This window comes from Hemitrygon akajei, chromosome 11 (assembly GCF_048418815.1).
Source record: "Hemitrygon akajei chromosome 11, sHemAka1.3, whole genome shotgun sequence".
NCBI lineage: Eukaryota > Metazoa > Chordata > Chondrichthyes > Myliobatiformes > Dasyatidae > Hemitrygon > Hemitrygon akajei.
The window spans coordinates 29,576,262-29,864,619 of record NC_133134.1 but is presented as its reverse complement, the minus strand read 5'-3'; the positions used below and the strand labels follow the sequence as shown (position 1 = coordinate 29,864,619).

The following is a 288,358-nucleotide window of genomic DNA, read 5'->3' as shown; positions in this document are numbered from 1 at the left end:
TGAATCTAATCTAATCTAATGATATATATAAAATTACAATGAATAGAGTTTTTATGCTTTTGTGATATCTTGTTTTATCAAACCAAAGTTATTTTTGCCTATACTTTGGTTAACTTATAAAGATGAGAAAATCTGCAGATGCTGGTAATCCAAGAAACACACACAAAATGCTACAGGAACTCAGCAGGCCAGGCAGCATCTATGGACAAGAGTAAGCAGTCAATGTTTTAGGTCCAGACCCTTCATCAGAACTGGAAAAAAGAGATGAGAAGTTAGAGCAAGAAGGTGGGGGGAGGGGAGGAAGAAGTACAAGGTGGTACATGATAGGTGAAACCGGGAGAGGGGGAGGGGTGAAGTAAAGAGCTGGGAAGCTGATATGTGAAGGAAATAAAGAACTGGAGAAGAGGAAATCTTATAGGAGAGGGTAGAAGACTATGGAAGAGAGGGAATGGGGAGGAGCACCAGAGGGATGCGATGGGCAGGGAAGGAGATAAGGTGAGAGGGGAAACAGGAATGGGAATGGTAAAGTGGGTGGGGGCAATTAATGGAAGTTTGAAAAAATTGATGTTCATGCCAACAGGTTGGAGGCTACCAGACAGAATATAAGGTGTTCCTCCTCCAAACTGAGTGTGGCCTCATCACGGCATGGACTGACATGTTGGAGTGGAAATAGGAAGTAGAATTGAAATGGATGGCCACTGGGAGATCCCGCTTTTTCTGGCGGACGGAGCGTGGGCGCTTGGCGAAGCGGTCTCCCAATCTGCGTCAGGTCTCATCGATGTACAGGAGGCCACACCGGGGAGCACCAGATACAGCAGATTGCCCCAACAGAGTCACAGGTGAAGGACTGTTTGGGGCCTTGAATGATAGTGAGGGAAGAGGTGTAGGGGCAGATACTGCACTTGTTCCGCTTGCAAGGACATGTGCCAGGAGAGGGACGAATGGGCAACAGAGTCACACAGGGAGCAATCTCTGCAGTAAACAGAAAGTGGGGGGGGGAGGGAAAGATGTGCTTGGTGGTGGGATCCCATTGGAGATGGCAGAAGTTACGGAGAATTACATGCTGGGGTGGAAGGTGAGAACAGGAGGAATCCATCCTTGCTATTGTGTTGGGAGGATGGGGTGATGATAGACATGTGCAACATGGAAGAGATGGTTGAATGAGAATTTAGAAAATTGCTGTATTTTTTTCTTCATGTAAAATCCAGTCATGTCAAGATTCATTACTAACTGATCTAGCAGCACGTGGCATTATGTGAGAATTATTTCCTTTAAATAGACCTTCAAAAGCCAGAATTTAGTTTATAGTGCTTTCACAGTTTGCTTTGGGCAATACTCACATGTTCAGAGGTGAATTATTAAGCCATGTTCTCCTTCCTTTGGGGAACAGTTTTTCACTGCACAGCATATCAATCATCCACAGCATCATCCAAGAAAAAACATTTAATAAAAATTGATACATGTTATTTACCATTCACATTTACATTCAAATTTGAATTTAAATAATTGAAAGTATGAATTTAAAACAGTTTTAGTAGCATGGGAGAAGAGTATAAATGTCTCATTGTACTTTGATAAGAAATAGCTGGCTATAGATTTTTGTCTGTTTCATATAGCAAGCTCTAGGGGTTTGCATTAAAGGTAAATGCTATATGCTGTGCAGCTACTTACCAAAGGAAGCAGAAAACATCCAGATATGATTCACCTGTGAACAAGTTCGTATGCCCCAAGCAAGTGGAGCAAGAACCACATCGATGATGGGCTAGGGGAAGGGCATCCACTTGCCTTGTCACTGAAGGACCAGTGTAAGACCCAGGAAGGACTGAAGAAATGAAAGAAAGTACATTAAAGATTAATGTGTAGTATTTCAAGGATTTAGAGAATATTTTCTGGAGCGGAAAAATACTACGTAGTTAAATGTAGCTGGATTATAAATCAGCCTATGGATCATAAAGAACAAAAAGTTTAAGCAGATTTTCTATACATCTATCACCAATAGTAAGTATGAGAAAATCTGCAGATGCTGGAAATTCAAGCAACACACACAAAATGCTGGTGGAACACAGCAGGCCAGGCAGCATCTATAGGAAGAAATACAGTCGACGTTTCGCACTGAGACCCTTCGTCAGGACTAACTGAAAGAAAAGATAGTAAGAGATTTGAAAGTAGGAGGGGGAGGGGGAAATGCGAAATGATAGGAGAAGACCGGAGGGGGTCGGGTGAAGCTAAGAGCTGGAAAGGTGATTGGCGAAAGTGATACAGAGCTGGAGAAGGGAAAGGATCATGGGACGGGAGGCCTAGGGAGAAAGAAAGGTGGAAGGGAGCACCAGAGGGAGATGGAGAACAGGTAAAGAGTGATGGGCAGAGAGAGGGGGGAAAAAAGAGGGGGAAAATAAATAAATTAGGGATGGGGTAAGAAGGGGAATAGTAAGTAGTGGTTTTGTACTGACAAGTATTACAGGAGACCACCCTATCACATTTTTCAGTGTCAGCCCCAATCCTTTCATGCTTTATACACTTCTCAGCTATTATTTTTGGCCTGGGGTACTGTGTAATGTGGGTGATATATTCTGCTCACTTCTAAGGAGGTTTAGAGGAGAGGTGTATGTTGGAGGCATAAGGCAGAACAGAACTAGCAATGGCATGGCTTCAGGTGAGAACTGTACCATTCACTGATGCAGTTCTTAAACTTCTTCCCAATGCAGAATGGGAGCATGTTTTGTCCAGTACCAAGAAGAGAAGTGTTCCGACTCACTAGGGCCAGGTGACAGAAAGTAATTTTTACCATTCAGAGGGAATGATTTTTTAAATTAATTTATTTATTCATACAATGTGCAGAATGCTGGCAAAGTCAGCATCTACTGCCCCCCACCGCCCACAATGCGGAATTTCCCTTCAACTGAGGGACCCACAGCCATTTCAGGCAGGAACTAAGTGCCAATCACACTGATGAACTAGAGTAACATAAAAGCCAGGCACAATAACAGCAACAGTTCCTTCCTAAGAGGGCATTTACGAATCAGATGGATTCTAGGTTACAATCAGATCATCATTACTGAGTGAGCATTTTTAAACCAAATATATTTTAATGACAGAACTTATGTTCTCCACCTGTCACTGTGGGATTTCAGTTTCATTTTCAGGTCACTGATCCAGCCTTCCCAGATACCCAGGATAAAAAAATTATGTGCTGCTGCAGTAACTCATCAGATCAAGCAGCGTCCGTGGAGGAAAAGGAATGGTCGCCATTGCTAGGCAAGTCTCTGCATCAGGATGGAGAGCATAGAGGGAGGATAGCCAGTAAAAAGAGGAGGGGGGAAGGACAGAAGCAATAGCTGGGCCTAAGTGGAGTGAGGTACAGAGCCAGGTGGATGGTGGGGGGTGGGGGGGAGAGGGTGTTTGGATCTGTCTAAGGATGATAGATGGAAACAGACAAGGAAGGAAGAAAAAGGACAGATGGAGCTAGATGGGGAAAGGAAGAGTGAAGATAGAAACAGAAGCTGCAAACAAACAAGAGGAGGCACAAATAGTACAAATTGTAAGGAAAGTGTGAAGAGGAACCAGATAAGAGAACCAATAAGCGTCTGGAACAAGATTGTGGAGGACCCTGTGAGAAATATGTCTGGGTGATTGGGACATGGAATCAGGGGAGAAATCCTGGATGTAGGAGCAAGAGGAAAGGTATGGAACAAAGAGAGTGGGAAGACCTAAGTGATCTAGAAAGAGAAAAAGGGGGAACATATGGGGAGAGATTACATGAGGATGGAAAATTTAATGTTCAGTGTCTCCGCTAATCACCCCAAGAGGTATGAGCATTGAACTTTCCATCTTCTGCAGTTGACTCAAACCTGCCCTGCATAAAATCTGATCATGGCTATTCTACGTTGGCCTCAACTCCACTTCAGTGCCAGTTCCTCATAATCCTCAATTCCTTGATCTTCTGGATATCTGTCTACTTCTGCCTTAAATATATTTAATGATCTGGCTTCTGTCATCCTTAGGGGCAGAGAATTCCAGTGATTCCAAAACAAAATCTAGGAAGAAATTTCTATGTGCCTCATTTTTATTTTGTAAGTATGTCTCCTTGTTTGTGACTCTCCCATTACTGGAAACAACACGTCATCTACCCTGTCAAATTTCTTTAGGATCTTATGTTTGAATACAGTTACTCCTCATCCTTCTAAACTCCAAGGCATGCAGACCCAACTCCCTAGCCTCTCTTAAAAGAGCAACTCTCCCATCCAAGAGTTGAGCCTGGTGAATCTCCTTCGGTATGCATGAAAAATCATCCAATGACATTGCTGTCAGTAAGGAACATTTCTTTAATGTGTAGGAAACCCTATGTAATCATAATGAACATAATTTCTCAACTTGTGTTGACTTGATATCAAGACAAGTCAAGTCAAGTCACTTTTTATTGTCATTTTGACCATAACTGCTGGTACAATACATAGTAAAAACAAGATAATGTTTTTCAGGACCATGGTGTTACATGACGCAGTACAAAAACTAGGCTGAACTACGTAAAAAACAACACAGAAAGAAAACTACACTAGTCTACGGACCTACCCAGGACTGCATAAAGTGCACAAAACAGTGATAGCATTACAATAAATAATAAACAAGACAATAGGGCAGTAAGGTGTCAGTCCAGGCTCTGGGTATCGAGGAGTCTGATAGCTTGGGGGAAGAAACTGTTACATAGCCTGGTCATGAGAGCCCAAATGCTTCAGTGCCTTTTCCCAGACAACAGGAGGGAGAAGAGTTTGTATGAGGGGTGCGTGGGGTCCTTCATAATGCTGTTTCCTTTGCGGATGCAGTGTGTAGTGTAAATATCCGTAATGGCGGGAAGAGAGACCCCGATGATCTTCTCAGGTGACCTCACTATCTGCTGCAGGGTCTTGCGATCCGAGATAGTGCAATTTCTGAACCAGGCAGTGATGCAGCTGCTTAGGATGCTCTCAATACAACCCCTGTAGAATGTGGTGAGGATGTGGGGTGGGAGATGGACTTTCCTCAGCCTTCGCAGAAAGTAGAGACACTTCTGGGCTCTCTTTCCTATGGAGCTGGTGTTGAGGGACCAGGTGAGATTCTCCGCCAGGTGAACACCAAGAAATTTGGTGCTCTTAACAATCTCTACCGAGGATCCGTCGATGTTCAGTGGAGAGTGGTCGCTCCATGCCCTCCTGAAGTCAACAACCATCTCTTTTGTTTTGTTCACATTCAGAGACAGGTGGTTAGCTCTGCACCAGTCCGTTAACTGCTGCACCTCCTCTCTGTAAGCTGACTGGTCATTCTTGCTGATGAGACCCACCATGGTCGTATCATCTGCGAACTTGATGATGTGGTTCGAGCTGTGTGTTGCAGCACAGTCATGGGTCAGCAGAGTGAACAGCAAGTGGACTGAGCACACAGCCCTGGGGGGGCCCCCATGCACAGAGTGATGGTATCTACTGAATGTGGATTACAATATTATGGAAATTATTTACTATATCCAGCTGATGCTTTCCCTAGTTGCTGAAGTAATGACCTGTCCTTCTGTTACTTGCTTGCCAGATTCATACTGCAGATGTCCTGATATCACGCTGCAGATAGATAGGCTCTTGATTAGCCAGGACATCAAAGGGTATGGGGTGAAGGCAGGGGAGTTGGGATGAATTGGATCAGCCCATGATTGATTGGTGGAGCAGACTTGATGGGCCAAATAGCCTACTTCTGCTCCTATATCTTATGGTCTTATGTGCCCGCTCCAGTGGATCGAAGAACACAATGGTATGAAAGCTTCATGGCGTGGCAGCCTCTGTGCGGAAAAGAATCTTGGTTCCGGTAAATGTCAGTGGATTACCCTGCAACAGATGGTGCAGTTGTTTCCCAGGCACTGGTGTGAAACAGAAATGCCAAGGACAGAATTTTATCTAACAGCCTCAGGAGTTACCACTGTGAGCATTATATTCAGTGTTTGGGTTACTGCCAGTCTTTCAGCACTTAACTTGCTGAAGTCTTTGGGTATTACAAAAAACTTCGACAAGTTTCTTTTTCATCTTTTGTCTGTTTTAAAGCCCCTACACACTCTCTACAATCACTGGAACTTGGGTTATTGAACTAGTTACCCCTGACACCAATCCATAAAAATCTCAGCATCTACTGTATTCCCACATTTCTAGTCACCAGAAATGTTTCCAACTAAATACACACATAAAAAATGGTGGAGGAACTCAGCAGGCCAGACAGCATCTATGGAAAAGAGTAAATGTTTTGGGCTGAGACCCTTCATCAAGAGTCCACGGAAAGCAGTTGGCCCAAATATGGTAGCTGGCTGAGTACTAAATACTTGTGCTGATCAACTGGCTGCTGTGTTCACCAAGATCTTTAGCCTCTCACTTCAGCAGTCTGAGGTACCCATCAGCTTCAGTTCTACCAGTGCCTAAAAAGAATGTGGTAACCTGCCTCAATGACTACTGTCCAGTGGCACTTGCATCCACAGTGATGAAGTGTTTTGAGAGGTTGATGATTAAGCATATCAATTCCTGCTGGAGAAGCAACATGGATCTTCTCCAGCATAACAGGTCCACTGCAGATGCCATTTCATTGGCTCTTCACTCAATGCGGGAACATCTGGACAGCAAAGAACATCAGGATGCTCTTTATTGACTACCGCTCAATGGTCAAAACCATCATCCTCTCAAAACTAGGCAATAAGCTTCAAGACCTTGGCCTCAATAGTTCCTTGTGCAACTGGATCCTCAATTTCCTCACATGCAGACCCCACTTGGTTCCAATTGGCAACAACATCTCCTCCATAGTCTCCATCAGCACAGGTTCACCATAAGGCTGTGTAATTAGCCCCCTGATCTACTCACTTTAACACTTATGACTGTGTGGCTAAGCACAGCTCCAATGCCACATTTAAATTTACTGAAGACACCACTGTTGAATCAAAGGTAGTGACAAATCAGCATAAAGGAGGGAGATTGAAAATCTGGCTGAGTCGTGCTACAATCACAGCCTCTTATGCAATGTCAGCAAGACCAAGGAGATGAATATTGACTTGAGAAGGAAACTGCTGATTCATGGGCCAGTCAACGACTTGAAATTACTCTGTATTATCATTTCAGAGGACCTGTCCTGGGCCCAGACCATAAGTACAATTATGAAGAAAGCACAACAGCAACTCTGCTTCCTTAGCAGCTTGAGAAGATTCAGCATGACATATATAACTGTGGCTGACTTCTATATGTGTAGAGTATATGTCTGGCTGCGTCAGAGCCAGGTGTGGGAACACCAATGCCCTTGAATGGAAAATCCGACAAAAAGTAATGGGATGCAGCCTAGCCCACCATTGAGCACACCCAGGTGGAGCGTTGTTGCAGGAAAACAGCATAAATCAGCAGGGACTCCCACCAGCCAGGCCGTACTTCTTCACTGCTGTCATCACGAAGAAGCTACAGGAGCCTCAAACGCTCACCACTGGTTATTGCCCCTCAACCATCAGGCTTCTGAACCAGAAGGGATAACTTCACTTGCCCCATCATTGAACTGATCCTGCAACTCATGGACTCTCTTTCAAATACTTATCATTTCATGTTCTTGATATTTACTGCTTATTTATTATTATTATTATTTTTCTGTCTTTCTTTCTTTTTCTAACTTGCACAGTTTGTGTCTTTTGCACACTGTTTGTCCATCCTGTTGGTGAGCTCTTTGATTGATTCTATTATGGTTATCAGCTTTATCGAATATGCCTACAAGAAAATGAATCTCAGGGTTATATATGGTGACATATATGCATTTTGATTATAAGTTTACTTTTAACTTTGAGCATTTTCCCTTCCACCATCAGATTTCTGAACAGTCCACAAACCCATAAGCACTATCACATTATTGCTTTATTTAAAGTTCGACACTGACTAGATGGGCCAAAGGGCCTGTTTCTGTGCTGTACAATTTCTATGACTATGATTCTAAGAATATTTTAAATTATGTAATTTGAGGATTTTTATATATTTTCATGGTACTACTTACTGCTTCAAAACAACAAATTTTACATAGCATGTCAGTGATGATAAATCTGATTCTGATTTGGAAAAGTAATGATAAAATGAGGGATATGTCATTTCTTAAGGTTACAGATTGTGGTGCCCACTTCTGCTGCTGATCGTCCATAGTATCTCATGGATGTCCAGCTTTGCACTGCAAGTGCTATACACTGATTTAGTATGAATGTGTTTTAATTTCAGGTCCTCATCTGGGATTTCTATGTCAGAGCTCATCCTGCAGCAACCTGTACTGTCTTTGGCACCATTCTGTGGACTGGAGTCAATGCAGATCCCACTCTGTTCCACCACACAGATTAAGTACACTGTCAGCATTTTAGATGGTGCCACTAATTGGAAATGGACTGAGGCTGTGTCCTCATCATCATCGCCATCTTGCTTCTCCTAGATTGTGGGGTCAGGTTGCAGTGGAGATGATCACTACTAAATAGTTACCACTGAGTCTGTCACCAATGTGGAGACTAACTAATCTAAAATACAGTATTTTTATTCCTAATCTTTCTCACTTCCCACCAGCTGCGAGCATGTATAACAAATTAATTTCTTGTCTTTTTCTTATCATGTTCAGGAAGAGCAAGAAGACAGTGTTAATGAAACCCTGCCTTCATTTAATTTTCACACAGGCTGATGTTGCAGTCATTTTAATTAGTGGGTAGCTCATTGCTGGCAAGCTGCCTCAACTATACTGAATGGATCGATTTGATTGTTGATCATAATGCACACCCTGTCATTTGCACCTTTTAAATTTAGCCCAACATCGACCCAATAATCTTAATTTTGTTTTTCTGTGTTTGAAAAAATGCTTAAAATATATAGCTCCATATAAAAGTTATAGAAGAAAATCAATCAGACAATATTGATAACCCCGAGTTAACCAGGATTTTGGAATTATAAGGATATCTCAAGTGACCAATAAAATAAATCCCTGCAGAATGGAAACTCAAACAAGATTCAAAATCAGACATTATTCAATCTAATTCTGTCTCTATGGTAACACATATCACTGTTGATGAGTGTTCTTTTAGAAAGGTCAGAGCTTTGTCCAAAGATTTCTCTGTCGTTTCAATAAATGATTGATGATTGCATAAAGAATCTACTATTGCCTGTGGAGTTTTGGTTTGTAAAACACCATAAGATTTGCAATGAGTCTAAAACAAGGATGATAACATGAGCCTTAGAAGTTTCACTGGAATATACTCTAATTCTATAAAATGGAAAATCAAGATAATTAATTGTTGAATAATGAGGATTTTTAAAAAAGAAACATAATCTCATTCTTATCCTGTATTCGCCAGTATTAGCTAAAACTCTCATCTATACTTGTTCTACTTTCTATTGCAATCCTTTCTTGGGTGACTTCCAACTTTCCTCTTTATCAACAGGGCATGAATTTTAACATGTCAAAAGTTCTGCTGTCCACATTGTAACTCACATTCACCATCAATCTTGTGCTCATTGATCCATGTTGACCCTGGTTATGGAACACTGCAGATTCTAAATTTTTGTCCTTGTTTCCGTCTCTCCATCAACTTGTCCCTTCATATTTATGTAACAAAACTCTGAAATCTTTGCACTCTGCTTATTGTAGTGCTTTCTAAAGTTGCATCACAGTATAATCAGTAGCTGTGACTTAGATCATCCAAACTTCATTGGCTGCATCCCTCTAAACGTTTCCTTCTTTCGATTTTTGTCTCCTTCTTTAAGACATTGCTTAAAATCTACCTACTTGTCTATCTTTGTGCTTTCTGTATTAAAGTCTTCTTAAAACAATTACTTCCATTTTTTATATTTGCAGTAACAAATAACAATTCCATCAACAGCTACCAACCTTCAAAATAGTTAAAATTGCAAAAACGATTCATAGGATCATTATCAAATAAGAAAATATCACAGAGCCACAATGAAAGATGTTACAGCAGATAAAAAACTAAAGCTTGAATAAGGAGGCAGATCTTCAAAGTAAAGTTTAGAAAGGGATTTCCAAGGCTTTAAGGCTTCAGTTGATGGCATAACCAACAATAATGGATCAATTAATTTCATAGATAAGTAAGAGCCCAGCAGTGACATGGATCATTCCAGGGTTCCATAATCTTTTGCAGACAGATTTAAGAAAAGAGAACGATATAAACAAATTTGTATGTCACAATGATCAGTTTAAAATCAAGGCATTCAATAATTTGGGGGAGATAGGCCACATAGGGAATTGGTACAACTTAGTACATAAGCAACAGCATTTTGAATGGCCACAAATGTATGGAGAATGGAATGAAGAAGGGTGGTCAAATTCTCAAGTAATAACCAAATCTTAAATTAGCAAAGGATTAAATGAGATTTTGCAAAATAAAATAATGTGGGATGGAGTTGAAAAAGGAGGGTAACAACGTTAGGTGATTCCGAGTGCACGTTTACAAATGGTCTGTTTCATATCCAGTGTGTGGCTGGAAAGAGTGGATGGTCAGAAATCATCATCATTATTATGTTCATGACATATGACGTAGGCAATCATGATCCATGACCATGATTCTTCTTGGCAAATTTTTCTACAGAAGTGGTTTGCAATGCCTTCTTCTGGGCAGTGTCTTTACAATATGGGTGACTCCAGCCATTAACAATACTCATCAGAGATTGTCTACCTGGCGTCAGTGGTTGCATAACCAGGGCTTGTGATATGCACCAGCTGTTCAAATGACCATCCACCTCCTGCTCCCATGGCTTCAGGTGACCCTGACTGGGGGACTAAGCTGGTGCCACATCTTGCCTAAGGGTAACCTGAAGGCCAGTGAAGGGAAGTAGCATCTTACACCTCCTTTAGTAGAAACTTGTGGTGGGGTGCTAATACGTCTCTACCAAAGGAGGATAGGAATAGTTTGTAAGTGAATCAGATAACATAGAATCTTGAAACAGTTGATCCTTGGATTCCATGGATCTTTAATAATCAGTTGGAGAAAAATTTTGCTCATCCAACAACCAGATGTCAGAAAGTAATCTGATTAACTCAAGTGTGACTAGCATAGATATAGAAACTGGGCTGTGTTTATGATAATAATGCTGACAAGCAGGATGTAGATGAAATATAGGAGAGAGTCAAAACCTACTTAGTAAAATCAGTGACCTTCGTATTGTACGAGAGAGTGAGGAGATAATCAATCAGAGTTACAGGGAAGTAGTCAGCCCAAAGCTGGGTGATTGTCAGGAAAAATGGAAATGTGAATAGGCAGTTAGCACAGAGCACCCCTGTGACCATTCAACTGAAAATTAAATATACAGCTTTGGATACTGTTGTGGAGGATGAGCTCCCAGGGGAATGCCATGGAGACCGGGTTACTGGCACTGAGCATAAGTCCGTGGTGCAGAAGGGAAAGAGGGAGAAGAGGGGATCAGCAGTGATAGGGGATTCAATAGTCAGGGGAACAGACAGGAGATTCCGTGGACCAATTAGCCTGACCTCAGTGGTTGGAAAGATGTTGGAGTCAATTGCTAAGGATGAGGTTATGGAGTACTTGGAGACACAGGACAAGATAGGACAAAGTCAGCATGGTTTCCTTAATGGAAAATCTTGCCTGATGAGCCTGTTGGAATTCTTTAAGGAGATTACAAGTAGGATAGATAAAGGGGATGTAGTAGATATTGTATATTTGGATTTTCAGAAGGCCTTTGTCAAGGTGCCACACATGAGGCTGCTGACCAAGTTAACAGCCCATGGTATTACAGGAAAGTTACTAACATGGTTGGAGCATTGACTGATTGGTAGGAGGCAGCGAGTGGTAATAAAAGGATCCTTTTCTGGTTGGCTGCTAGTGAGTAGGGGTGTTCTGCAGGGGTGTGTGTTGGGCCCACTTCTTTTTATACTGTATATCAATATTTTAGATGATGGAATAGATGGCTTTGTTGACAAGTTTGCAGACGATACTGTTATGATACCAGCCCCCTCCTTCTTGAGAATCGCAAGATCACTATTAATTCGGGTCTTGGACCCAGGAAATGAGAGAGAATCCTCAGCAAGACAAAGCAACGGATTTGGCCATTGTTTCTTGGAGACACCTTTGTGGATCGCGATCCTATACTACGTGCCAGCTCTCAGGGCTACGTGTACACCCTCGGGCAATGTGGGCTGGGGATTGCATCACCCCACCCTGATTGACATCTACAACCCTGCAAGTCAAGATAAAAGAGGGGCTGCAGGGGTAGTCTCCTAGCGACGCACCAGAAGGAGACACCATCGCTCATCGCTCCCATGATAATGGGAAGCTATTCGGAAGCCACGTGTGGTCCGTTTCCCCTGGCCTGGGGAACGGGTGGCTGATAACACCAAAAAGGACTTCAAACTAACAACGGGGAACCCACGTTCCCGATTCAACGGTTTGCGTCCTAAAGATCAGGCAAGTTTCTTTTCTCACCAAAAATCTCTCTCTCTCTCCAACAAGTGAAACCCAGCGGTCCCCAAAAGGCTAAAGCCTGCATGAACTTGCGAGACTTTTATATTTCCATCGGACAATATTTTTACCCCTAGACAAAACGATAGAGCCACTGCTTATTGATGATTATTACTATACCCGCGCTTTAGATTGAGTATTGATGACGTATATTATCTGAATGTTTGTATTAACCTTACTTTTGTGCCCCTTTATAAATAAAAACGTTTAAAAATAGTACCATCAGACTTCAGCGGACCTCTCTATCTTTGCTGGTAAGTGACCCAGTTACGGGGTTCGTAACAATACAAAGATTGGTAGAGGGCAGGCAGTGTTGAGTAAACAGGTAGGATGCAGAAAGACTTAGACAGATTAGGAGAATGGGCTTGACAGTGGCAAATGAAATACGATGTTTGAAAATGCATGGTCAAGCACTTTGGTAGTAGAAAAAAATGTGCAGACTATTTTCTAAACAGGGAGAAAATCCAATAATCTGAGATGAAAAGGGACTTGGGAGCCCTTGTGCAGGACAACCTAAAGGTTACCTTGCAGGTAGAGCTGGTAGTGAGGAAGGCAAATGCAATATTAGCATTCATTTCAAGAGGTCTAGAACACAAGAGCAGGGATGTGATGCTGAAGCTGCATAAGGAGCTGGTGAGGCCTCACCTTGAGTATTGTGAACAGTTTAAGATGAAGGCTCCTCAGCTAGGAAAAGATGTGCTGGCTGGAAGATGATTCAGGGTAGATTCACAAGGATGATTCTGGGAATGTAAGTGTTATCATATGAGGAACATTTGATTGCTCTGAGTCTCTACTCACTGGAATTTAGAAAGATGAGGGGGGATCTCATTGAAACTTTTTGAACATTGAAAAGCCAAGACAGAGTAGATGTGGAAAAGAGGTTTCCCATGGTGGAGGAATCTAAGACAAGAGGGCACAGCCTCAAGAGAGAGGGGCATCCAATTAAACCAGAGATGCGGGGAAATTTCTTTAGCTAGAGGATGGTGAATTTGTGGAATTTATTACCACAGGTAGCTGTGGAGGCCAGGTCATTGGGTGTATTTAAGGCAGAGCTTGATGGGTTCTTGATTGTACATGGCATCAAAGGTTACGGGGAGAAGGCCGCAGAGTGGGTCTGAGGAGGGGAGAAAAGGATCAGGCATAATTGAATGGCAGAGCAGACTCGACAGCCAAATGACCTAATTTTGCTCCCATGTCTTATGGTCTAAAATCAACATAACTCCATTCTTGTCTCAAGATCACTTATTTTATTTTCGGGTTAGGGTAGCAATCACTATTGATCAAAATTTACTATTTTTGTTCCTTTTTCTTTTCATGTGGGGTGAGGAGGCTTGATGTCTTTCTTTCATCTATTATGGTTTCTGTATTCTGTGGCTATCTGGAGAAGACAAATGTCAGAGATGAATTCTGCACATGTACTTTGATAATAAATGATACTTTGACCTTTGACCTTAAAGGTAAAGAGACTTGTAATTTTCAGTTGCTGTAGATGTTTAACTAGCAAAAGTGAGGAATAATTTTCCAAATATCTAATTAATATCTAGTGTGCAATAAATGTAATTAACATCAGGTTTCTGTAAACACATTTCTTTTATTCAACACATTTCCTTAATTTAGCAGCATGATGAGAACTAACATTTATGAAATCACTTATAAAAATCATTATCCTGATAAATGAAATTGAAAAGTAGCATACTTCAGAGGAAGTTTAATCAACCTTTAATGATTTATTGAATTATTCTTTGTTGCTGCAAATATTTTAATCTGCAGATAAGTTATTTTCAATGTTTATGCACAACTTAATGTCCTATTTTTTCCTTTTTAATCATTCCTATTTTACATTTTTAATATTTATAATTAATTGTAAATAGGGAGTTGTACTGTAACACTAATCATTTGTAATAAGGGTGCAGCATTATATTGGCTGTATAGTGTACTCCATCTCTGAAATGCAATTTTATTGATTTCAGATAAGGTCTACCCATGAAGCAACTGAAAATACTTTGAAAAGTCCCCAGCAAATCCTTAAGTCTTAGCAAGTTTTCAAATGCTTTAAAAATTAGGAATGCTTCTGACTTTATTCTGAACTCATGAAATGCTCTGGACACTTTTATCCTTCACGGTATTTGAGGAAATTGGGAGTACCAGCAGCAACAATAGGTGCGCTCAGCCCAAAGCTCTCAACAATTATACATGGATTTATGTATATAAGAAGCAATTCTAAATCAGAATGGTGAGGTGAATCTGCTTCCTTTGTTTCTGCTTCTTTGTCTACATCTTTATTTTTCTTTTTTGTTTTGTTTTCTATTTCTTTTCAAGCACTCCCTCTGATTTTAAGTATCTTTAGGTTACAATACAGCCAAAAAGTAAGTGACAGTAGGGGCAGGAGGTTGCTTAAGGGGCACCTGGGTGGATAACTCATGCAAGGCCTCCATGTATTCCTGATGCATGGCCTTGAGGTTCAGAAATGCTTTTGAAAACATCCTTGAATCTTTTCCACTTGAATCGTCTTCCCAAGACCGACTCAAAATAGAGTGCTTGTTTCAAGAGTCTACTTTTGAAAATGCAAATGTTGTGGTCTGTCCTACATAGCCCAGACCTCAATGTTGGGTATGTTGGTCTGAAAGGGCATACTGATGTCGGTTTCCTAGTTCTTTCAAAGATATTGATGATTTGTACAGATATTTGTGGCATTTTTCCAATCCCCTTAGATGCCCGTCACAGGTAGTCAATGCTTCATAAACAGGTAAGAGGGCTGCCCAGTAGAACTTAAGGCTGTAGAGCTGTGACTAAAGCTCTTCACTGCGAAGTCTTAGGACTTCAGCAGTGATACCATTTGCTTCTGATGCCTATTATGGTGTTAATTATGTTCAAGCAGGGGTGAGAAATCAGGAAGCAAACAATTGGCAGGGCTCCCACGCCTGGGTTTATACACATGTGCATGTACAACTGAGTATGCATGCGCTGGGCAGCAGCTAAATGTGTGCCCACGAACATTGTGGGGAGGTAATAAGTGGAAAATCAAGTGCACAAATATAGTGCTGGAAGGAGATAATGTGTAAATATTCTGATATATAAAGAAAATAACATTACTTCCTGAAAAAGGAAACAGAAAGTAGTAAACAATCCCAGCATGTCAGGCAGAGTCCATGGAAAATTAGTCAAACTTGATGTTTCTTGAGAAGGCATTGAGAAATTTGATTCGCTCTGCTGGAAACACACCCCAGCAGAAGGAGTACATAACCTCACAAATGATTTGCCTGCTTACCCCATCAATCCACTCCTTCCCCACCTGTGATAATGGCTGCAGGTCACTCATTTAACACATCCAACACCTCAAAAGCCACGTAACTGGTCTGAAAACAATACACCTTGAGTCCTGAAGGACTGCTGAGGAGAAAAGCCAAGGAGGGGATGGAGAGCAGGTGTTTTTAAGGGAGCTGAAGATGAAGCCCTCCATTCACTACCATTCTATTCCATTTGGACACATCCAAACTGCCTCAAGATGAAGACTCAAGAAATAAACTGGACAAATTTTCCCCAAAATGAGCATATTTTAATATGCAACAGATTTCTCCAATATTAATCCATCAAGGCATCTAAAATGAGATTGCTTTTTAAATTACCTTTGCTGATACTAATAAGTAAAATATGTTGATATCTTATTTTATTCTTTTAAAATCCATGTTAAAATCTTGATTATATGAATAGAAATACGAATATGACTCATAACAATTTTCAACTAATCTCCTAGTGGCCTTTAAACCTTTAATATTAGGCAACCTCTACAGCTAAAAAGAGCTGGCCACCTCCAGTCCATAATTATTGATGCTGAAAAAGGTTGCTGCTAGGCAACTGAACCAAGTGGAACTCTGTCTACGCTGGGTTTAATAGCAGGCAAACGTCAAACAAGACGAAATGTCCCCTCTCATCTTTAAAGCATAACTGCCTACTGTTTGCTATGACTGCTTGTTGTGGAAAATATAAGGATTACCTCCTGAAAGATAACAATGTAGAGAATCGTATTTTTATGATCAACAAATATCATGAGCCATGACAACAGCAAAAAGACATCAACAGAGAAAGGCTATTCAGAACTATTGAGAAGATTTGAAATTACTGCCAGGTTTACCAGAGTAATGACTTGAATATTATCCAGTAGCATAGCAGTTAGCATAATGCTTTCCAGTACCAGTGGATTCCATTCCTGCTGCTGCCTGTAAGGAGTTTGAATGTACTCCCTGTGACTAAGTGGGTTTCCTCCGGGTGCTCCGGTTTCCTCCCACAATCCAAAAACCAATTGGTAAGTTAATTGGTCATTGTAAGTTGTCCCTTGATTAGGCTAGGGTTAAATCAGGGTTGCTCAAAGGGCCAGAAGGGCTGCTGTATATCATTAAATAAATAAAATGGCCTAGAAATGCCAACTTGGTCATAACATTGGTTTGGATCATATTGGAACAGGGTACTTCTCTTCATGCTGCTAAATAAACTTCCTTTCAAGCAAACATGAGGAAATCTGCAGATGCTGGAAATTCAAGCAACACACACAAAATGCTGGTAGAATGCAGCAGGCCAGGCAGCATCTACAGGAAGAAGTACAGTCGACGTTTCGGGCCAAGACCCTTTGTCGGGACTAACTGAAATAAAAGATAGTAAGAGATTTAAAAGTGGGAAGGGGATGGGGAAATCTGAAATGATAGAATACAGGAGGGGGAGGGATGAAGCTAAGAGTTGTAAAGTTGATTGGCAAAAGGGATACAGAGCTGGAGAAGGAAAAGGATCATGGGATGAGAGGCCTAGAGAGAAGGAAAGGGGGAGGGGAGCACCATAGGGAGATGGAGAATAGGCAAGGAGTGATTGTGAGAGGGACAGAGAGAAAAAAGGGGGGATAAATAAATAAATAAGGGATGGGGTAAGAAGGGGAGGAGGGGCAAAAACGAAAGTTAGAGAAATCAATATTCATGCCATAAGGTTGGAGGCTACCCAGATGGAATATCAGATATTGTTCCTCCAACCTAAGTGTGGCTTCATCTTGACAGTAGAGAAGGCCATGGATAGAAATATCAGAATGGGAATGGGACATGGAATTAAAATGTGTGGCCACTGGGAGATCCTGCTTTCTCTGGTGGACATAGCATTGGTGTTCAGTGAAATGGTCTCCCAGTCTACGTCAGGTCTCACCAATATATAGAAGGCTGAACTGGGAGCACCAGACACAGTACTGTATATCACACCAGCCGAATCACAGGTGAAGTGTCGCCTCTCCTGGAAGGACTGTCTGGGGCCCTGAATGTTGGTGAAGGAGGAAGTGTAAGGGCAGGTGTAGCACTTGTTCCGCTTACGAGGGTAAGTGCCAGGAGGGGGATGTGGGGGAATGAATGGACAAGGGAGTGGCGTAGGGAGCCATCCCTGTGGAAAGCAGAAGGGGGGGAGGGAAAGGTGTGCTTGGTAGTGGGATCCCGTTGGAGGTGGCAGAAGTTACGGAGGACTATATGTTGGACCCGGAGGCTGGTGGGGTGGTAGGCGAGGACACGGGGAACCCTATCCCAAGTGGGGTGGCGGGAAGATGGGGTGACAGCAGATGTGCGTGAAATGGGAGATGTGTTTGACAGCAGAGTTGATGGTGGAGGAAGGGAAGCCCCTTACTTTAAAAAAGGAAGACATCTCCTTCTTTTCATGTTATAAATTCATGATACTAGGTCTTGCTGGATGTGGAAGCTGAGAGTGGCTCTCTGAGGTGATACCTGGATCTTAGTGAATAGTGAGAGGAATGATGCAGGTCCTTAACCAATGATATTTAATAATTGAGAGAGAAATAATGGAATAGTTCTTTTCTCCAATTGAATACTCACCTATTTACAGACTTAATTATCCAAGGTACTGGTCCCAGCCCAGAATCAAAAACAAAAAACTGCTGGAGAAACTCATTGGGATGGATAGCAAAGGATGGTCAATGTTTAGGGTTGAGTCCTGTTGATTTCCTCCAGTAGTTGTACATTACAGCAACTGCACTTTCTCATGTCTAAAAGTGAAGATAAAGGGAGAAGTGAGAGAAAGAAAGTTTTAATATGCTAAGAAAGGAATAAGAGAGTTGATCAGCATCATCTGAATTTTACAAACAAGAGAAAATCTGCAGCTGCTGGAAACCCAAATAACACACATTAAATGCTCGAGGAACTCAGCAGGCTTGGCAGCATCTATGGAAAGGAGTATAGTCGACATATCGGGCAGAGACCCTTCAGCAAGACTGGCGAAGGGTCTCGGCCTGAAACATTGACTATACTCTTAACATAAATGCTGCCTGGCCTGCTGAGTTCCTCCAGCATTTTGAGTGTGTCATCTGAAGATTAGCAGCTTGCACTGCGTGCATTAAGCCACTAATCCTGCTGACTAATTTGATTATTCACATATATTCACATCATTAATTTGCCATAATCTTGTCTACAAATTAAGATAACTAACACTGCTGTTAAATTTTAAAATAAAGAAAGTCAGGTAAGCACTGGGATGAGGGGAAAGTTATAAATTTAAAGATTAAAAGTAAGATTTAGAGCAGTGAATCAATTTGGATAATGACAGGAGGAATGTGAGGGAGTTTACTTGCCTAAGTGGATCCATGAAAAAGATCAAATCAAGCAAAAGTTGTAATAAGTTAAAATTAAAGCACTCTGCTTGCAAGCATGAATTGATCATAACATGATGTCTTAATGGCTTAGAGATAAGTTGTCATTACTTTAATGTAATGATAAGTGATTTGGACAATAATTAATGACAATTAATGGCAATGATTGGTGGAATGATTACCGGTACTAAGTTTGCAGATGGCAAAAAATGGTGGGTAATGGTTAATGACGAAGGTGTTGTCAAAGGATATAGGCCAATTGGAAATATGTGCAGGGAACCGTCAGATGGAGTTTAATCCAGACAAGTGTGAGGTGCTGCATTTTGGGAGGTCAAATGTAAAAGAAATGTATAAATAAAATAAATGTCAGGATCTTTTGAAATGTTGATCTATAAAGAAATCTAGGGGTACAAGTCCATAGCTTCTTGAAAGCTAAGAGAAGGTACTCGGTGTTCTTGCATACATTGGGCAAGCAGTTGAATATAAACGAAGGGAAGTCATGTTGCAGATGTATGAAAGAGAGACACAAGGGACTGCGGATGTTGGAATCTGGAGCAAAAAAACTGTTGGAGGAACCCAGTGAGTCATATGGAAGGAAATGGGCAGATAATGTTTTGGATCTATATATTTGCAGGTAGCAATTTAAAACATATACAGTGGATTCCGGTTAATTTGGGCACATCGGGACCAGAACATTTTGGCCCAATTAAGTGACTGCCCAATTAGCCGAAGTTTCATGGGAATAGTTAAAAAGGTGTAAAAAGGACAAAATGTGTAACCAATTATGTATTTGAATGAAATACAGAACAAGATTAGAACATTACCAATACTACTGCAGTACTATAATACTGTGTATTAGTTCCTAATACGTATCAATGGAGGAATTAATTCGTGTCATGCTCTTTTGATTGTAAATGAACAAAAATCAGCAGAAGCCTCGTTGCCTGCATACAATGCTGTCGATGGTTGCTTCCACCAAATCTTCATTTTCATTGTAGCATTCAAGATGATTGCCCATACCTTCAGATTTTTCATTTTCTAACTTGTTGAAGTAGTGAAATAATTTCATTTTCACTCCCAGCTGTTTCTGGCATCTCCAAGCCTGAATGTTTGCAACCCCAGTAAGCAAAACAGTTCTAAATTGTCTTAATACTTATTTCTCACCGACTATCAGTGACAAAAAAATCACTGCTTTTTCAACACAAGCACATGCAACTGGCATTATTTTTTAAATGTTTAGTTGAAGCACTGTGTTGAGTCTAATGGCCACCCGAGTGCATGCGACGAACACTAATTAGAAACTGATCGGCAAGAATCTCCTGTCCCAATTAAGCAGCATGGTATCCTAAATAAACTAAGGGAATCTCAGCTATTTTCTCGATTAGTTCGTGTTCTCTAACAGTTGTCCCAAATAAGCAGCTGCCCTGGTTAACTGAAATCCACCGTATTTGCTTTGAATTTTGATTCAAAAATGTATGTTTTCTCCCCAAGGTTTGTAAGTCCATTGTAAGGAGCTGCAGACATACCTAACAGAGAAAATGAAGAATTTTAAACCACAATCCCAATCCATCATTTGAACATATCAATGTTCTCAGACCAAAGTCTGCAAACAGCACAAATTAGTGGAAAGCTCTGTATTTTTTATGCCATTTAAGCCCAGGAGCAAAGCAGAAAAATCAGGTACAGGCTGAATCAAGGTGCTGGCCTCCTGGACCCAGAGCATATAGAGTCAATTGAACCCAATGTTTGGATGTTGATTTAGGCACTGGACCAGATTGAAAAGGACAGGGTGTCAGGACCCAAGGCAAGGGATGGACCAGTTCTGATTGCTGCTCCACAACTTGGCTCTGCATTAAACTATGCTGAACTATGGGACTCTCTTTCCAACTTCAGTTCAGAATATTATTTGCTTACAATTATTGTTTAAATGATTTGTTTTACTTTTCTCTGCACATGTGGTGTTTGGCGGTCTTCTTTTATGGGTTCTTTTGGGTTTCTTTGTTTCATAGCTGCCTGTTAGAAACCCAATCTCAAGGTTGTATAATGTATACAATATGTGTAGGGACATACTGTAACTGTAGGATATTTTGAATAAGTGGAGGATAATCATTAGCATATGATGTAATAGCAGAACGGTGAATATTGTTCCTAGGTCCAAAGAGCTTTGCTTAAAACTACCTGTGCTCCACCCATGGGCGCTTCCTGCTGACAAAACTGAGGGAATAAAAAAGGGCTTTACTTTGTTGCTGTTTGGCGTGCATAAAATCATTGCAAAATTTAGTTCTAATAATGATGAACAGAAAAACGTTAAGATTATGTAAAGAAGCTGTTGGAATTAGGTTTTCCAAGGCTAAACTCATATTAAATCAGTCACATGCCTTGTGACTTAACCTTTTAATTGAACTCTTCGGTGCAGGAATCATCATTTCAGCAGCTTCAAGATAAGGTCATGAGTGAGTTCAGTTACTAATAAGAGATTTTTCTCAACAGGCTGTTGACATCCATTTTATAAGACTTAGTTGTGGAATGTTTTGATCATCACGAAGTGCTATGTTAATGCCATTCATTGGACCAGTAATTTAATAGACTTTGGGCTGAGGTTAATAGATTCTGGATGCATGATAGTTACTTTCTCATTTATATTGTACTCTCAACAGTACCTTGGAAAGTCTCTGTTGGCCACATAATTGAGTTTTGGAAATTTACATACAAAGTGAAATCTTTTCCAACTGGCTATGCTCCTGGTTTCTTTCTGTCCATTCATTGGACACTAAATTCCAACACACCATCATGAAATATATAGTAATGTGTACTAGATGTCTCCACCCCAGATCAAACTCCAGAGGATACTTGATCAAAGTGTTTTCTTACTGAGTTGAACTTGTAGACTGTGCCGGCTAGCTATTGAATTCATGTACTGGAAAGATCATTAGCATTTTTTTTTGCATCTTACCTTAACCTTGTTGGAAACGTGTTCAAAGTTGCATTTACACACAACTGAAGGTAATCTCTTTGATCTCCTGAACTGTTGTTCAGTCTATGGCCCAATGATCAATATATATATGTAAAGCTGTCGGTTTTTCTAACACCAACTCCTGTAACAGCCAGCTGCACTGTGAGGTTGAACTATATGTGGTGTGCAATGGAATCTATGATGCATTTGATCATAAGGTTCTGAGTTTCTGTGAGGCTTTGCTTTCATGGTTTATTTCTAATCTCCCTTATCCATGTTTTTTGAAGTGAAGAGAAATATGGAGCAAACTATAGCAGAATGCAAGGGTACTCTTGGGCATATTGAGAATGGTGGTATAGACAAAACAATTCATGAGATTTTATTGTATAAAACAATAGGCTACAATATCCAGATAAATGATTCTTTCAATATTTCAGTTTCTCATAGCATAAACTAAGTATGCAGATTATAAAAGGGAACTGAGATCATGTACAGAAATGTTACTTGTTGCTTAGTACATTTGCAATGTATGGAAATTTCCTTTTTTCCCTTTTATTCATGAAGTTTGAGACACAGCTTCTGTTCTAAGTTAATGGTGTCTCAGAAATGCTGTTCAAGCTGATGGAGGTACAGTTTCCTTTGACTTGGCACTGTTAAACACACTCATGCCAAATTCCTTTATATGCTGTTTAGCATACATAAACAATGCTGTAGTACATGTTCATTGTTTACTCGTTTATGTGAATGTGTCAATCAATCTGCTATCACTTTGCTTATATATGCTGTGTCAACACCAGTAAAACCAAAGAAAACCGTACCGCTACTAATTTGAACCTCATTTCTCAGACCCCATTATTTAGGACAGAAGTTGCCAAATTATAAAAGGTTACTTCTCTAAAATAGCACAAGCTGCTAAAATTGTCCATATTGCAGCTTGAAATACTTTTCAATGGTTGCAACTTAATTCTTCATGTTTTCACATTAAATTATTAAGTTGTAATATTCTTTCTTCCTCTAGATTTTGCAAATGCAGTGATAAATGCAACAACTTTCCAGGTGTTGGAATGTCAAAACCTGGTAGAATGGATTATTCTGCATGACCCAGGACTGCCAACATTAATTGTTGCAGGTTTAAGCAGGTGACATTTTGGCCTCATGACATCAACACTGCACTTATCTCAGGGTGGCTGATCCTCTTGCAATTAACAATCTTTGCTTCTGACATTCTGGGTCAGGCAGCGATTTTGTGGGAGCAGACAACAAAGAACTTAAAGTCTGGAGAAATTAGGCAAATAATATATCATAGAATCCTATGAATTTACAACTTAGAACGAGGCAATCTAGTGCTGCAGGTCCATACTGGCCAAGAGTAAATCCATGTAGAATAATGTCACATTCCAGTGTAAAAATACTGATGATCAGTCACATACTTTTGAAATGTAATTAGTTTTCCTCCACCACATTTTCAGGCTGAATTGAAACCCTGTCTTTGTGGGGTGGGGGGGGGGGGGGGGGCAAAACATTATTACTTAACTCCCTTCCAAGTTACCTGTCATATCTATCCTTCCTATTTATTGACCGTTTCCTGAGCAAAATAGGACTTTTTATCCACCTGGATAAATGTACCCCTAATTTCATATGTTCCTCTCTGAAGATCCCAGCCCTGCTAATCTTTCCACATAAGGAAAAAAAATTCTCCAAATCAAAAACATCTATTTTTATATTTCCTCTGCAGCTTCACTCAGGGTCTTCACAGTCTTCCTAGAGAGTGGTGATGGGAAGTCAACACCGTAGTCTAGCAGTAGTGTCTGCAGCATGGCCACCAAGACCGTGCAACAGCTATGGATGTGTATGGGATGTGGGTGGGAGTGGAAAAAGATGAATAAATAATAATTCCACTGGTAGGTATTGCAATTTTGATAATTGATAGTACATCTGAAAGACTGGAATTCCCCTCATAATCAACAGTAATCCCAAACCTCCTTGAGACTGTATATATTGTATAACCAAAGGCAAGGATGCAATGTCACAATACTCTACTTCTAACTTATATGAATAACTGTATCATGATACTAGAGAACCCATTCCCAGCCACTCCTGAAAATGCAAGAAAATTCTATCTTCTTCACAGGATCAATATATTTTGTGTAACCCCTGGGTCGCCTCAGACTCGCTCAGCTCATTCTCGTCTAGGGGGAGCAGCCTTCAGCCCCGCCAAACTGGGTAATCAGCTGGTGTGGATGCTGTGTGATGTCCCCGCCTCTCCAAAGAACAAACAGGACACCATATGTGATTAAATGATTACAGTTTATAAAGAATACTATAACTCAGTAATTAATAACGATACAGTATACATGAAGGAAAAGAAAATAAAGGCGCCAAACTTATCAAAGTCCAAACCACTTCGTGCACAACCGTTGGAGCTCAATTACCGAAGCCTTCTGGCCACCATTTGATCCCTTCCGTACTCCTCGACTCGCAGCTCAGGACCACCCAAAGTGGTCAACCAAGCACATCTATCTTAGTCTACTCTCCTCGGAGTACCTCCTGGCCTTGGACCCCCGCTTGGGGTCCGTTCCTCACCCAGTTTACAGCATCGCATCCTCTCTCTCTCGCCCCCTCGCACCAATCTCCCCAAAAGCCCGCCAACAATAGCTTACAGACTCAGAAGAACAACATTAATCCCAATTGATTAACAAAGGAATACAATTCTCGTTATCAGTAAATTTTAACCCAAACAAGCTTCCAGCATTCTCTCGCAACAAAGAATCATTCCTACTTTTAACAAAACAAAGAAGCCATTTTGATTAACATACACAATAACAAAGAAAAAGAAGAAACCCCCCCTTTACATTTGTTTAACAGGTCTGGTGTTACTCCCTCTGCCTTTGGTGTGGTTTGCATTCCTGTTCCCTGTGAAGGCAAAGGCAATAACTCTTATTTAAGAACCTCACTTAGAGTTGATCAATGTTGAACTTAGCACTTCAAAACCATAAACCAAATGGCACAGAGTGAACTGTACCTAATTGTACAAAGCACATTGGGCCCAGTGTTCCAAACAACTTACACAGAAGCCATCAAATTTGCACAAACCACTCCCACAGGATAGGCACATCAATGAAAACTTTCATCAGCTTGCAAAAATTACTATACAAGAGGAAGCCGTTCAATACTGAAAACCGTACTGCCATCTGGTCTGATGCAATTCTCCCAACTCCTCAAAGATCATTTTATGTTTTGGCTTTTCAAATATTTAGCTGATTGCTTTTGAAACGAAGAGTTTAGTCTGTACCTCAAAGCAGCTTTTGTTTGCAAAAGGACTCTCACAACCTAGGAGCCATCAGTGAGGAGGTACAGGAGCCCGAAGACTCACACTGCCATTAATTTCCGAATGGTCCATGAATACTACCTTACTATTTCACTTTTGCATTATTTATTTATTTATTTGTTCATTCATTTATTTCTATTGTAACATGGTAATTAATTACCATTGCTGCCACAAAACAAGATTCACGACATATATCACTGATAATAAACTTGATTCTGATTCTGACCTCCTTTGAGAGTATCCCTTGTTTGGCAATAATAGAGTGTCATCTACTGGAGTACTTTGAAAATGCAATCTTTGTTTTTAATTGGTGCTCATTTTATTTGCTAGAGCCAGACTTTCAACAATATTATATCAAGAATCACACATTTCAGTGAAGTACGAGATAATATAAACTAAGTTGATAAATAAGAAATTAATTTGATAGACAGAATTAATCAATCAAATGCCTGTTAAACAAATATTTAGAAATTGCAGGTATCTATTGAAACACAATGAACTGGCAGTTTGCAGTGCAAACACTTGCTTCAGGGGAAGGACTTCAGTAGGGCACAAGATCCAAGAACATGTGGAGAAGACTTTACTTGAAGAAGACATACTTGAGGTGGGTTCACAGAGCCTCATAAAGATCCATTCTCTACAATATTCAAACAGGCCTCACAAGCTATCTGAATAATTTACACACCTGAATAAAATTCATGTAAGTGCCATCCAGGCGTGAATTTAGTGCCCAAGTTGATGCCAGATGAACTACTTTATTCTAACTTTCTCTTTTTTTCAAAATATTGCAATGGTACAACTGAATGGTTTGCTAGGTCATTTCAGAGGGCAAATTACATTAGTAGGTATGGAGCCATATGTGACTATATCAGGTAAGGACAGTAGATTCCTTGCACAGATCTTTTTTCATGCTAGGTAATAATGAGATCAATACACATATTGATAATACTTAAAAACCAAGGTTACAGAACTCACTGTCTACTACCCAATGCCATGAACATTAATTAACAAGATCCTCCTCAGTTACTGTTTCTTTCCTTCTGATCTCCTCTCACACATACCCTTCTTTCCACAACACCCCAAACCCCAACAGGCTTTCATCACGCAGTTTCTTTCCATTGTCCTTCTTAATCTGCCCATCCTCACACACCGAGTCCCCTTCCTCAACTACTCCCATTTGTCCACCATACCTCACTTACTTGTTCCTCTTTACTCTCCTTTCTTATCAGATTCCATTACCTGGAGCCCATTATGCCTTCTCCTGCCACAGCCGAGCTTCTGTTACTATTTCTATTCTTCCCCCCCCATTCAATTCAATCTGCAAATCAACCCTCCTCAACTGGATTCACCTATTGCTTGCCAGCTCTTGACATAGCCCGCCCCTCACCTCTTCATACTGGCTATTTCCCTCTGCTTTAATAGTCCAGATGAAGGGTCTTAACTCAAAACATCTACTGTCCATTTTCCTCCATAGATATTGACTGACCCACTCAGTTTCTCCAGCAGCCTCAAATTTTTTTTGCTTCAAATTCCAGCATCTGCAATTTCCATTTTGATATTTGAATTATGACTACATTCATTAAAATAATTTTACCAAAATCGGATTCCCCCTTTCATTTCTATCAATAAATCCTGAAAGTTGTGCATATTACTTCACGTCATGCTTCACATTACCAAACTCATGATACACAATTGCAACTAAACAGACTCTCAATTTGTCATTCAAAAACATAAAGTCCCCAAATCGGGGCCCACAAAAAGATATTTTAACTCATTTTAATTCATTCACAGGATGTGTACGTCTCTGGTATTTATCGTCATCATCAGTTAGCCTTAAGATGTTGGGGCAGAGCCATCCTCTCAAGTTGCTGCTAGCTTTATTATGAAGATTATTATCCCGCAGTGATGTAAAGTAAGTGGTCCCAGTGGCAATGAAAGTATATTTCCTATCAGTGCTTGAATCAGGTTATGCTCCTTGGAGCTGAGAATTAACGAGAACTGCATGATTTCAGCCTTGTGCTGACAGCTAGAATTCTTTTCCTTCCCTAGTTACAGCAGTGGAGCTGCAGCAGCATAATGCTAAACTGCCTCCTTCCATCTACTGCCTCAGCAACTCACCTTCCACGTACTCCCAATGTGACTTCAAGTGTATTATCAGTCGTGTCACATCCCTAAGTGGCCGTGAAGACCTGGTGCCCAGCCAGAAGCAGGGCATTGTACCACTTACGAGACAACTTTGCAGCCCAGATTTCCAGATCAACTCTAAAAGAAGAATGATACTAGAACATGAAGAGTGAATTATATCTCTGAGGTCAGCCTTAGACAATGTATGTTATGTGGTGAGTAAAACGGAAATTGCGTAACTTGCATTAATCATGATGTACTGCATATTGGAGCATTTGTTCAAGGCAAAATTCAGGGTCATAGAGCATACAGAACAGAAACAGACCCCTCAGCCCTTCTAGTCCATGCCAAATTGTTATTCTGTCTAATTCCATCAACCCGCACCTGGTCTTCCATACCTCTCCCATCCATGTTCTGTAGTTATCCAAACATCTCTTAAATGTAACAATCGAACCCAGATCCACAACTTCCACTGGAAACGTATTCCACACTCACTCCACCCGAGTGAAATAGTACCCCCCCCTCCAGCGATTGCCTTTAAATATTTCAACTTTCACCTTTAATCTATGACCTCTCATTCTTGTTTCACCCAACCTCAGTGGAAAAGCCTGCTTGCATTTACTTTATCTAGCTCATCAAATCTCCTCGTCATTCTCCTATGCCCCAGGGAATAAAGTCCTAACCTACCTAAGTAGCTCTTGGCAAGAATGGTCAGAAAGTCATGTTTTCATGACTAGGGTAACAGAAATGAAAAGAATTACTTGTTAATCACTGCTTGTTGACTTCAGAACCAGCTTTAGGTCTTTGATGGTCCAAGTAATAAAAGACAATTGATTTTATCTGCCATTTGCAAGCTGGAGCATCAATGACAGGGCAAAAGCAAGATAATCCTGTAATTCTGCCCCTCAGGATGGGAGAGCACATCCCTCCAGCCAGCTATTTTAGATGTAAGTTTGTATCCAACGTACTACATGAGTTCCTTCACCAGTACGAGTACAGCACTTCTCTTTCTTTTTTTTTCAAACTTCAAAGTAAATTTATTATCAAAGCACATATTTGTCAGCATATACAACGTTGAGATTAATTTTCTTGTGGGCATTCACAGTAATACAAGAAACCATAATAGAATCATTGAAAGACCTCCCAGGATGGACAATCAATGTGCAAAAGACAAGCAGTGCAAATAAAAAAAGAAAACTAAAGAAATAATATTAATAACAATAAAAATAATAATTATAATGAAAATATATTATCAAATCAGAGACAACCAAACGAATTATACTTTGACACACCTTCTATACATGAACAATTTGAAATTATATGTTCCTTCATCAGTAAAGCAAAGCAATTAATTCAAATAGTAGAACTATTTTCTAAAGATATAAACATGAACTTTGGACTAGATAAGTGCAGAATATTAAACATAAAGAAAGATGCAACAGAGTGAGTAGAATATAAAATCAAGCAGCAGAATACAACATAACAAATGAATGAATATGAAACATATAGGTATCTGGGATATCAACAAACAATGAAAATTGATCATAGCATGATAAAGGGGAAGCTTTTCACAGACTTAAGAAAATCTGCCAAACAAGGACCAATAGTAAAATTATAACAAAGGCAATAAACACTTTCACTATACCCATATTAGCATTTTTTGAAATAATATCCTGTTCTGAAACTGATCTGGAAAATTTACAAAGAGAAAAAGAACTGAAATGGCAAATTTTAGAAAACTCTATATACACTCGAATACACTACCTAGGACAAAAGGCGGAAGAGGAATAATAGACATAAAAAAATTACACAACAGTTAGATAAAACTTCTGAGGATATATTTTCATCAATGAAAACAAGATGCAGCTCTCCACGCCAGCATATGTAATTCTGATAAGAAGTACACACCATTAAACTTAAATGAAAGCACAACCCAGAAAAATGAAGTAACTATCATTTAGACGAAGAAGTTAACCAATGGAAGAGCATGACCCTCTGCGGAAGACATCTCAAAAAGCTGAGCAAGCTAGATGTTGACAAGGAAACGTCAAATGCCTGGCTCAGATTTGGAGACCCCTTCCCAGAAACAGAGGGGTTCTCTATGGCAATACAGGACCAGGTGGTTAACAGAAAAAAATGACCAAAAATACATAATAAAAGACCAATAATTTCAAGATGATAAATGCAGAAAATGCCACCAGAAATCAGAAACAATTCAATACATTATGGGATACTGCAGCAGTTTACCTCAAACTGATTTCACTGGACAACATAGACTTTGCTTCCTGAATACTTCTGAGTGTATTTTATGGATTTTGGACTGCTGATCATGAAAATCACCATAAAACATTCCCTATCACGCACCATATTTTTAAACTTTTCTCTGCACTCTTTCAATCTTATTGCCTTTTTTTCTATAAGTTGATGATCAAAACTGCAGAGTACAGCACTTCTCAATGACACCTGACAATAGGAATTAAATATTAGCCTTCCCTGTCCTGTAATAGACAACTGGGAGATTAGTTGCTGGAGTCAGAGATTCTGCCCTTTTGACAAGACAATCAAATCAGTGCCCAATCTTCTCTCAGAGAAGCATTAAAAAGATCACATGGTTGCTATCTGAAGGAAAAGTTATTCTCAATACCTGTGCCAATATTAATCCCTGAAAATACATCACTAAAACTGATTATTTATTTATTTACTGAGATACAGCGCAGAGTAGGCCCTCTCAGCGCCCCAATTTAATCCTAGCCTAATCACAGAATAATTTACAATAACTAATTAACCTACCAACTGGTAGGGCCTTGGGAGGAAACTGGAGCACCTGGACGAAACCCACGCGTTCACAGGGAGAACGTATAAACCTCTTACAGGCAGCGGTGAGAAATGAACCCGAGTCGCTAGTACTGTAAAGCGTTGTGCTAACCACTCCTCCACCATGCTGCTTATTATCTAGTTGTTATCACCTTACAACACTTCAAATGTATGTTATTGGTTACATGTATTTATGGATGACCTGATTTTGCTTAAGGAACTATGCAAATTCAAAACTTTCTCTTGTTTTACTGTAAATGATAGAACACAGAAAAGTACAGCACAGCCCCTTTGGTCAATGATGTCTGTATCAACAATGATGTCAATTCAAACTAATCCCATCTGCCTTGCACCTGGTCTGCATTCCTCCATTCCCTGTCTGTTAATGTACCTGTCTAAATGCCTCTTATGTCCCATGTCCTTGCGCTGCTTTTCTTGTCAGCCTGTTCCAAGCACCTACCACTGTGTAAAGAAACTTGCCTGGTAAATCTCCTTCACTTTTTCCCTTCTTACTTAAATGCTATGGCCTTCAGTATTTGACATTTCCATCCTGGGAAAATTAAGGTATCTAATATATTGGCTATTCTCGTAATTGTACTGTATATACTTCTATCAGGTCGCCCACCCGCCCCCCCCCTCCCCCAGCCTTCGACACTCCAGACGAAACAAGTTTGTCCAACCTCCCCTTATAAATAATACTTACTTATCCAGGTGAACCTCTTCTGCACACTCACCAAAGCTTCCACATCTTTCTGTAATGTAATGACTAGAAATGCACACGGTGTTCCAAATGAGGCCCAACCAACATTTTATACGGCTGCAGCGTGACTTCCCAACTTTTATTCTGAGTACACAGACTACTGAAGGCAATATACCATACACCTTCTTTATCGCTCTAACCTCTTGTGTGGCCTCTTTCAAGCAGCTATGGATTTGCACTCTAACATCCCTTTGTAGCTTAATGCTTCTATGGGTCCTGCCATTTACAGGTAACATCCCAAAGTGCAACACCTCCAACTTTTCTGGTTTAAGATCTACCTGCCATTCTTATTCCCACATTTCCAGCTGGTCTACATCCTACTGAACATTGACAACCTTCCTCTCTCTTCATAAACCTGATAATTATTATGTTGCTTGCAAACATACTAATCAGCCCACCTATATTTAAATCCAAATTATTCTTAAATATCACAAGTAACAGAGGTCCTAGTACTGTTCCTTCTGGAACACCTCTGTCTCAGATCTCTAGTCACAATAACACTCTTCCACCCCTGCCTTCTGTCTTCTATATCCAAGCTACTTTTAAATTCAATCTACCAAGTCACCATGGGTCCCATGGACCTTAATCTTCTAGTCAGCCTCCTTTGAGGGACTTTTTTGAAAGCTTTACTTAAGTCCACGCACACAATACCTATTGCCTTACTACCATCAATCATTTTTGTCACATTCTCAGAAGACTCAATCAGGTTTGTAAGACATGACCTCCCTGGTGTAAAGCCATGCTGACTATCCTTAATGTTTATGGGGTTTTTTTTTTCAGATTTTATCCCCAGGAATCTTTAGGCTCGCTGGACTACAATGTCCTGGTAGGTCTCTATTTCCCTTCTTAAACAGAAGAACAACACTGGCTATTCTCCAGACCTCTGGGATCTCAGCTGTGACTAGAAGAATATGAATTGCTTGAATTAACAGTGGAAGATGGCACATGAGGCCATTTGACAAGAAAACAAGAACTTGGTTTGATATTCTCACAAAAATTACTTTTATAACAGGATAAGGGATGTTGTTAAGAGAAACTATTCAAACTTTAGACACAATATACACTCAATAGCCACTTTATTAGGTACACCTGTACATCTGCTCATTATTGCAAATATCAAATCACATGGCAGCAAAACAATGCATAAAAGCAGGAAGACATGATGTTGTTCAGACCAAACATCTGAATGGGGATGAAATATGCCTCTCTGCTTCCTTAGACGTTTGTGAAGATTTGGCATAACACTAAAACGTTGACAAGCTTCTATAGTTGTGTGGTGGAGAGTATATTGACTGGCTGCATCACAGCCTTGTATGGAAACACCAATGCTATTGAATGGAAAATCCTACAAAAAGTAGTGGTTATGGCCAGTCCATCATGGGCAAAACCCTCCCCATCTATGAGCACATCTACATGTAGCGCTGTTGAGGGAAAGCAACATCCGTCACCTTCAAGGGAAAGGACTCCTGCCACCCAGGCCATGCTCTCTACTCGTGGCTGCCATCAGGAAGAAGGTACAGGAGCCTCAGGACTCTTATCACTAGGTTCAGGAACAGTTATTACCCTCAACCATAAGGCTCTTGAACTAGTGAGAATAGCTTCACTCAACTTCACTTGCCCCATCACCGAACAAGAAAACAAACCTCAGGGTTGTATATGGTGACATGTATGTACTTTGATAATAAACTTACTTTGAACTTTGATCATGAAATGATTGCTGGTACCAGATGGGGTGGTTTTAGTATCTCAGAAACTGCTGATCTCCTGGGATTTTCATGCACGGGTCTCTAGAGTTTACAGAGAATGGTGTGAACAACAACATCCCGTGAGCTCAGGTCTGTGGGCAAAAACGCTTTGTTAATGAGAAAGGTCAGAAGAGAATGGACAGAGAGGTGCAAGCTGACAGGAAGGTAACAGTTACTCAGATAACAACATGTTACAACAGTGGTGCACAAAAGAGAATATGAAACCCACAACACGTCAAACTTTGAAATGGATGGGCTGCAGCAGTGGAAGACCATGAACATACACTCAGTGGCCATTTAATTAGGTACCTCCTGAAGAAATTTGTATGGAGAAAATGTTCAGTCTGGTGCTCTGCATGTGTTGAATTTCACTTTTGAAGTCAATGGAATGGAACCTCAGGAGAGTGTTTTGATGCAGATGTTGTACTAGGTGTTTCATAGTACGACACAGGATGCAATTCTGGCTCTCTTTGGTATGTCTTTTGAAATTGCAGCTGGAAACTTTTTTTTCTCAGCATCCTGATGCAAATAATTAACTGACATTCAGCTGCTCCCTCTTATTTTCGCAAGCCTTCTAGCTACTCTCTTTGCAACACAAAATGGTGAGCCCTGGCACCTGCCTGGTGCATGGTCTGTGCACAGTATATGCATGGCTTAGAAATTTGAGTAGTTTGCTCAGTGTGTATTCTGGATTTTAAAAGGATCTTCTTATACTTGGCTTAGATTGGAGAAAAATGATTAACTATTAGTATTATCAGTATCTGAAGTCCCACTCAAATATTTCATTTTCAAAAACGTTGGAAGCTGTGTTCACTTATAGTATTTGATGCAGCTGACGAATCAAATTGCACAATGATAAAGCGACAATTTTTAACTATGAATGCACATTGCAAGATTGTTAATGCAGCATGTGTGTAGGAAATTATTCACTCCTCATACGTTAGGGGCTCCTAAAATTTCAAGTCTTGAAGTGATATTACACTTTTGCTGAGTCGATTGAGAATCTGATTTATTCTCTAGAGGCAGCAAACAAACCTCTGTCACTATTTGAAATATCTGGGCATCACTCATCAGGTATTACAAATATCTTCAGATGAGCTGAAGTTTCCTCCGGGTTCTCAACAAACTCACTTTCTGAACTGCTCCTCACTCTGGGCTTCCTTCTCCAGGCTGCTTCAATAGAAGTAACCAAAGCAAAGGAGCCTTGTTAATTTTCAATTTTAAATTGAAAAAAGGACACATAAAAGTTCAATATGGAGATACAATAGGTCAGTAATAATGACATAAAACAAAGGAAAATGATTTAGTGCTAATTTTTAAAGATGTTTCCAGTAGTTACAATAGTATTGATTTACTATTGACACGTGTGCTGAGATACATTGAAAAGTTTGTTTTCCATGTACCCAGACAGATTATGCCATACATTGAGATAATAAAAAGAGAACAGAATATAATGTTGCAGTTATAGAGAAAGTACAGTGCAGGCGGACAAGTAAAATACAGGGGCCTCAACGAGGTAGTTTGTGAAATTAAGAGTTCATCATTATTGGAGAGATCCATAGAAAAGTACAGCACAGAAACAGGCCCTTCAGCCCATCTACTCTATGGTGAACCATTTAAACTGCACCCAAGCCCTAGCCCTCCATACCCCTCCCATCCATGTACCAAATGTCTCTTAAACATTGAAATTGAGCTCACCTGCACCACTTGTGCAGGCAGCTCATTCCACACTCTCACAACCCTCTGACTGAAGAGGCTTCCCCCTCATGTTCCCCTTAAAATTTTCACTTTTCACCTTTAACAAATGGCCTCGAGTTGTAGTCTCACCCAACCTCATTGGAAAAAGCCTGCCTGCATTTACCCTATCTAGACCCCTCATAACTTTGTATACCTCAATGCAATCTTCCTCAATCTTCTACATTCCAAGGAATAAAGTCCTAACCTATTCAATCTTTCTTTATAACTTAGGTCCTTCAGTCCTGACAACATCGTTGTAAATTTTCTCTGTACTCTTTATACCTTATTTACATCTTTCCTGTAGGTAGGTGACCAAAACTGCATAAATCTCCAAATTAGGTCTTAAATGTAGGACAGAAGCTGTCCTTGAGTCTGAGGGTAAGTGCTCTCAAGCTTTTGTACCTTCAGCCCAATGGGAGAGGGGAGAAGACAGAATGACCAGGGAGGGTGGGATTATTTTAGCTACTTTCCCAAACCAATGGGAAGTGCAGACAGAGTCAATGGCTGCTTTGCATAATGAACTGGGCAGCATTCATTCATAACTCTCTGCAATTTCTAGTGGTCTTGGGCAGAGAAGTTGCCATATCAAGCTGTGATGCATCTGGATAGGATGCTTTCTATAGTACATCTATAAAGAAGTCATAGGGGACATGCCAAATTTCGTTAGCCTTTTGAGGAAGTAGAGGTGTTGGAGCACCTTTTTGGCCATAACGATCACATGGCTTCACCAGGAAAAAATGCTGGTGATACTTACACCTAGGAACTTAAAGTTTTCAGTCACCTCCACCTCAACATTAGATAGGGTATGTGCTTCACCCTGCTTCCTGAAGACCAAGACTAACTCCTCCATTATGCTGGAAAAGTGTTCTTTCAACACTATGCTCCCTAACTCCTTCCTGTACTCCATCTCATTGTTGTTGACATCCAACCTATTAAAGTGGTGTCATCTGGATTTAGAGTAGAATTTGGCTACACAGTCTCGGCTGCAGAGGGAGTACAGTAAAGGACTGAGGATGCAGCTTTGTTAGTGCTAGTGTTGAGGGTAATTGTCTGGGCATTTAGCAATGTTCCAATTAATTACGCAGGAGCAAGTTCAGTATTAGGCAGGAACAATATACAGTAAGTGACTTGTAACAATGGATGCCTAGTGTCACAATCTAATTTGTTTTTAATTTAAATTTGTCTCTACACATTTGTGCAGGTGCTTCCTGTGACAAATATATCTTCCAGCAAACCTAGCAACCAGGATTTTTGGCGGAGTCTTTTGAATTAATACACTCCTGCTCATCTGAAACAACTGACAAATATTTCAAAAAAATTTTGAAAATTACGCTGCATGTTTAAAATAATGCTAATTTCTCAAAGAAACTCGATGAAACAGGAAATGGATATAACAAATAAAAATATTAATCTGCTTATCAGCAAGTTTTTCCCACATCTATGAATTTTGAAGACAAAGGGATATGCTCAGTACAAATTTCAATAGATTTGTCCAGTTTTCATCAAATATTCTTTTATAAAATTAGAGGAGGCAGTAAATGATAAGACAAAATTTGAATCAAGACACAAAATTAAATTAGTACATATACCTGATGAACAAATTCTTACAGGAGACTAGGTGAACATAAGTATGCTGGACATGCCTAAGAGAAATATAATTTTCCAATTAAGCTACATATAACTACACAGCTGTGCATGTTGATTATAAAATATGAATATGCAACCATGCAGATGGATAGCATTGTCTTTCATTCCTGGACAAGCCGCTTATTCAGATTTATATTTAAATAACCAAGTCCTAAGGTACAACCAATTAGGCATCACACACTTCTGACCAATTACGTGACTGAAATTGAACTCAGAGAGACTTGGGGAGAGGCTATTAGAGTCACAGGATCAAAGAAGTTGCAGAGGGAAGGTGATTTCAGCAGCTGGGTGTTGAAGGAATCAGCTTTGTGCTGTAGTTTAGGACTAGGAGGAAGGGAAGATGGATCAGGATCTGCAAATGGAAAGAATTGAGGAATGGATCAGGGAGGGGATGCAACAGCAGATTGGTGAGATGAGGGCCTAGGATGAAGGCTTTTCGTAGCCAGAGTTTGAAAGGGTGGTGGGAGATTATGGATGGAGGGGTGGTGGTGAACTAAGGATGAAGATCAATGATTTGCATATGTGGGAGGCATCCTGGTGTGCAGGTAAAATGTTATCTGTAACGCCCCATTACAGGACCACAATGATTTTTCACACAGAAATGCCCAATTAAGATTTTTAGAGTGACACAAAATTGCCCATAAATGGTAGTTATCATACTTCACTGAAGTCACTCATGACATTAGGCACAACTCAAATACCATCAATAAATTTGCTGATGACACCACTGTGAATCTCAGATAGCAACCAGCAAGATACAGGAGTGAGATAGATTGGCTGGTTGAGTGGTGCCTCAACAACAACCTTGCATTCAATGTCAGCAAGATTGTGAACTTCAGGAACAGGGAAGTTGGGAGAACGCTCACCAGTTCTCATTGAAGGGTAAGCAGTGGAAAGGGTGAGCAGCTTCAAGTTCATTGGCATCAATCTCTCAGAGGATCCATCCTGGGCCCAACACATTGATGGAAACACGAAGAAAGCATCCCAGTGGCTATACTTCGTTAGGAGGTGGAGGAGATTTGGTATGTTACCAAAGGCTCAAGCAAATATCTACAGATATCGCAACCTGGTGTGGAGAATTCAAGGTGCAGAATCGAAAGAGGCCACTGAGCATTGTAGACTCAATTATGTCCATCACGAGCACAAGCCTCCTCACTATCAAGGACATCTTCAAAAAGATGTGTCTCAATTAGGCAGCAATCACCACTAAGGACTCTCACCATCTAGGACATGCCTTCCTCACATTACTATCATCTGGGAGGAGATACAAGGGATTGAAGACCTTAATGATTTTATATCTTGCTCTGTACTGCTGTCACAAAAGCAACTGCCACAAACACAATAAACTTCACAACATCTGTCAGTGATAATAAACCAGATTCTGATTCTGAAATAGCACTGTTATTTTTCAATGCTGGAAGTATGTTAAACAACAGACATTTTCTTGTTCTGTACATGTTTAGAAAACAAATCAATGTCTGTATATACTGTAATACATCCATAATCATACTTGAAATATCTCACAAAACCACTTGGAATATACATGCAATTACATAATATTCACACACATAGAAAAGTATGCACAACTGCACAAAAAGTTCACATATAATTGAAGTCCAGCATGAGTAAAGCACATATTTCAATATATAAGCTTACATAAAGCATCCAATGGTCAAACATAACATTTCCCACTATAAGTCTATGTAATAATTGTGTATCCATAATCTTTGCTATAACATAAAAATTCAAATTACTTTCATAATTTCAAAACATTCTCAGCAACAATTTTATTTTGCTCAGAATTACACAGACCTATAAACAATGTTTATATGTGTGAAAATATGCAATAAGTGTACATAATAGGCAGATTGTGAAGTCATTCAATATGCATTGCTGATATGGCATACAAGCCGCCATAATGAAGTTCAATATGAATGAAGAGCCCAATGGAAGCTTAGCAGCAGGAAGGATGATTTCATTATTTCAACACATCATCAATTATTGGCAGGTTAGCAACTGACTGATATATGGAATGTTGATGCTAGGTGTGATTCACTCAGTAGTACACTTGCATCTGTGCAAAGAATATGAGGGTTCAAATCCCACTACAAAAAAAATCAGCATAAACATCTAAACTACTTTATCAGAACAGTACTGAGGTAGACATACTTTATTAGAGATGCTACACACACAAAGTGTTGAAGAGTCTTCACTGTTCGAGAACATCGACTGTTCCTTTCCCTCCATATATGCAGCCTGATCTGCTGACTTCCCTCAACTTCTTGTATTTATTGCTTGAGATTTCCAAAATCTGCAGAATGTCTTGTGTTTCCATGATTGGAGGTGCTGTCTTTCAGATAACACAATAACCAATGTCTTGTCTGCCTGGTCAAGTGTAAGATCTCATGGCACCATTTCCAAGAAAACAGTAGAGTTACTTCTGGTGATCTGTAAATATTTTAACTTTGCTGGTATCTTGAAAGTAATGCAGGAACATTTAGAAGCAACACCATTGTTAACTGCTGACTGTTTTAGGTTTCATAAGTGGATTCAAAAGGAAGGAGAGTCCATTTCAGCATATGTGACTGAATTGAAGAAATTGTCTGAACATTGTCAGTTCACTGCTGGGCTTAATAATGTACTGAGAAATCATGAAGTTTAAGGACTCTTACAGGAAAGTATTTAAAAACGGCTCCAAACTGAAGCACAGCTTACATTTGAAGGAGCAGTTGAAATTGCTGTATCAATGGAAACAGCAGCCAGACACACAATTGAGTTGTAGCCAGGAATGAGAGTATGAACAAAATTGTTAGTGAGTCTAACAGAAACCTGCCTGGCCAAACAAGTTGTGTTACTTTTGTGACAGGGTTCATATGCACCAGACCAATGCAGATTTAAAGATCATAAAATATAGGAGCAGAGACTGCTCTGCCATTTTTATCATGGTTAATCCATGGCAGGACCTGCTGAAGGGTCTTGGCCTGAAACGTCGACCACTTTTTTCTATAGATGCTGCCTGGCCTGCTGAGTTCCTCCAGCATTTTGTGTGTATTGCTTGATTTCCAGCATCTGCAAATTTTCTCGTTTGTCCTTAAATACACCCAATGATTTGGTCTCCTCAGCCACCTGTAGCAATGAATTCCACAGATTTGCCACTCTCTGGCAATAAAAAATCCTCATCTCCATTCTAACTGGACGCCCCTCTATTCTGAGGTTGTGTCCTTTGGTCCTTTGGTCCGCTACCAAAGGAAACATCCTCTTCAAATCTACTCTGTCAAGGCCTTACCACATTCAATAGATTTCAATGAAATCTCCCCTCATTCTTCTGAATTCCAGCGAGTACAGTCCTGGAGCCATCAAACACAACTCATATAAGTCTTTCATTCATGGAGTCATTTTTTGTGAACTACCTTTGAACCTTCTCTAATGTCAGTATATCCTTAGATAAGGTGCCCAAAACTCCTCACAATACACCAAACAAGGTCTCACCTGTGCCCTATAAAGTCTTAACATTACATCCCTTGCTTTTATATTCTAATCCTCTCAAAATGAATGCTAACATTGCATTTGTCTTCCTCATCACCCACTCAACCTGCAAATTAACCTTGAGGGAATCCTGCACAAGGACTCCCAAGTCACTCTGCGCCTCAGATTTTTGGATTTTCTCTTTAGAAAATAGCCTATGCTTTTATTTCTTTTACCAAAGTGCATGACCATACCCTTCTTGACAGTAGATTCCATCTGCTACTTCTTTGCCCCTTTTCCTAATCTGTTTAAGTCCTTCTGTAGTCTTTCTGGTTCCTCAACACTACCTGCCCCTCCAGCTATTTTCATATCATCCACAAACTTGGCCACAAAGCCATCAATTCCTTCATCCAAACTGTTAAGGCAAAACTTGCAGAAAATGCAACAGTAGGAGACATACAAGGAGCATGCCAGGCAGACAAAAATAAATGGACTGCACACAGAAGTGAGAAAGATATATAGAAAAGTTGCAGTTTCAAATAGATCACAAATCAGCATGCTGTTGATGAAAAATCTGACAATGATGAGAATGACAAGGGATTGGGACCCTTGAGACTTGCAACAGCTTGGACCTGAAGTGAAAGACAAATTAATTTAAATGGAATTGGGCACTGGCTCGGCTGTTTCAATCATTACAAAAAAGTGAGTTTGAGCAGCATTTCAAAGATACTGAACTGAAGCCTGCAAATATCCAACTAAAAACTTATGCTGGAGAAAAGTTAATTTTTGTGGGAATGACATTTGCAAGTGAAATACAACAACCAACAAGCCAACAAACAAGGCTTGTATATGGCAAAAACAGTACTACCAGCATTATGGGGCGAGATAGCTACAAATTGATTGGAGATACATCCACTATTTGCATGCCACATCCTCTGCAAAAGAGTCAACTGAATGTGAATTAAGAAAAGTGCCGTATGATGCCATATCAGTGCTCAAGGATGGCACTGAAAACTCAAACATATCATGGGTAAAATATTGTTAAGTGAAAATGCCCCACCCAGGTTTTACAAAGCCCATCCAGTTTGTTATACCATCCGTGATAACGTTGCCAGTGAAGTAGATTGCATGGAGGCAAACGGAATTATTTCAATGTTGAATGGAGCCCATGGGCAATGCCAGTTGTCCCAGCAGCCAAGAAGGAGTCTGTCAGAATCTGTGGTGATTTTGAGGTTACCATCAACCCAGTACTAAAAGTAGATCAATACTCTCTGCCCATGATAGAAGATACCTTTGCAAACCTTTCGGGAGGAAAACACTTTTGTAAAGTGGACTTAGCTGAGGCCTAGCTACAGATGGATATGGAAGAATAGTCTAAAGTGTTTCTCACCATAAATATGCACAAAGGGCTTTATCACTATAATAGATTTATATTTGGAGTTGCATCTGCACCTCCGCTCTGGGAGAAAACTATAGAACTGGTGCTGCAAAGCTGCCTAGGCACTGAATGTTACCGAGATGACATCACTGTTACATGTAAAGATTACAAGGAGCATCTCCAAAATCTCAAGACAGTCTTAAAAAGATTAGAAGGTTATGGACTCAGAGCACAATGCAACAAGTGTAAACTATGTAAACAAAGCATCACTTATTGTGGTTACGCTATTGACACGCAAGAATTACACAAGTGTGCTGAGAAAATTCAAGCAGTGGTGGATGTGAAAAGGCCAAAGGACATGTCACAGTTGCGGTCCTTTTTAGGATTTGTCAATTGCTATAGCAGGTTCCGGCCAAACCTGACTATTGCGTTCCATCCCTTCAACTGATTACTACAGATCAGGAAGAAATGGCAATGGTCAAAGCAGTGTGAGATGGCTTTATAAAAGATAAAGGAAATTGATAGATAGATAGATAGATACTTTATTCATCCCCATGGGGAAATTCAACTTTTTTCCAATGTCCCATACACTTGTTGTAGCAAAACTAATTACATACAATACTTAACTCAGTAAAAAAAATAAAAATATGATATGCATCTAAATCACCATCTCAAAAAGCATTAATAATAGCTTTAAAAAGTTCTTAAGTCCTGGCGGTAGAATTGTAAAGCCTAATGGCATTGGGGAGTATTGACCTCTTCATCCTGTCTGAGGAGCATTGCATCGATAGTAACCTGTCACTGAAACTGCTTCTCTGTCTCTGGCATTATGATGTCAGGCATTATGTTTACAGATTATGATCTAAATTGTCCAGTGAAGTTTGGGATGCCAATACATCGAGAAGAAATGAGCTGTCAGAACCACTGCCTGCTGTCCCAGAGTCAACTCCTACATTGACCATGGAGAAGGCCCCCGAACCTGAGATTGTTTCACAGCCACAAGCCTCACCTGCCAAGCAGAGTGAAACCCCGCATCCCAAACGCCATCAGGAAAGACATTATTTCGCAACAGCACAAATTCCTCCAAAGCAATTAAGCCTGAATTGGACAATTTAAAATTTACTTTGCTGTGATGTCTGTATATAGTAGTTTCATTATATAGTAGACTGTGTATATACTGTAGTTGAGATGCATTTTATATTGAGTTGGAGTTTATAGCTAAGCAGGGAGGAGTGTAGTGTATTTAATATTTCAGTAATATTTGAGTAATTCTGTAAATATATTTTCATTAAGCTTTTTTTTGTTACTAGACATTTCTACTTTTTAAAATATTTATGATCATTATCAGCTGGTACTCATGTTTTTGAACCCATAAAGTTGTCCATTTTCTGCCATTTTTATAACTTAATTGTTTCTGTTTCCAGTTTTGAAGAGACACATGCTGCCCTGCTGATTTTTTAAACTCAAACTTCTTGCTGTGCACTTTTTTAAAATTGAAGGTCTTGCTGCACTTCAACATGCAGTAACTTGTCTTGGGTTTGTTTCAAAAATATATCATCACCACTGTTATGCTTTACAACTCCAAAACATCAAGTTAACTGAAAGCAAAAACATGAGCTGGGAATTACGTACCTTAGTTTCATTTTTACTTTAAGCAAGGCAGCACATATGATCTGGTGGCATGATGACGTATGCCATTTACATATAATCAACAATGTATTATGTAAACAACAAAGAATAATTAATCAAACAATTTTACTCAAATATAACTGAAATACTAAATTCACAACAGCTTATATACAGATTGATTGTATGTCCATAAAATGATGCTAGGCTGTACATAAGATGACTGACAAGAAATAAAGTAATGGTGGAGTTGGTGTGTAGAGGTATTGGTCAGCCTTGACGCTTGGGAAAGTTAACTGTTTTTCAGTCCAGTGGTCCCGGTTTGGATGGTATATGGCCTCCTCTCTGATGGAGTAGAATAAACAGTTCATGAGCAGTGTGGATGGGATCCTTAATGATCTTACTGGCCCTTTTCTGACACCATTCTGTATACATGTCTTTGATGGCAGAGAAGCTGATGCCACTGATGCACCTGGCAGTTTTGACTACCCGTCATGGAGCATTCCTGTCTGTTGCAATGCAGTTTGCATACCAAGCAGTAATGCAGCTTGTCAGGGTGCTCTCTACAGCGCACTTGTAGAATAGATAATAGATGTGCAAAATCCACATCTCTTCAGCTTCCTCAGAAAGTAGAGGTATTGGTGAGATTTCTTGGCTGTATAGGATGCGTTCTGGGACCATGAGAGATTGGGTGTGATGTGCACTCCCAGGAATTTGAAACTGGTTGCAGTGCTGTGCTACCAATATTAAGGTGGGTATGAATGGTGCAAGTTCACCTGAAGTTGATAACCATATCCTTTGTCTGTCGATGTTAAGGAAGAAATTATTTGCTTGGTACCAGGCCTTGAGCTCTTCCACATCCTCTGTTTATGCCATCTCATTATTGTTGGTAATGAGCCCCACCACTGGCGTGTCTTCGGTGAACTCGATAATGTGATTGCTCAGGTGTTCCACTGTGCAGTCATATGTGAGCAGTGTACAGGAGAGGGCTCAGCACTCAGCCCTGTGTTGAGGATTTTGAGGAGGTAGGAATAGATGTTTATCCTGACTGTCTTAGGTCTGTTCCTTAGGAAGTCCAATACCCAATTGCACAGTGGTGTACTTAGACCAAGGAGTAGGAGTTTGTTCACCAAGGTCTGTGGGACAATAGTGTCAAAATGAAATCCAGAAAAAGCATTCTGATATTAGTGACATAAGTCATTCATGTGACTCTGTGAAGATCAGACTTTCAGATGTTGCAGAATGCCATTGACTTAACTCATATCTTGTTGAGCATTTGATTAATTAATTAATTGATTGATTGGTCACAGCTTTCACAGTGCAGATACAATCTGATTTACTGAGTATCTCTGATTTTTAGACTGACAACATTTGCAGTTTCTTTTTGACATGGTTCTGTATCCAGTTTATTAGGACTGCAACCCTTAGCACTCACCTTCACAGGTGAGTGTGGATGACTGAAGGGCTTCCTGCAGGTCGAGGACCTTTCTCCTTCGCATCTCCTGATCAAATGTTCTCCAGAACCAAAAAAATTATGGTTCCACTTTTGCCTAGACTTTGTCACCATCACATCATGCAGCAATGAGCCTCCTCTTGAGGAAGTGAAAACTCACTTCAAAAAGCTCAAGGTTGCCTTAACTGCTGTTATCCGCACAGTGATATGCCGAGACATTCAATGGCGGAATAAGAACTGACTGAACAGATATCATGTTCAGCCAGCACTGGGTTGCATGGATGTGGTTGACTGGTCGTCAAAATATATAAAGAAAAACTTTACAGCAGCTTTTAATTAAGACCTCCAGGCACTGTTCCATGAAATTACCTCTGTAAATTGCTGACTTCTCTGTATAAATGGGATATACCTCATCCTACCTGAAACTTTCAATCAGTTACAAAAGGCACAATTTCCTTGAACATTCAACCCCACTATCCACCTGCCCTCCCAAAAGACATGGCTTTAATGTTCAGCTATAGTATGTTTAGCCATCCATTACAAATTTTGCATTAACAGTGCTTGAGGTGATTTTTCTTTGTTGTTGTCTATGTCTGATGTCTATGCTGGGTAGGAGTCACTTGGTAAATCAGTCATCTGACCAGCTCAGCCTATGATGATCAACCAGATAAATTTGTTTCGGTGCTCATTACTGAAGACTTGACAGCAAAAAAAAAGCCCCAATAGCAGTTTTGTAGCTAATAACGAACTTCAACACAACCTACAAATTTATAGGGGGGAAGTAGGTGAGAAGAAATACCATTTATGTTGATGTAACAAACTCAGAAAATGAAGGTTTTTAAGGAAGAAGGTGGCAGTTTGTTGTCCTTTATTGCTGATGATACTATTAAGCATAACATGCATTAAATTAGGGATTCATTTTAAACTGAGAGACTAATATGATTACAGTGTGATGGAATGGATTAAGAAAGCAACACATTAATCAGAAGACAATTATCAAAAAAAATTCTGTTTTATGATTTTTTAAGAACTTGATTTTGGACCACAAAATGCTTGAAATAGAAGACAAAGAATCAATTGGTTAAAAACTGCTTGAATTTGCATTTAAAATATAAAGACATGATTTCACTCCAACCAAAAAAAATCTGCAAACAAGATCAAAGCTTGTTAAGATGTATATTTTTCCCCTTCCAAAGACTAATTAAAAAGCAAGGTAGAGAGAAAAGGTAAATACTGTACATTCATAATAAGCCAGACAGACTTAATAAGCATGAGTAGGTTGAGCCAAAATGGAATCTATTTACTGAAATTAAGGAATAATAAGGTAGAAGTATCAGAATGCAAAATGATAAAGGAGCAGCATACACAAAATGATGGGGGAACTCAGCAAATCAGGCAGCATCTATGGAGGGGGATAAACAGTCGACATTTCGTGTCAAGACGCTTCATCAGGAAGGCGGAAGAAGCCGAAAGAAGAAGAAGAAGGTGAGGAGAAGGTGGGTGGGGGAGGGGATTGTGAAGAAAGACGATGGGAGAAGATAGGTGGAAGAGGTGAAGGGCTGAGGAAGGAGGAATCTGACAGGAGAGGACAGTGGACCATGGGAGAGAGGGAAGGGGGGGGGACCCAGAGGGAGGTGAAGGGCAGATGAGCAGAAGTGGTGAGAGGGGGACAACATAGAAAAGGAATCAGAGGCAGGAGAGGAAAAAAATTACCAAAATTTAGAGAAATCTATGTTCATACCATCCGATTAGAGGCTGATCAGACAGAACATGAGGTGTTGCTCCTTAAACTGAAGCATGGCCTAATATTAACAGTAGAGGAGGTCATGGTCAGGCAGGTCAGAATGGGAGTGGATAATTGAATTGAAATTGGTGGCCACCTGCAAATCAAGCCTTTGGTGGCGTATACAGTAAAGGTACACATATGGTGATTCCCCCAATCTATGTTGTGTCTCACTGATATACAGGAGGCCACATAAGGAGGACACTATACAGTAGATGACCCTGACAGACTCACAGGTGAAGTGTCACTTTATGTAGAAGGATGGTGAGGGGGAAGAGGTCGCTGTAAAACTTGTCCCATTTGAAGGATTCAATGCCAGAAGGGAAGGAAGCTTGGATGAGGCGGAAGAATAGCTGATTTTCCAGCAAACATTTAATTTATGAAATCTGTCAGCCACTCTGAACTACAGAGTAGGCAAGGGATTTAAGAATTGTTACACCAAAATAAACAGGATTGCTTCCTGAGAACTATGCAGAATTATGATTGAAAGTAACATTAACATTAAGCATCACAGAAAAAGACCAGTAAAATTACTGAATGGTGGAGGACTTTCTCTGGTATAGACTTTTATACGCAAACCTGAACAACCAGGAAGGAGGAACTGCTGAAGGCACATCGATCCACAGCTGACACTTGCTCTGCCTCATCTAATCTGATAATGTTTTGTAACCTGGATTTTGCATCTGATGAATTTAATGCATCTTTTATGCAAATACCATGTTAATAAATAAATTGATTCCAGATTTTTCTTGTCAATTTAGCTTATAAATTATATCATTTGAAAATCTAATAGCATGAAAAAGATTAAAGAATTAAAATATTTGACACTCAATGAAATACTACAGAATATGATGTAATGTTAACAATCAGGCTGCACAGTGAACCATCAAAAATTATGCAATCTTAAGCAAATTTTGTGCTGTGTGCATCTTTCAGTATTGATCAAGTTGCAGTCCTCGGAGTAGGGCATGTTCTGAAAAGAGATGAGGGAAACCTAATGGATGAGGGGCAAAATAAACTAGGAAGGTAAAAAGAGTAATACCTGGACAATGTGGTTGGGGAATTTGAAGATTTTTTTGCAGTTTTGTTATGATCTTCATGCACAGTCTGATAGGACAATTAAATCAGATTCCACAAAAGCTTCTAAATGGAAAATGTAAGCATATGTGAAACAGGGACATTTTCAAGGCTATGAGGAAAGAGCAAAGAGACTCTCTGCTGCATTAGTGTTTCAGAGAGCTTGTGTAGGCATAATGGGTTGACTAGTCTCCTCTCTGTATTAGAATCAATGGCCATCAATTCAAAATTAACTGTAAGAGATTTAGAACAGAAAATCAGTGAATTGTCTGACAATTAATCATAACGCTGCAGAAATAACTTCAATAATAATTGCAGAAACAGAAGAAATGTCAACAAAGTTAGATTACATGGGAATATGAGGGAGCAAAACAAAACTGAGCAGGCTAGGTGACCGTGCTTTGCTTATATACAAACTAAAGGCTGACACGGGACTGATCAGACTGAATACTTTGTTCATATAATGTACCTTCTATCTGGAACACTGATTCCTAAAATAAAATTCAGCATAAGTGTAAATACAGAAACCTATACTTAAGTTTCCGGCTTCCCCCACAGTCCAAAGACATAATAGTTAGTGGGTTAATTAATCATTGTAAACTGTCCCATGATTCGGCTAAGGTTAAATTGGGAGTTGCTGGCAGCATGGCTCGGATGGTCAATTCTGCACTGTATCTCCAAACAAATAAAATAGATAAATTTTACTATCTATACAAAATAGAGTTCAAAAATCTGATGCAAAGGATACACAATTCACAAACTTATGAAAAAAGTCTCTGCTCTCAGTTACAACATTGCTGCCTTGGCCTGTTCAGATAGTTTGGTTGAATGGTGCTCCATGTTCACCATACTCCAGCTTCAGCTAGTGCTCTATGATTCATCACCTGGTCTGTATCACCTCATCATTATTCAATACCTTTTTCTGTAAATAGTTTATATTCCTGTGCACAGTCCTGATGAAGGGTCTTGGCCCAAAACGTTGACTGTTTATTCTGCTTTGCTGATGCCGCTCAACCTGCTGAGTTCCTCAACATTCTGTGTGTGTTCCCTCTCATTTATTTTCCTGAAGATTCATCAATATTGTCTCTATTTCATTTCCTTATGTGCCCTTCCATCCTCTCCTGACATGTATCGATACAATTAACAAGTTCCACATTCTCACTGCTCCTTTTTTCCTGAATTTCCCATTGGATTTCTTGGTGGCTAACTTATACAGATGGCCTTCATGAGTGGAAGTGTTTTCTCTGCATCCACTCTGCAAAAGCAAGTCATTATTTCAAAGAAACACACACAAAATGCAGGAGGAAATCAACAGACCATCCTGAAGAAGGGTCTTGGCCTGAAACATGAACTGTTTACCCTTTTCCCTGGATGCTGCCTGACCTGCCGAGTTCCTCCAGCATTCTGTGTGTGTTACTTCGAATTTCTAGCATTTATAGATTTTCTCTTGTTTGTGACACAGCTCCTTTAGTTCACCTTTCAGCCTTCTTTTCTCAAGACAAAAAGGCCTATTTGTTCATTCTTTCCACACATACATATTTGCCCATTCTCCTGTGTTTCTAAATACTATTGATAATATTGAAGACCAGAATAATGTGCTCAACCCAATGTGGTGCATCCAAGGTTTGCTGCAGTTTCAACAGTACTGTACTTCTCTACATTCAGCAATATCCCTCTTGAACTAAACCTTAATATTTTTAATGGCCTTGCCCACTCTGGTGCAAATATTAGTAAATGATGTATTCAAACTCCAATATCCCTTTGTGTCTTAACCCCACTTGAACATGTACCTTCCAAGCCTTTCTCTCCTTCCTACCTGCATTTAATTTGTTGTTACTCGCAATATTTTGTACATTAATTAACCCAATTCCGTAATTTGTTTGGGCACTCTTCAGAAAACATTACCCCCAACATATTCACTGAATCTTCTTTCTCCAATCTTAGTCATTAGTCTGCTATTTTACTGAATATCATTTGAAAGTTTAGATAAGGTATATCTATCGCATTGCTACTGTAGAATTCCTCTGTAGTCTCCACAACAAAAAGTTAATAAGGTCAATTTGGTAGATTTTTCTCTTTTGAAATCTGTGCACACTGTTGATTTTTTATGTTTTCTATATTCTCTCCATTACTTAGGATTCCATTACCTGTTCTACTATCAGTATTAACCTGGTTGGTCTGTCATTCCCCATACATGTTCTATTTTCCTTCTTAAATATCCATGTTATGTAAGCTATCCATCAGTCTTCTGATACTACATCTTTCTAAAATAAATTATGAATATTATATCTGGCAATGCTTCCTATGACTGCTTTAGATTTTTTTTAATGCGTGGATGACATATGGACCAGGGCTTTTATTCTTGTTGCATTTGATTAGCCTATTTAATAGATCTCCTTTCTTATTTTTATTGTGTTCATTTCATTATTTATCTCATCATCCAATGTCACATCCATCTGTTTTATCTCCCTGGTAAATACTGACAACATAGCAATGACTTCTTATTTCTACCATCTCACAATTTTCCACTCCTGTCTTAAACATCAATTTTTAAATGATGTTGATTGATTGAATTTCGGTTTATTGTCATTTAGAAACCACAACTGCAACACAGTTAAAAAATGAAACAACGTTCCTCCAGAGTGATATCACAAAAGCACATGACAAAACAGACTACACCAGAAAATCCGCATAACGTTTGGTAATCACCAAATCCAGAGTCCGGAGAGGGTGCTGCGTATTAATATCGCGCTACCATCTTAGCACATATCCTGGAAAGGAGCTCCAAACCCACCAGACAAAACAAGACTACCCAGACACACCAAGTCAGGAGACCAACTCTACCACCCAACAAACCAAAAACTAAAGCTACAAGACCTACACAAAACCACATAGTTATAACAGTGCAAACAATACCATAATTGATAAAAAAAACAGACCATGGGCACAGTAAAAATAGTCCAAAGATATTAAGACTATAAGTTTGAAAGAAACCACCACACAGTTTCCACAAGTCCTCAGGGTCCCGATAGACTCGTCATCCCATGCAGGCGGCAGAAGGGAATACCCCTGCTATGGACTTCCACGGCACCACCGGACTCAGCCTCGCAGATGCAGCACACAATGAAAGCACCGCTGGACCCAGCCTCGCAGAATGTGTTATATTGTTTCAAGTTTCCTATTAGTATCATAATTATTTTTCTCGTTAATTGATTTCTGGTTTTATCCTAATCCCACATATTCTCTTTTATCACATACTTCTTTGCTAATGATGTTCTGATGTTCTTAGTGAATGCCCTTTTCCTTACCCTCAGTGGTTTCTGTGCCTATCTTTGTCTCAGAAATTTGAATATGTTCTTCTAAACTCAGGTGCTATTCCAAACATTGATCATTCTTGTTCTAGATTGATGTTTCCACTATTTTACTTCATTTTATCTCCCCAAGTTCTAATCTCAACACTTTAAAATAATTTCCAAGATATTTTCTGAATAAATCTTCCAGTTGGCATAATACTGTTACATAATTTTAATCTTGGGAATACACCATATTTGAAAGGTGCATTGGCTCAGAACTTGTGACCTGCCACTTTCTGGGCTTTGCATAGGAATTTGTAGTGATTAGAAAGTCACTGTGCCACAGTTTCTTTTGGCCAATGTGTTACAGAATCCAGACTGAGTCTAAACCAGGAGTGTCAGCTAGAAAATTTAATTAATTGTCAGATAATGTATAAGACCATAAGACATAGGGGCAGAAATTAGCCATTTGGCCAATCGAGTCTGCTCCAAGTCTGATCCATTTTCCTCTCAGCCCCAATCTCCTGCCTTTTCCCCATAACCCTTCATGCCGACTAACCAAGAACCTATTAATCTCTGCCTTAACTATACCCAATGACTCGACCTCCACGCTTCTGTGGGAACATCACCAGACTCTGGCAGAAGTTGTTCCTCTTATCTCCGTTCTAAATGGACGTCCCTCTATTCTAAGGCTAAGGCTTTATTATAGGCAAGAAAGAAAATAGATCATTGGTACTGCGGGGGAGATAAAACAAACAAAGAATTAAAGAATACAGAATGATTTTGTTTTCAAAATTCTCCTATTTTAATTAACTACTGACAAGACTTCCCCTTACTTTGTGGTTTATTAATTGTTTGACACTGTAACTGTGTTTCTCCTGAATTAAAAAAAATTAGTAATTTACTCATAAGTACAATTAGTGAGTTCTTCATGTTTTTGCGTAAATCAACTCAATTAGCAATTTCTTTCTCAAAAGATTATGTCTCACCCTTGAAAAGTCTGGAAATATAGATGACTTTGGGCCCACCGAGACTGACTCTTAACCGCCCTCTGAGATGATGTAGGCGACATTAAAAAACAATGAATACTGGCCTTGACAGTGACATACACATTTTGTAAATAGGTTCATCTGAGCTTGTTGTCCAATTTACCCTATTTTTTCCACTGCAAATTCCAGGCCTAATTTTGATCTCATTAGTCTACTTCAGAGTACCTCTTGTTGACATGACAAAGCAAAAGCGTGGCGAATGGCTTTCAATGTCCCTTCAGTTGAATCAGTGTCAGTGATATTATAATAGTCGCAGTAAACGTTGCCAGTTCTGCCTTGAAGAGGTTACCCTACATGGTGACTCTCCAGTCGGACACACGTGTTGACACCTATTGGCGGGGAGGTGCAGCATCGGCTTCCCGTCACGTGGTTGCTCCCAGCATCCCCCGCTCCATTCCAGAGAAGGAGCCGCTGCCGCCGTCGCCGCCCGATTTCAGCCGCCCGCTTGCCGAGCGGAACCGAAAGTCGCGCCTGCAGCTCAGTCGCTGTCCGGGGGAAGGGGTTTCAGGCTCCAGTCCCACGGCGTTCTGTCCGACGCTCCGTCAGCCAGGGTCCGCCCGCCTGCCTCCCCTCGGCTCGCCTCGTCTCGTCTCCCAACTGCAAACGGATCCGACTGGGGGTGGCAGGCGCACCTTTCGAAGGCGGATGACATGTTGTTGGGAAGGTAATGAGCCAAAGACCCCTGAGCACTCGGTTGAACAAGCGGCAGCGCTGGAATGACTGGGACACAAGGTGAGTGAGCGGAACGCGGCCTAAAGAAAGCGGTGGGGCTCCCCATTTCCCACCCACCCGCCGTCGGCAGATGCCCACCCTCTGCCGGAGGACACCCCGTGCCCGAAATTCGACACTCCCGGAAGAATGTACAAGTCCTGAGCAACCTCCCGATGGCTCCATCAGCGTTAGCCACACCACGGGTTCCGTCTCTTCTGGAGTTCGAGGCTGTGCTCAGGGCCTAGTGCTGTCAAACACAATGCGCTGGCTGTGATATGTTGGTTTGTCTCAGCGTGTGGTTATCGCGTTGTAAATATCACACGAAAGCTTTTTAATGTTTAATGTAAGTGGCAACTAGGTGGTAATGGAATGTGGTTTCGATTCAGTAAATTTGGTACAGCGCATGCTGTTATTGCGAGGGTACACAATATTTTAATCAATGTTCTTGCTTGAGCTTACATTTCACCAAAATATGGCTATATTATTTTGGAATTATTGTTAATTCAGGTGTGATTAGTGAAGTTCATAATGTATTACTCTAACGCTTATTGGCATTTTGACTTTTGTTGTAATACTTCTCTATTTGACAACTGACGGGAGCATTTCATGCACAGTGGAAAGTCCTGGACACATTCGAGTTTAATCTTTATTTACAGATGCATAAATGTTGCATTCTAACTTGACCAGATAATTGCATAAACGTGGAACTTTCCAAATGCAAAACACTGCAAACGATGGGAATGGAAAGTGAAGGTAAAAACTGCTTGAAGTATTGAGGAAGTCAGATAGCATGTGTTACAAGAGAAATGTTTCAAGTTGATCAGTTCATCCAACACTGCCTGACCTGAGTACTTCCAGCACTTTGTGTTTAGTCCTCTCCAAAAATCAGTCTGCTTTGTATGTGATTTAAAAATTCATCTTTTTTGTAATATGAGTATTCTGCTTGGGTTTAAATTTTAACTTGCAAAGTTGTGGACAATGTATGTGGTTCTACTTCTGCCCCTGAGTCAGATGTTATTTACTATGTGAAATTAAAAACAATACCAAAGCAAGACAAGTCAGATCTGGATTTTTCTAAAAAATTCCTGGAGAAGTTTCTACTGAATTGAGTTGGTTTTGTGTTTCGAAATGGAGGCTGAGGGACTGCAGTATACAAAGGTAGTTTTAGCAAACTCCCCTTGAATACCAGTTTGATCATCACAATTTGAGCTGCTACCATAACATATAATTCAAAATTGACAGTATTGAAAATGTGTGTCTCATAGTGTATTTATCTATCTATATTTTTTTTAAAAATCACATGTTGGAAGCAATCAGTGTGAAAAGAAAAAAAAAGTTAATTTATGCTGGTTATGGTCATCAGAGCTTGCTTGTTCAGGATCATCTAGATACGAGGGTGGAATTTGAAATTGTGAAGTGGAGTTTGAGTTGAAAGCCACGTGGGATGAATTAGAGCCTGGCATTTTGTAAGCAAAGAGATGTGCTAGTGAAAGTGAGTTTTGGTCAAAAGCTTATTGAACACTGGTAGGGGAAATCTATCACCTGAGGTGAACAAATCAAAAGAGAGCTACGGAGCAGAGGCAAAATTCAAGGTCACTATTTCTGCTACGGAAGTGACTATGTATTTATTCATTAGTAAATGAAGGACAGAAAAACTGTAAATGCTGCAAACAAATACTCAAATAGGATAGCACTGAGTTCCAAGGAAAGAGACCTTCCTTGGAACTCCAGTGTTATATAAAAATGTACTTAGTCTGAACTTCCAGTTGTCTTGATTTGGTCAAATCACAGCTTTTCATAGAGCAAACACGAAGAAATCTGCAGATGCTGGAAATTCCAACAACGCACACAAAATTGTCAGTCCTGACGAAGGGTCTCGGCCCAAAACATCAACAGTGCTTCTTCCTATAGATGCTGCCTGGCCTGCTGTGTTCCACCAGCATTTTGTGTGTGTTGTTTTCACAGCTTTTCATAGTTTTTAAAAAATGTTTCAAATTAATAGTTGTTGATGGCATGGGGTCTTATTTATTTATTAAAAAATTTTATTTAAAATTTTGATGCCACTAAGTAGATGGCAATGCCTTAACCATTTGTGTGTTGTAAGGCCACTAGGGCCCCTTCCATCCTTATCAAGGGGAGTGCTAACCTTCTCTCATACAACACGGCATGGGGTCTTTAGAGGGGACTTCGGAAATTTATTTCTAGAAATGTATATGTTGACAGTGAAGCCAAAGAAATCATTCTAATGTGAGGTTGTATTGGAAACCTCGTGAACTTTATGCATTATCTCACTATAGAGTCTGACATCAGCATCTTATCACAATTCGTATTACAAAAAGGATTTAAGGATGATTTAACTTGGCAGTGATGAATCCAGCTCCTATTCTTTGTAACTATATCCACTGCCATTCTTTCTAACACACTCGTTTCTTAGGATTTACTGCAATTCTTAATTTTTATGCTATGTTTAGCATATTTCTTGGCTTTAAAACACTTGGATTCATTATCAGCGTGAGTGCATATCACCCTCTCTTGGATGGGGACATATTTCATATGGGTAAACTTGGTCTCTGCCCAATCATAAATATTTGCTTTGTTTTCTCCATCTTCTGCCCAAATCTACAATTAAAAATGCAATTTCTGTATGATCTGCTGTTTACCACTGGTCTTTCGTTTTGCATTTCTGGACATTTGTTCACCTGCTTGAAATTTTACATTATATGCTGCACTAGCTTTGTTACATCTTGGTCTAGATTGTTCAACTGCATTGTTTTTTAAAATCTTATTCCCTTGAATTCTGACAGAGCAGCATCAGTATCTTTGTCGATGTTTGAAATGATTCTTCTAGCATGCCTGCCCTTATGGATTTGAGGTGTGCTTCAATTATTCTTCTAGTCCAGGGGTTCCCAACCTGGGGTCAACGAACCTATCAGTTAATAGTTGGGGTCCATGGTGTTTTTTTTTAAAAAGGCTCAGGAGTCCTGCTCTAGTATGTTGGATCTGTTATAGCCTGCAGATGGATAGCTGAAATCCAGTTCAGCTTCAATCTTCAAATGAGACCATCATAAATAGAGATTAGGAATACCAAAATGAATTGTCAGTTTGCTGGGGGGGGTGGGGGTGGTATTAAAGCCTTTCCAGTGATCAGCAAGATATAGAAATACAGAAATGTAGGCATATCAGAGAGATGCAATAAAAGTAGTGTATTCACACTGGGGAATTCTGGTATTGAGGGAAGATACTGAATCACAAATTCGTAGCACAATACAGCGTGGATACAGGCCACTTGATCTAATCAGTCCATGGTGCCCAAGCAGATGGTCTCAATTTCCTGAGTTTGGCCAATGCCCGCCTAAACCTTGCCCCTTCATGTGCTGCTTCATTGATACTAATGAAACTGCTTCAACCACTTCTGGCAGTTCATCCCATGTACTCACCACTCTGTGTGTAAAATGTTGCCCCTTCGATCATATTTAAATCTTTCCCTTTTGCCTTAACCCCATGCACCCAATTTTGAACTCCCCTACTATGGGGGCAGGGGATAAGACTGTTACCATTGGCATTATCTATGGCCCTCATAATTTTAAACACATATCAGGCTGCCCTTCATTCCGCTATCTTCCAAGAAATAAAGACCAAGTCTGACCAATCTCGCCTCTAACTCTGCCCCTTGAGTCCTGGCAACATCCTTGTAAATCTTTTCTGAATGTTTTCTGCATTATTCTAGATGGATCTTCAAGTGAGGCCATTATAGTTAGAGATTAGGAATACCAAAATGAATTGTCGGGGGGGGGGGGGGGGATATTACAGCCTTTCCAGTGATCAACAAGATATAGAAATACAGAAATGTAGGCATTTCAGAGAGATGCAATAAAAGTAGTTATTTAAACACTGGGGAATTTGCATTTCTCAAATAAGAACTAAATTGTCTTCATAGTTATAAGCACAGGGGCAACATTTTTTTGAGACATCTAGAACTTTTTGACACAGTATGTTGATAGGAGGGAAGGAATATTATTGGATCTTGGAAAATGTAGCTTTTCAAGTGGAGGGAGTGTAGTGTCAGTGGGTAATCATTTTAGAAATGTTCATTTATTTTAGTAGTTATAGATAAGGAACAAGATAGACCGGCAGTGAATGTCTAAAATTGGAGGAATGCCATTTTCTTTATTATAAGGGAGGATCTGGCAAAGATTGATTGAGATAATCTGGTAGGCATGTTTCCATTTGCACTGGCAGGAATTCAAAGGAGAAAGAGCAATAGTTCAAGAGCATCCTGTTCTGTCAGAGTAAAATACAGGGGTACAAGTATAGGAAACTGGATGTTGAGGGTTGGAATTGGATGGGGGGGGGTGATAAAAAGCCCATAACAGGCAATCTCAACTAATAACATAAGACAAAAGCAACACACACGAGATAAGATGAAACTTTATTTATCCCAAAAGAAATTATTGTTGCAAGGTTCCTCAGTTAGAAATATACACTTTAAAATACAAAATGAAAGCATTGAGATATGAAAGAATATAGAAAATGTGCATTAAAAAGTAATAGTGCAAAATACAGATGTGCAATGTAACCATATACTTGTATACTTAAGGAGGGAGTTGTAGAGTCTTGCAGCCACAGGGAGAAAAGATCTTCTGTGGTGTTTAGTGATGCACCTCGGTGGGATCAGTTTGTTACTAAAGGTGCCCCTCTGTTTGTTCAGTATATCATGGAGGGGTGAGAGGGATTGTCCGTAATGCTCTGTAGCTTCTGCAACATCCTCCTCTCAGAAACAACTACTAGGGAATCCAGTTCTACCCCCAGAACAGAACCAGCCTTCCTGACGAGCTTATCGATCTTCTTGGTGTCAGCTGCTTTCACCCTGCTGCCCCAGCAGACTACAGCATGGAATAAATGCTGGCCATCACTGAGTCTTAGGACATCAGCATAGTACTGCAGATGTTGAATGACAAAAGCCTCCTTAGGAAGTACAGTTGGCTCTGTCCCTTCTTGTACAGAGCTCCACCACTTTTAGTTCAGTCCAAATTATTGTCCAGGTGGTCCCAAGTTTTTGTAGTCTCAAATGACTTCCACATCCATTCCCTTAATGGAGATGGGAATACAAACCCTTGTCTTAGTGATGTTGAGCTGCAGGTGATTTAGCCCACACTGCTCAACAAAGTTGTCCACCGCTGTTCCGTACTCAGCCTTTTGACCTCGGCTGATACAGCCCACAACTGCCAAATCGTCTGAAAACTTCCGCAGGTGGCAGGATCCAAGTTGTATCTGAAGTCCGGGGTGTAGACAATGAACAGGAAGGGGGACTGAATAGTTCCCTGGGGAGCCTCTGTATTGCTAACTGTAGTGTCCGATACACAGCTCTGCAATCTCACATACTGTGGCCGTCTTCGACTCCAATATGTAGTTGGTCCAGTGATGGATTTACGATGGTCCAGAGATGTCAGGACCAGTCTTTCGAATGATTTCATAACGTGTGAGGTTAGTGTCACTTTCCTGTAGCCACTGGGATGTGTCGTCGTGGGTACTGGAACTAGGCAGGATGTTTTCTACATCCTGTGGTGGACCCTCACCACACTCAGGCTCAGATTAAAGATGTATTGAAAGACTGCACAGCTTGAGTACCTTTGGGCTGATGCTGTCCAGGCCCACAGCCTTTGCTGGGTAAAGTCTGCTGAGCTCTTTCTCCTTTCGTGCTCAGCAGTGACTGTCTGTGTGGTCATTAACTCTCTGGTGTCCTCGGGCAGAGACGGATGAGAGACTCTTCAGAAGTATGTTAAAGTATCGAGAGATGCTTGGAAAGAAAATATGAACGGGTGAGGGGGGTCACTCAAAATCACAAAAAACAGGATTAAGGTAAATATAGAAATGTTCTATAAGTTTTAAGGGTAAGAAAAAATAACCAAGGAAAACTAAAGTTTATTAGGTACAATGGGCAGTCTATGCACAGCTAGAAGGATCACATGAAGCCCCAAGTGAACACTTTTCATTGGCTTTCACAAAGGAAACGTTATGTGGTTGAAGTGGTAGGTGAAAGTCTTCTCTAAATATCCATTCATCTGCAGAGAGTCAACTACCATAAGGCAGCCAGGCCAGATAGTATCCTGGGCCGAGTACTCGGAGTGTGTACACCAGCTCACTGACGTCTTCATGGGATTCTTCAACACTTCTTCATTCTGGCTGCTGTTTCCGCATGGTTCAAATCCCTTCTTCATCTCTTCAGCAAAGAACTCTACACTTTCAGAACTATATGACTACTGCCTTTGCGGCACTGATGCCTGTCATTTAGTGCTTTGAATGGCTGGTAATGGCGCACACATCAAAAACTCCATTCCTGTCATGGTGGGCACTCACCAGTTTGCTTTGTGACAGAACTGCTGTACAGCAGATGCCATAGCATCTGTCATGCACCTGGCCCTGACATCTAGAAAACAAGGACACTTGTGTCAGAATGCTGATTCTGAATTTCATTTTGGCATTCATCACTATTGTCCCATAGACCTTGTTGAACAAACTCCTACTTCTTGGTCTAAATACACCACTGTACAACTGTGTGTTGGACTTCTTAAGGAACACTTCAGTCTGGATACACAACTGCTCTTCCCTCCCCATCATCCTCAGCATGGATGACCCCAGGGCAGTGTGCTGAGCCCACTGCTGTATACACTTCTCACACGTGACTGCACAACCAAACACCCGAGTAATCACATTGTCCAGTTCACTGATGACACAACAGTAGTGGGGCTCATCACCAACAACGATGAGATACAGAGAGGAGGTAGAAGAACTTGAGGTCTGGTGCCAGACAAATAACCTCTTCCTTAATGTTAACGAGAAAGGAAATGGTTATCAGCTTCAGGAAAACTCGCACGTCTCTTTACATCAGCGACTCAGCAATGGAAGCTGCAAGCAGTTTCAAACTCTTGGCTGGACTATACTTGCGTCATCCTATAGAGAGCACCCTCAAAAGCTGCATCACTGCATGAAATGGAAACTACACTGCAGCGGACAGGAAGGTTCTACAATGGGTAGTCAAAACCGCCCAAAACATCACCAGCCCACCCACCATCAAGTACACATGAAGAAAGGTGCCGGAAAAGGGCCAATAACATGGACTGTTTGTCCCACTCTAATGAGGGAGGAGCCTATATAGCATCCACGCCATGACCGCAGGATTCAAAAACAGTTACTTTCCCCAAGTATGGGGCTGGACAACACCTCCACCTATTAACCTACCTCTCCATACTCCCAACAACCATTCCTGTCAGTCATCTCATTTCCAGACACTTATACATCTTCTGTCACTTTAGGACATACAATTTATTTATATAAGCTATCTTGTGTTTTTATTTTTTATTATTATTATGTTCTTTATCTTTTTTTGTACAGCATGGGATCCAGAGTAACAATTATTTCATTCTCCTTTACACTTCTATACTGGAACTGACATTAAGCAATCTTGATAAAGAAAGACATGCTCAATGCCTTGGCAGACTTGAAATTAGATAAATCCCTAGGACTGGCTAGGATTCATCCCACCCTGCTATGGAAGGCAAAGGAAGAGATTGCTGGGGCTCTGGATTAGATTTTCAAATCTTCACTGGCCACAAGTGAGGTATCTGATAAAGATGAGCTTTATTTGTCATAATAAGCTGAAACATATAATGAAATATGTTTGCATCCTCTCGGCACTGACATAGTATGCCCACAACTTACTAACCTTAATGCAAGACAGCAAACCTTTTCAAGAAAGGCTACAGGACAAAGCCTGATCACTTTAGACCTGTGAACCTAATATCAGTGGTAGGGAAGTTACTGGCAAAAAATTTTATGGAAGTTGATTAATGATCATTTGGAAATATCTAGAGGTAGCCAATAAGGGTTTGTCAAGTACTGATGTTGTCTGACTAATTAGACTGAATTTGTTAGCAATAACAAGGTGTGTAGATGAGGACAGGGTGGTAAATATAATTTACATGGATTTGTGTAACTTTTTAGACAAGGTTCAGAGCAAGTTGGGAAACTGATTCCAAAATTTAAAAAACATAGAAGACAGGGCACCGGTAAGGGTTGATTTTTGCAATTATTTGATTCTTGCTGTTTGTAATGTATGTGAATGGCTTGGATGTGAAGGTGCAAGGCATTTGTAGATGACACAAACGTTGGCGATTTGTTTATCGTGTTCAAAGGAGCCTTGAGTTGCAAAGGGAGGTTGATGTGCCAGTGTTATAGGCTGACAAATGGAATGTGGAGTTTAATTCAGATAAAATGAGGGGATATACAGTCTTTTGAGATGTACATGCATTTTGATTAGTAGCGATTGGGGGGTGGAATTGAGCAGCAGAGGCCTTTGATCTTTGAAAGTGCAACACAGATAAATAGTGTGGTTACAAAGGCAAATAGGATACAAGTTTTCATTAGTCGGGGTATAGGATTCACAAGGAGGTTATGCTGCAACTTCGTGAAACCTTAGTTATAGAGTCTTTCAACACTGAAAATAGTCCTTTATTGTATGTGTTCGTGCTGACCAAGATGTATATTCAAGCTATTTCCCAGCCATTAGCCATGTCCCTATAAGCCCTTTGTCATTCATATACCTGTCCACACACAGTTTAAATGTATCTAATGTACTTGCATCAGTCCCTTTAGTAGCTGGTTCCATATCTACCAATCACTTTGTAGATATATGGAATATTTCACAATGGCTTCTGGTTAATCGAGGCAGCTGCTTATTTGGGACAGTTCCATACCCTGACTAATGAAAGCTTGTATCCTATTTGCCTTTGTAACCACATTATTTATCTGTGTTGCACCTTCAAGAGTCAGTAGACTTGCATTCCAAGAACAAAATCAAGCTGACAGAATATCCAGGATTCCCTTTGTTTATTTGGGATCCATGCTGCTTAATTGGGACAGGAGACTGTTGCTGAACTGTCTCTAACTAGTGTCGGTCATGTTTAGGTCTTATGGCTACACCATGCTCAGAGTGAGTAGTTTTTAAAATAGCATCACGTGTATTTGTGTTCAAAAAGCAGTGTTTTTTGTTACTGATAGTTGGCAAGTAGTAAGCAGTACAACAATTCAGAACTGCTTTGTTCACTGTAGTTCAAAGCATTGAGGTTTGGAGATACCAGAAAAAGGCCGGGAGTCAAAATCAAACTATTTCTCTACTCTATGTTAAGAACTATGAAGAATTTAAAGGCATCAACAATCATAATGAATGTTACAATTAAAATGACAATTTGGAAGATGCAATTGTCAGAAGCACTAGGTGTCTGCTGATTTTGTTCATTTATAGTCGATCAAAAGAACATGTCAGCATATGCTGAATGAATTCCTCTGCCAATAACTTCAGAACTAATATAGTTCTAGAGCTACAACACTGCACTAGTTTTGGTAGTGTTCTAATTTATTCTGTATTTCATTTAAATACTTAATTTGCTGCTCAGTTAAGCTGTAGTTTTTTTTAATATACCTTTTTTTAACTATTTACATGAAACAGATGCTAAGTTGAGCTAAAATATGCTGATCCTATGCGCAACAATAACTGACATCCACTGTATTTCTGAGATCACTCCTTAGTCTTCTACTCTCTAAAGAGTTAAGTTTCAACTGTTGTTTAATCACCAGGGTGACTGAAGCTTGACACATTACTCCAAAAGTGACTTCACCAATCACAGCAGAAACTCCAAAATTCAGTATTTGATGCCCTGACTGACAAAGGCCTTCACGGCAAAAGCCATCGTCACTGCCCTGTCGCCTGACGTGACGTACCACGGTAGCACGGCAGTTAGCGTAACACTTGCAGCTCAGAGCGTCAGAGTCTTGAGTTCAGTTTAAGGATTTTATATGCAATCTCCCCCCCCCCCCCCCCCCCCCCCCGGTGGATTGTGTGGGTTTCCTCCAGCTGCTCTGGTTTCCTCCCACAGTGCAATGACATACTGGTTGGTAGGTTAAGTGGTCATTGTACATTATCCCATGAGTAAGTTGGGGTTCAATCAGGGATTGCTGGCGGCACGGCTTGAAGGTCCATGAGGGATATTTTGTGTAGTATCTTTAAAGAAATAAACTCCACTTTAAGTGAACTATACACTTGTATTGTCAAATCCTCTCAGTTCTACAATGCTACCCATTCCTGTGTTAAGTTACTCTGTTGATTTGTCTTTCAAAATGTAACACTTCACACTTGCTTGAATGAAATTCCATGAGCTATTCTGCAGTCTACCTACCCAGCTTATCAAGATCCACCTGGAACTCTTCATACTTATCACTTTCTACAACACTATTTTACTGCAAACTTACTAACTATTCCTCATCCTTATCCCTCTTTTTGTCAGATGTGTTCTGGAAAATGTCCTTGATATATAGAGGTCCCAACTCTACAGGGTGTGATACTGGATCTCCTATTAGGCATTGAGGTAGAGCAGGTGACAGAAGTGTGAATAGCAAACATTGAGTCCAGTGATCATAATTCCATTAGTTTCAAGATAATTCTGGAGAAAGATACTGAGATTCTAAATTTTTAAAAAAGGCACATTTATAAGGAGTTCTACCATAAGAAAGCATCATCTGTCATCAAGGATTCCCCCCCACCAAGTGGACCAATCACAGTTGTTGCGGTCTGCGTTGCCATGACGCGTGAGTTACTTTTTTGAGGAGGTGCACGTCACCCTCCGGCGTAGGGTACGCGGTACCTACGGCGTCGATGCGACGCACAAGTATAAATCAGCCTTTAGTAAATGGGAGAGTGCAAATGTACAGTGTGTGTGGGTTTCTGTTAGAATAAAATGCGAAGTGTACAGGTTTAGGGAACCTTGGTATGTGAGGAACGTTGAAACCTTGTTTAAGAAGGAAGTGCATTGCCGATATAGTCAGCAAAGAACAATTGAAGTACTTTAGCATAAGAAATGCAAGAGAACACTTGAGAGAGAAAGCATGAGGGCTAAAAGAAGACATGAGGTTGCTCTAGCAGACAAGATGGAGAATTCCAAGGACTTCCATAGATATGTTAAGAGTAAAAGGACAGCAATAGACAAAATTGGTCCACTTGATGATCAGCATGGTCATCTATGCATGGAGTTGAAAGAGATTGGGGAGAGCTTAATTGCATTTTTTAAACATCTGTATTTACTCAGGAGATGGACACAGTCCATAGGACTGAAGCAAAATAATAAGGACAGTATCTAGATTCCGGAATAGGAGGTGCTTGCTGTCTAGAGGTAAATTAGGGTGGCTAAGTCCCCAGGGATTTCCACAATGGACTGTCTCAGCCCGGGCTGGAGGATCTTCACTTAGAAGGCGTATGAAGTCGTGTGATGAAATCAGAAGCCACAGGGCTGATCAGCCTTCTATCGGCCCCGGACAGAGAACTCTGAAATGCTGTTGGCAGCCTATGCCCCAGTAGGAGTGGTGGGCTGAAGTTGTCCCCCGGGCCTGAACTGGCACACAGAAAGCTATGCTAGCTACCCCTCATCAACCTCTACCTTTCCAAATGTAAGTATGTTTTATAATTGCCAAGCCTTATAATTAGCCCTTAAAGGCACAAAATTTACAATCCTTCAGTCTTCTAGCACCTCATCAGAGGGTAGTGATGTAAGTATCTCAGTGAGGGATAATGTAGTTTATTCTTAGCTTCCCATAATGTCTTGTCAGGACTTGAAGATTTGTCTCCCTAATATGTATTAACACATGCCACACCTTTCCTACTGTAACATTGTCTGCTCCCAGACATTGGCAGGTTCCCAAAACTTCACATCTTTGTGGTAAAATCAGATCTCAGCTGGAGTACTGGACAATTCTGGTCACCAGACCACAGTGAGTATGTAATAGTGCAGGGGAGATTAATCAACACATTGCCTAGCATATTTCAATTATGAGTGACTGGAGAAGCAAGATGTGTTCTCCCTAGAGTGTGAAGGGACAGTGATTATAGATAGCATTGACTGCAAAAAAACTTTTCTTCGTATTAGAAGTAGATAAATCTACAGGGCATAAACTTGGGGAAAAAGGGACAAGTGAAGAGTATATGAGAGGAAAAGGAAGAGATTGTTGGGGCTATAACTTAGATTTTGAAATCTTTGCTGGCTGCAAGTGAGGTACCAGATGACTGTGGGTTAGCAAACATTTTTAAGAAAGGCAGTAGGTGCAGTTTCACAGAGTGCAAAGTACTTGGAATGTACCACCTGAGAGTGGTGGAAATTGGTTCACTGACAGTGTCGAGATGAACAGTTGAATTGCTCAGCCATACACCATGTGCATGGAACAGGGCACACTGCTTGCTGTGTATGAATTGGTCAAAATGGCTTATTTCCATGCATTATGACTGACTCTTGTTATTTAACCCCTTTGAGATAGGTTCGTTCTATTGTCTCCTCTGTCTTCGATGTATGATCTGTATCGCACCATTAATTTTCTCTTTTGGTCCTTTTTTAATTTCCTACTCATCTCCCTTTTATGCCAATAAATTGTTCTAGCTTTTCAGTCGTCTCCAAATTACTAATTCACACTCTACCTAATTTTGCACTTTTGCAGGCTTGCATTTGCCCACGTCAGATCACTGGAACCCTCTGAAAGTGTCCCATACCCTTGGACAGACCATTGTTCTTTCATAATTTCTTCCTGTTGACTTTGGAGTTGAGTTTTGCAATTATTTTTTCTGTTTTCTATGTAGAAAATATGTCAAAATTACCCCATTTGGCCTAGCACAGTCTATGCTGAAATTTCTTTGAGTTCTTTCTTTTTGTTTAACATTTAAAATTTTGCTTAAGCACACTTGCGGAATGATTCATCCACTCCCTGTAATTAATTGTTTCTTCTGAATTCCCTATGTTTTATTCTTGCATTGATGTACTCCAGTTTTGCTGTTGCCTATAAGTTAAAACATATTCTTCTATTTTTTTGTATTATAAAGATCATTTGAGTCTCTTCAGTCTTTTTGAAGAGATCCAACCTCTTCTTAATCAATGCCATTCTTGTTAATCTTAACTGCTCTCTCAATTAGGGTGACCAGATTGTTAGCATACTGCATATCTGGTTATATACAAATTTTGCATGAGGGCTATTTTTAAATTCTGTTCATTCCACAAACAAACCCCATTTTAAAGTTTCAATAACTTATTAACCTATGCTGCTACATGTTCTTGTGTAATAGTACAGCCAAGATCCCTTTAGGCCACAACCTTGTGTATTTTTGTCTTCTAATCAATATGTCTGCCTCAATCTGTCAGGTAGCCAGTAATCATTGTTGCACTTCCCCTGTATCTTCCATTTTATGCTGAATATTGCTCTTGCTATCCATGATCTTATTGAGGATAATTATATTACGCTGTTTGTATCTAGGTGTGTTGCAACTTCTATTTCTGGGTTATGGACTACACCACCTATCTCTGAGTGGAAGTGGTAGTACATCACGTTGAGAGGAAGCAAGATAAATCAATGTGTACATTTTACTCTTTCGTGCTAACTTCAACCAGTTGGTGATTGCAGAAGAGGAAGGAATGACAAATAACAAATGCTGAAAATATTAAGCAGCGGGGCAATGTTTGAAGAGAGGAGCAAAGTTGATTTTCTAGATTGTCAGTTCCATCATCATACTGGCAATCTTACTACTTCCTCCCATGTCCTGATACAGTCACGACCCGAATGTCAACTTGTGGAAACTGCTTCCAGACTTGTTTCAGCATTCTTATTTTTGTGCTAGACTTCAGCATCTGCAGTATCTTTTGTATTCAGAAACTGCAGTTTATTTTGCTCTTTATGATAAACAGTATCTTGGAGAGAGATTTAGGACAGAACTTGAAGTTGCAACAGAGTCTGAAGGCATTAGAATGTTCTTACAATCCCATGCATGCTTTATCCTAGAGAGCTCTTATTTTCATTATTGAATGCAAAATATCTCAAAATGAAGCAGGAGAACAATGACTTGTTCTTCTGCAGTTGCAATAAGACCTCCAGAATTCTTCATCCCTCCCACCCCCAGCCCTTTCATTCCACTATGTCTCCGCCTCCACCACCCCCACTGCCCCAAACACATATCATACCCACCTGGTGTGCTTTGTGTCGTCATTCAGAGACAAGAAGGAAAAGCACAACCTTTGTCCACTGCCACACAACCCCCATCACTTTTGTTACGTTTTAAAACTCCATCCTTTTCCTACACCAAGCACTCAGTTGCCCACTAGTCATGTGAATTCAGGTTAGCATTACTGCTGGATCTCTTAAACGTAAGTCAAAACTCAGCCCTTGCATTTGTATATCTTTAATAGCCTTGTATCTAGATCTTCCTCTGGTCCTCCAAAACAATTCAGTTTGTTGTCCCTCCTATCCTACCACTGGCATTATCAGCTCCTTTCGTCATTTAGACCACGTGCACTGGAATTGGATCCTAAATCTTTAAGTTTCATATCATTGTTTTTATTAAATCTGCCTGTAATCATTTTTGATCACCTTTCCCAATTTTTTTGTCTGTTAGCTTTGCTGGTGGTTCTTTGAAAATCCATGCCTTCCCCACAGCGAAACCAGTCCAACCTGTTTCTTGACTCTCATGACACATTTTGTAATTTCATTGCTGTGGACATCATTATAGGTGCTGAAGGAAAGTTTTTTTTTAAATTCATTTTGTATCTTTCATGGCCATTGCCTCAAAAGTATTTTTTTTAGTTGCTAATGTTATACAGGAAATGGGGAACCCAGTTTCTAAGACCAGTTTACATAAACGGCTTTGTAAGATTTCACCTGTAAATTTGATGGGGTTGTCTGCTGTATTTGGTGCTCCCGATGCAGCCTCCTCTATATTGTGAGACCCAATAAAGAATGAGCACCTCTGCTCCATCTGCAAAAAATGGGAACTTCCCAGTTGCAAACCATTTTAATCCCTATCCCTATCCCTATTCCCATTCTGACATGCTAGTCCATGGCCACCTCTTCTGCCATGATGAAGCTGCTCTCGGGTTGGGGGAGCAACACATCAAATTCTGTCCAGGTAACCTCCAATATGATGCCATGAACATCGATTTCTCTAACATTCTGTAATTTTTACCCTCCCTCTTCCTTCAATTCTCCACTCTGTCATTTTGCCTCATCTCCTCACCTGCCTGTCACCTCCCCATGGTACCCCTCCCCCTTCTCTTTCTCCCATGGTCCACTCTCCTCTCCTATCAGATACTTCCTTCTCCAGCCCTTACCACTTTCACCTATCATTTTCCAGCTTCTTACTTCATTTCCCCACTCCACAACCCACCTGGCTGCACCTGTCACTTTCTAGCTTGTCCTCCTTCCTCTCACTCGAATTTATTCTGGCATCTTCCTCCTTTCCAGTCCTGATAAAGGGTCTCACATGAAACATTGACTGCTTATTTATTTCCATGGATGCTGCCTAACCTGTTGAGTTCCTTCAGTATTTTGTGTGTTGCTCTGGATTTCCAGCATCTGTAGAATCTCTGTGTTTGTAATAATGACCAAATATTCTTCCTTGAAAAAGCTATGGATAAATAATGGCCTGGAATTCCCTCTCCTCTTCAAGAGTTCCATTCATTTTCTTGCAAATAAATTGATAGGCTCGATTGGTCTTGTTTAATATTTCATAGGAATGGTGGTATTTCTGTGTGCAAAACTCTTAACTGGGATGTATCTTGAAATTGAGTTGAAGTACCATACTGGGAAAAAAATATCTTTAATATGTTTAAGAATACTGAGCCATAGGTGACACACAAAGTAGCAGCTTCAAACTGTGAGCTTCTTGGTTATCCTACCATGTTGATAACCATTGGATCAGAGATGTAATGTTCTGCTTTTTAAAAAATACCCACATCTTCGAGTATTACCATAAGGGCAGTGAGTGCAAAATCATTGGCTATATTTAAAGTGGAGGTTGATAATTATTGATTAGGAAAAGTATCAAAGGTTGCGGGAAGAAGGCAGCAGAATGGGGTGAGGGGAAAAATAAATGAGCCATGACTCTCAATGGGCTGAATAGCCTAATTCTATTCCAATGTCTTTTGGTACATCTGATAAATGCTTAGTGTAGCAATTTAGTAAATTGGGCTGGAAACTATTGATCTTTTCAACCAATTCTAAGGGAAAGTGCTTGCATTTAGTTGTTTAAACAACAAGTCTCATGAAATGTTAGCTTCCAATATCAGTCTTTGACGACTCTGTTTTATAAGAGCTTTTGGACTGTTTTATTGATCTTAGTGTTTCATCCAGTTAGTGCTGGGTTTGCCAGGCTGCTAATCATAATCTCAAATGGATCATACAATTAGCTGATGGGATTGTAATCAAGGGGCCCCATTGATTCTTATTTTGAATTGTCTCTCTTGCTGATCTACTTTAGAAAATTTATCAAACAATCCTTGATGTTGGGCAGCCTTCTCTAGCCTGAATCACCTTGTTATAATTTTGAGGCTTTGTAATGAAGTCTTCCCATCCACTCTGGCCAGCACTACAAGTAACAGTGCCTGCCTCTAACTTGCTTGCAATTTACTAAGAAGCCCTTTTGAAGAGAAAGAGGGTGGGAGAGGTAGAGCAAAATTCTATACACCTACTCTTGCAGCAATAGACTGAAAGTGATGATGAAACCGATATCTGGTTCTTTGAGGGTTGTCTGTTTGCCGGGTTAGTTGCCGGTTATTGGCAATTGTGATGTGAAAATTTGCAATTTTTCCCCATGTAGCTTAATGATACCGACTAAATCCGAATGTTACCTCGTGTCCTCATTTATCTTACTATTTAGCCAGAAAGTGTGTTCAGTCAAATCCTGCTCTGTAAATTTTGTCAAGGATATAATGGCAGTGCACTACTGATCTTTATATCAATACTTGTTTTTTTGTATAAAAAGACTATTGAAGAATACCCAGGATTTGTTTGTTTTTGTGTACTTTTGATTAGCTGACATTGGCTAAATTCAGCAGGTTATCATTTTGCTAGTTGAGGAATTTTGTTCTATGTTTACTTGATTGTTTTGGTTTCATTAGTTTCAGGGATCAAGTGTGATTTCAAGCCAATTGGAGCATGTTGAATCTCTGACCGGATATACAATCCTGACTAAAAATCTATTACATGACCATCCAGCTATACAAAAAAGTCTTGATTATTTGCTTCAGATTATTCAGTGCAAATTTCAACTTTTTATATTAAAAAAGCACTTCCCTTGCTGTCTTTGTTAATGCTGCAAATTCTTTCAGCTATCTACCAGTTTTTAAGAACTAATTTGGAGAAAGGCAATGGGAACAAGATGAAGTGACAATTCATTGTGTATTTAGTGCTGATTTTCATTTTGCAATTTTTGATTAACAAGGATGACAAGTTACTGGTGTTTGCCATCATTATACAGAGGTGAAATCAGATTATGACGTATACCTGGTCATTTGTAGAAATTTGGGTGATTTACTGCTGCTTTTGGTATGGTATCTTACAACTTTCTCTAGTGTAATCTTCAGAGAAGAATTTTTTTGTGACAGCATGTATTTAGTACCTGTAAGATACCCTGTATATTCTATGCTCTACTTCATTAAGTAGGGTAGAAAGTAATGAACTATATTGTCATGCACTTTGATAGGAGGAATGAAAGCATAGGTTATTTTCTAAATGGTGAGAGAGTTCAGAAATGGTAGGTGCAAAGGGACTTGAGAGTCCTCGTGCAAAATTCCCTGAAGAGTTGAAGGAAAGCAAATGCAATACTGTATTAGCAATTCACTTCAAGAGTACAAGTATATAATGCTGGGACTTTTTAAGGCGTCAGCCACATTTGAAGAGTTATGGGCAGTTTTGGGCCCCATAATCTAAGGAAGAATGTGTTGGCATTGGAGAAGGTCTAGATGAGGTTTAGACAAATGATCCTGGAGATGAGAGTTAATGTATGAGGAACATTCGATAGCTCTAGACCTGTATTCACTGGAGTTTAAAGGATGGGGGTGGGGGGTGGGGGGGAAGCAGTTACATTAAAATCTGCTGTAAATTGAAAGGCCTGGATAGAGTGTGTGTGGAAAAAATATCAAGGGAGAGTTCAACACCAGAGGAGTCAGTCTCAGTAAAAGGCCATCCCTTTGGAACTGAACAGAGGAATTTCTTTAGATGGGGACATTTGTGGAGTTCATTGCCACAGATGGCTGTTGAAGTCAAATCATCAGGTATATATAAAAAGGAGTTTGATAGTTTTTTGATTAGTGAGGGTGTCAGAAATTACCAGGAGAGTGGGGTTGAGAAGTTGTAATGAATCATCTATGATCAAATGTCTTGGTGAGCTGAATCACCTAATTCTCCTTTCACTTACTGCAGACAACCCCAGTAGGCGGACCGCAGGCCAGGTCCGGACCGCGAGAACCAAATGTCTGGACTGCGCCAACCCATTGGCACTTACGTGAATGCACCCGTCATAACATGTAAATAAAGCGCGCTGCTCTAATTTATTTTAACCTCATCCCGCACCGTACTCTTGACCTATGCCTCGTAGAGTGCGCGACCTACTGCTTTCCAGTCAAAGCTGAGCCTTTTGGAGAGAGACATTCACGAGAGAAAATTGCATTTTCCATGTCTATGGGAGCATTGCGAGAAGAATGAAATGCGGGAGGATCCAGTGATGAAGCATTTCGTGACAAGCCTGGCAGAAATAACGATTTGAAAGCTCCCCTAAACTCTCAGGTGACATTCTCCTCTTCTTGACACAGCCGTTCTCTGTTTCGGCTGACAGCGAGTGGACTGCAGAGGCCAAAAGGCTCCTGCCTTCCATAGATGAGGCAACTCTTCAGATGGAGGTCTTGGAAATGGGAACATCTGATTTGCTCAAAGCACAACACAAGGACGTTGGGGTGAGTGCCTTTTGGATCAACACGATTCCCCAGGCTCAATTCAAAAACATGAGAGCTATTGCAATGCTCCTACTCACACCGTTCCCCTCCACATACATATGTGAATCATCGATTTCTTCAATGAATTCTATCAAGAACCAGGACAGAAGCAGACTCTCCAATGCACATCTTGGCCAGTGCCTCAGGATTGCCACAACAGAATACATGCCCAACATCAGAAGGATTGCCTCATCCCATTGCTGTCACTTCTCTCACTGATTGGACAAAAATAAATTGATTCACTCACGATTTGTCAATCTTATTGTGGTATAATAATATTAATACAACAACAATAATACTGATCATTTCATTTATAGCTACACTTCATACTTCAAATGCTACATAGCTTAATTAAAAAGAACAAATAGATTAAATGACAGAACAAAAACAGTGGAAAAGGCAGTACTACTAAAACTCTTTGTGTGGAAGAGAAGTGCTAAAGACTACCATGTTTACTGTGTGTGTGTATTTTAAGTCCCAGATGAGTTCTCAATGTGACAGCTGACCGTTATTATTACTACTACTAGCACCCACCACCCTTATTGGCGCAATGAAAAGAACCGTTTTGGCCCTTGGCTTGGCATGCTTGACATAATTTGGCCCTTGTGGAAAACTAATTGGGGAACCCTGACTTATGGTTTTAAAGAGTTTAAAAAATATATACTTAATCATTGCTGTTTTGCATCTTTTCTGACCCTAAGAAAATTAGTTTTGTGTGCAGATTTTAATTTTCCTCTAATTTTTTAAATAGTTTTACAGTTCTTGTTCATTTACCTTAATGTGGTATGTGTTTTGGTGTTTATTTCACTTGGCAAAAATAGTACTTTTTCATCCTTGGTTTGTTCAAAGTTTGTTGATTGGCATGTGGAGATCATATGACATTGACATCCTTGTGGAAGTGTGGATTCTGAAGAATGGACTGACTGCATATCTAGGTACTGCTTTTGCCAAAGTCATCAGTGGGTGGTATATTTTAAGTCATAATCACAAAATGATTAGCCATAATCCAAGATTTTATTCTCTTCTAGTCTCTTTGAATTAAAGTTGATGATTAGTAATGTAATCCAAATATTTGTTCAAATTTGCATGCATTCTTAAGATCTTGTATTCAGAATGGTGTTCATAATTGGGCTCTTATTTTGAATAGTCTGTTAGATCTCAGTGAAAGTTGCTGCTTGCAAAGGCTGGGTAATGACAAATTGCTTTGGTGCAAGGAGATGCAAAGCTGCCTCCAGTGGATCCTGGGCTGTTATTAAGCATTAGAATGTTCTGACTGGATATATTCTAAGCTTATCCACTCCCATGGAAGCTAATGGACCTGTACCCTTTTTTGAAAACGAGAGTCTGAAAAGTGCAAAGGGAAACATTAATGAGGTATTAATGGCCAAATAAAACTTTATCATCTTTTGTGTTTACTTTGGAGAACTGTAAAAACATTCATTAACTAGTTATGTGTTGCTAAATCTTCAAGTTGTTAACCAAAACTTTGATTGCCAAAGATAAAATTTCAGTCTGAGAATTAGTTTAAAAGTAGCATGGCATATTGCTCAAAACAAGGCTTTAATCTGCTTTTTTAATAAGCTTTAAATACTTCTTAAATTTCTAGTTTAAAATCTTGGGTAGTTTTGATTACTGGAACTTCAAAGATTGGCCATTTTTTAAAGAAAATGTACTGTCAAAGTACTTGTTTTTATTGTGGCTCCTTATTAGTCTTCCACCAGCTGTATATTAATTAGGCAGATTATGCATAATGGTGTGATTCCAATTTTGTTTTAAACAATACTGCCGTGTATGACTGAGTCGGGCTTTAACTTCAGTATTCAGGAGGCATTACGGTAGTTGGTTTGCTTTGTGCACTGCTGACTTTGCTCTGTCATAACCAGGAACTAATACTTGCATTTACTGGAGTCTTTAAATGTAGCAAATAGTTCTTTAAAATCAAATTGAACAAGCTTGGTTTTGGTGGTAAAGGATGTTTAAAAAGCAGTGCTATTTACTTGCATTGTTCATCTTCAATCCTGAATTTTGGAAAGTAAGTTGGAAATTTTCAGGATATCTTCCTCAAATTTGAGAGGAAGTCAGTTTTTCAGTGAGTCATTTTTAAAACAGGAACTTACTAGTCTCAAAACTGACTCGCAAGGTCCATATTAGCCTTGAAGCCATTTGTGATGAAATATAATTTTTTGAAGTGGGGTGCTGCAAACTGAGTTCAGATTTTTAGATGGTTATTCAGTTTTAGAGAGATTTCTTTAAGGTACAAGTGAGAAGTATTTCAGAAGCAAGGGCTTGGATATGTTAGTGGAAGTAATCTAGATAAGACAAGCTCAATTCTTAGCAAAATACTTTAAATTAAATATGAAGAGCAAAAGTGGAACCTATAAATCGTAATGTAAAGCTGTCTGATTGTCAAATGAAAAAAGAATCTTAATAGGTTCTTTAACTTGATGGAAAAGAAGCCATCCGTTGTTACTAAATAAGTTTAATTGCTCAATCGCTGTATAAAGGTTCATTATGGTAAGTTAAGATTTCATTCTATAGTAAAAATCACTATGTACATTTCTTCAGAATTTACCTCATTTTCAGATTGAATTGTGACCAGATTTGATGACATTGCCACCTTTTATTACCAAATAATCAGTTAATAAAATTAACCTGGTGTTTGTAGTTTCTTCAGTTACTTCCCATATTCTAGAAACGTACGGTTAGGGTGAGTGAGTTGTTGGCATGCTATGTTGTTGACATAGCATGCCAAAAACATAGGCATGCACTTGTGGGCACAACGAGGCAACACTTGTGGACTTTGACCCAAATGATGCATTTCTATGTATGTTTCAATGTACATGTGACAAATAAAGAATCTTTATCTCTTTAAATGGCCTGTTGCATGTGCCAATGTTATCAAATCATTTATAGTAAGGAATTTTCAGTGGCCTTGTATGTAGCAAGTTGAAAAGGTCCACAGTTCTCTAAAACCTGGTATCTTTTATGTAGTGAATTTCTCAATATCTTTAAACCTCTTGAAACTTTATGGGTGCATAGGATTATTTAACGTATGCGTGCAGAGTTACTGATGGAATAGTGCTTCAACATGATAGTATTGAACTCAGTGGAATGAAGGATAAAATGCTCAGAAGTTACTTGGTGTAGTAATGAAGGCAATGCCCTATGTAGTTAATGTGCATGGTTGGGAATAAAGATTATACTTTGCAGAGAAGAGGGAGAGGTGAGCCACACTTTGACAAAATGATTTCCAGAAGTGGATAGTTGATTGTTTGCAAGAGGGATGTAGTTGCATGTGTAGGTTTGGTATAACTAAATGGGACATTGTAGTGGCTCTGGGTGATTATAGGTAAGCTAATTTGATTAGTGCAACAGAATAGCTAAAACATGGGGGTGATCAATGTGTTAATTGATATTTGCATCAGTTGGTGAAAGGTACATACTTCACTAAAACCTGGTAGCTTTTATGTAGGTAATGAATTTCTAATTAGGATGAAGATCCTTTAATGGAGTAGATGTATTTTCTTTGTAACTCTTCTTGTGTAAATTATTTACCTGATTTTTGTGGAATTTCACTCTTATGGTATTTATCACTGCCACAAAAAATGGTTCCTTGCATTTGGTTGATCAGCTGCAAGCAGGAAGAGAAGACAACAGTCGCATAAAGGTAGTTGAAGTGTTCCATCACAGGGTGCAATAATTCATTTAATAAGCAATTCTTTTTGACTGACAATTGACAGTACTTCAGAATCTGTTTGCATAAAATATAGCAAAGACTCAGGATAATGCATGTTATAGGGAAGTTTTAAATGCATTCATATTTGAAATTGTCCTATTCATCAGTGCGATCACAGTGCCAAAGGTTTTCAAAAGGCTTTTCACAAACTTTAGTGTTTCCCATGGGTGACTGGCGGGTCTACTGTTTACTTTGATTATTTTCTCTTCATTGGGCCATCTCCCAGAAAATTGGCTGGAAATTATGTGCCCTCCTATCAGAAATAGCTGGAGTACACAATTCAGCTGCTTTTGCTTTTGCCGTGCTATGGCTAACTTTTTAAAAAAAAATAGAAGTAATAACTTAATTCCATCAAAAAATGAAACCTTTCTGGATAGCAACTAAATAATGCTGCTTTTTTTAAAAAAAAACACACCAGGAAATTATGATAGAATTTTACCCCAGAGCATTAAAAGGTGAACCTCAATAGAACAATTGCAATTACAGTACAGATGAAAGTCAATCGGTAAGCACTTCTAGCGCTATTTCGGTGGCACTATGATCAAATCTCTAATTTTTTTTATTATTGTGATACAGTGTAGATTCTAAAGGCCACAAATGAACAGGATGATTTCAAATGTGAATAATGTAGAATGTTGTTATTAGGCCCATTTATTATGTGCCACAGTCAGCAATCCTGTCAATCCATTTCATTTTGTCCCTGTAATTTGTTCTCTTGCACTTGTCTATTAAACATTTTCATGCACATACACACACCTCAGACCACTTGAGTAGTCAATTAATTTCCAAGGGAGTAAACTGAAGGAAAATGGTATGTTGAAGTTGTGTGTTAGCTGCACTACCTGTTGTAATGTTATGCCCAAAATGCCTACTATATTGGGCAGCTTAATGGTTCTGCAGATGGATCTTTAAACTTGTGGACCAAGTAGAGGTTAATGAAAGCTTTGCATTCATTAACTGGGAGATGGATTGAATATTTTGTATCAATCTTTAGCTTGTTAATGCAAGGTATATCCATAAAATAGCTGTAATTTTGAATTTGGAACTGAGGAGCTCTTGGGGAAAATTGTAATGGCTACAGCAGAAGTATTATGCCAATTGTTGGATCAATATTGCAAGTTTGGTAATTTGGGTCTCTTTTTTTTAAAAAAAGTAACTGAGATACTGTGGTTGATGCATTGTGGTATAATTTTCCAAATTTGAGGAAGGTTCTATTAGGTTGGGAATAGTAAATGTAACTCCTTTATTCAAAAAGGAAAATCGAAACAGCAACTATCATTGGGTAATTGATAGAAATTATTATTTAAAATGTTAATAGATGTGTACTTTAAGACAAATTTGTAATTTGTGAAAGGGAAATTGTTTGACTAATTTATTAGTTTTTTGAAGAAGTAATTTGCTGTGAATAACGGAGAATAGGTGGGTACACTGTACTTAGATTTCCAGAAAGTATTTGAAAGTGTTTATTGAAGAAAGTAATAGTTCATAGTGTAAGAAATGACAGAAAATGGGCAGGCTAACAGAAACTGAGTAGGCGTAAATAGGTCTCTTTCTGGTTGGCACAGTGTATTAAGGGATCATTGCTGAGGCTCTGGTTTTTCGCGTGCATATAAGTGACTCGCATAAAAAGATTGATGGGCTGCTAAGCTTGCTGATGACACATGGGGAAGTTGGTTATCAAGGAAAGAAAAGGAATTTGGATCATCAAATTTAGCTGATCTGTAAAGATTGGAAATGGTCTTTGAATATTGAGTTGAGGTTGCAGTCAGATCATTTGTGATTATAAGACATACAAGCAAGATTAGGCCATTCGATCCATCAAGTCTGGTTCACCATTTGATCCTAACTGGTTTATTTTCCATATCAATCCTATTCTCCTGCCTTCTCTTTGTTACCTTTGATACCCTTACTAATCAAGAACCTATTATTTGGTCTCTAGAGCCATCTGTGGCAATGAATTCACCACCCTTTGGCTGAACAAATACCTTCTCATCACTATTCTGAATGGATGTCCTTGTATGCTGAAGCTGTACCCTCTGCCATCAATCTAGGCATGCTATGCAGGAAACTGGGCTATATATTATTATTTTCACTCTCTTTTACTGAAATCATAACGACATTCTATTTGTGCGATGTGCAGTGTACTGTTGGTAGTGTGCTTTGCGCCATGGCCCCAGAGAAACATTGTCTCACTGGCTATATTCATGTATAGTTGAATGATAATTAAACTTGGTCCTAGACTCCCCCACTAGAGGAAATATCTTCTCCATGTCCACTCGATCTAGGGTTTTCAATATTTAATTGGTTTCAATTAGCTCCTACCTCATTATTTAAAAAAAAAATGGCATATTCTGGCCCAGAGCCATCAAACACTTCTCATACATTAACCCATTCATTCCTTTGATCACTCTAGTGAACCTTCTCTGGAAACTCTCCGATGTCAGCACATTCTTCCTTGGATAAGGGGTCCAAAACTGCTCACGATTCTCCATATGTAGACTGACTATTGCTTTATTTGTATTACTTGCATATTGGCTCAGCATTACTTCCTTGCTTTATATTCCAGTCCTCCTGAATATATGAAATGATTTGATTTGGCAACCAACTGAGAGGTTGCATGGCTTCTTGTGCTCCTTGGATGTTCTTCTCCATTGGATATTTACAGTGGTTTTATTTTAAAATGACCAAGTTCAAAATTAGTTATTAAAAAAAAACTTACTTTCTTAATTGCAAGGCAGTATTATAACCACTACTGTACCTGTTCACACATTTTTATTGTTTTTGACACTTTAGGATTGACATTGCTACAGCCGATCAAGACAATTTAAAGTATCCTTTGGCCAGGGATCGGGGCAATTCTGCCTCATACGGATTGCATTCTACCAGTTCTGCCAGTGTGTCTCGACATAGACATGATGACATTCGAATCCTTGCTGGATTTCAAAATGAAGAAGGGGGTAAGGCCAACGTAAAGCTTTAGCTGTTTTCCACTCTATGCCTATATTGCACCATTGAAATTTGTTTTACAATATTTTTTGTATAAGATTTTATTCTCCTAAGTACATCGTAATGTTTCTATTAAATTAGTAAGTCATTTAGTGAATGCATAAATTAATTTCATAGAACTTGATATTTAAAGAAAAATAATATGCTGCACTTTCAAATTGATGTACTAATGAGTACTGTGAAATGAGAATAGTGTATTGAAAATCAGAACAAAAAAAAAGTAATTCAAATTTTCCGTTACAAAAGTAATGCTGCCTAATTTGAAGCAGCAATCTGCTGCAGGAGTTAGTTGGGAAAGAAAACTTTCCTACCTTTTGCAGTAGGGATCATTTTGGATTATAGATTGTCTCCTTGTATGCAATTGTAGGTTTTAAATGAGCAAGTTTGGCCTTTGGAATTTTCATATTTGCATTATGCAATGTCAATTGGCATCAAGGAATGTGTGTTTTCATAGGAATTGATACTCGGCATTTTTTTACTGAGCAGCATGATACCCATGAGGTTTTGACACATTAAGCAATAGAAGTATCTTATCATAATTCATGGTCTCCAGAGATGAGAGGGGGATTTCCTAAAATTAATATTAACCAGGACATGCTCCTTTTAATCCTTACAAATCTATGCTCCCATTTGACTTGCCACCTTTTTTAAAATTCAATCATCCTCCTTAATTTCTTTTAGATACTGATTTTTGATTTTATAATTTGAGAGATATTTTGGACTTCGTTTTACATTAAAGATATCATGTAGATATGAATTAACAATGTTTTCTCCATATAACTTATCCTCTGAAACTTGGTGTTCCCTTGATGTCAAGTGGCTGAAGTGAAGTTAATGTGGAGAATCATCTGCATTGAAATGTTTGCCTTTGTGCTAGCCTCTAAACTTTCTTTTCACTAAAAGCGCTCTCCGGGTAGGCGGTGATTTATTTAGAAGCAAACCTATGGTTAATAATGGGTAAGACATTGTAGGTTTTCATTTAGACCACAAAAGATAATGAGAGTTTATAGACAGAAATAGCAGTCTTAACATTAATTGGACTGAATCAAACAGAGCTGGAGTTCACATCACCTGTGCTATACTGTAATCTGGAGTTATTCATTGTATTTACAATAGATGTAGTATATTCCTCCACTTGTTTACTGTAATATTTATCCAGAAATCATGGATATAACCAGATAACAATCCTTAAAATTTATGGCATCAGCATTGCCATAATGAATTCTGTATGTCTTTGAGAGAATGTCTTCTACACTGTCATCACTGTCTCTTGCACACACTCTCTCCCTCTCCCACTATTCATTGGTCAAGCAGCGAAACAGTTTGCGGAATACAGAGGTAACACAAACCCCAACCCTCTTTCTCCCACCCCAAGTTACAATACTAGGTAGTTTCTTGTGCACATTATTTAGGTGTCAAGACTTTGAGACTACCTCTCCCAAATGTCATATGTCAGCTATTGCAGTTACAAATTTTAATTTATTGGAAAATTGTTTATATTTCTATGAACGATGTTGACCTCATTAAAGAAATAAAACTTAACCACCTACGTTGCCACTGTTGTCACTTTTGTAGATTTATGGACTTCTACACCAAGGTCCCTCTGTTCATTAATACTTGGGTGCTACCAGTCATTGTATCCTACTGTTATTTGCCTTCCCAAAATGTATCACTTTGCACCTGGGACAAAACTCTACCCAACTTTCCATCTGATCTTTTCCTGCTGTAGTCTGGGACAACTTCAGTCACTATCCCCAATACCAATTTTGTCATCTGCTAACTCACTTATACCCCTACATTCTTGCCTAAATTGTAATGTATGCCATAAACATAAAGACCCAGAACCAATCTTTTTAGTACACCAGTAACTTGAGACTTCCAATCAGATAAGAAACCCTCCATCACCACCCTGTGCCTCCTATCACCAAGCCACTTTGGAATCCAATTTGCTAGCTTGCCCTATATCCCATGGTCTCCAACCTCTGAACCAGCCTACCATGTGGGACTTTGTCAAAGACCCACATGTATACATGGATGTATTATTACATCCATGTAGACTATGTCTACTATCCACAGTCTCCATGCTTGGTTACCTCCTCAGAATTCAATAAATTTTGTTGCAGAATGTTTCCAGGATTATAGACTTAAGCAAATTGATTCTGATATTAAATCACTTGTGTTTTGTGCATCTTTACTCAGAACATTGTAAATGTAATGCCGGATTATTGTATTATTTTCTCTCTGGGGTGGAAGCTAGGTTTTTCCCACTTCAGTAATGAAGGGCCACTGATGAAATAGCTACTCTGATTTTATAGTTAAGTTACTTTGGCAATGTCTCCATGAGCAACAGAGTTGTACAATGATCTCTGCTGCCAATGTGAAAGAAATGTGTCCTTTCATTCAGAGGCAGAGTTTAAATTTGATTATTACCTTGCCTGTGTGCCCACATTCTTTAATATGGGTTACAATATGCAGTGTACTGGGTATTGCATTATTATGCTTAATTGTTTTGTTATGTTGTAATGGAGGATATGGTGAAGCAGCAGTTCTTTTAAGGTGAGAACTATTAATCCCATTAGACACCCAGACTATTTCAAATGAAGCCTGAAACCATTGCTGGAATGTTGTTTCTGCTGAATGTTTATGGTAACCAACTGTTGAGATGAATAACCAGAATGCCACCTTCAGTTTAAGCCAGGCTGGTATAGAGAAGCAATCATGTGACATAGCCACACAGGCAGACACAAATTGCAAATCTCAGTTTAGAAGTTCTATGTGTCATGTAAAAGCTTGCCATTTGAAGAATTCCCTATAACTTTCCTGCCTATTGGAACTACGTTGCTCAAAAAAATGTGTAGAACAGTATTTATAAAGAGAATTTTGGATTAAGTGATTCCAATAAGAAAGGAATAAAATAATGCTGGAAAAGATGCCTTGGCTGCATTATGTTTGTGACATGACTAGACTACTATTAAGTAAAATTCTAATCCAGGGGTCTGCATCGGATCTTGGGCAAAGATCTGATAGTAAAAAGAATCATAACATTGTTATTCAGTAACACACTGGTTTGGATATTGCTGACTGCAAGTTGTGCCAATTTCCACCCTGAAGCATGATGCTCTTACCTGAATTACAGCAACATGCTTAGCAAACTGATCAGTACATGTGGGTCGTAAATGGTTCGATCCTGAGTGCAGAGCCCTGCAAACATAACTGCTTTACATAAGCTAACCAGATCACAACACTGGTAGGGGGGCATGATGTAGAGTCATATTCTTAGCTTTGGTATAAATAAGAAAGTGTCAATGCTGCACAGACTCTGATTAGGTAGGCAACATCAGTGGAAGGAGAAAGTTTGTGTTTCAAGTTTAAGATCCTCCATCAAGTTCTAACCTTTTCTGTTTATTGAATTTCCCCAGCTTCACTGTTAGTTACACTTTTAAACTCTTAAATAATTGAAATATTTAAAGTTGAATTAATTGTTTGATTTGGCTGAGAGGATGCAATTTGAAATTAATTTTTGTTATTTATCACATGCAGTTCCCTGCAGGTAATTTTTGTTTTAGATCTTTTTTTTATTTGTTGGAGAATCCCACACTTTGCATGCTGCATATTCAATATGAAACAACCTAACTTGGATTAAACCTGCCACCTTGCGTCAACCAAACCCTCCATCTCTAAAGAGCACAACATTGAAGCTATTTGTTAGGATTAGGATTGAATGTTTGCAGTTGATGCATGCATACTAGAAATATGGATCAGACTGAATTAATTTAAAACTCAAAGTGAGTTTTTATGCTGAGTAAATAATATACAAACGCACTGTCATCTGAAAAAGTTTTCTTGCTGACCCAATTTACTATTTTTTTTCTAGTAATGTCAACTGTCTTGCTTTTGATCACCAGAACCTGGATTCAGGCTAGTTTATACTCTTTTTTTTAATAGTTTGTCACCAGCAGAAAAGGCTGAGTTTTAAATATGACTCATCCTGAAGTATAACAGCTTGCTTCTTACCTTGGCTTTTTTAGGTTCCACTCATGAAACTAAATCTCATTTGCTGCTTTTTTTTTGCACTATGGCATTTTATGGAAGTAGACCGAATTGATAATACAGGCTTCTATTAAGGTTGTCTTTGGAACAATGCAGGGTACAGATCATGGAGATGTTTAAAATAAGTTTGTAGGAGGATGGCAGTCAGTGGTGGCTCAGATGATGGAGCAAAGTACAGAGTAAATTTATTATCAAAGTGTATGTATATGTTACCCATATACAATCTGAGGTTCATTTTCTTGCGGGCATTCACAGAAAATACAAGAAACGCGATAGAAACAGCCCAAGAAGGACAAATAACCAATGTGCAAAAGACAACAAACTGTGCAAATGTGAAAAGAAAAAGAATAATAAATAAGCAATAAATATTGAGAACATGAGATAGAGTTCTTGAAAGTGTGTCCATAATTTGTGTGAACAGTTCAGTGATGGTGTGAGTGAAATTGAGTGAAGTTATCCCCACTGGTTTAAGAACTTGCTGGTTGAGGGGTTTATCCATGATGGCTTGGGCTGTATCCACTACTTCTGGTAGGCTTTTTCTGTACATTGGTGTTTCCATTCTAGGTCTTGATGCAACCAGTCAATATACTCTTCACCTCACATCTATAGGAGTTTTTCAAAGTTTTAGATACCAAATCTTTGCAAACTTCTAAGGAAGTGGAGGTGTTTCTTTGTACTTTGTAATGGCACTGCATGCTATGCTGGACCCAGAACAGATCCTCTGAAATGATAACACTAAGGAATTTGAAGTTGCTGACCCTCTTCACCTCTGATCCTCCAATGAGGACAGGCTCTTGGACATCGGTTTCCTCAGCTCCCTGATCTTGCTGACGTTGAATGAGAGTTGTTGTTGTGGGCACCAGTCAGCTATGTCTAATCTCCCTCCTATATGCTGCTTTGCCCAAGGACAGTGGTGTCATCAGCAAACTTAAATCTGGCATTGAAGCTTTGCTTGGCCTCCCAGTATAAAGTGAGTACGGCAGGGAACTAATCATACAACCTTGAAGTGCACCAGTGTTGATGGTGATTGTGGAGGAGATGTTACCAATCTGAACTGACTAGGGTCTGCAATTGAGGATTCGATTCAAGTCAAGTCAACTTTTGTTGTCATTTCAACCATAACTGCTGGTACAGTGCATAGTAAAAATGAGACAACTTTTTTCAGGACCATGGTTTACGTGACACAGTACAAAAAACTAGACTGAACTACGTAAATAAAAAAAACACAGAGAAAGCTATACTAGACTACAGACCTACACTGGACTGCATAAAGTGCACAAAAACAGTACTGGCATTACAGTAAATAATAAACAGTTGCACAAGTAGGTGTTGAGGCCTAGGTCTTGAAGCAAATTGATTTGTTTTGAGGGGTTAATAGTATTGAATGCAAAACTGTAGTAAGTGAAGAGCTAATGAAATGGCTTCTGCTATGGACCTGTGGTGGTGAAAGGTAAATTAGAATGGATCTAAGTCACTGCTCAGGTAGCGATTGGTATGTTTGGTCACCAACCTCTCAGAACACTTTTTCTGAGTGTTTTCTGGGGTCAAAAAGGACAGGGAGGGAGGGAATTGAAGTTGGGGAGAACACTTCTAATGAGGGAAAATATCATAGCTACATAAAGGGAGAGCGACACGAGGCATCATCTACAGAGTCTGTGTGGGTAACAGAACCAGGAATGGAGCAATCATGCTTTTGCAAGTATTCCATAGGTCCCCCAGTAGACACTAAGGAGCAGGTTGGTAGGCAAATTTTAGAAAGATATAAAATTAACAGGGAAAAGTCGTGGGAGAAATCAGATTCCCTCATTTTGATTGGCACTTCTGTTGTAAGAGATGTAGAAGGGGCAGAATTTGTTGGGTATGCCCAGGAAAGTGTTGTGATATGTGGACAGGCCAACTAGAGGAGAGGCCATACTGGATCTAGACTAGGCAGTGAACCTGGTCAGGTGACAACTCTCTTGATGGGTGAGGATTTCAGGAGTGATCACAGCTCTATGACCTTTAGCTGGCCTTGGACAAGAATAGGAGCAGACAGTATGGGGAAGTATTTCATGGGGGAGGGTTGATTACAATGGTATTAAGCAGGTACTTGAGAGCATAAATTGAGAACAGATGTTCTCAAGCAAATGTATATTGAAAATCTGAATATTTTTAGGGAGCACTTGCGTAGGGTTCTAGATAGGTTTGTCCTTATGAGGCAGGTAAAGGATGATAAGATGAAAGAATCATGGTTGACAAGAGAAATGGAGCATTTAGTCAAGGAAGAAGGAAGAGTACTTGAGGTTTAGAAAACAAGAATCAGCTAAGGTAGCTAAGAAGGAGCTTAAGAAGGGATTTAACAGTGCTAGGAGGGGACTTGAAGGCTTAGGATTAAGGAAAGACCAGCTCGAAAGAGGCGTTGGCTCTGGGTAAGCTTCTGTTAAGGTTCCCTTTTTTCCCCTCACTGTACATAGTGTAGTAAATGGCTGTTGTGTGTTCCTGTTAGGTGTTGGAGTCCTGGGAGACTCGATCTCCCAAGGAGCTACTTCTGCATGAAGTGCATCCAGCTGCAGCTCCTTGAAGACCATGCTAGGGATCTGGAACAGCAGCTGGATGACTTGCTTGTATGGGAGAGTGAGAAGATAATTGATCAGATTTGCAGGGAAGTAGTCATTCCGAAGTTGCAGAAGGCAAGTAGTTGGGTGACTATCAGGAGAAATGGAAAAGTGAATAGGCAGTTAGCGCCGAGCACCACTGTGGCCATTCCTCTCAATGAGTAACACACTTTGGATACTGTTGTGGGGTATGACCTCCAAGGGGAATGCCACAGAAACCAGACTGCTAGCACTGAGCATAGATCTGTGGTGCAGAAGGGAAAGAGGGAGAAGAGAGGAGTGGTGGTGACATGGGAGAGTGTCAGTAGTCAGGAGAATATGCAAGAGATTCTCTGAGCATGAACGGGACACCGTAATGGTACATTGCCTCCCAGGTGCCAGAGTCAGGGATGACTCACATTGCGTCATTTGGAAAGGGAGGGAGAGCAGCCAGATGTCTCGGTATTTATAGGTACCAATGACATAGGAAGGAAAAGCAAAGAGGTCCTGAAACGAGAATTTAGAGAGCTAGGTGAAAAGCCGAGAGGCAGGACTTCCAGGGTAGTAATTTCTGACTTGCTGCCTGTGCCACGTGCCAGCGAGCATAGAAACTGGATGATTTGCCAGATAAATTCATGGCTGAGAAGCTGGTTCAGGGGGCAGGGTTAAGATTCTTGGATCATTGGGATCTATTCTGGGGGAGGTATGACCTGTACAAAAGTGACGGGTTGCACCTGGTCATGCACTTTGGTAGAGGAAATAAATGTGCAGAGTGTTTTCTAAATGGGGAGAAAATCCAACCATCTGAGATGCAAAGGGATTTGGGAGTCCTTGTACAGAGCACCCTAAAGGTTAACTTGCAGGTAGTCGGTGGTGAGAAAGGCAACTGCAATGTTAGCATTCATTTCAATAGGTCTAGAACATGAGCAGGGATGTGATGCTGAAGCTTTATAAGGCACTGGTGAGGCCTCATCTTGAGTAATATGAACAGTTCTGGGCTCATTTAAGAAAAGATGTACTGGCATTGGAGAGGTTCAGAGGAGGTTCACAAAGGTGATTCCAGGAATGAAGGGGTTATTGTACAAGGAACGTTTGATGGCTCTGGGTCTGTACTTGCTGGAATTTAGAAGGGTGGGGGGGGGGATCTCATTGAATGTTGAAAGACCTTGACAGAGTAGATGTGGAAAGGATGTTTACAATGATGGAGTCAAGGACAAGAGGACACAGCCTCAGGATAGCTGGGGATCCATTTAAAACCGAGATTCAGAGAAATTTCTTTAGCCAGAGGGTGGTGAATTTGTGGAACTTATTACCACAAGCAGCTGTGGAGGCCAGGTTGTTGGGTGTACAAGACATCAAAGGTTACGGGGAGAAGGCTGGGGAGTGGGACTGAGTAGGGGAGAAATAAAAGGATCAGCCAGGATTGAATGGCGGAGCAGGCTCGACGGGCCATATAGCTTAATTCTACACCCATGTCTTATGGTAAAACCCCATGTTTTACAAGTATATGAAAAAGAGGATGGCTAGAGTGACGGCAGGACTGATCAGGGAAGAGCGAAGAAACATGCCTGGAGTCAGAGGAGTTGGGGGAGGTCATTAAGTATTTTGCTTCAGTATTCACCAGTGAGGGGAATCTTGATAAATGTGAAGTCAGTGAGGAACAGTTCAATGTGCTGGAACATATGAAGGTTAAGAAAGAAGATGTCTTGGAACTTTAAAAAAAAATATCAGGGTAGGTAACTCTCTGGGGCTGGTTAGATTGTACCACAAGTTACTATGGGAGTGAAGGAGGAGATTCATAACACTGGCAGTGATCTTTGCATCCTCGGCCACTGGCGTAGTACTAGAAGTTGTACCAGAGGGTGGCAAATGTTTCCTTTTCTTCAGGAAAGGTAATAAGGATTACCCTGGGAATTGCAGACCAGTGAGACTTGCGTCAGTACTGGGCAAACTAATGGGGGGAGGATTCTTAGAGGCAGGATTTGTGAGCACTTGGAGGAGGACAGGCTGATTAGGGATAATCAGCATAGTTTTGAGTGAAGCAGGTTGGAAATCACGAGCTTGATTTACTACTTTGTGGAAGTTACAAACTGAAGATGGGGCAGTAATTGTGCATATGGATTTCAGTAAGGCATTCAATAAGCTTTCCAATGTTAGGTCAGAAAATCAGTAGGCATGGGATCCAGGGAAGCTTTGCATGTATGCAGAATTAGCTTGCCCATGGAAGACAGAGGATGGTAATACACGGAGTGTATTCTGCCTGGAGGTCTGTGACTAGAGGCCTTCCACAGGGATCTATTCTGGGACCCCAGCTCTTTTGTAATTTTTATAAATAACTTGAATGTCAAAGTTGAAGGGTGGGTTAGTAAGTTTGATAACAAGGGTTGATAATGTTGTAGATGGTGTAGAAGCTCGTCATAAAGTACAATGGGCATTGATAGGATGTACAGATGGGCTGAGAGATGGCAGGTGGAATTGAAGCTGGAATTCATCCTTGCCACGTGTGAAGTGATACAAAGTTGAATTTGTATTACCAGGATTCTTGACAGCGTAGAGGAAAGAAGTATCTTGTGGTCCGCATCTATAGATCCCTTCAAGTTGCCACACAAGTTGATAAGGTTAATAAGGAGGCATATGGTGTGTTGGCCTTCATCAGCTGGGTGATTTGAGTTCAAGAGCCATGACGCTGTAGCTCTGTAAAACTATTTAGACTTCACTTGGAGTATTGTGTTCGGACCTGTCACCTTATTATTAGAAGGATGTGGAAGCCTTAAGGGAGGATGCAGAGGAGATTTACCAGGATGCTGCCTGGATTAGAGCATGTCTAATGAGGAAAGGTTTGGTGAGCTAAGGCTTTTCTGTATGGAGCGAAGGAGGATGAAATGCAATTTGATAGATGTGTAAGATAAAGGGCATAGATAGTGGACAGCCAGCGCCTTTTTTAATTTAACACGGTGCTAAGTGCACAGAACACACTGCTGAGGATGATGATAGAGGCTGATACATTAGGGACATTTAAGACATTCATGTGCATAGGCACATGGATAAAAGAAAACTGGAGTGCTATGTGAGAAAGAAGGGTTAGATTGATCTTGGATTGGGTTAAAAGGATTGCGTAACATTGCGGCCTGTACGGTGCTGTATTGATCTATGTTCCAATACTTTCAATTCAAGAGGTAACAGTATTTGCTTGAAGGTCTGAAAGAAGAATTAAAAATCTGGTTTTTAAAAAAAAATTGTTTATAGCAGAAGCTTCTTTGTTAAGGATAGTTCCTTTTAGAAAGCAGTTTTACAGATAGTCAACAGTTCCTGTTGCCAGCAATGAGTATCCCTTTCTTAGGGAAAAAACATATTCCAATGTGTGCAGATATACTTTTCTGTCCCAGAATGGTAGTGGGATTGATTTACAAGCCATAAGGTTAATGTTCAATTGAATGATTTTCGAGTGCTGTATTGTATGTCTCAATTTAGCACAACTATAATTTTAATGGCAAGAATCAGTAGAAAGAAGGTTGCTGCTATTTTTTCTTATCTGAGCAATGTGATTTTCTTTACAGGCAGATACGATGTCAATGGAGGACTTGGTGAAAACGCTTATGGTCGGAAGTCGCTGGGGCAAGAGCTGAGGGTTAACAATGTGACCACTGATGTAAGCAGCATTCAGCATGGGAGTCGTGCTTTAGCTACAAAGGAGATGAGGAAATCACAGGGTAAGCAATTTTAAGAACCTGACTATCCAGATAAACATTAATTTTGCCTAGAAAGGTATTCTGTAAAGCATCCTTAGTGCTGCAGAAATTTAAAGGCTGAAGGGTCTCGACCTGAAACATCGACTGTCTGTTTCCCTCTATGATGTTAATTGACCCACTGAATTCCTCCAGCATTTTTCGTGTTGCAAGGAGAATTGGAGTTAATGTTCATGTCCTTTGTCAAAACTAGGAAATAGAGTAAGCAAGTTAGATTTCAGTAACAGAGATTAAGAGGATTGAGCAAACAAAATGATAATCTGTTTGAGTGAATTTAGCAGTTTGAATCAGATCACATCTGGACCAACTGTTACATTCCAAGGACTAGTTTTGTAGAGTGGAACATTGATTCCTTTGTATACAGAAGACTTTCAGGGTGATCTGTTTGAAAATGGAACCACTAGAAGAGGTGGGTGAGCTACTCAGATGGAAGAGTCTTAACACGTGGATATAACTTAAAAGGTGGAACAAGGCTATTCAGGGGTGATGCCCAATGGCACTTATTTACATAAAGAATAATAGAAGTCATGTCACCAGCCTCATTAAAAGGAATCAAAATTGATACATTTTCTTTAATTCTGTTAAATTTAGTTGGGGATGGTGGGGTAACACTAGGGTTGAAAGCACAGAACAGCCATGATCTAATTGGTGGAATCTTCACTTCATTTGGTTTTATTCAACTTTTTCTTAAAATATTTTTTCTTAGAGCGATCTTTATCTTATTCTGATGAGTCTCGACTGTCCAATCTTTTGCGGAGGATTTCCCGTGAAGATGACAGAGAGCGTCGGCTGGCTACAATAAAGCAATTGAGAGAGTTTATTCAGCAGCCAGAAAACAAAGTGGTGAGTGGAAAGGAGAAAAATATTTTTTGGCATCATGAAAGAAATCAAGATGTTTTTTACAATGAAAGGCCAATACAGAATGTTAACATTTTGTGAGTTGCTGCAGGATCTTGTAATCATTTACAGCATTTTCAGTTTTGCTGACTAGCTCAGGTGTGTGTTGATGGTAGGTTTGAAAATATGGGTAATTGAAATATCCCTTCATATTTGAGTAATTGGAGGTTTTTTTGGCAGGTTCTTATTAAGCAGTTAGACAATGCCCTGACTGCAATACAGGATGTGCTCAATGAGAGGTATGTAAAATACAAAGATCTGAAACATTTTAATGTTTGTATTGCAAACTTTTAGGTGAAAAAATATATAACTTTATAGATGATTCTTGCCACAGAATCATGGTGAATCAAATGACCTTTTGCTCACTATGACCATGTGGACCACACTAGTCCTTCCACACTAATCCTATATGCCCATATTAGGATTATATACTTTTATGCCTCCCCTATTGAATGTTTGTCCAAGTGCCTCTTAAAGGTAATATTGTATCTCAACAACTCTTATTGAGGGTTGTTAATATGGGGGGGGGGGTGGGGGGTGAGATTTTGACTGACTTTATCCTATTAATTTGCCTTCTTAATTTCAACCCACTCTCTTGTGCTCAAAGGAGAAACAGACCAGCATACTGGTTCTTTCCCAATAACTAAAGTCCTCTTTCTAGTGAATCTCCTCAGCATTTTCTTCAGTCCAATCACATAGTTCCTGTAGAGTGGTGACCAGATTTGCACTCAAAATTCTAGTGTTTTGAAATATGTAAGATAATGTTGTAACTTTTATGTTATATACTCTGACCTATAAAGGAAGTATGCCATATGCCGCCTTTACTTTGTATTAAAGTTTATCCTAGAGTTAGTCTTAAAATTGTTTGCTTTGAATTTATCAGATGGACTTTTGGTTTCCTATAACTTATTTAGTGCAGGATATGTGTGCTGATGTGAGAGAAGACTATGAACTGAAAGTGATGCAAATATTAGTTTTATGTAAAATTTTGATGCTCTGAATCAGGTAAGTATCTTTAATTGATCAATTAAATGATAAGTGCTGAATAAGTTCACTTTTTTTCCTCTTCTTGCACTGCCTATTTAATTTTATATATTTCTTGTATTTTATAGTTTTTATTATATATTTCGGGCAGATGGGGCTCGTCAGCCATGGTTGGCAGCTCATCTAGGAGAAGGAAAACTCCGATCTCAAACCTCTGCTGCCTTGTGGCTGTACACATTCATGGGGAGGGCTTGGGGAGTAAACCCCGAGGGGGAAGAATCCAGAGCTGGAGTCCCTAAGGCAGTCCTACATTAAGTTCAATGCTGACTGGCAACTCTTGCAGTGCTGCTGGTACAAAGCTATATTGGTGTCTGCCATTCCTTTGGTTTCATCAGTTGCGTGGAGAGGCAAAGCTTGCCACATGGGCAGGAGCTTGCTCTCCGTATCGTACTGCTCAAGCTTGTGTATCTAGATAATTAGGATGCAATATCCATGGTCAGTTCTGACCAATGGAGGCCCTCACCTCACCATATATTTCAATGTTCTGTAAAACAAATTTTACAACATGTGCCATTGATATAAAAACTGATTCTGAAGTTTGGTTGTTTTTATTTTTTTAATTTCTGCATTGCTTAACAGCATAGCAGCTGAAATTGGGACCTTAAACTATATCATTTATTGCTGTATATTTTTATCCAACAAAACATTCTAACTTCGTATAATTTGTGGAGTATAATGGGCAGACCCTCAATAAATGATTAAAACTTTCCTCAAGGAAAAGAATACAAACTAAATTGTGAATTGTTTGAATGTTTATTTCCTGCTTGGAAAGTGCAGAAAAATCCATAGGCTAAGTTGTTGTTGTGCAAATCTGTCATAATTAAGAACATGGTCAATTCCCCATCTTTCAAATGGGAAAATTATTCTGTTTTGCTAATTTATATTAAGTGGTTAAAAACAATTGTTTATGGATAGGTGCAATTCACATTCTGTATCAATGTCTGATTTATTAATTCATTTATACATAGGGTATTAATATTCTTTAACTTGTCACTAACAGTAGTAAGCTACTCCATGAACTACGACAAGAAGGAGCTTGTTGCCTTGGCCTGCTGTGTGTATCCTTAAGTTATGAGGCTGAGAAGATCTTTAAGTGGATTTTTAGCAAGTTTAGTTCTTCCACCAAAGATGAGGTAAAACTTCTATACTTGTGTGCTACCTACAAAGCGCTGGAAACTGCAGGGGAAAAGAAGGCATTTTCATCTGTAATGCAGGTTAGCTTTTAATCTTAAAATTTAATTTGTATATAATGCTAAATGCTTTGGAACGTTCACTTTATTGTAAAAACTAATTTCTAATCATGTTCTATCTTTGGTATTGATGTTTCACATTGGGGAAGTGTGTTCAGAGATGTAATGGTTATTTTTAATAATTGAATTTTACAAAGGATTGTTCAATGAAAACTTATTGTAGACTAGAATTTCCAAAAAGCATGGAAAGTGGAAATGTATCATCTTTAGTTCCAAATGTACTTGTGATATAAAATAGCATTTATTTCTGTTGAAATTAAATAAGCTTTTTTTTCCCCCAGCTTGTGATGATTAGCCTACAGACTGTTCTGGAAAATGTGGATACACCGGAGCTACTGTGCCAGTGTGTGAAATGTATTTTATTAGTGGCACGTTGTTATCCCCATATATTTAGTACCAACTTTAGGGTAAGGATAATGAAATAAAATACTTTAAAATATTCTGGCAAGTTTAGCTACAGATTAATAATGATGCTTTTGAATTTAAAAGGACACTGTAGATATACTCGTTGGTTGGCATATAGATCACACTCAGAAGCAATCCCTTACACAGCAGGTGTCAGGTAAGTTAGTTTAATTTACTAAAGTAGTTCATTATTGGATTATTACCTATCAACCTTTTTACGAAGAGAATAACTTTGCTAAAAATGCTAGTTTCAAGATGGCTTTGATAAGATGAAGTTCATAATTGTGTAAATAGTATTTTTTTAAAAAAGAAAAATAAAACATTCAAGTTAATCAATTGTATTTCATTTCAGTTTATATACTGGAATTGTTAGCTTTAAGAAAATTAAAAGGTGTTTTATTTGTCCCAAAGGTTGGCTGCAGTGCTTGGAACAATTCTGGGTCGCTGATCTTGGATTTTCTACTACCCTTCTTGGACAGTTTTTGGAAGATATGGAAGCTTATGCTGAGGTAGCGTGGTCATATATAAATATAAAGTTTGAAAATGACTTTCATATTCAGTTGTGGGAGGTCATGTCTTATGAATCTTTAGGGGTTTTTTCAGAAGTAATTAATGGGATATATGAAGATTTGGCAGTGGATGTTGTCTTATGGGCTTTACTTAGACCTTTCCCAAGTTTTCATATGGAGACTGATCAGGAACATTAAGATTCATGGGAAACTAGCAAAGTGGATTCAGAGTTGGCTCTGGTAGGAAGCAGGGTGGTAGTTGAAGATCAATTCTCCAACTGGAGGCTCATAACTAGTGGGATTCCCTGTAAGGATCTGTTATTCATTATTTATGTAAATGATTTGGATACAAATGTACCTGTCACAATTAGCAAGTTTGGTGATCCCTAAATTAGGGGATCTTGTTGATAGTAAAGCAAGTTACAATGAATTGCAAAGAGACCTTGATCAGAAAGGGATGGCCTGAGGAATAGCAAATGGATTTTTAACTTAGATAAGTGTAAAGTGATGCATTTTGGTGAGTCAAACCTGGTTATTAAGTCTTGTTCATATTTGTTAGTTATGCCTTGTAAAATTGCAATTTGCTGATGTGCTTTTCATTCATTAGCAGTGAGTAGTGTCCTTAGTTGAAATGTAACTATGCCAGCTCTTTCTCTGTGATGTGAAACCTTTGGATTACTGCCAGGGTTATATAATGAAATTTATTTTCAGTTTTTGCATTGGATTTTGAGGGGAAAAATAGTCACACTGCTGCAGTTTTCAATTAGCAATTGTCATAATGCCCCAGCAGAGTGCATTGGATGACTAAAGGAACTATAGATTGTACTTCCTTCACTGCTCCAAAATGATCAAACTGTCTGGTATTTAACATTACAGGACCTCAGTCACGTGGCTTCCGGTGAATCTGTTGATGAGGATATTCCACCACCTTCAGTCTCATTACCAAAATTAGCAGCACTACTAAGAGTGTTCAGCACTGTAGTAAGAAGTATTGGAGAGCGTTTCAGCCCGATTAGAGGACCTCCAATTACTGAGGCTTATGTGACAGATGTAAGATTGTGTTCATGTTAATTTCCTGTTGCTTTTCATGGATTGTCTGTGACCATGGGAAATGTCATTTGTAGTTCAGTTTTTAAATAAATGTGTATGTTAGAAATGTAATAAGCCTCACGTTTTATTTTGGGCCATGTATGTTGTCATTGCATCAGTAGTAATCAGTTTTTTTTAATCTAAAACTTTTACATTTATCAAGCTTCTAGTTAAAAATGTGTTCACACACTTTATTTACTTAATTATTCTGCTTATTTAAATGTGTGTATTTCTTTTAAATCTAGATCCTGCTCAGAGTTGTGAATTGTGTTACCACAGCAAAACAAGTTTTCTTTTCTGAGGCAGTTTTGACAGCTGCAAATGAGTGTGTCTGTGTTCTATTGGGAAGCATGGACTCTGACATAGCCAAACATTGTGAAATTACCATTAATTATGGGTTGGATCAGCTGGACGGTTGTCAAATGTTTGGTGCTGAATACATCATCTCTGTCTTAAACCTGTTGACTCTGGTGAGTCTGCTAGCTTGCATTTTTAAAACTGGTTAATGTGATCAGCTTTAGTTGAACATTATCCTAGAAATAACACTAACATTCATTTAAATATTTATTTAGCCTTAACCTTCAGTTGTGTACAGCAAGTAAAATATTAGGAAGTGCTTCTGTTGGATGAATCATTTTGTTGATAAAGTCTGGGGGGGTGGGGGGTGTGAAGAGAGCAAAAGATTGTGTACTTTTTTTTTCTATGGTGCAGGGTGGGCTGTTGATTTTTGCCAGAATACCAGGGGAAATTCCCTGCATTTCAAGAAAAAAGATTGCAGGATTCTGAAAGCAGAACCGGGGATTCAATTCAACATTTCCTTTTTGTCTGTATAGCTGCTAGAATGAGGCAGTGCATTTTGGGAGGGCCAAGTCCAGGGTATACACAGTTAATGATAGGCCTCCATAGTACAGGGGTGGCAAACCTTTCTGAGAACATGTGCACCTAAATTGGCAATAATTTTTAAAAATTCTCTCATGCTATGATAATTTTGAGCAGATATTATCATTGATTAATGAATTAGTAACAATAATTGTAAACTTTTTAAAGAAAACTGATGTCCTATTTCTCTTCATTGCTTTTACTATTAATAAAAGTATAAGAGACAGATTGAAATAAATGGTGCATTTTTAAAAATGTTCAAAAATTAATAATCTATAGGGGAAAAAAAATTCTGAATAGTATCGTTATTGTAACTGCTTACTATCCAAATACTGACATGTATAACAGGTCTGCAACTATTTCAAAACATATTATCCAATGTCACGTTCTTGCAACCATCTCGATGGTTCCAAGCTAGTGTGAGACATTTCCTGTGAGAACACCTCATTGCTCCCAAGTTGTAGAAAAATAATTTGCTGCTTCATTTGATAGTAAAGATAATCGTCATGTGTCTCTTTGTTGTGGGTGGCATTTAAAGAATTGAGGGGTTGACTACATGCCACATGACAACAATTTTTGCACATGCCATCTTGGGCATATGTGCCATAGATTCACCATCTCTTTGCTAGGAAGTACATGGTGTGGACAGGCACATAATAAGGCATGGGGTGTAGAATGTGAATGTACAGTTCTATAAAACATTAGTTAGGCCCCAGCTGGATTACTTTGTATATCTGGTTGCCACATTATAGGAAGGACGTGTTCGCATTGGAGAAGGTACTGGGGAAATGCACCAGAATGTTGCCTGACAATAGTTTTGGCTATGAAGTGATGCTGAGGAGATGGGTGGACTTTGTTTTCTTTGAGGAGGCTGATTTAGGTGTACATAGGACATGGATAATAGTATCCTGCCACATTGCAGTATTTAGATGAGCATTTGAATTGCAGTGATAAAGAAGACAAAGGGCCAAGTGCTGGAAAATGGATTAATGTTGATGAGTCGTGTTGATCAGTAGTTACCATGGGTGCTGCAGGCCTAAATACCTGCTTCTGTATAATGTCTCTGGTCAAATCTCAGTGGAATTTGAGTCCAAAATCATCTGATTTAAAGTGGCATGAGTGAGAAAGGGCTGGAACACCTGATCAACGCTTATCTTTTAAGACAATTACTCTCTTGCATTTTGATCACTTATAATACAATTTTCATTTTTTCAGATTGTGGAACAAATAAATACAAAATTGCCAGCATCGTTTGTTGAAAAATTGTTTTCACCAGATTCCAAGTTACTTCAGCTCCGTTTTCATAGGGAAAAAGAGGTAAGGTTGAGGATGAAGATAAGTGCACATTTCTAGTTACATGTGCACCTACTTATTCTGGATGAAATTATGCTGATGTCTTTTAAAATCTTTTCTTTTACTCTTTGAAGGCTTTAATTTTTCAAGCAACTATACCCAAGTCTTCATTAGGGAAGCTAAGGGCTTCTTAGATGAGACTTTTACTGAAGTGGTTATATACAAGGGAGAGGCTTCAGATAGTTGGGGCCCACCAGAAGTAGGGGAAGTAGGTATTCAGTGCGGGGTTCCTCTGTGGCCATTCCCTCATTAACAAGTATAGCCCCTTGGATACCACAGGGGAACAACCAAGTCATTGGCACTGTGGCTGGCTCAGGCTCAGCAGAGAAAGTAAAGTCAAGCTGAGAAATAGTGATAGGAGACTTGGTAGTTCTGAGGATAGACAGGAGATTCTGTGGTCATAGATGAGACACCAGATGGTATGTTGCCTCCTAGGTGGGACGGTCGCAGATGTCCCAGAGAGTTTGCAGTGAACGGAGAGGGTAAACATCCAGAGGTTATGGTACAAATTGGTGCTGATAATGTAAGTAGAAAGGGGGAAGAGGACCTGCACAGTGAATATAGGATTTGAGAAAGGGGCTGAAAAGCAGGACCTCAAAAGTAGTGATCTCTGGATGACTCCTAGTGCAATGTGCTGCTAAGGTCAGAAATAGGAAGATAGTGAATGAGTGGGTGAGAATTGGTACAGGGAGCAGGGCTTCATGTTCTTGGATCATCGGAACTTCTTCTGGTGCAGGGCTGACTGGGACAAGTTGCATCTAATAGGAGGGAAGCCAATATCTTGAGTAAAAAGTTTACTCGTGCTAATCAGGAGAGTTTAAGCTAGAGTGTTAGGGGGATGGCACCAGGTCAGAAAGTGACAAGATTAAAAGGTCGATGTCATGTCAGGCAAGAGCAAGGTAATAAGCACAATGTGATGGATGTTTTGAAGTGAATTTTAGTGTTGGGAGTGTAGTGCACTTAGCCTGGGTGACTTAGCTACCTTCAGACCTTTCTGCTTCCCATAGCTTTTGTCATTGGGAGTGCACTGGAATCATCTGTAAGGTCTGGTGGCCTGGCTCCCATGATTTTTGGCTTGCCTCAGTGCAGTATAAATGCTGGCTTGGCACAGACGGCTGGCTGCATTGAGAGTAGCTTTGACAGCTGGGGAGGCCCTGGGTCACAGCTGTTAAATCAATCATTGACATTTACAGTCAGCAAAAACTTAGGATGTTTTTAAAAGTTAAGATTAAAAATATTTGCCAAAATAACTTAAAGCACTGTGTTCACATATTAAAGTCAATTTAAAATATTGAAACAGAAGGCTGATTTCTCCCACTCCTTTAAGAGTTTGCAATCACTTTACTACTTCCACACAGGAGGCCAACTGATCTAACAAGTCCATGTCATCTCTCAGTACCGAAAATGTCAGTAGAAAGGGGGGAAGATGACCTTCCCCCTTGAAGCAGTCTTAATAGTCCCACTACTACTGTCCCACTCGTGTGTATGCTGTATTCAGTGATCTTATCCTGGAGCAAATAACTGCTGAACTGCATATTGAATGCACTCAAGTAGTGTGGGCAGCCACAGAACTACAGAAAATGCCGTGTGGATATTTGGTAGTTCAGAAAAATTATATATTGTCTTCTCTAGTAAAACAGTGAAGTTGGGACCATAGTCAGGTGTCATGTCATTTGTTGGGAGGAATAATTAGAGCTGTTATGTTTTGAACCTGTGCAAAGATTTTTGAGCTTCATGGATGTGGATGATTTTAAATGGACTGAATTTCATATTATTCTGCTTTTATTATTCCATAATTGTTTTTGATAATACTGCTGACATTTTATCTTATGGGATAGAACAGTGTATCATACAGCCAGTTAACATTTTGTGAAGCTACGTTCAACGTAGAATGAGTGCAACTTGCACAGAAAGATCAGAGTACGCAGAAAGATGGAGCACAGGAAGTACTAGTTTCCTGTCTTGTCTTAATGTGCGTATGCTTTCTGATAGTATATAGTTTGTGATCATTTAAGGTATTAGTAAAGCACCTACAATCATTGAAGAAACGGTAGGCATCTTTTCTTTTTGTGTACCTGTGCTTTCTGTGCAAGTTGTGGTGTAAATGGGGGTTAAGCCCCGAAGAAATCTGCATAAGTTCACTGATAAACAAACAAAATGATTAATGTCAGATTAATAATAAAATCATAAATTTGTTGATGGGAATATATAAACCCCATTTTACTTGGAATTTTTACTCTTGTGAAATGTTTTCCTGCTAAATATTACTTAAGAGAAATATAATGCTGTTTTAAAAACAATTATGCAATAATATATTAATCTCTTCCATTCATTCCTATACAGGTTGTATCAACAGCACAGTTTGTATATCAGGCTGTGTTAAGTCTGAAGAATATTCCTGTATTAGAAACTGCCTACAAACTGATTTTGGGGGAAATGACTTGTGCACTGAACAGTCTTCTTCAAGACGTAGCACTTCCTCCAGTCTGTTCAGAGATACATCATGAAGCTTTCAGGGACATTACATTCAAAGAAGAGAGTGCAGAGTTTATTGTACTATTTGACTTAAGTGCTCTTACTACAATTGGAAATGCAAAAAATTCCTTGATTGGTGTAAGTATATACATGTGAGTTAAGCTAATACTTCATATGGGGTAAACTGCACGTTTGACATTTCAAAAGTATTTGGGGGCTCTATGATTGCATAACACTATTACAGTGCTAGTGACCTGGATTCAGTTCTACTGGCGTTTGTAAGAAGTTTTTACATTTTCCCAGTGACTACATCGTTTTCTTCTGGGTGCTCTGGTTTCTTCCCACATTCTAAATATGTATGGATTAGTAGCTTGGTTATATGGATGTAATTGGGTGGTGTAGAGTTATTGGGAAGGTCCTGTTACTGTACTGTACCATTAAATAAATCTTTTCAATTGGAGACTTGAGTTGCACTTAGAATTACTTCTAATAGTGCTTTGTGACTTTTCTTTACAGATGTGGGCTCTTTCCCCCACAATGTTTGCCCTACTCAGCGATAATCTTACAGTTGTACATGCCAACCTTGCTGTTCATTATCCTGCCATCCAATATGGAGTTCTGTACACTTTATATTCCCATTGTACAAGGTATGGTAAGCTTTGAGTGCACATTTGCAAGGTGTGATCAATTTTGTCTTGTCCTCTTAAGGTCTTTGTTTTACAGTTGCTTTAAATGTTCTCCCTCTGGCTCAATTTTAAAATGTTAAATTGGTAATTTGTTCTGAATTTTTAATGTGCGATCCTTTCATCATTGATTATTGCCAAACATTGTGTTCTGTGAAAATTAAGATTCACCAAATGCTGTGGGTGACAGGAACCTTAATTGTACCCTGAAATTGGTGCATCGTTTGGTGAATAGATTAACATTGGAGGGGCATTGGTCAGTAAAATAAATGAAGGCATTAGAAATATTGAAAATTTAGAACCAAGGGTTAAACTAGACTGTTAGTTCAACTTTCTTGGACACAGTAGAAAATTGCCAGCTTCATGTGGCATTTGGCATGCATTCTCAAAACCCTGCTTCATACAAAGTTAACATTATTTACATTAAAGTATTGGTAAATAATGCTTTCAGCTGTACTACAGTTTTTGAAATCTTACAAAATTTATTATAAACCTTGCTCATTGAATATGTGACTGTGGTAAGAACTGAACTGCCAGGTTTGATGCATTTTCAAAATCCCATTCAGTTTCAGATAAAAATTGTTCATTCTGGTCTTTGCAGGCATGACCATTTCATATCTAGCAGTCTGAGTTCATCATCACCCTCTCTGTTTGATGGTGCTGTTATCAGTACTGTCACCATGGCAACAAAGAAACACTTTGCCATCATACTGAATCTTCTAGGAACGTTGCTCAGTAAGGATATTTTGAATAGTGATGCAAGGTAAATCATCTTTTCTGGTGTTTTCCTGTGTGGAACAAATATATACGTAATAGAGTATTTTTCATTGCAAGTTGTAGCCAGCAGTAAAAAGAATTTTTAGTTTTCACTTTCAAAACCTATTTTTATCTCACCAGGAAATTACTGCTAACATGGGCATTAGAAATAACAGTTTTAATGAAGAAATCGGAAACTTATGCTCCCTTATTTGCTCTCTCATCTTTTCACAAATTCTGCAAAGGATTGTTATCAAATGGTAAGAATTCTATTGATGAGTTATTTAGTTTACACATTAAAAGATGAAATTCTCATCCTGTCTTGTTTTTTAAACGTAGCTGTTCATGAAGATGCTTCTATTTGCTTACAAGCATGCAGCAGCTTACAAATCGTTTCCACTTCCTTGCCAAATGACCTTTTGCAAAGGTATATTTCTGATACTTTTTCCTTGCACTATTTGCACATTCATATGTACGATTATTTAGATTACATATGAAGTTTACAGACTAAAGTTGATACTGGTTTTGTTCATAGATGTGTTGATGTTTGCCGTGTGCAGTTAGTTCATTGTGGAGTTCGTGTACGGCAGGCTTTTGGAAAACTTTTGAAGACCATTCCTCTGGATGTTGCTTTAAGGTATGATGGCTTTAAACATTAGTTTCATTGTTTGCTTTAAATATAACTTGTCAAATCTACAATTTGTAAATTGCATACGTAATTGAACTGAGTAATCTTGCACTCCAAACTAAATCAGTGAAACGTTTCTCTTTAAATTGTAGTTGCTTGCTATTTATTCACTTAACCAACATTTACACTAAGGATTTTGCACCTTAGTGTGATAGATGCATGTCTGTTTTCTATTGATTGCTGGGAGTTTGAGCCAATCAACAAAATGAAAATTGGCAAAGAAACCTACTGGATTTAGGATGAAAATATGCTGGAAGTTCTCAGCTTTACAGTATCTGTGTATATAAAAAAGCCATTTTGGCCTTGAATTTTCATTAGAATTGGAGAGATGACAAACTTTAGGAAGGGATGTAGTAAATACTGAGGTCGAATGAGATGAAAATCTTGAAGAATTGAATAACAGAACTGATACTTCAGTTGGATCAGTCGAAGGTGATACAAGTGGGGGAAGTAAGATAATTAGTTGAAATTCCAAAAGGAAAAATAAAATGCTCTGATGCAAGATTTGACCGGAAACATTGATTTCTTCCTTACTCCCCACAGATGCTGCTTGACCTGAGTTCCCCCAGCAGAAACAAAAGTTCATGTTCAAAGTTGTTAAAATGAAAATTCTTGTCTTAAATGTAGAGAAGCTTTGAGATGCAGTTAAGAGCGAGTACAGCTGGTTTCTTTGAAAATGTTTCTTCTGTTCCATGCAGTTTAATGAAGATTGTATTTGGATAATGAAGAAATTGACTATTGACTAAAAAATGTATGTTTTTTGTTTTTACAGTAACAACAATCACACAGAGGTGCAAGGGATCTCATTGGCCATAAGTAACCATATGAGCAAAGCTCCCAGTAACACATTTCACCCTCAGGACTTCTCTGATCTAATTAGTTTCATTTTGTATGGAAGTTGCCACAGGATTGGGTAAGGTTTTAATTTTATTTTCCAGTTCCAGCTTTATGATTTTTGTTTTGTAAGATTTGTTTTATATTTGTTTTACTTGCATAATACTTTGAAATAATCAGTAATATTTGTAAGTACAGTATAATGGATTAGACTATGAAACTGGTAAATTTTTTGTATTCCTTTCAGCAAAGATCATTGGCTCGAGAGACTGTTTCACAGCTGTCAGAGATTAGACAAATGTGACCAATCGACCATACCTCGAAACCTTTTGAAAACTGAGGCTGTGTTATGGCAATGGGCTGTATGGGAAGCAGCGCAATTTACAGTGCTTTCAAAACTACGGACACCATTGGGCAGAGCACAGGATACATTCCAGACAATTGAAGGTAGTGGATAAATTTTGCAATGTTATGATCTCTCTTGAAGTGGGAAATCCATAAGATATAAGAGCAGAAGTAGGCTATTCGACCTATTGAGTCTGCTCTGCCATTCAGTCATGGGCTGACCCAGTTCTTCCAGTCATCCCCACTCCCCTGCTTTCACCCCATACCCTTTGATGCCCTGGCTAATCAAGAGCCTATCTACCTCTGCCTTAAATACACCCAATGACTTGGCCTTCGCAGCTGCTCATGGCAACAAATTCCACAGATTTACAGCTCTCTGATAAAGTAATTTCTCTGCATCTCTGTTCCAAAAGGACGTCCTTCAATCCTGAAGTTGTGCCCTCTTGTCCTAGAATCCCCTACCATGGGAGATAACTTTGCCATATCTAATCTGTACAGGTTTTTTAACATTCGGAATGTTTCTAGTGAGATCCCCTCTCATTCTCCTGAACTCCAAGGAATACAGACCAAGAGCTGCCAGACATTGCTCATACAGTAAACCTTTCATAGCTGGAATAATTCTCGTGAACCTTCTCTGAACCCTCTCCAATATCAGTATATCCTTCCTAAAATAAGGAGCTCAAAACTGCACCCAACACTTCAAGTGTGGTCTCATGAGTGCTTTATAGACTCTCAACATCACATCCCTGATCTTATATTCTGTACCTCTAGAAATGAATGCCAACATCGCATTTTCTTCACATCCAACTCAACCTGGAGGTTAACCTTTAGGGTATCTTGCACAAGGACTCCCAAGTCCCTTTGCATGTCTGCATTTTGAATTCTCTTCCCATCTATATAATAGTCTGCCCGTTTATTTCTTCCACCAAAGTGCATGACCATACACTTTCCAATATTGTATTTCATTTGCCCATTCCCCTAAACTATCTAAGTCTCTTTGCAGGCTCTGTTTCCTCAACACTACCTGTTCCTCCACCTATCTTTGTATCATCAGCAAATTTAGCCACAAATCCATTAATACCATAATCCAAATCATTGACATACATCATAAAAAGCAGCAGTCCCAACACTGACTCCTGTGGAACTCCACTGGTAACCGGCAGCCAGCCAAAATAGGATCCCTTTATTCCCACTCTGCTTTCTGCCAACCAGCCAATGCTCCACCCATGCTAGTAACTTCCCTGTGATTCCATGGGCTCTTATCTTGCTAAGCAGTCTCATGTGCAGCACCTTGTCAAAGGCCTTCTGAAAATCCAAGTACACCAAGTCTACTGCATCTCCTTTGTCTACCCTGCTTGTAATTTCCTCAAAGGATTGAAGTAGGTTTGTCAGGCAGGATTTTCCTTTCAGGAAACCATGCTGGCTTTGGCCTATCTTGTCATGTGCCTACAGGTACTCTATAATCTCATCCTTAACAATTGATTCCAACAACTTCCCAACCTCTGATGCCAGGCTAACAGGTCTATAGTTTCCTTTCTGCTCCCACCCATCCTTCTTAAATAGCAGAGTAACATTTGCAATTTTCCAGTCATCAGGTACAATGTTAGAATCTGTGGATTCTTGAAGGATCGGTAATGCCTCCGCAACCTCTCCAGTTCCTTCCTTCAGAACCCAAGGGTGCATTCCATCCGGTCCAGGAGATTTATCCACCCTGAGACCATTAAGCTTATTGAGCACCTTCTCAGTCGTAAATTTCACTGCACAAACTTCACTTCACTGACACTCTTGAATGTCCAGTATACTGCAGATGTCTTCCACTGTGATGACTGATGCAAAATGCACATTCAGTTCTTCTGCCATCTCTGCATCTCTCATTACAATATCTTCAATTACCTTGTTATATATTCCTTAGTTCATAAGCTATTAATGAGTTTGGATGAATCAATATGGTCAATTAAATACAGGTTTAAGAATGCAGATGTACACTATTTAAAGTATAACATTTATGGGGTTAAAATGCTAGTGAAAGGGGATGGGTAGTAGAAGGTAAAGTGATGGATAGATGAATACATGAGGAATAGATGATGTCTACATTAAAGACAAGTAAAAATTGGTATGATCTGACTGTCAATACAGAAGCAAATGCAACTAATTGCAAGTTAACCTAGGGTGGGAACTTCATGTTGGGAACTTGACATTTTGGAAGGATGGGTAGATAATAAGATACTTCACTTTTAATAAAGAATGAGATTAGGACAATAGTGAATAATTTAGCACAGTAGATTCACTGTCTGCCCAGAGATCTAAGCTCAGCCTTAACCTCTGGTGCTGTGTGCAGTTTGCATGTTCTCTTTGTGACCATGTGGATTCTCCAGGATGCCCTGGTTTCCCGTGCCTCAAGTTCACATAGATTAGGAGGTTAATTGGCCACTAAGTTCTCCAAGCTTAGAGGTAAGTGATGGAATCAGAAAAGGGGTTGATGAGAATATATTGTGGATTTTAAAAAGAATAGAATTAATATAGGAAATGTATAAATGAGTAGTCAAGTAGTTGGCATGGACTTGGCCTGGAGGGTTGCTATGTTGTATTGTTCCTTGACATGGTCAGATCAGAAGATACAGGAACCAGTGTTTTCATTGTAGACACTTTTTCCCAGATCAAAGAACTTGGACCTTTCATCTGAGCATTGAAGCAAGGTTTCTGGTTGAAACTAGTCCAGAATACCCAGGAACGATCAGACTTGAAACTGAAGAGTCAATGCTGTCAGTATCCATGTGGAAGGAGACCCCGTCTTACTAGTTTCCATCAAATCCCAGGCAGTGCATTCTGGGCACCCACCATTCTGTTTTTAAAAAATAAATAAATTCAAGCCTCACACATCAACTTTGACCTTGCCCCCTCTCACCTTAAGTGCATGCCCTCTGATATTAGATATTTCAACTCAGGAAAAAGATTGTCTTTCTGTGTCTCTCATAGTCTTATAAACCAGTATCCAATCTCTCTTTTGCCTCCGCAGTTCCAAAGAAAATGACCTAAGTTTTTCTACCCTCTCTTTATAGCACATGTAGCATCCCAGTAAACCTCTTCTATATTTCTCCAAAGCTTCAAAATCCTTTCTAAAATGGGTGACCAGAGCGAAATGCAATTCACATTTGGTCTTACTAGTTTTATAAAGCTGCAAGATTTAATAAGACCTGATTAAATACTGTTTAAGTAGCTTGTTGTTGCTCATACCTGCAGCTCTGTAGTTTAAGAGTTACTATTAAAAAGTTTGCTTTCATGTAGTTTACTAGCTAAGACCTAAAGATATTACTAAATAGGAATCTACTCTTTTGTCTAATCCTGAACTGCAGCTATAAACAAAAATATATACAGCACGGAAGTTGTTGATGTTGAATGCAGTATTGAAAGTAGAAGTCACATTTCCATCTACCAGATGTATATCATTAATAACAACTTGGGCTTTTAAAATTCCAGGTATTATTAGGAGTCTTGCTGCACATACTCTGAACCCTGATCAAGACATCAGTCAGTGGACGACTGCTGACAATGATGATGGGCATATTAGCAACCAATTAAGACTTGTTCTCCTACTTCAATTTTTGGAAAATCTTGAAAAGTTGATGTACAATGCCTATGAAGGATGTGCTAATGCACTTATGGCACCACCAAAGGTCAGTATCTTTTTTTATATTTTAAATTGCTATATTTTTGTGTTGCCAAGGTACTGTGTCATCTAAGATCTGTATCATTATCATATTGCAGGTTATTAGGACTTTTTTCTACACAAATCGGCAAACATGTCAAGACTGGTTAACGCGAATTCGAGTTGCAATAATGAGGGTTGGCTTACTGGCTGGGCAACCAGCTGTGACGGTCAGGCATGGATTTGATTTGCTGACTGAGATGAAAAACAGTAATGCAACTCAGGTTAGTGGAAAAAGATCTTACAATTGCACGCAAAATGTGATGTACTATCAAATAATGGTTCTGCATGATTTAGCTTTGGGGGAGATCTATTTCAAAACTTCAGTTATGCCACGCAGTCATTAGGAGAGAGAATTGTAATGGTGGAGTACAATATCCTACTTATTAAATGGAAATTTACTAAGTTCTTCAGTGCAGCAGATGAGTAGGAATATCTGTCTGAGCACTGCCTTATTTTAATTAAACAGTCACATTTTTAAAACTCTTTGACTCTTCCTCACCCTAGTCCATAAGTATTTATAAATAACATCACGTATAGAGTCCTGATGCAGTTTTGTCGTGAACTCTGTACAATTCAGCATTGTAGAGACCCAAGCTTTTCAACAGCTTGTTTGTTGCTCCATATTCCATTATCTGCAGTCTCTCATTTCCATCTTGCTATCCCCTGTCCTTTAGAGTGAACTGTAGTTACACATCATTGTGTACACCTCTGACCTTGAAATGGGTTGAAATTCTATCATAAGCCTTGTAGCGCAGCAATTAAGTGCAATCACTTTACAGTGCCAGCTGTAAGATTGAAGTTAGATTTCTGCTGCGGTCTGTGCTCATCAAACACTTGTTACGCCACTGGTTTTTAGGGCAGCAACCGCTGATCCTCTAAGGAATTTGTATGTTCTCCCCATGACCATGTAGGTTTCCTCCTGGTGCTTCAACCTGCTCTCAAATTCAAATCAGTGAGAATTGTGCTGAGCAGCCTGTAAGTGTCATCATGCTTCTGCTGCCAACAAGACGTGTCTCAACTCATTTGTGGACTGCCAAGCAGAATTATTGCTGATTTGATTTGTCACAGATAAATGCATGTCACATGTACTACACATCAAAAGATAGTGGAAAAATAAAGCGAATCTTTTTAAGAAAAATTAAACTTTGGGGGGGGGGGGAATCTTAAAATTAAAGATGGGGTGTAAGTAGAAGTGATCAGGTAACCTGCAGATGGCAATTTTAAAAAAAAAAACCTAAAAGTAGGATTTTGTTTTATTCCTTGTGTGACATCTTTGCACGATAGTTGAATTTTAACTTTGACTTGGGCTTGGAAGGTATTTGGTGGTATCAAATTGCAATGAAATTCTGAATTTCCAAGTGAACAAAGAAGTGGTGGACCATCAGGTGCAGACCTTGGACACACATGCTGCAAGAAAAATAACACTGAACAATCCATATCAAAATTTAGTTATCTTCAAAGCTAGTTTAACAACCGCCTCAATGTTCTGGTCTGAATTGTACTTTTCAGATAAGGCACTGAAATATTTTTACTTTTATTCAGTAGTTATGTCTGATGCAGATGCCTCTTTGTGATAGTTATGGTAGGATTATCTATAATCTTTGTTATTCCTGTCTTCTCTGTGTAGCTTTCATTCTTTTTTGCATTGGTATTGGTTAGGGCAGAATTAGAAGTTGAAAATTGAGCATTCGTGAGGCAATGTGGGACAGCAGCAAAACTTGTATTATACTGCTTGTCAGTAAGCTCATAGCTGGCTTATCTTGTTACTATTCCTAACAAACTAACCAATTCCACCCTGGTTCAGTAGCACAGCAAAAGCAGCAGCAGATGTACTTAAAAAGATCCTAGCTGAGTGATGCTCCAAAACATGCCAAACAGTGGAAGCAACAATGTAAGCAATCAAATACCTCCATAGCCAATAAATCGGGTTAAAACACAAGACTCCTGTCACGTAAAATTAGGAATGATTAGGGATATTTGAAAAATCGTCAGGTGGAAGTGTTCTCATGAATATCCCGCATTTTTTCCATGTTAATGAAATTCAGTGTATGAGTATGAGGGAAGACCAGTCTGGTTGCACCATTTTGAACAAGATGCAGCCTTGACGCAGCCTTGCCATCTCGCGTGTTAGTTTTCAGATGGAATAACTTTGGTATTAGGAAATAGCTTAAGAACTGACCTTCTGCGTTGCTGAAGGCCTGTTCCTAAACTGTTCATGCCCATAGACGGTTCAGTTACAGCACTAGGATTGATCTAATGAAATGGAAGAAGAACCAATGTTATTTTGTCCTTTTTAGAAGAAAATTATTGGCATATCATGTATGCCATGGGTATCAGTATTGAGCTCTACTTCCTGTAAAATTGCTCTTGGAGTACAGCTTCATGTAACCTAAAGATTAGAAATAAAATTTCAAGACCACGGCTGTCTAATTTAAGATGCTGTTAATTGTATAATGTGATAAAATAAAAGTGAAATGATTTTTGTTCTCAAGATAAATTAGTTAAGAAAATTAATGGGATATCAAGCTGCTTTTGACGACAGAGCATTATTTTCTTTCAATTTCCACATTTAGTGGCTATGTCATGCAGTTTATAACTATTATAATTAATTTGAAGGGAAATGAAATTGAAGTGACTGTTATGATGATCGTTGAAGCACTGTGTGAACTGAATTGTCCTGAAGCTATACAGGGAATGGCTGTCTGGTCTTCTGCAATCCTGGCAAAGAATCTTCTGTGGATAAACCCCGTGGCACAGCAGGCTGAAGGAAGGTATAAGTTGTGCAGTTTGTAGACCAATTATTTTGCCTGGTTTGGTTAGAATACTTATTCCTCCTAATGTTAGCCCTCAGTTTAAACAGCTGGAGGCTTCTCCTTAGCTGGAGATAACTTGCAAACCAATAGTTCAAACTTGTACAAATCTGATTTTCTCATTGTGATCATCTAATAATAATAGTTCACAAAATCTAATCTACAGAATTGAAGAAGTCTGGAGGGCATATCTGCCAAGATACGGAAACTGGGATGAAGTTTTAGAATTACCAAGTTGAATGAGTTACGTGGGAGTGGGAGGCCTTCCAGCCAAGTGAAGTGATCTGTTTTAAAGATTACTGAAATTGTAGAAAGCCATATTCTGGTGCATTCAGTAAATATTTTAATGGGAAGGATAGGAAAGTATATAGGATTGGAGTGCAGAAACTTGCTGCTTTATTTTTGCATAACGAAGGCACAAAACAAAATCAGTGAGTTTCTTGCAGTGTTAAAACGAAAGATTTGTGGCTTCGGCCTAAGTTGTGACATTTTTTGTCAGACATTTGGTGCATTTCATATTTTTCCATTCATATTTTTAACAAGCTGAAATACCACTTGTTAGAATCATAGAATATGTTGAGAGTTCACTTGTAACTTGTTGTAATTTAGATTTAAAGACTATTTATAGTAAAGAAAATAAGATTAGCTTAATTTCATTTCACCTGCTAATGTGTCTCCTTTTGATTTGAAAGAAATATGGTACAGGGAATGTCATGTGGATTCGGGCTTTACTACCTTGATTTTCCTGTAATATTGCTCTGACAAGGATAACTCAGTATTTGATTTTCTGCAGAATTCTGTTTGAAAATACATTTGAAACTGCAATTTCTTTCTTCATTCTACTTACTGCTTCAGATTTGAAAAAGCAACAAATGAATATCAGGAACAGCTGTGTGCTATGACTGGAATAGACTGCTCTGTTAAAGGCCTTGACAAATCTCTTCTGAAAGTACCTAACAGCAGTAGTGGTGGTAATTTCGCCAGCCCTAAACATGCAGGGAATGGTGAGTATGAATAATTTGTTTACTAGTTGCCTTTACCTTAATAAATGGGGGTATTAGTGAAATATTTTTGTGCTGAGCTGAAATGGCATAATAAATCGGAAAATAGTTAACGCAAGCAATACTTAGTAATGTATACCATCTTGGAAACATCCTAAAGATGTTCTGTGAAAAAACTGCTGTAAGTTCATAGTTTTCTTTCAGCCTGAGTGTCCTGTACTATTGTTTCTTTGGTAGATATCCTGATAATTAATCTTTCGATATCCTATTTTGAAAGTTGATACTTTTCTGAACAAAAAATTCTTGCAGATATCAAAGCTTTCACAGCCATAAACTTTTGTTCTGCCAAGGGGTCAGACCTATAACATTAACTCTGCTTCTCTTTCGGCAGATGGTGCCTGATGTTCTGAGTGTTTGCAGCATTTTCTTTAGATATTTAATTTCCAGAATCTGTAGATTTAATTTCAATAATTATATATGTGGAAGTGTTGTTGAATTTGTTCGGTGTCTCGATTGAGTTGCCTGCATAACCTCTGTCTCTCCCACCTTTCCTGTCAACTATTTGAATAGTTAAAATCTGAATTTGATTATTGCTGTTTTGCTTTTCATTCTAAGAAGTAATGCTACACAAAGACCTTGGTAATATGCACAAAATGTCTTGGCACAAAACATCGATTGTTTACTCTTTCCCATAGATGCTGTCCAGCTTGCTGAGTTCCTCCAGGATTTTGTGTGTATTACTTTGATTTTCAGCATCTGTAAACTTTCTCTTGTTTGTAATTCGCCTGCACAAAGACCTGTTATGTTTCCCATCTCCTTTAACTCATAGGTGCACTATTGGCCTTGCTATCCCAAGGGTCAGGGCTTGGAGTGTAGCCAGGCCCTTGATCGAAAGCAATTTCCCTTCAGCTTAAATTGTACTTAACTACTACAATTTGGCCAGGAAATTAAACAGATTTTAATCATGTGTATTGAATGTACTAACTTCTATTTTTTTTCTCTCACTTGCCAAGTTAACTTGATCTGAGGGATAGAAGTATATCTTATTCCCTGTTACCAGTTTTTTGTGTGGTTGAGAAATGTGTAAATGATCTATTGCACTTAAAAATTGGCTACAAATTTGCAGTCATTGATATAGAACTTATTTTTTATTACAGCTGAAAGCAAGAAAACTGTTCTTACAAAGCAAAGTGATACTTCCCCTGAAGTTTTGAATTATTTGGCAAACAAAGCTTGTGAGTGCTACATTTCATTAGCTGACTGGCCTGCTGTGGAGGAGTGGCAAAACAGTGTATTAGCTTTGAAGAAGGGTACAAATGGATCATCCATTCACCTGAAGGCTGATTTGAACTACATCAGGTTCGAAAGATTATACTGTAAAATCTAATTTGTATAAAATGTACATGTATTTTGACAGGCACGGTTTGTAAAGAATAACACGATAATGATAAAGGGTCTTGGCCCAAAACGTCGACCTTTCCATTGATGCTGTTGGACCTGCTGAGTTCCTTTTGTGTGTGTTACTCTGGATTTCCAGTATCTGCAGAATCTCTAGTTTTTATTTCTAAAGAATATTTCTGCCATCTTTTAGAAAATTGCTAGTTATTTGCTGTCTGTTAGACATTGGTATTATAAATTTGTTGTCTATTCTGGTTACCTTGCGACCCATTGTTACTTTAAGAAAAAGTTGCAGGCTTCCAGAACCTGTTTTTTCTATCTTTTAGAGCCTTGTGTACGTTGACTTGGCTATCATCACTGTTTGCCTGTTCTTTTGCAAAGCTGGTGGTTGCTGCCGATAGGATGTCTATGCTTCAAGGATTTTAATTTTAAGTTCTAAGATTTTAATCTGTCGTTAATGGTTAGCAGCATGTGTCCAAGTTAGGTTGATGGTTCTTAAGCATTAATGTAATGAAGGTCAAGGGTTTGTCAGATGCTGTTAAAGAAACAGGGCAGTTACATGCGGCTTACTGCATTCTGACACACTCCGATGGTGGGGTATGAAAGGCCGAATACAACTGTTGAGTTTTAGATCATACTTTCAAATTGTACAGGTTTGCACATCTGTGAATTTGTATAAATGTGCTGTTTTACTAAGGATACAGACCTTCTATCTTAGACTTGTGGAATATGTGTAGTTGAATTTCCAATCAGTGGTGACTTTCCAAAATCGGAATAGTTTATTATCATTGACTGTATAAAGTGTAATTTGTTATCTAGTGACAGCAGTAGTGTATAAATTACAAAATAAACAGTGCAAAAACAAAAGAATAATGAGGTAATGTTCAATGGTTCATGGACTGTTCAGAAATTGCATCGAGTGAAGATCTTGAAGCACCTGCATCTCCTTTCTGATGCTAGAAATGAAAAGAGGACTTGTCCCAGCTGGTGAAGGTTCTTAATGATGGATGCCGCTGACTTGAGGCATCAAGTCTTGAAGATGTCCTTGATAGCGGGGAGGTTTGTGCCTGAGAGTAGCTGGCTGAATTTACAACCCTCTGCAGGTTCTTGTGATCCTGTGTATCAGAGCCTCCATACCAAGCTAGGATGCAACCTTTCTGAATGCTCCCCACTGTACACTTTTTGTAAATTTGCAATGGTCTTTGGTGACATAACAAGTCTCCTCTAACTCCAAATAGCGTAAAACTGTGCCATGCCTACACTTTCCTAAGACTTGATTGTCTTTTTTTTTGGGTCGGGGGATATTGAATGTCATGGATGGTCATGGTCTGTTGGAAAATTTCTGTTTTAAGATGGCCCTGGTGAAGCACAGCGACAACTTGCTGGCAGCAAACAATCACTACATTCAGTAGCCTGTAATTTCCCTTTCAGAGTTGAGCTTTTGAACCAGCCGTATGACCTGGAGGCATTTTTGTGGTGTGAACTGGTGTCTCTAAGATGCAGGACAGTTGCAGCGTGGTGTGTGCAGGCCGAATCGAGGCGGCAGGGCCTGGGTCTGAGAGCTGTAAACAAGCCAATGCATGGCCGTTGCTGGAGAGGAATTAGAGCCAGGTTGAAGCAATGGATCCGTGGCGAGGCAAAGCGAAGAGCAAGGAACAAGCCGATGTTTGATTGATGTGTCAGGCCAGATTAGAAAGGTCAGATACAGGCTAAATTGAGGTAGCAGGGCCCGCCCCGAGAATGGAGAATGACCTGCTGTTGGCCGATTTAGCCAGTGGGACCTGAGAGCAAGGAGCAACCCAATATTTGGCCAATTTTAGTGCTGGCCAATTTGAAAGGGTCATGTTGTCGGTGCTAGAGGTGAGGGAGAGGTCAGTGTTTGGCTCGCAAGGTTTATTTATCTCTGCACTGAACTGATGCTGTGGTCTGCAGCTAACAGGCTCCTGAATCAGCTGTGACTAGCTTCGTGGCTGTGGACTCACTTTCATGAACTTGAGTTCTAAATGTCTGCTTACCTTACTGTTGCATAATTTGTGTTTATTTCTGCACATTGGGAGTTTGACGGTCTCTTTTAATGGGTTCTTTTGGGTTTATTTGTTTTGTGGCTGCCTGTAAAGAATATACATATTTTGATAATGTACTTTGAAATACCATTTGCAACCCCTTATTGATCAGGGTTTGGCTGTATTATCTGAACTGATTACTGCCATCCCATTGAGCATCTTCTGGTTTCAAAGCTTTGAGTGCAGCTGAAGTTTAAATACTAGGACTGTATAACACAGGAAGCGGCCAATCATAAGCAGCAAATGCTCTGCCTTCTTGATAAAGCTGTCCATTTGGTCCTCCTCTGCTCTCGTAGCTTTGCAATGTTTTTGTCTACTGGTGTCAGTGATAAGGTCCTCTTAATAACTCAGCCCCAATTTCAACCATTGTAATCAGCCTTTGCGTTATAGTTGTCAATGTGGTAAAGGAACTTTCATAGTCCTAAAGATGAGGAATCCCAGGTGAATCAATGATTGAATCAGTGTATAACGACGTCAAGATTGTGTCCGACATAAAAAAGTGGTGCTTATGTGCACCACCTGCCTTTCAACTTACTGGAGCTCGTGGATTTAAAAATGCCACTGCTAGTATATTGGTAAGTTGTTTTTTTACACTACAGGTTGGAATTCCAAGAACTGAATGCCTGGTGTTCAGTCACAATTATGCTTCTTTGTGTCAAGTACATTGCTACAAAATATTTCTACCATTTCTGCCCTCGTGTAGCTCCAAAATAAAAATCTGAAGCATTTGTTTTAATGCATTTCCTCTTGCAGTACTCAAATTAAATGTTGATTTGTTGGCAGTCTTTCTTGTTGTCATTAAAGTTCAGGTTTTCTGTTGCTGCTTGGACTGGTTTCTGGAATAAAGCATGTATGACAAAATCCAAATTAAGCAATAGGGAGCTAGTGAGTGGAAACCACTTGATAGCACAAGGGAATGATTCATTTCATCTCTTTGGTTGGGTGTGGGGCAGGGGTAGGCTGATTGCATGATTTTAGTGCACATTAAAGATAGAACATTCTGAGGCAGTTTTGCACATATGTCAGTGCTGTAGCTGTACTGGATTATCTTAGCTCATGAAGTTGTTGATGGAGCATAGATATTAAGCACTAAAGCTTTTAGAATATATGCATATATGAACATTTTTAAATGTCATGCAGCATGAATTGATCTATTTGCAGTCTAGAATTCATTTTGGAACCTGAGCTGCTGTTCGTTAAATCTAATTCAGAGAAGAATATTAGCCTTCAAGAGGAGCTTCCTAGAAATATGACTGAGAAAGATTAATTCCTGTTGAACCAAAATCTGCTCTTAAAATTTGAGGTTTTAAAACATTGATTTATTTATTCTTTATCCAGTTGGTAATCTGGGATTACATTTCTGACTTTTGTGAGGAAATTCGAAGGTAAGTATTTTATAATTTAACCTGAATGTGAATGCCACACTATTAATGGTAACACCTTCAGTTACCAAGATCCCTTTGAAATTCCCACCTTATCCTTTCTTATTTGGCTATCTTTCCTCCTCTTGAGATGCTTATTGGTATCCATCACTTTGGGAGGTGACCAAATATTGGTACAAATATATTTCTGTAGTTTGAGGTCAAACTTTGAAGTGATATGATGTTTTGTTACATTTTAAGGTGTTATTGTAAAAATACCAGATAGTTTTGATTTTAAGAACTTGTACCTTGAAGTAAAGCAAGGCTGAGGGTCAATCAACTGAAGAAAATCTACTGTCTTGTCTTTACAGAGCTCTCAGTAGCTTTGAGTGTGGTGATTTTTCTTCATGTCGGGAGCAGCTGGAACTATTACCTGGAGAGGATATCAATTTTATAAATGGAGCTGCTAAAGAGAAATTAGGTATGTCAGAATAACTACCTTTAAGCCATAACTTGGGACACCTTGTAGAATTTTGATAAAGTATTATTCATAACATACAAACTTCTGTAATTTGTGGTTTATCCACCTTTTCCATACCTTTCAAATTATTGACTTCATTCTGGAAATTATACATGCAGCATCAATGTTTGATGAAGCTTCTTTGATTTTAATTGCTGTACCTAGTTCAAAGTGCTGAATGTAAGTGGTTACATTTGTCTTATTCAACATGTTCCCTTAATTAATCTTTGGCCGCAATATTGAATTGAAGGGCAATGTTTCTGAGATCCATTTTCTAAAGCTGAAGACCAAACTCCTGGGTTTAACCAAAGAATTTTTTAAAACTAAAACTTCATTTTCTTGAAATGTATTTAAATAACTTGTGATATAGGCATGTGAGTGGCCTCGTTTGTGGTGTATGATTATAACTCTGTTTTCTACCTGGTGACTAGCCTTTAGTAAACCAAAATCTGCTCATGAGTGGTTAACAATAAATGAGTTTAGTAATTTATTTTTGAGATTTGAAGTGATTGCTTTAATTTCTGTGCAGTTAATGATCTGTTAGGTATGACACACCTGATTTGTGACAGAAATTCCAGAGTAGTTTCCTTTTTATTAATTAAACTGAATAATCATCCAGCATTTCAAAACATCACAATTCTTGATTAGGCCTAAATCTGCTCCTGTGACTCAAGGTATTTGACACCTCAATTATTTTTGTCAAAGTTTAAAAAAAATATTTTTAAGTTTCTGATCCTATGTGAATGCCTCGGACTTCACATTTAATCTCTGCTGTGGTTCCTTCAAATCTCTTGTCTTTCATAATAAATTATACCAATCTAAGGAGTCGCAGAAACAGGCTTTTCAGACGATCTAGTCGGTACCGAACTGTTATTCTGCCTAGTCCCATTAACCTGTACTTGGACTATAGCTTTCCACACCCCTTCCATTCTTGTACCTTATATTACAGTTTACTGCATTTCCATTTATACTTATTGAGGACATATAAAAGTTGTCTCTAAATATCTAATTTTATTTTTTTGATTTTCCATATTAGTAGTCAAATCCTGGCTGGATGCATTCCATATTGAGCTGTTTTTTTCACTTATTGTAATCTTTTTTTTTAAAGACATGAAGAAGCTGCTCCCAAATGTAATGAGTCCTGACCCAAGGGAACTTCAAAAAGCCATTGAAGTTCAACTCCTGAGAAGTGCAGCATGCTTTTCTTCAGCTATTGAGCCAACAGAACAGGAAAAAAAGAACCAGAATAGCTCAGAGTAAGCACGTTTGATGATCTGTACACTTTTACTTCTGTATTGCATTTTGAGAATCAAGCTTTTAGGAATCCGTCACAATAGTACTTAAATCAACTGGAACAAGTTCCATCCAACATTTAGAAACTGCCATAAATGTGGTTTTTAGAGAACATTTCTCAGAAGGTTGGCAAATTGTAATTTTGACTTTTCTATAAACTTCGCAGACTCGGGTTTATTATCACAGTCTTATGACCAGAAAATTTTGTTTAGCAACAGCAGTACTGTGCAAAGACAAAACTGCTATAAATTACAGAATAAATGGTGCAAAGAAAAAAGAAGTAATGGTCATGTGTTCAAGGGTCATTCAGAATCTGATAGCAAAGGGGAAGAAGCTTTTCCTAAATTGTTGAGTGTGGGTCTTCATGTTTCTGTACCTGATGGTAGCAGTGAGAATATTTAAGACAAATTTGAGCCATTGCAGGTGTTATGGAAAACATTAGCTGAAATTGACTCAATTGCATTTCACTGAACTCTTTCAGGTGCTTTAAGTCTGAATAATTCGGTGATCATCTCTATACAGCCTTAGTTGCTTATGTTACATGTGCCTCACCTAATTTAAAATAGCAACAGAGCCTGCAAACTTTATGATTTAGTTTTCATAATCGAGAATCAAAAACCTGATTTGATTTTTGGAGTGCAGAACTTAATTTGCTAAGTGTCATATCTGCTGATGCATTTTAAAAACTCTGTTATCCTTCTAAGTTCCAGACTTTTTCTGATTGACACAACATTGCTGTTCTTCCCTGTTTGGGAGCTTCTGTAAGCTGGGATAAATTAAGAACTGAAACTTTATTTAAATTAAGAACTGATAGAAATTATTTTCCTGAAAGTAAAATCTATAATTAATTTGAATTCTGATTGCATATTTTTAAATTAGGCATACAGTCAAGTATCTAAAACAGATGGCTCGGATCGCTGTGGGGCCTCTGAGACTATCGACATTATCAATGGCAGGATCTCTGCCAATGATGAGCACGCTGCAATTGTACTGTTCAACTGCACTTGAGAATACTGTAACAAACAAGCTGTCCACTGAGGTAAGATTTTCGAAAGTTCCAGGAGGTAAGACTTATCAGATAGGATTGCATGTCATAGATGTCATGCAAAGACTGTTTTGGAGTTTTTTTGTTTATAATTTAAAACATCAATCTATATTAATTGTTAAATTGGACTTCTCAGGTAGATGCTTCAATTCCTGACTAAAATGCAGCATATAGTGCAATGAAAACTAATGTAGGGATTTGTTGCCAGTGTGAAGTAAACTCCTTGGAATTCACTCATTGATGTTAAAATGGGTTTTGACTTGAAGGTCCATTGACTATAACTGCACCACTGCATAAAGAAAAGGCCATTATCAGTGTTTTAGCCATGATGTGAATGCACCTGTAATTGGACATGACTGTGAATTTTGTACGTGTGGAACTGTAATTTATATTAATAACAATTATTTGTATAGGACTGCCTTTTGCCACTCTATAATGAAGCTTTACAATCATGTAAACAGTACGATGTTCGCCCATGGCTTCAGGCTTTAAGATACACCGTGTACCAAGCTCGAATAGCTGAAAAATTGAAAGGTAAAAAATATACCATATTAAATAACTTAACAACCTCTATTTTTTCTAAGTGTTCTTGCTACTTCCACTTTTCTCTCTTCCTCTCATTGGGTAAATGTCTATTTTCCTCACAGCTGGATCAGGTGCAATCCCAATTAAACCATTTGTGATATGAGGTGGCATCTTTCACTTCAAAGTTCTAAATTATTTGAAAATCTGAGGAAGAAGAATTATTCTTTTAAAAATCAAAATCAAATATTAAACCAATTATTTTAGAATGTTTAAAGTAGTCTATCTGAAGCATATGCTGTTTAAACATGTATTTGTATCTGAAATATAAAAATGCATTAAAATATTCTTTGTCCAGGTTCCAGTACCTCAGTTAATGGGCATCTCATGGAGCTCGGGCTCACAGCAGTTAAATTTGCTCGTAAACAAGGGAATGTCCTACTGGCCACTAGACTGCTTGAGCACTGCAGCAAGACTTCATTGGGCGATGCTAACACAATGCGAGATTTAGTCCATCTGTTCAAGCAGATGTCATTGCATGGCACAATTAATGAAAAGTGGGGACCAGAACTTGACATCGAGAAATCAAAGCTGTTGTACACTGCAGGTAAGTAAAGAAAATATTCTGATATATTTGAAAATCTCCGAATGTTTATGTTCATTATTCTGAAGAATAGTCCAAGAGAACCATAAAAAGTACCCCTACTTTACTCCCTATACACTTACAACTCCATGCTCAGATTCTGCTCTGAGTCCATAAACAAGTTTGTAGATGATGTCACCACAGGGCCCAGTTTCTTAGGTAATGATGTCAGGAGTACCGGAAGGAGATGGCCTAGTGACATACTATCTTGGCAATAACCTTTCCCTCAATGTCAGCTAATTAACAGCTGGTCACTGACTTCAGGAAAGGGAGCTGTGCACATGTTCCTGTGCTAAGGTCAAGAGGGAGAGAGCTTTCAGGAGTAAACATCACCAGTAGCCTGTCTTATCCAACCATGTTGATGCCACACTGAGAAAGCTCACCAGTGTTTATTTCCTCAGAGGCTAAAGAAATTTGGCATATCCTTTTATCACACTATCGCAAGAAATTGTGCTTAACCGGCTGTTAGGAACTGTTTTACAGCAGCTAGGTTAATGTATATCTATTTTTCTCTGTTCCAAATTCTCCAATGAGGTGGAATAGTTCTGTAGAGAAGTACCAACTTTCTGTGCACTATGACTGTGGAATGGTGCACCAGTAATTATGGAGTGGAACCATCATTGTTTATGTCTTTGCCTTGCTATCTGTCCTGAGCTTCACTGAAGTTAATTATTTTGAAAATACATTATACTCTTGATAAACTACTGAGTATTTGAAACGCTTGCTCAATGTCCATAGGTCATTCCACGTATGCCATGGAAATGCTGAGTTCTTGTGCCATAGCATATTGTAAATCTGCCAAAGCAGAGTCGGCAGTTGCCAAGTCAATACTCACGTTGACTAAGTGGATTCAGGCAGAGTGGAAAGAGATGTCTACTCAGCTGAAACAAGTCTTCAGAGCTCAGCAGCAAAAATCTGTTTCTGGTTTGCCAACCCTGGCAAAAAACATACATACTCTGGCTGACTTGACCCCTCCTGGTTTAACAGAGGAAGCAGTTTGTTCCAAAATGGTGGTTGAATCAACAGGTGAGTACACTGAAATTAACTTCACACCAATGAGCAATAGATTTGTACCCTCTTAAAACTAAGATTAATTTGGTCTATTTTCAGTGAATATTGGAGTTGGAGAGCCAGACTTCATTTTAGGGCAGCTGTATCATCTTTCAGCAGTTCAAGCACCTGAGATAGCCAAGTCCTGGGCAGCTTTGGCTAGTTGGGCATACAGATGGGGCAGGAAGGTCGTTGATAATGCTAGGTAAGTGTACATGTTTTCAAAGTTTTTAATCTCCCAATTTCATCCAAGTGGGTTGGGAGCGGGTAAATTCCATATGTCAGGTTTGATTATTTATTCTTAATTTGTTGGCCATATGTCAGCAGTTTTACCTGAGGAATTCGGGTTCCAAACTCTGGAGTAAGTGGTGGGTGGGACAGGTGGAGGAATTATAGTTAAAGCAACTGATTTACAGTTTTTATGCCTTTAAGTGCCAGTTTTGGGATTGCTTCCCGTGATGAATATATAATTTTGAAGATGCACAATTGATTCACTGGAATGGAAGCACATTTTTCAAAGAAACCTAAATTGTTATTCCTAGAGTAGTGAATTTAGAGACATGTTACAGTTTACTCAGGGTCATGGTGAAAGAAAACAAATGTATTTTGGTGGCAAAAGAATTGCTAGCCATAGTATTCAAGTTAAACTAAGGTAAATAAAGGAACCAGAGATGTGATAGGATTTTTTAAAAACATAATTAAGATTCTAATGCACTGTGTAAGTGGCTAGTGAAAGTGTTAAATTATGTTAATTAAATAAAGTTTTTTTTAAAAAATTAGTGAACTGTATTAGAGTGCATGCATGTCACCACATACAACCCTGATGTTTTTCTCCTGTGGACTTAGCAAATCTATAGAACAATAACTGTAAACAGGATCAGTGGAGCAACAAACTATGCAGGTGCAAATATAAATAAATAGCAATAAATAATGAGAGCATAAAATAAGAAAATAAGGTCTTTAAAGTGAGATCATTGGTTGTGGGGACACCAGAAATAGAACGAATGTAGGTATCCTCTTTGGTTCAAAAGCCTGATGGTTGAGGGGTAGTAACTGTTCTTGAACCTGATGGTACAATTCCTGAGGCACTTGTATCTTCTACCTGATGCAGCAGTGAGAAAAGAGCATGACTTTGGGTGGTGGTGAGCTTTGATGGATGCTGCTTTTCTACAGCAACTTTTCATGTAGATATGCTCAATGGTTGGGAGGGCTTTATCCATGATGTACTGGGCCGAATCCACTACCTTTTGTAGGATTTTCAGCTCAAAGTCATTGGTCACACTTTCCACCAAATTTCTATAGAAATTTGCCAAAATTTTAATGACAAACTTCTATCTTTTGTTTGTAGTGGCTTCTTTGCAATTACATTTATATGATGGATCCAGAGCAGGTCCTCTGAGATAGTGTCACCCAGAATTTTAAGTTACTGATCCTCTCCACCTCTGATCTTCAGAGTGCTGCATAATAAATGTATGAAGATAATTTTGGCAATTGAAAAGCTAATGAATTAGACCACTTAAATGTACCTTTCAAACAGTCAGTCGTGGCATGCTGGATAAAATGGGCTTCCTATGCTACACCATTATTTTTGCTAAAGAAAAATGAATGTTTAAATAACAAATAACACATTCAATATCGCTTCTATGAATTGTGATCAGTTTTTGGTTATACTTTGATACAGTCAGGGTGAAGGTGTCCCACTTTTGACCAGAGAAAAGACAGAAGTTCAAAATCTACTTCCAGAAAACACGTCAGAAGAAGACAGAGAAACAATTTATGGAATTTTGGGGCAAGCTTTGTGTCGACCAACAGGAATTCAGGTGAACATTGGGAAAATGTGTACTTTGTCATTTCTTTGTTATTCATGCTTCAGATATTTTTTCTTAAACTTTGTGAATCCAACCTATATATCTGTCAAACAGATGTAAGTTATTGCATCGTTAAAGTTGTATTCTTGGGTTGTGTAAGATCTTAATTGATTTTGTTTTTTTTGTTTCAGAATCAGCGGAGTATATAACTTTTCTTTAAAACTTATCCACAGGATGAAGACTTGACCCTGCAAATAAATGATGATGAAGAGGATGACATGGTGGAGGTTATTTGGAGGCAGTTAATAACTAACTGCCCATGGCTTAGTGATCAGGATGAGACTGTGGTTGAAGGTCTAATTGAAGTTTGGCGAAAAGTTGTGGACAGAATATTTAACCTTTATAAGCTTTCTTGCAAAGCATACTTCACTTTTCTCAAATTGAATGCTGGTCAGGTTAGTAATCAAATAACCTGCTATTTTATTTTCTAAGGGCAAGAGAAATGAATTAGAAAGCAGCAGCCATTAACTGTCCATTCAATTAATGTTTGTCCTGATAAACTGCCATCATCAGCTCAATATATTCCTCAGTCATATTTCCTGCGGTGAAATCTTCCTTTGGCTGGAGTTACTTGTGTGACTGCAGAATCATAAATTTTAAGATGGCATCTGGTTTTGGAGCATACAGGAAGAGCTTTTCTGTACTGATAATCAGTATCTGTTTGGAGGGCAAAAGCTCCATCTCCGGGGGGGGGGGGGGGGGGGGAGAACAAAATATTTGTATGATTTCAAAACTTGCAGTATGTGCTGAATGGATGTAATTCCTATCATTCCTTATTCCATCATCTATTAATGGTTATGTTAGACTTCCATCTATTGGGGATAGAAGAAAATAGGCTGGAAAATCACCATGGACAGTGATCACCATTTATAGTACATCTTTCTGGGAATGTGCCAGAGACACAAATTTGAGGTGTAATTTCTTGTAACTGATATAGTAGGACAGGGAAGTTTAAAATGGACAGACCCCAGTTAATGTTCCTGAGAGCTGCCTATAAGGTGATATCTCCATAAATCCAAAGTATGTTTTCTTTAGCTACACATTGTATTGCTATACATACACTTGTTCTAATTTCATTTTATAAAATAATCACACTGATTCTTGTAAAATTAACCTAATAGAGCATGTACTTTATCCTTTTAATTGAATGCCACAGAATACTGTGCTATTTACAAGCTTGAAATATTTAAATTTATGGGTGAAATTGCATAAATCAGGCCTTGCATAAGGCATTGTGAAATAAGCATTCCATGGTAATAATTGAGGGCTCCAGGTGCAATTAATCCTCCTAAATATGAACAGTTAAACTTTTTAAAATTGTGTTTTGATTATATAGCATTGTGTCTGCCTTTCTTAAAATTCTATTTGGATATTTTGTTTTCCTCTTCCAGCCCCTAATATTTGTACCTGAAATACATTGCAAATAAAAGATTTCTGTTATAAATCTGAAATAGATGTATTTAATCACAAACAAGAGAAAATCTGCAAATGTTTGAGATCTAAGCAACACAATTTAATCTACTGTTTGCAAAATGATGTTTGTAATGTAAGTTGAATTTAATGCCTTAAAATTTTGTTAACATTTCAGGTTCATGTGGATGGTGAAGAACTGAAGGCAATTCTTAATCATACACCCACCAAGCAAAGCAATGACGATGTAATTGTTATGGCTACTTTAAGACTACTGAGGTTACTAGTGAAGCATGCTGGTGAACTAAGGGAGGGCTTGGAACATGGACTAGCCACCACTCCCACGGCTCCCTGGAGAGGTAAGTGATAAAGAGTAGACAGCCTGCATCACAAATCACTGCCAGGGATAAACTTTACATTTGTGCCCCAGTTTAAAAATTGACAAACTAGTCTGCAATAACCAGTGTAGCAAAAAAAAAAGTTTGTAAGTCAATTCCTCCCTCTTGCCTGTTGTGCCATTATACGAGGTCATAATCTTTACCTCAATGCTACTTTGCCCATAACCCTTCATTTCCATTTAATAGCCAAAAGTCTTTTGGTTTTTGAATAAACTGTGACTAAGTCTCTGCAGTGTTTTGGGGTAGAAAATCTCTCTGAAGAGATTTCTTGAATAGACGGCGACTGTTTTTTAAGAATCACTGATTCTTGTAGTTCCAGACATTCTGGCCAGAGCAACAATTGTGTCTTTAATATTTCAGCAATGTTGTAAATGTATGTTTTGATTAAGCATTCTTTGTTTACATCATTCACTACGGGTTATGCATAAAAGTGCATGAACAGCATGCATCATTCCGCCACCACATCATATGCACACACGTCACTAAAGTAGACGTTTCCTAGGTTCCCGTGTTTTTCTTGCGATTAATTTCTAGAGTTACAAAATATAACAGACTTCATCCCTCTGCATGTACCTAGTTAAGCCCAATAAGAATTTTGTTTCAATTAACCTCTAGAGTATTCAAGATATTCAAGGTAGAGTCATCATATAATTGCAGTGTCTTCACTCCTCTATTCCAATCCTCTTAAATTAATATCTAAAATATTCACCATTCAGAAAAGATGGACAATGTGCTGTAGCACATAAGTGCACACCTGTGCAGTGGTGAGAAATCATTTGTCAAGCAAAATTACAAAATAGGATTAGAATTAATTTGCATTGAGCTGAGAAATGGCAAGGGCAAAAATCATTAAGCTATTTTGTAGTCTGAAAAGTAATAGTACAGATATTGGGTATGGCATAATTTAGATGAGTGGAATGTTATGGAATGCAATAATCATGTGAGACTTGACAGAAAATATTTAGAAGATTATAAGATGAGTTCATGATATGCAATGCTTACTGGATCAAAGAACCAGAGGAAAGTGTCTATTGGGTCTTATTTTGTGCAATGAGAAAGGGTTAATTGCTCAGGGACTTTTTGTGGAAGAGTGAACCAGAGTTTGAGGCAGTTCAGTGTAAAACTAAGGTTTAACAATTACCGAAGACTAAGAAGGCTTGAGGAGAGAGTTGGCTGTGCTTGCTTGGAAGAATATGCTTTTGTCTGTTAGCATAAATTTCATTTGTTAGCCTTAAAAGCAGTAATGCACAAGCTACAAAAAAATGGTTCTGTAAGGCACGCAAAATAAATTGTGATTCATCCATGGCTGACGAGAAGTTAAAGATGGTGTTAAATTGCCAGACATAGCAGAGCATTGGGAGCATTTTAAAACTCAACAGAGGGCTACACAATTAATAATAGCTTGATTAAAATATGAATTGACAAACAAGAAACAAAACAAACAGAGGATATATGTGGGTCCTTTATAAGCAGAATCTGAAGAATATATAATGGGGAATAGGGGAACAAGCAAATGTGGAAATAAGCAATTATTTTGTGGCTGTCTTCCTGGAAAAGGCACTTAGCGCCTGCCAGATCTATTGAAGAATCAGCAAATAGGAACTAAAAGAAACAAGTGCAAGCCAAGCATTAGAATTGGATAAATCCATGAACTTGATGGAAAATGTTTGAGCATATAATGCAGAATGTAATAAGATTTGAAAAGAATCATAGAACTGAGCAGTGCAACATGCACTTTGCAAGCAAAATCATGTGTGATAAATTCAGAGTTCTCTGAACCCACCTTTGATGGAATAGGTAAAGGGGAGCCAATGGATGTGGAGTATTTGAATTTTTGGAAGGTATTTGATATGGTCCTACATGGGAAGTTGATCAACAAGGTTGGAACACATGGAATTAAAAGGTAAAATACTGACACGGATTGAGAATTATTGAACAGTGAGCAAAATGGGAATAAATGGATTCCAGGTTGGCAGGCTGTGACGTCCACTGCACACCAAGAACCTGTTCTTGAGGCTAACAGTTGATGATCTGCATCAATGATTTGGCTGAGTGGGCAAAATATCATATTTCCAAATTGGCTGAAGATAAAGTACTTCGGAATTGAGCATGAAGGAGGATGTAAAAAGGCTTTGAAGATATACGTATTGTTAGCAAGTAGGCAAGAGCATGGCAGATATTTAGCAGCCATCTGCATTCTAAAATGTGAAGTATTTCCTTTTGGTACACATGACTGTAAAGTGGCACATTTATTAAATGGTGATGAATTAGGTAGTGTTAATTTTCAAAAGGATCTAGTACACTTCTGAAATAAAGTCGCTGAAAGCCAGCTTGGCAGTAAGTGATCAAGAAGCCAAATTGCTACATTAAATTTAATTATAAGATGATTCAAACAGAGGAATAAAGACTTAATTGCAGATGTATAGGGGATTGGTGACACTGCATATGGAATGTTGAGCATAATTTAGGTTGTCTTAGCTAATACTTCCTGTGAAAATTCACTGGGTTGATTCCAAGGATAGCAAGTTTGGGAAGAAATTGGATAAATTGGGAACGTGTCCTCTTCAGTTTAGAAGCATGATGGGAGATCTCATAAAAGTACTCAGAGGTTTTCATCTTGATGTGGAAATGTTTTCCTTGACCAGTGTCTAGAGCCAAGGGGTTCAGTTTGATATTTATTATGGGTATGCTTTTTAAGACTGAAGTGACAAATTTCTTCATTCAGAGTTATTAACCTTTTGAATTCTGAACTTCAGATAGCTGTCAAGGCTCAGTCACTATGTTAATTCAAAATACCTATCAATAAATTTCTGTGTACTAAAAGAATTAAAGGTGATGGTGCTGAAAAATGCAATTGAAGTAGGTCAGCCATGATAATGCAGAACTGGTTCAAGGGCCAGATGGCCACCACCCCTTTTTTATAGTTTTGCATGATGGTGAAGTGCACTCAGCTTTTATGTATCGAGAGATTACTTGCCGTTTTCTTGGATGTAGGATATAGTAATTGGTTTCTGCAATCTTCTGCCAGTTAAATACATAAAACGTTTGAATTTAGAATAATCCTACCTGTCTTAACATTTGAAAAATATATTCACTTTTTTTGTGTTTTTGTATCAGGCATTATTCCACAGCTATTCTCACGTTTGAATCACCCTGAAGTATACGTACGTCAGAGCATCTGTAATCTGCTGTGTCGTGTGGCTCAAGATTCTCCTCATCTTATTCTATATCCTGCAATTGTTGGCTCAATATCACTCAGTGGTGAATCTCAGTCCTCTGGTAATTAAATGATTATCTAAGGCTTCATCTGCATTGGAGAGCTACTGATAAAAGTATTGTTGAATATGTTTAAATGCAGTAAATGGTTTCTCCAATTGGGTAAAAAATGTTAAAATCTGTCTTATTTTCAAAGTTGGGACGCCAAAAGTCACTTCACTTCAACTACATTTTACAGCCCCCATTGTCATTCTCAATATTAATCCTTGAAGAATAGGATGTTCCAATAAAAATACAGTCCTCTACCTAGCTAGTTCAGTATCTGACACTTTTAATCACAATAAATTAGCATCTACGAGGAAATCTGCAGATGCTGGAAATTCTAACAGCACACACAAAATGCTGGTGGAACACAGCAGGCCAGGCAGCTTCTATAAGGAGAAGCACTGTCGACGTTTTGGGCCAAGACCCTTCGTCAGGAATTAGCATCTATTTGGATCAGGTTGTATGCTTTTACAACATCGTTGCCTTTTGCCTCAGTGTCTAGGCAGGTAGTCAGAGCATTCCCATCAGCTTCATTCCTCCATTCTAATTTTCTGTGATCTAATCTCTCTCATTTGCCTATTGACTCCTCTCATTTCCCCTCCAATTCTCTTGTTGCTCACAGTCAAGGTAATTTACAGTAGTCAGTTAACCTTTCAGTCAACTTTGCAATGTGGGAGGAAGCAGGAGGGAAGCCCATGCAATTTCAGGCAAAATGTGCAAACTTCTCACAGTACAGGATTGAATGAGGGTCGCAGGAGCTATGAGACAGCAGTGCCTAAATGCTGTGCCATATATGTTCCATTTTTATTCCAAGTTAAACTTCATTATAGAAAGTTTCTTTCATATCTAAAGAAATATTGTTGGCCTTTCCAGGAGCCAAATTGTCATCTGCAATTCCGACCCTGCTGAGCAATATCCAGGCTGAAGCTCTGTCTGGAGGTGAATGTGAAGAAAATAGTCCACGTGGGTCACAGGATAGCATTAAAGATGAACAGAAATGTTTTAATGAGGATCAAGCTATGATGCAGGACTGCTATAGTACAATAGTGGACAAATTATCATCAGCAAATCCAACAATGGTTTTACAGGTACTTCAAACTTTATCTTTAAATTGCTGATAGGAATTGCTATTATTTTTGTTCAGGCAAAGTTTTATAAGAGGCTGTTCGACTTAGTCCATAACTGAACAATCTACTCACCCCTTTATTTATCAGTTTACCTGGCAGTTTTAATTCTTTTGCCGCTTAACTGCAGGCTTACCTTACAGTAACTGATTAAAATATCATTACCCCTTCAGTGTTTGAGAGGAAGTGAACACCTGAAAACTCTCTTGGTTATAGGGAGAGTACGAAAACTCCACTTGTACGACACACAAGGTTTGGATTAGATTTGTCACTGGAAATTGAGACTGTGGTATACTGCCACTGATGTCATTTTTCAAAATCCAAAACCTAGAGCAACAAGCGATATCCTGTTAGAAACGTTTGCCCTTTTTAGTTAATTCCAGGCCCTAAATTGGGAAACTAAATTCTTTGGTGTACAGACATTAGTGAGAAAAATGCATGATCATAAAGCCTGGACTTTTGTGTCAAATATATTGGTACATTTTGGAACGCTTAATTTCAGTTTCACTTATCAATCTGGTAATGAAACAGCTAGTTAATTTTAGCGAAAAAAATTTAGTTTCTGCTACTATACTTTTCTAAGAATGTTTCAAATACAGGTTTAAACTCTGGTATGGCATTTGCTGGTCCAGAAACTCCCGTGGTCTTGCTCGTTTTATATTTGGTGCTATTCATTTGCTGAGGCCAGCAGGGCGGCAGTTGTGCCAAGGTGTCCTCAGTTGTATCTTATCAGTGAAAATGACTTGAATAATGAATTATTATTACAATAGATGTGTAGCTCCATGTGGATTAGTAGTGTTCAGCTATCCAATATTTGAATTATTGTTAAAAATTATTTTAACTGTTAATGTGCTGATAATAGGTACAGATGTTAGTTGGGGAATTACGAAGAATTACTGTTCTGTGGGATGAGCTCTGGCTCGGAGTTCTTCAGCAACAGCACATGCATGTACTCAGACGCATTCAGCAATTGGAGGATGAGGTGAAGAGGGTTCAAAACAATAATACACTTCGCAAGTAAGTGTTTCTAAACTGGTTAATATTTGTAATGTAAATGGAACTAGCTGTAGTGTAAGTCATATTGAAACAATTGTTAGATCGTTTATATATTAAAGCAGTTAGAAAATAAATCTTTGACTTGAACTGTATAATTATACAATACTGTATTAAAATTTTTAATTGTTCTCCAAGAGACTAATCAAATTAGATGTTAACAATGAGCATTAGGAAGTCTAAAGATGCCTTGCATCTTTATAGTTTTCCTTTCTCCTTTAAATTAACCAAGATGCGAATATCTGTTTGCATTCAGTCAAGTGATACTTCTCTGCATTGGGGTTATCGCATAGAAAAAGTTTGTAAAGCCCTATCCTTCTAGTGTGTCTTTACAGACAGCCTAAGTTAGCTATTCATTTGTTTTACTACTACAATTTGTTTGCTGTGAGGTATTTTGGTCCTACCTTCCATGTTAGGGATGAGAAGATGGCCATTATGAGGGAGAAGCACACAGCTTTGATGAAACCAGTTGTATTTGCCTTGGAGCATGTATGCAGCATTACTTCAGCTCCAGCGGAAACTCCTCATGAGAAGTGGTTTCAGGACACCTACGGGGAACCAATTAATAATGCTTTGGAAAAACTGAAGACCCCATCCAATCCAGCTAATCCCAGCAGTAGTTGGTTGCCATTTAAACAGGTAATATCTGTAGTGTAAAAGTTTTCTAATGGAAGAACATAATTGACTGGTTGCAATAGTTAATCAGTTAACTATTTCAATTGAATACGTTGTTTATTGTATACTTTCTGAGTTATTGAGATTGCAGAATGCAAATTGAGTTCAGTTTTGAGATTGTTGTGCTGGGAATTTTTCCTTTGTTAATTAATTATATTTTACAGAGAATGTATTGACCATATTTTAGCATGAATGTTGTAAATACACAATGGAAGAGAAATTAAAATATTAAAATGTAATATAAGATAAGCACTGAGAAACAGATTAGTGAACTCAATTGTACAATGTTACTTTGTGCAATACAAAGATCCATTTCCAATGTTCTTCAGTAATGAGCATGTAGAATAACGTACTCTATTTTTACTTCATCGCAGATAATGCTTAATTTACAACAGCGAGCTCAGAAGCGCACCAGCTACCTATTGCATCTGGAAGAAATCAGTCCACGAATGGCTGCAATGTCTAACACAGAAATTGCCCTGCCTGGTGAAATCTCAGCAAGGGATGCAGTCACAATTCAGAGTGTTGGCAATAGCATCACCATTCTACCCACCAAAACAAAACCAAAGAAACTAATGTTCTTGGGCTCTGATGGGAAAAATTATCCATACTTATTTAAAGGTAATGTGGACATTGATTTCTAAGCTTTCTCCATTTACAATTAACTTAATGTGATCACTTAACTTGTGGTGCTCTTGTTTACTTTATCTGGCTATGAGGAGTGGGAGAAGCACAGATTTAAATGTCATCTGCTTTAACAAATGCATTGAGCCTATTTTGGAGCTGTTCTGTTTTCTCTCAAAAGTTACGTGAATATAATTCAGGTAAAGTAGTGTAGATGAAGTGGTTACATTGCTTCATGTTCTCCAGTTAGCACGTTCCTCTTTTCTATTCCCCTTTGATGCCTGTCACTTAAATGCATCTGTGCTACTTCCTTCTATTACCACATTCAAAAATTCTTCATTATTGCCAGTCTAAGTCACCAATTTAATCCAGAGGGATAACAGAAACCAGAAAGGGAGCCTCCCTGCCCTCTATTGTGGACCTGTACTCTTCCAGGTTGAAGAAGAGGGCGGGGAACATCATAAAGGACTCCTCCCATCCTGCGCACGGACTGTTTGATCTGCTTCCGTCTGGTAGGCGCTTCAGATCCCTCCAGACTAAGACTAATAGGCACTGGAGAAGTTTTTTCCCTACTGCGGTCACTTTGCTGAACAGTTAACTGCCGGTTAACTGTCGGCTAACTATTACTTGGATTGCACTACCTGTATGTATAATCTATATTTTCATTTATATTTATCATTATTATTGTTATGAGCAGAGAGACAACATCTGCCAGAAGTAAATTCCTTGTATGTGCATAGGTACTTGGCGATTAAAGTCTGATGATATTCTACCCAGTCATTCCTTAGCTATTTTAGGCTACTTTACATTTTGAAATAATCAACGTTATTTAATGCACACCCTGATTTTTATTTGAAAGTATTATTTAACTGAAGACTCTATTTAACCATAGTAAGAGATACTGATTTTCCTCCTGAAACTGTTGGAAATCTGAAATAAAATTCATTTTTAGAAATAGTTTACAAGTAGCACCTGTGGAAAGAAACAAGATTGAGATTTAGGCTGTACTAAGTGATCCAAGCCAAGTTTCCCTTTGAGATTTCAGTAGCCCCTCATAGCCTTTGTATCCAATACATTGCTGACTGTATTGTTTTTCTGCTATCATAAGTAACTTTTTACTCTCAATTTCCACCCTGCGCTCACTTTTACCAAGGTAACTATTCTATTCTTCAACTTCTGCTTTAATTTTATTAATAGTTTAATGACCATTATCCACCAAAGTAGACAGACTTCCGTGACTATTCTGCCTGCACCTCTGTCCCTATCCAGCATCCTGAAAGAACTATACTTTATTCTCTGTTTTTCAGTCATGGTTGCATCTATTATGATAGCTAGATATCACAGCAGTGCTTCCTTTTGTCCGGCTTTCCTCAGTGATGGTTTATTCTCTTAGATAATTGACAGGATTTTCAACTATGTCTGTTGTATTTGCACTTCTCTCGCCTTCTCTCCTCTCACCCTGAACAAGTGTAAGGGTTACGCTTGTCCTCAGCTTGCAGCTTACCAGTATCCATATTTAACGGGACATCCTCCATGCAATTAGAAAGCTTCAGAACATTTCCACCTTAATACATGCATGCACATGCCTACACATTTCAGTACTCTGAAGGACTGTCAACGCTTTCACCTCCACAAATATTCATTCTCCTTAATGCAGCCCTTTCCCATACGTACAAAGGAAATGTCACCTGCACTTGTCCAGAGACCAGAACAGTTCCAGGTGACAGGTGGTTTTTTAATATATTGCTTCCAATACTTTCCATTATGCTTTTGGTGATCATGATGCTTCTTCAACATTGGAGAAACCAAACAAATTGATTGCTTTTCAGAACATTTCCATTCAATCTGTAAGGATTGTTCCAAACTTACATTTGACTGCAACTTTAAATCTGCTTCCCAGCCCCTCGAGTTTTCTGGGATCCGAGGGGCAGAGACAAAGTAAATATAAAAATAGTACCCCTTCTTCCAACACACACAAAATGCTGGTGGAACACAGCAGGCCAGGCAGCATCTATAAGGAGAAGCACTGTTGACGTTTCGGGCGGAGACCCTTCCTCAGGACTAACTGAAAGGAAAGATAGTAAGAGATTTGAAAGTAGTGGGGGGAGGGGGAAATGCGAAATGATAGAAGACCGGAGGGGGTGGGATGAAGCTAAGAGCTGGAAAAGTGATTGGCGAAAGTGATACAGAGCTGGAGAAGGGAAAGGATCATGGGACGACAGACCTCGGGAGAAAGAAGGTGGGGGGGAAAGCACCAGAGGGAGATGGAGTACAGGCAAACAACTAAATATGTCAGGGATGGGGTAAAAAGGGAAGGAGGGGCATTAACGGAAGTTAGAGAAGTCAATGTTCGTGCCATCAGGTTGGAGGCTACCCAGCCAGTATATAAGGTGATGTTCCTCCAACCTGAGTTTGGATTCATTTTGACAGTAGAGGAGGCCATGGATAGACATATCAGAATGGGAATGGGACGTGGAATTAAAATGTGTGGCCACTGGGAGATCCTGCTTTCTCTGGCGGACCGAGCGTAGGCGTTCAGCAAAACGGCCTCCCAGTCAGTGTCGGGTCTCACCAATATATAAAAGGCCACACCGGGAGCACCGGATGCAGTATACCACACCAGCCGACTCACAGGTGAAGTGTCGCCTCACCTGGAAGGACTGTCTGGGGCCCTGAATGGTGGTGAGGGAGGAAGTGTAAGGGCAGGTGTAGCACTTGTTCTGCTTACAAGGATAAGTGTCAGGAGGGAGATCGGTGGGAAGGGATGAGGGGGACAAGTGGACAAGGGAGTCGCGTAGGGAGCGATCCCTGCGGAAAGCAGAAAGGGGGAAGGGAAAGATGTGCTTGGTAGTGGAATCCCGTTGGAGGTGGCAGAAGTTACGGAGAATTATACGTGGATCTGGAGACTGGTGGGGTGGTAGGTGAAGACAAGGGGAACCCTACCCCGAGTGGGGTGGTGGGCGGATGGGGTGAGGGCAGATGTGTGGGAAATGGGAGAGATGCATTTGAGAGCAGAGTAGATGGTGGAAGAAGGGAAGCCCCTTTGTTTAAAAAAGGAAGACATCTCCTTCGTCCTGGAATGAAAAGCCTCATCCTGAGAGCAACTTGACTCAACACTGAATTCAACAATTTCCAATTATGGGCCAATCCTGTTTCCTTTTGGGTATTTGCTTATTCAGTTTTTCTGTCACCTATTGTATATCACTCACTTTTTGTCTCCTAAGTGCTTCTTCTCCAGGCATGCCTTTATCAATATGTATCAGCTGACATCATCATAACTTATTGCCAACCTTTTCTCAACTGTATTACAGTCTTTTCTGCCCTGCCTCTCCTTCCTCTAACTTAAATTTGTCTGTTTTCTATCTTTACACATCATTGATCAGAGGTGATCATTCATTCTATGTCATTTGTCTCTCTTTGCAGAATTACACTGCCTTTCCTAGGTATTTCTAGCATTTTGCTTTTATTTAAGCTTAATTATTTTCTGGCATTTTCTTTGTTTTATTTACTTGGCCTTTTTTCCCACCTTTTCCATTCTGTTAAATGTGATACCACAATGTATATTCATATTTTAATTATAGTTGCCCCATTTTTCAACTGTGGCTCAAGAACACTTCTAGGTTTACAGAAGAAAAATCCCGATACGTCAGAAAAAGGACAATTGTAGACAAAGGGCCAAAATATTTTCAAAATGGTTCCTGCATTTTGCCTTTAGTATAATGTTCTAATTACTTTAGCTTTCCACAGATCTTGAGTTCTATGTAGGTAAAATTAATTTAAAATTTGATGTAATCACACCTCAAGGTAAAATTGATCACAACCTAAAAATGATCTATTTCAAAACCACGTGATATTTAAAATTTAACTGTTACAGGCTTTTGTAGATGTAAATGACTAAATCATTTGTGTTCACAGGGCTGGAAGACTTGCATCTGGATGAACGAATAATGCAGTTTTTATCCATTGTAAATACAATGTTCATAAAAATTAACCACCAGGAGACTCCGCGTTTCCATGCCAGACATTATTCTGTAACTCCACTGGGTACAAGATCGGGACTCATTCAGTGGGTGGATGGTGCCACTCCTCTTTTTGGACTTTACAAGCGTTGGCAACAAAGAGAAGCTACTTTACAGGCACAGAAGGTAGAGGTGAATGTTCCTAAATTTGATTCTTGCAGTGAATTAAAATAAGGAAGTAACATACCCTGAATGTTGGTGGCACCATTGCTTAGTAGCTCTTGGCTCCCATCCCACCAGACTATCTGCTCAAGGTGGGAAAAGCAGTACTCTGCCCCCATGGCAGTCATGAAGCAGGGTTGTGTAATGAGAAGGGAGCATTCTTTTGGCCCTCCCCACTGGAAATGAAGGTGATTTTTAATGCAAAACCTAATGAGTCCCATGTCACCCACGCTGTATTTGCAACTCCAGGTGACAGTTTAAAACTTGTCCATATGCTCAGTCAATCCTATATTGTACCTCTGCTCATTGATCATGAATGGGTCTAATAGTCCACTGTAGGCTTGTCTGCAACTATTGTTAATGTAATTTGACTTTTGAATGTTAATCCTGCTCCAGCTAGACTTTTGTTTGAGCCTCTTTTGTTGGCCTGCCTGATTTTGGAAGTAAAAATTTGGGCTGAAAGAAAATCAGATTGTAGCTGAACTCTACAACTTAAAATATTAAACCCTCTAATACACGCATCTCAGTTGGCTACATGGGTGTTTAAGCCACCATAGCTTTTTTTTGCTTTCCATTGAGACTGTGTAAATGTACCATTTAAGAAAGTGAATAACTACAGTGTATTTTTTTTTCTCCCCCAAGAATCAAGATTCCTACCAGACTACACAAAATCCCGCTTTAGTCCCCCGACCCAGTGAGCTGTATTACAGTAAAATCGGGCCAGCTTTAAAATCAGTAGGTCTTAATCTTGATGTCTCACGGCGTGATTGGCCTTTGAGTGTAATGAGCTCCGTATTGGAAGAACTAATGGAGTCCACACCACCAAATCTTCTTGCTAAGGAGCTATGGTGTTCGTGCACTACTCCAGATGAGTGGTGGCGTGTAACACAGGTATGAATAGTGTTAAGTGTTTGAGAGGACAATTATTATTTCATTTTTAAACGATTGCTATAATTGAATGACTATACTGGTATTTTTAAATATATCATTCAGTTCAAGTTTGTCATTCAGCCATACACATGAATATAGCAAAATGAAACAATGCTCCTCTGGGGCCAAGGTGAAAAACACAGTGCCAATTGGCACATACAGCACAGAGCACATATAATAATGATAGTAGGAAAAAAAAAGCAGTTATAAAAAAAATAATATAGCCCAAGTTCCTTAATGTCATGCTCTGTAGCTTGATGGTGCATGGATATTGGCTAGGAACCACATTTCTGCAAGAACAGCCTGCAGCAGTTCCTCATCTTGCACAAGTGCAGCCAGACTAATGCAGTCGAACTTTTCTTCCACCAAGCAAGCACAAGAGAGAAGCTTCAACGGGAGGGGTACCCCACCATCAGTCCCACCAATTAACCAATGAATTGGTCTTGCAGTATTTTACGTTGCGGATCCTACGTCTAACAGGTTCTTGTAATCACAACAAAATGTGATTAATCAATCACATTTGTAATTTGCGTTTAAATATTCTAATTAATCTTGCCAAATTCTACCAATATTTTGATCATGTTTTGATTTAGAGCAATATGTGGGTTAACAAATAGAGTTATTGTCAGTCATTTAGTGTATTTATTGAAATTTTTGCAGCCATTTTGCTAATCTGGAGCAAAGTAATACCAAATCAAAGTTTAGGTCTGGGATACTTCAGTTAACCCTGCAATAGTTCAATAGCTATTGAATTGTGTTTTTCACTTTCTGCCTGGTAAATTTACAGATTTCCAGACAGCATCAATAATGTCAGATGTCTTTCTAGAGAATAAGATCTCTTTGCCGCATGATACTGACCTGGTGAAGGCAAGGCTAAAGTGCTGTACTAGAATTATTTTATCCAAAAGCATTCATTAAAAAGTCATCATTTATGGATTTATAATTTGGTTATGAGCAATTGAACTTGATTTTTGCTTCATCTTGTTTTCTAAAGCTTTGGAGTCGTAATACTCGTACTGTTTTGCAGAACGCTTAAAAACTGGTTTATAATTAACTGCAAACACGAGGAAATCTGCAAGTGCTGGAAATTCAAGCAACACACACAAAACACTGGTGGAACGCAGCAGGCCAGGCAGCAACTATAGGAAGAAGTACAGTTGACGTTTCGGGTCGAGACCCTTTGTCAGGACTTTGTTAACGAAGTCTGCGTGGCCTGCTGCGTTCCACCAGCATTTTGTGTGTGTTTCTTATGACTAACTGAATCGTTGCAATAAAAGGCACCATTTCGAAATACCCTAGTTTTTCTCAACACTTTTTTTCTATGATGTAATATGAAGTCAGGGGCCAGCCCTCCTTAATCTTGCTCTGAAATTTCAGTTTCTTTAGATAGGTGATACTGCTCTGTGTAAATGCTTTCATTTACGTGGGAGTTATTGGACCCAGGGGACACCCCAGCTCACTTTAGAGCAAATTAATTACTTTGTAATAGCTACTTCATCTCATATAGGCACCGATGTACAGGGCTCCGCGAACTAGGTGATTTAATTTTTTTTTATACCAATACAAATGGCTGAGGAATAAATATGCCATCCAATTACTTCACACAATCTCAAATTACAACTTTTTAATTAACTCAGTTAGTGGTTTGCTAAGCATTTTAAAACTGAGAGTCATCCTTCCTTCAATATTTTCTTGGAACATTATGGGTGGAGAAAGAAGGATTATATCCTAATCAGATGCTAGGTGGAGGCTTCCATTCTAAGCTGTACTTTCCCCTCTATCATAAAATAACTAATCCTATCACTTAAAAAAAACAACTAGTTCTTTTTGGACAACAACACACACAAAATGCTGGTGGAACACAGCAGGCCAGGCAGCATCTATAGGGAGAAGCGCTGTCGACGTTTCGGGCTGAGACCCTTCCTCAGGACTAAAAGAAAGGAAAGATATGGTTCTTTCCTTTCTTTTAGTCCTGAGGAAGGGTCTCGGCCCGAAACGTCGACAGCGCTTCTCCCTATAGATGCTGCCTGGCCTGCTGTGTACCACCAGCATTTTGTGTGTGTTGTTGTTTGAATTTCCAGCATCTGCAGATTTCCTCGTGTTAGTTCTTTTTGGTACATTTTGGTGCTGTTTTAGATCATAGTTTTCTGTTTGTGTCTCTGCTGTATAAGTGCAGGAATTTTCACATGATTTTAGAATTTGCATCCTTGTTTTCAAATCACTTCATGGTCACATCCATTTATATCTCTGCAACATTCCACAATCTGATTTTTCAAGCCTCCAATTCTGGCTTATTTTCCTGATTTGCTCCTCTATTGGTGTCTGAAACTTTTGTCAACCTGAGCTTTGAAATTCCTTAAGCTTCTTCACTCTTTACTACTTTAAAATCTGCCTGTTTGACCACTTTTTCTGATGTGCTATAGTATATTTGATCATTCTTCTGAGGTAGCTTAAAATATTATACAGATGTTTAAGGCGTGTTGCTTGAATTCTTATCTTTTTTTTTATGTCACTTAATGAGTTCTGTTTTACTCCAGTCATATGCAAGGTCAACTGCAGTTATGTCCATGGTGGGCTATATCATTGGGCTTGGTGATAGACACTTGGATAACGTTCTTATAGACATGACAACTGGAGAAGTGGTGCACATTGACTATAATGTTTGCTTTGAAAAAGGTATTACCATTTACACTGAATTTTAAGCCTTTTAGTATCACCATGGTTTTATGTGATGATTAGAGCAAGTATTGTCCATTGTCTTTAGGGAAAAGCCTACGAGTTCCTGAGAAAGTTCCATTCAGAATGACTCAGAACATTGAGACTGCACTTGGTGTGACCGGAGTTGAAGGATTGTTCAAACTTTCTTGTGAGCAGGTTAGTTTCACATTGGATATAAATGTGTATGCAATTACCATTAGTTGCAATGCTAATAGACACTTTGTGATTCTGTTTTCATAATCTGGCTAACCTGTTAAAAATGTTTCCCTGTTAGGTAGTTCAAATAATGCGACGAGGTCGAGAGACCCTCTTGACCTTATTGGAAGCGTTTGTTTATGATCCTTTGGTGGATTGGACTGCCGGTGGTGAAATTGGATTTGCTGGTGCTGTATATGGTGGCGGGGGACAGCAAGCTGAAAGTAAACAGAGCAAGAGGGAGATGGAGCGAGATATCACTCGTAGCCTCTTCTCTTCCAGAGTTGCTGAAATTAAGGTACCCAACTTTGAAATACATGATTTTTTTAAAAACTCAAATGTTGATATAAAGTTCAAAATTGAAATCTGTAACTTTAAATGGATGCTTGAATTTATAATCAGTTAAATAAAATACATTAAGCTATACTTTGGTAAAAGAAGATTTATTACATGCAGATCAAATCACTTATTTACAGCAGGAATATATTTTCCAAGATGATATAAAGGACAGATCTATTTTGAGGAGTTGTGCTCTTTGTGATGTAACAGAATTTCAGGGTTTTTTGTGGAGGAAATCCTGGGGAAAGGAAAGTGGGGATACTATGCTTTAGGAGTTTGCTTGGAGAAGTGGATGTGTCATGCCATAGAGGTTGGTCTGCACCAATCATAAAGAGATGGAGATACTTCCAGCTTCACATCAATTATATTTGATTGGTTTTATGGAGGAGTATCCAGAAAGAGGGTGGTTAAATATTCTGATCTTGATTAGAATATGATATCCATTTCCACTTGAGAGCCTCTATGCATCTCAAAAATAGTGGTCATAAATTTACTTTTCAGGCATAGAAATAACTAACATCGCTTAACCAGAGCAGATGCAAACTTTGTTTTTACATTTATCCAGTTTTTTGGAAGCATAGGTCCAGGGAAATTGGTTCCATTTTTTTCCAAACTGCTTAGAATAAACTTGGACTCAAAGTGGAGGCCAAGTCTTTATGTATATTTGAGGCAGAGTTTGATAGATTCTTCTATCACTCCTCAGGTTGGTGGAACTGGTACTCACACTTAATAACTTCTCTTTCGGCTCTTCCCACTTTCTCCAGACCAAGGGTGTAGCTATGGGCACCTGCATGGGCCCTAGCTATGCCTGCCTCTTCATGGGTTATGTGGAACAGTCTGTGCTCCAAATCTATATTGGTACTGCTCCCCAACTTTTCCTTCGATACATTGACGACTACATTGGTGCTGCTTCCTGCAGCAGTGCTGAGCTCGTCAATTTCATTGACTTTGCCTGTAACTTTCATCCAGCCCTCAAATTCACTTGGTCTATCTCGAACACTTCTCTCCCCTTTCTCGATCTCTCGGTCTCCATCTCTGGAAATAAACTGTCCACTGACATCTTCTATAAACCCACTGACTCCCATAACTACCTTGATTATACTTCTTCCCACCCTGCCCAAATGCAAAAATTCTATTCCCAGTTCCTCCGTCTCCGCCGCATCTGCTCCAAGAATGAGGCTTTCCGTTCCAGGACATCCCAAATGTCCTCTTTCTTTAAGGATCGTGGTTTCCCTTCTGCCGTCATCAATGATGCCCTCATCCGCATCTCCTCCATTTCCCGCACTTCAGCCCTCACCCCATCCTCCCGTCACCACAACAGGGACCGTGTCCCCCTTGTCCTCACCTGTCACCCCACCAGCATCCAGATCCAGCATAATATTCTCCGCAACTTCCGCCACCTTCAACAGGACCCCACCACTAAGGACATCTTACCCTCTCTGCTTTTCTCAGGGGTCGTTCCCTCCGTGACTGCCTGGTCCACACGTCCCTCCCCACAGATCTCCCACCTGGCACTTACCCCTGCAAGCGTAAGTGCTACACCTGTCCCTACACCTCCTCTCTTACCACCATTCAGGGCCCCAAACAGTCCTTCCAGGTGAGGCAATACTTCACTTGTGAGTCTGTTGAGGGTAATCTATTGCATCCAGTGCTCCCGGTGCGGCCTCCTCTACATCGGTGAGACCCGATGCAGACTGGGGGACCGCTTCGTCAAGCACCTATGCTCTGTCCGCCACAACAGACAGGATCTCCCAGTTGCCACTTACTTCAACTTTCCTTCACATTCCCATTCGGATATGTTCATACATGGCCTCCTCTACTGCCCTGTCTCCAGCCCCTTGGTATGAACATCAAATTCTCCAACTTCCGGTAATTCCCTCCCTCTCCCTTTCCCCATCCCACCTTCACTCTGTCTCCTGTTCTAGCTGCCTATCACCTCTCATGATTCTGCCTTCTTCTACTACCCATAGTGCTTTCCCCTTACATTCCTTCTTCACCTCTCCTACCTATCCCCTCCCTGCTTCCCCTCCCCCACCCCTTGATCTTTCCTCTGATTGGTTTTCCACCCTCCCCCCACCTTCTTTATAGGGCCCCTGCCCCCCCTTTAGTCCTGATGAAGGGTCTCGACCTGAAACGTTGACTGCTCCTTTCAACGGATGCTGCCCGACCTGCTGAATTCATCCAGCTTTTTTGTCTGTCTTGATTTGACCACAGCATCTGCAGTGTACTTAGTGTTTGATCGATTCTTGATTGGTCAGAGCATGAAAGGATACGGGGAGAAGGCAGGAGATTTGGGCTGAGAGGAAAATTGGATCAGCCATGATGAAATGGCAGAGCAGGTTCAAAGGGCCTAAGTCTGCTCCTGTATCTTAGTCTTATGAAATGATGGCAATTATTGCTGCAGAGGATAGACCCTGAAGTTCAGAATCAGGTTTATTATCACTGACATACTGTATGTCATGAAATGTGTGGTATTGCTGTACAATGCAGAATATGAACATTTCTGGAGGTTATAATAAGGAATATAAAAAAAGTAGTGCAATCTAAGGGCAAAATAGTTCAGTAGTGTTCAGTCAACTTTTACCATGACATTAATTCCAGTGAATTTCTATGTCTAAATGCATAAGGGTCCATTAAAATCATCTATATGGAGTGGTGATATATAAACCTGGGTTCTGGATCATTGATCCACAAGTGGATTAATTCTATTCAACATGATGGAAAATAGATTTAGCTTTGGCTAACCTGTACGGACAAAATAAGCTGAATAGTGGCTTCTTGTACCATAATTTTTGCATGATTCTACTTTCTTTTAGTTAGATTCAGATTCTACTATTACAGCCAAGGAATTTAAATTTCAGTAATTTAATCTGGATTCCACGTAACACTGCCTGAGTAACACTAACCATTTAGATTGCTATAAAACTAGCATCATTCAAAGAAAGAAATCTGCTTTCCTTGACGGAATTGCAACTGCTTCCTCAGTTCTGAGACAATCGGGGTGTGCCACAATCATCTCCACCTTTTATCTCACCCATTCTATCCTCACCCCCTTTGGAAAAAATACCCTCTGCTCTCCCACTGAGGAGCACCAGAATTGTCTCCAACACTGTTATCAATCGCATAGACTCAATTCTAAAGGGATTGGACAGGCTAGTTGCAGGAAGATTGTTTCCGATGTTGAGGAAGTCCAGAACGAGGGGTCACAGTTTAAGGATAAAGGGGAAGCCTTTTAGGACGGAGATAAGGAAAAACTTCTTCACACAGAGAGTGGTGAATCTGTGGAATTCTCTGCCACAGGAAACAGTTGAGGCCGGTTCATTGGCTATATTTAAGAGGAAGTTAGATATGGCCCTTGTGGCTAAAGGGATCGGGGGTATGGAGAGAAGGCAGGTACAGGGTTCTGAGTTGGATGATCAGCCATGATCATACTGAATGGCGGTGCAGGCTCGAAGGGCCGAATGGCCTACTCCTGCACCTATTTTCTATGTTTCTATGATCTGCCATGCCCTGCCCCCAACCTCATGGTTCCCATACCCTGCACTGCTCGTTTCTCCCTCCTACCAAAGAGTCACAAACCTAATACTTCTTGGTAGGCCTGTTGTTTCTGCCTGACCTGGCCTGTTCCTGCCCCACTGAACTCGTGTTTGCCTAAGTTTACTCCGTTTTGTCCCCTTTGGTTCAGTCACATTTTACCTACATCTGTGATGCTTCACATGCTTTCCATCACTTCAGTAACTTTCAATTCCTTATCCTGGGATTGCCTTATTTTCACTATGGTGCCTGGTTCCTAAACATTTCCATCCTCTATCAGGAAAGCCTTAAAGCTCTCCAGTTCATTCTAACCAGTACTCCTTCCCTGTCTGGCAGAACTGGTCCCTATCTGTGACAGTTTCTCTTCTGACTTGTCCCACTTTCTCCAAACTAAGGGCCCAGGGCACTCACGTGGGCTGTAGTTATGCCGCTTTTTCATCACTACATGGAGCAGTAGGTTCTAAACCTCCACTGATAATGCTTGCCAATTTTTCCTCTGCTACATTGACAACTGCATTGGTGCTGCTTCCTACACTCATGCTGAGCTCGCCAACTTTATCAACTTTTTCTACAACTTTCACCCTGCCCTTAAAGTCATTTGGTCCATCTCTGACACCTCTTTCCTCTTTCTCAATCACTCTTTTACATATCTACTGACTCTCGTGCTGGACTTCTTCCCACCCTATCATTTGTGAAAATGCTGTTTCCTTCTCCCAATTCCTCAGTCTCTGCCACATTGGTTCTCAGGATGAGATTTTCCATTCTCGAACATCTGAGACCTCTGGTTTCCCTTCCACCACTATCAATGCTGCCCTCACCTGCATCTCCTCCATTTTGTACACATCTACCCTAACAAAGTTCGCCTTGTCCTCGCACCCCTGAAGCTCTGTATCCAACACATCATTCTCTGTAACCTCCGCCATCTTCAGTGGGATTCTACCATGAAGCACATCTCCGCTTTCTATAGGCATCTCTCTCTATGACTCCTTTGTTCATTTGTTGCTGATCTCTTCCTGGCACTTAACCCTGCAAGCAAGGTAGGTGCTACACTTGCCCCTACATCTCCCTCACTACCATTCAGGACCCCAAACAATTCTTAGCATGTGAAGCAATATTTCAGCTGCAAGTCTTTCGGCATCATCTATTGTTTCTGGTACTCCTGATGCTGCGCCTCTATATAAGTGAGGCCCGATGAAAGTTTGGGGGGGGGGGGACTTTGTTAATCAAGTTTACTGTCAGCTGCAAAAGGCAAGATTTCTCATAGGCCACCCATTTTGATTCTAATTTTGCATTCCTATTCTGACATGTCTGTCTATGGCCTCCTCTGCTACCATGATGAGGCCAAACTCAAATTGGAGGCACAGCACATCATTCTGTCTGGATAGCCTGATGGCATGAACCTTAATTCAATTTCCCAGTAAACTCTATCCCCTCCATTTTGTCTTTCTAATCCCCGTTCTGATTGCTCTTTCACCCCTTCCTTGTCCTCACTTGCCCAAAATCTCCCTTTGATTCCCCTCCTTGCCTTTCTTCCATCGACCACTGTCCTCCAGCTTCTTTATCTCCCCCTCCCTCCACCCACCCTCACCTATTTTCACCTATCACCTGCCAGCTTATACTACTTCGCCACCCCTCTCCTTATCCTGGCTTTTGCCCCCTTCCTTTCCCATCTGGATGAAGGGTCTCAGCCGGAAATGTCAGTTGTTTATATGCCTCTGGATGCTGCCTGACTTGGTGAGTTCCAGCAGCATTGTGTGTGTGTTTCTCAGGATTTCCAACATCTGAAGGATATATTGTGTCTAAAATTGGGAATCTGAAAAATTGAAAAAAAAAATTCAAGTATCGAAATACAAACTTTTGAAAATCTCCAGCTGCTCAAACATTATATTCAAGAGATTTTAGGTCTCTTGACCTTTTCTGTCCTTGCAGTTAGGATATTTGGTGAAAGATCATTGGTGAAAATTTGTTTTTCCCCTCATTGATGTTGACAGAGCTAATTTTCATTTTCATGCCAGAATATTTGTTGGAGCTTAAACCTGAATGGAACTGGAATTAGATTCATCACTATGTCATGAAATCTGTTTTACAACAACAGTACAAACAATTCTAAACAGAATAGACAAAAAGATGCTAACTTGTTTGAATTTGAAGATATCTTAAACTGTACTTTTAACAAATTGCTCTTTCCTTCTATCTCTTTCACACAAGGTGACCTGGTTTAAGAACAGAGATGATATGCTGGCAATTATTCCTAAACTTGATGCAAGCTTGGAGGATTATCTGAATCTCCAAGAGCATTTGACAAAAGTAGAGAAACTCCAGAGTAAATTGCTACAGGAAATAGAATTTCTGGAAGGAGCTGAAAATATTTCTGACCATCCAGCTCTTACATTGGAGCAAAGGTATCAATTTAATCCTCTTGGTAATTTTTAGTTTTGCTTACATTTCAAATCTTCCTATATTTCAGTAAGTAGTATAAATATGTTTGATAGCCTACCAAATTGAGCTACAAATGTAAGTTTTTAAATGACATTATCAGCCAAAGGATCTGTTTCTGTTCCTGTGCTGTTCTGTGTTCTGTTAAATCATGTGCAAGCAGTTTGGTTTCATTTGAATTGATATAGTGGTCAGCTCAGACATTGTGGGCTGAAAAGCTTGTTAATGTGCTCTACTTTTCTCTATTCTTTTCTAAGGCAAAAATATTTAACAGTTTGAAAGTGCTTCAAATATGTTTGAACTGAATGTTTTCATCAAGAGATCTTATCAATAGAGTGACTTAATAATCAAACCTGTTACAGTATGCATGAGCCAAAATGTATTTTGCAGTTTAAAAATCCCATTTACTAATGAAACAGAGCTTGAGCCACTCACAATCTGAGGGAGGGAGGTGGATGCCTCCAATACTAAATTTTTTTTTATATATAGTGGATTTTATTTTCTCCTGCCCTCCTCCTTTCCATAACACTGCCTTCTGCGTGGATACCAGCGTATGGGCATCAGCTAAGATGCTCTACCTGGTTGTTGCTTGCAATTCTGACATGAAGGTATTGCAGTTCAGTTCAGCTTGGTTATGCACTTGTTAAAGCTGAATATTTTGTATTACTGTCCTTCCTCTGAACTGAGACAAAATCTGCAGATGCTGGAAATCCAAGCAACATGCATAAAATGATGGAGGAACCTGGCAGGCCAGGCAGCATCTATGAAAAAGAGGGAACAGTTGACATTTCGGACTGTGATCCTTCGCCAGAACTTGGGGGGAGGGGGGGGTGGGGAAGATAAGTCAAAGCAAGAAGGTGGGGGAGGGGTGGAAGAAGAACAAGGTGATAGGTGAAACTGGGAGAGGGGCGGGGTGAAGTAAAGAGATGGGAAGTTGATTGGTGAAAGAGATAAAGGGCTGGAAAAATGGGGAGGGGAGTCTGATAGAAGATCGTAGAAGACCATGGAAGAAAGGGACTAAAGGGACATGATGGGGCAGGGAAGTTGATAGTGTGGGAGAGGAAAATGGGAATGGGGAAAGGGTTGGCAATTACTGGAAGTTCAAGAAATCGATGTTCTCGCCATCAGGCTGGAGGCTACCCAAATGGAATATAAGGTTTTGCTTTTCCAACCTGAGTGTAGCATCATCATGGACTGACGTGTCGAATATTCTGCACTATACCTTGTGTTTGTGCATTGTTTCATTCTGTGACCTAATAGAGAGCAAAGGAATGCAGTTTTATGAAAATGTTTATTAATATGTTAATATTTAAAGATTAGGCTGTTGTTAAGAGGGACATGGGTTTTCCTTGTCCTTTTATGGCAGAATCATAGAAGCAGTGTTCAAGTAAATAATTTTTTCAATGGTATGCATCTTGCTACTTTGTTTTCCATTCAGATATTCAGAACATACTCAGCTGCAATCTCAGCAGCTTGCTGTACAGGATGCTATTCAGGTGAAACTGAATGACTTTGAACAGTGGATTACACAATATCAGGCTGCGTTCTCAAGCTTAGAAGCTACACAGCTTGCAAGTCTGCTTCAGGATATCAGCACACCACTGGACTTGGGTAATGGCTATTCATTACTGAACCTCAATAATTAGACATAGTTTGCAGCAAAAAGTAGTTAAGAAGTAGACTTGAGCTTTGAATAGTCGAGCAAGATTGTGTTCTATTTGAATGCACTTAAATACGTCCTTATGGCACCTTCTGTTTCCATTTAGGCAAATGACAGTATTTCTGTTCAACAAGTATTTAGCAGGTTCAGGATTAGTGACAGTCTGTCATGCTCAGGTTTTTAGTGCCAGTTTGGCAGATTTTCCTGATTATTGGATGTATTGCTATTAATTTCCCTAACATACTTTTGGTTCACAGAGATGATGAACAGTATAAAAAAAATTTCCTGTGAATCCAGTGAGTTTGAAGAGATTGCAGGAACCAGGCTCCCAGTGAGCACAAATAAGAGCATGGCAGATACCACCTGATGTGCCAAATGCTGAACCATCAGGGTTTTTGAATAATTGGATAGCAAATTATTGGAAATCTATTATAACTCTGGTTCTGGTGCTAATGATTTGTCATGTTTTGTATAAAATGTACAAAGCACATTTAGCATCTATCTACAAATCAGATTCAATATCCCTAGCAACAAACCGCAGGTTTACTTTAAATTGAATAAAATTAGATTGTGATAACTGGGAATTGTTTTCCTTTTTTAAAAATTGTGTAAGGAATTGATCTTGGGCAAATGAAGGTACACTTTAAGATTTACTTACTGCTAAATAACTTCTTTCTGATTTTACCATTCATCTGTAACCTCTCCTTCTCACACCCCAATCTCATCTTAATATAGGAGCTCCAAGCTATGTTCCAGCAACAACATTTCTCCAGAATGCTGGTCAGGCACACTTAATCAGCCAGTGTGAGCAGCTGGAAGGAGAGGTTGGAGCTTTGCTACAGCAGCGTCGTACAATCTTACGTGGATGTTTGGAACAGCTTCATAGCTATGCTGCTGTAGCCCTGCAGTACCCAAAGGCTGTCTTCCAAAAGCATAGGATGGAACAGTGGAAAACATGGATGGAAGAACTGATATGCGAAATGACAGTGGAGCACTGCCAGGAGCTGTACAGAAAGTAAGTGCCATGTGAATTGTGATACTAGTTAAGTATACTTTGTCGGCTGTAAACTGTTACAAAAATACAACTGAATTCTGAATGGACTGACCACTGCAGGATTAAGCTTCAGTCAAATCGTTATTGCTGTTTTCTGCTCTAATGGATAAATAGGTTGTTGTGGTCATTTCTGATCATGCTCCATTAATACGTTTAAGGACATCAAATGAAGATGAGGTGTGTTGTAATTAAATTTGATGGCCTTAAACTGATTTTCAAGATTTTATCACATGAATGGAAAGGCGTGGGGTAGCTGGTGCTCTGAAACTCTGGATTTTAAATCATAATTTATACTTCTCATTTCTCCATTTGGCAAAATCAGTAATTTAGTCCACTGAGCTCTCAGCAATCTGGTCAATCTCAATCCCTCACTATCTCCTTATAACCTATTTTCCCTCATCCATTCTCACATCTAAGGGGCAAGTTACAAAACCTAGCCTACCAGGGCATCTTGGGATATGGGAGGAAAACAGAGCAAGTGGGGGAATATCTATGCATTCACAGGGAGAGCAGGCACACGTACAACACACAAACAACATGCAAGACGTTGGGTCTCACGAGCAGTGCAATAGCACCAACTGCTGTTAGAAAGCAAGTATTTTAAAGACAGATGATATTCTATAGTTCTCTTTCAATTGTTTTTGCTTAGGAACACAGATAGCTTATTCAGCTCATCGGGTTTGTTCAGCACTTCAGTGAGACCCTGCCTCACAACATCTTAATTCCATTTGCCTGTCCTGTTTCATATTCCTAAAACAATTAGCTAAGAAAAATCTATGTCTCAGAATAAGTTTATTGAACTGGCTTTACTGGTTTCTTTGCAGGCATCCCAAATGCCTGTCATTCTTTATGAACATGTTTTAATTCCCAGATGAGTCCAAATGTCCTAGTTATAACATCATGACACATCCCTTGCCTCAGGCTTTCCCACGAGTGGGGAAGTATTTTCTGCAGCCTTTCAGTTACATTCAAAACTAATTAGATCACTCAACTTTCAATGTTCTGAGAATGCAAGTGTAATTTATGAAATTCAATGTAATGTTCGTTAAACTTCTGGATATTTTTGTATTTGACCACTACAGTTCTGTGATCTGTGTATGTGAACTCTTAAATGCCTTTGGACTTGGCTATTCTGTTTCGAAATATGATTGAGACAGTAGTGAACAACTGCATATAACTGCACTGAAACCACTATTGTGTCTTTACCTTGTCTGCCTGTCATCCATGCTACCAATCCTTGCAGTACCCAAAATGAAAGTGTATAGCTGGCCTAAGACTCTGTTTGCATACATTGGCTTTGTTGAAACACAGAAAGATAGAAAGCCTTACAATACAGGCCCTTCAGCCCACAAAGTTGTTGCGAACATGTCCCTACCTTAGAAATTACTAGGCTTACACATAGCCCTCAATTTTTCTAAGCTTCATATACCTATCCAAACGTCTCTTAAAAGACCCTATCATTTCCTTCTCCACCACCATTGCCAGCAGCCCATTCCACGCACTCACCACTCTCTAAGTAAAAAACTTATCCCTGACATCTCCCCTGTACCTACTCCCCAGCACCTTAAACCTGTGTCCTCTTGTGGCAACCATTTCAGCCCTGGGAAAAAGCCTCTGGCTATCCACACTATCAATGCCTCTCATCATCTTATACACCCCTATCAGGTCACCTCTTATCCTCCATTGCTCCAAGGAGAAAAGGCCGAGTTCACTCAACCTATTTTCATAAGACATGCTCCCCAATCCAGGCTATATCTCCTCTAAATCTCCTCTGCATCCTTTCCATGGTTTCCACATCCTTCCTGTAGTGAGGTGACCAGAACTGAGCACAGTACGCCAAGTGGGGTTTGACCAAGGTCCTATATAGCTGCAACATTACCTTTTGGCTCCTAAATTCAATTCCACGATTGATGAAGGCCAATACACTGTATGCCTTCTTAACCACAGAGTCAACCTGCGCAGCTGCTTTGAGCATCCTATGGACTCGGACCCCAAGATCTCTCTGATCCTCCACACTGCCAAGAGTCTTACCATTGATACTATATTCTGCCATCATATTTGACCTACCAAGATGAACGACCTCACACTTAACCAGGGTTGAATTCTATCTGCCACTTCTCAACCCAGTTTTGCATCTTATCACTGTCCCACTGTAACCTCTGACAGCCCTCCACACTATCCACAACACCTCCAACCTTTGTGTCATCAGCAAACTTACTAACCCATCCCTCCACTTCCTCATCCAGGTCATTTATAAAAATCACGAAGAGTAAGGGTCCCAGAACAGATCCCAGAGGCACAGCACTGGTCACCAACCTCCATGCAGAATATGACCTGTCTACAACCACTCTTTGCCTTCTGTGGGCAAGCCAGTTCTGGATCCACAAAGCAATGTCCCCTTAGATCCCATGCCTCCTTACTTTCTCAGTAAGCCTTGCATGGGATACCTTATCAAATGCCTTGCTGAAATCCATATACACTACATCTACTGCTCTTCCTTCATCAATGCGTTTAGTCACATCCTCAAAAATATTCAATCAGGCTCGTAAGGCACAACCTGCCCTTGACAAAGCCATGCTGACTATTTATGATCATATAATGCCTCTCCAAATGTTCATAAATTCTGCCTGTCAGGATCTTCTTCATCAACTTACCAACCACTGAGGTAAGACTCACTGATCTATAACTTCCTGGGCTTATCTCTACTTCCTTTCTTGAATAAGGGAACAACATCTGCAACCTTCCAATCCTCTGGAACCTCTCCCATCCCCACTGATGATGCAATGATCATCGCCAGAGGCTCAGCAATCTCCTCCCTTGCCTCCCACAGTAGTCTGGGGTACATCTCATCTGGTCCCGGTGACTTATCCAACTTGATGCTTTCCAAAAGCTCCAGTACATCCTCTTCCTTAATATCTACATGTTCAAGCTTGTCAGTCTGCTGCAAGTCATCACTACAATCACCAGGATCCTTTTCCATAGTGAATACTGAAGTAAAGTATTCATTAAGTACCTCTGCTATTTCCTCCGGTTCCATACACACTTTCCCACTGTCACACTTGATAGGTCCTATTCTTTCAAGTCTTATCCTCTTGCTCTTCACATACTTGTAGAATGCCTTGGGGTTTTCTTTAATCCTGCCTGCCAAGGCCTTCTCATGGCCCCTTCTGGCTCTCCTGATTTCCTCCTTAAACTCCTTCCTGTTAGCCTTATAATCTTCCAGATTTCTATCATTACCTTTTTTTTAGCTTTTCTTCTTGACTAGATTTATTACAGCCTTTGTACACCACGGTTCCTGTACCCTATCATAACTTCCCTGTCTCATTGGGACATTCCTAAGCAGAATTCCACACAAATATCCCCTGAAATTTTGCCACATTTCTTCTGTACTTTTCCCTGAGAACATCTGTTCCCAATTTAAGCCTCCAGTTTCCTGCCTGATAGCCTCATAATTCCCCTTACACCAATTAAACGCCTTTCTAACTTGTCTGTTCCTATCTCTCTCCAATGCTATTGTAAAGGAGATAGAATTATGATCACTATCTCCAAAATGCTCTCCCATTGAGAGATCTGACACCTGACCAGGTTCATTTCCCAATACCAGATCAGGTACAGTCTCTCCTCTTGTAGGCTTATCTACATATTGTCAAGAAACCTTCCTGAACACACCTAACAAACTCCACCCCTTGGTCTCGGGAGATGCCAATCAATATTTGGGAAATTAAAATCTCCCATTACAACAATTCTTATTATTACACCTTTGCAGGATCTGTTTCCCTATCTGCTCCTTGATATCCCTGTTATTATTGGGCGGGCTATAAAAAACACCCAGTAAATTTGTTGACCCCTTCCTGTTCCTAACCTCCACCCACAGAGATTCCGTAAACCATTCCTCCATGACGTCCACGTTTTCTAGAAGGTTTCTGGATGTGAAATATGAATTTGTGGGGAGAAAATGATCTTGATAGCACATCTTTGCAAAAGGTATGATGATACCTGGTAACAAATACCCAAAAGGAATGATTGACAAAACCTTTCAGAATAAATTTGGGTTAACTTTACAAGTAGACCTGCAACATAATTCTGGGCAGTGAGACTGGAAACTGCTACCATATGATATTAAAATAACTGGGAATTATTGATGTATGCAATGTTTATTTTCTAGGTATGAGATCCAGTATGCTCCCCAGCAGCCCACAACAATCTGTCAGTTCATAACAGCAACTGAGCTGACTCTTCAACGTTTTGCTGCAGACGTGAACAGTCGGTTAATCAGGCAGGTTGAGAGACTGAAGCAGGAATCGGTAACAGTCCCCGTTTGTGAAGAGCAGCTAAAGGAAATCGAGCGCTGCATAAAAGTTTTTCTCCATGAAAATTGTGATGAAGGATCCTTAAGCCTAGCTAGTGTCATCATCTCTGCCCTTTGCGCATTAACAAGGTATTGTCTGCCCTGCTATAGATGTTAGCTTCGTTCTGCAGCCAGCATTTAAGAAGTGCAAATGTTTGAGCTTTAATAATGATATTCATCATCCAAATTAGCTGTTTTTTGTTGAATGCTATTTAGTTACGCCAAATATAAAATGATTCCAGGCATTGTTAAAACATCTATCTCACGAATCTGATGTTGACTAGAGAATTAGGCCTATTGATTTTTATTGCATGTTTTACTTGGAGTAAAATGAAGAGTTTTGCACAGGATCGATATGGCTACCGTACAGTCTACTGTTCTGTTTCAGGCGGAACCTTATGATGGAGGGAGCTGCATCAAGTGCTGGGGAACAGCTGGTTGATTTGACTTCCAGAGATGGTGCTTGGTTTTTGGAGGAGCTCTGTAGTATGAGTGGCAATGTCACCTGTCTTGTGCAACTACTTGAACAGTGCCAGCTGGTTCCACAGGATCTTGACATCCCAAACCCTGTGGAAGCATCCGAAGCAGTTCATTTGGCTAATGGAGTGTACACTTCCCTCCAGGTTAGTGTTGGGATGTATAGCTGGCAGAGTACATTTAATCCTGTGAAATGTGAATTGTTAGCATTATGATGGGAAGAATGAGAAGGTGGGATATAAAGTAGTCAATACCATTTTTTAAAAAAAAGATTACAAGAGCAGACATTGTATCAGAGTCAGAAAGACGTGCTGACCATCAAGACCCGATTTTCATTAACCCTACACTAATTTTTTAAATATATTTTTCCCAGAATCTCATCAAGTCCCAGATTCCACCATTCATCTACACAAGGATAATATGCAGTGGCCAATTAGTCTACCAGCATTCCTACATCTGTGGGATGTGGCTTATGTGCGTTATACATTGGAAGTGATAGGGTGGTAAAATGTTTGAAAAAGCATGTAAAGGTACAGAAGTAATAAAGCATCAAATTACTTACACTGGAGTGTCATATCCAGTTATAGCCACATTCACAGGAAAATGAGGCAGTTTTGGAAAAGGTGCAGAAGAGATTTACGTAAATAATTTTGTGGATGAGATGCTGGTTGTGTAGCTTGGGGAAACTTAATTGTCCTTGGATTAGATAGTGTTACGAAAACCCCGTAACCAGGTAACTTACCAGCAAAGATAGATGGGTCAGCTGAGTCGGATGCTACTATTTTCAACCGTTTTATTCAACAAGGGCACAAACGTATGGTTAATACAAAACATTCAGATCATCAAAACTCAATCTAAAACACCGGTGTAATAATAATCATTCAAAACACAAGCTCGATCGTCGTCTAGGGGTAATGTAGATTTTATATCGTTCACTGGATATCTAAAAGTCTTTTAGATCACGGCAGTTTCACTTAGTTGCCAGCGGAAGTGTCGCGTTGGTGCACTTTTAGTTAGAAAGACAGAGAACATGAAGCATTTACCCGACAGGTTTTCCAACCTGTAGGAGGTAGTCGGAAGTCTCGTTGGGGGAATGGACTCTCATCTGTGGCTTCCCCTGTAGCTAGGCCGTCTTCCGTGGTGAAGTCGCCAATCCCAGGCAAGGGAAGGACGCACACGAACCCCACCACCGGCTGTAGCTATTAAAACGCTGTCGCAGGATTTCTAGCGTTTCTCCTTCGTGTGTTTCCTTGGTGCATCTGAGGGTCCTCCCCTCAGACCCGCCTTTATACTTCTTCACGGGATCGCAGGTGTCAATCAAGTTGCAGGTAATGCGATCTCTCTCTCAACCAGCCCACTTTGCCCGAGGGCTTTTCAGGTGGTCTCCATGAGACAATAGTCAAAGTCACTTTTATTCTGCTTCTTGGGAGAACGTGGTCTTTCGCACGTCTCTCTCTCTTGGGTCAGTTGACCCCCCCTTAACTAGAGTTCTTGCGATTTTCACAAAGGAGGGGGCCAACGGCATAACGATAGATAGATAGATAGATACTTTATTCATCCCCATGGGGAAATTCAACTTTTTTTCCAATGTCCCATACACTTGTTGTAGCAAAACTAATTACATACAATACTTAACTCAGTAAAAAAAATATGATATGCATCTAAATCACTATCTCAAAAAGCATTAATAATAGCTTTTAAAAAGTTCTTAAGTCCTGGCGGTTGAATTGTAAAGCCTAATGGCATTGGGGAGTATTGACCTCTTCATCCTGTCTGAGGAGCATTGCATCGATAGTAACCTGTCGCTGAAACTGCTTCTCTGTCTCTGGATGGTGCTATGTAGAGGATGTTCAGAGTTTTCCATAATTGACCGTAGCCTACTCAACGCCCTTCGCTCAGCTACCGATGTTAAACTCTCCAGTACTTTGCCCACGACAGAGCCCGCCTTTCTTACCAGCTTATTAGAGAAGGTTCTGGGGATATTTAATTAAAAAAAATTTTTAATAAATAAAGGTTGCTAGAGAAAATGTTTCTGTTAGCTGAGATGTAAAGAACTAGGTATAGAATAAAAGTTATTCACAGAAAAATCAAAAGTGATGCTTTTGATTAGGATTTGAGCTAATCTACTGGCACTGTAACAGAGTCAGTTCAATTTCAGCATTTAAGAACAATTTGCACACCATTGAGAGAGTGGAATCAGTTTGAATTCTCTTCTGCAGAGTAGGTATAGATTTAGCAAACTGGCCTCCTTCCACACTATAATTATTCTGTGATTCTGGAGGGTGTTCATGTTCTGGCAGAGTTGAAAATGTTTCATTTTGTTAACATTCTTCCATCTTTTTTAACAGGAGCTAAACACCAACTTCAGGCAAATCATCTTTCCAGAAGCCCTTCGCTGTATGATGAAAGGAGAAAATACTTTGCAGAATATGCTTAATGAGCTGGACAGTATCATTGAACAGACAACCGATGGTGTTTCTTTGCAAATGCTCATAGATTCTCTGCAGGCTTACCTTAGAAATGCTGCAATGGGATTGGAAGAAGAAACCAATGTTCATTATATTGATGTCACCAGGTAAGTGCAAGTATTTTGGTATTAACAGAAGGGATTATAAATTATATGTAACAATGAAGCAGTCACTATTGTGGTCGTAGAATTGCCAGCTTAGTGCTCCCAGTTAAAACTATATGGATGTTTCATTAGGTAGGTTTTTAGCTTGGAAAAGGATTGTTAATAAGTCTTTGTAAATATAACTGTCTCCCACAACTATTTCAGTACAAGTGTAGTTCCGCAATGAGAATAATTTGTAAGGCTCATGTTTATTGTGCAGCGTTGCATGCACTTAAGATTGGAATGACCAAGCCCTCTTTTCTTCTGGTAAAGAGGTTACACACAACTTATGTGCATCCTCGTTAGCATGTAATAGACGTAGCAAAATAATGTCATAATTAATGTCTCAGATCAATCCTCTGCAGTCCTCCCACATATACGTAGATTGTGCTGGAGGATCCCGAGTGTAAAATCTTGGAAGTTTAAAGATCATCCTCAACAATAACAGAGCCCAAGATAAGACTAGCAAAGGCTACCGCTGAATCATAAATACTTTTGTCCAACCAGAAAAGCTGGGTTGCTTATCCACCCTCACAGAAGCTGGTCTGTTTTCATTTATCCTACATGATGCCAAGAAGGAAGTGAAAGCAATAGGCTCAGAAAGTTAATAGGAGCACACAATTAATTATCTTGGCTGCAATATTGAAGACCTATGTTCCATAACCAATCATACATCTAATCAAGCTGTTCCAAGACAGAGTACTGGCATCCATCCAACAATGTGCAAAATTGCCCCCAGGTCATTATAGTAGTATTATCAAATGACACTTTCCTACCAGTAATTCACCTGAAAGTCTGCAGTGGTTCAAGATGACAGCACATCTTTTTCAAAGGCAGTGTGGGATGAATAATGTATTTTGATAATTCCGATGGCGTCCACATCCTAAAAAATGAATTTAAGGAAAGTTTTTTGCTGTTTCTAAAATTTTGGTCCATGAAAGAACAATGTGCAGTCTTAAGACACAGAAGCAGAATTAGGCCATTTGGCCCATCAAGTCTGCTTTGCCATTGCATCATGGCTGAATTTTTTTTATCCCTTTCAACCCCATTGTTGCCTTCTCCCTGTAAACTTTGGCACCCTTGCAATAATTATATTGTGTACATACTTTGAAAATTGTTCCTGTAAGTTAACAATTTATGTTTGGGATTTCTGTATTTGTGCATTACTTTTAATATTAATCAAACTGTGTCTTTCACACCCAAAATGCATTGGACAAGGATGATGTACAGTTTATCAAAATAGTATTATAAATATGCAGATTTCCTTAAAAGGACAGTTGTCAAGACTTTTTAATGGTGAACATTCATTTTTGAAAGTTGACCATGGAAGTGCAAAGTTGCTGCCAAGCTGCTGTTTTAGAAGCTTAGTTCTGCATAATTGTGTCATGTTTGCATTAAAGTTCTGGCCACTTAGCTCACAAGGAAATATTAGGTTTAATAGTTATGTTAATAGTGTGAATAAATTATAATAACAGCCCAAAAAACTGCCTGATACTGGAACGTACAAACACGCTGGAGGAACTCAGCAGGTCGGGCAGCATCTATGGAAACGAGCAGTCAATGTTTCGGGCCGAGAACCTTCATCAGGACTGAAGGAGGAGAAGGCAGGGGCCCTATAAAAAAGGTGGGAGGAGGGTGGGAAGGAGAAGGCTGGTAGGTGCCAGGTGAAAAACCAGAGGAAAGATCAAGGGGTGGGGGAGTGAAAGCAGGGAGGGGATAGGCAGGAAAGGTGAAGGAATGTAAGGGGAAAGCACTATGGGTAGTAGAAGAAAACAATGATGAGACAGGTGATAGGTGGCTGGAAGAGGAGGCAGAGTGAAAGTGGGATGGGGGAAGGGAGAGGAGGGAATTACCGGAAGTTGGAGAATTCGATGTTCATACCAAGGGGCTGGAGACTACACAGATGATATATGAGGTGTTGCTCCTCCAACCCGAGTTTGGCCTCATCATGGCAGTAGAGGAGGCCATGTATGGACGCTCTCCCAGTTGCCACCCACTTCAACTCTGCTTCACATTCCCATTCAGATATGTCCATGCATGGCCTCCTCTACTTCCCTGCTTCCCCTCCCCCACCCCTTGATCTTTCCTCTGGTTTTTCACCTGGCACCTACCAGCCTTCTTCCCACCCTCCCCCCACCTTCTTTATAGGGCCCCTGCCTCCTCCTCCTCCTTCAATCCTGACGAAGGGTCTCGGCCCGAAACATTGACTGCTCGTTTCCACGGATGCTGCCTGCTGAGTCCCTCCAGCGTGTTTGTACGTGTTGATTTGACCACAGCATCTGCAGTGTACTTTGTTTGCCTGATACTGGAGATGTCTCCAACTGTATTCTGATTCCTTCAGATTTTAATCATTGGTAGATTAAGATTTCAAGTCAAGTCGTTTTTTATTGTCATTTCAACCATAACTGCTGGTACAGTACACAGTAAAAGCGAGATAATGTTTTTCAGGACCATGGTGCTACATGAAACAGCACAAAAACTACACTGAACTATGTAAAAACAACACAGGGAAAAAAACACTAGACTACAGACCTACCCAGGACTGCATGAAGTGCACAAAACAGTGCAGGCATTACAATAAATAAGCAAGACAATAGGCACAGTAGAAGGCAGTAAATTGGTGTCAGTCCAGGCTCTGGATATTGAAGAGTCTGATTGCTTGGGGGAAGAAACTTACATAGTCTTACATAAGAGCCCGAATGCTTCGGTGCCTTTTCCCAGATGGCAGGAGGGAGAAGAGTTTGTTTGAGGTGGTGCATGGCATCCTTCATAATGCTGTTTGCTTTGTGGATGCAGCGTGTGGTGTAAATGTTTGTAATGGCAGGAAGAGGTGCCCTGATGATCTTATCAGCTGACCTCACTATCCGCTGTAGGGTCTTGCAGAGATGGTACAATTTCCGAACCAGGCAGTGATGCAGCTGCTCAGGATGCTTTCAATAGAACCTCTCTAGGTTATGATGAGGATAGGGGTGGGAGATGGACTTTCCTCAGCCTTCGCAGGAAGTAGAGACGCTGCTGTGCTTTCTTTGCAATGGAGCTGGTGTTGAGGGACCAGGTGAGATTCTCCACCAAGTGAACACCAAGAAATTTGGTGCTCTTAAAGATCTCTACTGAGGAGCCATTGATGTTCATTGGGGAGTGGTCACTCCGTGCCCTCCTGAAGTCAACAACCATCTCTTTTGTTCACTTTCAGAGACAGGTTATTGGCTCTGCACCAGTCCGTTAGCCGCTGCACCTCCTCTCTGTATGCTGACTCATTGTTCTTGCTGATGAGACCCACCACGGTCGTGTCATTGGCGAACTTGATGATGTGGTTCGAGCTGTGTGTTGCAACAGTCGTGGGTCAGCAGAGTGAACATCAGTGGACTGAGCACACAGCCCTGGGGGGGCCCCCGTGCTCAGTGTGATGGTGTTGGAGATGCTGCTTCCGATCTGGACTGACTGCGATCTCCCAGTCAGGAAGTCTAGTATCCAGTTGCAGAGGAAGGTGTTCAGGCCCAGTAGGCTCAGCTTTCCAATCAGTTTCTGAGGGATGATTGTTTTGAATGCTGAACTGAAGTCTATGAACAGCATTCGAACGTACGTCTTTTTTGTTCAGGTGGGTTAGTGCCAGGTGGAGGGTGATGGCAATGACATCGTCTGTTGAGTGGTTGGGACGGTACGTGAACTGCAGGGAGTCCAGTGAGGAGGGCAGTGTCGTGGTTTCTCGTGCCCCACAAACGACCAGGAGACGCCGAAGATTCTTCAAGAAGTGTTAAACTTTAATTTGCAAATCAAAGCTGAGACAGTCATTGAGCAAGTCGCTGATTGCCCACCGATCCTTGTACATAGCATTTTTTATAGCAATCTCCTGGTTTAGTTGCATTAGCATATCCAATTGGTCTACAGTTGTGTAGCACAAGTACATCCGCCACTATTGTTTCTACCCATTGACTTAATCATGTTCTAATCTACATCTTTTAGCTACCTCTCATTAACACCCCATTATCTTCTACATTCTTAAGATTTCATTCCCCTTCTAAATTGGATACATGCATAGCAAATAGCAAACTCAAAGCTGACTACATAGTTTTGGTTACACAGCAAACAATGCAACTTTTATACTCCAATATATTCCCCCTTTGAGACCCATAGGGTCTCACACAGAGAAAGAAGACTAAGAGTCCGCGCACAAAAGCCCCAATAAACTCAAGCACTTATTCCCAAATCTCGGGTTAAACTATAATTTTCTGCACCAAGACCTCAAAGTATTCTCCCTGTTACCCTGGGCCGCTGAGCCAAAAACCTGTCCCTTTGTACCTGAGACAGGGAAAAAAAACTCAGAAGCCCTTACAATCTACTCCCACACTGTCGTTTTGCTCTTGTTCATCCTGCAGGTGTTGTAGGCTGTAAAGATACATTTTCGGTGTTTCTTTCTCCACTAAGCTTGCTTCAGTAATTGCCACGAGCATCGGAAATTGTTTGGTTGCGGCACGTACTACAAGAGACTTGAGACAAGGAAGAAAACAGCATAGCACAAGCGCACAGCTCAACAATACAATACTGACAGTTATTGCCATTTTAGTCAGCCATGCTCCCCATCCTCCGAGTCTACTTTCTAACCAGTCAAATAACTGATGTCCGGACCCTGCATTCTGTTTAACTTCCTTTCTTAGACTTTTCAACTTATACATTGCCTTAGTAAATGATCTTCTGGACTAGTGTTATTTGGTATAAAAGTACAGCACTTCTCTCCAAACATCACACAAACTGCGAGGAAGCCTGATATAACATACACCAATATGGGCACATTGGTGCGTTTCTCATACAGCTTTGATAGCAGGGATCAGTTATAACACAAAGCTTCAGGAAGCAAGCCTTAATCGAACCTGAACACTGTCGTTCACATTGCTCCCTATACTCTCTTTGCCACCGCGTGCAAGTAGAGGAGTTACTTGCAAGTGCAAGTGGGAACTACATGCTGAGCGGGGCTTTCCCTTGAGCACAGGTAACAATTCTGTCTCTTCATCATTCCTGCCGTGTAAGTTGCCCATTGATACCACTGATTAGTACATGTCTGTAACCATGGCGAGGAGGTAAGTGTTGTGCTCTTCTTTTCTGTAGGTTCTGTGGGGACTTAACAGTCCCATTCCATATCTGCCACACTAATGGTTTCCAAGTCTGCACTGGAGTATGTGGGTGCTTTGTCCCCAGGGGCACGACTGGTCGTTCCCAGCTCATCCCCATTATCTGAAGAAGCCCTACTATCCACCACCACATCCTGAGGGTCTTCAGGCCCGTCCTCAGAATCAAAAATTTCCCTTACTAATTGATCAAACTCCTGAGGTGCAGTGTCAGCTTCTTGTTCCTCCTGTCTGTCTCCTGCTAACTGCTCTTCCGCATCACTTACCTTGGACACCTCACCTGATTGCCCTTGCGGGACTGCCCTCGTGCAGTGGTTCAGATGGTACCAGGTGGAGCGTCTTTCTACCTGAACTGCGGTGGGTGATACCTTGGTCACTGTAAAGGGTCCTTCCCTTCTTGGCTCGTTCCACTTTCTCCGGAAAACTCGCACGTAAACCTGGTCTCCTGGTTTGATTGGTCCTTCCCCTTGTACGGTCTTCGGCTCTTTCTGTTTTTCCTGTGCATAAATAGACCTATGTATCATAGTTAGCTGCTGCATGTATTGTTTCAATTCTATTTCCAATTGTTCCAAACTAGGTCCTTTATACGGCCCTCTCCACTGGGGCACTGGCATGGGCCTCCCAGTGAGCATCTCATGCGGAGTCAGGCATGTCATTTGATTAGTTTGCATGCGGTAACTCATCAATGCTAACGGTAAAGCATCGACCCAATTAAGTTTAGTGTCTGCACAAATTTTGTTCAGTTTGGCTTTCAGGGTTCCATTAATTCTCTCTACCATGCCCTGCGACTGAGGGTGGTATACACATCCAAATCTTTGCTTTATCCTCAGCGCTTGTAGTACCAATTTGACCGCTTTCTGGATAAAAGCTGAACCATTGTCTGAGCTAACTTCTGTAGGTATTCCAAACCTTGGGAGCACTTCATTTGTCAGAAATTTTACCACTGTCTTTGCCCCTTGATTTCTTAAAGGTACCACCTCCACCCATCTGCTAAATCGATCAATTACTACCAGCATGTATCTTTTTCCTCTCGCTGTCTTTATCATGTCTACGTAATCGATCACTAGATGTTTAAATGGTCCTTCAGGTACAGGAATGTGACCTATTGGGGTTGTAATTCCCTTCCGAACATTATTCTGTGCGCATACCTCGCACTGTGACAAGACAAAGTCCACTGACGCCTGTAAATAAGGTGACCAAAAACCATCTTTCTTTATTTTCTTTATCACTTCCCCCCCCCTTGCACAATGGTCAATCCCATGCGCTTCTGAAATCAGAATCGTCAGTAGAAGGGTGAGCGCTACCAACAAACCGTCTTCCATGCTCCACAAGCCTTCCGGGTTCTGCTTGGCCCCCCTTCGTCTCCACATTGTCTGTTCTGCCAAAGTTGCCTTACCTTGTATTTCAATTAGGTCCTCTACCACAGGTTCTGGAGCTAGACTTACCTAGGGGGCAATGACAGCTGATGTACACCCAGACGCTTTTCTGGCTGCCTCGTCCGCAGCTTGATTTCCCTTTGTTATTACATCATTTCCCTTTTTATGTGCCTGGCATTTTACTATAGCCAATGCTTTAGGTTTCATTATGGCTTTTATTAAGTCTAGAATTTGCTGACAATGTTGTATGGGATCTCCACTGCTTTTTTAAAAACCTCTCTGTTTCCACACTGCCCCGAACAAATGGCATACTGCATGAGCATATGCCGAATCAGTATAGATGTCTACTTTCTCACCTTCCATCATTTCACACGCAGCTGTCAGGGCTTTGATTTCTGCTAGTTGGGTGGAACACGATTGGGGACAGGACTCCATCCTAATAATCTTATAGCTGGACTGATCCTGCTGCACTACTGAGAACCCTGCATGATTTCCATCATAATCCCTATAACAAGAGCCATCTACGAACAGAACCTTTTTATCTGCATCCTCTAGTGGTTCTGACCGTAAATCAGCTCTCAATTTGGCAAATGCCATCGTCTTCCCTACACAATCATGGGGTTCTCCTTCATAGCCCAAAGGGACAAAATCGGCTATATTACTGGTAGTGCATCTCTGTATAGTTATGTCAGGAAATGTCAATAGCATCTGATACGCTGCTATCCTGGCTGGCGTCAGCACAAATTTCCCTCTTTCCAGCAATTCTGCTACTTTGTGGTGTGTGTACAGAGTCACAGGATAGCCCAGGGTTACAGATGATGCCTTTTCATATGCATAGTACAGCACCGCCAATCCCTGATAACAGGGTGGATACCCCTGAGCCACCTCATCTAGTCTCATACTGTAGTATGCTATCGGCTGCTTTGCTTTTCCTGTGCCTGTCTCTTGTGTTAGAACCACTGTGACATAACCCTCCTGTCGGTTGGATGCATACAAATGAAAAGCCTTCTCGTAGTCAGGCAAAGCTAATGCTGGTGCTGACTGCAATTCCTGCTTAATAGTATTGAAAGCTAACTCCGCCTCTCCATTCCACTGTAAGCCGTTCTTCAAATTTGTATGTCCTGCTTCTTTCATTATCTTTCTCAAAGGTGCCACAATCTCAGCATATTCTATCCAATCTGAGCTGTACCCTGCCATTCCCAAAAACGTCATCATCTGCCCTACAGTCTGGGGTTTTGGGGCCTTAGTTATTGCCTCAATCTGATCTGGTGCTCTCTCCTTCACCCCCTTGGATATTACCCTGCCTAAGTATTCCACTTGCTGCGTGCAGAATTGCAGTTTCTTTTTGGATACTTTATGTCCTCCGTGCGCCAGCTTCTCTAACAGAGTTATAGTGTCCTGCTCACACTGTTCCTTACTGTGGGAGCAAATCAACAGGTCATCCACATACTGTAACAATGTACTTTCCAATGGCATGCCCTCTAGGTCTGCCTTCAACACCTGATTAAAAACATGTGATGAATGTTTAAACCCTTGCGGCATTCTGGTATAGGTATACTGAGCACCTCTAAGTAAATGCAAACAGATACCGACACTGTTCGGCTAGAGGAATGCTGAAGAAAGCCAAACACAAATCAATCACTGAAAAGTAACTTGCTTCTGGTGGAACATTAGTCAAAAGCGTGTGTGGGTTGGGGACTACCGCTGGCCAGTCCTCTACCACATCATTTACCGCTCGCAAATCATGCACCAATCTCCACTTAGATTTATCTGCTTTTAAGACCGGCAGCAACGGGGTATTGCATGGACTGTTTGTTCTTTTAAGCACTCCTATTTCAAGCAACCCCTGCACTGTCGATGCTATTCCCTCTTCTGCTTCTGGTCTTGGAGGGTATTGTGGTCTCCTGGGTGGAATTGCTCCTTTTTTCAGCCTTATTTCCACCGGACTAGCTGTTTTTATTTTCCCTACGTCCGTGTCATGCTGTGACCACAGAATAGACGGCAACTCATCTAACCTTCTATCTTTCTGCTAGCCTCTTTCCTTTCCCAGCAATGGCATGTGTGGTTGGGGAGTTATTTCGACCCCTCTCACTGTCCCTACCATATCTACACTTACCATTATTTTAATGCAATTGTTGTCTTCTGATATCCACACCTCTGGCGTGATTTTCCTCCACACTGTTACGGTTTCAGCACTCTTAACTAAGGGTCCTAAGTCTTTAGACTGATATCCCTTGTTTACCAACAACGTTACGTGGGGCGCAGCCTCCGGTATCCTGTACCATTTTTCTAAAAAGGTGTTCCACTTAACTTGTAAAGCTGCCCCTTGCTTTCCAATTATCACAGCCTCCCCTTCCAGGTGATGTTGGGTACATGCCTCCAGGTGCCATCTCTCCTCTAACTCCCTGTTCTGAGTCTCGTCAAAAATCACTGCACAACGTAGCTCAGATTTGGGCATTACAGCCCTGGGTAATATAGCCTGCACGCCCTTTTTCCATTTTTCCCAGGTTCCCTGAATCTGATCTGCGATGTCTCCTATCCAAAAGACATTAGCCTTCTTGTCTTCTCGCACTATCAATTGAGCCCCTGCTCTTTCCACACTCAGCCCATTTCTGGTGCATTCTAATTTTAATTCCAGTTTCAATAAGGCATCTCTGCCTAACAAATTAATCGGAGTTCCTTTAGATACTAGCACCGGCAAAACAGTTCCTTTATTTCCCATTCTCAACTGCACTGGAGCCGTGCACTATGTCAACTGTGTTTTCCCCGAGAACCCTACCATCTTAATAAACTTTCCTGACATGGGAAGGTGAAGGGCATACTGTGGCTGTACACAAGTGTACGTGGCTCCAGTATCTATCATCATTGGTGTCATTTGCCCTTCTAACATAACCTGAACAGTGGGTTCCTCGTCTGCCTCCCTTGTTATCATTGGGTAATGTCCCTTCCCACTCGAGTTCTCGGGGCACCCCTAATACCTCGCATAGGGGTTCACAGGTCCGCTTGGGCCTGTGGGGGCTGGTCCTTGGCTAAACTTTAGTTCCCTTCTTATCGGTTCCTGCTGGTGTGTGACAGGCCATGGTGTAAACGGACAATCTCTTCTCGTGTGACCTGGCTGATTACATCCCCAGCACAATCTCTCTACCTCTCTTTCCCCCTGTTTCCTCACTGGTCCCCTCTGCCCATAGCTCCTCTGTCCCCCTCCTTGGGACTTCCAGTCCTGTCTGGACTGTTTGAATTTAGTCTGTTCCTGATAGGGCATTTGTGGGAATGCTCCTCCAAAGACGTTGATTATTGGCATGGGTTTTCCGGCCCTTGTCTTACAGTATGATCGGTTCCTCCATATAGCGGTGCTTCTTCCAGTTCGATGGCTGTACTCGGACCGGTGGTTGCTGGCAGCATTTTTTTGCTTTTCTCTTTTTCCTTTTTGAGTTCTTCAAGCTGCATTTGTATTAACTTGCTTTGCACCTCTTCCTGCTGCTCAGCCAACCTTTGTTTGTCTTTCCGGTATTTCTCAACCGCATGGACTACTTGGTCTCTAAATTCTTGTGGGGTCATTGATGTCAGCCCAACCACTTCCTCCAGTTTGGATTTTACTTGCGGAAACATTGCATCCAAAATGCTATGTTGGAACAGTGTGGTGATAAATAAGCTATTTTCCACCTCTTGCTCAGTCTCCACCTTTTCAACTGGTTTTCTACATAGGCTGCTGAGTTTTCAGTGTCTCCCAGTGGATCTCCCTTTAAGGCTTTGGGGTCCACTTTGGGTGGATAAAGCTTCCTGAGGGCCTGCCATACCCTCTGCCTCACTCTGTCAAACCCGTCTCCATCAGTTCTTGGGTCGTTCGAGTTTACTATGCCAGCCATTTCCATTAGTTCGTTAAATTTGGAGATTCCCATCAACCTTATCAATAGTGCCTTCAAATCTTCCATAGCCAATAATCGTCCTGCCGTTTCTTCAAAGGCTCTAATCCATTTCCCTTCTCCTTCATGTAGATTGGGCAGAGTATTTTTCAGCCCTTCTAGGTCCTGGGATCCCCAAGGGATATACTGCACTTGTCCTGATCCTTTAACTAACAATGGCATCATTCTTCCTCCTTCTTCCCACCTGCCCTGGCTCTCCTCCTCGCCTGACTCCCCATCTGTCTCAGGGTATGTCTTTACTGCCTCCCACACAAATTTCTCCGGGGTCCTCTTCTTCCCTCGGTCTCCCTGTGGAGTCCTTTCTTTCTGTCCTGATTCAATACTTGGTTGGCCCCTGGAGTATTTTTCGCATCTCCTCTGGCAATCCCCTCTCAGTAACTTATCTAGCTCTCTCTCTCTACTTCCGCAAGTCGCTTCCCTACCGCCTCCTTCTGCTCTTCTAGGCTTCTGCCTCCGACCTCTTCCCCACAAATTCTCGCATCCTCTCTCTCTCCACTTAACTCTTGCTCCTCCAATTAGTCACCTTCTCTTTCTTCCTGTCCGTGTCTGTACACCTGTGGCAGGGACTCCTCATGATCCTTACTCGTGCTTGATTCCCTTCTCTCTCGTGTTTCTCCAAGACTCTCATCTCCTATCTTTTTTCCACTTCCTCTTGAATGCCTCATCTCTTCCTGCCCTGATGAGCCACTTTCTTTTCTAGTCTGTTTATTTCTATGGTATAACCCAGGGGTGTCAAACTCATTTTAGGTCACGGGCCGGATTGAGCAAAATGCAGCTTCATGCGGGCCGGATCAGTCGGACGCGTGCGAACGCAGCTTTCGTTGCCTCCGTTTTTTCAGCCTGCTCTCATGTGTCTCAGTCTCTGCTATAACTACAAAGTGTTTCACTTTACAAATTCCGTTTCTTATGAAGAAGACTGCCGAATAAACACTAAAAACCCTGAAAACCTGGTACCTGAATAAACTCAGCATTAGCCATATCATACGCCATAGGCGCTTCGATTACTGGGGCCAACTTTAATAGTAATTAGATATTATCTCGCGGGCCAAAGATAATTCCACCGCGGGCCGGATTTGGCCCACAGGCCTTGAGTTTGACATATATGGTATAACCGATACTCCTCATACTCCTTTTCCTCTCTCAAGTATTTCATCCGTTCAATCTCTTCTTTCATTTCTCTCTTTGCCTGTTCCACCTTTATCCTTTCTGCCTGTATCTCCTTCCATATCGCCGCTTTTTCCTTCTCGTGTTGTCTTTTTTCCTCCTCATTATCCCAAACTTGTACTTCTCACTGCATGTTTACTGTTCCTGTCAGCAGGGGGCACTGCTTAGGGGTTCCTTCCTCGTTATAGGGAGGGGGCTTTACTGTCTCTTTCACATCCGGGTACGGAGCTGAAGCCAGCTTCTCACTGTACCTTCCTCTCTCTCTCTAACAGGCTGTTTCTCCAGCACCTTAGTGTCTTCCTCGCTTGTAATCAATATTCTACCTGTCCTCCTCAGCCTTTCTCCCTCCGTTCTGAAGAGTTTTAGCACTTCCATTTCTCATTCTCTTTTTTGCCCTCTTTTCTTAGATTTATCTTTTGGTTTGTAATTTTTAATTAGTGCCTCCATTTCATCGCACAAGCTTATATCAAACGTTCCTTCTCTTGGCCATTTTGTGACCAGGTTTTTGGTTCTCTTTTCCCATTTTTCTGAAGTTTTTGTGATCTCATATTTATTTACCGGGATTTTTTTGCTCAGAATCTCTACTGCCGTTCCTTTACCTGTCATGTTGTTCTCTCTTTTTAAGGTATTTCAGGGATTCACAGTTTGTTTACTGAATAATATTATTTACTCTAATTCTATGCCTAGTCAATCGTCTATCTACCAGCGCTTTAAACTATATATTGGACTATCCTTGCTTCCTATTCTGTTCTGCCCGTACAGACCTCTATTCAGAGCGGTATCCACAAGGATTTTCTCTATTTTCCTTTCCCCACCCGTTCAGACCTTCATTTCATACGAAGCGGTATCCACAGGGACTTACCAACACCACGTGGAATTTTTCTTAACTTCTTATTAGCTTATTTGTACTTACCCTCACTGCAGTGTTCTTGATCAATCCTCTGAGCCTCCTGTTAACCCCCAATTCTGCCAGATTCTTTGGACCGGAGAGACCCTTCGGCAGTGGTTCCACACTTCTGAGACTCCAAGACCTCCCCAAAACCAACAGAATTCTTAGTCCAAATTGTCGCAAAAAGCGCTTACCTTTTGTTTGGGTGCACCCTTAATTCTGTTAGCCTTGTGGGGGTCCCTAGAGGACTGGGAAGCGTCCCCAATCTGCCGTTTCCTTTCCGCGGGTCTCTTTCCGGTCCTGTCACGGTCGCCAATTTTGTCGTGGTTTCTTGTGCCCCACAAACGACCAGGAGACGCAGAAGATTCTTCAAGAAGTGTTAAACTTTAATTTGCAAATCAAAGCTGAGACAGTCATTGAGCTAGTCGCCGATTGCCCACCGATCCTTGTACATAGCATTTTTTATAGCAATCTCCTGGTTTAGTTGCATTAGCATATCCAATTGGTCTACAGTTGTGTATCACAAGTACATCTGCCACTATTGTTTCTACCCATTGACTTAATCATGTTCTAATGTACATCTCTTGGCTACCTTTCATTAACTCACCATTATCTTCTACATTCTTAAGATTTCATTCCCCTACTAAATTGGATACATGCATAGCAAATAGCAAGTTCAAAGCTGACTACATAGTTTTGGTTACACAGCAAACAATGCTACTTTCATACTCCAATAGCAGCAGGGTCTTGATGTGCCTCATGATGAGCCTCTCGAAACACTTCATGATGATGGATGTGAGTAGTCATTGAGGCAGGACACTGAAGACTTCTTTGGCACGGGGACAATGGTGGCGGCCTTGAAGCACATTGGAACGTTGGCACTGCTCAGGGAGATTTTGAAGATGTCAGTGAGAACATCTAGCTGTTCTGCACATCCTCTAAGCACTCTGCCAGAAATATTGTCTGGTCCCGCAGCCTTCCGTGGGTTGACCCTGCACAGGGTTTTCCTCACACCGGCCATGGTGAGACACAGCACCTGATCATTTGCAGGAGGGGTGGACTTCCTCGCCGCCACGTCACTTTACTTTAATCCTTTCCCATCTCTTCACTGGAAAAACCTGTGAAGGCTGCAATAAGCTTAAACAGAATATGCTTGCTGATATCTGTAAAATGTTTTCAAATTGCTCAAATTCCTCAAGGAGCACAAAATATAAAAATTGACTAATATACTTGAAGTTCAGTTTTGAATAAGGTTTATAGATTTTGTCTGCAGAAAGTTGTTTATTTTTTTCCGATTATTTTCAGAATGCTGCGAGCCCAGTATACTGAATTAATCCAGCCCAGAAGTGCGGATGGTTCCGTAGAGGAGACACCAAAGATGTCTGCTGGCCAGATGTTACTTGTGGCTTTTGATGGAATGTTTGCCCAAGTTGAAAGTGCATTTGGTTTATTAATTGAAAAGGTAGTATAATACACCAATGTTTTCTTTATTTATATAATCTAAAATTTTAGTATCATTGATATTTGGTGTACCCTGCAGTTTAACAATGAAAATATTGAATTGCACTGTGTATCATGATCCTGTCTTGTAGAGTTGAGTCTAGCTTCTCAAGTTACTTTTAAGGATGTGAATTGGGTTGTGACTAAACCAGTTTTATAACTTTAAAAACCCTCATAACTGCACTGTTTAGTTTGAGTAATGTGCAAACTATATTATACTTTTATATACTAAGTTGTGCTGGTGGCCTTTTTAGCTGAACAAGATGGAAGTACCACTAGCGTGGAGGAAAATTGACATTATTAGAGAGGCCCGTAGCACACAGGTCAACTTCTTTGATGATGATAATCACCGACTTGTGCTAGAGGAAATCTTCTTCCTGAAACGACTGCAAACTATAAAAGAATTCTTCAGACTTTGTGGAACCTTTGCTCATACATTATCAGGTATTTTTTGTTTAACAGTTCGTACAGTATCATTAAAATAATTGTTACAGCAAATATTGCATGTTATATTTTATCTTGGTCTACAAGGAGCACCATTTTAGGAGAATGTGCAGGATTATGTTCTTTAATATGTGACTGATTTGGTGAAACTTGTTGCCTTTCCTGAAAATCTCAAGGCTCTCTACAACTGACTAATAAAAAAAAATCAATGACAATTAAGTGATTTATCATCTGAATGAAACAACATTAATTTAGTTCTCTTTTAGCTTATTTAATATGATTTAACTGGCCAAAGGTTGGCTTTGATCTTTGATCTAATTTTTTAAATGATTATAGTTCACACTAATGCAAAGATTGCTTTGGCCTACAACCTGGAAAAATCACCTGACTACTGTCTGTGCATCTCATACTGTCATTTGTAGTTCTTGATTCAAAGGTGGTCATGAGATCATTGCAAATGAGCATTCTTTTACTGTAGTATATAATAGTATGTTTCCCATGGTGGAACATGTTTAATGCTTTTCACTCGTTGTGTCTAAATCCTTGTTAACCAAACCTATTTTTAAAAGTATGTGTTTCTTTTTCTGAAATATCTTGTTCTCTAATAACTATTGTCAGCTCAAAATATGATGTGCATTATTCTGTTTCATTTCCCAGGGGTTATTCCACTGGATGATCCCAGTTCATTGAATGGTCCTGTCCAATTGGTTAATGTAAAATCCATGTACAGGAGTTCTTGCTTCAGTGAAGATCAAATGGCTAAACCAATAAAGGCATTTACAGCAGATTTTGTGAGACAGCTTTTGATTGGCCTTCCAACTCAAGCACTTGGACTGACCCTTTGCAGTTATATTAGTGCTCTTGGTGTGGACATTATTGCACAAGTGGAAGCCAAAGACTTTGGTGCTGAAAGTAAGGTTTCTGTGGATGATCTTTGTAAGAAAGCAGTGGAACATAACATTCAGGTTGGCAGATTTTCACAATTAGTTATGAACAGAGCCACTGTACTGGCCAGCTCATATGATACCGCTTGGAAAAAGCATGATCTGGTTCGCAGGTTGGAGACAAATATCGCATCTTGTAAGACCAGCTTCCAGAGGGTACAGATACAGATTGCTATGTTTCAGGTAAACTTTTGTGTTTTTTATTGTGTTTAAGGGAAAAAGAAAAGTATAAGGGAGTACCTTTAAGGCAAACTTGTGTTAATTAGGTGCAGATTTAGACCCCAAGTGTATTCAGCTTTTCGTTTAACTGTTCCACTATTGTCACACCTGAATAGTATTTGATTACTTGTGTCTCCTGATTTTTTGAAATTGTACAGTAGTACATTTTATTGCTACATCTAACATATCAAGCAATTCTAAAGTATCCCTTAAATCCAGTTTGATTTTGGGTACTGATGTTTATGCAATTCCTTCTAGTTCTATCAGAATTGTTTAACTAGTTCCTTTTGCCAGCACCCAGATTAATGCTGTTCACTTAATAAATAAAACTGAGGCTGATGTAGTTGAACTCGGTGAATAACAACTCCACCTACTGTGGCTTTTGGTCTGTGGTTTTTTTTTGAATGTTTTATCCATTTGAGGTATTTTTTCTACCTGCTTGAATGCAGTGCAAAAGGATGCTAACTAATAAACAGGTTTTATTTTTCATAAGTGTGAGTATGTAAAATTAGTTTCAACTATGATTCATTTCTTCTAACAGTGGCAGCATGAAGATATTCTTATGAATAGAACTCAGCCTATTTCAACAGTTACACCTCCGCCTCGCACAGGGATTCTTTCCAACATGAAAAAGAAATTGCATGCTCTTAGCCAACTGGAAGTTTCTGTCTCCACAGTACAGGTAAGTTATTTGTTTCAGTTTTATTTTTGTACTTGAATGTATTCGCCTTCAATAAACCAGTGTTCATAGGTCAAATATGAGCCTTTTGCACTGCCTCGTGGTACTTTTTTTCTTGCACTTAAACTGGCATTAATGTGTAGCGTGGGAGCACACCCTACAGTATATTCAATACAATGGAATCTGGCATAGGTTACAAAAGTGCTTCAATTGAGATGCATGATTCATTAAAGTTCAAGTTTAATTATCATTCAACCATGCATGAATACAGTTGACTGATAATTAAACTGAATATAAAATGTGGTGATTTGCCACTTCAGGCAAGTTACAATAGGTTCCAAAAAATTCTCCACCTCGAGTATTTTTAAGTGGAGATTCTATTTTTGAAGTTGAATGCCTTTTTTTTTTAACCCCTATCTGCTTAATCATGGTTTGAATGATGAAAAAAATCTCAATTTCTCCTTCAAATGTAACTTTCTCAATGCCAGAAATATAATACAGCATATTTTTTTTGTTATACAGGAGAAACTGGCAGCTTTGGAAGCCAGCATAGAGCAACGTTTGAAATGGGCAGGGGGAGCTAATCCTGCTTTGGCACCTGTACTCCAAGATTTTGAGGCAACCATCTCTGAAAGGAGAAATCTGGTAGTGAAGGAAAGTCAGCGGGCAAACCAAGTATGTATATGCTTGCTCCAAGAACCATTCCAAAGCATTTTTCATTTCCCAGTACAAATACTCAAATGTAGTACAAGTCCATTGCACATTCCATTCATGTTCCTTTGGCAGACAGGAAACACTAAAGATATAAATAAAAGATTAAATTTGCTATAACATATGATTCACTTAAAGTCAAATTTACTGAAATGAGGCCTCCGTCGGTCAGCTAACTATGGATAGTGCGATTGAAAGCTTTCAATCACCAGTTCTGTGACAGCATGGATATTGTATCCTAGCTGTCTAGATATGCAAGCCTAGACAGTGTGATATGGAGAGCAAGCTGTTGCCCATGTAGCAAGCTCACCCTCTCCATACATCTGATGAACATAAAGGAATGGCAGAGACCGATACAGTTTGGTACCAGCAATGTACCAGGAGTTGCCAGTCAGCATTGAACTCAATGTAGGACTACCTTAGACACTCCAGCTCTAAATTATATCCTCGGGGTTTACTCCCAAGGTCTTCCCTGTGAGTGGGTATAGCCACAAGGCAGGGGAGGTTTGAGATCAGTGCTTTCCTTCTAGATAAGCTGCCAACCACGGCTGATGAGCCCCATTTGCCAGAAGCAACTGGTTTTAAGGCACCAGCAACCCGCCTTTGCCCTTTTATCAGTCAGTAGAAACTGTTCTGCCAGGCTTAATAGCTAAGTCACACGTGAAAGTCAGGAGCTGGGCTTGGTTGTCTAAGGCTATTTGAGGCGTATGCCATTGAGAGCTTTTAATATGTAGTGGGAGCTTGTTCCTGTTTCCACCCCCAGCGACAACAACCTGAAGGAACCTTACTGAAATAAAACTAATTTGACTAAGTGTCATATACTGTTGAATCAGTTTGAGTGCTTACATCAGAACAGGTTCTCAATTGAACATTCAGAACTGAGGGTATATTCTTCCCTTTTCACTGGATTTGGATTGACAACTCATTAATACAGTTGAAAGCTAATACTGTCTTTGAAAGAAAGAGAATCAGAATCAGGTTTATTATCACTGATGTACAGTATATCATGAAATCTGTTGTGACCCAGTAGATTGGCGCAGTTTATTTTCTGAATTCTGTATTTGAATCCACAATAAACTGCTTTCTATAAGGTTATCCATATCTATCCAGTTCTATACAACGCAGATAAGTGCCTGACAGTTCTTTTTTTTAAAAAAAAAACCTTGGATTGATATCAACTGATTTCAATCATTTAAGAACTCACATTTTTCAGTTTCATTTTAAACTTCTGCAACTGCTCTTATTTGACTCTTGTGTCAGGTTTTTTAAAAAAATTCATCTGCCGTTGACCTTTGTTCTGAAACTGGGATTATTCTGTAACACTGTTTTAAGGGAACTGGGCAAAATCCCCAAAGGACATTTAGATCTCCATTAACAAAAAAATCATGTGCCAAGACCATGAAGAGGCGGTGAAGGAACTTAGAGAGCATCATCTAATGTGGAGCTGCCTTTTATCTTTGGAAATGAGCCTGTGCTGGTGGATTGTACTTTGCACATTTCAATTGTACATATTTACCTTAAATTAATGCTAAAAGAATGGAAAGATTTTACTAATGGACATAGGAAATACACCACCAAAATAGTGATTTGGCTCAGCTAGGCAATACCATTGGTAATGGTCCATTCAAGCTACCTGCCATATTTCTTCACCTATGTGAAATAGTTGTGTCATTGGAGTTTACCAGAAGCAGGCTTGTGTAAAGGGAATAAAGTACTTGAAATAGTGCACAGGTTTCCTTTTTATCACTTGTTAAGTTGTTTCTCCTTTTGTCTAGGTAACTTTCCTCTGTAGCACAATACTTCATTTTGAAAGTTTACGAACTCGGACACCTGAGGCCTTGAGTTTGGATGCTGCGTTGTTTGACCTAATAAAGCAGTGTCAACAAATGTGTTCATTTGCATCACAATTTAGCAGCTCAGTGTCGGACCTTGAACTTCGACTCCTTAAGCGTTTGGTAAGTTGAAATATTTATTCATTTCACTGCTTCAGAACTTGACACTGAACTACCTATCTCATCTTTAAACTCTGAGCTCAGTAGGATTGTTGATCAATTTGCATTTTAAAAAGGTACACCCCTGACAACTCGTGGAAGTATACTTTATTCAAGTTGTAAAGAGAAAAACACTCACAACTTGCACATTACATGTCAAGGCTAAAGGTGATCAGTCTTAGGTGTCTGATACCCAGGTTCCAGATTTGAACTTCAGTTTTCTGAGTATTCAAGTTTGAGTAGTCATTGTCCAGAACCCTTCCCCTCTGATCCTTTCTCTTACCCTCTATTAAGATAGTTCCATCGGTTGCTAAAGTATCATTTCATTAATTGTGTGACATCCTAGCCAATCAGCTACACAGGAATTTGTGGGAGCATGGGGGTTTCTTGACCAAGTCTCTTCACATAGATATTTTGTTGCATTCTGTGCGAGTTTGTTGCGAGTCTGTGGTGGCCAGTGCTATTACGTTTGCTGTTGTGTGCTGGGGCAGCAGGCTGAGGGTAGCAGACACCAACAGAATCAACAAACTCATTTGCAAGGCCAGTGATGATGTGGGGGTGAAACTGGACTCTCTGACGGTGGTGTCTGAAAAGAGGATGCTGTCCAAATTGCATGCCATCTTGGACAATGTCTCCCATCCACTCCATAATGTAATGGTTAGGCACAGGAGTACATTCAGCCAGAGACTCATTCCACCGAGATGCAACACTGAGCATCATAGGAAGTCATTCCTGCCTGTGGCCATCAAACTTTACAATTCCTCCCTCGGAGTGTCAGACACCCTGAGCCAATAGGCTGGTCCTGGACTTATTTCCACTTGGAATCAGAATCAGACTTTAATCGCCAAGTACCTATGCACATACAAGGAATTTACTTCCGGCAGATGTTGTCTCTCTGCTCATAACAATAATAATGATAAATATAAATGAAAATATAGATTATACATACAGGTAGTGCAATCCAAGTAATAGTTAGCCGACAGTTAACCGGCAGTTAATTGTTCAGCAAAGTGACCGCAGTAGGGAAAAAACTTCTCCAATGCCTATTAGTCTTGGTCTGGAGGGATCTGAAGCGCCTACCAGACGGAAGCAGATCAAACAGTCCGTGCGCAGGATGGGAGGAGTCCTTTATGATGTTCCCCGCCCTCTTCTTCAACCTGGAAGAGTACAGGTCTACAATAGAGGGCAGGGAGGCTCCAATGATGTGCTCGGCAGTCCTCACTGTGCGCTGTAGTCTGGTTCTATCCTGCTTGGTGGCGGCTCCAAACCACACAATGATGGAGGTGCACAGGACAGACTCAATGACTGCAGTGTAGAACTGCAGCAGCAATTCCTGAGGCAGACCGTATTTCCTCAAGAGCCACAGGAAATACATCCGCTGCTGGGCCTTCTTCAGGATGGAGCTGATGTTCTGCTCCCACTTCAGATCATGAGAGAAGGTGGTTCCCAGGAACCTGAAGTTTTCCACGGTGGACACAGGGCTGCTGAGGACTGTGAGGGGAGACATAGCGGGGGGATGTCTCCTGAAATCCACTATCATCTCCTTTGTCTTGAGCATGTTCAGCTCCAGATTGTTCCGACTGCACCAGAGCGCCAGTTGGTCCACCTGCTGTCGATATGCAGACTCAACACTATTCTGGATGAGTCCGATGACGGTAGTGTCGTCTGCAAACTTCAAAAGCTTCACATAGGGGTTGGAGGAGGTGCAGTCTTTGGTGTAGAGGGAGAACAGCAGTGGAGAGAGGACACACCCCTGGGGGGCGCCTGTGTTGGTGATTCAAATATCTGAGGTGACCTGTCCCATCCTTACCTGCTGACTTCTGTTGGTCAGGAAGCTGTAAATCCAATCGCAGAGGTCAAGTGGCACAGTAAGGTGAGACAATTTGGAGCAGAGGATATGAGGGACGATGGTGTTAAACGCCGAACTGAAATCCACAAACAGCATGCGAATAATTTACTTATTATTATTTAATTGTTTATGGTTTTATATTGTTATATTTCTACACTATTCTTGGTTGGTGCGACTGTAACAAAACCCAGTTTCCCTCGGGATCAATAAAGTATGTCTGTCTGTCTAAACTAGCCTTTGGTTGTCTTATTAACAAAGTGGTGTTTGCTTTGATTGTTATGGGTGTTATTGCTTCAACCTTGTGATATTCACCTATTTATTCCAGGCTACCAGTCTTGACCATCCAATAGGAAGTTCTGAATGGCTTTCTTCTGCACACAAACAACTGACTCAAGATATGGCAACACAAAGGGCAGCACAAACTGAAAAGGAACAGCAGATCGAAGCTGTGTGCGAAACAATACAGACTCTGGTGGATAATATTAAAACTGTGCTTACTGGCCATAATAAATTATTGGCTGATGTTAAACATCTCCTTAAAGCAATGGCAAAGGTAATCATCTGCATTCATTATTTTCCTGTTTTGGGGAATTGATAAGTTTGCCTTCAGAATTTTACTTAAACTTTTCTTGGACTGTTAGACAATTTGTAACTTCAAAGTTGCTTTAAATATTGGGCCGCTTGAAACAGAATTGTAGATATTTCCAGTTTGTTTTATGGGGAGGAGGAGCTCTTGGCTCTTCCGAGTAAGAGCACAACAAGAAGCAAATGATGGATAGACATGCTATCATTCAAGAGTTCGGGATAATGGCCTGAATAGTCTGACTGTGAACTTCGTGAAACCAAGTACCACTTTGAGTAGTTGCGATGCCTCCAAAAACTGGGAGAATAAGGAACTATTCTTGATTTGAAAATTTTTAATAATCATCAGAAAAGGGGCTTTAAAATGGTAACATAATGTGAACAATGTTAAAAGAAATTAATTTATACAAGTTGAGCACCCCTTGTCTGAAATGTTTCACTGGAAAATTTGCATCTGTATAAGAGAAACTTCAGGGGTGAAACCCAAATTTAAACACAAAATCCATTTACATTACATATATATTATACATATACCATGAATGTAATTTATATAATTTTAATAATCCTGTGCATGAAATAATAATTAAACCAACAGAAAGGTAAGCTAACACTACCTCAGCCGCCCAGATGGACAGTCAGTGGCAGTTTGGCAATGCCATTATTCCAAACTCTGAATTTCTGTGCTACTGGTAATCAGTCTTTGTCTTGCACTTGTTCAGCACACGTGCTGTTACAGCCATTCATTGTTAGATTTTCATCAGCGACAATCTTGACAAACTCATCAATGCTGCTTCATGATCAACAGATGCTTTATCACCACAAATCTTTAAAATGTTAAGTGTTACTCTTTTTCTTAAATTTCTGCAACCATCCAGCTGAATATTCACAATTAGCTTCAATTTTCAGTTCATCATAATAGATCTGCTTGTTTCATGATCGCATACCGTTTAGCATTCACTCTGTCGCTGACAAATCCACTCTTTCAGTACACAATTGAGAACTTTATTTTTCGCTTTATGCAGTATTTTAATATTTTTCATTAACTTCTGCTCATTGCATGTGTGAGGTCTCTTCTCAGAACTGTCTGGTGTGCAGAGAGCTGCACATCGCCTGGGAACCTACCCAGCACGTTTGTAGAATTTTCCATTTGTGTTATCTTGTCAGCACTCAAAAAAAAATAATAAAATTTTGGATAAGGGATCTCATCCTGTATATAGTTCTAAAATGAGTGCTAGTGTCAAGTAATCAAATTGTATTTACTACTGTCCAAGACACGGGTTCATGATTGGAATCCCAAAATGAAATGTACAGTTGTGAGAATATCTATAAGGGTGATGTCAAAATGCTTGATATTATACAGAAGTTGTGTTGTTGATTCTTATCCACCCTGGATCAACAGTGGCTATGCATGAAGCCATGTCTAGGAGCATTCAGAATTTTTCTCCTTTGGTCAATACAGGTTAACAGAGAGAAATGTAAAACTATCATAGTTAAGGCTGTTCTAGTATAAAAATTTGACCTTGCTGAATTCAAAAATCACTATCCACAAAATTTGAGAAATGGAATAAAATATAGCTCTCAGAGTTTGAATAAAAACTAAAATGAACAAGTGTTTCAATATGTTTCTTCCTTAATCTTAGGGGCCTTTTGTTAATTAATGATTTGCATCTTTCTGTAAAACCAAGATTTTTCATTTAAACTGTGATTACTTTGTCTTTATCTGTTTGTATTTAATACAACGAGGGCTTTATTAATTTGTCTGAAAGTTGGTGGTTAATAGTTTTGAGGTTTCTATACTTTGCTGAAAGGTCAGTAGCAAACTGGTGAATTCTTTACCAGTCCCATCCCAGTCCCATCCATAGAAGCATACATCACAAGGATGGACCATACAGGCCACCATGTCTGCGCTAACATTAACTAATCCCATCTGCCTGCACACAGTTGGTGTCCCTCCATCACCTGCCTGTATGTGTCTAAATCCAGATTTTATAAATCCATGGGCAAATCCAGAACAAAGAGCTAGATGTATAGAAAAGGGATTTTTCTACTTGTATCAAGTGCAGTTCTGAAATTTAGTGGGGCTTTTTGAAAATGCTAACTCTAGGAGAATATAGCTATTCCTTACTACCATTCATTAGGGCATAGAACATAGCGAAGCACAGTAGAAGGTCTTCAGCTCAATATGTCGTGCCAATCCTTTACCTGCTTCAAAATCAATCTGTTCCCTTCCAAATAGCCGCCTACTTTTTTTCATCAATGTGCCTCTCTAAGAGTCTCGTAAATGTCCCTAATGTATCTGTATCTACTTCTGCCACTCTCCCTGCCAAAGCAGTCCACACACCTACCACTCTGAGTGTGGAGTTTTTTTTAAGATTTTTGTTTTGATTTACAAAGCTATATACGGGATATACAAAGCATTCACTGGGATATAAAGCTATATACAAAGCATTCACTGGGATGACGACAATCACTTCATCACCCGGCAAAGTAGCCCAAATGATCATGAATGCAGCATTCACATTTATAGTCATACATTGCATTACCAGTTACAGTAATCAGTGGTATTGATCTATATATCAGTGTTGGAATCTGGGAAATCAAACCCTGGCTATAATCAATTCATTGTTAACATGAGCTATTCCTGTTACAACTTTTAAGAGTTAACAGTTTTGTACTTGTGTACCTCTGCTTGCTATGAATTGGGCATACATGCTTGTGCTAATTCCATGTGGCTTACAGATTTGTGAGAATTTAAATGCCTTGAAATTTCAAAATGGATATTAGAGGCGAATGAACTGTGTGCAAACTAATGGAATTTTTTTTGTCTTTGTATTTTATTGAAAGGATGAAGAAGCAGCTATGGGAGACAATGAAGATGTTCCATATGAAGATAGTGTGCGCCAATTTTTAGCTGAATACAAGTCCTGGCAGGATAACATCCAAACAGTGCTTTTCACAATAGTGCAGGCTATGGGACAGGTCCGAAGTCAGGAACACGTTGAAATGCTGCAGGAGATTACACCAACTTTAAAGGAAATGAAATCGCAAAGCCTGAAGTAAGATAATAAAGTTTAATAGAATTTCAAGTTAAAGCAATTTCCTTAATATTTTAGTTTAACAAATTTCAGCTGCACCCTAGGCAAGCTATAACTTTCTAAATGGGTTTCATATATCTTCTGCAGTGCAGTCTTTCATTTACATAGTGTAATCATTGCTAGATTTTTCAATATTATTGAGATGAAATTAAAATTAAGTCTTGCCCAAAATGAAAAACAAATTGTCTTCTTAATCAATTCCTACATGAAACGGTGCAGCATAATGTGTCAAACTGAGCAACTGTGGTTTATAGATGTATGATTTATTTAACTTTCAAAGATATAAAGCACAACTCAAGTCGTTGCAGTACATTTGTGGACAATATTTTCTATTTTGCATTCATAATTTACTCAGCATGCAGATTTTGACATCAACCACCTGAATATTGTCAATAATTGTGATTGTCACAGACTCGTAGTCATAAATCACAAAGCAAGCCTTTGGCCCAACTCATTCATGCCAACCAAGATGTCTCTTTCTGAGCTAGTCCCATTTGACCTCTATCTCACTAGGTCTTTTCTATCCATGTATTTGTCCAAATGTCTTTTAAGCATTTGTAAATGCACCCATCTCTACTGCTTCCTAAGCAGCTCATTCCAGATACCCATTACCCTCTGAGGGATGGAGTGAGAAATGTTGCCACTCAGGTTCCTTTTAATTTTTTTGTTCTCTCACCTTAAATATTTGTCCACTGTTTTAAACTCCCCTACCCTGGGAAAAAGGCTAAACACCTTTTATGCAGTTCTTTAAAGTCATCCCTGAACCTCCTATGCTTCAGGGAGAAAAGTTCCAGTCTATTGAGACTCTTCATAACTCCCTTGTGAATCTTTTCTTTACCCTTTCCAACTTAATGACATCCCTGTACACCTGAGTGACCAGAACTCCACACAGTGTGATCTCACAACATCTTGTACAGTTGTAACATGGCACTCCAATTCAAGGCACTCAGTGTACTAACAGTTGAAGGCAGAACTTTCACCATCCTGTCTACCTGTTCTGCCAGTTTCAGGGAACAATGTGCCTATACCGCCAGGTCTCTGCTCTACAAACTTCTTCAGAGCCCTACCATTTACAGTGCATGTCCTGCCCTTGTTTGACCAAAATGCAACCGCTGGTACTTAACAAGAGTTAAATTCCATCATTTTTGAAGCAATAATTAGTATTGCTTTATAATTGGAACCCATACACTTTTCAAGTTATTTACTCTTTTTGAAAAATAGTTTGTTACCTCTCATAAACATAGTCTTCATTTTGGTTGCCACAGTTTTTCATTTCTGACAGTAAGCTTTAGGGTTTTTGATCTTTGGGGCATGTTTCATACTCTCAGATTCTCTTGTCATCCAAGTCTTAATTCTATGACTGAGCATGGTGGTAAGGAAGCCAGACTGAATGAAAGGTACCTTTAGGCTTTCTATCCATTAATTTCAATGCGAGGAAATTTGTGAGCACATTCTGAATTTTATGGAACACTTCTATCAGGTAAGACTGGTTGTCATCTTTGCCAGCCTTCAAAAAAGATGTTAGTGAAGGCCGGATCCTTCAAACATGTGTAAAAGGAAACTGCAAAATATATCAATCCTTTGTATGAATTTTTTAATCGCTAAGTGAACTGCATTCTGGCATTAAGCCTTGTAAGTTAGGTAAAAGGAAACTGCAAAATATATCAATCCTTTGTATGAATTTTTTAATCGCTAAGTGAACTGCATTCTGGCATTAAGCCTTGTAAGTTAGGAAGATAAGAAATTCAGTAGCTGGTTTGGTGATAATTGCCTTAAGCTAAAAGGGGTTAAATGTTGTTGTCAGTTCTACTGCCAGGTCAGATATGTGCTTGAATGAGCATGAAGGTGGAGCTGTGATTGCTGCTCTTTCACAGCCCAGGATCCCAAATTCTCAGATGCTACCAGTAGTTTGTACACTCATTCCAGCTTCTCTGGTTTCCTCCCGCATCCTGGAAATGTGCAGAGATTAATTTACTGTTGTTAAATACCCTATAGTGTAGTATAAGGCAAAATAATCAGGGAAGTTGATGGGCATGTGAGAGTAAGCTACAAATGTGCAAGGCGATAAGGGGCAGGGGTATGTCACCAATGAGATTGCTTTCTGGGCGATTGTGGGGGTTAGGAGGAGCCTGTTGAATGGTTTTCTCTTGTAACCCAAGAAGATGCAGTGAGGGCTTTCACAGGTGTAATCTTTTATTTCTGCTATTGACACTTAGCCTAAGTTCTAAATAATAGACGTTTGTGCTAATTAGCTACCGACATCCTCCTTGGGGAAAGAATTGTAAGGATTGGGAGAAAACCCTTTGCTAAAATATACAAATGGAATTATTGTTTTGCACAGAAAGCTAGATGAGGATAGAACTATTCGTTTTATTAACCTAACTCCATCTTTACCTTGGCTGGAATTGGTACTGTTCACTTGCCTTTGAGGCAGTCATGTGTTACTTAAAATATATATTTCAACTAATTTCTAAAAAAATTAAAATTGCTTTTCTTTTTATGTTTTCAATATAACTTCCTTGTTTTTCAGTATCTACAATGATCTGGTCAGTTTTGCATCCCCACTCGTTACAGATAAATCTAATGAGTGTTCAAGTCCAACCTCTGTCTCTGCATTTCAGCCCAGTTTTGCTGCAGGTAATCTTTACTTTTCAACTTGTGGCTCGATTCTCAACCACAATTTTTCTTTTAAGCAGTCTTGATTCTTGTACTAACCAGTCCTTAATTGATTGATTACAATAAGCAAATTTCAGTTTTATGTATTTTAGGTATATTTTACTTAATATGATGGTCAAATGCACCTCTGGACTATAGAGATGGTTTCTCAAAACTTTGCTTCATTTACTGATCAGTTTTAATGTTCTAGACTCCAGTGAAAAATGTCTGTACTAAAATAGGCAGAAGCAATCAAGAGAAAAATCATCAAACTGTACTGACTGCCATCAGTTTGCCAGATAAATCTAATGAGTATTCAAGTTCAACCTCTCTGCATTTCATCCCAGTTTTGAGGCAGGGTTGTTCATATTTCTGATATCATGAAGGGTCTCAGCCTGTAATGTCAACTGTTTATGCCTCTCTATGGGTGCTGCCTTACATACTGGGCTCCTCCAGAATTTTGTGTGTTGCTCTGGATTTCCAGCATCTGATGAATCTTTTGTGTTTATTGTTCGTGTTTATATGATTAATGAGAAAATATTACATTGCTGCTTAGCTGTGAGTGCATTATGTAAAACTCTTTTTCAAGAGTTGCATGTAGACTGCTCAGTGAGCTACCAGAGTATTCTGAACTTTGGCTGGTTTTATTAGCCCATGTATAATCACCAAACCATTCATTAAAATCTTCAGTGCTTACATGCAGTTCTGTATGGTTCAGTGCTTAACATTGTTAGTAGGCAGTTATAGGCCAAGGAAAGCATCCTATCCAAATGTATCACTGCTTGGAATGGCAACTGCTCTACCCGAGACTGCAAGAAATTGCAGTGAGTTGTAAATTCAGCCCAGTATGTCAACAAAGCCACCACTTCATTGAGTCCCTCTGCACTTCCCCCTGTCTTGGGAAAGCAACCATCATGATCAATGACCCCTCCCACATCAGAAATTCTCACTTCTCTAACCCCACACCCTCTTCCCTCATCAAGCAAAAGATACAAAAGCTTGAAAACATGTATAAGACTCTTGAGTGGATCTCTTGTATGATGAGATGAACTTTATCTTGCAGTCTACTTCATAGCCCTTGTGCCTTGCCCACCAGAACTGCATTTTCTTTGTAGCTATAACACTATATTCTACATTGTTAATCTTTGTACTATCTTGATGTACTTGTGTATGGAATGGTTGTAAGCTAAGTGTTTCACTCTATCTTGATACTTGTAGCTAGTTTACCATTGTCAAAAATTAGGCAATATGTGGCATTGAGTTTTTAATTTGTTTCACAGTTCCAATCCAAGTGAATAAAGATTCTGTGCACAGACACTAATTAAAATAACATTGATGAGGTTAAACCAGCAAATTAAAATCTGCAGGTTTTAGTTTCATCTGAATTAATTTTCAAATCTTGCATAAAATAACATGCTTAAGCCACTGTGTGAAATTAGATTGTGTATCTTGTACTACTTGCAGCTGTTCGCAGTAGTACAACGCAAAAGACCCAACCAGAAGTCATGTCACAGAATGCACGAAAGATGGCTCAGAGAAATCTTGCCGCTTCAGCTAACACACCACCTGGCACAAGCACAGGATTGGGCAAGAATGTTGCTCCAAGTCCAAAGAAAGCGGCAAGAGATCCCAAGACTGGGAAAGGTAAATAATATTTTTCTACTGTATTCATTAGTTGTAAATCAGTATGTTCATTACTATTTTACTTTATTGCTCACTTTTTAAATGTACTCTGTTCTGTGTGGTGTGTAGATCTACGCTAGTCTGTACACGTCTATGGCAAAACATGAACACATAATCTAAATTGATATTTCTGGTGTCATTGGTGAAAGCTTATCAGAGTTCAAAGCGTTCAAAGTAAATTTATTATTAAAGTACACACATGTCACCATATACAACCTTGAGATTTTCTTGCAGGCATGCTCAATAAATCCATAATAGAATAATAACCATAATAGAATCAAAGGAAAACCATATCATCAGGAATCCCAGTCTTTTTAAAATAAGATGTTGCTTGAGCTTTCTTAACTTAATCCATAGATTAATTATTTTTAAATGTGACCATCTAAATTTTAAGGATATAAAGTAGCCTTACTTTGGGAATGATTCTGCTGGTAAATTATCTTTCCTCCAAACTGGCTGCTGTTTGCCTACATAAATGAAATCACCTGATTTTTGAACATATTAAAATATTTAGTTGTATGCAAAGTGATAGACAAAATTGCCTTTTTATATTTTCAGCTGTTCAGGAACGGAATTCCTATGCTGTTAGTGTGTGGAAAAGAGTGAAGGCCAAGCTGGAAGGCAGAGATGTAGATCCCAACAGGAGGATGACAGTTGCTGAACAGGTACAATGAAATCATTGCATGCTTGTATTCTAACAAACTTTTTATAGACTACCCAAATGTTATTCACTTTATAACATATCTTAGGTAGCTAACGTCTGAACAATGGTGGAAAAACTTGAGAATCGGACTCAAAAATTGGGTTTAAGATATCAGTTCAGGTCCTGTCATGGTTGGAAAAATCACTACTGAGAGAGTAAGACTGTTTCATCTGATGTTTCTGCCTTGAGTGGTGTAGAGGAAGGGTCATACAGTAATTAAATATGAAGGATGGTGAAAAGGACATTCATATGTAAAATTGTTAAAATTACTCTTTAAGTGATGGGCTTATACAAGGGTGGAAGATGGTGATGCATGAGGTGAAGCTTTTGATGATGCTTTGGGAAAACCTGGTCGAGTTCCAGTAAATGGACTATGACCAGTATCCATGTAAGGAAATTGCCTGCCATAAGTGGATGTGGCTTCCATCATTGTTCAGTGACAGAAAGCTCCAACTTGCCCAAAACTTGATGTTTGTCAGGCAGTTCAGCAAACAGATGTTGAAAGGGTGAATCTCAGTGTAATAAGTGTGCAGTGTAGAAGTTGATTTTGTGTTGATGAACAGCACTTCAGTGTAGCAGAAGTGAGATTCCAAGGTACTTTGGAGAAAACTTTGTGGTCCTTGCTGGAAATGCACAAGCTTCATTAGGAGTGAAGATAAGGGCATTACTATGGAAGAAAAAAAATACTACATTTGGATCACTACCTTGGTCATGGTTGAGTTGATATGGTGGTCAGTCATCCCAGCCACAGTAGAGCAGTATCCAATGAACAACCACTTTTTCTTTACTAATAACTTTCTACCCACCATAGGCTCCATTTCTTCAGTGATTGATGAACATGTCTGGTCTTCAGTTCCACTTAACAGTTCAACAGGATATGAGGAACAGAAAGACAAACTTTTAGGCATGGACTGATCGGTAAAAAGAAACATCAGTGCCACAGAAAAGCCAGGCACTGACCACCTTTTAACAAGAGAGTCTAACCATTGATCTTTAACATTCAATGACATTACTATTGCTGAGACCCCACCATTAATGTTAATTATTGTCGTTCAATGAAAAATCTGTGGGAATAGTTGTAAGTACAAGTACTGTGTTTAGCCTCTTGGCATCCCAAAGGTGTAAGTTAGGAGTGTGATATAATACTCTCCATTTGTCTAGATGAGTACAGCAACAACATCTTTAGAAGCTTCTGTCCAGGATAAAGTAACCCATGTTTTTACCTTAGCACAACACAAAGTCTTCTTGTCATTCACCACATGCACAGTAGCTGCAGTAAGTATCATCTAAACAATGTATTCTGGCTACACAGCCAGGTTACAATGACTACACCATCCAAACTTGTGAGCTCCACCACAAAGGAAAATGGCTTCAGGTGCATGGAAATGTTGCCAATTGTGTATTGCCCTTCAAGTTTCACACTATCCTAACTTGGAAATATATAGTATATTGCTGAGTCTGAATCCTGGCACTCCAGTAGCACTGAGGGAGTACGTTCACCAGGAGGATGCAGGGGTTCAAAGCAGCAGTTCATCATTACATTCTCAAGTACGGTAATTGTGGGGTGGGCATTCTGAAAAATGAATACATTTTGAAAAAAATTGGCACAAAAAATGTGAATAAATGACTGAAACTCGCTGGAAAATTAAGAATGCCAGAGTTGCTGTCTTAAAAGATGTTCTGACCACATTATTCTTCAGTCAAATGATGCAAAATTGTAATACACAAATTCCAGTTAGAAATTGTATAAAATAAGTTCTTAATTTCATCTGATGTGGAGGTGAGTGGACTGTGGAATAGAAATTACAATTTTTTGGGGGGACATGGGAAGGAGATTGATGTGTAGGGATATTTGGCTCATAAATTAGACCTGGGAAATCAAAAGATCTAAAAAAAAGGTTAAAAAGTATATATTTTAATTGTGTAGAAATATGAAAAAATGTATATGTTAGTGGTTGAGAAACTAAATTTTGCACCATATTTTATACACCTGTTTGTATTGATAATATTCATCAATATAAATTAAAAACTGAAATTAATTGATCCATCATTTAGGAAGATCAATGCCTTACTAGCTTACAACTAGGCCAGATTATTTATGGATTTGAATAGATCAGATTGGCTACAAAGACTTCTTGTACATTTGATTATATTTTTGTGTAACCTCATTCAACCTAAAAAGTAATGCTCTCTACTTTCACCAACAAGCAAATATTCAATTTCTACAGTCGGTCCACCTTATCCGCGGATTCCGCATGCGCGGATTCAACCAACCACGGATCGGGAAAACCCGGAAGTTCTCTCCAGCACTCATTGTTTGAGCATGTACAGACTATTTTTTCTTGTCATTATTCCCTAAACAATACAGTATAACAACTATTTACATAGCATTTACATTGTATTAGGTATTATAAGTAATTTAGAAATAACTTAAAAGTACAGGCAGTCCCCAGGTTATGAATGAGTTCCGTTCCTGAGTACGTCTTTAAGTCGGATTTGAAGTCGGAACAGGTACATCCGGTATTATTTAGCGTCAGTTAGTCAAAAGTTTTTCTTAGTATATAGTACATATTTTACCTTTCTATAAAACACTTAAGAAACACGTATTTCAATAATTAAACCACTGTGTTGCTTAGTAATAATTGTAGCTTTAATCAGGGCAGGGCCTTTCACATGCTCCATTAAAATTGTTCCGATCATTGACCGACTGTAGCCTAACGCTTTTCCAATGACCGATGGCGTTTCACCTCTTTCCGATCACTTTATTACTTCCACCTTATTTTCAATCGCGATCGTGATTATTTTCGTAAACAGAAACACCACGGTTTCAGAGCTGCATCGGGTCCGAATGTCCACTGCACTGAACATGTTAAATTAAGTCCGGGGTTCCGCTGGGTCCTAAAGACCAGCGCATTGATTCAGGTTAAATAAGGGACTTGAGCATCCGCGGGGGGTCTCGGAACCAATCCCCCGCGGATAAGAAGGGCCGACTGTATCATTGTGACTTATTTTGTTTACTAAATTCCTCACTGAACCTCCTTCTCTACACAAAATGCAGATCATAAACAGCCTAAAATAGTGAAACATGGTTTATCCAGAGTTCACAGGACAAATGAAAATATTAACATGCTATTTCAGAGAGTAATCTTGTGTGTGATCATTTCTAAGGTGTCAGGATATGTTCTAGTTTCTTCCCCTTAGTGAAATGCATTCTTGTCTTTTCTGTTGAGTTGGGCAGTCTTTCCACAATGAAAGCTAAAATGAATCATTCAGCATTGAACAATTGTAAGTTTCAAATTCCTGGGAATTAACATCAATAATACCCTGTCCTGACTGAACACATTGCCACCATGTGCCACTACTTCCTCAGCAGACTAAAGAAATTTGGCATGCCCCCATGACCTTCATCTACTTTATTGATGCACCATAGAAAGCACCCTATCTTGATGCATCCTGGCGACTGCTCTGCTCATCACAAGAAACTTCAGAGAGCTGTGGACACAGTTCAACACAATACATAAACCAGTCTCCTCCATGGACTCTGTCTGCACTTCTCACTGTCTCAGTGATCGCACCCACTCTGAACATCCTCTCTTCTCTCCCATATGGCCCCACCACCACCGTCGGGCAAGAGATACAAAAGCCTGAACGCTCATATCACCAGGCTCAAGGACAGTTGACTGTTGAATGTTTCCCTAGTCCAATAAGGACAGCTAACTACATAACCTACCTGTCCACCTGCTGCACTTTGTACTGTAACACTTTTTTCTGAACTCTTGTTTTACCTTGTGTCTTAATGCACCACTATAATGAATTGATATGTGGATGATATGCAAGATGGGTGTTTTCACTGTACCTCAGTAAACATGACATTAAACCAATTGTCATTCCTTCTGGGCTGCAACTTTGCCATTTCTTTACCATCTTCATTTTTTTTTTAATGATGCTGATTTGCTAGTTCGACACTCAACCCAGCCTCGAAGTCCGGTGTGAATGCCACTACACCACCGGCTGGCTATAAACTAGTTCAAGCTGATTGATTTAAGGCTTCCCAGTAGTGCAATCTGCCTTTGTCTAATTAGCTTTGGGTGGTGGGATGAGGAGCAAATTAAATTAACATATTGCAATTGTACACATAAGTAGCCATAACTTTGCTTCCAATATTATTAAAGGTGCTCCACAACAGCAAATCTACACTGCGCATTCTCCACAAGCAATGAAATGATTGCTTGTTTGGTAGCATATAAAAGTTCAGACAATGCCTTTTTAGATAAGTTTAATCATACCCAGAATCTTATTGATTTGTTTCCTGCTTATTTCCTCATTATTTCTAATTTATACTGAAGAACAGTAGATTTTGGTTAGTTGGGCCATCAGTTAATCAGGGTATTTGCTTATTTGGGGCACTGTACTGTTTAATTAGGGCAGGAAACTGTTGCCGAACAGATTCTTGCTCGTGTCATTCGCATATACTGTATGGCCAAAAGACACTACCCTCTGCTTAGAGGATAGGGGTTTTAAGTAGCATCTGTTGTATGTTCAGAAAACAGTGATTTTTGTCACTGATAGTTGGTAATAAATAAGTAGTTAGACAATTCAGAACTGTTTCAAGTATTCAGGCTTGGAGATGCCAAAAATGGCTGGGAGTGAAAATGAAACCATTCCACTACTTTAAGTTAGGAACTACAAAGAATTTAAAGATATTGGCCATCATCCTGAATATTACAGTGAAAGTGAAGATTTGGACAATGCAATCATTGATAGTATAGTATGAAGGCAGTCCATTATCTGTCTGCACAAGGTATCTGCTGATTTTGTTCATTGCGAACACTAGATAAATATTGCCATTGATAACTTTTAGGAACTAATATACAGTTTTGTAGCACAGTAGCACCATTGGTAGTCTGATTTATTCTGTATTTCATTTAAATATATAAATTGTTACTCAGTTTCTTTTTTATACCTTTTTAACTATTTCCGTGAAACTTCAACTAATTGGGGTAGCCGCTTTATTGGGCCAAAGATATGCTGGTCCTAATGTGTCCCTATTAACCAGAATCCACTATTTTCAAACAGTTCAAAATGCCCAGTTATAATGTCACATTAGTTTAAACATGTTTTATTTTTGGCAATCAGTAATCTCCTCTTCCCAGTCAGAAGAATGAAAAAGTAAATCTGATTTGGTTCTCATGCTAATCAGTGATAACTATCTGTGGTTAATGGTCAAAGATCAAATGAGGTACTAAATCATACACTGCAAAAGGTTGCAGAATTACCACCTAATCATTGTTGCAGCTCATTATTAATTAGCCAGTGATGGGGAGAAATAAAATCACACTGGTTAGCATATATGGAGACTACTGCATGAATTTAAGACCTGTGCTGGCTTGAAATTTGCATGTCTACACCGTAGAAATGAAACATTCCACACTTTGATTTACTACCCTTGAAAGAAGAAAAGTTAAATGACAATTTCAAATTTATGTGGCATCAGTGTCACGACAGGGATGTTTGCTATTCCGATGCAAGATGAAATGTATCCTTTTTCTCTCATTGTAAGGATTTGTTTAGAGTACTGTTTTCTCATTATTTGGGACATTAATCTATAATACAGTCTGCTAAAATATAAAGAAACAATTTCTCCATTGTTTGTATTTTCTAGGTTGATTACGTGATTAAAGAAGCTACTAATCTAGATAACTTGGCACAACTGTATGAAGGTTGGACGGCGTGGGTATGAGCTGAAATACAGTGGATCTCTCTGGTTCAAAGAGGTCAGGTATCCACCAGAATCAACTCGGCCACAGGCATCTATAGCCGCGCCATGGCAGGTGTTGATGCATTCTGGGGCTTAATATGAGGAAATCTAGGAATCCCCGTGCATTCAGAGTGATTAGTCAGAAGGCTGCACTCAGGGATATGCTTAATACAATGGTCTGCACCCCAAAGTCAAGGGCCATGGCGCCCAGTCTAAATTACACGATTGTCTTTCTGTCATCCAAGAACTGCAGAAACATCGAGGGTGTAGGTGCTGAAACGATTGCTTTCCTACTGAGTACAGAGTGATTTGAAAACCCCAAGTCCATCTGTCCTGTGAACATTTCAAGTCACAAAGTACTAAACCCTGCTGAAAGGTAATTTAGAATACTGGGGCTCCACAGAGAGAAGTCTACTTCTGCAATCCCCAGACACGTGATTCCAGTTGGATAACGACTTCACTGGCTAACTTGCCCTTGAAGATGGCCATCCAGTAAGAAAACCAAGGCTAGGAGAAATGATGGACTCCAGAAACAGCCTAAATAAAGATTGGATATACTACATGGAACTTGTGTGAGGAAGATGACACCACCCGATCTTTTTGTTAGCTTTCTCTTATAGGTGTATGCTAGTTTAGCAAAGTGCTTCTCAGATGCCTGTAATTCTGTTTACTGTGATTGAATTTCGGTAGTAGGTCATCATTTTATTGTGAACATCTTGCAAGGTCCACAAGCTGAAACATTACATTGAGCATTGATGGATTCATGGTAAACTGAAGGGTTAGGTGTTTCCATGCACACATTTCAAAGTGGTTTTTTTTTCTTCTTGTTTTGTTACTTGGAGTCGAAAGGTCTTGGATATTTTTGTGTAACTTCATCATGCAGGTTTTGACATTTGTATGAATAAAACTCTGAATAAACCCTCCAATGTATTTGAAAGTGACATACCATGACCAGTTAAGCTTTTTTCAATTGAGCGATTACTACTCTCCTTTTGCTTTCTTTCATTTTTGTTGCAATTCTCCCAGCAATCCATGGCCAGCATTGCTTGCAGAGATGTTTGAGAACATCTGTCCTTTCTAATAGTTTTAACTCTTTCTTTCCATCCACTGTGTGCTTTAGTCTTTATCCCCAGCTCCACCTCAATACTCCCTTACCCTAATGTTGTGTTCTGTCGGAATATGACTGCATCATTTCCATTATGCTTTAGGGGTAATTGCTTTCAATAATACAAAACACAATGAGGTTCCTTTTGTGCAGTACACCCTCACCACTATTGTACCAATTTTATTTTTTTTACCCCAATATAGACTTAGCTGTATTTTACATTAAGCTGGCACAAGTAATAAAGAATGTCCTTTGGTGGAGGCAAATGGTGTGTGATACTTTTTAAATTTTCACAATGGTTTAGCTTCATTTTGTGAACAAGCCCATTTTTCAGCACTGTATGATAAATGGAATAGCATAGATTCAGACATATCATCTCATTTTGATTCCAGCTTATTCTTGCAGCTCTTGCTACTTTGAGATAAATTGAGTATCTTCAGTATTTTTTAATACTTTTGAGAGAATGTCTCTTTCCACTTTTTGTTAGTTATTTTCAGTCCCCATCATGAAACTGCTCTCCAGCTGAAAGGCTGCAACAGACCAGGTCTTCCTCTAATTTCTGTGGTATATTATTTTACTTGTGTATTATCAGTAAATGGTCAGAATTGACTAATGTTCACGTCTTGGAATTTTGGTTGTAATGCCACAGAGTGCTCTGCCACTAAGGAAATCCCATGCCATGCATGGCTATCAGTGTGCAAAAATGAAGTATACAGAATTTCAAATAGATTTCAAATGTCAGGCTGAAATAATAGCCCTGACCTTTGGAGCTAATGAACTATCTGTAACCTCCAGTATAATTCCATCCTGATAAATGTCTGAATTACCAAGAAGTTTAAAAAGAAGAATGCATTTGTTTGGGACATGGAATAGTAACTACACAAAAGTATTTAATTCACTGTAAAGTTTTTTGGGATACTGAGGCGAGGAGCAATACAAATGCAAGTTCTTTTTCAAGAAGTTCAGTGGGAAATTGTGCATTACAGTATCTGTACATGGGTATGAATCTTGTTTGTATTATGCGCACATTGTTTATAAAAACTCAAATTAAATTAAAATAAAATATTGTACTGCTACAAATTTACATCCAGGACCTTATTTCCAATAAAATTATTACATTCACACTGTTCCTGGTATTAGAACTATTTTATCTTCTGTGCATCTCCCCAAAAAAAAAACACAGATGGGTAGGAATAGGCTTCTGTACAGTCATTAGTTTTACCTGCAAAGTTTGCTTTGGCAGAGTAGAACAGGTTGATCATGCCTGATGTTACTGTTTGCCATTTCACCAAAATCCTGGTCTAAATATGTTAAAGATATAACAAGACGTTATGTTCAACTGGTACACTGAATCATTTGTTCCTACTTGCTTAGTTCATTAATGACCTCTTTGAATTCCAGTTTATATAAATAATTTTTCAGTTTGTAGAAAGATGTTACATTACACACATTGTTACATACAGGGCTGTTCTTTAGCCATTACTGCACCTCCAAGAATATCTGCAACATCTAACTACCTTGGCTTTTCCTTTTTGTTGTCTTTGTCTTCTGCTTCATTGTGTCTCCATCGTCATTGAACATTTCCAGCCTAGCTTTGATTCTGTAGTTTTGCATAATTGACAGTTGTCTCACGTTGCACCTGCACCATCGAGCAGAATCCCAGAAATCAGCAAATAATCTGATCACCGAGTGCATACTTCACAACTGAAGAATGGATTGTATTGAGACTATCTTTGCCCAGTCCAGCACCTACTAAAGGATTCTTCTCTGTTCCTGAATGATAGTAAAGCATTGATCCTGGGCAACTGTTCCATTGTTGGAAGTATTTACAATACATGGAATGCATTCTTTTACAGTGTGGTATATGATACAATAATACTTAACCATAACCATATAACAATTACAGCATGGAAACAGGCCATCTTGGCCCTTCTAGTCCGTGCCGACGCTTACTCTCACCTAGTCCCACTGGCCCGCACTCAGCCCATAACCTTCCATTCCTTTCCTGTCCATATACCTATCCAATTGTACTTTAAATGACAATACCGAACCTGCCCCTACTTGTTATGGTTTATTAGCCATAGGTAGATCTATGTATAATATTTTGTTACATCAAAAGGTTCTCAGTCTGGCATAGATGAGCAGAAAGGCACAAACTAGTTATGTACTTAGAGCTGTAAAGCTACATTTATTAGGACAGAACAGAGCAAGCATTAAAATGCTTATTAAGGTATGCATATTCCCTCTCACAGCCCACCTCCCAGTCTGTCACTCAACCCATCAGCAAGGCCCTGAAAAACTACATCCAAGCCCCTGACCACTCAACTTTTATACCCTTTCCAGTGATACGAAATGCTGCAGTAAATAGGCCAATGCATAGCACAAGCTCAAATTAAATGAGAACTGGTGATCAGTTGTCACCACCAGTATCCCGTGTTCAGCTAAGCTTCATACTCCCACAGTGGAAGTCAAAGCTGCATTCAGTTCTCTTACATTCAAGGCCACAGTGCTGGTGAATACGTTAGCAAACACAAAGGTTAACCCTCCACCCCTCGAATATCACAACCACCATAGGTTTTAATACAACTCCCATGGATGCCCTGCCATAGTTCAAGCAAATCACAAAATTACTTGGCATCAAAATAGCTATAGTAACCCCCCAGCACACTATGGTAGCCCACTATCTTCCGAAGGAACACCCTACTCCCTCTTGGAGTATAATGGTTATGGGACTGATCTCCCACTTTGCATATCTTATCTACCAACTGTTGTATATGGCCGGCCAAATCTGCCGCATTCTCCATTTCATCAGGAACGTATATACACTCCTAGCCTATTATAGCATAGACATCTTAACTGGGTATAATCTAATGGCATTCTACTCTGTAAGGCCACTGTCCCCATGGCGACTATCTCAGCTTTGCTCCAAAGCCAGCACAGTCTCGTTGACTAATGCTGCCATGACTGAGGCCATTAAGATGATCTCCTTTATAACATAGCAATATCACGCAGCTATTATCCAAATCCGATTGGCCTCTGTGATACCCCTTTCCAGATGTTTTAACGTGTGTGGGTGGCCAGCGAGATCATTTTGTGATGCGCATATGGCACAATATACCCCAAGTAGCAGCAGCCGGACCGATCCATGGGGAGCCATCGGTAAACTTGGGGTCCACACACCCAGTTCATGCCCGTCAATGTGAGAAACAATTTTGCCCCAAAATAGTATATTCCCACTAAAGTAGTGCTGCCCTCTTCTGTAACATTATGGTGCATGGAGGTACAGGAACTACTCCCTGGTGAAAACTGCTCATCGTAACAGCAGTGACAATGCGGTTGGCAGAGGATGGTGCTCAGAGAAGCTGTGCCGGAGGGGATGGTCGGAGGCTCAGAGGTTCAACGGACTCGGAGTCCACTGTGTGCCGTGTCTGCGAGGCTGGGTTCGACGGAGCTTTCATTGTGTGCTCTGTCTGCAAGGCTGAGTCTAGCGCCGTGGAAGTCCATAGTGAGGGTATTCCCTTCTGCCGCCCACGTGGGATGACGAGTCTATCCCTGAGGACTTGTGGAAACTGTGTGGTGGTTTCTTTTGAACTTATAGTCTTTTAACATCTTTCAACTATTTTTACTGTGCCCATGGTCTGTTTTTTTAATCAATTATGCTATTATTTGCACTGTTGTAACTATGTGGTTTTGTGCAGGTCTTGTAGCATTAGTTTTTGGTCTTGTTTTGTCTGGTGGGATTGGAGCTCCTTTCCGGGGAATGCGCTAAGATGGTAGCGCGATATTAATACGCAGCAGCCTCTCCGGACTCTGGATTGGGGATTGCCAAACGTTATGTGGATTTTCTGGTGTAGTCTGTTTTGTCATGAGCTTTTGTGATAGCATTCTGGAGGAACGTTGTCTCATTTTTTAACTGCATTGCTCATGTGATTGCTAAATGACAATAAACTAAATCTGAATTATTCCAGGATCGCGGTATTACATTCAAAGTTGTTCTTATCCTGATCATGTGCTGGTACATATCAGCCCCTAAGTGGACCACCTTTTACAGTCCCATCAACAGTCATAGCTTACAAGTTCATGATGGATTCATTCTATGCCCAGTATTCGGTGTCAGTGCTCTCGTGCCTGTGTGCACTGGAATCTGGGAGCACACCCAACACTTAAATATGTTCATAAGATAAGCATATTTATACAACATTCTCAGAACGTTATTCATCGAGATCTCTGTCACTGATGTGGCTGTGTACATATCCCTGGGGAAGACGCCAAAAAGGTGAACTGTCTGCCTTCCACCGTAACAGCAAACTGGTCTTGGGATTCAGGACTTAGGCGAATGGAAAAGGAAGATTTAGCCAAATCCACTAGAGCATAGGGGATGCTTCCCCTCCCTATGTCCTCTACAATGGTCACTGTATCTAGGGCGGCTTCTGTGATGGACGGAGCATATTTATTCAATTGCCTAAAGCCTATCGTCATTCACCATGTTCCATCCCCTTTCTGCACCAGTCAGCCAAATAATCCCCTCCTTCAACATCAGTCCATTGTTTTCCCGATCTTAGTGTCACCCAGAATGCTTGATGGCCAGAGGTGGGATGATGAGGAGCTCCCACTTGGCCAGTCCAGCAGTACAGTCACTGGCGCCACCTCGAAAGTAAAACAGCCCCTATTTATCTACAGGAACCCTCCTTTCAGGGAGGGTTCCATCTGCTGCTACAGGTCTCTAGGGACTTGCTGCAATGCTCCAAAATAGGGTTCCTTCTCCCCATTGCTTGGAGGATCAGCTGGCACCCATTAAACTCCTGCAACTACTCTCCCTTCTGATTTTGGAATGGGTCTTTTCATAGAGCATGCAAGGCAGTGGTGGGCATCCTGTTCACCCAACCCTCTGGGATGTCTGCCTGGCGCAGGGCACAAAACATCTCCTTAAGAGTCGTAAACACAGGAGGTTCTGCTGATGATCGAAGTCCAGAGCAACGCTGAAGGAAGTCAGCTGGTCATGCAGCATTTAAGGAAATGAATAAGCAGTCGACATTTCTGGCTGAGACCCTTATTCAGGACTGGAAAGGAAGGGGGAAGAAGCCAGAATAAAAAGGAGGGGGAGGGGAAGGAGGACTAGCTAGAAGGTGGCCAGGTAGGTGGGAAAGGTAAAGGGCTGGAGAACAAGAAAGTTGATTGGACAGGAGAGTGGACCATGGGAGAAAGGGAAGAAGGAGGGGCACCAGAGGGAGGTAATAGACAGATGATGAGAAGTGATAAGAGGTCAGAGTGGGGAATAGAAGAGGGGAAAATAATGGGAAGGAGAAATTGATGTTCATGCCATCAGACTGGAGGCTACTTAGACAGAACATTAGGTGTTACTTTTCCACTCTTAGAGTGGCCTTATCATAGCAAAAGAGGAGGCCACAGAACAACATGTTGGAATGGGAATGATGATAGGGATTAAAATGGTTCCCCACTGTGAAATTCCACTTACGAGGTCAGGCAGACCTTCTTCCATTCTGCTCTATTTTCCTCACCCAGCTACAAGCCACTCCTATATGTTCTAACTTTTCCTAAAGCTTGATAACCAATCTCTCTTCTATCACATCTCTTCCATAAGCCCTAAAAATGGGCAGTATTATTCCCTCCCATGGGGGGGGGGGGTGTGGCTGCTGTTTTTACTGGGTACCTGGTGTGTATTTAATATTTCAATAATATTATAAATATACAGTGTTGTTCGATTAAGCACTCATATTTAAATAATTCATTATGGGTTATATGTAAAAGCACATGAACAGAATATGTCGTCATGCCACCACATCATATGTGCGCAACTCGCTAAAAGCAAAAACAAAACTAAGACTCACATTCCTGGCTCTGTGATTCCTTTCAATTAGTTTTATATTTTTGAGTTACAAAATGTAACAGTGGCGATAAGGAAGTTTTAAATGAGCCCGAGACAACTACCTATGAGCAAGACATTCCAATTTTTTAAAAGCACTGAGATACGGTCGAATAAAAAAAATAAACATGGAATGTGCTTCTTGAGGAAGAGACAGAGATGTTAGAGTTAAAAAAGGCAGAAAACAGACAGATTAATGGGTTCATAAACAGTACTGGATGATGATAATCCTAAATTTTAAAAAGTAGAAATGGCTGGCCATATCGGAAAGATAGACCCATTAAATTATACAAAGGATAACTGGCTGCTTGACATGTATTTTGAAGCAAATGAAATAGCCAATGGGAGTTGAGTGCCAGTTTTCCTGAGTGCATTGGATTTAAAGGCATATTATTTGCTTAGATGATTAACTGCTCCAACCAAACCAGTTGAAATAAGCTTTGCTGATATCATGAAAGTATCACAGGAACATTTAGAACCGAAACCATTGCTGATTGTAGAATGCTTTCGGTTTCATAAGCAATCAAAAGGAAGGGGAATCCAATTCAGTGTACATGACTGAATTGAAGAAGTTGTCTGAGCATTGTCAGTTCAGTAATGAGCTTAATGATGCACTGGGAGATCATTTAGTTTATGGAATATTTCAAGAAAGCATTCAGCAACAGCACAACTCACTGTTAACAGAGCAGCTGAAACCTCTGTATCAATGGAAACAGCAGGCAGAGCCCCATTTGAGTTGCAATCAGGAATGAAAGTGAGCATGAACAAAATTAAAACATCTAAACAGAAACTAGCCTGGCCAAACAAATTGTGGCGGGGACTCGCATACACAAGACCAAGACAGACTTGAAGGCGAAACTTGCAGAAAATGCAACAAAGTGGGACACATGCGAAGAGCATGTCAGGCAGATTAAAATAAATGGACTGCCCAGGGAAGGGATAAAGATAAAAAGTCAAGTTGCAGTTTTTAAAAGAGCACTAATCTGCTTGCTGTTGATGAAAAATCTTATAATGTTGAGAGTGACACAGGACTAAGTAGCCTTGAGTTTTACAATGTGAAAACTAACATGAGACAAGCAATATGGCTTACACCAGAGATGAACGGCAAATTAATTAAAATGGAATTGGACACTGGCTCAGCTGTTTTAGTCACTCCACAAAATGAATTGGAACAGCATTTCAAAGATACTGAAATGAAGCATGTAGATATCCAACTAAGAAGTTACACTGGAGAAAAGGTAAGTCCTGTGGGAATGACATTTGTAACAGTGAATTACAATAACCAACAAGCCACATTAAGCTTCTATGTGGTAAAAACAGGAGGGCCAGCATTATGGCTGAGACAACTACAACTTGATTGGAGATCCGTCCACCATCTGCATGCCACATCCCCTGCAACAGCATCAACTGAAAGGAAATTAAGAAAAGTACTGGATGATGCAACAGCAATTTTCAAGGAAGGCATTGGAAAACTCAAGCATATCAATGGTAAAATACTGTTAAATGAAAAAGCCATACAAATAAGCTTTGCAAAGCCCGTCTCATTCCTTATACCATCTGTGATAAAGTAGCCAGTGAGCTAGATTGACTGGAAGCTGAAGGTTGAGTGGAGGCCATGGGTAATACCAGTGTTCTCAGTAGCCAAAATGAATGGGTCCATCAGAATCTGTGTTGATGTTAAGATTACCATCAATCCAGTTCTGAAAGTAGATCAATACTATCTGCCCAGGATTGAGGCTACCTTTGCAATTTTTTCTGGAGTGAAGTGGACTTCGCTGAGGCCTACCTACAGTTGGAGATGGAAGAGTAGTCCAGAGTGTTCTGTTACGAACCCTGTAACTGGGTGTCTTACCAGCAAAGATAGGAGTATCTGTTGAAGTCTGATGATACTATTTTTAACAGTATTTATTAGTAAAAATACACAAAAATAATATCAATGCAAATATACAGATAATATACGTCATCAATACTAAACCTAAAAGTGCGGGTATAATAATAATCAATAAGAAATAAGCTCTATCGTTGTCTAGGGGATAATGAATTGTCCGATGGAAATATAAAGTTCAGTTCCGTTCATGCAGGCTGCAGTAGTTGTTGTTCGCGGTGTTGCAACTGTTGGAGAGAGAGAAAGAGAGAGAATAACAGCTATTAACTTGCGGACTTTCCTTTTACGTTCTTGATCTGTCTCCGTCCTTTAGCTAGACCGTTCCGTGGAGGACTGGTCACCCAGGCAAGGGTGGACACACACACAAGCCCCCACCGGTCTCGTAGCGTCTCTCCTGGTGCGTCTGAGGGGTGTTCCCCAGACCCGACTTTTATCCCCACTCACAGGGTCTCAGGTGTCAATCAGGTTGGGATGATGCAATCCCTCAACCAGACCACTCTGGCTGCCCTCTGAGGGGTTTCAATGAATAGTACAGTACTCAATACACAATTCCTTCTCCAAGAGACAATAGCAGTAATCAGTGGTTCCATTCCGCTTTTGTTAGGAGACATTCCACTTTTGTGTATCCCTGCGTTGTCAATAACAAATGCCTTTTCTGTTATCCTGCGTCTCTCTCATCTCCCTTGATAACAGCATTGGAATAGTAGCGATTTGCGATTCTCCAAAAGGGGTGGGGGGCGACTTCTGCCCATCAGAGTTGCTCCTCATTCGTAACAGTTCTCACCATAAACACTCAAAGGGATTTATTGCTATTTTATTTTTTGAGTAGCATCTGCACCTGCACTCTGGCAAAAAGCTATGGACCAGGAGTTGCAACACTGCCCAAGCACTCTTGGGCAGTCTTGCCTGGATGACATCATTGTTACCAGTAAGGATGTTAAGGAAATCTCTGAAATCTCATTCAGTGTTAAAAAGATAAGAAGATTATGGGTTCAGAGCACATCACAAAAAGTGTGAATTCTTTAAACCAAGCATCACTTACTGTGGTCACCCTACTGATGCACAAGGATAACACAAATGTGCTGAGAAAATTCAGGCAGTGGTGGATGCCCCAAGGCCAAATGATGTGTTACAATTGTGGTCCTTTTTAGGATTTGTCAATTATTATAACAGGTCCGTGCCAAACCTTGCTACCGTGCTCGACCCCTTCAACTCATTACTACAGGTTGGGAAGAAATGGCAATGGACAAAGCTGTGTGAGGTGGCTTTCAAAAAGTTAAAGGAAATGGAGGTGTTAGTCACTGTAGTGACACATTTTGATCCACATCATCCAGTGAAGTTTGCCTGTGGGGCCTCGCCTTATGGTGTAGGTGCAATCATGTCACATGTTATTAGTGATGAAAGTGAATCCCCATAGCCTTTGAATCCCTTACTGCTGCAAAGAAAATTTACACAGATTCACAGAGAGTCTCTTTGGGGTGTAAAACTTTTCAACCAGTATCTGTATGGGAGAGAATTTACCCTCATTCCTGATCATCAAGCACTGGTGTTCATTTTCAATCCACAGAGGAGTGTTAACGGCAGCAATGCAAATGCAGAGACGATTGTTTCTTAGAGGACACAAGTGAAAGATCGAATTCAAGAGGATGTCTCATCATGGAAATGCTGATGGAGCATCTTGGAGAAAGGAGAAGAGATGTGTCTGGAGTTGTCAGAACTACTTCCTAAGGTTCCCAGACCTAAGATTGTTTCACAGCCACAAGTCTCATCTGCCAAGCAGAGTAAACCCCCTTGTCAGGAAGGACACCATCCCACAAGAGTAAAAATCCTCCACAGCAATTAAATCCTTAGGTCTGATTGGGACAATTTAAAATTTATTATGCTGTGGATGTCTATAGTTATATAGTATACTGGGTATACAGTTGAGATGCATTCTCTACTGAGTTGGAATTTATAGCTAAGCAGGGAGGTGTGTTGCATATTTAATATTTGAATAATATAGATAGATAGATAGATAGATAGATAGATAGATACTTTATTCATCCCCATGGGGAAATTCAACTTTTTTCCAATGTCCCATACACTTGTTGTAGCAAAACTAATTACATACAATACTTAACTCAGTAAAAAATATGATATGCATCTAAATCACTATCTCAAAAAGCATTAATAATAGCTTTTAAAAAGTTCTTAAGTCCTGGCGGTAGAATTGTAAAGCCTAATGGCATTGGGGAGTATTGACCTCTTCATCCTGTCTGAGGAGCATTGCATCGATAGTAACCTGTCGCTGAAACTGCTTCTCTGTCTCTGTAATATTGTAAATAAATTGGTTTATTAAATATTCTTGTTTAAGTAATTCATTACGGCTTATATGTAAAAGTACATGAATGGCACCACATCATATGTGCATATCTCCCTTAAAGTAAAAACAAAGCTAGGACTCACATTCCTGGCTCCATGTTTCCTTTCAATTAGCTTTACGTTTTGGAGTTACAAAGCATAACAGAACCCTACCGTGCTTGAGGTGAACTTTTGATCCCTCAGTGGTTCATCCTCACTGATGAAGAGCCTTAGTCCCCTCCTCTGCTGTGTTCCACGCCTCTCAAGATTTTAAATCCTAATCTAACAGTGAGGACTGCTTAACTTTTATTGTGGCCATTACTCTCTCCCACAAAGACTTTTCCTTCCCTACTACCCCCCATAGGGCACTGTTTACCCCATGTTTTGATTACAATCCTCCCAAGGCACCCATTTCCTGGTTGATCACAGCTGCTCCCCTCTCCCCCCAATCCCAAATCCTTAACGACCTTATCATTCCCAAGTTTCACCAATTCCTTGGAGGAGTCATCCCTATTCACCGCAAATTGATCTCTGTTTCAGGTCTCCACTCACACTCTTCATCTAGCTGGATGACACATTGTCCTGGGCAGTGGCATTGTCCCTGGTTGCTGGGAGTCTGCACAGTCAAAGGGACGCTTGGAGAAGGAGATTATTCAGACCACATTTCTGTGGATGTAGTAACCCTAGTTGGTTGTGCTTTCGTGGGCTGGGGGACATAGAGAGGAGGGTGATTTTCCATCCTCTCTCCTGATCCTCACCATCAAATCAAATATTCCCATCCCAGGTATCTGGGTCATTGTCCCATTAATAAAGTCTGGACCTTCACCAGGTTCGATTGCCTGTGAGCCCTTTGTGCCACTTGCCACTGCCAGGTGACAGGCAAATGTCAAACAATTTGCTTCCATCTCCTCAGCCCAGGTCTGCACCATCCGGGCAGCCCCTGCCATGTTCGTGCTGTGCTGATTCAATATTTCCAAGCCCCCGACATTTATGCATTCATACCCTCTCCACCGATGTGAAATGCTGCAGTATGTGGACCAATACCAGCTCAAACCACCAAACCGAAACCTAACTTTCATGTTCCTGGGGTTGTATTCCCAAAGTCCTGCATTCCCATAGTCACCATATTATATTCTCCCAGTGGAAATCAAAGCTACTGGAGCCAGTTTTGTTACGTTCAAAGCCACAGTGGTGGCGAGACATTTGACAAACACAAAGATTAATCCTTCACAATGTAAGTGTACAGCAATCACTGCATTGTTAACCTGCCTGGAAACCCAACATGTTTGGCTGTATATGCTTTGTAACTGTTCCACTGTGCATCAATTCAAATCTCTCAACTGTCTCATGTTCACACGATATACGAAGAAGGGCCTTTGACATGAAACATTCTCCAACCAGTGCCAACTGCCTGAATATTGACCAACTTTTATCTTAAGCAGCCGCTGCAGATTTTTATTTTTTGATGTCCCATTGTATTACTGAATATTTTCCATTTCTGCTGAGTGTATTGGGCAACAAATAACTTAATGAAATCAATTGATCTTATTTATCAAACAAATATATTAATTAAGTCTGTTTGACATTATCAAATACTGTCCTATATACAATATAATATCTGATTACTTTGGGAGGGCAGTAGAGATTGATCCTGCCTGATGTTACTACTTGCCATTGCACCAGTATCCTGCCTAAATGTTTAATCAGACATCAATATTCATAATACGTAGAGGATATTTATTCAATAAAATGGCACTTCGGAATAATTGAAAATTAAAAAAGGAAGTAGTCTTCGGAATTTTCTTTTACTCACTGGTGCGTTCATTCAGTTATCTCCTGTGAACAATTCCAGAAAATTAATATTTTATAAAGATTTATTCCCAGTTCTCCTAGAGAAGTTTGGTGGAATTTTGCAGGCAAGGTCCTAAGGGAGCATTGCTCTGCAACAGTTTGGATACGGGATTACTTGGTACATAGTTTAAATAACATTACTAGGGCTTAGACAAAGAGGCTTTCTTTTGATTCAGCTATCTTACATAAGAATTTAACAGATTAAGCACTGAGTAGGTGCAGGAGTGGAACTCTGTGTGGTCTTCTGCTGCTGTAGCCCATCCACTTCAAGGTTCGACAGGTTGTGCATTTAGAGATGCTCCTGCACACCACTGTTGTAACGCATGGTTATTTGAGTCACTGTTGCCTTCCTGTCAGCTTGAACCAGTCTGGTCATTCTCCTCTGACTTCTCTCAATAATGAGGTGTTCTCGCCCACAGAACTGCCAATCACTGGGTTTTTTTCCACACCATTCTCTGTAAACTCAAGAGACTGTTGTGCATGAAAATCCCAGATCAGCAGTTTCTGAGATACTCAAACCACCCTGCATGACACCAGCAATCATTCACTTCAACTCTCCCTCTCATTCCCATTCGGATATGTCCATACATGGCCTCCTCTACTGCCATGATGAGGCCAAACTTCGGTTGGAGGAACAACATCTCATGTACCATCTGGGTAGTCTCCAGCCCCTTGGTATGAACATCGAATTCTCCAACTTCCGGTAATTCCCTCCCTCTCCCTTCCCCCATCCCACCTTCACTCTGTCTCCTCTTCTAGCTGCCTATCACCTCCAATGATTCTGCCTTCTTCTACTACCCATAGTGCTTTCCCCTTAGATTCCTTCTTCACCTCTCCTGCCTATCCCCTCCCCCACCCCTTGATCTTTCCTCTGATTGGTTTTCCACCCTCTCCCCACCTTCTTTATAGGGCCCCTCCCCCCTCCTTCTTTAGTCCTGACGAAGGGTTTCGACCCGAAACTTTAACTGCTTCTTTCAACGGATGCTGCCCGACCTGCTGAGTTCATCCAGTTTTTTTGTCCGTCTTGATTTGACCACAACATCTGCAGTGCACTTTGTGTTTACAACAACAACTGAACCTCGACCATGTCTGCATGCTTTTATGCATTGAGTTGCTGCCACATGATTGGCTAATTAGATATTTTTTATTATCAAGCAGGTGTACCTAATAAAATGGCCACTAAGTGTATGTTGCTTATTAGTGTATTAACCATCTCAGTGGGACTGTTGTGGGAGGCAGCAGAACAAATCGGATTCTCCAAATGCATCTTATTTCATTGCTTGTGACTTTAGATGCATTTTGGAAATCCTTAAGTACCAATTATTTGCTCAAGTTGGCATAATTTTCTGAGAACCAGTAATTGATCAAATAACTGGTTACTTTTTAATGATGCTAATCAAAGTCATGCTTGGGTTTCTGAAGTAACTCAAAACTGGCTAAATACGCTGGAAACAAGTAAAACATCTTGAATACATCCTCTTTTCCATATGAAATATAGGAAACCGATTATTGATTCTGTTTCCAGAATCTGAATCAAAGTACACTTATTTTGCAGCCTGCCTTAAAGATGGGAGCTGCATTTAATTGTTTTGGTAATTATGGTTATTGTCAGGATTTTTAAAAAAATTAACAGGATCAACAAAAATTAACAAGAAATGCTTTCATATTTAATTGTCCTCTTATTGAAGACACATCAAAAAATATAGTAAAATCCAGAATGATTCCAAATAACTGCAGCACTACTACCCAACCCTATAAATAAGGATACTGTATCATAAAGGTTAGATCAGTGATAATGTGCACAGTTACGTGTCCTAAGAGGGCATTAGGGGAAGTAGAAGTCATAGGGTGGGGGCATTCAAGACTGTTGGGAGGCTCCCTAACTTGAGGCATGTGACCTGACTGACCACTAGTAGAGCAGCCAATTCCAAAATAAAGGATTAGTCACTGGAACAGAGGAAGAACCATAGCACTGCAGGTAGTGAGTACTCATCATTGCAATACATCTGACGCTCAGCAATCTTATCCAAACTTACCAAGCAAACAGACATTATTGGGAATTCATAAATACAACGTCAATATGTTACATACCTGGAGTATGGTTTTATTCCATTCTCATCAGATGAGCAATGTCCCATGTATCTTATTTGTAATACTGTACTGTCTAATGAAGCTATTAAACCATCAAGATTGCAGGAACACTTCCGTAAAAGACACACTGAAAAGGCTACTTACAGTATTACCCAGTACCAAAAGATGAAAGAGGCATTTGAAAAGTGTTGCACACTCAAATTATTTGCCAAGAAAGCTAAAAAAGACCTTGATAATAGTCTCATTGCTTCTTATAATGTTTACAAGATGATAGCAAAGTGTGGAAAATCTTAAATTGGTGAAAGATGCAGTGAGTGAGTGGGCCAGTGAAGGAGTGGAGATTTGAGGCTTTGACTCGAGAGATTCTGGCAGTTTTGGCGGTTGGACTGGGCAATCAAGTTAATCAAGATTTGAATAGCTCAGCAGAAAGCCATTGATTAGACAATCAAGATTTAAATAGCTCAGATTCAGCAGAAAGCAGCTGATTGGGCAATCGAGGTCAGGTGACCAAGCAGTTTGAAAAGCTCAAACAAATAAATAGAGAGTTACCTCAAGCGGAGTGGCCTGTGGAAAGTGGCCAGTGAGTGGGCGGGCTAGTGAAGGACTGGAGATTTGAGGCTTCGACAAGAAGAGGCGGAGGACGAGCTTGTTCCCAGTTAGTCTTTACAATGCCTCCTGAGATGGTGATGTGCCTCTCCTGTGAGATGTGGCAGTCTTGGGGGAACTCCCCTCTCCTGCAGAGTCACATCTGCCAGAAGTGCATGCGGCTGGGCGATCTGGAAGACCGTGTGAGGAATCTGGAGCAGCAGCTGGATGACCTTTGACTCATAAGGGAGAATGAGGCAGTCATAGATGAGAGCTACAGGGAGGGAGTCACACCTAGGCTGCAGGAAGCAGGTCGTTGGATGACAGTCCGAGGGGGGAAAGCGAAGGAGAGTAGACAGGTAGTGCAGAGCACCCCTGTAGCCATTCCCCTGAATAAGTTTACCATCCTGGATGCTGTTGGCGAGGTTGACCAACCAGGTGTGAGCCACGGTGGCAGGGCCTCTGGACCTGAGTCTGACCCTGTGGTGCAGAAGGCTGGGACGGAGAAGAGGAGAGCTGTCGTCATTGGAGACTCTATAGTCAGGGGAGCAGACAGGAGATTTTGTGGATGTGAGAAGGAAACCCACATGGTTTGTTGCCTCCCGGGTGCCAGGGTCCAGGATGTCTCTGACTGGGTGCTTGACATCCTGGTACGAGAGGGAAAGCAACCAGAAGTCGTGACACATGTTGGGACCAACGACATAGGCAGGAAGAGGGATGAGGTCCTGAAGTGTGAGTTTTGGGAACTAGGCAGAAGGCTGAAGAACAGGACCTCATGGGTGGCGTTCTCAGGATTGCTGCCAGTGCTACGTGATAGTGATGGTAAGAATTGGAGGAGATGGCAGTTGAATGCGTGGCTGAGGAGTTGGTGCAGGGGGCAGGGTTTTAGATTTTTGGGCCATTGGGATCTCTTCTGGGGAAGGTGGGACCTGTACAGATTGGATGGGTTGCACCTGAACTCGAGGGGGAGCAATATCCTTGCTGGTAGGTTTGCTAGCATGGTTCGGGAGGGTTTAAACTAATTTGCAAGGGGGATGGGACCCGGAGCGATAGAGCAGTGAAAGAAGTGCATGGAGTAAAGCCAGATCTAACATATAAAGAGGCTTTGAGGAAAGAGCAGCAGAAGAAAGGGTATAAAGGTAGTAAGGTAGAAGGGCTAAAGTGTGTGTACTTCAATGCAAGAAGCATCAGGAACAAAGGTGATGAACTGAGAGCTTGAATACATACATGGAATTATGATGTAGTGGCCATTACGGAGACTTGGCTAGCGCCAGGGCAGGAATAGATTCTCAACATTCCTGGATTTCAGTGCTTTAAAAGGGAAAGGTGGGGGGAAGGGGAGGAGGGGTGGCATTACTGGTCAGGGATACTATTACAGCTGCAGAAAGGGTGGGTAATGTAGCAGGATCCTCTTTTGCGTCAGTATGGGTGGAAGTCAGGAACAGGAAGGAAGCAGTTACTCTACTGGGGGTATTCTATAGGCCCCCTGGTAGCAGCAGAGAAATCAAGGAGCAGATTGGGAGGCAGATTTTGGAAAGGTGCAAAAATAACAGGGTTGTTATCATGGGTGACTTTAACTTCCCTAATATTGATTGGCACTTGATTAGTTCCAAGGGTTTAGATGGGGCAGGGTTTGTTAAGTGCGTCCAGGATGGATTCCTGTCACAGTACGTTGACAGGCCGACTAGGGGGAATGCCATACTAGATCTTGTATTAAGTAATGAACTGGGTCAGGTCACAGATCTGTCAGTGGGTGAACATCTGGGGGACAGTGATCACCGCTCCCTGGCCTTTAGCATTATCATGGAAAAGGATAGAATCAGAGAGGACAGGAAAAGTTTTAATTGGGGAAGGGCAAATTATGAGGCTATAAGGCTAGAACTTGCAGGTGTGAATTGGGATGATGCTTTTGCAGGGAAATGTACTATGGACATGTGGTTGATGTTTAGGGATATCTTGCAGGATGTTAGGGATAAATTTGTCCCGGTGAGGAAGATAAAGAATGGTAGGGTGAAGGAACCATGGGTGACAAGTGAAGTGGAAAATCTAGTCAGGTGGAAGAAGGCAGCATACATGAGGTTTATGAAGCAAGGATCAGATGGGTCTATTGAGGAATATAGGGTAGCAAGAAAGGAGCTTAAGAAGGGGCTGAGAAGAGCAAGAAGGGCGCATGAGAAGGCCTTGGCGAGTAGGGTAAAGGAAAACCCCACGGCATTCTTCAATTATGTGAAGAACAAAAGGATGACAGGAGTGAAGGTAGGACCGATTAGAGATAAAAGTGGGAAGATGTGCCTGGAGGCTGTGGAAGTGAGCGAGGTCCTCAATGAATACTTCTCTTCGGTATTCACCAATGAGAGGGAACTTGATGATGGTGAGGACAATATGAGTGAGGTTGATGTTCTGGAACATGTTGATATTAAGGGAGAGGAGGTGTTGGAGTTGTTAAAATACATTAGGACGGAAAAGTCCCCGGGGCCTGACGGAATATTCCCCAGGCTGCTCCATGAGGTGAGGGAAGAGATTGCTGAGCCTCTGGCTAGGATCTTTATGTCCTCGTTGTCCACAGGAATGGTACCAGAGGATTGGAGGGAGGCGAATTTTGTCCCCTTGTTCAAAAAAGGTAGTAGGGATAGTCCGGGTAATTATAGACCAGTGAGCCTTACGTCTGTGGTGGGAAAGCTGCTGGAAAAGATTCTTAGACATAGGATCTATGGGCATTTAGAGAATCATGGTCTGATCAGGGACAGTCAGCATGGCTTTGTGAAGGGCAGATCGTGCCTAACAAACCTGATAGAGTTCTTTGAGGAGGTGACCAGGCATATAGATGAGGATAGTGCAGTGGATGTGATCTACATGGATTTTAATAAGGCATTTGACAAGGTTCCACACAGTAGGCTTATTCAGAAAGTCAGAAGGCATGGGATCCAGAGAAGTTTGGCCAGGTGGATTCAGAATTGGCTTGCCTGCAGTAGGCAGAGGGTTGTGGTGGAGGGAGTACATTCAGATTGGAGGGTTGTAACTAGTGGTGTCCCACAAGGATCTGTTCTGGGACCTCTACTTTTCATGATTTTTATTAACGACCTGGATGTGGGGGTAGAAGGGTGGGTTGGTAAGTTTGCAGACAACACAAAGGTTGGTGGTGTTGTAGATAGTGTAGAGGATTGTCAAAGATTGCAGAGAGACATTGATAGGATGCAGAAGTGGGCTGAGCAGTGGCAGATGGAGTTCAACCCGGAGAAGTGTGAGGTGGTACACTTTGGAAAGACAAACTCCAAGGCAGAGTACAAAGTAAATGGCAGGATACTTGGTAGTGTGGAGGAGTACAGGGATCTGGAAGTACATGTCCACGGATCCCTGGAAGTTGCCTCACAGGTAGATAGGGTAGTTAAGGAAGCTTATGGGGTGTTAGCTTTCATAAGTCGAGGGATAGAGTTTAAGAGACGCGATGTAATGATGCAGCTCTATAAAACTCTGGGTAGGCCACACCTGGAGTACTGTGTCCAGTTCTGGTCGCCTCATTATAGGAAGGATGTGGAAGCATTGGAAAGGGTACAGAGGAGATTTACCAGGATGCTGCCTGGTTTAGAGAGTATGCATTATGATCAGAGATTAAGGGAGCTAGGGCTTTACTCTTGGGAGAGAAGGAGGATGAGAGGAGACATGATAGAGTTGTACAAGATATTAAGAGGAATAGACAAGAGTGGACAGCCAGCGCCTCTTCCCCAGGGCACCACTGCTCAGTACAAGAGGACATGGCTTTAAGGTAAGGGGAGGGAAGTTCAAGGGGGAAGGTTTTTCACTCAGAGTGGTTGGTGCGTGGAATGCACTGCCTGAGTCAGTGGTGGAGACAGACACACTAGTGAAGTTTAAGAGACTACTAGACAAGTATATGGAGGAATTTAAGGTGGGGGGGGGTTATATGTGAGGCAGGGTTTGAGGGTCAGCACAACATTGTGGGCCGAAGGGCCTGTAATGTGCTGTACTATTCTATAATTTATAACACATGTGAAGACCATTAGATCGATCCCATAGCTGATCCCAGATCCCACTTAACCCCATACGCCTGCCTTCTCGCCATATCCTTTGATACCCTGACCGATCAGGAAACAATCAACTTCTGCTTTAAATATACCTACAGACTTGGCCTCCACCGCACTCTGTGGTAGAGCATTCCACAGATTCACCACTCTCTGGCTAAAAGTAATCCCTCCTTACCTCTGGTGTGAAAGGTTGCCCCTCAACATTGTGGCTGTGCCTTCAAGTTCTGGATATCCCCACCATAGAAAACATCCTCAAACACGATTAAATCTGCAGATGCTGGAAATTCAAACAACACCACATACAAAATGCTGGTGGAACGCAGCAGGCCAGGCAGCATCTATAGGGAGAAGCGCTGTCGACGTTTCAGGCCGAGACCCTTCGTCAGGAGAAAACATCCTCTCCACATCCAACTATCTAATCCTTTCAAACTTCAGTAGGTTTCAATGAAAACAGCCCACATTCTTCTAAATTCCTGTGAGTACAGGCCCAAAGCTGCCAAATATTCTTCACATGTTAACCCCTTCATTACTGGAATCATCCTGCTGAACCTCCTTTGGACTCTCTCCATTGACAACACATTCTTTCTGAGATTTGGGGCCCAAAACTGTTGACAATACTCCAAGTGAGGCCTGATTAGTGTCTTATAAAGTCTGGTTATTATTTCCTTGCTTTTATATTCTATTCCACTTGAAATGAATCCCAACATTGCATTTGCCTTCTTAACTTCAGGCTCAACCTCTAAATAAGCCTTGCTCAAGGACTCTCAAGTCCCTCTGCACCTCTGATGTTTGAATTTTCTCCCCATTTAGATAATAGTCCATACTATTGTTCCTTTTACCTAAATGTAATATCATATATTTCTCAACACTGTATTCCATCTGCCACTTTTTCACCTATTCGTCCAAATTTGTCTAAGTTCTGCTGCAATTGCATTGCTTCCTCAGCACTACCTACCCCTCCACCTATCTTCATTTCATCCACAAACTTTCCCGTAAAGCAATCAATTTCATTATCTAAATTACTGACAATGTGAAAAGTAGCAGTCCTAATACTGACCCCTGAGGAACACCACTAGTCACTGGCAGCCAGCCAGAAAAGGCCCCTTTATTCCCTCTTGCTGCCTCCTATTTGCCAGCCATTCCCCTATCCATGCAGTATCGTTCTTGTAACGCCATAGGATTCTATCTTGTTAAACAGCCTCACGTGTGGCACCTTGATCAAATGCCTTTTGAAAATCCAAGAGAATTTATCCATTGCCTCTCCTTTGTCCACCATGCTGACTTTGACTTATCGTATTATTAGTCTCCAAGTACCCCAAGACCTCATCCTTAATAATAGACTCCAACAATTTCCCAACCACTGAGGTTAGGCTAACAGGCCTAAATTTCCCTTTCTTTTGCCTTGCTCTCAGACCTCCAGACCATGAGAGAATCAACTGATTATTTAAAGATCATGACCAATGCCTCCATTACCTCTTTAGCAACCCCTCTCAGGACTCTGGGATGTAGTCCATCTGGTCCAGGTGACTTATCCACCTTAAGACCTTTCAGTTGCCTAGCACTTTTTCCTCTGTAATAGCAATGGCACTCATTCCTGCTCCCTGACACTCACGGACCTCTGGCACACTGCTAGTAAAGGCTGATGCAACATTCATCTGCCATTTCTTTGTCTCCCATTACTAGCTCACCAGCATCATTTTTCAGTGGTCCAATATCAACTCTCACCTCCCTTTAATTACTCTTTAGATCACTGAAAAACTTTTGCTATCCTGCTTTATATTATTGGCTAGCTTGCCCTCATATTTCATCTTTTCCTTTCTTATAGCTTTTTCAGTTGCCCCTTGTTGGATTTTAAAAGCTTCCCAGTCATCCAACTTCCCACTCATTTTTGCTACCTTATCTGCCCTGTTCTTGCTTTTATGCAGTCCTCAACTTCCCTTGTCAACTATGGTTGCCTACCCCTGCCATTTGAGGACAACTTCTGTGGAACATATCTATCCTGTGTCTAATCCAAGAAACTTCAGCCACCTCTGCTCTGCCGTCATCCCTGCCAGTATCCTCCTCCAATCCACCTGGGCAAGCTCCTCACTCATGCCTCTGTAATTCCCTTTATTCCATTGCAATACTGATATGTGTGATCTAGACTTCCCCCTCTCAAATTGCAGTATGAATTCAATCATATAATGATCACTGCCTCCTAAGGGTTCCTTTATGTTAAGCTGACTAATAAGATCTGGGTTATCACACAACGCCCAATCTAAGATGGCCTTTCCCCTAGTAGGCTCAAGCACAAACTGCTCTAAAAAGCCATCTCGAAATTCCCTCTCTTGCAACCTGACACCAACCTGATTTTCCCAATCCTCGTGTATAATTGTCACATTACCTTTTTCCAGCTCCCTTTGCAATCTCAGCCTCATATCTAGGCTACTATTTAGAGGCCTATATATGATTCCCATAATGTTTTATTAACCTTTGCAGTTTCTTAACTCCATCCACAAAGATTCAAAATTCTCTGACCCTATGTCACCTCTTTTTAAAGATGTAATTCTATCTCTTACCAACAGAGCCACACCACCACCTATGATTCCTGCCTGTCGTTTTGATACAAAATGTTTTGATATTAAACCCCCAACTATGACCTTCTTTCAGCCACGACTCGGTGATGCCCACAATGTCATACCAACCAATCTCTAACTGCAGCACGAGTTTGTCCAGCTTAATCCGAATGATATGCGCAATTAAATACAGCACCTTCAGTTCAACATTCACCTTTTTGAATCTTGCCTCTGTGGTACAATTTAACTCTTTGCTCTGCGCGCAGTTGTACCCAATCATTGGCTTGTCCTTCCTTACATTCATGTTACACCCATCATCTACTTGTAATCCTGCTGGCTCATCTTCAGCTCTATCATACTGGTTTCCATCCCCGGCATATTAGTTTAAACCACTCCTAACAACTCAAGTAAAGCTGCCTGCAAGAATATTGGTCCCCCTCCGATTCAAGTGCAACCCGTCCCTTTTGTACAGGTCACACTTGCCCCAGAAGAGGCCCCAATGATTCAGAAATCTGAACCCCTGCCCCCTGCTCCAATTCTTCAGCCACACATTTATCTGTGACCTCATTCTATTCCTATCCTCACTGTCGCGTGGCACAGGCTGCAATCCTAGGATTACTACCCTCGAAGTCCAGCTTTTCAGTTTCCTTCCTAACTCCCTGTGTTCCGCAGGCTTAGTTTTCCTAAAGTCCATCGCCATCTCCTTTGTCCTACAGATGTTCAGCTGCAGATGATTCAGCTTGCACCTTTTGACAAAGTTCCCCACCCAGGACCCACCCTGTGTTCGTCCTCCTGTCCTCCCTTAATACACCCAACTATCGCTGAGTCATCAGAGAATCTCTGCAGATAATGTGACTCAGTGTTGTATCTAAAGTCTGAGGCATACAGGGTGAACAAGAAGGGAGCCAATACAGTCCCCTGTGGGCCCCAGTGCTGCTTATAGCCATGTCAGACACACAGCCCTGAAGCTACACAGACTGTGGTCTTCCAGTCAGGTAGTCCATCATCCAGGATACAATGGAAGTGCCAACCTGCATTGAATGGAGCTTTCCCCCAGTAATGAGGACTGTATGGTATTGAAGGCACTTGAGAAATCAAAAACCATGATCGTCACAGTGCTGCCCTGCTTAGCCAATGGGATAGGCTCTGTTCAGCAGGGAGATGACAGCATCATTGACTCCAATGTGCTCCTGGTAGGCAAACTACTGTACAGAGATTCGAAGGCTGATTTGACCAGGCTTTGGAGGTGAGCCAGGACCAGCCTTTCTAGGGCCTTCATGATGTGTGAGGTCAGGGCCACTGGACGGCAGTCATTCAAGACTTTCAGTTGGCCCTTCTGGGGTACTGGGACCACACACAATGTTTTCCACAGTCAGTACCTTTCCAGGCTGAGAACTCCAACAGCTGCTCAGCACACTTCTTCAAGGCCTTGGGTTTACACCATCCGGTCCCAGTGTTTTGCCCTGTCTGTGTTTCCCCCGGGGCCCTTCTCACCTGCCCAGTAGTAAAGGTGAGTCCATGATGACTGCGGAGTTGGTGCAAGGTGGGGGCTGGGGGAGGTGAAGATTGGAGGTGTGGATGGTAGGTGTAGGGCAAAGAGGGGATGTAGGAAGTGGTAGTCTGTGTTGTTCATCCATGTGTTGAACTGGAGGGAGGGGGGAGGAGAGAGGATAGGAGACATTGGTGCTGAGGGAGCATTTGGTGTCTCAGCACCTGGGTTGGTGTGCTGTGGGGGTGTGTAAACAGGAGGGCAATTGTCAAACCTATTAAATGGTTCAACTCATTAGCCCATTCAGGGCTGCATTCTTCTTCTGCTTCACACTGCACAAGCACTGCCCGACACATTAACTGGTCTTTTCGGTAAATGCTTACTCTGACTAGCATGTATTGTCAAGAATTTTGGAATCATTGACTAGCTTTATACTTCTCTACTCATCACACTTTATGACTACTTTGTAACATGGCAACCTGAGTTTGCATGATAAATCAGTCTTGAGACTGTGTCAAAAGCTTCAATGAATTTAAAGTGATTGTAATCTTAAACTATTCCAAGGTAATTAAGAGGTAGACAAACGGGGTACTGAGAGTGCTCTACTATATTGAAAAATGTTCAACATGTTCAAGAATAGTCATCTACTTTAAAACATAATTAAAGCTTGAAGACTCCCAATTTCACTTTTTCTATATTTAAAAAAATGTGTAGTGAAAGGTGCAGCATAGTTCCTGGGAAAATACTCTGATTTATACTCCTAGTATTTCATGTCCTTTTTGTTCAATAAACTTTTTCTTTGTATGTAAATTTGCATAATTACAATAGGTATAAGATCCACCTTTGTGACAACTGATGTAAATGACTTTTGAACCATAGCAATGTCTTCGGTTGTCCATCAGAATCCGATGACGACATCCACTCCTTTAACGGTGAGATCTTTGATGACTGTACAGTCCTATCCTGGACCCACAAGTTCTATTGCAGGTGGGACATGTAAATGTGGTAGTGGTGGCAACCATGGCTGCATTTCTCCTGGCTCTCTGCTGCTGTCCTCTGGTTGTTCTTTCCATCTCCAGAATATGAACCAATGACCTTCATCTCCATCCACAGGTAAGATTTTGGCCTCAATTAGGCTGGGCCTTTACTTGTTATCACCCTTGCCTTTTCACTGCTTCCTTAATTTCCTTTTTAATAATGTCATGCACTTCTGTCCTCTTGGATTCTTGCAGCAGTGAGCTCTCAAGATCTAAAAGTTTCCCTTTTATTTGGATTCGAGTTGTTCAGATTTGGGACCCCCTTCCTGACTCCTCCCTGAGTATCTTTCACTCTTCAGAAAAGCTTTACCTTCAAGTAACTATTTCTTGCGAAAGCCTTATCACACATTTAAGAAAATTAGCCCATTAAAAATTTACACTTCTGTGGATCTTTGTCCTATCTCTAGAACTACGCCGAATTATAATTAATACTTTCAAATTGCTTTCTCAACTTCAAACCTGCTCTTTGTTACAAAATGGTAACGAGGATTAGGAATAAGTGTATTAAGAGCATTACAAGCCTGCTAAGTAGATCATGAATGATCAAACTCAACGCCGTCTTTCCGCCTGATTTTCACATTAGTGAATTTCGTAATTAGTACAAAATCTATTGAATTTAGTTTTCAATGTAATCAGTGACTGATCCTTCGCAGGATTTTGGAGCAGAGAACTTCAAATATTCATCGGCGTCAGAGTGAAGTTTTGTCTTAAAACTTCAAAACATTAAATTAATTCAAAGACAGACACAAGACTCGAAACATGGGCTTAACTTTAAGCGAGGCGCGTACGTCAACGTGCGAGCGTGATGGCGTATGCAATTAATGTTTTTACGTATAATAATTATTTAAACAAAAATGCTTAATTGAATAATATACAAGGTTCCGACTTTTCCGTCGACAGTGCTTCTTCCTATAGAAGCTGCCTGGCCTGCTGTGTTCCACCAGCATTTTGTGTGTGTTGTTGTTTGAATTTCCAGCATCTGCAGATTTCCTCGTGTTTGCTCCCTTTTTTAACAAGGCTCCTTTCATAGGAAAGATGCATCGTAATTGTGTGTCACGTGTCATTTCAAGAAGTAACTTTAAATAAACTATTAAGATTGTATTGTATATTCAAATCCCCACTTGCCTATTGTATCTGCAGATACTGGAATATGAAGCAAAAACAAACAAGCATCTTCCCCTCCCCTTTTTGTTGCATATTCCAGCGAACTGGACTGAAAAGAACCTGCAGTAACCGACGATTTGACAGTTTGCCCAAGGTAAATGTTACGACACAAACTTAAAATAAAAGCAAAGGACGCCGTCATGCTGAAACCTCGCAACTCGGCGCCGCACATTTTCATCATCCACCGAAAATAAATCAGCACGGCGCATGATGAGCTAAACTTGTTAATGAGAAGTGATAGCCAATCAGGAGCGCCCTGAAGATTCGAACCAACACAGGGCGGTGAGACATACAGAATGCAGCCAATCAGAATGCAGAAGCGCAAGATGCGCGCTTGGTAGTAATCGTCTGGGTGGAGCTAAAGCCTGCCACGCCGCGCAGGCGCAGTGGGGCCGAGCGAGGTGACGGCCGGAACGGCGAGTTATTTGTCGCTGAGGGACTGCGGCAGACGGGTCGTTTGAAAACCGCCATGGCGAGCGGCGAAGGAGACAATAAAAGCGCCAATTTGTTGGTGAGTCGGATCTTTGTCGTAGTGTTGCTGTGATTTTTTTTTACCGATCCGCGGTCGTGGACGCCGTTGTAATCCGTTACAAGCCGGGCCCGCTTTGGGGCGGATCGCGCGCCCTGCTCGGTTTAAAGGGGCCGCGCGTCGCTTCCGCTTCCCGCGAGCGCTTCAGTCCGCTCCCCGGGAGCCCGCGGTCAGCGAGCAGCCGGGGGCTGGGTCGGCGCACGGCGGAAAAGCAAACTACGTACCCCCTGTCTGGGCACGGCCCAGGGCTGATCGTGGGTGGAAGTCGGGAAGGACAGAGGCGACTACATCTGTCCATGAATCACGTTGGCTTTCATGCGTCACCGGTGGGAGTCTAGCCAGCGATTTGCAGCAGTTGAGGGTGACACGGCTGAAATTTTGAAAAGGGGTTTTTCCCCCCTCTGCATCATAAGTCGTTGTGAGAATTAGCTGTGTGTAAATTGTTTGCAAAGAGCATAACCATAATGATTGGCGTTCAGAATGGTTCAATGGTTCTCTTGTTCCACTTTTCCGACCGTCCTCCCCCAATACATTCCTGATTTTCTTTATCCTTCCATTTGCAGCTGTCTAGGTTTTAATTTCCAGAAAGCCTTTCATGTTTTTGATAAAGTAGGCCATTGAATCTGTCATCAATCTTCACTTGCGTCTAACCTTGCATCCCCATTCCCTTTATCCACCCACCCCCCGGGTTTTCATCCACATTAGATAATTTTTCTGCTGTGCCCTTAATCTGCAAACATTTCTCTGGAATGTGGGAGGAAGGCAGAGCATCCAAGCGAAACCGTGCATTCACGTGGAGAGCAATCAAACTCCATACGGACAGCCCTGGGCTTGTGATCGAGCTATGTCATTTGCGTAGACCTTGCCATATCACTGTCTCAGCTTAATGTGCTTGTCTTTCTAGTATCTGCAGTTTCTTGTCTCTATGATTTTCTTATTTGCTTCTGGCATCGAAATTCTGTCCAAAAAAGTGGTTTGACTCCACAGAATCTTGCTCCCACACACCCTTGTAAGCCCCACTTGATCCTATCTCTGTAATGTAATTGTGCAACTTTCCCTCTAGAAGTATTAAATGCTAGTCTTAGCAACTATTCTTCTGTGTCCATTTGAATTTAAATGACTTGGTATTGAATGTTGTTAGTATTGTTAATGCCCTGAGAGCGAAACGTTGAAAGTTCTGCATAAATGCAAATATTTTTTACTGAAGCACAAAAGTTCGGCAGGTTTTGTGGAATTTGGCTTGATTGTTAACATTGCAGTTGGCTTCTGCAAGTTCAATTGAATAGAAACACAAAAATACAACTGCAGATGCTGTGGATCAAAGAATACGTACACAATGCTGGAAGAACTCAGCAGGTCAGGCAGCATCCGTGATTGATCAATTAAATAGATATGGTTTGACAGCTTATCTGATTTTTTTTAAACTACACATCTGATCATTTAGAATTTGCCCATTACTCAACTGAAACTTCACCATGTGTTCTGCAGCTTTCAGTGAGCTTTAACCATAGTCTTCTGATTGAGGAGAGAATTTGATTATTGAAATAAGCTCAAATATTAAATTAAGGTTGACGCAATAATTTAACTTGCTCAATATGACAGTTGATAATGACTTCCAACTGTGGAGGAACAGGGTTTAGATTGTTAAGAACTTAAGATATAGGAGCAGAATTATGCCATTTGGCCTGTTGAGTCTGCCCCTCCATTTCATCATAGCTGATCCATTTTCGCTCCAGCCCCAATCTCTTGTATTTTTCCCATATCCCTTCATGCCATGACTAATCAAGAATCTGTCGATTTATGCCTTTAAATATACTCAATGACTATGCCTCCACAGCTGCCCGTGGCAGTGAATTCCATAGATTTGCCATTCCTCCTCATCTGTATTCTAAAAGGATGCCCTTTTATTCTAAGGCTGTTTTATCTGGTCTTGGACTCACCCACCATCTGCTCCATAGCCACTCTAATGAGACCTTGAAGGAAGGTACCCGTGTAGAACAAATCTTTTCTTTGTAAAAGTTGGAGTGAGCTTTAAACTGGAATATAAAAACAACAAGGCTGCTTTTGTATAAAACTAGAACATTGATAAACAGCATTTTATGGCCAATTTTTGTTGTTTGTGTATAATACCAGACATCACTGATTTGTTTTTAATTTTATTTCTAATTACATGGCTTTCATTATTCCAATTGGATGCTAAGTAGCATTTCAACTATATACTAATGAATCAGAATGAATTGCATTTTTAATTGGAATTTTCAAAGATTGTAATGAATGTGCGTTCTGCTGTTTTAAAACCCTTTTCTGAAAAAAGGGATATGATGCCATAAAGTTTTTTAAAACTCAGATATAGTCATAAAGAAAGTGTTACTGTTGTGCAAAATTCCTGTTGTCATTTTAAAGTTTGCCATGTACTATAAATAGATAGGAATAATATGGTCAGCAACAATAATTTTTATATTGAGCCATAGCTAAAATGATATGTATAACATTATTCTGTGTACAACAGTTACTTTCAGTGGGTCATTAGACTTTACAAGTTGGAATAGTTTTGCATATTCTAGTGTATAGAGGATTCATAAGATTAAACACTGGTGAAGATAAGTAATTGTTTTTAATTAATCTATTCTGAAAGCTTTGCCATATGTTGGAAGCATGCCCATAAGGGACAAGATTGGTTTTAAGTAACACTGTTCCCACTGGCCATACCTTGTAATAACTGTTGTATTTCCTGACCGTGTTCGTCTCACTGCTCAGCAGGGTTTACTCGTCTCTCTGCTGAACTGGTCTGCCACTAACAAATGGGCTCCTGAACCAGCTGCAGTGATGACTGGCTTTGTGGCCGTGAACTCATTTTTGTGAACTGTACTTCTGAATGTTACTTGCTCTTTATTGTTTGCATGATTTATTATTTTGCACATTGGATGTTTGATTTTTTTTCTTAATGGCTTCTTTGTTTCATGGTTGTCTGTAAGGAGACAAATCTCAAGGTTGTATATAGTATACATCCTTAGATAATGTACTTTGAACTTAGTCTTTCCCATTCCTGTTCAGACATATCGGTTCATGGCCTCCTTATCCCAAGTTGAGGCCACCATCAGGGTGGAGGAGCAACAACAACTTGTATTCTGTCTGGGTAGCCTCCAACTTGATGGCATGAATATCGATTTCTCCTTCCAGTTTTTAAGCAAAAAATTTCCTCCTGCTCCCCTCCTCTTTTCTCCACTCTGGCCTCTTACTATTTCTCATCTGTCTATCACCTTCTTCTGGGTCTGCTCCTCTTTCCCTTTCTCCTGTGGTCCACTCTCTTCTCTCAGATTCCTTTCTTTTCAGCCCTGTAATTTTCCTACCCACCTGGTTTCACCTATCACCTAGCTGTCCTACTTTCCCTCCCCCACTTTTATTCTGGTGCCTTCCCCCTTCCTTTACCGTCCTGAAGAAAGGTCTTATCCTGAAATATCAACTGTTTATTCTTTTCCGTAGATGCTACCTGATCTGCTGAGTTCCTCCAGCATTTTGTGTCTGTTGCTTTGGATTTCCAGCATCTGCAGACTTCCTCGTGTTTATGATTTATCTCTATTTTTGTGTATCTATCTAAATGCCTCTTAAACATTATCATTATCTCTGCTTCTTCTGTCTTTCCTGGGACCCTGTTTCAGGCACCTATCTTTGCAGTTTTTAAGCATTTTGCTTCAAAAATTTTCTCTGTTGTGTTAAACCTATGTATTTGATATTGAAATGTAATTTTCCTTAACTCAGTGTTTTGAAAATCTATATATGTGCAGTTATTAATGTGATTACTAAGTACCCAGTCATTTATATATATTGTAATGCATTTTATCAACACCTGTGGATGGTTGCCCAAAATTTAATGTTTGCAGTAATGCCACATTCTCTCCTGACTTGCATAGCTAGCAGTTCTTCCAGTCTGCCTCACTGATCTTTGTTAGATAGATAGATAGATACTTTATTCATCCCCATGGGGAAATTCAACTTTTTTTCCAATGTCCCATACACTTGTTGTAGCAAAACTAATAACATACAATACTTAACTCAGTAAAAAATATGATATGCATCTAAATCACTATCTCAAAAAGCATTAATAATAGCTTTTAAAAAGTTCTTAAGTCCTGGCGGTTGAATTGTAAAGCCTAATGACATTGGGGAGTATTGACCTCTTCATCCTGTCTGAGGAGCATTGCATCGATAGTAACCTGTCGCTGAAACTGCTTCTCTGTCTCTGGATGGTGCTATGTAGAGGATGTTCAGAGTTTTCCATAATTGACCGTAGTCTACTCAGCGCCCTTCGCTCAGCTACCGATGTTAAACTCTCCAGTACTTTGCCCACGACAGAGCCCGCCTTCCTTACCAGCTTATTAAGACGTGAGGCGTCCCTCTTCTTAATGCTTCCTCCCCAACACGCCACCACAAAGAAGAGGGCGCTCTCCACAACTGACCTATAAAACATCTTCAGCATCTCACTACAGACATTGAATGACGCCAACCTTCTAAGGAAGTACAGTCGACTCTGTGCCTTCCTGCACAAGGCATCTGTGTTGGCAGTCCAGTCTAGCTTCTCGTCTAACTGTACTCCCAGATACTTGTAGGTCTTAACCTGCTCCACACATTCTCCATTAATGATCACTGGCTCCATATGAGGCCTAGATCTCCTAAAGTCCACCACCATCTCCTTGGTCTTGGTGATATTGAGACGCAGGTAGTTTGAGTTGCACCATATCACAAAGTCCTGTATCAGTTTCCTATACTCCTCCTCCTGTCCATTCCTGACACACCCCACTATGGCCGTGTCATCAGCGAACTTCTGCACATGGCAGGACTCCGAGTTATATTGGAAGTCTGATGTGTACAGGGTGAACAGGACCGGAGAGAGTACGGTTCCCTGCGGCGCACCTGTGCTGCTGACCACCGTGTCAGACCTACAGTCTCCCAACCGCACATACTGAGGTCTATCTGTCAAGTAGTCCACTATCCAATCCACCATGTGAGAGTCTACTCCCATCTCCGTTAGTTTGTGCCTTAAGATCTTGGGCTGGATGGTGTTAAAGGCACTAGAGAAGTCAAGGAATGTAATCCTCACAGCACAACTGGCCCCATCTAGGTGAGAGAGTGATTTGTGCAGCAAATACATGATAGCATCCTGTTCTGTCTAAAACTATTTATTGCAATAATCAAAAGAAACTTCAATCCTCAAATCAGAACTTGAGATGTTTATTTTGACTTGGATTCTTCTTCCCTGTAGTTTTTCTTCAGAAGATGTTACCTCGTTGGGCACGGTTCCACAGGCATCCTCCAGAATCTCATCTATTAATGGAGTTTTAATATTGATTGTTGATATTTTCTGGGTTATTTATAACAAATTTAACTTGTCTTCAGATTTGGCTGGTTTGCTGAGTAGTAATCAATATTGTTATCCCTGTCAAAATGTTAGTTATTCACTTCAATTGTTATTGCCCTAACCATTAGCTAAGATTATATATTGCACATGGAAGGCTTTTGGCTCACTGCTGGATAGACTTCCAAATTGCTGGAAAGAGATTTTCTCTTTGGCATTCAAATTTAAATTGCATTTTGGCATCTCACTGGAAGGGCACAATTGGAATCCAATGCATTATAATATTTCATAATTTCCAGACTTTTGCAAACGTTCCCCACCTTATTCCCTTGCAAACATATTAAAATATTATTTGAAAATTAATTTCCTTAAATTCATATAAACTGGCTCTATGCAGACAATGATAAGAGACCAGTGTCATTCATAATCATGTTTGGGTTTTTGGTGTGTAAGTGAAGTAATCAGGTAATCTAAAAGCTAGCCAAAGTACTTGGATAACATGTTAGCCATGTTTCTAATATAATCATTTCTTGAAGTTTGCTTTTCACTTTCCAATATATTTTGAGGATGAGCAAATATTTTAGGATATTTTGGCAAAGAATATTAGTGTGACTTATTTGTCTACCCACCCTACATTCTCTTTGTAATTGTAACACAGTGGCGACCCACTTCCTAGCGCACTCGAACCGGCTCACAAATAGCCAGCGCACCGGCATAAAGGCCAGTCCTAAAAGGGCGCCAAGTCTGCTTCACCAGCAAGGGGAAAAGCCCGCGCGCGGGACAGGACTGTGAATACGTGCCCCCTACAGCATCCACGCGCGGGACAGGACTGTGAATACGTGCCCCCTACAGTATCCACACGTGGGACAGGACTGAATACGTGCCCCCTACAGCATCCGTGCCCGGGGAGGGCGGGATCAGGAAGGCTTTAAAGCGAGGCCGCGAAGTTCGAATAAAATCTTTTTGTAACTGCAGTTCATCGACTCCTTGTCGTTATTTCAGCGCTGTGTGTAGCACACCGCAACAATTGGTGACCCCGACGGCCCAAATGATATTTGGGCCGAAGATGACTGACACCGCATCTGTTCATGCAGTTTCGTTGAAACTGCCAAGCTTCTGGACGCTGCGACCTCACCTATGGTTCCAGCAGGCAGAAGCCCAATTCCACGTTCGGCAGATAACCTCAGAGGACACACGTTACTACTACGTGGTGAGCTCTCTCAACCAGGACACAGCGGCCCAGGTTGAGGAGTTCATACAGTCTCCCCCGGCGGACGGCAAATACACGGAATTCAAAGCCCTGCTCATAAGGACTTTCGGACTCTCATGGCGCGAGCGGGCTGCCCGCTTACTGCACCTGGATGGTTTGGGGGACAGACCGCCATCGGCTTTGATGAATGAGATGTTGTCTCTGGCCGGAGGACACAAGCCCTGCCTCATGTTTGAGCAGGCATTCCTGGAGCAGCTGCCCGAGGACATATGCCTGCTGCTGTCCGACGCAGATTTCAGCAACCCCCGGAAGGTGGCAGCCCGGCCGGACTTGCTGTGGAACGCCAAGAAGGAGAGTGGGGCGTCCATCACACAGATCACCAGGCCACGCTCCCAGCAGCAGACCAGACCAGGCCCAGCAGCAGAGCCCACTAGCCCCAGAGGGAGGGGTGAGGAGACCAATGAACAATGGTGCTTGCTTCTACCACCAGCGGTGGGGCGCAGAAGCCAGCCGCTGTCGCCCGCCCTGCAAGTTCCCGGGAAACGCCAGGGCCAGCTGCCGCTGATGGCTACGGCGGTTGGCCATCGGGATAGCCTCCTGGATGTGTGGGACAAGCGGTTGGGATGCCGTTTTTTGGTCGACATCGGTGCCGAGATAAGCGTCTTACCTCCGACGAGTTACGACTCCTGCAACAGGGCACCGGGTCCCACCCTGAGGGCTGCAAACGGCAGCACAGTAAGAACCTAGGGCACCCGTACGGTGCAGCTACAGTTCGGCTGCAGCCGGTTCACGTGGGACTTCACTCTGGCCGCCGTAGCCCAACCGATCCTGGGCGCGGATTTTTTGCGGTCTCACAGCCTACTGGTCGACCTGCCGAGGCAGAGACTGGTCCACGCCGAGACCTTTCAGACGTTCTCCCTGGGTGAAGCCCAGTTGACAGCCCCACACCTCGACTCCATCACGCTGTCTGACAACGACTTTACCAGAGTCCTGGTGGATTTCCCATCGGTTCTGGCACCGCAGTTCACAGCAGCCATGCCCAGACACGGCGTACAGCACCACATCCCGACCCAGGGACCATCCCTCCACGCCCATGCTCGAAGGCTTCCCCCGGACAAGCTCCGACTGGCGAAGGAGGAATTCAAGAGGATGGAGGAATTGGGGATCATTCGGCGGTCCGACAGCCCATGGGCCTCCCCCCTGCACATGGTGCCCAAAGCATCAGGGGGCTGGAGACCGTGCGGCAACTACCGCAGGCTGAACGAGGCTACAACACCGGACTGCTAACTTGTGCCACACATTCAGGACTTTGCAGCAAACCTGCACGGCGCACGGATCTTCTCCAAGGTAGACCTCGTCCGGGGATACCATCAAATCCCGATGCATCCTGACGACGTCCCCAAAACGGCACTCATCACCCCTTTCGGCCTTTTCGAGTTCCTCTGCATGCCGTTCAGCCTGAAGAATGCCGCACAGACGTTTCAGCGGTTAATGGACGCGGTGGGACGCAACCTGGACTTTGCTTTCATCTATTTGGACAACATCCTCATAGCCAGCAGCAGTCATCAGGAGCATCTGTCCCACCTCCGTCAACTCAACGCCCAACTGAGTGAATACGGCCTGACAATCAACCCGGCCAAATGCCAGTTTGGGCTCGACACCATCGACTTCCTGGGCCACAGGATCACTACAGACGGGCCAACCCCTCTGCCCGCTAAGGTAGACACAGTCCGCCATTTCCCCCGACCCACCACAATCAAAGGCCTTCAGGAATTCGTGGGTATGGTAAATTTCTGCCACTGCTTCCTCCCTTCAGCTGCCTGAATCATGCGCCCCCTGTTCGCCCTGATGTCAGGTCCGGGCAAGGACATTACCTGGGATGAGGAGTCTGCCGCCGCTTTCATTAACACGAAAGAAGCCTTGGCAAACGCCTCGATGCTAGTGCACCCCAGAATGGACGTCCCTACCGCCCTCACAGTGGACACATCTAACACGGCAGTCAGTGGGGTACTGGAGCAACTCATCGAGGGTCGCTGGCAATCCCTGGCGTTTTTCAGCAAACACCTGCGACCACCCGAGGTCAAATACAGTGCTTTCGACCGGGAACTGTTGGCGCTATACCTGGCAATCCAGTATTTCAGGTACTTCTTAGAAGGTAGGCCCTTCACCGTGTTCATGGACCACAAACCGCTTACCTTTGCATTCACAAAGGTGTCTGATCCCTGGTCGTCCCGCCAGCAGCGCCATCTGTCCTACATCTCTGAATACACGACGGATGTCCGGCACGTCTCGAATAAGGATAGCGTCGTGGCGGACGCACTCTCTCGCCCTAACATTCATGCCCTTTCCCAAGGGGTAGACTTTGAGGCGCTGGCAGAGGCGCAGCAGGCAGACGAGGAGATCCCTAGTTACAGAACCGCAGTCTCCGGTTTGCAGCTCCAGGACCTCCCCGTAGGCCCAGGTGAGAGGACCCTTCTCTGTGACGTCACCACCGGCCAACCCCGTCCCGGCAGCCTGGCGGCGGCGCATTTTCGACTCCATTCATAACTTAGCGCACCCCTCCATCAGGACAACCGTCCGGATGGTCTCCCAACAGGTTCGTTTGGCACGGACTCCGCAAGCAAATCAGTGAATGGGCCAAAACGTGCATGCACTGCCAGACGGCCAAGGTGCAGCGGCACACCAAAGCTCTGCTGCAGCAGTTCCACCCCACCCACCGGCGTTTCGACCACATTCATGTGGATGTCGTGGGCCCCCTGCCAGTGTCGCGCAGAGCGCGGCACCTCCTGACTATCGTGGACCGGTTCACAAGATGGCCAGAGGCGATCCCGCTCACGGACACCACCTCCGAATCTTGCACCCGGGCACTGATCGCCACCTGGGTATCCCGCTTTGGTGTACCGGCCCACATTACCTCCGACAGAGGCGCCCAGTTCACCTCCAGCCTGTGGTCAGCTATGGCCAGCCTTTTGGGGACACAGCTGCACCACACAACTGCCTACCACCCACAGTCGAACGGCCTGGTGGAGCGTTTCCACCGTCACCTAAAGTCGGCTCTTGTGGCCCGCCTAAGAGGACCTAACTGGGTGGACGAGCTTCCCTGGGTCCTGCTCAGCATCCGCACGGTGCCCAAAGACGATCTGCACACCTCGTCAGCCGAGTTGGTGTATGGCGCACCCCTGGTCGTCCCCGGGGAGTTCATACCAGCCCCAAGGGGGCACGAGGAAGAACCCGCAGCAGTCCTGGGCAGACTACGCGAGAGGCTCGGCTACCTGGCCCCCATACCCACTTCGTAGCATGGGCAGAACCCGACCTGCGTACCCAAAGACCTGCAGAACTGTAAGTTTGTGTTTGTACGAAGGGACGGGCATCGGGCACCGCTACAGCGGCCCTACGAGGGGCCGTTTACGGTGATAAGAAACAACGGGTCCACGTTCGTGCTGGATGTTGGGGGGAGAGAGGAGGTTTTCACGGTGGACCGACTCAAACCGGCCCATGTGGATGTGGCGCAACCGGTCGAGTTTCCGGCACCGCGGCGCAGAGGCAGACCTCCCAAACAGGGTCCAGCCCAGACTGTGGACATTGGGGGGTGTATCGCCGGTTCTGGGGGGGGGGGTGTTATGTGGCGACCCACTTCCTAGCGCGCCGGCATAAAGGCCAGTCCCAAAAGGGCGCCAAGTCTGCTTCACCAGCAAGGGGAAAAGCCCGCACACGGGACAGGACTGTGAATATGTGCCCCCTACAGCATCCGCGCGCGGGACAGGACTGTGAATATGTGCCCCCTACAGCATCCGCGCGCGGGACAGGACTGTGAATACGTGCCCCCTACAGCATCCGCGCCCGGGGAGGGCGGGATCAGGAAGGCTTTAAAGCGAGGCCGCGAAGTTCGAATAAAATCTTTTTGTAACTGCGGTTCATCGACTCCGTGTCCTTATTTCAGCGCTGCGTGTAGCACACTGCTACAACACCATATTTCTGTTTGAAATTATCTGTATGGATGGCACGCAAAAAAAGTTCACTAAATCAGTACGTGAGCCAATAAAAAACAACTGGAAGTAACTTTTTTTTTACACAACTTTGCAGGCTGCAGAAACTGCCCAGCTTGAAAAACATTTGGAGGGCTGGGGCGAGGTGATGCTTGCTGCAGATCGTATCTTACGTTGGGAAAAACCCTGGTTTCCTGCTGTTATGATGTTAGCTGTGTCAGTGGTGTTTTTGTAAGTATTGAATAAGCCATAGTTATTTATGACACATGAGGATCATTAACTTGTCATGTCTGGTCAAATTAGAATTATTTGGGCAAATACTTCCTATCACCATATTCAACCTGTAACCTTGTCTGTTGTAGCAGTTTGTATACTTTTAAAATGTGTTATGAACATTCTGTGAGGATGTCTGCTTCTTCCTTCCTTTCAGCCAGTGTTCCAGGTCCTTGAAGGCCTGGGTGAAGACACTTCCTCAGATCTCATGTAATCCTGCTATTACCTTAAATATAGTATCCCCTGGTTATGGACATTTTTTCTAAGGGAAATGAGACCTGATTGCTCATCCTGTCTGGGTGAGACTTGACTGTTGATATCCTATGATTAAATCTTGCTTTTTCCTTTTGAAAACTTAGGCAACCTCTCCTAAGAATGATTTTATAAAGGCTAGAAAAACTTGCAATTATCTTTATAGTTTCATCATATCCTGGTAGTATTAGTTGCATTTGTATAGTGTCTTTAAAAGTGAGAACAGACCCCTTTGTATAGTGCTATATCTGATTGCTTGCATCAGTAAAATGTATTATTGGCACAAATAGAAGTAAAATAGTAAAACCTAATTGTCATTACAGAAGTGTGGCTACAGAATGTCCAAAGATATTAAATGTGTTGGAAGAAGTTTTCTTAAGGTGTCTCCTTAAGAAAGTATGTGCTTGCCTAGAGGCAATTCTCCCTAACACCACATGGGTTTCCTCCCATTTCCCAAAGTAATGTGGATTTATAGGTTAATTGGCTGCTGTAAATTGCCCGTGTGTTTAATTGAGGTGGAATCTTGAGAGTTATAGGCATTTATGAAGAATAAAATGAGACTGGTATAAGATTAGTGCAGATGGTTCTTGGTGATTGGAGATGGGTCTGTCTCCATACTATACAACTAACTCTGTATCCTTTGGTCATCAAATTCTTCAAGGGCTTCTTGAGAGGCTAGATGCAGGAAAGGTTTTCTCACCTGGTTGAGACAAGTTCAAATTAAGGAGTAAACAATTTAGGGCAGAAAGAGAAATTTCACACTGGAATTCTGTATCCCAAAAGGTTCTTGAGGTTCAGCATGAGATGGATAGATTTATTTATATTAAAGGGAATTGGGAGGTTATAGGAGTGGTGCTAGAAAATGATTTTGAGGTAAAAAGATCAAATGATCTGCATGATTGTTGGGCAGGACTGGGGAAGGGGGATGGCCCACTCTGCTGATTTTCTTGTGGCCTTTGCATAATCAGACAAAAATAAACATTTAATTGAAAGCAAATCTAAATCTGAAACCTGAATATTTAAGCGCAAAACCGCAAGTCGTGGAAAAGGATTTTAAAGATGTTCTAGACTTGAAGTTAAAGATTTCAGTTAAGTCCACTTTTTATAATTAGGTCAGTGTTAGGAACACTTGTAATACAAACTGTGGCTTGAAAGCCTTGCTGTGATCAAACAAAATTCTTGCAATAGGGTAACATTTTTACTGCTTTTTTAAGTAATAAGGTGGATTTATCTATTTTAAATTGATTATGAACCTCTAACGACATAATTTTGTTTCCTTGATGGTGTATAAATGTAAACTGCAGTATGAAATGGTCTTTGACATTTGAAGATGAATTTTCAGCATTTGGTTAGCATTTGATTTCTCTGTGCCAGAGATGGAGCTGTGGTCACATCAGTTTTTGTGTGAGCTACCTAATGCTTCTGATGTGACATTTATAGCATTTAAACAAGAAATTTAATATATGATGCACATGTTCTGTATTTATAGCATCATCCAGTGTTTGTCCTAAACTATTGTAGTGATGTTTTTGCAGGCACAATTACTGGGTGATGTTGATTAATCCTTTTTGACTATTTATAATAATGTTCTCTAAGCAATTGGAAATTCTTGTACTCCCTGTTGAGGTAAAGTTGGGGGAAATCCTGACCCTTTGTAGACTTGAGTTTGAATAGATACAAAGACCAAGATCTTATTTAGGGTTCTAAACACATACTTGGCAGAACAACACAGAACACAACAAGTGGGGGGAGGAAAAAACAAGCCCCGTTTCTCCCTTCATTTTCTCCAGCAGACTTGCAGAGATGTGTAGACTTGGCTCCAATCAACAGGCCTCAACTTCTGCACTTTCAACTGATCCTTGGACTTTGGCACTGATCCCAGGGTCTGTAGATCACCAAACATTAGGTGTTGCTGATTTGCATACCTAGGGGGTCATCAGACCTTGTTCCACCTGCCAGCATAGAACTCCTGACTATGGAACCCATTGACAACTTGCTGACCTTGAAGGAAGGTGAGGGATATCAGCTCTCATCCAGGCTGGTCTGCTGGCCTGTCGTCTGACCATGGATGGCCCACAGCTGAATCGCTGGCCTTCAGACACAGAGCAGAAACTTAGACTCTGGTCTACCCTCTAATTCCCACACATCCGTGCGCCAAAATCCTAATCTGACCTGTAACTCTCCTCTCTGTTCCCAAAACCATCCCTACAGATCTTGGGCTTTTATACCTCTTCCCCAGTGGTAGTAATGCAGAGGACCTGAATCGGATAGCGAAGGTCTTTAATGATGGATGACACTGCCTCAAGATGTCCTTGACAGTGGGGAGAGTTTTGCCCATGTTAGAACTGGCTGAGTCAACAAGTTTCTGCATCCTCTTTTCCTGTACGTTTGAGCCTTCCTACCAGGTTTTGATGTATGTGCTCACTAGCCTGTTGAAACTTGTTTTGGTATAATTCTTGCAGCAACACTTAATTATGTTGTCAAGAAAAGGGAAAGAACATTATTAAATATTGATGTTACCAGATACTAGAATTTGAATCTAAAGCAAATTTCCATGCTTAGTTCTATTTTTCACACTACACAAAATTTTACAATTGACAGTGTTAAATGCTAAAGCTCACTGCTCTGCAAGGCTTAAAGGGGCTGGCTGCAAGGTTCTTTTGTCTCAAAGCTGTCTTTAACAGTAAAAACAGGGAAGTGTTGGCTAGCAGGCCTGTTTCCTCCTTAGACTGGTCAGCAAAATTAGTAATATACTGCATTATCATTCTGTATATCTGTCACCACCCCTTGCCACTCTCAGTCCTGCAGTTTAACATTAGACACAATGAATTTTGTGTTCACTTTGTAGTATTAAGGTTGTGTTTGTGATGTTTTGATAGTGTCAGTGGCATCAGTTGTTGTGCAGCTGTGCATCATAAACCCAGAATATCTTGTTGCCTCCTCATGTATTAACTGTTAATGCAGTGCCAATCTATAAGTAATTACTGGCAAGCAATACTGAATATCTAGGGTTTGTAGTGGGTTGAATGAGGAGGCAAAGTGTGATTTAAAAACTGAGATGGTTAACCTAAAACAATGCAGTGTAAGCATTTGTTAATAAAATTTTAATTTTTGTGGTTTTTCTTCTGTTTATGTACCATGTCATGTGAATTCTAAAATTTTAATTCTTGGAAGTGTTAATGAGGATGATCTAGTCCAGGTGTTACTGGTTTCTGAAAAGGTGTTATGTAATCTGTGAGAAATTATTATTTTTCATATGGAGGGAATAGTGAAAGACCCCCAGGGATTCCATTGGGCCCATTACATTTTTTCAACAATTACCTGGAGTTAGGGATTTGAGCCATGATTTCCATATTTTGTGAATGTGCAAAATTTGTCAGATTGAATTACAATGAGGATAGTGATAAATTGTATCACTAGTTGGTGGAAATGGTAAGTGTAAATGGTGTAAATGGAAAAAGTAAGTGTAATGCTGAGAAATACACAATTGTATTTGGGTAGGAAGAATGTGGAGAGGCAACATGGATAACAAGATGCAGTGTATGAGTAGAAGAAACTGACAGCTTTCTGACTGACAAATGTTATTTGACCTGAAATGTTAACACCATCTCTTTGCACAGATCTACTGAGTTTTGCAACTTGTGGTTGCATTTCAAGCTTCTTGCACCCACAGCTTTTTGTTTTTCCAAGATTTACAAGAATGGGTACCTGTTTGAAAGGCTAGTAGCAAGGGTATGTTAGAGGTTTGGGCTACTTTCTTTTGAGAAGGCAGAGGGGAGATTTTGAAAAGTATAAAATGAAGTGTGGGCAGATTAGTAAAGTGAGGCTGATCTCTTTTGGAGAGTTTGAAGATTAGAGATCACCAGTACAATATAAAGGGAGAACCAAGGTTGACAAGAGGAAGTGTAAAACTATATATGAGATTTCTGCTTGGAGTCTAGAATGCATTGACTGCTGGTGTGAAGGTGGCAGGGTCCATTGTGGCATTTGAGACTGAATTGGATAAATGGTTTAAAATAGATTGTAAATCCAAGGAGAAACATTGGGGGTTGAAGGAAGCTTCTAAAGAAAATTCATGAGTTACAGTCACGGAAGTGGAGCTTTTTAAATTTGTCAATTTCTCATTTAAATCTTAATACCACCAGCAAATTATTATTTTACTGCCATCCAACTAATTGTGTAAAAGAATAAAATTGTGTATAATTTACTCAGTTTCACACAGTTCAACACTTCACAAGAATCAGCTTTCTCATTATGGACTTTGTCTCTATTTCTCGCTCCCTCAGTAGAGCATTCTCTCTTCCCTCTCCTATCGGGCAGAAGATACAAACCCCCGAAAACATGCACCACCTGGCTAGAGGACAGCTTTTATCCTTTTGTTATCAAACTCCTGCATGGACCTCTTGTATAAGAGGCTCTTGGCCTTGCAATCTATTTTGTTATGATCTTCACTTTATCATTTACCTGTACTGCACTCTTTTGGTAGCTTTTCAACTTTATTTTTCATTGTTACTGTTTTATTCTAGCTCAATGCACTATTTTTACTGTATCTTGGTAGTGTGACAGTACTTGGCACCTGACACCTTCACTTTACTTGAATATTAATTGTTTAGTTTGGGTGCTGCTCAATCTTAAAAGTACATCTTTAAATTCTACAGCACTGAATTCCACTAATTTACTGAGTAGCCATTATATCCACACAGCGACCTGTTTCTTCTTTCTTCCATCCCCAAAACAAAAGAGGTTTTGAATATCAAACACGAGGAAATCTGCAGATGCTGGAAATTCAAACAACAACACACACAAAATGCTGGTAGAACACAGCAGGCTAGGCAGCATCTATAGGGAGAAGCGCTGTCGACGTTTCAGGCCGAGACCCTTCGTCAGGACTAACCAAAAGGAAAGATAGTAAGAGATTTTGAATATGTTTTGATTTCTTGAATGTGATCTTTTCTTCACAGTTTGATCTACTGGCTGGATCCTTCTGTGCTGACTGGTGTTTCATGTGCTATTATGATGATCTGTTTGTCAGATTACCTTGTTCCCACCATTGCTTTCAAAATGTTTGGTTCCAATAAATGGTGAGAAGCTTGTTTATTTATTTACAATATTTAATATTAAGCGTGGTTGAACATCTTTTCATTTGAATATATCCACGGGCAGAGTATTTTTAACTGTGTTTGTTTGGACTCTAAGTCCTAAATTATATAAGTGGAAGGAGGAATCTCCATTAATGATTGTTTGTAAAGCATGATGATTACATAATGTGCTATTAGGACTTTTGTAATAAACTGTTGAAAGGGAACTAAAATATGCTGTAAAACTGTCATGTTAATATAGAAGTTGTCACTTTAATATTAGTGTAGTCTTGATGAACTTAAGTTTTTACTAACAGGACCACAGAGCAGCAGCAACGATTCCATGAAATTTGCAGCAACCTAGTTAAGACTGAACGTAGGATTGCAGGCTGGTGGCGGCGCCTTTTTGCTCTCAAAGAGGAAAAACCAAAAATGGTATGCCATTCATAATACAAAAGCCTTTTTCCTAGTATACATTTGGAAAATCTGTCTTGATTCTGTTTAGAGTACAGTATGTGATCATTTTCCTTTAAAGGAAGATGGTAGTTCTTTACTGCATTATACATCATAGATCTGTAAATATTTAAAATAATTACCATACACCTATGCAAAACTTTTTTCAATGGAATATGCAGTTAGGTTAGGATTTAACCCATCTTGTAATAACTACTGGGAATTGCCTCTACTTAATTGCAAGCGTGTTCTCTTTGCATCTGTGTTATTTTTTAAAATTGATTTCCTAGTCCCTCTGTAAGAGACATTTAGCCTTTGCTTGATGTCTTCCTATATTTGGAATTTGTCAGGATTTGAATAAAACCTGAATTAGTGAGCTATCATGACACACTGTTCATTACTTTTCTTAACTTGCTTGTCTCCCAGTATCTCCAGTTGTTCAGAGCCATTAATTTGCCATGAATATATTCTTCCTGTATTCCAACACTTGGAAGCAGAACCTAGGAATGCTGGTAAAGATATTTTACCAATGTCATTATAGTATTCATTCTCTTCATTCTAGTATTTTATGACCGTGGTTACTGTTCTCTCTGTCGTGGCTTGGATTGGGCAACAGGTTCATAACCTTTTCCTTACCTACTTGATTGGTAAGTTACCTATGAGTTTGTACTTTAATTTATTTAGAATTGATAAACAAAGATAATTAACATAATGAGAAAGCTGGTAAACCTTTACACACTGCCTATCAAAACAAGTTGCTATGAATTTGAATTGTACAATGTTTCATATCAGAATTGGGCATGTTGCTCAAATGGTTGCTGCCTGAAACACTATTATTTAAGCATTAACAAGAATCTTGTGTCTGAATTGAGATTTTTTTTTACAAAATGTGTTTAAAATACTGTGCTGTTGAAAGCAGTGCAGAAACCAGGTTTCAGAAGTAATATGAATCTGCCTTTAATGTGAATTTCTATTTACATTGTTTTATTTGATGCAAGTTGGATTAGTAAGGAGGGTCACATTTGTTTTGCTTGAGTTCATTGAACTTGTATTCTGTCCTTAAGATACTTTTTTTATTTTCCACTGATATCTCTTGCTGTTCACCATTCTATTTTTCTCTCACCATAGTAACAGGTTCACTTTTGATTTGTAAAGTAAGCAGCATGGATTTGTAAACAATTAGTGAGGGGAAAAATTAATTGTTTTTTTTACAAGCTGTATTTAATCTTTATGGGTTTGGGATTTGATCTTTGGCTCTCTTTTTGTAACTAATCTTGTAAACTCAAGATTCATTACATAATGTGGCAAAATTGTTGTTTGTTTAATCTCCAACCCTTTAACCAAGCTGTTTATTATTTCTGTATTAAGCCATTCTTTGGTTCCTTTTCTTTCAGTGAGTTTCATTCTATTGCTGCCTGGTCTGAATCGGCATCGACTAATCACAAAATATGTAGGAATGGCTAAGCGGGAAATTAACAAGCTATTGAAGCAAAAGGAGAAGAAAAATGAATAATGAAGGGTGAACTTATCAAAGTTAAATGTGATTTAAATACTGGTGAAGATTGGAGCTTGCAGTCTTTCTAAATCAAAAAGTATAAAGTTCTGAGTATGTGCTCTGCTATGTAGTCTGAATAGGAGAAGTAAGAAAATGTTTATAGTAAATGAGCATGATACAAATTAGATTTGCTTCTCATTGTTCAAGTAAGTTAACTTTTCAAATCAAGAATTATTTAGTTTCAGAAATCTGTCCTTACTTGATTGTTCTGGTTTTGTAGTTTTTTTAAAGCCATGATTGCACTGGAAGTTTAATTATAAACTTATGTGAAACTATAGAATTGTTTGATATCAGTGCAATGGTCTGCATTGCTGATTATTTAGTGCTTGCATGTAAATGGAAACCATTTGTCAGCATAAAGTATATCTGATCTGACCACTTTAATTCTGTGTTTTAATTCACATGTAAATAGGATTGTCTTTCACTATGTATAAATGTTTTTGTGTATATTTGTGGCAAAAGTACATTTGGTCATTCTAAAAATGTAAACTCTTGAAGCTTCGCATTAAATAAAAAAAACTCATCTGATGATTTACACTTGAATTTAATTAGTCTTCCAACATAATTCCTGTAATGTTTTCATACATAAGGAAGATTTGGTAAGTGCAGAATTGAAAGGAGTACGCTTTTGAGCTGTGTACTTAATGTGCTGAGAAGGGCCTTCATTTCTGGTGTTTACTAGTATCTTCTTCCTCACTTTTATTCTGTTCAAGTGGCTCAGTTTCAGAGAAGAAATCTGTTTTGAGAGGTGTTGCATTTTAAAATGCAAGGTAGCACGGACATATTACTGCTGACTTCGGCTTCCAATACCTGACACCACTACCTGATTCTCATCACTTCAGTCTATGAAAAGCTAGTTACCCACTTCATTAATCTCTGCAACTGCATATCTGTTTGTAAGAGTGACTGCTGCTTAGATGTTTAGATAAAATTCCATTGCTGCACTAAAAATGCTATTCATTGCATTGTTTTCTATAAATAGGAGCTTCCAGACCTGTTAGAAATATCTGCTATAGCATAGGGACTTTTGAGAATTCTGCTGACCCCATGAGTATGTATCTTAGTAGCAGTAAATAAACTCAATCAACTGGATTGGAATGCATATCAGCCTAAACTTTTGTTACAAATGCTAAGGTCAAACCAGTACCACATAGCTGGATGATGAGGTATGAACAAATGGAGGGCAAAAGGGAAATGGGTGTCCACTAATACCATCTAACATGCAATGCAAGAAAAGGCATTGGGAATTATCTTGAGGTGTGTTTTATTTTTAAAAAGTGATGCAGTAGAGATGGGTAAGAAGGTTAAAGTTCAAAGTAAATTTATTATCAAAGTATGTACAGTATACTATGTACAACCTAGCGATTTATTTTCTTATAGGCACCCAAAGGAAAACAAAAAGTTGATAGAAACCACAAAAAGCATGCAAAATTCACCAGTTCAAAAGTACATTTCTTAAAGGCAGATTGCAGTGATTGTAGTTCAGAAGTATATCTAGTAGTTTGGTGTGCTGCTTGCAAAATATCATTGTATATTGCCAGTGCCATCTTGGAATTTGAATTATTATAAGAAACACAAGCTTTAGTTAGACAAAGGCTTGATTAAACATAAGGATATGAATTGGGAGGGAGGTAAGTGTCTCATAATTCAAATAAAGAATTGTTTGAAGAAATTGTCAAAAGCTAAAGGTTATTCTATCTTTTTCATTCTTTGAGTTAAAACCACATGAGAACAATGCAGAAAAAAAATTGAACAAAAAACTGAAAAGGATATGTAAAAATGGATCTTGAGCTGATAGGAACCTAAGACCACATGAAAGAAAGGGTTCTGAGTTTGTAATTCAATAAGTTTTACTAGCTCAGCCTGATTAACTGATATTAATAATAGTTGGCGTGTGTGTGCCTCAGACTTTTACACAATATTGTATTTGTCAATGCAGACATCCCACTCTGCAAAAACTCATTTCAGGGAGGTAGAGCCCCCACCCCCCAAACCCCATATCTTCCCCCCTGGTTGATCTCCAAGGGTGTATGTAATACTTCATTTAGTGATTTTTGTCTAATCTTTAAACCAGGTTGGGTATATGCAGAAAATGTGGCATTAAAATATGTACTTATATTATCATGGAGTGTTTTTTTTAATTCTATTACAACTTTAAGCAAGTCGACAGGGAGTTTGGCCTCATCACGTAGGATATCAATAGGGTAGCTCCTTAGCAGCTAGCCAGCTAGTTTAAATAAGGTTAACTATGCTAATGAATGAAAGAGACCTGTTAAACTCACCTCAATATGTCTTTTACATTTTAACCCACTGTGGGCAATAGAAAAGTCACTGTTGCAAGCAGTGCAGCAAGCTACACTATTGTTATTTTTGAGGTTGACTGTAAAGCCCACCCACAGAGAAAACTACTTAGCACGAAGAGAGACCAATCAGGATGCTCCCTCTTGCTCTAGCTCTTACTCTTCCTCTCCCACAAAAAAATCAATTTCCGGGATATTGTATATAACTTGTGGGCGTCAGGGAGCTGCTATCAATATGCGGGAGACTTCCGGGAGAGGTGGGATGTCTGTTAATATGAAGTGGAGAGCAAGTTTGTAAATCAGTTGGGAATGGTGAGGGAGGGGTGTGGAACAGGTGGTAGAGAAGGAGTGGGGTTGACACAGGTGCAGATGCACCCAGCACTGAGACATCAGGCAAGATCATTTGATTCCATGCTATTGATTTATTGATCATTACAGAATGTCTCTCTGGTGCTTCCCACTCCTTCCCCTTTTCACAACCATGATTCCCCTGTCCCTGCCTCACTTTTCAGTCCACCATAGAGACTTGTACCAGTACCAGGTTTGTAAGAATAGAAGAAATTGAAGCAGGAATAGACCATCCGGCCCATTGAGCCTGCCCTGCCATTCAATAAGATCATGGCTGATTGTCCATAAACTCAGCTCCATCTACCTGCCTTTTCCCCATAACCCTTAATTCTCCTACTATGTAAAAACCTATCTAACTATCTTAAATATATTTAGTGAAGAAGCCTTAACTGCTTCCCTGGGCAGAGAATTCCACAGACTCACCACTCTGGGAAAACCAGTTTCTCCTCCGTCCTAAATCTAATCCCCTGAATCTTGAGTCTTATCATCACTCATATGTCATGAATTTATTTTGTGGTGATAGCACAGTGCAGTATTTAAAATTACTATAGTACTGTGCAAAAGTCTTGGGAACCCCAGCTATAGGTATATGTGCCTAGTTTTTTGAACAAAAGACTAAATTTGTAGATGACACCTAAAATAGGTAGTTTGGTAAATAGTGAATGTTTTTAGGAACTACAGTGAGATCTTGAATTAGGTGGGTAACTGGGTCATGTGTCAAATGTTGCATCCTCTATTTGTTCATACCTCATCATCCAGCTATTGTATATGTTCTAGTCTGAAGGTAGGACTTCACAATAAATGGTTTTCCCTAGAGTGTTATGGAACAGAGGGATCTTAGAGTTCAGCTGTGCGGTTCCCTGAAAGTGGCATCAAATGTAGACATGGTAGCAGGGGCGTATCTACGGAAAATAGTGCCTACGGCAAGCACTGAAATTGCACCCCTGTCCAAACATCTGACACCCATCTTTTAGATAACTTTACCATAATATCAGCTTGAAAGTACAAGTCAAGCTCATTAATCTTTTAATTAACAAATTATGGCACTACATGAAAGTTATAACTGCACCTTCCTTGCTTTCACTGATGCAAATTGATCCATGATCAAAGTAAGTTTTTCTCAGTTTCTTTTTCTACACTCAGCAGAGCAAGATCACAGAGTCTGCCTTGACCCATGGAGGCTCTCAAATACGAAAGTACTAGTTTTAACTTGCTGAATGATCTCTCACAGCTGGCAATGGAAACTGCGATGGTTAGCATTATCTGAATAGCAATGTGAAGATCAGGGAACAATAAATTCAAGAAGCTCTTCAGGTCTTGCTATTTTCATGTTGACCCATGTTGATAGCAACATTCTGCAATCCAAAATTTCTTCATATAGCTGTTGTCCAACATAAGAGCTGTACAATTCGCTCAAATTTTTGCACTTCTTCTTTAGATCATTACTGTCGGTGCCATAACACAGTCCCTCGACATCGAGAAGGAACCCAAACTTGGCGGCAGTGTTGTGCAAACAAGCAGTTCCCTTCATTACTCTTTCCATTTCCTCCTTAGCTGTTAACCCAGTGTCTCTGGAGTTCTCATCATCCATTCGTTTCTTTCATCTCTGACGTTTTTCAACTTAAATATTCCATTCTTGACAGAGACCGACACCTTCTTCCAGTGACTCACTGACCAACACTTCTCTTTCATCATAAAAATGATATTGGAAGGCTTTCAAATCCAGGGCAGCATCGTGGAATTTCATGCTATGATCCTGCAGCTTCTTTTGAATACAGTCAATGAGAATGAGTACTATGTTCCAAAATCCTAACAAAATTAGAAAATCGTAACTCAACATGCAGTTGTACAGCTGCCTTGCGTCGCTTCTTGTTTCACTGTTCTCATTTTCATTGTCTATCATGTCCTGGAGAACTTGAAGTATCTCCTCAAGGTACTTGTTAAGATGGCGGCGCGCATGGACGCAGCGGCCCATCATGGAGCGATAAGTGTATCTAGTGTTTGTTCTTTTTGTCCTAGACGCATAACATACAGTCAGAATATGCTTGTTAACATCAGGGCATACTATGTCGGAAAAACTGACGAGTTCTTGAGTGACATGGACAGTGTACACTGCTACGGACTACTATCCGCTACCAGGCCGGTTGCTTCCCGAGGGAGGAGGAAGCGAAAGCGCTGTGAGAGAAGACAGAGGAGGGGTAAGAGGGCCGGCATCCATGCTAGGATAAAAGCTAACCCCACCAAGCCAGCGGTACCGTCCCTCCTGCTCTCAAATGTCCGCTCCATCGACAACAAGCTGGATGAGCTGTCTGCTGAGAGAAACACGCAAGGAATTTAAAGACTGCTGTGTGTATGTCTTAACGGAATCCTGGCTCCATGACAACATACCGGACGCGGCGATACAGCGAGAGGGAATGACATTGTTTCGTGCGGACAGAGAGGCAGCTAGCTCCGGCAACAGCCGAGGAGGAGGTCTGTGTGTTTATATAAACAAAGACTGGTGTGTGAACGCTACAGTAGCTGCTCACCGCTGGCTGAATTTCTCATTGTGAAATGCCGGCCGTTCTATCTGCCGAGGGAATTCACCATCATGCTTGTGGCAGCTGTTTACGTAGCTCCCAGTGCCAATGCTGAGGCTAATGCTAACGAAGCACTGGGAGGCCTACATGAAGCCATCAGTGAGCTACTGACTACACATCCTGACAGCTTTGTGGTGATTGCTGGGGACTTTAACCACACCAGCTTAAAGTCTGTGTTCCCCAAATTCCTGCAATATGTGGATTTCAAAACCAGGGGAGACAACACTGGACTTGGTTTATACAAACACACCACAGGCATACAAAGCAGCCCCCGCCCACCTCTTGGCCACTCTGATCACATATCTGTCATGTTAACACCAGCATATAAACCACTGCTTAAATGTGTGAGAGCAGAGAAAAGACAGATAAGGGTCTAGCCAAAAGGTGCAGCCTCAGCACTACAAGACAGTTTTTTGCACACAGACTGGGACATATTCAGGACAGCAGCCTCCTATGATGACCATACAGACATTGAGGAGTATGCGGAGGCAGTAATCAGCTACATAGCCAAATGCACGGAGGATGTCACTGTGATGAAAACCTTCACCGCACGTGGTTATAAAAAGCCATGGATGACACCAGAGGTGCGTTCACTACGGAAGGCCCATGACACAGCCTACAGTGCGCTTCGCTCAGCCAGGTCTGCGCTTTCACTAGGGATCAGGAAAGCCAAAAGGGCCTGTGGGCAAAATACATGGGCACTTCTGTGACACAGGTGACACCAGACGGATGTGGCAGGGAATTCAAGCTCTGACAGACTACAAGATCAGGCAGAAAACTGATGACAGCGACGCCTCTCTTCCTAACAGGCTTAACAAATTCTTTGCACGCTTCAAAGCATCAAACACTACAGCAAGAGGGAGGGCCAGTCCCTTCTTACCATCTGACCAGCCGGCTCCAATCATTGATTCAGAGCAAACACAGAGGACCCTTGCCAGGGTTAACCCACGAAAAGCGGGAGGTCCCGACAACATCCCTGGACATGTGCTCAAGGAATGTGCTGATGTATTAGCAGATGTCCTGACAGACATTTTCAACATCTCCCTTAGTCAAGCCATTGTCCCCAGATGCTTCAAAACCTCCACAATCATCCCTGTAGCAAAGAAATCAGTTGTAGCCTGTCCGAATGATTACCGTCCCGTTGCCCTGACCCCCATAGTGATGAAATGTTTTGAACGGCTTGTCAAGCCTCATATCACAGCCAGCCTCCCCTCATCGCTGGATCCTCTACAGTTTGTTTATCGTCCAAATCGCTCTACAGAGGATGCAATATCCACCACACTGCACACAGTTCTCTCTCACTTGGACAACAAAGACACTTATGCCAGAATCCTGTACATTGATTTCAGTTCCGCGTTCAATACCATCATCCCGCAGAGTCTAATGGAGAAACTGTTGCTGCTTGGCCTTAACACTGCCATGTGTTGCTGGATTCTGGATTTCTTGACAGAGAGACCACAGTCAGTCCGTGTTGGCAGGAACATCTCTGACTCCATCACACTGAGCACCGGATCCCCACAAGGCTGTGTGTTCAGCCCATTGCTGTTTACACTGCTAACACATGACTGTGCAGCCAGATTCAAGGAGAACCTGATCATTAAATTTGCTGATGATACCACAGTGGTGGGGCTCATCAGCAAAAATGATGAAACAATGTACAGGGAGGAGGTCAAACACCTAGAGAGCTGGTGCAGTGACAACAACTTGATGCTTAATGTCACCAAAACCAAGGAGATGATTGTTGATTTCAGACGGTCTCAGCTTGAACACACACCCCTCAGCATCAGCGGCTCCACAGCGGAGAGAGTGGAAAACATCAAGTTCCTTGGGGTGCAGATCTCGGACAATCTCACCTGGTCCAGGAACACCACTGGGATTGTGAAACGAGCCCAGCAGAGATTGCACTTTCTGAGGAAGCTTAAACAAGCATCATTCCCCACTAACATCTTAACTACATTCTACAGAGGTGTGGTTGAGAGTGTGCTGACCTTTTGCATCACAACCTGGTACTCCACTGCAGTGCTGCCGACAAAAAAGCCTTGCAGAGGGTGGTTAGGGGAGCAGAGAAGGTTATTGGGGTCTCCCTACCTTCTGTCCAAGACCTCTTTCAGAGTCGATACCTCCAGAAGACACGATACATCATTAAAGACCCCTCACACCCTCTCCATGAACTGTTTGTTCTTCTGCCATCAGGTAAACATTACAGGAGCATCAAAACTAAAACCACAAGGCGACTAAACAGCTTCCTCCCACAGGCAGTCAGACTGCTAAATAGCTGCTCTATCTGACTCTGTTTTGGACACTTTTAACTTGCACTGGACACTTATAACTTGTTTTTAACTGACATGTGGCTGTTGTGTTTTGCTATTTATTATTTACTATTTATTGTTATGTTTATTATTTAGTGTTGCGTTTGTTATGTTATGATTGCACTGCTCCTGGGAAACACTGTCTCATTCTGCCCTGCAGAGCTGATGTACGGTTAGAATGACAATAAAGTTTTGAATCTAATCGTGAATCTTGTTGACAGGCTTCACTGCTTCTGTCCTTGCACTCCACCTGGATTTGGACTATGATTTAACAACCACAGGCATGGCGTTTTTGAGTTTTTCCCAGTGCAGTGTTGAACGAGAGAAAAATACATAGAGAGCTTTGATGGTTCCAAAAAACCATCATTATATCCTGCTTTGCTGCATGTACACCCACCAAGTTGAGAGAGTGATTGTTGCAATTTACAAACACTACCAGGTTGTTTCTCACTTATTCTTTGATGAACACCACTTCTGTGTCCAGCCATCACAGCAATGTTGTCATAGCACTGTGACCGACAATCCTGTAGCTCCATTTCGTCCTTCTCTAGCTGGTTCAAGATGTCTTCAACCAAGTTCTCAGCATCCTTCTGGCTTATCTCGATAAAACCAAGGAAGGACTCTCTAACATGGTCTGTTTTCCTCTCAAAATCAACATCCACATACCTCACTACTTCTGACATCTGCTCACGGTGTGCCTGATCAGGAGTCAAGTCAAACATGAGACCATAGTACTTAGCTTTACGAATGCTTCTCAGTAATCTATGGCGAACAGTGGATGCCATCATGTGGATGAATTCATTTTGGACATCCAGTGAAAGATAAGATGTGGATCCAGAATGACTTTACTAATGAGTGAGGTGTTCTTTTATGACAAGGTCAAAAATGGCCAGTAGTTTCAGTAAGCCAAGGAAATTTCCCACATTTGAGTCATCGTCTAGCTGAAGTGACTCCCTGTGTCCTTGCAAAGCCAGGTTCTGAGTTGCAAAGAATTTTATGCAGTGAAGTATTCTCGTCAAGATATCAAGCCACTCTGCTTTTCCTTCTCAATCTGTGACTGAAATACTATGTCAATAACTCCTCTGTTTCCAGCTAAATTTCTGTCCATTTCTTTCCACTGTGCGAAGCATTCCTGATTAATCTTGGCATTTTCATGAACATAAACCTTTCAGGTGCTTTCCACTGGTTGAATCCACTTTCCTGCTCCAATGAGGATTGATGGTCTGACTGGGAATAGAGAAGACAACAGATACAAAAGGCAGACTTTTTAGAAGGGGAATAGACCAGCCATGAGCGAGTCACTTCCTCACCACGACCATTTCCCAATTTCCTCTTGAACCAAGTTTTGTTCATTGAGCGGTTATTTGTTGGTAGGAAAGGCCCCTCACTGTTCTGGAAATACTTTGAACCCAGCTTTATTATTTCTGTTCTCAATGCGTCAGGCAGAATTGCTTTTCCAGTATCCTTTGTCGAACTTCAGAAGTCCAGTGTTATGCTTTTCAATCACTTCTAGTATGACAGTTCAAGGCTCTTTGACACCATCCAGTTCACTAGGTTCCGTATCGTCAGGTTCAATCTCGTCAGATAACATCTCGTCAATAAGCTCAACATCACCACCACCACCATCGTCTTCCTCTCCTGTCACGGCCACGTTCTCTGTGGCAGCCTCACTCTTAATCTCATCATACTCAGATTGATCTGACTTGACTTCCTCCTCGGCTTGTGACACACTTGTATTTGATCCACCTTCAGATTCTAACAAATTTGTAGCAGGTGTAGGCAACTCCATGGAACATATCAAACTACTTGTTCCAGGCTTTTCAAAGAAGGGCATGAAGAACTTGCTCAACTTCTTGGCTTCCTCCATCTCCAACTTTCGTCTCTTCTGTCCTTCAGCTCCACTTTCCTTCTTCATAAAGAAATGTTTCAAAGTCTTCTTACACAATGCTCTGAAATAAGGGCATCCTAGTGCTTCTCACCCATGATAAAGACAGATCATACATCTGAACAAAGTTCTTATTTCACTATCTGAGGATGGCTTGTCTGACTTTAATAGAAACTGCTCAGTGGCGCCCCCCCCCTTCAAGTGGTGCCCAGGGCACGTGCCATACCTGCCTTACCTTAGATATGCCACTGCATGGTAGTGAAGACCCTTTATCAGTTAGGACCTTGAATATAGAAGTCAGGACGTTATGTTGCAGTTGTGCAGGACAAGGCAGCACTTGGTGTACTGTGCTTACCTTTGATCACCTTGCTATAGAAAGAATGTCATTAAACTAGAAAGCATGCAGAAAAGACTTACAATGATATTGCCAGGACTCAGGTCTGCGTTACAGGGAGAGGTTGGACAAGCTACAACTTTCTTAGAGGGATCTATAAAATTTATCAGGGCATAGTTAGGGTGAATGCCCACTCTTATTAAGGTGGTATGCATATATTTGGAATGAACTTCCAGAGGAAGTGGTTGAGGCAGATACAATAACCGTTTCAAAAGGCAGATGGGTACATAGACAGGAAAGATTTAAAAGCATGTAGGCTAAAAGAAGTAGACGGAACCAGCTTGGATTTCGGTGGATTCAGAGGGGGTTGGGAGGGATGCAAGAAGAAAGGTGACAAATTGTATTTGTCCAAAAGGCTTCCTATAACCCTTGATCAATATATTTCTGCAAATCTTCAGCCTTCAAGTATGTGAAATCATACATCTTAATGTGGAAGCAAGATCTTCCATTGGAACAAGCAAAAGAGTCTGTTCACAGCTATAACCTTGACATGGACCAAGTGGAAAAGGTCCACAACTCTAATTCAGGCTGGCCTATCACTACCCACAATCCATCTACAAAGTGAAAAAATATCATTGACAACTGCCACATAATAGTTTCACCAGAATCACGTGGGTCCAAAACCTCACTGTGGTCAAAATGAGGCCTAAGCAGCTGAGTTTGGAAGTGAGAATAAATGACCTTGACAGACAGTATTTGGTGAGCGTGGCAGCAAGGTGGTTGAGTAAATTGAAGACTTTCCCAAGCCTTTAGAGATTAAGAATGGATGAATCACATCTGAGAGAAAGCCTGGAGGCCAATAATGACAATCAGTGTCGTTTTCTTTTGATGAATTGTCCCATATCCAGTCATCTTTCCCTGCTTTATTCATCACCTTCTACATGAACTTTGCCTGCATTGAGGTCAGAAGTTATATTAATAATTTGTGAAACTTTTTATTAATTCAAGAGATATAAGCGCTAAGCTAGCATTTACTTACACATCCCTAGTTTCCTGAGGTGATGGTGTGCTGCTTTCCTGAACTGCTGCAGTCCTTTGGGTGTGGGTATGCCCACAATGACACCAGGGAGAGTGTACCAGAATTTTGACCCGGTGATGCTGAAGGAATGACCACGTTTTCAAGTCGAGAACTTCTAGATGTTCCCATGCTGTTGCTGCCCTTGTTCTTGAAATTGGTAGAGGGTCAGAACAAGTAGTAACCTGAGCTTCGGTCAATGGGGGGGGGGGGGGGTGGAATTTAGAGGAATAAATTTGTAGAGAGATTGCAGATTGAATTGAATTGACTTTGTTACTTACATCCTTCATATACATGAGTAAAAATCTTTTATGTTACGTCTCTGTCTAAATGTGCATGTAACTTAGTAATTTATAATAAATAGTATGTGCAACAATATAACATAGAAATACAGTTGTGTCAGCATGAATTAATCAGTCTGATGGCCTGGTGGAAGAAGCTGTCCAGGAGCCTGTTTTGGCTTTTATGCTGTGGTATCATTTCCCGGATGGTAGCAGCTGGAACAGTTTGAGGTTGGGGTGACTCAGCACCCAATGATCTTTCAGGCCCTTTTTACACACCGGTCTTTGTAAATATCCTTAATAGTGGGAAGTTCACGTCTACAGATGTGCTGGGCTGTCCACACCACTCTCTGCAGGGTCCTACGATTGAGGGAAGTACAGTTCCTATACCAGGCAGTGATGCAGCCAGTCAGGATGCTCTCGATTGTGCCCTTGTAGAAAATTCTTAATTTTGGGGTCCCTTACCAAACTTCTTCAACCATCTGAGGTGAAAGAGGTACTGTTATGCCTTTTTCAACTCACAGTTGGTATGTACAGACCACGTGAGATCCTCAATGATGTTTATGCCGAGGAACTTAAAAGCTGTTCACCCTCTCAACCCCAGATCCATTGATGTCAATAGGGGTGAGCCTGTCTCCATTCCTCGTAGTCCACAACCAGCTCCTTTGTTTTTGCGACATTGAGGGAGAGGTTGTTCTCTTGACACCACTGTGTCAGGGTGGCGGCTTCTCTGTAGGCTGCCTCATTATTATTTGAGATTAGGCCAATCAATCTAGTATCGTCAGCAAACTTAATTAGCAGATTGGAGCTATGGGTGGTATACAGGGAGTAAAAAAGCTTGTTAACGTTCTACATATTGACTCGGACTCCCAGACTGTAAAAGGACTAAATGGGAAAAGAGTTTTTCAAATGTGTTCAGGAAAGTTTTCTTAATGAGTTCATAGAAATCCCAATGACAGAGTGTGCGATACTTGATTTGCTGTTAGGGGATGAGGCAGGGCATGTGACAGAAGTTTGCGTAGGGTAACTCTTTATGTCCAGTGATCATAATGCCATTATGTTTCAAAGTAAGTATGCAAAAAGATAGGCCTGGTCCACAGGTTGAGATTCTAAATTGGAGAAAAGCCAATTTTGATGGTAACAGAAAGGATCTGGCAAGTGTGGATTGGGACAGGCTGTTTTCTGGCAGAGGTGTTCTTGGTAAGTGGGAGGCCTTCAAAACTGAAATTTTGAGAGTACAAAGCTTGTATGTGCTTGTCAGAATAAAAGGTAAAAATAACAGGTTTAGGGAAATTTGGTTTTCAAGAGATATTAAGGCCCTGGTTAAGAAAAAAGGAGGTGCATAGCAGTATGGGCAGGTTGGAAAAAATAACTTACTTATGGAGTATTAGAAATGAAAGAGAACACTTAAGACAGAAATAAAGAGGGCTAAAAGAAGTCGTAAAGTTGCACTAGCAGACTAGGTGAAGGAGAATCCTAAGGTATTCTACAGTTGTATTAAGAGCCAAAGGAATGCAAGAGATAAGATCAGAATGGTAATACATGCGTGGAGCCAAAAGAGATGGAAGAGATCTTAAATGAATTTTTTTGCTTCTGTATTTACTCAGGAGATGGACACAAAGTCTATAGAAGTGTCATCAACTTCATGGACTCTATGCAGATTACAGAGGAGGAGGTGTTTGCTATATTGAGGGTGGATAAACCCCCAGTACCTGACAAGGTGTTCCCTATAGGAGGCAAGTGCAGAAATTGCTGGATCCCTTTCAGAAATATTTAAATCATGCTGACTGACAGGCGAGGTATCAGAGGATTGGAAGATGGCTAGTGTTGTTCTGTTGTTTAAGAGAGGTTCTAAATATAAACCAGGAAATTATAGGCCAGTGATCCTGACATCAGTAGTGGGAAAGATATTGGAAGATATTCTAAGGGACCGGATATATGAGCATTTGGATAGAGATGGACTGATTAGGGACAGTCAGCATGACTTTGTACATTGTAGGTCGTGTCCAACCAATCCTATAGTTTTTCAAGGAAGTTACCTGGAAAATTGATGAAGACAAGGCAGTGGATGTTGTCTTCGTGGACCTTAGCAAGGCATTTGACAAGATCCCGCATGGGAGATTTATCAAGAAGGTTCAGTCGCTTGGCATTCAGGATGAGGTAGTAAATTGGATTAGACATTGACTTTGTGGGAGAAGCCAGAGAGTGGTAGTAGATTGCAGCCTCTCTGACTGGAGGAGTGTAACTAGTAGAGTGCCGCAGGGATTGATGCTGGATCCATTGTTGTTCATCATCTATATCGACAATCTGGATGATAATGTGGTTGACTGGATCAGCATTTTGCAGAGTGTGGATGTAGTGGACAGTGAGGAAGACAATCATGGCATGCAGTGGGATCAGGAGCTGCTGGAAAAATGGGCTGAAAAATAGCAGATGGAATTTAATGCAGGCAAGTACACAGTGTTGTAGCTGGTAGGTCTTACACAGTGTACAGTAGGGCACTGAGGAATGCTGTAGAACAAAGGGATCTGGGAATACAGGTCCATAATAAGTTAACGAGTTTCTGATACAATGTAGTGTGTTCTACTGACGTTGCTTGCAGTGCATTCTTTAAACTCTGGACAATCCTTTTCACTAAACCATTTGTCAGCTGGGTGGTATGGCACAGATGTAATATGGCTTATGCCATTCATTTTCAGGAATGACGGAAACTGTTCTGCAACAAACTGTGGTCCATTGTCGCTGACTAAAGGTTTGGAACACCAGACCTTGAGAAAAGGCTTCTCAGCTCTGTGCAAGGCTCTAAGGGAGGGTATTGGGAACACTTCTGACCACTTTGTAGCTGCATCCACTGCTACCCCAAAAATCTGTGCCCATGAATGTCCGGCAAAATCAATGATCCCTGCCAGGGCAATGCAGGTCATTCCCAAGGATAGAGAGGTGTTGCTGTTGGTATCTTCTGGACATGTTAGCATCACGAACAAGGTGTGACGAGCTGTTCAATCTGCTAATCTATCCCAGAACACCTGACAAAGCTTTGAGACAACACTTTCATTTTGAGCATGCCTAGGTGTAGCATGTAGTTCTTCCAACACTTTAGCTCTCAGCTTGGATGGTATAATAACTCTCAATCCCCACGTAACGCAGCCCCCATCCTGGTGCTGGTAAAAATGGGGAACTGGAATTTCTAATGAACATTCCAGCCAATTTGGGTTGGTGTGTAGACCTGAGACAAAGTGGGGACTTTTATGTTATGCCTTTACATCAGGAGTTCCCAATCTTTTTTATGCTATGGACCCCTACCATTAACCGGGGGGCTCATGGATCCCAAGTTGGGAACCCCTGCTTTTGATCATCTCTGCTGTAGTAGTGACACTTTCAATTTGTATTAGGGAGAATATGTCAAGCGGAGTGTCTTCTTTTGTAAATTTTTCGGTTATGTCCTTTTCCAAGGTAATTGGGACGATCCATCAGCATTTCCTCTTGAATTCGATCTTGTAATTGTGTCCTCCAAGAAACACAGCCCATCTCTGCATTCATGTTGCTGCTGTTAGTGGGACACCCCTCTGTGGATTGAAATTGGACACCAGTGGTTGATGATCAATAATGAGGGTAAACTCTCCTGTACAGGTATTGGTCGAAAGGTTTTACACCCCAAATCAGGCTCAAGGGCCTCTCTGTCAACCTGTGCAGAAATGTTCACTGCAGCGGTATGGTAATTTGATACAAAGGCAATGGAGTGTTCACTTCTGTCACTCATAACACGTGACATGACTGCATCTACACCATAAAGTCAGGTATCACAGGCAAGCTTCACTGGACAATATGGTTTGTAATGTGTGAGTACAGTACCTGAATCACCATTTCCTTCGACTTTTCAAAACCCACCTTACACTGCTTTGTCCATTGCCATTTCTTCCCAATCTGTATGAATGAGTCAAGGAGTGGAGCACAGTAGCCAGATTTGGCAGAAAACTGTTATAGTAATTGATAAATCCAAAAATAGACTACAACTCTGACACATTCTTTGGCCTTGGGGCATCCACCATTGCTTGGATTTTTCTCAGCATACTTGTGTTATCCTTGTGCATCAATGGTGTGACCACAGTAAGTGATACTTGATTTAAAGAATTCACACTTGTCATGTTGTGCTCTGAGCCCATAACCATGAAATGTTTTTAACAATGTCTTGAGATTTTGATGATATTCCTTCTCATCCTCACTGGAAAACAACGATGTCATTCAGGTAACACCGAGTGGCTGGACAGCCTTGCAGCATCTGGTCCACAGCTTTCTGCCAGTGTGCAGGTGTAGATGTTATTCCAGAAATAAGCCTATTATAGCAATAAAACCCTTTGTGAGTGCTTATGGCGAGTAAGACTTTGTACTGTTCTCCCAACTCCACCTGTAGGTAGGCCTCAGCTAAGTCCACTTTGCTGAAGTGTTTCCCTCCAGAAAGATTTGCAAAGATGTCCTCCAACCTGGGCAGAGGGAATTGATCTATTTTCAATACTGGATTGATGGTGACCTTAAAATCTCCACAGATCCTGACAGATTCTTACTTCTTGGCTACTGGGACATTGGCATTGCCCATGGGCTCTACCCAGTCTTGGAAAGCCTCCGTGCTATCTAGCTCACTGGTTACTTTATCACGGATGGTATAAGAAAATAGACGGGCATTGTAAAACCTGTTTGTGTGGCATTTTCATTTCACACAATTTTATCCATGGTATGTTTGAGTTTTCCAAAGCCATCCTTGAGCACTGCTATGGCATCATCCAGTACCTTTCTTAATTTCCTGTCGGTTGACTCTTTTGCAGGGGATGTGGCATGTAAATGATGGATGAATCTCCAATCAAGTTGTAGTTGTCTTGGCCAATCTTGGCCCCACTACGCTGACCCTCCTTTCTTAACCACATACAAGACCAATGAAGCTTGTTAGTTGTTGTATTTCACTGTTATGAATGTCATTCCCATAGGAGTATTCTTTTCTTCAGTGTAATTTCTTAGCTGGATGTCCTTAGACTTCAGTATCCATGAACAGAAGATATAGAAGGGCACAGCACAGAAACAGGCCCTTTAGCCCTCAATGTTGTGCTGAACCAGCTAAAAAGTAAATTCAAAAACCCTAAAAACTAATCCCTCCCGCCTGCACAATGTCCATACCCTCCATCTTCCTCACTTTAATGTACCTATCTATATGTCTCTTAAAAGCCTCTATTTGCCTCTATCATCATTTTAGGCAGTGCATTCCAGGCATCTACCACTCTGAATAAAAAACCTATTCCTCATATCCCCTTTGAAACTACCCCCCTCACCCTCAATGCATGGCTTCTGATAGTAGACATTTCTAACCTGGGAAAAAATACTCGTCTACTCCATCTATGCCTCTCATAATTTTATAAACCCCTATCGGATCTCTCCCAGCCTCCACCACTCCAAAGAAAACATCCCGAGTTTGTCCAGCCTCTCATGATAGCATATGTCCTCTAAACCAGGCCACATCCTAGTAAACCTCTTCTTCATACTCTCCAAAGCCTCAACATTCATCCTATAGTGGGGCAATCAGAACTATATAAAATACTCCAGATGTGGCCTAACATAAAGTTTTATAAAGTTGCCACATAATCACTTGAGTTTTGAACTTGATGCCTCAACCAATAAAAGCCCTCCTAACTGCCCTATTGACCTGTGTAGCCACTTTCAGGGAGCTATGAACTTTGAACCCAGGGTCTCTCTGCTCAGCAACACTGTTAAGGGTCTTGCCCTACCAAGGTGCAGCACCTTACACTTATCTGGGTTAAACTCCATCTGTTATTTCTCTGCCCGTATCCGCAACTGATCTATATCATGCTGTATCCTTTGTCAGTCTTCTACACTATTCAAACTCCATCAATCCTGGCATCATCTGCAAACTTACTAACCCACACATCTACATTTTCATCCAGGTCATTTATATACATCTCAAACAGCTGAGGTCCTAGCACAGATCCCTGCAAAACACCACTAATTTCAGGTCCTCAGTTTGAATAAGTCCCTTCAACCACTAACCCCTGTCATCAAGCCAGTCCTGAATCTAAACAGCCAATTTGCAGTGGACCCCACGCATCTAAATAATCTGGATTAGTCTCTCATGAGGAACTGCAAGTTTGTAAGACATGACCTGTCCTGCACAAAGCCATGCTGGCTCTCCCTAATTATGCCATGGATTTCCAAATGCTCATATATCCTATCCCTAAGAATTTCCATTGTTCCCTTCTTAAATAGAGGTACAACATTGTCCTACCCCAATTTAAAACTCTCCCACAAGGATCATACCTATCCTTATTTATAGCTATCCTGAAAGTTAAGAAGTTGTGGTCACTGTTCCCTAACTGCTCAGCCACTGGAAGGTCAGTCACCTGGCCAGGCTCATTACCCAACACAAGGTCCAGTACAGTCCTTCCTCTCGTTGGATTGTCCACATTTTGATTCATTAAACCCTCCTGGATACAGTTAACAAATTCTGCCCTATCTAAACACCTTGCAGAAATAATGTTCCATTTTATATTAGGAAAGTTGAAATCTTCCCATAACAACAACCCTATTATTTTTACACATTTCCTTAATCTGATTACATATTTGTTCTGCAGAATTATTAATTTTCTGATCTGTAGATTCTGAAATTAATTTTACTTCCTTGCAACTTAAAACACCATATAGCTCATGCAGACAAGTGCTGACACAGAGTATTCTATTTACTCCTGCCACCATTGTACTTAAGGGGTAATTTATAGTATCTAATTAAATTTACAGTATATCTTTGTATGCTTCATGGGGGGATAAGGAGACCATGCAAACTCTAACAGACAATGCCAGAGGTCAGGATTAAACCTAGATCATGAGCTGTCAGACAGCTGTGCTAACTGCTGCATGCTGTGTATTAAAAAAAACATTCCATTGCTTTTGCTGTTGAAACACCATTTTAATGCATATGAGAATTAACATTTAAAACAAGATGCAGTATTGTTTTCCACCATTTCATGAACTGAAACGGATTTCAAACCTGATAATAATACAATTAGCTGGGAAGAAATATTGTCTGGAAGTCTTTAAAACAATTAAGCTTATTGAGCTTTTTCCAGAATTCATTCTTTATTTCTGAAACCTAGAGTATTTGCTGATTAACTAGATGCATAAAACTCACACTTGTTCCTCAATCGCTTTATTTACTTGTGCAGAAGAACAATATGCACCCTCTATCACACTGTTCTGAAGTCAGAACAGATAAATTACATTTTTATACAGAATTGACTAGCAGTTATAGATATTGATTAATTGGTATCATTGTGTATGTTCAGATTTCTTATTTGCAAAAGCAATCATCATTCACAATACAGATTTTAAAAGTCAATATAAACTACAGTTTAACAACTGATGATACTTCAAAGCCAGTAAAGTAATTGTCCCTTAGTTGGTGTGCATGTCTTGCATCCTTCAATTACATCCTCATCTTGTCTCTGTGTACTAAATGGCTTCTGTCCCCTGCTGACCTTGAAAGACCTTTCTTGCCTGGGCTGAGTGCACACTATAAGCAAATATTATGTATTAAACTTGTCACTTATGTAGTGATCATGATTTATTAATTATATATTCCATACATTAGGAAATAAATGTCACTGAAATGCTGTATATTGGTAATTACAGTATAAAACATGTTCCAATAAATGTGTATAAATTCTAATTAGATTCTAAAATAATAGTTGTGTAAATATAGCCATTTCTCAGTTGGTTTAAGAACTGTGAATTCAAAAAGAATTACTTCTACTTCCAATAGCTTTGGCAATAAAATTATCACTAGTGTGAAAGTCACTGCTTTAACAGTAAATGCCGAGAACAATCCAGTATGCTTCACCTCTGCTGCTAATCATATGGAGATTCACTTGTTCTGCCTTTTCTTTCTAGGAGATTCTGGGCATCTACAAATTTTAAAAATGGCTTTTCAAAGGAAGCCACTTTGGTGAGGTGAGATGTGCAGATTTCCACTCTGCTTGGACCTCATTGGTGGGGCCCACATCTTTTAGGGAAGGAACTATGGTGTCATTATCAGAAAGCACCAGTGAGGTTGTCCCTAAGGAATTGTAGTTCTACAATGTATCTGTTCATCTATTATGATCATTATGATTGAAAACAAAAGTGATTAAAAGAAATGTTGGCTCACTGAAGATAAATGGAGGTGCAACTATAATGGTCTATAAGAAAGTAACATACTTCTGAAATCTGAAACAAAAACTAATATTGTTAACTTTTGTTCAGAACAGAACATACTGATTAATCCAGTATACTGCTAATCAGTTAAAAAACAAACGGTCATAAAAGCATACACGTCTCCTTGAATATTGTTGTAGCCATTCTTCTGACTTCCTCTTGTAGTTTGTTAGATGAACATTGGATAATTCTTCGCCTATGGAGAAGACAATAATTTGAATAAATTATCTAATAAGGTAAATTATCATTAAATCTGTATCAAAAGTCCACTAACAATGTTTTTTTATTTTTTATTTTTTTAATTCAATTTTTTAGATAATTACATAGAATGAATAGAATAATAAAATGATATCAGCCCTACCCCCTCCCACTAACAATGTTTAAAGTACTTTGACCTGTAAGTAAAAGGTTTAAGGAAATAACTTGTTGGTGTTAAAATTAGACATTATTCCAGTTATTATGAAATCAAGTGAGTAAATATTAATTAAAGCACTAAAGCACTCTTCAATCCTCATTTTAGAGCCTTGAATTCTGTGATAGAAGTCAGCATGGTCTCTGAAATTATTATATACTCCAAACTGCCAAGCAAAAATGCTGTGTCATAGATCAAACAAAGATGGACAACATTCCAACAGCAGCTTAAAATATAGTCCAAAAAAGGAGTCTCAAAAGTCCTAATGAAACATCTCCAAAGATTGCAATACCAATCTTACACACTCCTAAAATAATTGTAATTACTTTGAATTTACTATTAAATGCTGAATTGCACTATGTATTAACAGCTCAATTTTCCAGGTATAACACAGTTCATTCTAACTTATTTTTTTTATAGAGTAATAGAAATTTAAGACTTAAAAGACAGTATTTCATATGTCTTTTTAAGCTGGCTAAGAAAAGTTAAATTTTAACCTTTGAGAAAATTCTTTTGAGACAGCAGAAGCAAAATGTCATGGATTATTAATTTGCTTATATACCTAAACTTCATAGCCTGGTATTGTCTGCATGAGAAAATTGTCTTATACTACCTTAGTCAGTGAACCCCAGCAGAATTTCAGGGTTGAAACACGTCTATTCTGAAAGTTATCTCAGAATCCTATCTTGATGTGCCTACAATCACAGGAATAAGTGTCTTACTGCAGAGCCTGAGCTAAGTGTCCTGCTCCTTGTTTCTATGTTGCTGTAGAAAAGCAGCATCCATCATCAAAGATCCTCATCACCCAGGTCTTGCTTTTTTCTCACCACTACCGTTAGGTAGAAGATACAAGTGTCTCAGGACTCATACCACCAGGTTCAAGTACAGTTATTACCCTCCAAACATCAGGATCATGAACAAAAGGGGTTAACTAAATGTATTTCTGGTGTCCCTACAACTGCTGATCTCACTTTAAGGACTTCTTATTTTGTTATTTTATGCTCCTTATTTATTGCTATTTATCTATATTTGTACTTGCACAGGTTGTTGTTCATTGATCCCATTTATAGTTACTGTTCTATAGATTTGCTAAGTATGCCCACAAGAAAAAGAATCTCAGGATTCTATGTGGTGACATGAATGTACTCTGATAATAAATTTTACATTGAACTTTAAACTTTACACCAAGTCTGCAGATCTCCTCAGAAAGGATCCTACACCAACATAGGAAATAGAATAATCTAACCTGATCATCTTCTAAAGGCACTTCTAATAGTGCCATAAAAATGAAAGAGCTCTGCACCTCTGTGGACTTTTCATAATTTAGAAACAGATTGAACCATTTTGCTTGGGGGTATGATCAATGCCTCTTATCATCTTAAACAGCTCTATCAGGTCACCTCTCATCCTCCGTCGCTCCAAGGAGAAAAGGCCGGGTTCACTCAACCTATTCTCATAAAGCATGCTTCCCAATCCAGGCAACATCCTTGTAAATCTCCTCTGCACCCTTTCTATAGTTTCCACATCCTTTCTGCAGTGAGGTGACCAGAACTGAGCACAGTACTCCAAGTGTCTGACCAGGGTCCTATACAGCTGTAACATTACCTCTCGGCTCTTGAACTCAATCCCTTGGTTGATGAAGGCCAATACACCGTATGCCTTCTTAACCGCAGAGTCAACCTGCCCAGCAGCTTTGAGTGTCCTATACACTTGAACCCTAAGAGCCCTCTGATCTTCCACACTGCCAAGAGACTTAACATTAATACTATATTCTGTCATCATATTTGACCTACCAAAATGAACCAGCTCACACTTATCTGGGTTTAACTCCTTCTGCCACTTCTCAGCCCAGTTTTGTATCCTATCAATGTCCCGCTGTAACCTCTGACAGCCCTCCACACTATCCACAACATCCCAGGGCATCAATAGCAAACACCAGAGGACGTATGTACAAAATTAAGGGAGGGAAGTTTAGGGGAGACATCAGGGGTAAGTTTTTTTTTTACACAGAGGGTTGTGAGTGCCTGGAATGACTTGCCAGGGATGGTGCTGGAGGCTAAAACATTAGGGGTGTTTAAGAGCCTCTTGGATAGGCACATGGATGAAAGAAAAATGGAGGGTTATGGGGTAGTGTGGGCTTAGTACTTTGTTTAAAAGGATTATATGGGTCAGCACAACATGGAGGGCTGAAGGGCTTGTACTGTGCTATAATGTTCTATGGTTCTAAATGCTCAGGAACATCAATGGGAGGTGTTCCAATTCATTAGAATTGGAAAAGTGTGTTTAATTGTTGAGAGGATAGAAATGGAAAGAATAGGGAAGTTGTTTGTGAAAGGATGCAGATCAAAGTAATCAAGATTACAATTACTTTACTGTCAGCTGGGCTGAGAAAAGGAAAAAGGAATAAAGGAATTCATTGTTTGAGTATCAAGGCAGAAGTGTTTGCAAATACCAGGTGGAAAATGTTATACACCCTGATCAAATGCATGTGAGACACTACATGCCACTTCCCTGATGAGCTGTTCCAATAGATTAGAAACATCACCATATACTTGTGCCTTGGGTGTGATTTGTCATGTAAATCACTCGGGATTAGAATGAATGTGGCAGTCATAATATGTGATTAGCCTATTTAAGGCAGTGGACTTTTCTTGAGAAATTCAAGTTCTGACCTCATAATCACAATCACAATTACCAGCCAACAGCTTTTCCCAGATATGTCATTATTTTGAGAATGGATCTAGTCATCAATAATCAAACCCATGCAGAATTATTTTACGAGCAAACACGAGGAAATCTGCAGATGCTGGAAATTCAAACAACAACACACACAAAATGCTGATAGAACCCAGCAGGCCAGGCAGCATCTATAGGGAGAAACGTCGACAGCGCTTCTTAATTATTTTAAATGGGTGTGGTGGTTGTGGTTGAAAATTGTACTCACCATGAACAGTGCAACAGAAAACAATAAAGCAAAAAGTAAATCATCAGATTTTCAGAACACGCTAAAGAGGCAAAACTTCTACCCACAGGTGGACAGAAGTTCCTTTAGGCATACAGTCAAGGGTCAGTGGGAGAAGACTGCAAGGAAATGGTTTCAGTGTAAAAATACATTTAATGATTCTCATCAGTAAGCAAGGACAGTGATTTATCATGTACCACAAATGTACCTTCAGCCTCGTACTATAAACGCTCCACCTATTACTACCAAATATCTCCAATATAAACTTCTATGCTCTGAAGCAGCACCAGTACATCTTAAATTTCAGTATGGTCTTCCTGCAGGCTATGATGATTATATGCATTTTAATATAAAGCATGCAAAGCAAATGTTTGTTGAAGACAATGTTAACAATTTTGTGAAAGGAGTAAATTTTAATTTTAGACCATAAGACCAAAAGACATAGGAGCAGATTTAGACCATTTGGCCCATGACATCTGCTCCACTACTCAATCATGGTGAATTTATTTTAACTCTCAGCCCTGTTCTCCTACCTTCTCCCCATAACCTTTAATGCCCTATCAATGCCCTACCTTTGAACCTACCAATCTCAGCTTTAAATATATCCAATGACTTTGCTTCCACAACCATCTGAGGCAATGGATTCCAGAGTCAACACCCACTGGCTAAAGAAATTCCTCCTAATCTCTATTCTAAAGAGACACCCTTGTATTCTGAGGCTGTGGCTCTGGCCTTAGATGCTTCCCCTATTGGAAACACTGATTAACACCCATTGCATGTCCACTTTATCTAGACCTTTCAATATTCAGTAAGTTTCTATGCCTCCCTCCACCCGCCCAATTCTTATAAATTCCAATGAATATAGGGCCAGAGCCATTAAACATTCTTCTTACATTAACCCTTTCATTCCTGGTATAACTCTTGTAAACCTCCTCTAGGTCCTCTCCAAATCCAGCACACAAGGCCCAAAGCTGCTCACAATACTGTTACGTACCCCGTAACTGGGTGTCTTACCAGCAAAGACAGAAGTATCAGTTGGAGTCTGGTGGTACTATTTTCAACAGTGTTTATTAGTAAAATATACAAATCAATATCAATGCAAATATACAGATAATACACGTTAGCAATACTAAACCTAAAAGTGTGGGTATAATAATAATCAATGATAAACAAGCTCTATCGTTGTCTAGGGGATAATGAATTGTCACATGGAAATATAAAGTTCAGTTCAGTTCATGCAGGCTGAGGTAGTTGTTGGTCGATGTGTTGTAATTGTTGGAGAGAGAGAGAGAGAGAGAGTGATCAAACAGTGACAGCTATTGCCTTGCAAACCTTCCTTTATGATCTTGATCCGTTGATGTGTTGTTGTGGCCATTCAAGTATGACCCCTCTGTCCTTTAGCTAGACCGTTCTTCCGTGGTGGACACACACACAAGCCCCCACCGGCCTTGCTATAACCACTGTGAGTGAAATTGACCGATCCATTTGGTCCCCGATGCCCCACACTTTCTCGTGGGTTTCTGATGCTCACTAGTGTGTCTCCTGGTGTGTCTGAGGGGTGTCTCCCCAGACCTCACTTTTATCCCTACTCATAGGGTCTCAGGTGTCAAACAGTTTTGAATGGCTTAGCCCATCAAACCAGCCCACTCTGGCTGTCCACTGAGGAATTTTAATGAACAGAATAGTACCAAGTAAACAGCCCTCTCCGGAGCCGTAAGTCTTACAGGAGTCTCTCTCCCCCGGTGTTATCAGCAGCAGATGTTCCAACTTGTTTTCCTCTTATCTGTGTCTCTCTCTCATTCTCTCTCATGAGCAGCGTGGTAACAGTAACAGTTTGTGATTCTCCCAGGGGAGGGGGACATGGGCAACCTTACACCCTTCTGCCCATCAGAGCTGTTCATCCTTCGTAACAATACTCTGATGTTGTCTGACCAATGCCTCATAAAGACTCAGCATTAGATATTACCTCCCTCTGATGCCCTTCCTTCCCTTTCTCCTATGGTCTACTCTTCTCTCCTATCAGATTCCTTCATCTCCAGCCCTTTACGTTTCCCACCCATCTGGCTTCACCTATCACCTTCTAGCTATGCTCCTTCCCCTCTCCCCATCTTTTTATTCTGGAATCTTCCCTCCTTCCTTCCAGTCCTAAAGAAGGGTCTTGGCATGAAACATTGACTGTTTGTTCATTTCCATGGATGCTGCCTGACCTGCTGAGTTCCTCCAGCATTTTGTGTATGTTGCTTTGGATTTCCAGCATCTGCAGAATGTCTTGTGTTTTATATTCTAGTCCTCTAGAAATGAGTGCATTTGCTTTCCTTACTACCTATTCAACCTGCAAGTTAACCTTTTGGGAATTCTGCACTAATGTGGAAGAATGAAGGATGATTTGTCTGATAGCACCAGAATTGCCAGTTCTTTTCCATTATTATCCTTAAAGTTACAAAAATATGAAACTCTTATTCTTCTGGTGTTACTAAAGTTTTGCATAGTCAGCCATAAAATCCATCCAGACTAGCAGATTAAAGGGTCAGCAAAAGGGTTAATGAACTAAGTAGTGAACTTGTATTTTCCTATTTGAACATTGTAACCTAATGAACTTTCATAGACTAATGCCCTAAGCTTAGACTTACAGCAGACAGTCTCATAATCAGGATGCAGTACTGAGTGCAGAAAAGAGAGGAACACACATTTATATGACTTAGTTACTGTCCGTGTTATGATTAAAAATTGCTTCTACTACGGATGTACCTACTTGAAGAAACTTCCCACTGCCTATTTGGAGTCCAGGATGCCCCGATCGTAAGGTGGACTCGCTGTGATATATCTCGTAAATAAAGTGAGTTTGAACCCAGTCTTCTTAAACTAGTCTTCTTAGTCTGCGTTTATTTGTCTAATCAAGATAGTTAGTTTTGCTAACAACTAAGAATCCCAAGTCCCTGTATACCTACAATTTCTGAATTTACTTCCTGTTTAGAAAATAATAAATGCCTTTATTTCTTCTACCAAACACTTCTCTACACTGTATTCCATCTGCTTTCATACATGAAAAATCCAGGTGACTAATAAAAATTTAACTGCCCAAATAGAAGTGTAAATATTTTACTAGGTTAATTCATAAATACATAATATGGCAATGGTCCATGAGTAACTTTGTGGAATATTGCTATTTATATTAAATTATCATATTGCTGCTAAAACCATACATCATGTACAACACAAAACAATGTCTCCTGCATTCATCTTTAGGTAGAAATAATATTTGTTTCATGTAGTCAGGTAGTATGTGAATTTAAAAGTGTAAATACACAAATCAGAAGATAGCATACACTTACCAGTAATGATATTGTGAGTACGCCTCTTTGGATGAAATTCAGAAATATTAGCACAGGATGATGGATCCATGCATCTGATATCATGTGCAGAAGAATAAGATGTGGAATAATTTTGACTTGATCCTGTTGGGTTGGTTATTTCTTTCATTGCTAGGCCCTGAGCACCTTTGGTCCGATTTTCCATTGACGCTTTATTTAGAATGCTGTGCTTTTAGACATAAAACAAGTTTTTAAAGTTGCATTTTACCCTAGTGTTAGCAAACTAAATCCTGAAGCAAATTTTCTAAGAATCCTTGCATTAGTAAATATATAATTAAGTACTACCAATATATTTTATTTCTTCTTTCTGCTCTTTGTTTCCTCTATCCTCCAAACTGTCCTCTGCTTTCCGAACACATTAACTCACTCCTAACTGCTAGATTGAACTTTGCCGGTGTTAGTCCTATCCCTACTGAGATACAATCCAGAACATGTCCCAATATCTCTAGAATTTAAACTTTCCATCCCGCATCATTTCTTCATTTGCACTACTTTCTCATTTATACATTCATGTGGCAACAGTAGTATTTCAAAGATAACTTGCCTTTGTGATCTTTTTTACACTCTCACAATTCTATAGTTTATCCACAGGACCTTATCTTTCTTTTTATCTGTGCACTGAAATGGAACACAACTTCTGGCTACACTAATTCCCTAAGAATCTTCTGACCATAAGAAAAGGAGCAGAATTAGGCCATTTGGCCCATCAAGTCTGCTCCATCATTCAATCATGGCTGATTTATTTTTGCTTTCAACCCCCTTCTCCTGCCTTTGTCCCGAAACCTTTGACACCCTTTCTAATCAAGAACCTTCACTTTAATTATACCCAATGACTTGGCCTCCCTAGCCACCTGTGGGAATGAATTCCACAGGTTCACCACCATCCAGCTGAAAAAGTTCCTCCTCATTACTGTTCTAAAGGACATCCTTCTATTCTGAAGTTATTCCCTCTGGTTCCTACTACAGGAAACATCCTCTCCACATCCACTCTATCTAGGCCTTTCAATATATGGTAGGGGAGTTTTCAATGAGGTTCCCCCTCATTCTTCTAAACTCCGATGAGTACAGGCCTAGAGCCATCAGATACTCCTCATACGTTAACCCATTTCACTACCAGGATCATTCTTGTAAACCTCCTCTGGATCCTCTCCAATGCTAGTGTAACACTTGTCTTATCGCTTGTGACTAGTCGCCTGACTCTTTTGAGAAAATTAAATTACACTAGGTGTTAGTAAGCCATCAGAAGGTTCTGTGTATCAGAAGGAGGCAGTGAATAGAAACCACACACTTCTGGGGATAAGGTTTGTTTTAAAAAGAAAAAAACAATATGTACAAAATATTTACATGAGCAAGAACAATTAAAAATTCCAACATTCCGTTTAGGTTCCAAATCTTAGATATCAAACCACAGCAAATTCCTTTATAATTAGAATCAGTGAGATTCTTTTATTACTCTAATCTAACTAATTAGACCTCGTGTTATTCCCTATTCAAAAGTTTACAGACTAAACTTTCCTTTTTACTTATCCCTAGTTAGTTAGAAAACCAAATACAATTCCTATTCTCAAGTATTATAGTTAACTTCAGTTTCAGTTCCAGGCAGTATATCTACAAGTTTAAATTCAAATTCAAAAATTATATATATATATATATATATACATACATGCAGTTTAACTCCTTTCATGACAATTCTCCAACATCACAACACTTAGACAAAGTAAATCTCATTCATTAACTTATCAAAGTCCTTGCAAAAATACTCAGTTATTGGAGAGAATTAAATTCAGATTCTTCAATGGAAAATAAACCTATACATCCAACAGTATTAAATTCTCTGTGTCATTACACATTTTGTTCCCATGCTGGTTCTTCATTCTGTGTGGCTCGCCATCTTGCTTCTTGGCTCATTAGAATGAAATAGTTCATCATCCACAGCAAGTCAGTTTTCAGACTTGTACAAAGCTTGACCAAATCTCTTGGTATGATTTTACAGAACTAATTCCCAACTACAAAGTAGGGATTTTGAACACTCGTCTCTGCAGGTATTGTCTCATTAAAGCTGCTGCATGTTATAGCTGCAGCTTCAATAAATCTTTTATCTCTATTGTCTCTCCTCCAGTGGTTTCACCCTGAGGGTTTCAAGTTAGTAGGGTAAGGTAGGGTACTAATTCCACTCTTTACAGTTCATGTCTTCAGTTTCTAACCATTGCTGCATTTCTCTCCTTGTCTGTCCTGTGTCCAGCCCGCCCCTCCCTCGCACAGTGTTTTTTTCAAATTCTTCTTTTTTTAAAAATCAGTAAACCTTGTTTTCATCCCTCCGTGGGTAGAACTTTCTAAATTACATCTTTAGGTTTAATTAACCTGGGTTACACTAGCATTTTTTTTCTTAAACATGAGGCCTAAAACTGCTCACAATACTAGAAATGTGGTCTGTCCATTGCCTTATAAATCCTCAGCATTACATCCTTCTAGTTCTCTCACAACTGCATTTGCCTTCTTTACTATCGACTCAACAAGCAAGTTAATATTTAGGGAATTCTGCATAAGGACTCCCAAGTCCCAGTGCACTTCCGATTTCTGAATTTGCTCCCCATTTAGCCAATGCATTTATTCCTTCTACTATAATGTATGACCATATACTTCCCTACACTGTATTTGATCTGCCACTTTTTTGCCCATTCATCTAATCTGTCCAAATCCTTCTGCAGCAGGGGTTCACAACTCTGGATCCATGGACCACCCCAGTTAATGGTAGGGGGCCATGGCATAAAAAAGGTTAGGAACCCCTGTTCTGCAGACTCCTTGCTTCCTCAACACTACCTGTGCCTCCACCTAATTTTGTATCATCTGTTAAATTAGTCACAATGCTATTAATTCTGTCATTCAGATCATTAAGATATAATATGAAAAGTAGCAGACCAACACCAACCCCTGCAGAATGCCAGTAGTAACTGGCAGCCAACCAGAAAAGTTCTCTCTGGCTTTGATCAGTGAGCCAATCTTCTGTCCATGCTAGTATCTTTCCTGTAATACCATGGGCTTGTATCTTATTTAGCAGCCTCATGTGCGACACATTCTCAAAGGCCTTCTGCAAAACCAAGTAAACAACATTCACTGACTCACTTATGTCTATCCTGCCTGTTATTTCCTTAAAGAATTCCAATAGATTTGTCAGCAAGATTTTCCCTTTGGAAAACCATTCCAAACTTGGCCTATTTTTTCATGTGCCTTCCAGTACCCCAAAACTTCATCCTTAATAATGGACTTTAATATCTTGCCAACCAATGAAATCAGGGTAATTGGCTTATAATTTTCTCCTTTGTTTCCCTTCCTTCTTAAAATAATTTTTCAGTCCTCCAAAACCATTCCAGAATCTAGCGATTCTTGAAAGAGCATTACTAATGCTTTCACATAATGTTCTGCAACTATTTAGTAGTAAGATTAAATCTAGAATGAATAGGGTAATGTGACATCCTGTGATCAGATCTGTGACCATGAAAATCCTTATCTACTCCTAGAAATTGCAGTGTCTGCCATTTTAACTCTCCTCCCCTTTTATTCCACTCCATACAACAAAAGTTAATCGTGAAACCATGGGGTTGGGTTTGGCTATGCTCCGATGAACATGTGACCTCTTATCATTTCCACCATCGGGGAGGAGGTACAGGGGGCTTGAAAACGCAGTCTCCTGAAAGCTCCATGAACTCATGAATGCCACTATGTTATCCTTTTTTTTTGCACTATTTGTTAACCTTTAACATTTATTTTATGCATTTGCACAATACTGCTGCTGCAAAACTACAAATATACGTAATATACTTGTGTGTCCGTGATTATAAATCAAATTCTGAGTCAATGGTTGCATGGTAGCACAGTGGTTAGTGTAATGCTATTACAGCATCAGCAATCTGGATTCAATTCCTGCTGCTGTCTGTAAGGAGAACAAGCTTCAGAAGTTAGTTACACCAGAGCTTAAGCCTTCATAGGTAAACAGGATATAGGTAATCATTAGACATACCAGGAGGACTGTCTCTCAATTTAACTGCCCTGTCCTTGTATTCCACCCAGACAATCAAAGTTAATTGCAAAACCACGCAGTTGGTTCTGGCTATGCTCCAATCACATCCTCTCTTATTGTTACTACCTTTGGGGTAAGCTTGAAGACCTACAATCAACAATTTATAAACTGCTTCTTCACCTCTGCAATCAGATATCTGAATGGTCCATGAACCTGTAACGCTATTACAGCGCCAGCAATCGGGGTTCAATTCCCGCTGCAGGCTGTCTCTACCTTCTCACCATCATCACCTGGGTTTCTTCTGGATGCTCCATTTCTTCCAACACAACAGTTGTGGGCATGCTAGATTGGTGCCAGAAGCATGACGATGTTTGCGAGCTACCCCCAGCACATCCTTGGAATGTGTTAGTCATTGACACAAACAATGCAACTCACTCTATGTTTCGATGTATACATGGCAAATAAAGCTAATCTTTATCTAGTCAGAGGTGAATAGAAATTATGAGTGCGATGCACTAGGTACTCCTGTCTTATCTGTCAAGACCTCCTGGTATGCCTAATGAACATCTCCTATGCAGTTTATCTATAAGCTTAAGCTCCGGAGTAATTATCTCCTGAAGCTTGCTTTCCATATAACATTCAGCCTCACAGGTGCATTGCAATGTAGCCAAGTGTTGCTCAAAGTCAATTTCTGGGTTCCTCTTGTTGACGTTTTCTACAAGTGTGGTGGTCCTGATATGCATCCAAATGAACAGCACTAACATGGCTCTATCTACTAAAGTAAGTACTTACAATCCAACAACTTTCTCAACACATCAAAAATATTGTGAAGCACAAATTAACAAGTAAATATTGAACTGAAAGAACACATGGTCTTAAACAGTGAAACCAAAAATAGAACAGGGCTGCCATTTATCAAATTCCAGCACTTACAGGCATAAATTCTTTTAAACAGAATGCTTCTTTGTGAGTAGTTGAGTGTCCTTTTCTTCCTATATTCATACCCAGATGTTTTATTTCATCAGGGTAACCAGTATGTTTGATAATAGGTTGTATTTTCTGATTAGTGAAACACTACAGGAAGAAATAAAATAGTTATGTGAAATCCAAAATGTTACTTCAAACTTAAAACCAGTTGAAGTTTGGAAACATCCTATTTTTAAGAGTTTGGAGAAAGTGATAATGGAGATTACAGAGAGCACAGCACAACATTAATCTGGGTCACTGAAGTAATATTACAGAAATTCTACTGGCGGAATTAAAATGTATAAAGATAAAGGCCACTCCATTTGTCATGTTCAAGGTTTAGGAATATCAGTGTATCTCTGCAGAGGCCTTGTATTTCCATGACACAAGCTTCATTATTGATCTTAATTTTCTATATTGGTGGGTGAAGGGTCTACAACTCCTCTTCTTTTAAGTCATTTCGTAGGTGTTAACCTGGAGTTGCAGAAAACACAGCCACGTCATCAGCTGTAACCTCAAAGGATAGATTTTATCTCAAACAAAGGAGTACCTTGATAAAGAGTGGGGGCGCCACAGAATTAATAAAAATGAAGACCATGTGGCACATTTCAAAAAAGTGACCATGCATAATTTTAAGTTGCAGATCGCAAATTCCTTAATGGAGTGGTTAAGTTATCATAAGTTTCATCATATTACCTTCTAACTCCACACACCCACCAATGACTTCCAAATATGTCAATTCTTTTGGTAATTCAGTTTATAATACTTACAATTTTGTGCAAATAACAAATTACTCCAGCATAATTTTACTGTTTCTAGCACACATACACTGGAACTGCAATGGTTTTTTGGAAGTGTCTCTATTGTTCGTTGTAGGTTTAGCAGGATAATATTGGATAAAAAGTTAAAATACTGCAAAGGTTATTGGAGAAATTAATCCCTAAATCTAGAACAGTCAGGGCAGTTCAGCAAAGTTGATTGCCATAAATTGTATCCTTTCGTCTTCACTGACATAGAGAAAGCCAATACGATTCTGAGTTCTGAGATGAAAAATGTTAGGACTTTATTCCTTCGAATGTAGAAGATTGCACGGAGATTTGATACGGATATACAAAATTACGAGGGGCATGCAGGCTTTCTCTACTGAAGTTGTGTGGAACTACAACCAGAGGTCATGGGTTAAGAGTGAAAGGTGAAAAGTTTAAGGGGAACATGAGGGGAAACCTCTTCACTCACGAGAGTGTGGAATGACCTGCCAGCACAAGTGGGGCATATGAGCTAGATTTCAAAATTTAAGAGAAGTTTGTATAGGTATATGGATGGTAGGGGTATGGAGGACTATGGTCCTGGTGCAGGGTGATGGGCATGGCAGTTTAAATGGTTCATCACAGGCTGAAGGCCTGTTTCTGTGCTGTACTTTTCTGTGACTCTAAAGTCTTTATGAGAAGGTAAATAATTGGAATATCTGAAGAAATCATTACATCTAATGATTTAAATGATGTTTTTGTGTCTAGATATTTGACTTAAGCAATAGACGTTGCCAAGTGTGCATATCATGTCATGCAGAAATCAAGAGCAGTGGTGTTTTGAATTTATACTGGAAGAACAACTTATACAGTGGGTGTGGGTGCAGGTTTGCTTGTAGTTTCTGACAACTACGATATACATTTTTAAAAACAAATCTTAATTTTATTAGGTCAAACAAAATAATCAGCATTGCAAGTATAGGTTGAACAAAGCAGTTCATTAAAAGCTCTGCCTGTAATTCTGGCACGAGGATGGAAAACTGACCAGAAGCTGCAGGATTTAGTGTGTGGCGACAAGAACAAAAGAGGGATTGATTTAGAAAGAAAGCATGGTTAAAAGCAAGAAAGAAATTAGCTAAAATTAGCCAGTACATTTTTAAGACTTCAATGCAACTAACATTTATTTTGTATATTCTTTAAAAACGTACTTACTTGGTTATAAGAGCTTGTATAATCTATAGCAGCCTCTGGCCCTTCCAGTATCAGTGTACTTTTATGCATTGGTCTGGCACCAAGAGGGATCCTACACTCTAACTTCTTTGCAACATTTGTCCTGTAAGGCTGATTTCTGAGAACAGTGATATCTTTGCCTTGATCAGTGAGAATGGTGTCAGTGCTGCAGCCCTTGCCAAAGCCAATCAAGATTTCAGCACATCCTTGATTTTTCATGTCGTAGAATTAACACTGAGGAAAAGGAAGCTTAATTTTAAATCAAGCATACTTCTATTATTTATTTCCAATATGTGAGTAATATTTTGCAACCAAGATCTTTTTGAAAAAGTATTTTGAGTAACACAAATGTAATAGCATAGAGTTATACCGCAGGGAAACAGGCCCTGTGGCCCAGCTTGTCCATGTCTATCAAAATACCCATTCAAGTTACTCCAAGAAACTAAATTAAAAATCTTATTAAATATCTTACTTTCCTGTTATCATCACTGTTGACAATGACATCTTCTACTGACTATGTAAGCAAAAACTGTTAAAGCCAGAATTTAGCAAGTTGATCTCTGATTTATTATGGGCCACCTAGAAAATGCTAATTTATGCTGTATTGAGAGATTTGGCATTCAAAAATATGCAAGGACATGGATTTTAGCACTTACATGCTAAGTATCTATTAAACATTCCATGAAAAAGCCTTTTCCATGAAAGGAATGATAATTTTTGTAACTGGCACTAAAATATTAAGTTTTATAAGTGTGGAGACTCATTTGCTGCAGACTTAAATAAATGTTAAAATTATTTTAAACTTTTTCTTTCAGTCACATAGTTTCCACTCTTAATCCCATATTTTTTTTTTGTTTTCTGCAAATGACATTGAATTACATTTTCTATCTGACTTCATTGATATCAGTTCAGATTAGATTTGAACTAAAGATCAAAGGACCAAGATGTTACAATCTAGACCTTTCTATAGTTGCAATAAAATGAATATTTTGAATCAAGCTGATTTAAATTTAAAACAGAGTTGTACAAATAAAGAAAACATCAATGTGATAAATAAGCAGCAAACTAACTGAATAATTCTGTGACACATAAGTCACAAAAACCAAAGATTTGCAAAAAGGCATTAGATTAAGGAACACCTCAAATATAACAGGCCATAATTTGCTCCCGAGAGCCTGTAAGAAATCTGTAACTATCTATAAGATCCCCCTCATCCTTCTAAATTATATTGTATGTAAGTCCAATTGATCCATAAACCCTTTCATCCCATTGTTCGGCTTCCTGAATCTCAGGTACACACCCTCCAGAACAGTACACCTTTCCTTGGATGAGAAGACCAAAACTGTACACAGTACTTCAGGACTGGCCTCACTAAGGCCCTACATAATTTTACAAACCCTATTCTGGCACTTTAATTCTGTCATTATGAAGGCAACACACCATTTGGCATGCATGCTTTTAGCTAATATGTGCAAGAACACCAAGGTCTCACTGCATATGCTCTTTCTTGATTTATCACCATTTTCATAATAATCTGTTATCTGCTTCTGCTACCAAAGTGGATAACCTCATACCGTATTATCACCTTGGACTGCATCAGCCATGTTTTTATCCACTTCCTCAAACTATACAAATCACTTTGGGGCTTCTCTGGATCCTCTTCAAAACTGGATGAGAATATGAGTTATATGTCATCTGTAGGCTTGGAAAATTACATTTAATTTCTTCATCTAGAATATTTACATAATGAACAGCATAGATCCTTGTAATTTCCATTAGTCACATTCAAATAGTGGAGATATATTTGCTATTCTCCACTGTTATCAGTTGGGAATATTCCAAAGTCTAAAGAATGTTGGAAAATGGCCATTAATGCATCCACTATTTCTAGGGCACTTTATTAAGTATTCCGAACCCTGTCTATAATCTTCAATGTCTCTATTGTTCTGTTCCTTCTTCTCAAAAAGACCCTAGGTTCCCAAAATTTCAGGGAGGTTATGTATCCTCTTCTGTGAGTTAGAACCAAAGTGTGTTTTTAATTGGTCTGCCATTTTTTTGTTCACCATTATGAATGCCCTTATTTCTGACTGTAAGAGACTCATATTTGTTTGCACTAACATTTTACTCACCCTTTTCTCCTCTACTACCATCTCTAATTTCCATAGTATAACATAGTTGAGCCACATTTCCTCCTTTATTTTTATGCCAGTCAGGCATGAACAATTGCAATTCATTCATGCATTCTTTCAGTGTTGTCGTTGACTATCTACCATCAATTCTTTAAGCAATATTTCTGAACTATCATAACCAACTTATCCTCAAATTTTCATATTTTTTAAATTTAGATTAAGGATCCTGTTCTCAGAATCAGCTCTCTCATTGTCTATCTTAATGAAAAATTATATTAGGTTATTGTCATTCTTTCTTAAAGGAGACTGCTACGCAAGATTGCTTATGATTCAGAAAGCCATCACAGACTCATACCAGGAATTCCTTCACAACAATCTTATTGATAATTTGTTTTACCCAATCTACATGTAGCTTGAAGTCACCCAGTTGTGCCTCTACTGGCTGTTTCTAATTTCTTATTTAACATCACCCCCCTACATTATCACTACATACAAACCCCACCAATATTTTCTAATTCCACCAAAGCCATGAATTTCAATTTCTCCCTATTATATCATCTGTTTAGCAATACATTCATCTGGTCCTTTCTGTGCTTGGTTTATTAGCTCATGGCACAGGATGTAATCGGAGACCATTGCTGTAATCTGTGAGTACTGTTGGTCCTGTTTTCCAATTTAACTGCTAAATTCTTTGAACTTATTTTGCAGGACTTTATTCCTTTTATGGTCTATGTATTGTTACTGACATATACAACCACTGGCCCCTGGGAGATAACCTTGATTCTAGCATGAGGAGTATATACAGCATGTAACATCCTGGGAGCTTACCTGTGGCTACAGAAATGTCAGTTGTATCCCTTTAAGATGAATCCCTATGCTATGTCTTTCCCAGCTGTTTCCCTCTCTTCCTGTGCAGCAGAGCCACCATGATGCCGCAAACCTGGCTGTTGCTGTTTACCCACAAGAAGCCTTCTATTCCAATGGCATCCAATGCAATATATCTGCTTGAGAAGATCACAAACAAGAGAAAATCTGCAGATCCTGGAAATCTGAGCAACACACACAAAATGCTGGAGGAACTCAGCAGGCCAGGCATGTTTTCATAGATTTCCAGCATTTTGTGTGTGTTGTTTGAGAAGATGATGGCTACAAGGGACTCAGGTACTAACTGCCCATACTACGGTAATTATTTTTACCTGATGGTCACCCACTATTTTTCTGCTTGCACAGCCATTACTTGTTGTGTGACTAGTTTGCTAAATGTGCTATCCATGGTGTCCTTTGCATTATGTGTGCTCCACAGTGAATCCATCCATAGCTCTAGATCAGTCAGTAGCTGGCTGGAATGGGATACATTTCCCGTGCACCTGATCACCAAGGTCATGAGAGGTGTTCCTGATTTTCCGTATAGTTCTGGAATGGCCTAATGTCATGATCTGAGCTTCTCTGCCATTAAAGATTAAGCTTTTTGGTTACTCCCTTTAATTTGGACTACTAAACATGCTATGGACCTTATTCCATTGCAACCACTATCTGCTGCAATGTAAAGCCCTACATTTACTGTAGTGAAATGAAGTTCCAAAGAAAGATGTAAATATCTGCTTGCACTCACCAATCAGCTACCCCTCCTTGCAAATTCTTGGATCTCCCTCCTTCATGGAGCTGTTATGTTGACCTCATAAGTGTGTACAAGACTGTGCCTTTCTTTCCTCTTTTAAATCTCTTGCTGCCAGTGTCTTATCCCTTACATTTCCACCTTTATTAGTGTACTATCCCTAGCCTCTCCTTGTCCTTTCAAACCTCTTGCTGCTGACGTCCACGTGCTTACAGCTCTGCCATCATTCAGACCCTCTCCCTGGTGTCACTTTACTCTCTTCACATTTCACATCTCACTACTGGTGTCTCAGCCTCATTGGTTGCAGTTTGTGCCCAAGGTCCTGACTGGGAGCCTTGCATTGCATATTGCTGTTATGTTCTGGGGGGGGTGGGAAGGGTTGTAGGAGAATAGGGCAAGTTCTATCCACACACAGAGTAAGAAAAACTGACTTGAAAATGTTGATGTTTCCTGCATCAAAGATGATAAGAACTTTGTTTGTTTCTGAATGGCTTTGCCATCAGAAATATATAAAAACCAGCACAAATCAATTTCACAAATACGCTGGTGAGGGTATAAATTAGTAGCATAGATAAGGGAGAATCACAATATATTGTACCATATGTTTCCAAAAATCATTTGTGTTTTTAATACCATATAAGAAACTGTCACACAAGTTTAGGACTCATGGAATACTCAGCAATACATTAGTAGTAACGATTCATGAAAGCAGAAAATAAACAGTAGGAATGACCCATTTAAATTACTTACAGGATGGCATAATGCATTTAATGAATTATTGCAAGGATTCATAGAACATAACAGTAACAGGCTCTTCAGCCCACAACATTATGCCAAACCAATTAAATTAGTAATCTAATGGCCAACTAATCTCTTCTGCCAACACAGTGAAAATATCCTTTACTTTTCTTCACATTCATGTGTCCATCTAAATGTCTCCAATGCTTCCGCCTCTTCCACCACCCCAGGCATCACTTTCCAGGCACCCACCACTCTCTACGTAAAAAAAATTACTTCTCACATCTCCTTTGAAATTACCCCCTTCGCCTTAAATGCATGTCTTCTGGTCTTAGATATTTCAACCCCTAGGAATAATATTTTGTCTGTCTACTCTATCTATGCCATTCATAATCTTATAAATCTCTATCAGATATCCACCTCAGCCTCCAGAGAAAACAAACCAAGTTCGTCTAACCTCTTGGTATAGCACATGCCCTCTAATCAAGGCAGCATCCTGGCAAACCTTTTCTGCGCCCTTTCCAAAGCCTTGACATCCTTCCTATAATGGGTTGACAAGAAATGTATGCAATACTCCAAATACAGCCAAACTAGAGTTCTATAAAGCTGCAACATAGCTTCCTGACTTTTGAACTCAGTGCCTTGACTAATAAAGGCAAGCATGCCATATGCTTTCTTAACCACCCTATCAACATGCGTAGCCACTTTCAGGGAGAGATGAGCTTTGCCAGTCTTCTATGCTACCCACGGCACCACCAATCTTTGTATCATCTGCAAACTTACTAACCCACCCATCTACGTTTTCATCCAGGTTATTTATATACACAACAAACAGCTGAGGTCCCAGTACAGATCCCTGTGGAACATCACTAATCACAGACCTCCAGCTGGAATAAGTCCCTTTGACTACTATCCTCTGTCTCCTATGGACAAACCAGTTCTAAATCCAAATGGCCAATTCACCATGAATTCCATGCACCTTAATCTTCTGGATAGACCTCCTATGAGGGATTTTGTTAAACACTAACACCCACAGCTCTAACTTCATCAATCACCCTGGTCATCTCATTAAACAACTAACTTGCCCTGCACAAAGCCATGGTGGCTCTCCCAAGAAATGCTAATAAATCCTATCCTCAAGAATTCTCTCCAGTAACTTCTTTCCCTCTGACATGAGACTCTCTGGTTTTCCAGGATTAACCCTGGTTCCCTTCTTGAATAATGGAACAACACCGGCTACTCAGCAGTTCTCTAGGACCTCGTCTGTAGCATTGACAAAGATATTGGTCAATGCCCCAATAATCTCTTCTCTTGCCTCTCTCAATAAACTGTGGGATATCCCATCAGGCCCTGGGGTCTCATCTACCTTAATGCTTTTTAAGAGACCAAACATTATCTCCCCTTTTACCTCAAAATGGCCTAGCACATCAATATGGTCAGCACTGATCTCCAGTTCCTTCTCCTAGGTAAATGCATGCATTGTTACAACATCTTGCTAAGTTCGTTATATATCACTTGAAAAGATGTTATGGGTGACTGGCACTGTGAACATATGCTTCCCTTCTCATTTTACATGTGTTAGTGAACCGTAATTTTTGCCTTTGAGTATTATAGGGTTAACCTGGTTCTTAGCTCTGCTGTCTGCAGAACACCATGTCAGATTGTGAATTTCACGTTTAAATAATGTCTAGGTGATTAACTTTACACTTCATTTACACTCATGATGATGTTACAATGTCCTTCTACTACTCTCGTTATTTGAATTATTCTTCTTAGCGACGGAAATCTGGTATCCTGTAACAATTTTAAGGTCACAGCATGATACTCCCTCCAACGTTGCCAGGTAGAAATTTTTCTTTGCTTCATCATCATCATCATTTGTAAGAGCATTGTTCTGAATCAGGATGATGGTGCTCTGTTTCTCAATCAGGCTGTTGCTGGTGGGCTTCCATTCATTTAGGGATTGTCCATTTCTTACCTCAAAAGATGGAAACACCCTGTGGTGCTGTCCATCATGTTGTCAGGTTTTCAGCAGCTGCTCCCAAAGCTGTTATTAATTTTCCTGATCCCATCCATCTGCTTTTGCTGTCACCCAAGATGCAGAAACTTTTGAGTCCTCAACTAGCTTCTCTGTTTTGTATGCTGTCCATATGTTCTAAAAATCGATTACGTTATTTGTCGTGGTGTTGAGCATATCATTCTTCATGTAGTGGCTTTACCTAGGTTTTCAACACAGGAAGTTCATCCAGACCTTTGATTCCAGGCCATCACATTCAGTAATGGATCATTTCTCTGCTATTGTTTCTATAGTAAGTTTGTATTTTACCAGACAAGAGTATTAATCCTATGCCTAACCCCCAATGAGGAGGATCAGAGCTTGGTCTATCCTCCTCAAACGGATGCATCATGGTTGAATGTCTAGGAGCAAAAGCCCCTATTATTATTATAGCGTGTAAATGCCTGTCTGAGCAAGTCAAGAGTACCAGAGGATACTTAACACTTACTAATGTTGCATCTAGTTTGTCATAGTGTCTGTTCTTTCTGCAATCCATGCAATTTAATTGTAGCTCAGCCATCAAGATTTCCAGTTGCATGGCACCTTTCAAATTTTGAATTTTCCCAAAGAACTTCTTAATGAACATTCAGAAATGCAGTTACTGTTGTAAAGCAGGTAAGAGACGGCCAAACTGTGCACAGTAAATTCTGACAAACAGTAAGGCGATAATTGACATTTGTTTTAGTTGTTGATTTTTGGGTGAATATTGGATTTTATTTTGAGGTCTTGTGCAGAGACCTGAGGGGACAGACTGAGCCTCTGTCTTTAAGACTAATTCATAGCACCTTCTTGAGTACTGAACTAGACTGTCAATCTAGACTGAGTGCTCAGGTCTTTTGATGGACATTAATATGTGATCTTTTGACTCAGTGCCAGCAATTCAGTACTAGGATTAGTGCCCTTGCAAGATACATAAAAAGGGTCATGGGGGCAGGGGGCAAGGGGCATATACTAGTGACAGGAAATTTAATAAATAGGAAAAAAACTTAGGGTAATGGCACAGGATAGTACAGGTAAAACAAAAAGCAAAAATGTAACCAGACTGGACAATAAAAATAAGGGACGAGAATATAAGAATGTGGCATAGAAAGCAAAAAATTGAAAGCTCAAAGCTTAAAGCTCTTTACTTGAATGCATGTCACATTTGTAACAAGATGGTTGAGTTAACAGTAGAAATAGCTCAAAACAAATTTGATCTTGAAGAGATATAGTTGCAGGGTAACTGGGAATGAGAATTTAATATTCCGGGTTATTCAATATTCCATTAGAATAGGAAAACAGGAAAAGAAGGTGGACGAGCATTATTAGTATGCTATATAAATGAGTGCACAGTGATGTGGAATTGGTTTGTGTGGAAGTAAGAAAATAGCAAGGAAATGAAGACACTGGTGGGAGTAGTCTAAAGGTCCCAAATATTACCTCTCAATAGGACAGTGCATTAATGAAGACATATCAAAGGCATACAAGAAGCAATGTGCAATTATGTGGTGATTTTAATCTGCATATAAATTGGACTAATCAAACTTGAAAGGGACCGATCATAAACAAGAGAAAATCTGCAGATGCTGGAAATACAAGCAACACACGTAACATGTTGGAGGAACTCAGCAGGCCAGGCAGCATCTATGGAAAAGAGTACAGTCGACGTTTCAGGCCGAGACCCTTCATCAGAACTCGATGTAGGGTTTCAACTCGAAACGTCGAGTTGATTTTTTGCACAGATGCTGCCTGGCCTGCTGAGTTCCTCCAGCATTTTGTCTGTAAAAACTTGAAAGGGTACTGTGGAAGAATTTGTGCAGTGTGTCAATCTTAGAGAGGCATATTAGTCAGAATGTACAGAAACAAATTAAAACTAGTGCAAGTAGTTTAATAGCTACTTTTCAAACGAAATGATGATTCGAGATGCCATCTGTCAACTTGCCCTGTGGAAGAGATTCGAATAACGAGTGACATGCAGTGTCTCCGCATTTATTCTACACGCATTGAGACCAGGTTTGCATTACAGTACCTGTTTCCGTGCCTTAAAACGTTATAACACGAACCAGATACGAGACGGCCGCCCAGGAATCTTCGAACCTCAAGCCACAAGCGGTTGCTAGGCTACCAGGGACGGTTAATAGAAGAAGATAGACTGGGAATGTCGATGCAGGGGTTGATTACTCAGCCTGGATGGTCACGTGGGGCGCGGGGAAAGAGTGAAGGGCGGAAATGTCCCATAACGCACCGCGCGTCCCTCTTCCTCCTCTTTCCGCCATATTTACGAACCGGTAAGATGTCTGAAGTAGCGGGCTGTTTGCAATCCGTTTTATATCGGCCTGATTTTAAGGCATCGAGTTTCACTTTTTTAACTGAGATCAAATAGGTGAAGCAGTGCTTCATTCTGTAGGATCATTAGCCTGAGGTATGCACGCCTTCGGTGTTAATTTGTGCTGGACTTTTGCACCCCCCCCCCCCCATGTCTGGAAATGTTCTCATGTGGTTAATTGGGAAAAGGGGCAGCGCCTGGGAATCGGCAAAGAGAAGTGTCCAGAGTCACGGCTGTAGAGAGTGAAGGGGCGGGGGGGGGGGGGGAATTGGGTTTTGCGGTGATGGAATGACGTGGTGGTGGATGGGGGACAGAGGAGGGGTGACGCCCGGGCCCTAGCCCGGTGGCGGCGTTGGATCTCATTGGTATCTTTTTGGGAGTTGCAAGGACATATTGGCTGCAGTTGGTGTCCCTCGTACACCTTGATTCTTACCCACTTCCCGGTCAGCATTGCCCGCCCTGATTCTGCGCGCCACCGTTGGTTTTATGTACTGGGAATGTCTGCCCCAGAGGCACCACTTTGATGCGTTTGGTGTAGTTGATTTAGTCCACGTTTGCCAAAGGCCCTCATGTAAAATTGGTCTCAAACTTTACATTTTATGGGATCTGGGGCAAATTGCACCTGAGGTTCACTTGGTAACAGGAAGGAGGTGATGGAGGGTCATTTTTGAGTGGAAAATGACGTCCGTGATGTGGGCCCTTGCTGTTTGTTTATGTTTGGATTTGAATGTGTATGAGGTGTGGATGTTAATTTGCAGATGTTTGAGTAGGTTGTCTTGGACTAGAGGAAGGTTTTGATCAGGTGGTAAGATGGGCTGAGCAATGACAAGCGGAATTGAATTACTAATGTGTGCAAAGTAATGCACTGCGTGTCCTAAATTCTTCCACCCCCATGAATGGTCTGGTTGTTTGGGAGTATAGAGACTGCGGAGAACAAACAAATCAAATTCTAAAGGTTGCAGTACAGATGTTCTGGTGAATAGTGCATGTAGGGTAATTGCTTTAATTACCTGTAGCACTGAATATGAAACAGCTCTTTCCAAGTATTGTCCTCAAATCTTTAATATTCTCCCTTCTCATCTTATACTTGTACCCTCTTGTTTTTGACTACTCTGCCGGGGGGGAGGGGGAGTAGGTATTCTGGTTGGCTATCATCTATGCCCCTCATAATTTTGTAAACTTCTATAAACTCACCCCTTAGCCTCCTATATTTTAGTGAGATTAAACCCAGTCTTTATAACTACACTCCTCCATTTCAAGCTCCATCCTATTAAAACTCTTCGGCACTTTCTCTATTGCTACTAAATCCCTCCTGTTGTGTGGTAACCAGAATCATGCACATATTCATAAGTATGGTACAGTCAAAATAATACAGGGGGTTCACCAGGATAGGGTCTGGGAATTTGTATTTTAATTGAGACTGGGTAGGCTGGGCCTGATTTTCTTAAGTGTGAAGGATGTATACAAAGTTGAGATGTGTAGATGAAGTAAATAATATAAAAGGTTTATTAACAGCAGAGATACATAAATTTAGAAGACATAAGACAAGGGTAAGGGAAGAGTTTAGAGTTGAGATAAGGAAAATATCTTTTTCACTGAGGGTGATTGCTATCTGAAATGATTGCTCAAGAAATATTGGAAGTAGATTCTCTTGTTACATTTAATTGACTGGGCAAGAACTGGAATCACAATTTTTGATGGCTATGAACTAAATGCTGCTAAATTGGATTAGTAGAAGTGGGTGGTATTGATGGTCAGCTTGCATCTGGTGGGCTAGTGGATCAGACTGTGCTCAGTGCCTCTGCTTATACAAATCATTGTTGTGTTATTTCCTCTTCCAGGCATTATGGTGCGCATGAACGTTCTTGCCGATGCCCTTACAAGCATCAACAATGCAGAGAAACGTGGAAAACGCCAGGTTCTCATCCGCCCATGCTCCAAAGTGATTGTGAGGTTCCTGACTGTAATGATGAAGCATGGTGAGGATTACTTTTGACTATCGTATTAAAAACAAGTTTGCCTTTTCATGTAAGTTTCTGATGCAAGAAAAGCTGAGCTGCTCACAAGATATCAGATTGGTTTGGTCTCCTTCGAAAAGGTTTAGCATTGTTTTACTCATGGCAAACAATGTTGGAAATCTGAAACCAAAACTAAATGTTAGAAGTACATAGCAAGTTGAGCATCATCTGTGGAGAGAAATGATATTCACATTAGTGGCCTTTCCTCTGCTGTCAAGGACGAGCAGCGTTATGCATATCTAACCATCAATACCTCAGATGCCCTTCCGAATTGCAATCATCTTGGTTTGGAAATATCTTGTTAGTCCTTTATCACTCAGTCTGAATCTTGGAATTTGTAACCAAATAGCCCAATGGCAGTACTGGGTGCCTGGAATGTGCTGCCAGGGATTGTGGTGAAGGGAAATATAATAGCGCTCAAGAGGCTCTTTGATAGGGTGGTACAGTAACGTAGTAGTTAGTGTAATGCTTTGCAGCGCCAGCAGTAGAAGGTTGAAGTGTTCAATTCTCCCTGTGATTGTACAGGTTTCTTCCGGGTGCTCCGGCTTCCTTGTATTCCAGACATGTGGGTTTAGGGTTAGTAATCGGCATGCTGTGTTGGTGCCGATAGCATGGTGAGGCTTTGGACTCTGGTTGTTGGCGCAAAATGACGCATTTCATTGTTAGAGTGTACATGAGACAAATCAAATAATGAATGCAGAGGATGGAGGGATATGAACATTGAGTAGCAGTAGTGGTTACTGCATGGTGCCCATGGTGCACAAGATCATGGGCTGAAGGGCCTGTTCCTGTGCTGTACTGTCTATGTTCTGTCTAACCATTCCTCTAAACATGCACCTTTTCTGGGTATAATTTAGCAAACATTCCCTCCTGAACAGCTTCCAATTCATTAACATTTCCATTGAGGAACCGAGTACCATGTACAGTACTCCAGATCTCTCAGATACTATGTAACTGGGACAGCTTGTTAATGTAAAGGGTGGTGCCTATTTGCAATGTGCTGCCACGAACTATGTTGTGTAGGCACATTAACAATGTTTAAAAGCTATGTAGATAAGTAGATGGGTAGGCAGGTGTAGATGGCTTTGAGGCTAAATGCAGGCTCACGCACTTGGTAACACAGTTGGCATGGATGATTTGGCCAAAGGGCCTGTTTCTGTGTTGTATGACTTACAGCAGTTTTAGGAAGGGGTAAGCAGACCTCTGGTATTTAGCAAAGCAGTTATCTAGCTTGCATTGTTTGTGCCTTGCAGGTTAAATTTGGCATTCCGAATTTGAGAGAGGTTGTAAAAGTCAACTCAATGGCACAACTAGGAAAGCTTGATGTCTCTGTCAGTGATATGCATTTAATCCTGACCTTTCTTAGAGTTTGCATAATCCTTCTGAAAGTGTATTTTCTATCCAAAAATATGCAGATTGTCAGGTTAAATTGCCACTGTTGTGAAGGTCAGTGGTTGGAATGGGGTATGTGGGGCAAGGAAGTATTGGTGTCATTCATTGTGGACTCACTTGCTAGGTTAAAGAGTTTTGTTTCTTACCTCTGACTTCTGCACCTGAGACAAACAGTTTTCTCTTCGTGGGTGTTGCCTGAGCCAAAGATTTCTAGGACTTTTTTGTTTATTGCGAAGCACAGAAGTCTATTTAATTGCTTTCTGATCCAAACCATCAAAATTAAGATCTGTTGCTATGGGGATTCATATGAAACATTTATAAATCAACAAGTGACTATTCTAATCTCTTATGACTTCATGTTGACAGGCTACATTGGAGAATTTGAAATTATCGACGATCACAGGGGTGGAAAAATTGTTGTTAATCTCACAGGGAGACTGAACAAGGTAAAAATCGGATTTGAATGATATAGGCTTCTATGAACAGTATAATTTTTTGATCTTACAGATCACTACTTTAGGTTCTTTCAAATGTTTCTTCAGGTTTTATTTTTTGCAATGCCATAGTTTTAAAACATTTTTAGCATTCTCGTTTTCATAGGAGTGAATGCTCTTGCCATCTGAGTGTCAGTTATTTCATTGTTATTGTTGCAAATATGTTATCACTGTTTTCACTGGTGTTGGTCTTTGAAGTACAGTCGGCCCTTCTTATCCGCGAGGGATTGGTTACGGGACTCCTCGCGGATACCAAAATTCGTGGATGCTCAAGTCCCTTATTCAACCTGTATCTGCAATGGACCTTAGGACCCAGTGGAACCCCAGACCTTATTTAACCTGACCCAAGCGGCAGAGCTCTGAATCAACGGTGTTTCTGTTCACGAAAATAATCACGATCATGATTGAAAATAAAGTGGAGATAATAAAGTGATTGGAAAGAGGTGAAACGCCATCAGTCATTGGAAAAGTGTTAGGCTATGTCGGTCAACGATCGGAACAGCTTCAAAGGATAAAGTGAGAAAGGCTGTTCCCCGATGAAAGCTACAATTATTACTAAGCAGCGCAGTGGTTTAATTATTGGGTTTTTGATCCTCCACATCAACTCGGCATGGTGGAGAGTGCGCTCGGAAGTGGTCTGTCACTGGTTTGAACTCGGGAAATTCCTGAACCCGGCGCCGAAACATACGTTCTTAAGTGTTTTATATGCATAGAAAGGTAAAATATGTACTATATACGAAGACAAACGTTTGACTAACTGACGCTAAATAATACAGGATGTACCTGTTCCGACTTACTTAGTAAGAGAACTTCGATTTTATTTTTATCCCGATCCACGATAACCCATGCACATCCTCCCGTATACTTTAAATCATCTCTAGATTACTTATAATACCTAATATGTAAATGCTATATAAAATAGTTGTTATACTGCATTGTTTAGGGAATAATGACGAAAAAAGGTCTGTACATGCTCGAACAATAAGTGTTGGCAGAGCACTTCCCGGTTTTCTCGATTCACGGTTGGATGAATTCATGGATAAGGAGGGCCGACTGTATATATGTTGTATGTTGAATTCGTGCATTTATTTTATAAACAATGTATTTTTTCACTGTCGATAGTTTGCAAGTTTACCTGATCAATGTTTTGGCAAGAGCTGCATGGTTTTCAGAGTTAGGTTTATTATCACTGACATGTTGTGAAATTTGTTGTTTTGTGGAACTTTGTGTCTGTGTGTTAACTGTTTTGTGTAGGTCAGTGAATAATACCTAATAGATTATGCATATCCTGATTTATTTTGTTTCAAATAGTGTGGTGTCATCAGCCCCAGATTTGATGTTCAAGTAAAGGAGCTGGAAAGGTGGCAGAATAGTCTTTTGCCTTCCCGTCAGTTTGGGTAAGAGCTTATATACTCTTAGGTATCTGCCTGGATGTTTATAATCCTATTCAGTGTGACTGACTTGTGCTTTATGACTTGGTGCTTTTTACTCTGGTTTTGTTTTTGTCATTGAGCCGAACAACTAATTTTGCTTACGGTGCCTTGAAAAAGTATTCAGCCCCTACAACTTTTCACATTTTCTAAATGTAAAATATACTGAAGTAGGGTTTTTTAAGCTAATCTGCAAAACATTGTGTATCGTGTTGAATCAGAAGAAAAATTCCAAAACCTGTCAACAATTTACTAAAAATTGAAAACCAAAATTGTGAAGCTGAAAAAGTATCCTCTTTATAGTTATTGTGCAAACTTTCTTCAGATGTATTATTACTATTACCAATTCACTGAATTTGTTGATGTAAAAAATTGGAGAATAACCTGTTTTTGATGAATTCATAAGAATAAGTACTCCCTTTGTAAGGTACAACAGAATACTAGATTAACAAACCAAACTAAAATGAAGACAAGTCAAAGAAATGATGAATAGAGAAGCAGAAATCTGTGGAGGGGTACAAGGACAGCTCAAAGGCACTGAACATGCCTGAAGAGCTCTGTGCAGTCCATCTGAAAAATGAAATCACAGCCACACTGCCTAGGGAAGGCCAACTTTCTAAACTTAGTTGCAAGAGAGACCACTTTGATACCAACTGACTGAATTGCAGAAGTCAGTGGCTGCATCTGGAGATCATGCTTCCACAGTCTAAGGCTTTGCACAAAAAGGGTATTAATGGAAGAATGGCAGGAAGAAGCCCTGGCTTTAAAATAAGCATATCCTTGCCTGTAAAGACTGGGAAGAGTCAGTTAGAAGATACTGTAGTGATGTGGAAGAAGGTCTTGTGGTCAGATGAGACTAAAGTGGACTTCAACACTTAACAGTATGTGTGTCATAAGTCTTAATATTGTGCATCAGCCAAGTAACACAATCCCTCCTGTAGAATGTGGTTAGAGTTAGCAACATCCTGTGGGGATGCTTTTCAGCTGCAGGGACTGGAACTCTGGTCAGGATTGATGGGAAGATGAATGCTGCTAAATACAGCAGATCCTGGATAAAACCCTCTAGCCTCTGCAAGAAAGCTTAAGCTAGGGAGGAAGCTTCAGCAGGACAATGACCTAAAGCAAATTTCAAATAAAGAAAATTGATGTCCTTGAGTGGCCCTGTCAGTCCTGACCTTAACCAGATCGAATGTCTCTGGCAAGACCTCAAGATTTTTCTCCACTGTCACTCCCTGACCAACCTGGCACAGCTTGAGCAATTTTACAAGGTGGAATGGGCAAATCTTGCACCATCACGTTGTGCAAAGCTAATAAGAGACTTATCCAAAAAGTCTACTTGCTGTAATAGCTTTAAGAGGTGGTTCAACTAAGTACTGAGCAGATGGGGTGAGGGGAAGTGAATACTTTTGAACTGCTGACATTTTAGTTTTTGAATTTTTTGAATTTTTTTAGTTTAGCATGTTTTACAATTTTCCCTATTTTTGGGTTCTACTGTGGAGGGGGGCCATGTGATCAAAAGCTCTGATTTAATACATATGTGAACAAACAGTTGAGAGCTGAATATTTTTACAAGGCATCCTTGCCATCAGTAGTTTGCCCTTATTGGACTTTCTTATTGCTTTCAAGAACAATCTTAAACTCACAGGTTTTGGTACCCAGTTGTTGTATCTCTATCTCTGTTTTCTAATAGTGCCTCAGAAGCATTTTGGTATCTGTTTTCTTTTTAAGGGACAGCTTTGTATTAATGTTCACTGTCCAACTTTTTGGCTGCTTTGTAGAATATGGTGATTGTTATATCACAGGGCAAAATGTAGAAATGGTTCTAGTGTGCTTAATTTGTTCTTGAATAATGAAGTGAACAGGATCACCTGGAGTTATTGAGAACTGTCAACCTGCAACCTAGCTGTATAGATCTCATTATAGAATATAGCCTGAAATGAAGGCAGAATTAATGCAGTTCATTGTCTCGGTGAGAAATGGAACACTGTAAATGTCACACCACTCTTCAAGAAGGGAGCCACTAACTACTTCAGTTACGAGACTTGCACTGTTTAGTGAAGAACTTGACCCTTTTTACAGCATTTTAAGCATATTAGAATGAAATACATCATTCCATTAATTTACTTTTAAAGAGTATTTGCAACGTATAACTAGAATATTGGAAGTATTTGGGGTAGTTCGGCCTTGTTGATTATTTCAAGCACTTCGTTTCTTCAGATTTGGGGACTACAACTGCATTCGTCTGTATTTGGAATACTTGTGTCTTTTTTGTAAAAATTGATCTTGGTTGATCAAATTTGGGAATAGATTGCCATGCTACTGCTAAATGGAAGATGAAAATCCAAACCTGGGTCATCGTCGAGAATGGCATCTTAAGTCACTAGCTCCTCCGGAAAAACGCGTATTAAGCCCCGTTAACCCATCAAATATAATATTTTTCGAAAAATATTTGAACTGAAAAGGGGCAAGAATGGGGAGAAGAAATGGAAATTAAAAAAGCGATACAGCGGAGCCTGCGTCTGAGAGGAGTGCAGTGAGCGGCTCTCCTACCCGACCGTGTGCTAGCGAGGTGGCCGCCGGGCCTCATTCAGAGGAAGCGGCGAATATCTTCGAAATCCTGAAAGAGATAATGGAGGTCCAGAAAGAAATAAAGCAGCAGCTCTGTGATTTTAAATCGGAGCTCGCCAGCGTTAATCAAATAGCAGTGGCAGAGACTCGAATTGAGAAGGTGGAAGATCGCGTTCAAAACGGGGAATGGATACTGAGCAAGACAATAAAAATAATACATCACCAAGAAGGTAAACTGCTTGACCTGGAGGGAAGATCACAGTGGAAAGATATCAGAATCTACAACGTTCCCGAAGGAGCGGAGGGCTCATCTATGACGGAGTTTGTCGAAAAATTACTGCAGGACGCGCTGGATCTTCCCTCGGCTATGGAGCTGGAAGTCGAGAGAGCCCACCGCGTGTTCGTTCCAAAACCTACCCAGGATAGAAAGCTACGCTCAATAATAATTAAATTCCTTTGGTACAGCACCAAGGCGCAGATTCTACAAAGGGCCTGGGGTAAGAAGAGAGTGTTTTACGACAATAAGTTAATATATTTCGACCAAGATTCCCCCCCCCCCCCCGGCGGTCCTGCAGAAACGCAAAGAATACTCTGAAGTAAAGCGAGTACTAAAGCAAAACAAGATTAGATTTCAAACTCTGTACCCTGCTAAACTTCGAGTGTTTTATGACAAAGGGACACTGTTGTACCAGACGGTGGAAGAGGCGACTACATACATGAAGGCCAGAGGGTTGCCCATTAGCGTCACCAAAACGAGGGAAAGCCAGACTGAGGAATTATCCCGCTCTGATTGGGAAATAGTGCGAGAATCGAGAAGGTAGAAGACGGGAGGAGGCCGAGAGAAATATATCAGGAAGAGACCGGGAGTTTACAAAGGCAGTCCTCACCCCCTTCAGAAGAGCCATAAGGTTTGGCTAACTTTAAAAATGTTGAGAAGCTAAACAGAAGCAAAAGTACACGGTGATATACCTATCTCGAGAAATACTTATTATAATGTGGATTTTATATTACTTAGTTGTTATTCTTTATTCGCTCACTTACTCTTTTTTCCCCACCAAAATGTGAGTGAGTGAGAGACACGTTACACAGGGAAATCTTTTCTGTGTAATGGATTTGTTCACTGACTTCTATGAATACTGCATTGGGGGCCCTCAACTCACAAGTGGGAGGGGTTACCCCCCACAGCTAGACATTTCCTCTAGCTCAACGCAGGGTCATTTACTAGAGACGTCAGCCTTGGAGCCACACGTTCGTTGCCATTTTTGTTGTTATTTGCGTTTCTTGGTTCGTTCTTGTTCAGGGAGTAGATGATTAAGTTTTATTCTAATTTCAATGGTACATTGACAGATAAATACAGATGGCTAAGGACAAGGTAAAATTCATTTCTTTTAATGTCAATGGGCTATTAAATCCAATCAAACGTAAGAGAATTTTATCCGATTTGGAACAATTTGATTCATACTGGGAAAAATGGTTTAACTACATAATGCCTCATAGGCCTGATTTTATTCTCACAAATCAATGAATCTGTTGTTAAAAAAAAAGATCACTCGCTACTTGTACATAGTTCTTTCCTTTTGCTTGTTTTTTCTTTCCACTCTTCTATGAGTGTATACCTCAGATAAATACTTTGTGGATATTTGTGATATATATGATTATATGATATAGGTGCAATGTCTGAAATACATCTTATGGAAATGTTTGATGATGAACTTCAATAAAAAAAATTACAAAATAAAAAAAAATCTAAACCTGGATTCGCCTAACTCAGTGAAATTATTGTAAGTCAGTTTGCTGGACACAGGAAGTGTATGTTAACAAAACTTGTTAAGTTTGTGATAGTAACATTTTAATTTAAACTGGGAACTTGGGTCACAAAGCTGAGGTTTATCACAGTATCAACAATTTTTTTCTAATACAGTATTATCATGAAGGAAATTCTATCCCTTGATTTTTCCTGTTCCTTCCTCTATATCCTAACCGTTGTCCAGACACCTGTGGGATATGTTACAGATCTAAGAATGTGCTAATTTGCTAGTTTGAATGAGGTCTTGGCATTAGCCTTCTCCACGCTAATGTGCAAATAGCAATGCAAAAAATCTTATTACAGTAGATTCTGGATAATTGGGACAGACTGAGACCAGTATGTACATTTTGACCCAATTAAACAGTTGTCCCAATTAGCTGAAGTTTCGTGGAAGTAGTTAAAAAGGTATAAAACATACACACTAATTTTAACTGAGTAACAAATCTATTTAAATGGAGAACAAATTAGAATGCTACCAATACACTACAGTTAAATAGAACTGTATTGTTTCCAAATGGTTATCAATGGAGGAATTGTACATTGTCATGTTCTTTTGACTGAAAATGTACAAAATCAGTGCAGACACTTAGTGCAGATAATGGACTGCCTTCATACAATGCTATTAACGATGGCATCCTCTAATTTCATTGTAAAATTCAAGGTGATTGTCAAATTCCTAACTTGATAAAGTAGTGAAATAATTTCAATTTCACTCTTGGCTGTTTGTCTGAATGCTTGAAACCACAGTGAACAAAACAGTTCTGATTTGTCTTGCTGCTTATTTTTCACCAACTATCAGTGACAGAAGTCTCTATTCTGAACACAGACAATTGACACTATTTAAAATCTTTGCTCTAACTGCAGCATAGTGTATAACAGCCCCACAAGTGCACATTATTGACATTAGTTAGAAACTGTTCACCAACAGTCTCCTGTCACAAAATATACTAAGGGATTCACAGTTATTTTATTGATTAATTTTTGTCTATTAAAAGTTGTACCAACTTTTAAAAGTGGTTGTCCAATTAACCAGAATCCTTTCAACTTCTGGGTGAGGAAGGGAACAAACTTCTACAAGACTTGTTACGAGAATGTAGATTGCATGTGGAGATATAAAGGATTGCATAATTCATCAGATGATGTACTGTATCTTTTGGCATTTTGGGTTTTCTGTTTTTCAGGCTTTTTGAACTGTGTTTAGGCTAATATGCTAGTTTTTGAATTTGGTCTGTGTGCAAATGGTAGGGCTGCTCATTGTGTAGAGAACTGCTTAACGTTCCTGCAGATTTCACTATTTTAATAGCCAACTTTATTCCTTTTCATAATTGCATTGCATGACATGCACAGTTTTTGATCATGAGTATTTGAGAAATTTTTCAGTGAAGTATGATTTGTTTAGCTGGCTTCTTTCCCCTCCTGTTATAACCTCTGTGTCCATTTGTTCCGTTTTTAGAAAACCCTGACTCTTCTAGCTGCACTCTTTTGTCTTCTGTAATAAGTATGTTTTGAAATTTCCTGCTGCACCGTGTCAGATATGGTTTGGGTTGGGCACCTGTATCTACAGTTGGTTTATTCCTGTATGGTTTTCTATAAATCTTCTAAATATTTGGACTCACTGAATCGAAAGCATCAAGGATCAAAATTTCTGTACACAAAAGCAAAGTTTAATTTTCCCAGTAAGCAAGGGTTAGTATTAAATAAGAAAATAATGTATTCATCATTCCAGCTTGTAGAGCAAGTTAAAACACTTGAGACTAGTTATCTGAGAATGGGAGTAGAGTAGTGGTAGTAGGTTCGTGGTCAGGGTATTTTAAATGTGTAGGAACAAATGTTTCAATTATATGGGGATAAATGTAGGAAATGACTGCATGATTCTAAATGTGCTTACAAACTGGTCTAGGTGGATATGTACATAATTGTTGGATGTGGCAGGACATGTTTGAGGTTTAAGAATACCCTCAGAATTCTGGGAGGTATAAATAAAAAGCATGAAAGAATAAGAACTATTGGTTGAGGTTCTGAAAAATTTCACCAGAATTATTCCAGAGATGAGCGAAATTTAGTAGATTGTAATAGTTAGAATTGTTACTGGAACGCAAGATAAGGGGGAGATCTGAGATTTGAAACTATGGAGCCAAACCCGGATTCATGGATCAGAGAACATTGTGCAAATGTCAGTTAGGAGGCTTTGATTATTTTATGATGTAGGTGATGATTAGGATCTGGACTATACTGCAAACTAGCATAGTGGACAGTAATTGTAGAGATTAAAAGAATGATGAGTATTAGGGGAAAATTGCAATGTTGTGGGAGATTTGGATAAACTGGATTGCTTTTGCTCAGAGCTGGCATATAATTGAAGTGCTAAATATTAACTGCCTCTGTTGAAAACATTGAGACTCTTGAAAAATCAATTGTAGGTACAAGTTGGAACCAGAAAAGTAGTGTAAGGCAGTTAAGAGACAAGGTTTCTATGCTTATGTAATGCCTCAGCTTTTTTTGAGTCTCTGATTTGTGAAATTGCTTTTTTTTAGAAATATAGCTGGTATTTGGAGTTGAAGTTGCTCTTTTTGTCACTGACACCTTTTGTGTCTATTTGGAGAAGGATTCATGGCTAATTTTTCAATAAAAATGCGAAATGTCTAGCCTTCAGTGAGCAAAGATTAAAATGCTGATTCCACTATCTTGACCATTATTGCATAGAATCTTATGTACAAACTCTGACAAGTCTTAACATTCTTTATTTCCAAGGATTTCTATTGCATTATGGAATGTCAATTGAAGCCTGAAGTTTGTCATCAGGAAATAAAAGCTTTTTTTAAATTATAGGTACCTCGTTCTCACGACCTCAGCTGGCATCATGGACCATGAAGAGGCCAAACGAAAACACACAGGAGGAAAAATCTTGGGATTCTTTTTCTAAAATGTGAGACCAGCCTGCAATAAAATTTTTAAACAAGTGAATTTCTCTTGTGCAGATTTTGTGTATAAATTTGAACACATTGCTGTGACTTTGATTGCCTGTTTTACCAAATCTGAAATTGAGTGAATTTCATCTGTTTTGGGCTTATATTCAGTTTCTTCTGTTGTCAGGCTTACATTCCATTGTCGACAATAGTGATCAACCTGCTTCTCGAAGACCAATAATCTTATGAATAAATGAGCCCCAAATTTACGCAAATTCTACCATGAAGTGCTCCGATTCTAACTTGAG

The 288,358-nt window shown here is 40.2% G+C and overlaps 4 protein-coding genes and 1 non-coding gene across 9 annotated transcripts; 3 read left to right on the top strand and 2 right to left on the bottom strand.

Moving 5' to 3' along the window:
* Positions 1 to 51,722: 51,722 nt before the first annotated feature.
* Positions 51,723 to 191,041, top strand: smg1 (SMG1 nonsense mediated mRNA decay associated PI3K related kinase). 2 transcript variants are annotated; one of them, XM_073060535.1, is made up of 63 exons: positions 51,723 to 52,073; positions 77,427 to 77,590; positions 87,820 to 87,972; positions 88,715 to 88,851; positions 89,086 to 89,144; positions 90,950 to 91,163; positions 91,481 to 91,606; positions 91,689 to 91,761; positions 92,016 to 92,113; positions 92,990 to 93,163; positions 93,448 to 93,672; positions 95,297 to 95,398; positions 97,778 to 98,047; positions 98,426 to 98,556; positions 99,194 to 99,355; positions 99,490 to 99,608; positions 99,688 to 99,775; positions 99,884 to 99,985; positions 100,809 to 100,949; positions 101,118 to 101,317; positions 104,693 to 104,889; positions 104,981 to 105,145; positions 107,541 to 107,695; positions 108,590 to 108,738; positions 109,893 to 110,094; positions 113,929 to 114,038; positions 115,186 to 115,333; positions 116,250 to 116,409; positions 116,829 to 116,949; positions 117,296 to 117,544; positions 118,319 to 118,606; positions 118,691 to 118,835; positions 120,312 to 120,450; positions 120,672 to 120,893; positions 122,087 to 122,267; positions 125,424 to 125,585; positions 126,441 to 126,655; positions 127,554 to 127,708; positions 128,161 to 128,383; positions 128,794 to 129,040; positions 132,959 to 133,188; positions 133,867 to 134,115; positions 136,692 to 136,830; positions 136,919 to 137,028; positions 137,147 to 137,365; positions 143,149 to 143,342; positions 144,815 to 144,987; positions 145,772 to 146,051; positions 150,256 to 150,528; positions 150,827 to 151,061; positions 153,264 to 153,490; positions 167,307 to 167,463; positions 167,756 to 167,945; positions 168,603 to 169,072; positions 169,650 to 169,790; positions 170,310 to 170,462; positions 172,274 to 172,453; positions 174,664 to 174,891; positions 177,765 to 177,976; positions 180,546 to 180,652; positions 182,135 to 182,314; positions 182,912 to 183,018; positions 188,719 to 191,041. In XM_073060535.1, exons 1-63 carry the CDS (start codon positions 52,009 to 52,011, stop codon positions 188,794 to 188,796), a joined length of 10,968 nt encoding a protein of 3,655 aa, XP_072916636.1. In that variant the 5' UTR covers positions 51,723 to 52,008; the 3' UTR covers positions 188,797 to 191,041. The 2 variants fall into 2 exon arrangements, with proteins under 2 accessions (XP_072916636.1, XP_072916635.1); XM_073060534.1 differs by having other exon boundaries at positions 132,959 to 133,194.
* Positions 54,087 to 54,215, bottom strand: LOC140736413 (U6atac minor spliceosomal RNA). Its single transcript, XR_012100947.1, has one exon. It is a non-coding gene; the product is annotated as a U6atac minor spliceosomal RNA (small nuclear RNA).
* A 24,158-nt stretch (positions 191,042 to 215,199) lies between the features above and the next one.
* arl6ip1 (ARL6 interacting reticulophagy regulator 1) lies at positions 215,200 to 234,072 on the top strand. The gene is made up of 6 exons (XM_073060533.1): positions 215,200 to 215,351; positions 226,016 to 226,149; positions 231,405 to 231,524; positions 231,839 to 231,956; positions 232,537 to 232,621; positions 233,369 to 234,072. Exons 1-6 carry the CDS (start codon positions 215,310 to 215,312, stop codon positions 233,485 to 233,487), a joined length of 618 nt encoding a protein of 205 aa, XP_072916634.1. The 5' UTR covers positions 215,200 to 215,309; the 3' UTR covers positions 233,488 to 234,072.
* Positions 234,073 to 251,583: 17,511 nt separating this feature from the next.
* LOC140735078 (uncharacterized) lies at positions 251,584 to 275,252 on the bottom strand. Of its 4 annotated transcripts, XM_073059875.1 has the most exons (7): positions 275,139 to 275,216; positions 269,550 to 269,722; positions 266,575 to 266,826; positions 264,584 to 264,724; positions 259,594 to 259,801; positions 253,004 to 253,083; positions 251,584 to 252,207 (listed from the first exon to the last, which is right to left on the bottom strand). In XM_073059875.1, the coding sequence occupies exons 3-7, from the start codon at positions 266,809 to 266,811 to the stop codon at positions 252,121 to 252,123; spliced, it is 753 nt and encodes a 250-aa protein (XP_072915976.1). In that variant the 5' UTR covers positions 266,812 to 266,826; positions 269,550 to 269,722; positions 275,139 to 275,216; the 3' UTR covers positions 251,584 to 252,120. The 4 variants fall into 4 exon arrangements, 3 of the variants coding, with proteins under 3 accessions (XP_072915976.1, XP_072915977.1, XP_072915978.1); XR_012100681.1 differs by having other exon boundaries at positions 251,584 to 253,083; positions 259,594 to 259,796; XM_073059876.1 differs by lacking the exon at positions 269,550 to 269,722 and having other exon boundaries at positions 275,139 to 275,252.
* Positions 275,253 to 275,302: 50 nt separating this feature from the next.
* Positions 275,303 to 288,108, top strand: rps15a (ribosomal protein S15a). The gene is made up of 5 exons (XM_073060532.1): positions 275,303 to 275,397; positions 277,277 to 277,414; positions 279,212 to 279,291; positions 280,651 to 280,736; positions 287,974 to 288,108. The coding sequence occupies exons 2-5, from the start codon at positions 277,282 to 277,284 to the stop codon at positions 288,065 to 288,067; spliced, it is 393 nt and encodes a 130-aa protein (XP_072916633.1). The 5' UTR covers positions 275,303 to 275,397; positions 277,277 to 277,281; the 3' UTR covers positions 288,068 to 288,108.
* The last annotated feature ends 250 nt before the right edge of the window (positions 288,109 to 288,358 follow it).

What these genes read in the sequence shown, in the direction of transcription:
- smg1 (XM_073060534.1), top strand. Translation starts at nt 52,009, where the DNA reads ATGAGCCAAAGACCCCTGAGCACTCGGTTGAACAAGCGGCAGCGCTGG. An exon ending in TATTTAGTACCAACTTTAGG is followed by an intron (nt 91,607 to 91,688) that starts GTAAGGATAATG and finishes TGAATTTAAAAG; the next exon opens with GACACTGTAGATATACTCGT. An exon ending in GTTTTCATAGGGAAAAAGAG is followed by an intron (nt 95,399 to 97,777) that starts GTAAGGTTGAGG and finishes ATTCCTATACAG; the next exon opens with GTTGTATCAACAGCACAGTT.
- rps15a (XM_073060532.1), top strand. Translation starts at nt 277,282, where the DNA reads ATGGTGCGCATGAACGTTCTTGCCGATGCCCTTACAAGCATCAACAAT. An exon ending in TCACAGGGAGACTGAACAAG is followed by an intron (nt 279,292 to 280,650) that starts GTAAAAATCGGA and finishes TGTTTCAAATAG; the next exon opens with TGTGGTGTCATCAGCCCCAG. An exon ending in TTGCCTTCCCGTCAGTTTGG is followed by an intron (nt 280,737 to 287,973) that starts GTAAGAGCTTAT and finishes TTTAAATTATAG; the next exon opens with GTACCTCGTTCTCACGACCT.
- LOC140735078 (XM_073059876.1), bottom strand. Translation starts at nt 266,811, where the DNA reads ATGAAAAATCAAGGATGTGCTGAAATCTTGATTGGCTTTGGCAAGGGC. An exon ending in ATACAAGCTCTTATAACCAA is followed by an intron (nt 264,725 to 266,574) that starts GTAAGTACGTTT and finishes TTCTTCCTGTAG; the next exon opens with TGTTTCACTAATCAGAAAAT. An exon ending in AACAATATTCAAGGAGACGT is followed by an intron (nt 252,208 to 253,003) that starts GTATGCTTTTAT and finishes ATTTGCTTATAG; the next exon opens with TGTGCACTCAGCCCAGGCAA.
- arl6ip1 (XM_073060533.1), top strand. Translation starts at nt 215,310, where the DNA reads ATGGCGAGCGGCGAAGGAGACAATAAAAGCGCCAATTTGTTG. An exon ending in ATGTTTGGTTCCAATAAATG is followed by an intron (nt 231,525 to 231,838) that starts GTGAGAAGCTTG and finishes TTTTACTAACAG; the next exon opens with GACCACAGAGCAGCAGCAAC. An exon ending in AAGAGGAAAAACCAAAAATG is followed by an intron (nt 231,957 to 232,536) that starts GTATGCCATTCA and finishes TCTTCATTCTAG; the next exon opens with TATTTTATGACCGTGGTTAC.